The following is a 227,902-nucleotide window of genomic DNA, read 5'->3' as shown; positions in this document are numbered from 1 at the left end:
TATTCCATATTATCCAAAGCACCCTTCTGTATATTATATAATTTGATATTCCACTTCCATGCAAGGAGTAGATTAGTAGTATTCACACATGTACTCACTTGGTAGACAAATTCTTGGGCTGAGGGTGGAGGAATCTGCCTTACACCCAGAATCAGAAAGTGTGTACTGAAGATTTTATGACTTACCTGGAATAAATGTTTACTTCTAAGTGAACATGTGTCAGAGTGCCTTTATATAATGCAGCTTAATGTGACAAGCCTCTTTTTCCAGAGAACAGGGAACTTATTTTATGTGCCTGGAACTTAAACTTTTAAAATGTGACAACAGATTTGCACATTTGGAAATCTATGTGAATCTCTGCAGAGAAGATTGCAAATATGTATCCTTGGCATTCCCTGGGCACACATTTGGCCGCACTACTTCAGACTAAAGCAAGGGCCCATCCTGAGGGAAAGGGAGGATGCAGTAGGGCCAGGGGCAAGGAAGCATTGCACCTCCTCCACGGACAACTCCCAGGAGTCAATTGGTCTTTTCCAATCTATACCACATGGAACAGTATACTTATATGTGCTAGTTTACAAGGCACTGAACTCCCCTTGTCATATCTAGGCAAGTTGAAAAGATCAGAATTTTAGCCCGTGATACGTCTTGTTATCTACGTTTCTATATCTTCTACTGTAAAGGAAGATAATAAGGTTTAAAAGCACCTTTTAAATTACAAAGTATTATATGAAAATTAATGTATTGTCATAACAGACAGTGCATTTGTACCTGAAATAAAGGAACTGCAATTATCTTCTAGGGGTAATAGACATTGAATCCCTGGCCAAATTCTGCCCCAACAATTCTGATCATATTCACTTAAAGAAAGAAGAACCTAGTATTTCTATTTTGAGTTTACACTTTTCTTTCATGGCTTCAGGGGATTCAAACAAGGAATTTCTACCATGGTCTGTCTCTTAGACTCTATGAAGATGGAAGTATATGCAGCCTCAGGCAGATTATCTTCTTGTTTGGAAAGAAGCTAAGAAAAATGAGTGGGGTGGTTATGCACAAAGGGCTGGAAAGTTTCTGACAGTATATTGTTGCCGAGCTGCTGGCCAACCCATTAATCGTGAGCCCTTTGAACCAGAGTGACCAATGAACACAAAAGCCCTAAGAAAAATCCCATAAAATCAGTTTCCCCACTGGCTGAAAATTGAGTCCATCATCTGTGTTTTTTTTCTTCAGGAGCAGAAACTCACTATCATTTAGGTCTGATTTTTCTATTTGTGGGTTGCAAGTCATACTCTAGGGAATAGATGGAGCAGAAACGGGCCGGCTCTATGCAGAGGTGGAAAAATTTATTTCCCTTCTCACTTATCCCTTAGGCTCTGAAAAGGGAAGAGTATTGGTAGCTTCCGCAGGCAACCAATAGTTGCCTTTTTCAGATCCCAAGGGATATGTGGGAAAGGAAGTAAATGAGATGACTGCTTTTCAGCTCATGTACTTCCCAACAAGGAGAACGCTAGCAACACTCTGAAGGAGTAGCCTTTTTCCTCCGCTGCACTGCTCTTCTGTCTTGACATAGGCCTTCCCAGCAGAGCTTTGCTAGATGGGGTTAATAATCAAGCACTTGGGCATTGCTCCTTACCTCCCACTGATTTCCCCTGGCTCCTCTAATATGGACAGAATTAGTCAGAATGATTTATCTAATACTCAGGAAGGTATTTCACCCTCCTGTACAGATAATTACGGGGAAGCCAAACATGAATTCAACATTTATAACCTTTTTTAAGCAGCTACAACATTCTAAGTAAATGTAAAAAGGACATGTTCTGCTTGGTTATGTTTTTTCCAGTTATGTTTTGAATCTCTAGCATTTAACATGACACTTGATATTCATTTGTTGAATACATTTTAATTAAAATCTTAATATGGGCCAGAACTGGAGAGTGATGAATAGTGTAGCCATGGTCACTAATTGCACAGAGCTTATTGTCTAGTTCGTAGTCTGACATATAGTAATTGCTCAATGAATATTTGTTTGGTGAATGCACACAGGAGCCTGAAAGCACTACTTCATAAAAGAAAATTCAAAAAATCCTGAATCACGCATGCTGCAGAAAACACTGAAGGAGAATCAATGGGCTCTATAGCACAAGCCTATTTGGAGGTTTACTAAAGGCGTGGGAAAGCACCCTGTGGAAGTTAGGTTCCCTTGTCCTCCCGTCTGGGATGTGTCTGCATGCCTCTGAGCTCTAGTCACCTTGATGGTACCCAATACTCTGGTTCCAGGATTTCCAGGGTATGAGAGGAGACCAGAAATTCATCCATAAATCATTTATCTCTAAGAATCTTCTCTACAATCACAAGTAGACTTAAAATGACTCCTAGGGACAACCTAGAGCCATCAGGACTAGCACTTGGTAGTTCAGAACCCATTTGGGATGGTAACAAAATGTTGAATAATTTAAAATCAGTTGCTCAAGTTAGTGGTCAGATCACAAATAGACATGTGCCTCTGCCTGTATGTACAACTAGTTTGACCAAAACATTCAGTCAAACAGATATTAGACTGTTTTTTTTATTTTATTAAATCAAAAGGTCAGTTCAGTCAAAGTGGTTGAATCCGTTTTGTGTGCAGCTATGCCCAGTGTCTATTTCTAATCCAAATAATTTAGGTTAAAAAGTCAAATTCAAGAATAAAAAAACAAATTCCCTGAGTAGGAGATGTAATACGAAATGTGTCAAAATATAAAGCATCTCCCCTACCCTATTACATGCACAACACACTTCTGAAATCTCCTCAGGCTATAATATCCTATAAAAGTCAAATTTAATTGGTAGTTATTTTCTTGCAGAGAGAATCAGCATCATTCTCTTGTGGCCATGGCAGAATAAGGACATATAAGAAAATCTGTAGTCACTTCTAAGCACTGGTCCTCAGAATGGAAAACATGCTCTCTTCCTCAATGCCTAGGTACAATAGTTTATTTATTCACTCGTGTATTCTTTGATTTGTTCATTCATTCATTTATCAACTCTTGCAATGAATTCATGAGCATCCAGACACGGGCTATAATGTCTCTGTTCTCGTGAGGTTTTCAGGTTAGTTTAGGAGAAAGAGATAAATCATAAGTCATCACACTTAGAAATGTAAAATTACAAACTGCATTAAATGCCATGAAGGAAGAGAACAACGTTTCCATTAGCTCATGTATGCTGGATAAACCTAGAAAAGCAGATAAGAACCAGTCCATGCAGGACTGTGGAAGCCATGTTAAAGATTTTGGTTTTTATCCAAAGAGAAATGGGAATCCATTAATGGGTTTTATGCAAAAGAGTGACATGCTCATATTTGCATGTTGGTAAGATCACTCTGGCTGCTACATGAAGAATGAGTTGGAGAGGGGCAGAGTGGATGCTGGAAGATCTATTAGAAGATTTTGCTGTGTTCAAGTGAGACATGATTGGAGCTTGGAAAAAGATGGTGGTGATTAGAGATAGAGAAAAAAATTGAGCGATACAGGAGAGAAAATTGATGTGACTGGAGGAATAGAATTTGAGAGGTAAGAAAAGAGAGAAATAGTGTAATTCCTAGATCTCTGTCTTGAAAAATTGGGTGAGTGGTAGTGCCTTTCCTAGAGAAGGAACACACCACGAAGCTAAATTGTAAGGTGTACAGAGATTAATCTTGGACGTGTTACGTTTGAGGTGCTTCTGAGACTTCCAAGACAAGATGTCAAGTAAGTAGACAGAATATATATACTGGGGGTGCCAAAAAATTTGTACACAAGTGGACATTTTGGTCAATGTTGCTCAAGCAGTAGTTTGCCGTAATCAGAAGTGTCTGGACGCTGATGGTGACCACTCTGAGCATCTCTTGTAATTGCAGAAGTCAAATATGACTTGTATTCGTCTTTTGTTATCAGTATATATTGAGTATTATGATTTTAATACAGTTTTCCTTTCTTAAAATGTGTATACATTTTTTGGCACTATATATATCACTAAATATATATTTATATATGTATATAAAATCTGTCTATAGCTCAGAAAAGTCTGTATTAGTGATATGAGACATCAGGATATCGATGGTAACTGAAACTCTGAAAAGGTTAGAATGACCTAGGGGGAAAGGCTATAGCTAGAAAGAGAACACTGGAAAGGGAATAATAGATATTTCACCTTTGAGAAGAGGGTATTTTGATTTAATTATTTGATTTAATTTGATTTAATTATTTGAGAATTATGATTTTTGTTTGTCAAAATAAGATCTTGTAAAATAAATTGGAATGTTAAAATGAATTCAGTAACATAAAATATAGACAGTAAATCAAAAATATTTTTTCCAAAGCATCAGTAAAGGAAACTTTAAAGAGAAAATAAAATCTGGACTTCTGGGGAGCTGGGGCTTTGCATATTATCAATAAATTTGGACTTTATATTCATTTTGGACCTGACTAGTAAAGGATTATGAGTGTACAAGAGATATTTTTTTAAATATAGGACTTTCTTCTAACCCATAATGGGAAACTCCAAATTAGAAAAAATAGGTAGCAAAAGTTCTTTTTCCTCATTTACCTTGAAATTTATGATCCAGTCCACTCTTAGTGGAATCATAATCATCAATCAGTCTTCGATTCTTGGTTGAATCAACATCTTCCACATTCAATTTATTATCATATGGGGAGCTTCTTATGGATTGCCTTTCTTTCTCAATTTTTTCCTTCTCTGTTATTGCCTTTAGCAGTTTCAAGTTATCAACAAAGGAATGATTGCTTTTACCTGGCTTGTTTTCTGGAAGAAAGGCCCCCAAACCCCACAACATCTATTTTAGTTAAGATTCTCATAACGCACATTATTTAAATTAACATCAGTATAGTTTCTTTTTACCTGGAGGATATGGTTTTTTAATCCTGTCTGCTTCTGCTTCAGCAATCTGTGAAACAAATAGGAAATATATCTGGTTTTAAATAGTTGCTCCACCACTTACCAAATATGACAGCTAAATGATTTAATCTCCATGGGATTTAGTTTTCTTGCTTGTAAAATGTAGATAATAATTTCTATCTCAAAGCATGTCATAAGGATTAAATGAGATAAAATAAAGGGCAGATGATCTGTAAATATTAATTCCTGTCTCCTGTCATATTGATGAAAGGTAAATCTCTGATAAATTAAGTAATCTTCAAATAGAATGGATGTAATGTGGAGCTTACTGGGTTATTATGCAGTCAGCTCTATGTATTATACAGAACTTTCTATATAACTGTCAAGACATAGATATTACCAAAATCATATTTCCCATTCTAATTTCTGTCAATTTATTATTAATCTCCTAAAGTTTGTGAATTCAAAATGGCTAAAATGTCATAGCATAATTATATTAAGTTATAATAACTAAAATAAAATAGCATTTATAGTTTTATTTTTGACCCACCTGTTCATTCAGAGGTCTTTCTGCACTTAATTCTCTATTATGTAGGGGTTTGTCTAGAATAAAAACACATGTATAAATTTAATTGTACATTGGAAAGACACAATATATCTCTTATTAAATAAAATCTTCATAAAAGAAAAACAATTATTAGGAGAAATATTGTTGGATGAGTGTGAAACAAATACATATATGTGTATATATATATATATATATATATATATATATATATATATACACACACACACAAAGAGTATACATAATAATGATTATAATCTTGGCTTGCTTATTATCTTGCTGTATTTCCTGAGTTAATAGAATTACACTTTTTTTTTCCTGACTACAAATCTAATACATAGCTCTAACACTTGGTCTATCAGCTGTTTTCACCTAGACAGAGTATAATTTGGATTAGTATTAGCACATTAAAAACTCTTTTGTCACATACTGCACATTTTATGAATAGAGTATTTTAGAAAGATTTTAAGACAACAAGAAAAAACAAACCACACAGCCAAACCTCTTTATTAGGCGGAAAAGCCACCCCCTCCTAATTTCAAAATAAGATCTTTCAAAACAACCTAGGTTATCGCTCTATCATGTTACAAGTCAGGGGGGCGGGAATCTGTCTCTAAATTCGAACTGATTTCTCTGTTCGAGAATGGACATGGATATGATCTGATTAGAAAATCAGGCAAGGTGATTTACAGCTCATGGATTATGCCAAGCTTTACCTTTTTGCGGCGAAATAAAAGGAGGGCTGGAAGGAAAGTGTCCACGTACCTTGGCTGCCTCCCGGTTTGGGGAAAGCTTGAATTGAACTGCTGTGAAGCACCAACACTAGAATCCAAGTGCCGGTCCAAAGGAACCCCATTCTTCCACTCTTGGCTTCAGAAACAGGCTGGCTCTGGCTCCGGGAGCTGTGGCTTTTGTTATGAATGAAAGAGAGGAGCAAAAACAGGAAGAGCTGGAGAGTGGGTGCGGGGACCCAGCTGCCGGTGGAGCTAGGCGCGGCTCTAGAGTAATGGGATTAGAAAGGCTCAAGGCTCTCGGGAGGCAGGTCTTCAGGTGGAGGAGAGCGCTGTCCGCCCCGTGGGTGCTGAAGTTCCTGGGACGCGGAGCCGGCCGCGGGGAGGCTAGGGCGTAGCCTTACTCACGCTCCCTCCTTAAGAGGAAATGAGGAAGGAAGCGCATGCTCCCTGCGAACCAGAGGCGGGAAGGGATGGCGTCAGTGACTCCAACTCCACTCCAATCCCCCGGGAATGGAAGGAGGAGGGGCAACATATCGGCTAGCGTATTTTCTGTGCCGCAGTCCTAGGCTGCTTCTGTGCTCAGGGTCACCTGGATTCCTGTAAGCTTGGACATCATTGTCCTAATTTCCCAAGTAAACGTTATGTCAAGGACCAAATGCCTTCTCTGCCCGTGTACCTGTAAAGGGAAGCTCGGTAACCTGTGTGAAGTGTTCTACTTTGGGATTATTCTGGGATATCTGTTCCAGAATCCCTTCTTTCCATCCCACCCTCTGTACCTAAAAGGTGAACGTAATCCCGTAATCCGTAGCAAAGCCCTGCCTTTTGCGTTGACATAGCAAGCGTCCTTTGGTGCTCCTATTTGTGTTTCATTGAGCTCTATGGAGTCTTTTGAATTGGGAAATTCAAGGAACATTCTTTCAAATAGATTACTGCAACACACTCTCACTCTCATAGATACTGAAACAGAACTAAAATATACATTGTCTGTTCTCCTAAGAGTGAAAGTTCTCATCAGTCCTGGGTGGGTCAACCGCAAGGGCCAGTTTCATTCTAAAATTTCGCCTTTCCCACCAAGGGTAAAGCTCTCCCTTCACCACCACCACCACCAAAAAGGAAAACAAAACAACAACAACAAAAAGACCAGTTGCACTTCTGTAAAATTCTTCCCCAGGATTCAGTTATGTCTAAAGACCTGACTGTTCCAGCAGATCTTGAAGAGAGGGTATAGTAATGAAAAGCATTTTTCATCATAATTAGGTCAAGGAAGTGCTTGAGAATATTCTGAGAATATTCCCAGAAGCCTAAGATTATTGCATAAAAGGAGATATCAAATGACTTTTAAATGATGAAAGTAAGCAATACTAAAGTGAGCAGAGTGCTGAGCAAGCTCTTTGGTCTCTGATTGTTAAACAGAGCTTGGACCCTTTCCTTCTGACTGCGGCATACTGGGAACCAGTCTGAATAATGACCAAAGGGAAGGATTCAGCACAATCAGTCCTTTGATTTCTGCACCCCTGCTTTTCAAGGAGCAAGTTGGTCATTCAAGTACCTTGAAACAAACAAACAAACAAACAAGCCGACAAACAAATCTTCCTTGTTCTGGAGGTTTTTGAGTTTGGAAGTCACTCAAATATTTACTTTAAGAATCTAAAGAATACTTTTCATAGAACAGCTACTTCAAAACAAATAGTTATTTCTTGGCAAAGATAACATAGTATCATTATCCTAGTATACTAAATTTAAAAATTCAATCAAAATTTAAAATCCCAGCTGAATGAAGGGTAAATTTCTTAGATTCCTCTTCTTTAAAACAGAGATGGCAGGATCTGTTTACCTCACAATGTTATTGTGGAGACCGAATGGGTATATGTTTAGATCAAATAATTTTGATGCCAGGAATTTTTTAACACAGCCTAAAAAATAAGTCATGAAATGTTTTCAGCTTTTAAGAAACATTGCTGAATATTATGTGAACAAGCCATTCACCAATTCTAAGACTCACTCTATCGCTGACCCTCAGCTTTGCTCCATTCTTTGTCCTCTTCCTGACTCTCTTCTCCCCTCAATATGTTTGGGAAAGGCTCGGGATGGAACAAAGGTAAAGGATGGTTATTGAGCACATTGCATTGCTTGCCCAAAATAAAAAAGATATTTGACCTTTTCCTTCCATTTGTACTCAAAGTGACTATGTTAAATGAATACTAAATCTAGGAACATGTTGTTTCTTATCAAATGAGCAGTGGAGCATTGAGTAACTGTAAGGCATGAATTAGTTTAGATTCCTCATTCTTATGGATGTTTTTGCTGAACAAAAACATGGGTCTATGAATGGAGTAATGTTGAGTTTTATTTATTCACTCATTCATGTAACACATGTTTATTGAGCACTTGAAATGTACCACGTATTGAGATAATTTTTCGGTGTACAAAGACAAGTAAATATAATCACTACTGGTCTTATAACCTCCTAGAGAGAAAGGACTGTGATTACAACAATTAGAACAACAACCACAGCTGTTTACTGAATAAGTTTCATGTGCTATACATTGATCTCATTTAAATATAAGTGAACGAATAAGCACAAGAGTGTGTTATGGGTCCCCTGTTGTTTGTAAGGAGTTCAATGGGGTGCAAATAATGAAAGAAATGATCGTGAAAGGTTTCAAAGAGAAGATGTCTCTTTTCTTAATAATAAAAAGATTAAAATATCTGATTACTGTGTGTAGCCACACTATAAATTTTGAATAATATAAAAAGTGTATGCTGCAATTGTAAGGCAAGTGTCATTGAAACAGACCAGATGATCATGAAATCGCCAACATACAATGCCCAGTGAGTTGAATGCTGTTTGTGTGTGCATCAGCGTGCACGTGCTTGATTGCCATGTGCTCATTCACTGGTGGAGAAGATGTCTTTTGAGCTGAGACTTGAAGATACGTTTGAAGGATGTTTTTATTTATTATAGAAGATACTGTTTTATTAATTGTTACTGCAACTTTATTATAGAAAATTTCAAACAACACAAAAGTAGAAAAAATATTGAAATGTACTCCCATGAGTTCATTACCCAACTTCAACAATCATTCATTCATGCCCATTCTTTTTATATTATAGTCCCACCACTTTGCACGCCCAATGGATTATTTACCCATAGAAGTACCAGACTTCATATCATTTCAACCATATGTATGTCAGTATGTTTACCTAAAAGATAAGGATTCTTTTTTCCCAATATTACTGTAGTACCTTTGTCATGACTCAAAATAATAATACTACCTTAGGATCAAATAACCAGTCAGAGTTCAAATTTCCTCACTTGCCTTATAAATATTTTTATAGTTGCTTTGCTTGGATCAGGATCCAAACAAGGCCATGCATTGCATTTGGTTGGTGTGTGAGAGACAAGTTGCCAGGGTTTCTTTGACTTTCCCAGAGAAGTTAGTTACTTCCTCAGAATACTGTGCATACTTCCAATATAGCATGTATTCCATTGTGCAGCTTTTTGTGCATACTTCTTTTCTTCTCATTTCAAAAATAATAAATATACATTGAAGGAAAATTTCTGAAAATACAGATAAGCAAAAAAGGAAAAATCATCTTATAAAGATAACCACTACTAAGTTTTAGTATATGTCCTTTTGGTGCATGTTTTCGCTAAGAAAATGTTTTACACATAAAATTGTATCTCTCACTAATTATCTGCTTACATATCTAGCTATCTATCCCACTAAACTGTGAACTCTTCCAGGGAAAGTCTCTTGTCTTACTCATCTTTCATTTCTCAGCCCTTCTTACAGCATCTGGAAATCTATTATATTTGCTTAAATCAATAAAGTGTCAGAGGGTTGCCTGTTTACCTTTGGTCCTCAAATGCTGAGACTATTATGGCTGTCCCACATGGGAAGTTCATGACAGTCTTGCAGTGCCAGGAGCTACAAGGTCCATAAACAGCTCTTAGTCACTGTCAGTGTGTCTCCACTGGAAAGCCTTATTCTCAGAGCTCAGTCCTTTACATACATATCTCTACTAAGAAGTCATGTTCTTAGGGAGACAGGCCTACTGTCTCAGGCTGGGTTCCCTGCGAAGCAGACCCTGAAATGGCGGAAGTTTATGCTCTTGAACCAACAACTATGGAAGGGAAAGAATGGGAAAGATGCAGGATTTGGCAGAGAGGGAAGTTGAGCTGCAACATAATTTCAATGGAAGTTTTAGCCAAACCTACAAGGAATTCTAAAGATGAGATGACCCTTCAGAATTGTCCTGAGTTGGGGCGAGAGGTATAGGCATTTTTACTCCTGCACAGACTAGTCACTGGATGTAGGCTTTTCCAGGAAGAAATCATAACTGTGGATGAGGGGGTTCTTTTCAGCAGCTGGGGAAATAAGTCTTCAGTCATGAAGTGAAATCTGAGCAGTATATTCTGACGTTCATCACATGTACCCTGACCCCCTTATTTAAAGTTGTAACCTCTGCTCCAGCACTCTCCCTCCCCTCGCGGCCTTCTATTTCTCCGTTGCACTTATCACCTATCATACCATACAATTCACTTATTGATTTTATTTTTATCTCTCTCCCCTAACTAGACTGAGATTTTTGTGGACAAGGATTTTTGTCTATATACTTTCTTCATTGCTGTATTTCAAGCATTTAGAACAGTGTCTAGTAAGTGCTCAACACATATTGATGCCTGAAATATACTGTAACCCCAGAAGAAATATATATAGTTAAGGTAAATAGAAAAAATAAGACTGGCTATTAATTGACAATTATTAAATCTGGGTATTAATATACTATCCTCTCAAGTTTTGCATATGCTTGAAATGTTTCATAATAAAAAGCCTTATGAAAAGATTTAGTATTTTAAATTCACTGCTCACAAATGGAGAGAGTAATAAGAGAGACTGTTTTTCTTTCCTCTTTTTTCTTCCAAAGGTATTCTGAAAATACAATTCAACATCTTTCTCAGTGGAACAGAAAATCAATAACTTTGCTCTGGGGCTCCAATGCCTGTCCTCCAGCAATCCCTGTAGGCATGCTGCTGCCATGGGGACCCCAAATAACTTAGCTGGCCATGTCCCTGCACCGTTAGTGGTGCAATTTCAGTTTTCTTCTCTTAGGATGCCAACATTTTACAGAAATTGGAGAATTAGGCCAGCATTTCTTGCTAGACGCTGCACAGATACAATTAGATAGAACCAAGGCATTCTGAGAAACGAAGAATAATTTCTGAATTTTCCTTTTCATCAGACATAACAGTGGATAGAAGGAAGTTGTGCGAGCGTGCTTACTTCTCCCCAAAATGGAGGGTGAGTTGACCCATGGGATTGGGGAGAGAGGTGGAGTCAGCAGTTCCCTCTTTGCTGACTCTTCCCCCAAAAAAGCCCCACATGATGTAGCTTCTGTGGCCGCTCTGACCTCATATCCTCTCACGAGCCCTGCCAGGAAGCTCTAGCTACACTGGCCTCTGCTGCTCCTGACAAGGCCAGGCATGCCCTTGTGTTGGCACCATTACAGTGACCTCCTCCTCTGCCTGTAATAGTCTCCACGTGGCTCATTCGTTCACATTCTCCAAGCCTTAGCTCAAATGTCACCTTCTCAGTGATGAATTATTCAAACTTGCACCCACGTCTACCACCCCATACTTCCAGCCCTATTACTGTGCTCTACTTTTTCATTATTCCTTGCCCCTTATCTCTTCCAAATACATACATATACATATATATGTGTGTGTGTATATATACATACATATACATATATATGTGTGTGTGTATATATACATACATATACATATATACACACATATACATATATACACACATATACATATATACATATACACATATGTATATATATACATATGTGTGTATATATATATCATATATACAGATAGATATGTTTATCTATCTCTCCCTATAATAGTGCCCGACACATAAAATTTCAGTGGGAAAAAGATAATTAATCCACAAATGATGTTGAGATGATTGTCTAGAAATTTTTTAAAGTGATGAATATATTTCTAACACTTTCATTAAAATAAGCTGTAGATGGATCAAAGATTTAAATATAAAAACATGAAAAATTGTGAGTACTTTTGTAATCTTGAGAAGAGAAATGTTATTCTAAACATTATAGATAAAAATACATAAAAGTAAAGAATGGTACATTAGCTACCTAAAATTTATATTTTGCAAAATGGCAAAGTATTAACAGAAAAACTGGAGAAAACACTTGTAAAATTAATTTCCATAATACTCATATAAAAAGCTCTTACAAATCAATAACAAAATAAAACAGTCTAAAAAAAATGGGCAAAGGTCACAAACAGAAATTCAAAAATAGGAAGAAAATCCAATAAATATATGGAAAAAATGTTTAAAACAACTAATAATCAAGGATGCAAGTAAAGTGACCATAAAATATCATTTTGATCTTTCAAATTAGTAAAAATTAAAAGACTGACAACACTGAATGTTGTACAGTGTATTAGTTTCTTATTGCTACCGTAATAAATTTACTACAAACTTAGTGGCTTAAAATGTCACAAATTAATTATTTTATAGTTCTGTAGGTCAGTGGGCTAAAATCAAGATGTTGACAGGGTTGCATTCCTTTCGGAGGCTCTAGGGAAGAATCCATTGCCCTAGATGATGGAATAACGTGGGGACAATCAAAGGTGCTGCAGAAAATAATCTGAAGAGTATGCAAATGGACTAAATTCTTTAATCAAAAGACAAAGATGATCAGACTGGGTGAAAATAAACAACCCAACAACATGCTGCTCACAAGATATGTGCTTTAAATATAAAGACATAGAAAGGTTAAAAGTAAAAGGAACCATATGGAGCCTGAGCATGTACGTGGAAAATCCTTATCATCAGCAGTGTAAAATTGTAAATGGAAGATTCAGTTCTCCACACCTGGTCAAAAGGGAAACTCTCTCTCTTTTTAGGAATATACTTGATAATGCTGCATAAACAGTTTTTTTTTTTATTATTGGGGAAGAGGTACAGGACTTTATTGGGGAATAGTGTGTACTTCCAGGCCTTTTTTCCAAGTCAAGTTGTTGTCCTTTCAATCTTAGTTGTGGAGGGTGCCATTCAGCTTCAAGTTGATGTCCTTTCAGTCTTAGTTGTGGAGGGCGCAGCTCAGCTCCAGGTCCAGTTGCCATTTCTAGTTGCAGGGGGCGCAGCCCACCATCCCTTGTGGGAGTTGAACAGGCAACCTTGTGGTTGAGAGGATGCGCTCCAACCAACTGAGCCATCCAGGAGCTCGGCAGCAGCTCAGCTCAAGGTGCCGTGTTCAATTTTAGTTGCAGGGGGCAGAGCCCACCATCCCTTGCAGGACTCAAGGAGTTGAACGGGCAACTTTGTGGTTGAGAGCCCACTGGCCCATGTGGGAATCGAACCGGCAGCCTTCGGAGTTAGGAGCACGGAGCTCTAACCACCTGAGCCACTGGGCTGACCCAACAGTTTTAAATATATATCTTTTCTTCTTTGTTATAAGAATCTTACACAATAGATTTTATCAGAATTCCTGTGTTTATGGGGCATAATTCTATAGCAGTACTACTGTGTGTGTGTGTGTGTGTGTGAAATTGGATGCTTTAACTATCCCAGCAATCAAAACAAAAGTTTTAATTATCATGCTATAGGACAGATTGACTTTTTCTTCTATTCTCTCTATAGAATATGGTAAGTGTAAAATCAATGTCATGTGAAATATTTGTAGCCCAAAAATATGGAGAAGAAACATAGTATACAGATAAGTCAGGAAGTTAATGAAAATATTATTTTTTAAAAATTTGTAATGTTTTTGTTATTTGTCAGCTTTTCAAATCTGTAATTTGTTGATTTCTTTTTTTTCATCCAAATAAATATTCATCTTTTGGGTATGTAACAATACCACAATTTGGTACTGTTATTCCTTTTTTTACGAGGGTCTCAAAACTTTTATAAGCTTCAGGTACCCCTCCTCTCCCAGTTGCTTCCTTCCATGCCCATATGCCTATGAATTAACCATAAATAACAAATGAAACAAGTCATGCCATTTATTTTATTTGAAACATAAATGAACAGCTTTCACAGTTGAATAGGACACATCTTCTGAGCACTGAGCTCAACACAGTTCGTTTAAGATGCTGAGTCTCTGGTCCATCCCCTCTGAGAAATATTCACTCTTTCATGTAGACTTGTAAATAGGAAATTCTTTTTACTAATTGTTGAAGTCATGATCAGAGCCTCTTCCTAGAATTCTTATTATTAATATATTGTATTCAACAAATTGATGAGGGCAAACAGTGTATAGTAACAATGGTGGAGCAAGTTTCTTCCTCTGTTTTCATACTCAGAATGCCTACAGAAGTGACTAAGTTCATGTTACCTCTCTCTCTTGCCCAAAGTTGGTTTCATATTTTCACATTAAAAAAAAGTGTCACACTCTTGGAAACCCATTTTTAGAACACAGAACTTCTTCCTTTTTAAAATGAAACAGAGTCTCTATTGGGGAGCATTAGAAGATCAGTCTGTAGGGTGGAAGTGGGGGATCTGAGTGGACTTGCCTGGCCTAACTTTGTCCTTTGCATTTCAGATTTCTCTTGGGATCTCTCATTTTTAGAGTCCCTGCTTCTTTCTGAAAGCTCTAAGTGTGAACAGGAACCCCTGTGTGTTCTGGTAAAGAGTTAGGATCATGAGCACTGGAGCGAGAAAATGTGGAGGCCCAGCTCCACCCCTCACTATCTGGGAACCCATTGACAAATACCTCAAACTCTCTGTGCCTCCATTCATTCAATAGTCTAACGAAGAGTTGTTTATATTTGTGTTTATATATCAATGAATAAATACTGGAAATACACTAAATAAGACACACAAGGCTTCTGCCTGCATGACGTTTCCACTTTAGGGTGACACAAACAATAACTCAGTAAATGTAGAGGAGACTGCTCTTTCCAGATGACCCCCACTTCACTGGGAACGGCCTTGCCCAGGTTTACGTCCCTTCTCCGTGGTGGCTTACGGCCAATGACTAGCTCATGTGGACATACAAAGGCCTAACCCGCTTACCTCAATTTCAGACAACTCTTAAGAGCCATCCCAGCTCCAGAGCTCTGAAAGGCCCGGCTGAGGCCTCCTTAGTAGCAGCTACATTAGAGCCAGCTTCTCCCTCGGCCCACTGCTGCCTTCTCTTCTTTTTCTTCTCTCTTTATAGCCCCCAATAAACCTTCCACACATAACTACACTATAGCCTGTTTTAGAGAATTCGAGCTAGCACAATAAAATATAATATATAAGCTAGACATCTATGGATTGTGATATGTGAAGGAACTCATTTAAGTGTGTATGTACATCTGGGGAAAATTTGGGGGCTTGGGTTGAACCAGGAGGGTTAAACTCAGACAGTTGTTTATGTGTACGTGAGCCAAGTTCGAGGAAAGTTGAAATCCTAGACGAAATAGGGTGATGTGATAGAGAATAAGGAAAAATGACTTTAACAACCTGGGATAATTACCTCTAACCACTTCTCCTAAAAATAAGTATTCGTAATATTTTAATATATTTTATTTCAATATATTAATTTTTCAATGTGATTATTTCTAGGAGGAAAGTAGAAGTCGAGTTTTTTAAAACAATTTTTTTGTTTTTCAATTACAATTGACACACAATATTATATTAATTTCAGGTGTACAACATAGTTATTAGACATTTATGTAATTTACAAAGTGATTGCCCTGATAAATCTAGTACCCATCTAACACCATACATGTTATTAGAGTATTATTGACTATATTCCCTATACTTTATATCCCCATGATTATTTTGTAACTACCAATTTGTACTTCTTAATCCCTTCACTCATCCCCCAAACAGGCAACCATGAAAATGTTCTCTGTATTTATGAGTTTGTTTCTGTTTTGTTTGTTCATTCATTTTGTTTTTTAGATTCCGCATAAGGGAAATCATATGGTACTTGTCTTTCTCTGTCTGACTTATTTCACTCAACATAATACCCTCCCTCTAGGTCCATCTATGTTGCTGTAGATGGCAAGATTTCATCTTTTTATAGCTGAAGTGTTCCATTGTATATATGTATCACATCTGCTTTATTTATTCATCTATTTATGGACACTTAGGTTGAGTCCATATCTTGGCTATAGAAACAATGTTTCAATGAATATGTGATGCATATGTCTTTTTGAATTAGTGTTTGGGTTTTTACAGATAAATACCCAGAAGTGGAATTACTGGGTCCTTCTTTGTCTCTTGTTATAGCCTTTGTTTTAAAGTCTGTTTTTTCTGGTATAGAAGTCAATTTTATGTACAGTTTAATTATAACTATAAAAATATGCTTAAAGAAAAATGGATGAAAAAGGAATATAATGATATGTTAACAGGTTATGTTAGTAAAAATATATGTGTTTTTTTCTCTATTCCAAAAATTTCTGTAATCTGATATTTTTAATGAGAAAAATTAACATTATAAGCTTTTAAACATTAACATTATAAGCTATGTATTGAAGTAACTCACAAAGAAGTCTTCTAAAATAACCATATAACTGTACTGATCTAGTAAGTATGTGCCTGAACAATCCTACCTCTTTTCATTCATGTGACATTGGATATCACTTTATGGTTTTGGGTTTACATGGAAAGTACTCTTGAAATAACAGAAACTACTTATTTCCTCCCAGATATTCTACCCAACATTTAGGAAATACTGCCACCGAGTGGATAGTAGAATTTAGCTTTGGTTCCTGTTGCTTTAATTCCATGTAGAAAGAATCGAATGGAGACCAACAGTGTGTGTGTGTATACATCTGGGGAAACTCCTGGGACTTGGGTTGAACCAGGAGGGTTCAATTCAGAGTTGCTCATGTATATAAGAGCCAAGGAAGAAAGATGAAATCTCAACTAGGAGGGAAGCTGAAATGGAAATCTTCAAGAGACTGAATTGTGTATCTTGTATACTGAGTTATACACCCTGATTCCAATTTTAGATCTATCCTAAGGAAATAATCACGGATGTGCTAAGATTTAATGCTGCTGTTTATTATGTTTTTTTCATAAGAAGAAAAACAAGAATGTAAATGTCCAATGATTAAGGATTAATTGAATAAACAATGATACATCTCTACAATTAACTGCTCTTTGACCATTAAAGTGATATTAAAAATGCGTAGTGACAAGGAATGATGTTCATGATATAGTTGACCCTTGAACAACATGCGTATTAGGGGTGCCAATCCCATGAAGTTGAAAATCTGAATGTAATTTTTGATTCCCCCAAAACTTAACTACAGTTGTCCCTTGATATCCGCAGTAGATTGGTTACAGACCCTCTGTAGATATCAAGATCCGCTCATGCTCAAGTCTCATATAAAATGGCACAGAACAATGCAGACAGTCCACCCTCCACATCCAAGGATTCCCAACAGTGGATTGAAAATATTGTTTTGATCTGTGGATGATTGAATCCTCAGATGAGAAAACCAGAAATACGGCAGGCCAACTGTATATTTATTGAAAAAAATCCTCATATAAGTTGACCTGCATACTTCAAACCCATCTTATTCAAGGATCCAATGTATTTTTTAGTGAAAACAAAATGCAGATCACAAAGTAGCATATGTCACACACAGCTAAAACACCACAAGGACATACATCAAAATGTTAATAATAGCAATAATAATTTACATATATTTAGTGCTTATTATGTGCCAGGCAGATTAAAATAGCTATCTTGAACCCATCTAGGCCTCTCTTCGCTAATTAAGTTCTTCTAATGCTTCCCTCTGCTTCCATTCCTAGCCTTTCTTGGGCCCTGGACCTCTTTAGCAGACTGGTCAAGCATACAGAATCCAGAAGGATGTTTTTAAATACATAAAATAAAATACATTGCATTAAACAAAAACAATTACATTGACATACAGTTAACACTAAAATATCTAAATAAATTTGTGATATAGTAATATGTATGTATTGTATGGATATGTATAATATAGATATGTAATATAGTAATATATATCCATATACTTTATTAATGCATTAAATAAGATACAGCAGAAGCTGTAATAACAATTACTAAGTAGAGATATTAATAAATACTATTTCAAGATAATTGCAGCAACTGTGATATATGAAAATATTTGTGGTTTCTGTTGATAACAAAATTACTGTGTTTTGTTGGCTATATTCATAATTGAAGTAAATGTTAAATTGCAGCCGAAACTTAGTGACAATAAAGATTTTTTTTTCCCTATTCATAATATATAAGAAACACTGCCCTTCAGTCTATTATACGGCTAGCTGTCAGCTCATGTCATTCCATTTCCAAACTTCTTAAATGGCTTCCCATCTCACTTAAAATCCTGACCCCAAGACGATCTGGCCCATAATTTCCTTTTTGATCTCGCTTCATACCATTTTCTACTACCCTCCGTCTTGCTCACTGCCCTACAACCCCACTGTCTTCTGTCCAGTTCTTTGAACACAAGCCAACAACATTCCTGGCCTTTGTTCCTTCCATTGTCTTTGCCGGAACATTCTTCCCTTAGATATTGGCAAGGCTTGCTGCCTTCCATCAGGGGTTGATGTTTTCCATAAAAGGAGAGATAGTGAATATTTTAGGCTTTGCAGGGCATATAATCTTTGCGGCAACTAATCAATTGTATTGTGATAATGCCGAAGAAACCATAGACAATATATGAATGAATGAGTGTGGATGTGTACCAATAATCTTTATTTTTGGACACTGAAATTTGAATTGCATATAACTTTCACATGTCATGAAATCTGTCTTTTTTTTTTTTGCATTTTGATTACGTTAGCTCCCTCTATCCTAGTCATCTACAAATTTGACAACTTTTATAATGTCTTTTTCCAAACCTTTCAGAGTAAGGCAGAGAGGGGGACTGATACCACATAACTCCTCCAGATGCAGGGCAGGACCATTAACCCACCCTTGTGGGATAAATCTTGTAGGCGATCCTTTAGGTCAGGGTATCAGGGAAGTCCTTCACACAAGAACTGGGAATGGAAGGAAGGGTGGGGGGACTTTAGATAATTCAACTAAATACCAGCAACTGAGATAGTGAAAGCATATTCTTTTTTTTTTTTTTTTAGCATATTCTTAAAGAAGGGAAATGCCTAAAATTACTATTAATATGTATGGAGGATGTGTCAATCATAAGGGTCTAGAATCAGCTGTTGAGAAACAGAGGAGAATCCCTGAGGCAAATATTAGCTTTACTCACCCAGCCTTATGTCAAACTTCCTGATAGAATATTTCTGTTGCGAGTTGGCTGTTTGAATCATCTAACAAACTCCCTTTGTTCTGATTCCAGACTGATATAGACACATTCTGAAGATTCAGCTTCCCATGGAATGAATTCACAGGGAGAGAATAGGCTGGTCAGTTTGACTCCAATGTCTGGGCCACGAGCCTGTCACATTTCTCACTGAAAATTAATAAAATGGTGTCTGTTCCAACAAAGTATGTGTTCATCAACAAAACATGTAAATTACTGTATTCATACATTGGAGTACTGCTTAGCAGTAAAAATATGACAGATAAACAAAATCACTTATAATATCACAATTGACAAGGACAAAGGAATTGAGGGTTGTTTACCCAACCATGGCAAACTAGAATAAAGGGGTACTCCTTGATGGTTGGGAGGTACATTTAGGAGAAACACTTCAAGATAAAATAAAAATAAAACAGCATAGAAGTTAGCAAAAACAAAACAATCCCCATCCAAAGCTGAAAACAAAATCCCTGCCCTCCAGCAGCACGGATCCAGTAGTGGGGACTGACCCTCATAAAAAGACTGAAATTAAGCATTTCAATCACATGCTTTAGTAAGTGAAGTTCTATCATTATAAAAGATACACAGTGTTTGCCTGAGAGGGAGCAGTGATATGGACACATTTTCTGCTGATGTAATGAGGGACAGGAAACAGATTTTAGTTTTATTATAAATTTCCATTGAGTTCTCCAAACATATGAGGCAAAAAGGAGATGTCACTTTTTAAGCACTGGGTTCATAGTAAATGTTCAATAAATGGTCATTTGATTACTTTCACTAATACTCTCACTAGATTTTATAGTGTCTCCTTAGTGATATGGATGTATTTGTTAGGTGAAATTTAATAATTATTATTTTTGTTATTATTATTAAATTTGACCTGAAACATTTATATAACGCTTATTCTGCTCTAGGTAACGTCTTAGGTGTTTCATATGTACTAACTTATTTAATTGTCACAACAACCCCTGAGATAGGTGCTGCTGTCACCCCCATTTTACAGACGAGAAAACTATGGTGTGGTATGGTGGATGTGCCCAGGACCACCAAATTAGCAAATGGTAATTCTAGGATTTGAACCTAGCATGTTGCACTAGTCTTTGTGCTATATTGCCTCCTACTTGGGATTTAGTTCATTAGAAACACCAGGGAAACCCTACATCAGCCTATTCAATCAGAATCTCTAGGAATGTGATGCATGATCTTATAGTTTAACAGGCTTTCCAGGTGATGCTTCTCCAGTTAGCCCAGTACTAGTCAATGGACTGACATGAACCAACCAAAGCCCCAGGTTCCTCTTGCTTCCTATTGCCACTGTTGCTCAGGTAACCATCATGCCATAGTTGTTGTTGCCTATGTATGTGAATCAATTCTTTAGAATGGGTGTCAGAGCTTGGACAAAATCCCAGACATAATAATGAAACATTATTGTAGAAATTCTGCAACACTAGTGCTTTTGATGGTGCAGAGAATGATATGGTGTGGAAAACCCCAACATTGACAATTCTGAGTTGAAGAGTGATTCAGTAGAGTTGAAGTCTGTGTAAGAGGAAGTTTTAGGAAATTTCACTGATGGATTTTGCTTATATTTTCTTTTTCTTTTCTTTCTTTCTTTCTTTTTTTTTCTTTTTGATATATGACCAAGAAAGCTAAATTTGATAAAAATCAAGAGATTTTTCAATAAATTTAAATTTTCCTAGTAGTAAGAAAGCAATGTGTCATAGTTTAATTGGCAGTTTTTGTTCTTTCTTTGTGGTCTATAAAATAACGGTAGTCTTAGAGTCAGTGGTATCTTAGATAAGATGCAATACAAAGGAGTTTCTCTAATCTTTTAGAATTACCCTTTGGTTCCTGATAAATGAATGAGGTATTTAAATTCCTTCTCAGTAGACTTGGATTCTCACTTGGAAAGAAACCAAAACAGTTATTATGAAGTGAAGAGAAATTTGATCCCAGAGGACTAGATAGTACAGCCTTCGTCCCCTTTCTTTCAGATAACTTCAAATAGGTTGAGATGTTTGTGATGGGGCTGAGATGGGGGGAGTTGAAGGTAGAAATAACACAGGCATATCTTGGGGACGTTGTGGATTTGTTTCCAGACCACTGCAATAAAGTGAGTTGTAATGTTTTTGCAGGTGGAGGGTCTTGCCTTCAATTTGTAAAAAATGCAATATCTGTGAAGCACAATAAAACAAAGTACCATAAAAAGAAATATGCCTGGTACTGGTCCTTCACCTATCATGTTTCAGCTGAGGGTCCCTGTATCCCAATTTCACATTCCCAGCTCAGAGAAGAATCTGATTGGTTCAGCCAGGCTATATGTTGGTTCTCAATTGAATAGGAGCATAGCCCTGATCCAACCAGGTGCTGCAAGTCTTAGCGGGGGTCAGATGGGACAAACATGGTCAGTTAGTTTCCCCCTTTCAGCAGAAAAGGTAGATGGAGGCAATTTCAAAGGAGGGGGCATGATTTGAATTGGCAACCCAAAACATGTCTATTATAGTTGTCATATTAATTTTTTTTTGTTTTTTTCATAATTAATTATTAATCTGTAGTTCTTAGCACCATTATCACTGTGTATGTGACTGTGTGGTTTTGGATTTTTCCTACTTCATTAGACTCTCAGCTTCTAAAGGGCAAGATTTAGGGCCAGGCTGGTGGCTCAGGCGGTTAGAGCTCCGTGCTCCTAACTCCAAAGGCTGCCGGTTCGATTCCCACATGGGCCAGTGAGTTCTCAACCACAAGGTTTCTGGTTCAATTCCTTGAGTCCCACAAGGGATGGTGGGCTGTGCCCCCTGCAACTAGAAAACGGCAACTGGACCTGGAGTTGAGCTGCGCCCTCCACAACTAAGACTGAATGGACAACAACTTGAAGCTGAATGGCACTCTCCACAACTAGGATTGAAAGGACAACAAATTGACTTGGAAAAAAGGCCTGGAAGTATACACTGTTCCTCAATGAAGCCCTGTTCCCCTTCCCCAATAAAATCTTTAAAAAAAAAAGGGGGGGCAAGATTTAGCATTGTATGACCTCAGTATGCTTGTTTCCTCTTCTACGGAAAGTGGTTCATAAAAAATCTAGGTCATTAGGTGATTGCAAGCATTGAAGATAATGTGCTCAGTAAATATTACCTATCAATATTATTATCTCATCTTCTTTGTAGTTTCTTCAGTCTTCTTGTTCCCCACATACAAATAGTGAATGGTTCTCAAAAAGTTTTCTGTGTATGTGGTTGAATTGAATTCTCAATGGGTGAGCGATGAATGAGTTTTGCCTTAGGGATTTATGGAATCACTTCTCTTAAGAATAATTCTAATTGTGCCTGCTCTCTCTCAATTCTCTCTCTTCCATTTGTGGATGTTACAGATTAATCTTTTTAAGTCACAGCTCTTGTATATGTGTATTGTATATAAATTGTTTGTTTATATACCTTTAATATGTACTAAATAGGTCTCTGAAGTCAAAGAAGACATTTTTCAGCCTTTGTATCATGTGTGTATCCCTATAGTCTTGCTTGGCACCCAGCATGAAGGAGCTCAGTATTGAACTAGTAGCTGAAGATCTAGTTTTGAGCTCATATTCTAGCAAGACTGTAGACAGATATCCAAGCTATAAAGTGTCAAAAAACACTGTCCAAAACTCGGAAAAGGGCAAAATAAATTATTGAATATCCTTTTAGCAGAGTGTTGGCCATTGGCTAGGGAAAATTTATGACTATTTTAAAACCCTGTGAAAATAGAAGTTAAATTTTAGAAAACTGATAGGAATACAAATAATTCGTGTTTATGACAATGCAAATAAACTTTGTCAGGTAGAGAATATAAATTTCTATACGTCAAATTCTCATCTGAGCTAGTTTTAACATCTTACTGGTTTCCTCATTAATGAGTGAGTTAAATAAAATTTGTAGCAAAATTTCGTTTTATATTTGCATGGGAGTAGCACTTTTAACTCTTTGAAAAAGTATATGTTAATAGAAATAATGTGATAAATCTTGTAATGGAGGCACAAAGATTTGTGGGAACACAAGGTGGGATTAATTTATTTGATGTCATGGGAGGGAAAATTTCACTTAGGAGGTGATTTTTTAACCTGGGGTTTGAAAAAGGAGTTGAATTGAGGTATAGCTGTGGTTGGGGAAGACGAGAAAGAGAAAAAAATAACTACAGGCAAAAGATACTGGAGAAGTGGTGGGTCTGTCTTTTTGTCCCCTTTCTGCTTAAGAGGTGTACGTCTTAGAACTAGCACTTTTAGGCGTGGTGAGATCTCAGACTTAGGTTGCCTGACACTGTTGAAGGAAGGACTGCGAAGGCATCATCAGCTCTAAGATCAAAGACCCAACAGGGACTCTGATCCCTTTAAGTATCCCAACACATACTCTGTGTAGGTTTATTCAGCATGTAGAATGTGGGGACAGAGTCCCAGAGAGCAGTTTTCAGTCTCTTGGCCTCACATGGCAAGGTCCTGGCTCAGGTAGTAGATGACCATCAGCTGTAACTGGCTGGCCATCAGCTGTTACTGGTTAGCCACTAGCCACTGATATAACTGACGTGGCTAAGTTTGCACGGTGGATTGCAGTTAGCAAGTGAGGTTGGTTGGCACAGAAGCAGACGGCAGGTTGCGGATCTGATTGTGTGGCTCCTGCTTCCTGTGTCCCCAGCCCAGGGGGAGTCATACCTAGAATACAGTGGTATGACTCCCCTATCTATGGCTCCGTGGCTTTCTTTTTGGCCTCACCGTATCCTGCATTCTAATGAGGGGAGTGGGACTAGAGACCCCGCATGGCACCATGCATGACATAGAACCCACTGAAATGCTTATTTTTAAAACAAATTTAGACAGGGTATTTGCATTCACATTTGAAATTTTGTATACCAATATGTGAAAATTATTGTATTTTAAAAATAGTGACATACAGAGGGTGCCAAAAAAGTGTATACACATTTTAAGAAAGGAAAAAACTGTATTAAAATTGTAATACTCAATATATATCAATAACAAAAGATGAATACAAGCCACGTTTGACTTCTGCGACTACAAGAGGTGCTCTAAGTGGTTACCATCAGTGTGATTTTAATACAGTTTTTTCCTTTCTTAAAATGTGTATACATTTTTTTGGCACCCTCTGTATATTCCATAAGCCCCTTATATTCGTACTTAAAATTTAATTCTGCCACAGGAAAACTGAAATAAATTACATGAACATGGTTTCCTAGTTTTATTATTAAACCTCTTCATACACGTAAAAGTCACTCTTTGTTTAAAAATTTTAAATCATGTTTTCATAATATAAAAGCAATATATATATATAGTCATTGCAGAAAAATTGGAAACTGCAAAATGATAAAATTAAACTTGTTCATAATTCTATCCACTAGACATAATAATTGTTATATACCTTCCAGATCTTTTTCTTTGTACATACACACACACACACACACACACACAGTTTGATTTTTTAATTAACAAAAAATATTTCTTTATTTTATTAAGGTGAAATTCACATCACATAAAATTAGTCATTTTAAAGTAAAAAATTCAAGGACATCTAGCTCCAAAACATTATCATCACCACAGAAGGAGACCCAGTATCCATTAAAGACTCACTCCCCATTTCCTCCTCCCCCCAGCCCGTGGCAACCACCAATCGTTTTTCTGCCTCTAGGGATTTACCTATTCTGGATATTTTGTATAAATGGAATCATACAATATGCAACTTTTTATGTCTAGTTTCTTTCACTTACCATACTTTTTTGGAGGTTTATTCATGTTATACCATATATCAGTACTTTATTCTTCATTCTGGCTGAATAATATTCTATTGTGTGTATGTATTTTATGTATAGGTAAAGAGCATAATTTAACTGAGTAAATTTCAAGATCTTATTGGCTTTATTAAGTGATTCATGAATCAAGCATTGTCTCATGTAGCAACTAATAGGGTGATATGATGAGTTGTACAAAACGTAAGATTTTATAGGCAGAAAGAGGGTAGGACTGAGAAATTAAAAGGTTAGATTATTTCAGGCAAGGACACCTTCCCTTAGGGGAAAGCAGGCGTTTTATCAGGCAAATTACTTCACTACTGTTGATCAGGAAATTCTAGACTAATTGGTTTAAAATTCCACTCCTCAAAGAAAGTGAAACTGCAATTAAATTAGTTTATTAAGTTTTGGTTTGGTGAAATCACTTAGCAAGTGACTCTTTTTTGGATAGTTGTTTCTCTCTCTCTCTCTCTCTCTCTCTCTCTCTCTCTCTCTCTTTCTTTCAACAGTGTATACCACAATCTATTTATCCATTAATCTATTGGCTGATAATTATTTCTTTTTACAATCTATTCTTTTTAAAAACACAATTACTTTATTTTTATTGCAGAATATTGGGGAATAGTGTGTTTCTCCAGGGCCCATCAGCTCCAAGTCATTGTCCTTCAATCTAGTTGTGGAGGGCGCAGCTCAGCTCCAGGTCCAGTTGCCGTTTCGTATCTTTAGTTGCAGGAGGCGCAGCCCACCATCCCATGCGGGAATTGAACCGGCAACCTTGTTGTTGAGAGCTTGTGCTCTAACCAGCTGAGCCATCCGGCCGCCCCTATTCTTTAAAAAAACCCAATAAAATCTTAATATATCCTTAACATTTGTCCATGAACAGTTTTTATAATCTTGCTTCATACGTGGTCACAGGAATATTCCTATACAAATGTGCTTGCAACATTTAGAACACAATTAAAATGAAAGGCAAATAAGAACTTCAGTTTTTTTGTTAATACCTAATTCATGTTGGCCCCCCCCCCCCCCGCCCCACACCACAGGCAACTGCGTACTGTCACTACCATCACCACTGGAGCCAGACCCTCCTGAACTTTCTTGTTTCTGACCCCAGATATGAATTCTTTTATACAGGAGGGAACACAAAGATGAACTGCTGATTCCTGTGCCCTCTTACTTCTTTTTAGGGGTGTGGGGTTAGGGGTTCCTGTCCTCTGTCCATCTTAGCCCATCCCTAAGAGTACTTGGTTATCTCAATAACATAGCACCTGGTTATTAGTACAATTTATTTTTCTCTCAGCAGCTACAAGAACACCGAGTTAAAAAATAAAATTCAGCTGAGTAAATTTGGAGACCTAATTGGCTTTCTTTAGTGATTTATGAACTGGGTAGTGTACCATCTAGCAACTCCAAGGAGTTGTACAAAACGGAAGATTTTTATAGAAAGAAGCGTGGGGCAAGGGAGCTATTAACAAAAGAAAAGAAAGGGTTATTTTGGGTCCTGGACATCAGGAAGAGTTTTGTTGTTGTTGTTGTTGTTGTTGTTGCTGCTGCTGTTTTATCATGCGGATTGCCTCTTTCTTCTATAGGTGGGGGAGGGAGAGAAAGAGAGGACCCATGTAACAAATTACCTTACCTGGTGCTTGACTAGAAAATTCCAGACTGGTTGACTAAGATTATGTTTCTGAGAGAGGCTGAAACTGCAATTAGATGAGGTATTACATCTAGGCTTGGTATCATGGGATTTTAGTGCCAGTGACGCCATTTTAGGCTTGTGGTTTTTCTCTTTAACAATTCATTATGTTCTCTAAGTCTAGAACCAGATTAACTTATTACTCCCTATTTAAAATTTTATTTTTGTCATGCACCATGCTATCAAAACTAATTTATTTCTCTAGAGGCATAGAATGGTCTGTTTATTACTTAGCAGGCCATACCTAACTTTGGTAACTGTTAAAGAGAAAACCACAGGGCTCAAGTGACCTACACTAAAGTTCAATGATTATAGAAAACTGCCTGTTCTTTCTGCTTCCTGATAAAAATTCACCTTAAGGAGTTTCAAAGCAGTACAATTGTTTCCAGACCCTATTCCCAGACTCCCTGAGTGGGCACAATGACCCAACCTTATCTTTCCTATACATTCCTTCCACATGATGTAGAACTGTTAATCATTGAAATGTATGTACCCTAATTGAAACTTCTGATGCATCACATGTATTTTTCTTTGCTTACTCCTCTGCCTGTTACTTGTTCAAAGTTCTGTGTGCCCGATGCTTCAAAAGGCCAACACTCAAACCATCAGAGTTTGGAGATTAAGGAAACGTTGATCGATCGAGAAGGTACTAGCTGAGAAGATGGGAACCCTAATCCTCAAATTCATTTTAAGAAAGTAGAGTTCAGGCTTCTTTTATGTCAAGGGAAGGGAAAAATATGACAGGCTATTTTTGTAAAAATTCAAGCCCCAAGCACAAATCTTTTAATGACATCTAAAGCAGGAGTAATTAATCTTCTGAAGGCCATGGGAACAACACAGGTCCAAACGAGATGGAGTCAGAGACTGAGCATTTCACTCTGTTATAAGTGTATATAAGTGTTACTCACTTTTCTAAAGTTGAACCACTGTTTCAAGGCTTCTTGAAGCTCTGTTCTTGGCTGATAGTCCTCAGAAAAGCCCAAATAAAATTATTTCTTAAATGTTCAGAGATTCAGGTTTTTTTTCATTGATAGCATAAAGGGTACCATAGCTACATATTAAGGAAAATTTCCAGGAACTACTGTATATCTCATCTTCAGCTAACATCTCATTTGTCAGAACTTAGTCAATGACCAAATAGCAACATGGTAGGTTGGGAAATGTAGTCTTTATTCTAGGCATTTATCTGCCAGTTAAAAACTACAGATTCTAAAGAGGCGAAAACAGATAATGGAGAAGACAATCAGCAATTACCAGCAAGACCCAGTCCTGGCTTTCTAAACAGAAGAGGGACAGGAATAACCTGTAGGAGGGCATAACAAAGGGATCTAATTCAGAGCTGGGCAAAACTCTCCAGAAATGGGGGCTTCTGAACTGAGTTTGTAAGAAAGAGTAGAAATTATTCAGGTAACGATGTCGTGGTGGTATGATGGTGGTGAGGGAGTTTCTAGGGAAGGGAAGTAGTGAGTTTCCAAAGGCTTGAAAGATCAAAGAAATTACTAGCACTTCAGTGTGGTTGCAATATATATTTAGAGGTCAGGAATATCAAAAGATGAAGTTGGAAGGATAAGCAAGGGTCATTTCGTGTTATGTCTGGTCTACGCTATGTAATAATTATTTAAATAATAATTGCTCCCCCTTTAAGCTCTCACTTAAATGGATTTATGAAACTACTAAACATTGATATTTAAGGAAATCAGTTATATTTGTAGAGCATCTTACTTTTCACAGCACAATCATCAATAGTGTCTGCAAAAATATGAACCATTTGCTACAATTCCTCTAAGGTGATCAGTCTTCTCAGATTCCAGCAACAAAAGAATCTGACTAGATCAAAACTTACCTTATTCACCTGCTTATAAGATTCATAAAGATTCATCCTTGCCCCCTCCCAAAGCATTTAAAAATTACCCTGTGTTCAATAATTCCAAATTAGAGACAAAAAGCCAAATGTTTAAAGGGTGAATTGAACAGCTAAGATTCTGAGGTGTAGTCACCAAGAAGACGGTAATTTGATATTGCCTCTAGAGGAGAAAGATATCATAGAAAATATACAAACTTTTCATCCTATAACTAGTACTCTTAATTAAAACAAAGCAAAAATAATAAATCAGAGGCAATAGAAATGATCAGAGGTAGCATTTGGATCTGTGATAAAGACTACTTGCAAAGATGGCTATAATAATTCTCTTATATGTCCTTGCAATGTGACTTTTCTGTTCCTCCCATCAAAAGATGGAATTTATTTCCCTAGGCTCTGAATCTTTTCTGATCCTGTGACTTGTTTTGACCAAGTCATGTGGTAGAAGTGACCCTGTGTGTAACCTTCAAGACTGGGTCTAATACTGCTATAAAAGTCAGTCTAGGCTATGGAGAATAAGGGGCCACGTGGCAGGAAACTAAAGCCACTCCAGCTAGCATCAACTGCCAGCCATGAGGCCATCTTGGACCTTCTACCCCAGCTGACCCCTCTACATGAATGCAGCTGCATGAGTGAGCCCAAGTGAAACCAACAGCGAAACTTCCTACCCAATCCACAGAACATTGTTATTTTAAGCCACTAAATTTCAGAATGGTTTGTTACATAGCAATAGGTAAATGAAATAGGGTCATTTTCTTGATATTTTAGATTAAAATACGTTACCACTATAGCTTACGACTCAAAAGCAATGAAGGCATTGCTATTACATCAATTTCAGGCTTAGTGTAATAGACTTTGCAAAATGAACTGGTAAAAGGGAATCAGGGCTTTCATTGCTATCAACTGAAGAAAATAGCAGCTTAAATTGTTAGCCATCCATAAGAAAACTGTAAGGTCTCCACAACTAGAGGAAATATTTAAAAACATGGGTATTAGACCTCTCAAACAAAGAAATGGATTCACTTGGGAAATTCAATATTTAGAACATTTAGATAGTTTACCAATAAAGAACTGATAACAACAGATATATAAAAGACTAGCAATATGGTACTCTGGACTTATGAAAAGAAATTCCAATTACTTCTATAGGTAAGAATAAGAGTGACCCAAATGGTGCCCCTTCACACTTGAAGATAAAATCCTTGAGTTCTCTGGTGTGCTAGTCAGCCTCCATGATGGTCCCCAGTGATTTTCATTTCCTGGTATTCACTCTCTTGGGAAATATTCTCCCACACTAGATCATGGCTCGTCTGTGTATCCAATAAAATATGGTGGAAGTGATGGTTTGTGACATCTGAGGCTGGATTATAAAAGGCATTGCGGTTTTCTCCTTGGTCTCTCTCTGGGAGCACTTGCTCTCGGGGAAGCTAGCTGTTATGTCTTGAGGATACTCATGCAGCACTATGGAAAGGACCACATAGGAGGAATTGATGCCTCCATCCAACCATCAGGACTAACTTACCAGCCATGAGAGTGTGCCATCTTGGAAGCAGGTCTTTTAGTCTCAGTCAAGCCTTAAGATGACTGTAATCCTGGCTGACACTTCTTTTTTAGATAGCTTTATTGAGGTTTTAGTTTACTTAAAATTCACTAAGTACAATTCAATGTTTCTAGTAAATTTACAGAGTTGCACAGCTGTGACCACAATCTAATTTTAGAATATCTCCATTTTGTCCAAAGAAACCCATGCCCATTAGCAATTACTTCCCATTCCACCACCAACCCCAAGCAACCACTAATCTATTTTCTATGTCTAAAGATTTGCCTTTTCAGAAACCTTATTCTAAATTGAATCACACAATATGTGGTCTTTTGTTTCTTTTATTTAGTATCTAGATGACATTTAAAAATGTATACATATTTTTTCATTTACAGTTAACATTCAATATATTTTATATTAGGTTGGTTTTGTACCAACCTAATATTAGTTTCAGGTGTACAGTGTAGTGTACATTTATATAGTTTATGAAGTGAGCCCCTGATAAGTCTAGCACCCACCTGGCACTATAAAAAGTTATTATGGTATTATTAACTATATTCCTTGTGTTGTACCTTATATCCTTGTGACTATTTTGTAACTACCAATTTATACTTAATCCCTTCACATTTTTCACCCAGTCCTCCAAACCCCTCCCATATGGTGACCATCAGTTTGTTCTCTGTATCTATGAAACTGTTCCTGTTTTTTTTTTGTATGGTTCCTTAGATTCCACATATAAGTGAGATCGTATGGTATTTGTCTCTGTCTGACTTATTTCACAGCATAATACCCTCTAGTTCCACCCATGTTGTTGCAAATGGTAAGATTTTATTTATTTTTTTATGGCTGAGTAATATCCCATTGTATATATGTATCACATTTTCTTTATCCAATCATCTATTGAAGGGCATTCAGGTTGCTTCCATATCTTGGCTATTATAAATAACACTGCACTGAACATAAGGGTGCACGCATCATTTCAAATTAGTGTTTTAGATTTTTTTGAATAAATACCCAGAAGTGGAATTGCTGGGTCATAGGTAGTCCTATTTTTAATTTTTTGAGGAATCTCCAAACTGTTTTCTATAGTGACTGCACCAATTTGCAGTGCCACCAATAGTGCACAAGGGTTCCCTTTTTCTCCACATCCTTACTAATACTTGTTTTTTTCATTTATTGATGATAGCCATTCTGACAGGTGTGAGTTGGTACCTCATTGTGATTTTAATTTGCATTTCTCTGATGATTAGTGATGTTGACCATCTTTTCATATGTCTATTGGTCATCTGTATGTCCTCTTTGGAGAAATGTCTATTCAGGTCCTCTGCCCATTTTTTAATTTGATTGTTTGTTTTCTTGGTGTTGAGTTCTTTATGAATTTTGGACATTAAGCCCTTATTAGATATATCATTAGCGAATATCTTCTCCCATTCTGTAGGATGTCTTTTCATTTTGTTAATAGTTTGCTGTGCAAAACTTTCTAGCTTGATATATTCCCATTTGTTTATTTATTTATTTTTGTTTCCTTTGCACAAGAAATGTCAGAAAAAATATTACTAAGGGCAATGTTATAGAGTTTACTGCCTATGTTTTCTTCTAGAACTTTTGTGATCTCAGATCTTACATTTAGGTCTTTAATCCATTTTAAGTTTATTCTTATATATGGAGTAAGAAGGTGGTCCAGTTTCATTTTTTTGCATGAATCTGTCCAGTTTTTCCAGCACCATTTATTGTGTAGATTTGTATAATATTCTTGCCTCCTTTGTCATAGATTAAATGATCACTTAGGTGTGGCCTTATTTCCGGGCTCTCTATTTTGTTTCATTGATTTATGTGTCTGTTTTTATGCCAATATTATGCTGTTTTTATTACTATGGCCTTGTAGTGTAGTTTGATATCAGGTAGTGTGATACCTCCAACTTTGTTCTTTCTGAAGATTGCCATGGCTATTCAGAGTCTTTTATGGTTCCACATAAAGTTTAGGATTATTTGTTCTAGTTCTGTGAAAAATGCCATTGTATTTTGATAGGGATTGCATTGAATATATAGATTGCTTTGGGTAGTATGGACATTTTAACTATGTTAATTCTTTCTATCACGAGCATGGTATGTGCTTTCATTTATTTGTATCTTTTTCAATGACTTACAATTTTCTGAGTACAGGTCTTTTACCTCCTTGGTTAAATTTATTCCTAGGTATCTTATTTTTTTAATGTAATTATAAATGGGATTGTTTTCTTAATTTCTCTTTTTGATAGTTCATTATTGGTGTATAAAAATGCAACCGATTTTTGAATATTAATTTTGTATTCTGCTACTTTACTGAATTTATTTATCAGCTCTAAAAGCTTTTTTGGTGGAATCATTGGGGTTCTCTCTACATAGTATCATGTTATCTGTAAATAATGACAGTTTTAATTCCTCCTTTCCAACTTAGATGCCTTTTATTTCTTTTTTTGTCTGATTTCTAGCTGGCATTTTGACTGCAACCTCAAGACAGACTCTGAACTAGAACCTCACAGCTAAGCTACTACTGTATTCTTGATGCAAAAAAATGTGAGTTAATATATATTTATTGTTGATTTTAGCCACTAAGGTTTGAGATAATTTGTTAACCAATAATATAATAGATAACTAGTACACATGGGTATGTGATTACTGCTGGGAAACTAAGTCCCTGTTCCATTAAACACAACCCCAAAGGTACAATATGTGTTACTATTAAAACTTCTGGACATGAGAAATTATATGCTACAGTTGTATTGGCATGCTTTGCTAATGACACAAAACTGATGCTATTTCGAATTAAAAATAAAGATACTATTTCCAGATTAGAAGAATCTTCACTTTATTTTTAGGTCCATGCAAAAGGCTAGATGAACAAGGAAGAAATTAAATTGTGGGCAGTTAAAGTGTGGTCCGGCTGTCCTAGTTTGGTGGACTACTAAGGAAACTTGCCATACCAATCTGGAATGAGTTTTGGTTGATCTGATTAGACAACAAAAAGCCGACCTATAATTCCAGAAGACTGAACTAGCCAGTTGCAGTCTTAAGACTTTGTTATCAACAAGTCATTTAAAGGATTCATAAAGGATGAGAAGAACAGGTGTATACAGGCTTCAGATTTTTTGAGTTGATACCAAAAGAAGGAAGAGGCTTACAATTTCATAACTGTGTGAATGGGTCAAAACTTTATGGAATGCTGTAAAACAAGAGCCAATTGTGCAATGGTTTAAGTAATGTGGAATTAATGTTCTTGACAATCTGAGTACAATTTTTTGTTTGATGATGGTTTTAACTGAGTTTTTAATGCAGTGAACGTTGAAGATTAAGAAATTCCTCTAGAATCCAGTAGTAGCCATAGTTTTCAGGTTTTGAAAATATTTCTTTAAGCTTTGAGGGTGAAGATAAAAATCTTTATGACACAGTAACAGTGTTCGTTTCTTGTTATGCAGCTACTATCCACTAAAATACTAGCTTTTATCACACATATTCAATTTTTCCTGTTATTCAATGTGTATTAATACTTAGTAAAATATTTGCCTTTATTCTAAGTATGAGCATGATGTTGGAATTTCTTCAAATTTATTATTTTGCTGTATATTTTGTTTCCGTTTTTACTGAAATGTTTGTCTACATGTGTTAAACCATCTTGTAAAGGAATTTATTTAAATTTATTGCTTGCTTTATACCATTTTTAACTGATATGTTCTCTCTCTCTCTCTCTCTCTCTCTCTCTCTCTATATATATATATATATATATATATATATATATATATATGTATGTATGAATTCTTTTAAATTTATTTCATACTGTGGCTTGCTTTTTAGTTGCTAGTACCAAGATGCTAGTACCAGTATTTGTCTTCATGGTACTTAATGCATAGAATGGGGTTTCATTTACTCATTTGTGTGTGTGTTTTGTTGTCTGTTGTATTTTCACTATATATTAATATTTCTTTTAGCTATGTGGCTTCGTACTTTGATTCATGGTTAGCAGTATATACTTAATTACAGTATATAATTAAATACATAGAACCTGTGATTTCCTTGAACTCAATGTATTGTGCATACTATATTAACATGAGCATATAATACTTCCCTCCACAAAACCACTGTAAAATCATTTAAATACGCTCACAAACACAAATAAATACATGTATAATGAAATTACTTTTTACCCCATAAATTCTTGCAAAATTGAGTGCTCTTATTCACATTCAAATCCTGCATTTCAGCAAATAAAGTACTATGATTTAGGGTGTAGGGGAACAGGAACATAAAATACTGATCCTGGTTTGAAATATCTAAAACCCTAGAAGAAACAGACCAACAAACTAATACTTACACTGCTATGTGATATGTGTGTTTCAAGAGGAGGAAGCCTCAAGGTGTTTGGGGGTAGACAAGGAAGGATTTACTGAATAGGTGACTTTTAAACTAACTTGTGGTTTGTCAGGTCAAGAAGGGGAGGAAGGGCATTCCAGACAGAACAAAGTGCGTGAACTAAAACAAGGAAGCATAAAATAACACAGCACACTCTGGAAACAGCAAATAGCTCAGTGGGGCTGGAGCATAGTAGTTGTGAGGGAAGATCAGGCAGAAACCGGAATGAACAGGTTTGTGGGCAAAGCTAAGGAGTTTAGACTTTAACCTGTTGGGAGTGGAGATTTAAGCAGAGAAATTTTTCCTTTATAAGGTTTGTCTGGCTGCAGTGTAGTGGATGGACTGGAGAGCAGAGATGGAAGGCAGTCAAACTAGTTAGGAGGCTACAGTATTGTGATAATTAAATGAGAAACAATGAAGTCTGAAATGAAGGTAAATGGCAGTGGGGATGATGAGGAACATAAATTAGGGACTTCAAAAAGAAACCTTTAGATGTGGGCCAGAAAGAGAAAAAGGAGCCAAAAGTGGCTCTGTGGTTTCTAGTCTGATTGACTGGGGGAACAGTTATGCCACTAAATAAAAAGGAAAATGCCTTAGGTTATTGGGATTATCTTTGACTCCTTCTCCTTTCTACTGAAAGATTATCAATTTCAGCCAGGCCTTTGCCATCTTCCCCACCATTCTAAATTATCCTTCACAAAGTCATCTTCCTAAAGCAGTTTTGACTGTATAAACATTTGATGGACCCCCACATCCCACCCCACCACACCATGCAGAACGAAATCTAAGCTTTTAGTGGAGTATTTAACACTCTCCACCTTCAGACAGGCCACGAGCTACCTCTTGGATACATTTTTTCTCTTTAACTACGTTATCATTTCCTTTCCCCACCCTATATATCTACCTCAAACATCAATCTAATCTTTGTTCCTCTAACACATCCTCTAATCCTTAGCACAAGCTAGTTTCTCTATTTGAATGCAGCGTTTATTGTCCATCTCAGCCTGCCAAAATTCACGGATTGTTTATGTCAGCATCTCCATAACACTTTATCCCATCCCCTTAGTCAAAAGTATTCTTCCTTTTCTGTGGTGCATAGACTGTCGTGTCTTAATCATTAACACTTGGCGTCTGCCTGGTTTTGTAGATAGTTGTGCCTTGGTATCCGTTCTATTTCCTTGCCCCAGTGACTCATACACAGTATAGACTCAAAATTTGTGATGAATTGACCTGGAGCAGGGTTCTGATCCCTGTATCAACCACTCAAAGTTTAGCAGACAGTCTGGAAAAATTAGGCGATTCAGCGAATCCAAAACATTACGCAAGAAGAAAAAAATGTATAGAGGAGATACCCGTCTGTAGGGGGCCCTTTCGCTGTCTAGAACGACTGTGACAAAAGATGGGAGCAAAATAATTTGCTGTCAGGAGAGTGCGTCTTCAGATATCAAAACGCCTTTATTGTTTATGTAAAACAAAATATCTTATGTACCGTACTTTAAAAGAAGCCCTAAGGGATTTCAGATTTCCCTAGGTGGAATTTCCCGATGATGTTCTTTAGAGCTCAAATGCACTGACTATTATGCAGTGAATTTGGGAGTGGATTAAACAGCAAAAGCAGACTCGCGGTGTTTCCCCAGAATTGGACAGCTGAGTGGCTTGGAGCCACGCCCTTGCCCCGCCCACGCTCCCGCCCCCAGCGGCAGCGGCCCCGGAGGCTCCGAGGGAACTCCCGCACGTCTGCGCGCGCAGTCCCGGCCAAGGGTCCGAACGCTGCGCGCAATTGCCCTGGAAACCACTGCGCGCGCACGCGCAAACGTGGGGCGGGGAGAAGGACTGAGCTAAGAGCTTTGCGGCTGGAGGAGGGTTTTACCCTCCCACTCGACCATCACGCCCCGCCGGGTGGGCGTGCGCGCCGCCCATCTCCCTCGGTCGGAGCGTCCCTTCTAGCACGCGCCCGCCTTGCGCGTTCGCCCCAGCGCTCCCCCGCCTCACACGCACCCTTTGCCCTCCTCCCGCATTTGTGCGCCGGTGCAGCAGGCGGTGGGAGCATCCGGGCATTTCCGCCGCCGAGCGGCGATCTGGGCGGCGGCGGTTGAGGATCTCCCATGGCTGGGAAGAGGCGGGTGGAAGGCAAAAGAGGGGCCAGGCGATAAGCCAGAGGCGCCGCGCGGTGGGTCCTGAGGGAGGCGGAGAGGGGAGTGCTCTTGCGGCCGGAGGAGGGCCGGGCGCGAGGCTCCTGGAGCCTCTCTTGCATTCTTCTGGCCAGTCTGGGCTTCGGACATGCATCTGCATCAGGTCCTCACTGGTGCTGTCAACCCTGGAGACAACTGCTACTCCGTGGGCAGCGTCGGGGATGTCCCCTTCACGGTGAGCGGCGTCCGCGACCCCGAGGGGGAAGGGTCCGGGGTCCGGACGCGGGGGCCGAGACCCGTCGTCCTGTGCCCACGCCTCCCCCGGGGCTGCGAGGTATTGGTGGGCCCCACACGCCCTCCCTCTGCAGCCCAGTTGAGGGCGGAGGGGGCGTGCGACTGCGAGTCCGAGTCCTGCGGCTGGTAGAGGAAATTACCCGTCAGGGGAAAGGATTAGAAATTCACCGCACTGTCCGCCCTCGGCAAACGGGCTCCCAGGGTGCTAGACTAGAAGGTTCCTCTTCTAGGGCGGCCCCTGGTCTGCCGTGGAGGAAGATGGTTGCAACCTTTGAAATCCCAGAGTGTCCGTTTCGCACCTGCCATTGGCGTGGAGGCAAAGAGACTGGGTCGTGACTCGGAGCATGGAGGCGATACCGATGCGCGGGGCTCCCCCTGCTTACAGTGTATAGGGCAGCGAGGAGACGCCGGAGCCTGCGGCTTTAAACCCGACCCAGCCCTCTACCTCCTGATAAGCAGAATTTTAATTCCCACCAGAAAGTAGAAAAATTCGTTCTCTGACCCTGAAAAATTTAGAATGGAAGGGTTCGCGTGACAGTGGTCCGGAGAGCTCTTAATTTATCACGAGATCACTGTATGGTAACCTTCGGTGATATTTTAATATATTTGCAAGGTAGGCTGGGTTTTTAAAGCTAAGGCAATGTGAAAATTTTATGCCTTTTTCTTGTTTGTGCGAGTAAAGTATGTAAACAATAACATGTTAGACCTCCTTAAAATCTAGATGAAATAGACATGTTTCTCAACGAGCGTGGATGGATCAGTCCTTTTTGAGAATGGGATGTTAGTATAAGCTAATTCAAACCGAGCCCTGGAGCTTCTTTTACCCATAGATACACTCCCATGGATTAACACGAGTTCCTTTTTTTTGGTATTAAATTTATACATGGTCCTCATTAGAAGGAACTGTAGGCAATGAGACCTCAATTAACTACACATTGTATTGATAACCATTTTGCCTGATAAAATTGGAAATAGCATAATGGTGTGCTTTTTAGATAGGGAAACACTGATCTGATGTCTGCTGTCCAACAACATGTTTTTAAAGCAGCAGAAATATCCAGCAAAACTGCAGAATCATGAAGCACAATGCATTCTGGAACAGAATTTGCCAGTGTGATACATTAAAAATAATTCTGTAAGATTGCTTTTTGGCCATTTTAGTTTTTAAATGTAATTAGTTTGGCTTTGTTCCAGGTTAGAATGAACCCTTTAAAAATGTAATTTGCCTGACTTGTATTGTTACATCTTTTTCTATCAATATAGTGTTATCTGTGTTTTGTGTACATGTGACCTAAAAAATCTATATAGTATTGAGCTTGGACTTCAAGTGTGTAGAGGATATTTGGGGCACAGAGAGAAGAAATTTCTCTCTCTGCTAATTGTGTAGGTGGGGAAGAAGTTCCTCAGTGTTAGAAGAACAGGCTTCCTCCATGAAGAAACAAATCTGGAACTTTGGGTTATGGGGTATTTCCACACTATTGTGGTGGTAATTTTCTATTTTCATCTAAACTGGAACTGTTTTCATCTAAAGTCTCACTGCAGGGCTGATATATAGCACTAAACAGATTTAGATGCAGTCTGGAAAAGCAAGTGTGAGAATTGTGAGTGCTGCGCAGGTGTGGTTATGCTATAGGCCACTCTTGACAGGTCCTTGGAATCATTTTCATATCTTTTTCCACCTCCCCAATTCAACCTGTCACCAAGTCTAGCTGACTCTCTGCAGTGTCTATCAGATTTATCCCTTTTCATGTCCTCACTTACTACCTTATACAGCCTTATTTGTATTTAATATGACAGCTTCCAAACTGGTTTTACTGACACTGATCTGATCACTTCAGCTCATCCTTCACACAGCTGCTGGGATCATTTTCTTCCAATACCGTTTCACCAAATTCTGGACTCAATAATATGTAGTTGTTCCTAATAGCTATGTTAGGAAATTTAAACTTGTCAGATATTCTTCTGCCATCTTTGACTTCATATTTGATTATATTTACTTCTGCTGTAGACATAACTAATCTTACTCTAGCCTACATTTTTATGTTGCAACAAGGGAATCCTTTTCAGTTTCCCAAATAGCACTCAGAATTTACCTGGTTTAGGCTGCTTACCTATGACACTGATTACTTGTAATGCCTTTGGCATTACAAACCCATGCTGCACACTGTCTCATTTTAATATTTAATTTTGAATACACTGATCCCGTTATAATTTTGCCTTGAACTAGAAATGACCTTTTGGACTCTATGAAGAACAGATTTGCTTTAAAAGAAATGATGAAATGATGACAAGTTGTTTTTAAGTACTCTAGAATTAACTAACAATTATTTAAATGCCTATATTAGTATAGTAAAATAAAAAATTTTAAAAAGTGTAGCTCTTTTACAGAGAACATGTTATTTAGTTTGTATAGCAGTCAGATGAAAAAACTTGAGTTCTGGGTCAGATGACTAAAAAAGGGGACCAGCCAGGACTGGAATGGAGGTCTTGTGACTTCTCACCGGTGAGTTTTTTCTGTAGTGTTTCTTTCCTATCAGAGTTCTTGCTCTGAAGGGTGTGTATGTTTGTGGAAGGCCTAGACATGGCCAGTGTACAAGGAAAGACTGTCTTGCAGCTAGCTAGTGGTTCTTAGCCAATAATAACCTGAGGACCTTTGCAAAATAGGGTAGATCATTTATTTAGGATTCTATAAACAAAGTTTTTGAAAAGGAATTGTTCCAAAAGGATTTTGAAATGTTCATGACATTGCAGTTGAAAAATAGCGTGTTATATATATAGTGCTGTGCCTGGTGGGTGGTGTGATTTGCTGGACTGTGAATGACTGCTAGGTTATGTCAATATGGTCCAATCTGTGCTATGTTGACATGGTGGTGCAGTTTGTAATGGATTGTCTTAGTGATGTGTGTCCTTCTAGTGCTACGTTTTCACTAGTTGATGGTTTTCACTTGTGTTTTGGCAATTAGCAGTTTTTAAAAAACAATTGTGATTTTATAAATATAGTTGTATGTATCACCTTTTGAAACATTCTTTTCTTTTCATTGTAATATCTAAGTTCTGGAAATACTGTTATCCTGCAAAAGTCAGGTCCCAGATAGTCCAAGGAGATGATCTTCTACCATGTAATTGCTTTCTTGTGTTTTATTTGCCATTGAGACATTTCCAACTACATTCTTATAGATAGGTGGATGTTTGAAGGCTTAATGCAACAGATAGTGTAAATTTTTCCTTACTGATATTGTTTATTGCTTTCCTGAAAAATAGTCTTTAGTTATTTTTTCTTTTTTTGTAAGCATTAAAATGTTAATTAAAATGATGGTACATGATGATTATTAATATAATTCAAAAATTTTCACCATTTGGCATAAGGGATACAAACTGTATTTTCAGGCAGATAGGAGCAGTTGATGTCATTCCAGTCTGATGTGAATTCAATACATTGATCAAAGTTTACAAAAATTAGTGAGTCATTTTCACTCTCAGGGAGCTTATAATATACTGGCAAAGATTAAAAAGGATGTACATAATTATAATGTAACACAAATAAAAGAGATCACATGTAGTTGGGAAGATAAAAGATTTCACAGATTGACATTTGAAAAGACAGAGTGGTATTAGACCTTTCTGGATGGCAAGAACAACAAAAGCCAAGGAATGGTGTGATATAAAGGATAAATTATTGGGTATAATGGGTTAATGGTGTGATATAAAAGATAAATCCCTTCACAAAAATGGTTTTTTAAAAACACAGGATTTCCTTATTAAATAGCAAACACCCTTAGAGTGTTGAAAAATATAATTTGCAAACAATACCCATAGCTTTTTAGGAAAACGTAGCTGTATTCTGACATTTCTTGACTTTTGTTGTTGTTGTTTTTTTTTAAGTCACCAGGTTAGTAAAGAATGAAAAACATTAATTTAAAAGTTAGAAGATAATGCTTATATGACCACTTTTTCTGGCATTTAGATATATTTTAATTCAACTGTAGTATAACATTCTAGTCCTATAGAGTGGCAACACCAAACGTTGAAAATGATCAGCCTGTTTATACATTTAGCAAGTGTTGTTTTGAACACAGGTGTGCGAGACTCCATGGAGATTAAAACAAAAAAACATAGTTCTGATTTCAGGGACTTTATTAAAAATTTGTAGTAACCTTAATCTAATAGTAGAGTTAAGATCTGTACTTAACCACAGCTGGCCAGCTGTGTGGTATTTTTAGGCACTTAAATTCTGATGAGAATTCAAAAGGAATAATAGATCACCTCTGGCCAGGGGAACTGGGGAGTTGGACAGAAAAATGCTTCTTTACAGGCTGGTTATCTATAAGAGGTGTGATGAAACAATATGGTGAATATTTCAATAAAAAATTTCTTACAGTAAAAGACACATTGCCATTAATCACCCTCAAAATACTCCCCCTCGCTTCAAACACACCTATCCCATCATTCTTGTCACTTTCTGAAGCAGTTCTGGAAGTTCGTGAGTGTCTTTAGTTGTGCTGTCGTGGCTGCCTCGATGTCCTGAATCATTTTGATTTTGGGGGAAGAGCCAGAAGTTGCATGGTGCCAGATCTAGTGGATGAGGACACACCATAATGTTTTCATTTGACAGGAATTGCCATATACCAGAAGCAATGTGTAGCGTGGAGCGTTGTCATGATGGAAGATGATTTATGACACACTTTAAAACACACCTTCTCTCAAATGTAGCTCACACCCGACCGACAACACCGAACAAGTTGAAACTTGTCAGACATTGTTACTAAGGTTCCACATGCTGCCTCCCATATAGAAGATCCTTGCCTTTCCGTTGCATGGCACTTGACAGCAGCATTCACTGTATTTTGTGATCACAAAGGAAAGGCTCCATGTCACACGTTGCTTCTGGTACAGCAATTTCTGTCAAAAACATTATGGTGTGTCCTCATCCACCTTATTCACTGGATCTGGCACCATGTGACTTCTGGCTCTTCCCCAAAGTCAAAATGACCGTGAAAGGTAAATGTTTTGAATTGATTCAGGACATCAAGGCAGCCACTACAGTGCAACTAAAGATACTCACGAAAGAGGACTTCCAGAACTGCTTCAGAAAGTGGCAAGAATGATGGGATAAGTGTTGGGATAAGTGTGTTTGAAGCGAGGGAGGGGGGTGTTTCGAGAGGGATTAATGACAGTGTGTCTTTTACTGTAATAAATTTTTAAAAAATTTAAACATTCACCATTTTTGATCACACTGTGTAGTCATAACAACTCTCACCTATTAACAGCATTTGTTGAGAGTAAAGGGGAAGACAGAAGTTAGAATTTAGAATGGATTTGTTTTCCAAGCAAATTGGCCTGTTCTTGGAGAGTGGCTTCTTGTTTATTTAAATTGATATCTTTCAGTTTGTGGGGTTGTGTTTGGTGTCAGCCTGTAGGTGTATATGAGGTTATAGAAGTTTTTTCTTATGTCCTCGAATAGATTGTTAATTAGCCATTCTACCTATAGTGAGAAGACTCCCAGCAGCTACTCAGAAACTCAGGTATAGTCTTGAATGATGCCTTTTCAGAAATGGGAGGTCAGAGACCAATGACTTACATGACCTTGGCTAAATCAATTAAACTCGTTTAGGTTTTTCATCTATAAAATGAGGTCCTTAAATTAGGTACTAAGTGTTCAGACCTCAAATGAGCACTATATCAGCTTCTTTAGAGATTTCCAAGGGATAAATGAGAAAATGGCCCAGAAACATAAAGTGCTTTTGGTGAAGTTATAGGTTTGGAGTCTGTTGTACAATTCCCCTCCACTTGTACGAGGTAGGACAATTAAGTTCTTGAACTCATACTAGAAAAAGTGCTACATACTTCATTGCTGAATATCACTATGGTCACTTTGAACTACTCCCTTTGGGAAGCTATGCACTGATGCCAGCACCTAGTCCACCCTTCAAAGCAATTTTGGAACTCTTTTCCTTGAATGGCCATCAGAGTTTGTCATTGTATCACTCTTGATGTCCTGAATGTAATCCAAATGTCTTGCTTTCAATATTTCCTTTATCTTCAATATTTTCTTTATCTTCAGGTAAAGAAAGAAGTCATTGGGGGCCAGATCAGGTGAGTAGGGAGGGTGTTCCAACACAATTATTTGTTTCCTGCCTAAAAACTCCCTCACAGACAGTGCCCTGTGAGCTGGTGCATTGTCCTGATGCAGGAGCCATGAATTGTTTGCGAAAAGTTCAGGTCATCTAACTTTTTCACGTGGCCTTTTTAGCACTTCCAAATAGTAAACTTGGTTAACTATTTGTCCAGTTGATACAAATTCATAATGAATAAGCCCTCTGTTATCAAAAAAGGTTAGAAACATCGTTGCAACAAGTTTGCAAACTTAATTTTCAGACCTGTTGTTCAGACTTTATGGTCAGGGAGCCTGACCTCCTCCTTTCTGGCTCAGGGTATAAGTCACACAGAGAGTTTATGTGTGGTTCTCTGGACTCACAGTCGAGAAGGAGGCTCTTGTTAATGATTGTCTCCTCAGCTTTGGTTGCTGGTAGTTGCCTATAACAGTCACATGCAGTGTACGAGTAGAGTGGGCGATGGGCTAGTGTATGGTGTTTGGGTTCTCCACCCTCTAAATACATTTACTCCTTTACTTTCCGTTCTTATGATTTTGGGTATTTGAAAGATGACTTTACAAATTATAATCAGTATCTTACCTTGGATCGTGGGAAATTTTTAGAGCAAATCAGAATCTCAGTTTCTAATCATCAAAAAGAACACAGCATGTTGGGTTACAACCACAGTGGTACAGTGGAAAAAAAGCATGCCTGACCAATTTAATTTCCTTCTGTGATAGAAAAAAGCAGTATTTAAAAAGGGATAATAGAGAATATCTGTAATTTAGATTTAGTAAGGCTCTTCTAGCTTGTGGGTTATTTTTTAAATAAGTTCGGAAGCCAAATATTTTAATAGAAGTTTTAGGATTTTCAGTCTTTTTAAGTTTGTAGAATTCTTTGCATTAGATTTTTTCTCCGGAACCCTCACTTATGATGTAACAGGATTGACCTACAATTGATGAAACAGGTGCAACTTACACAGGTGGTATGACTGTACTTTCCTAGAGATAAGTTCATGTAACCCTGCGATTTGATGCTTATGCGTAAAACCAATTGCCTGCACTTGTTATTCTCAAACCTTCTCATTTCATGATTGCTGAGGGCTAAGGGCTCCTTTAATGCACTCCCCCCGACATAAATACCTAAAAAATATGATGGTTATCTTATATCCCTCTGATAGAGAAGTCAGTAGGTTTAAAGGGGTCAATGAGTAGAGCAAGACTCCTTTAAACATTTTACTGTATGATAATTTGGTGGGATGATTTGAAAGCCATAAATAATATCCTTCTATGTTGTTACTGAAGATTTTTTCCTTTTAGGCCACTTCCTTTAAAAATTGAACCCTCTCAGGAAGAATCACATTTACTTTAATTCATAATAAATCATGATATTTTCATCCTGTGATTTTAGGAGAAACTCAGGAAACCTGAGACTATATGGGCATTATGCAAAAGGGCATAGATGAACCCCCAAAAACACATGAAAGTTTTGGCTTAGACTCAGTTCAAAGATATAATTAGCTTATACGGTAAAATGCCAACATTTTCCTAGGAGTGAGGGCTGGTTTTGTGATGTGTTGTCTGGCCATGACTATATCTGTACTTAGGAAGATCTAACAGAAGGAGACAATTCAAATTATCGTGTATTCTACCAATAGTATCTTCCATCATTCCTTTTATGTAGGTGAATTATGTTTCCGGCAAAGGCCTGTTCCTCCATTTATACCAGTGGTTTTAAACTGGGAGCGATTTTACCCCCTCGGGGACATTTGGCAATGTGTGGAGACATTTTTGATTGTGACCCGGTTGGCAGGGAGTACTCGCATTTAGTGGGGAGAGGCCAGAAATCCTGATAAATGTCCTGCAATGCACAGGACAGACCTCCACAATGAAGAATTATTCGCCCCAAATGTAAATACTGTCGAAGTTGTGAGAAACCCTAGTTCTCATGCCCTCTTATCTACTCAAGGGCATTGCTCTAGCAGTTTCTCTTTTGCTGTAAAATTGTTTTTTCTTCTTTGTTGAAATACTTTCTTCATGTAGCTCTCCTGTTTTTTCTCCATCTTTCTTCACTGCTCCTTCTCAGCCTGGTTCCAGATTTCTATAGCCAGCTATTTCTTTGACATCTATCCTCTTGAATAACAGCTACTTCTGATCCCCATCCTCAGAACATTCTCCTCCTGCCTTTCCTAAATCAGTAAATGGCTACTTTGTTGTTTTTTTTTTCAGTTCCCTTGGACTCTTTTACTCTTTTTATTTACTCCCCATAGCTAATATTGGCAAATTCTGTTGGCTGTACCTTCAAAATGCAGTCAGAATCTGACCATTTCTCATCCTTTGTACTGCTACCACCCTGGTCCAAAACACCATCATCTCTTTCCAGGATTATGGCAGTAGGCTCTTAACAGATGTCCTTGCCTTGTCTGCCTTTAGTTTTATCCTCCTTCAGTTTATTCTCAACATAGTAGCCAGAATGATCCTGTTAAAATACAGTCAGATGCTACTTAATGATGGACACATTCTGAGGAATGTGGTGTCATTTTTGTGATTTTTGTCATTGCGTGAACATCGAGTGCACTTACAGAAACCTAGATGGTACAGCCTACTACACACCTAGGTTATATGGTATAGCCTGTTGTTCCTAGGCTACAAACCTGTACAGTATGTTACTCTAACAACAGGAGATTAAATCAAGCCCAAGAGAAAATGATTCAGTCAAGAGATGAGAGTAAACACAAGATGTATGAAGCTGCTGCCCGTGTAATATGGCATACTGTTTTACAGAAAAAAAAAATTTCATAAGTAGAAAGAATACACGCTAAAATAATGATAAAAGTATAGTAAGTATATAAACCAATAGCATAGTTGTTTATCATAATCAGTTATTATACTGTATATAATTGTGCTATACTTTTAATATGACTGGCAGTGCATTAGATTTGTTTACAATAGCATCACCACAAACATATGAGTAATGTGTTGAGCTGTGGCATTAAGAGCATGGTTACATCATTACTAGGCGATAGGAATTTTTCAGCTCCATTATAATGTTATAGGATCACTGTCATATATTAGGTCTGTTGTTTACTGAAATGTTATGTGGCACATGACTGTAAATCAAATTTTGTTAGTCCCTTGTTCAAAACTTTCAAGTGATTTCTTTCTTTTCACTTGGAGTGAAGACCCATGTGCCTTCAATGCCCTTTATTGCTGTTTCTTTAGCACCCAGAACAAAAATTTCTTGGGTACAAAAAGGTACCCAATAAGTTAATAAATATAAAGGGCACTTAGTATAATACACAACATTCTATGGTAAACATAGTGACCACTTTTATAAGACTAGTTTTTATACTATCTCTTCATATAGGTCAGTGGCATTAGTCTATGTTTAGGTAAATGGGTTTTATAAGATGAGGACAGAGAGAGCTTATATAATACAATCCAGGTATAAAGTTTTGCTGGTCTGGTTTAATTCAAGGATGGAGTATATTAATGTATTGAGAAGAATTGACAGACTGTGCCCATCAAGTTCTCAAATTTTATGATTTTGAAACACTTTAATACATAAAAAATTGAAAATTAACTTAATACCGGAGTGTAGTGATTCTGTATTTTAAGAGTTACATGTTTTACAATCAGCTGTTCTGGGCCTGGAATTGAAAATTGATGAGCTTGACAAAGACATGATTTAGTACTAGCTGCCACATTTGGTAAACTGAACTCAGCCAAAGGAGTATTCTTTAACAGAAGCAAGATTCTCCTGAAAAAGTAATTTTAAGAATGTGCCAATACGTAGACAAATGGAGCATTCAAACATGACTATCATAATTTTATGCTGGAAAAATTTTATACAGATATAATCAAACATTCAATTTTGTCATTAAAAACAAAAAGAAGAAAACCCTCAAGAAATCAAATATTTTGTTTAAAAAATTATTGATGTAATATCTGCATTATAAAAAACTCATAATTCAAACAATGTTGAAATATGGAAAGTGAAAAGGAAAATTTCCATTCCCCAGTAGAATTTTGATTAACATAACTTCCTGGTTAGCCTTCATTAAAAAAATATTTGAATGCCCAGCATTACGTATACGCATAAGGTAAACCAGCTATTAAACGTGCCCTGTTGTACAGGAGGACATGCTGTATGTTGTAATAAGCTATAAACTAGTTAAATTGGGGGTCACCTACCAAAGTGATGACTTTGGTAATAGGGTAATTGAACTTTAGCCCTTCTTTCTAGCAGTGTTTAATAGGGCCAGTTGTATATGCTAAGTATATAGAAATGACAATATTTTTTGAAGTGGTAGGATTAATATTGCTCTTTATGTTAAATTGGTACATGAAATTAAATGTTGTACAACTTAGATCTAGTAAAGGAATTTTATATCTAGGAATTAAACGATTTAATCAAAGTCACACAGCTAGACCTACGGCAGAACGAAGACTGGAACCCAAGGTTCCCAGTCCTTCCCCTCTTAAAATTTAAAAAGTAATTTGTAGATAATTTGAAAAATGTAGAAGAAAGATAAAATTATCTTTTATGTACAATCGAGAGATTACCCCTGTTAACATTTTGGTAAATTGGACCAAGGCCTCATGGAGGAGGCTTATATTATTGATTTAAGAATGTTATCTGTATCTTTTTCCTTACTGAGTTTTGGGTTGTTATTTTTCTAAGAACTTATTCTTTTGCACAGATTTTCAGAGTTATTAGTTTAAAATTGTTCACAGCAAGGTCTTATTATCTTTAAGGTCTGTAGCGTTTCTTGGGCTTCTTCTTTCCTCACTACTGCCATTGATTATTTGTGCCATCTCATTTTCTTCAGTAGAACTTTATCAACTTTATTAATCTTTTAAAATAACTTACTTTTAACTTTATGAGTTCTCTATGTTATCTATTTTCTATTGCATTAACTTTTTTTTATTGGCTTCAGGTGTATAAAAACAACATAATGATTAGTCATTTACACCCCTCACAGAGTGATAACCCCGCCGCAAGTCTAGTACCCCTCTGACATTGGACACAGCTATTATAATACCATTGACTATATTCCCTATGCTGTGCTTTATATGCCGACACACACACACACACACACACACACACGCACACGCACACACATGCATGAGGTCTGACAATTAAGTTCACAAACTCATCCTGTACAAAGTGCTACATCCCTCATTGCTGAATATCACTACGGTCAACTTCTAAGTACTCCCCTTGGGAAGCTATGCACTGATGCCAGCGCCTAGTCTACCCTTCAAAGCAATTATGGAACTTTTTTCTAGAATGGCCATCAGAGCTGTCATCATGTTACGCTTAATGTCCTGGATATCATCAAAATGTCTTCCTTTCAATCTTTCCTTTATCTTCAGGTAAAGAAAGAAGTCATTGGGGGCCAGATCAGGTGAGTAGGGAGGGAGTTCCAATACAGTTATTTGTTCACTGGCTAAAAACTGCCTCACAGACAGTGCCGTGTGAGCTGGAGCATTGTCGTGAGGCAAGAGCCATGAATTGTTGGTGAAAACTGCAGGTCGTCTAAGTTTTTCACACAGCCTTTTCAGCACTTCCAAATAGTATACTTGGTTAAGTGTCCAGTTGGTACAAATTCATGAATAATCCCTCTGATACCAAAAAAGGTTAGCAACATTGTTGCAACAAGTTCTCGAACTTAATTGGCAGACCTCCTGTGTGTGTGTGTGTGTGTGTGTGTGTGTGTAAAATTATAGTTGACATTCAGTATTATATTAATTTCAGGTGTACAGTTCAGTGGATAGGCATTTATATGATCTACGAAGTGATCCTCCAAATAAGTCCAGTACCCATCTGACACCCTATATAATCTTTACAACATTATTGATTATATTCCCTATATTGCAAGGCATATCCCCAGGACTCTTTGTGACTACCAGTTTGTACTTTGTAATCCCCTCACCTTCTTTACCATTCCCTGACTTCCCTTCCATCTAGCAGCCATCAGTTTTTTCTCTGTATCTGTGAGTCTATTTCTGTTTTGTTTTCTCGTTTATTCTGTTCTTTAGAGACCGCATATAAATGAGATCATATGGTATTTGTCTTTCTCAGTCTGACTTGTTTAATTTAGCATAATATCCTCTAGGTCCATCCATATTGTCTCAAATGGTAAGATTTCATTTTTCTTTATGCCAGAGTAACACTCCATTGTATAAATGTACCACAATTTCTTTTTCCAGTTGTCTATTATGGGCATTTCAGTTTCCCTATCTTGGTTATTGTGAATACCACTGCAGTAAACATAGGGATGCATATATTTTTTTCGAATTAGTGTTTTGGGTTTCTTTGGATAAATACCCAGGAGTGGAATTGCTGGGTCAGAAGGCGGTTCTGTTTTTAATTTTTTGAGGAACCTCCATACTGTTTTCCATAGTGGCTGCACCAATTTGCAATCCCACCAACAGTGCATGAGGGTTCCCTTTTCTCCACATCCTCACCAGCACTTGTTCTTTGTTGATTTATTGATGATAGCCATTCTGACAGGAGTGAGGTGGTATCTCATTGTGTTTTTTATTTGCATTTCTCTGATGATTAGAATGAAGTTGAGCATCTTTTCGTATGTCTATTGGCCATCTGTTCTCTTTGGAGAAATGTCTGTTTGTTCTCAGTCCATTTTTTAACTGGATTGTTTGTCTTCTTGGTGTTGAGTTGTATGAGTTTTTTTTACATAAATTTTGGATATTAACCCCTTATCAGATGTATCATTGGCAAATATTTTCTCCCATTCAGTAGGATATCTTTTTGTTTTCTTGATGGTTTCCTTTGCTGTGCAAAAACTTTTTAGTTTGATGTAGTCCCATTTGTTTATTTTTTCTTTTGTTTCCTTTGCCTGAGGGGATATATCATTAAAAATATTACTAAGGGTAACATCTGAGAGTTTACTTCCTATATTTTCTTCTAGGAGTTTTATGGTTTCAGGTCTTACGTTGAAGTCTTTAATCCATTTTTAGTTTATTCCTGTATATGGCGTAAGAAGGTGGTCCAGTTTAATTTTTTTCCATGTTTTCCCAGCACCATTTATTAAATAGAGTGTAGCTACCCCAGTGTTAATTCTTGCTTCCTTTGTCATAGATTAAAAGACCATCTAGGCATGGATTTATTTCTGGGCTCTCTATTCTGTTCCATTGATCTATGTGTCTTATTTAATTAACACCTATTCTTAATTTATTATTGTTTCTATATTTTTTGGATTAACTTTGCTGCTTCCCCCATAACTTGAGATACATGCTTAGCTCATTCCAGTTTTTCTTTCTATATATGCATTTATGAATGTAAGTTTTAAATTCTTAGGACCTGCTACTGTATCTGCATACCACAAAGCTATTTTTTAATCATTCTCATAAATAATTTAGAAGTGTGTTTTTAAATTTCCAAATATATGGGACTTTTCTGGTTATAATTCTGCTTATGAATTTCTAGCATAGCTATGTTGTGTCCAAACAACATACAACATATACTTCCAATCTTTTTAAGTTTGTTGAAATTTCAGTTGTCAATTTTTATAAATATTCCATGTGTGCCTAAAAAAAGTGTGTGCTCCGCAATTATTCGGTAGAGTGTTTTACATATGTCCATTAGGGGTTAAGTTTGTTTATCATGTTTAAATCTTCTAAAACTTTAGTGCTTTTCTGTCTGCTTACTTATTCTTTTACTGAGACGTGTTAAAATACTACGAGTATGATTTTACCCTTCTTCTTGTAGATTTGTTAATTTTTGCTTTAATTAGGTGTGCTTAACAAATTTAAAATAATTATATCCTCCTGTTGAATTGACCTGTTTATTATTGTGAAGTAATTATTTTTTAAAAAAATCTCTAGTAATGCTTTCTGTAGTCTACCTTACCTGATATTAATGCAGCTATCCCAAGCTTCTTTTTGGTTAGTATTTTCAAAGTTTATCTTTTTCCATCCTTTTTACTTTCAACTTCTCTGATGTTGCAATAAACAGTTTAGTACTAGTTGTAATATCTGTTTGCATATCTGAATGTTTTCTTAGGATAGAAATAGACTTAATGAATCAAACTTAAATCTCTTTATAGTCTCTTAATTCATACTACCAAATTGTAGTATAGAAAAGCCATATGGTTTTATATTCAATAGCATATGAGAGTGACAGGTGCACCATACTTTTCTTGCTTATTGCTTTTTACTATTTCTTATTTAAGGCTGAAAACAGTACATTTGACTATCTGGTCTGGCTTCAAAGTCTTACTCTCTGGTAGGCATTATGGGTCCCAAGGGATCACAGATGACTGACTGCTTTAGTAACTGCAGCTATTATACATTCTGTTTTGCTAGCTTTCCATCCTAGCATCCTCATTTCATGCCCTACTCTAATATCATGGACAATTCTGCATTTCCTTTGAAGCTCTGCTGTGAATATCCTCAACCTTTGTACCAGCTTTGGTTTGAGTCAGGGCAAGGGACAGATGAACTGAAGTTAAAACCAAGGTTTATTTCAGGGTACACAATGAACCATCAACGGAAGACAATTGGGCTATAGAGTGATTGAAACTAAAAAGCTGGTAGAATCAAGACTGCCTTCTCTTAAGGATTTTATATACTTGTTTTCTCATGGGATTGTTCTTGTTTTTGGATATTTGATCCATTTGCTTCTCAGAGTGGTGGTTTCAGTTTCATATTGTACATGGCTCTTAAATGGCTGCCTTATTCCTGAGTATGTATGACTTTTCAGCTAAATTGTTTCCTGCTAACTCTGGTTCTTTTAGTTTAAATTCCCCATAGTGGACTTTGATTGGTGCAGCTCATCTTTTTCAGCTGCCTATTAGCCAGTTGCTCGTTATTCTGGACCATCCTCACCTCTTGTCAGCTGTGAGCATGGGAAAGAGTCACAAAACAAAAAAAAAACACTTAGCTGGGCTCCATCTGAAATACTAAATTATTGAGTTATTTTTTACCAGGACTATTTGAAACAAATTTGTGCACATTTAATAGAATTACAGCTTAAAAGTTGAAAGGCATCTCAGAAGTGATCTAATCACAATCTTTCATTTGACTGATGAAGGAAACATCTATGGAGAGATTATGATTTGCTCGTTGTCATGGCCAGTATTGGTGCCACTAGATTCTTAGGAATGTACCTGTTTCATCAGTGAAGGTATTGGGAGTTTAATTGCAATTTAATAGTTTAGTTTATTATTTGAGAAATACTTTTTTAAACACTATCAGGACCATCTCCCTCAACATATCAACATTTAGGATAAGTGATTTTCTGGAAATATCCAGTAGTTACAAAATAGTTGGAAGTTGTCATAAACATTGCATATTAATAGTGCCACATAATACATAATATACTATCAACTTAAAAATTTTTTTCAAATGTAAAATTGTGGGACAAAGCCCCAAAAAGCAGTTTCCAGGCTCTCGGCCTCACATAGAAATGTGCTGGCTCGGGTAGTAAATGGCCATCAACTGTGATCAGATGGCCAGCAGCCGTGGCTAGTTGGCCGTCAGCTGTAACCCGTAGGCCATTGGCCACTAATATAACTGCTGTGGCTACACTAGCAGAAAAGATGGGGGCTAGCAAGAGCAGATTGCAGAGAGGCGGATGCCGCCGGTGAGAATATAGTGATATGACTCCCCTACTTATGGCTCCATGGGTGTCCCTTTTTGGCCTCACCATGTCCTGCATTCTTATGTGGGGAGCGGGAGAAGAGACCCCACCTTACACACCTCTGGACGCCCCGCACGACAATGATGCAGCGAGCAGGGTCCCCTGTGTGACACATGGCGTAGTCGGCAGGATACGGTGCCGGCCAAAGCTCTCCGAAGGGCTACTTAATTTTCCTATTTTTAAAAATTTTCATACGCAGTTTGTGCGTATGAAAGCTCAGTCTGAGGAAGACCAGGAGGAGCAGCTGCCTGAGAGCTGGATCCCCGTGGAGGGGTGGGAAGACGTGGACGGTTCCCCAACCAGTAGCCATGTGGCCTGGCTGCGAAGTGGCCACGTGGGCTGCGAAGTGCTTGCTGACACAGCCTGGATGCGGGACTTGTCCCGGGAGGAAACATTTGCTGAGTCCTCCTTGGGAGAGGAGAGTGAGGTCAAGGTCGTCCCTCACCCCCAGGACAGCCCTGGCGAATGACTATGGACTATGGGAAATTGCCTTCCATCCCTAATTTAATGGACTACTTGACTGTTTCGGAACATACCACCATGTAGTGGAACTGGCGGATGTTTGCTTTTGTGTCTTGACTGGCCGCCATTTATAATATGTAAGTACCTTGACTGTGAGCCGCTGTTGTTCCAGCACAGTACCCCGAGAGGCCCAGAGAGAGAGTGGCAGTGCCCTGAGAGCCCTGGCTGTGCCCAGATAGAGTGGCAGTGCCCTGAGAGCCCTGGCTGTGCCCAGAGAGAGTGGCAGTGCCCTGAGAGGCCCTGGCTGTGTCCAGGAAGTCTGGCTGTGTCCAGAGAGAGTGGCCGTGCCCTGAGAGGCCCTGGCTGTGTCCAGGAAGCCTGGCTGTGTCCAGAGAGAGTGGCCGTGCCCTGAGAGGCCCTGGCTGTGTCCAGGAAGTCTGGCTGTGCCCAGAGAGAGTGGCAGTGCCCTGAGGGCCCTGGCTGAGTCCAGGAAGTCTGGCTGTGTCCAGAGAGAGTGGCAGTGCCCTGAGAGCCCTGGCTGAGTCCAGGAAGTCTGGCTGTGTCCAGAGAGAGTGGCAGTGCCCTGAGAGGCCCTGGCTGTGCCCGGAGAGATTGGTGGTACCCTAAGAAGCCCAGGAAGTCTGGCTGTGCCCAGAAGTACTGGGGTGGTGCCCTGAGAAACCCTGGCTGTGCCCGGAGAGATTGGTGGTACCCTAAGAAGCCCAGGAAGTCTGGCTGTGCCCAGAAGTACTGGTGGTGCCCTGAGAAACCCTGTCTGTGCCCAGAGGTGCACATAATCAGAGGTGTCTGGATGCTAATGGTAACCACTTTGAGCACCTCTTGTAATTGCAGAAGTCAAAGGCGACTTGTATTCATCTTTTGTTATCGGTATATATCATTACAATTTTAATACAGTTTTCCTTTCTTAAAATGGGTATACATTTTTTGGCACCCTCTGTGTACACTAAACATTTCAGGAAGGGTTTATAGATAATTATTACGTGACTGCTTTTTGGGAATGAGGAGATATGGTCAAGACTAAGAAGGTTACTTAATTTTCCTATTTTTAAAAATTTAGCGCATGTGTTATTTTCGCTATAAAAAGAAAATCTTGTTACTGAAAACATTAAAAATTAAACATTCAAAATGGTTTATTTAGCTTATAGATAGCTTTAATGGATAATTATTATATATAAAAAAAAGCTTAATAAGGGACTTACTCAATAGGGAAACCTGTTTGTCCATTCTAGAAGTTAATTTTTAATTCTGAGAACATCATAAACAGTTAGAATTTTAATTACGTGACTAAAATGAAGAGAGGGAAAGGATGTTTTCTGGGGAAATTTGTGTTAATCTGTGCTTTGTTTTCATGGTTGTAAGATTTTTCATAGGCCAACATTGGCCAACTAAAAGTATATTCTGAACATAACTTGGTACAACCAAGGAACCAAAAGCCCTGTTAACTGTGTCTTCTCTTTAGCTTTTTGTTTGTTTATAAAGCAAAAGATCACAATAGAAATGAAGAATTTAAATGCATTTGTGCAATATACCCATAAGAACAAAAATTTGAGCAGTAGAAAACGAAACGATAGAAAATGGTTATTACTTAAGTGGATAAAAAAATGTAGAGATCTGAATTTGCATCCCAGCATGTATTTACCTTGTGGGTTAGGACTTTGATTAAATCATACAAAGTTCCATTTCCTTATATTAAAGTGGGACTAATAACCAACTTATATAAGATTGTTGCAGTCTTGAAAGAAGACTAGGAATGTAGAATGCATAGTACAATACCTGTTACCCACTAGGCTTTCAGTAAATACCTCTTTTTAGTAATTATTTTTCTACCTCTTAATAACACGTGTCCTCATTTGTAGGAGAGTGAACATACTTAGAGGAATCAAAACTCACTCTCAGGGAGAGGTGGGAGTTCCACTCACTACCTCAGGGAGAGGTAGCAGTAACACTATTGATAAAATATTCTTGATAAGACTACAACACCTTGTTAAAGTAGACAAACTCTCAGCATACTCAATGCCTCTTGATTCATCAGTGCTTTCTTTTTCTTTTAAATTTTGATACATCTGTTAGCAGTTGTTAATGGTCTCAAACTTTGACCCTGCAACTACTCTTTAAAGCATCCAACTACTCTTTAGAAAATGCCAATATAATTTTTGTTTGTACTCGTTATTCTCACAGAAAAGGTCGTGTTTCTGTAAGATTAAAAAAATATTTCTTTTCTTTATATTTTAATTTAAGACTTAAAGGAAATATGATAAATTAGAATAGTACTTGTGGGATGAGTATTGTTTGCTTTTCTGAAAGTAATATAGTCAAAGCCATTATGTATAAAAATGAAATTAGAGAAGACAGTGAGTGTCTTATGCCTGTTTGAATTACTTAATCATTGTTCACAATAACATTAAACTCTACAGAAGACAACAATATCTTTATTATAATAATGATGGTATGCTAATTCAGAGTACTTTATGACTTTAGAGGATATTTTATTTTTTCATCAAGTGTAACATTTTAATAAGATAAAAGAAGAAGGTAACTTTGTTTTTCAGCCTCAACTAATTGACAAGGTTCTTCTAATGAAGTTTTGGGTATCTCAACTAAAAACATAGAAAATAATCTTGGTAATAAATACTCAAGTTTTTAGCACCTATATCATTATTATGGGATAATATGACAAGTTTAGTCTAAGAAAGAGATTCTTTTAGACAAACTTGAGATCTGTGGATCCAGGGAAAACAAGGACATTCACGTGACTTTAAATATAATTTCTATGAGTTCAGAGACCTCCTGAGACCATCTGTGCATTACAGTCCACATTGAAAACTCTTAGTTTCAATGCTCAAAGCAGAGAGAAAACTTGTCTCTTTCCTAATAGTATGGATTTGGTCTCCAAAAATAAGGCTAAAACAAGTGAGGATTAATACTTTTAAAGCATGTCTTTGACTTTAGGATTTGTACTACAGAGTTATCTCTTGGTCATGAGTTCTTACTTTCGGCTACTTATTAATTCTTTTTCATCATAAGGACAGTTCAGTCCTTCCATAAAATAAATCTTCCCACATGAATGGAAGGAAAGGGTGTTTTTCTGACTTTTTCTCTTTTCTTGGGCCTTGCCTATGGGTTTGGGCCTGACCATATCCTTAACTTAGAGATAAATGTTTTATAGATCAGTACTGTTACAAGTGCAGGACCCTGGTAGATAGTGCTATGGCAGAGGGACAGTTCTACCGTGAACCCAAGGGATGAAGAACCTGGTTAAGGGATTCCATTTGCTTCAGAAAAGTCTTGATGTCCTTTTTCTGCTTCCCTGAATTGACCCTGTGGCCTGTCTCCCGTTTGTGGAGTAGTTAATACTCAGCTAAGTCAGAGATATTTTATTTATCTAGTACAAGGGAGACCACATCCCATACTCTGGGGTCATTTTCGTATTTGCTTGCAGCCTCAGTGAGCACTCTCTTCCTCTTGCACTATAAATTCTTCTTTGGTAAAACTGAATTCTGAGAAAGAAGAATGGAACAAAATTGCTGTTGACCTAAAATTGAGACAATAGTAATCTCGAGTAATTATAGATCTTGTATAAACCTTCTCATCTATTGGCCTTCACTGAGTCTTTCCTCTGGGCCAGATGCTATGGTAAGTTACTTGGGATTGCAAAGATGAACATGGACTTTCTGGCACTAATAAGACAGCTTAATGGAGTAGAAGTGGGTGATACACTAGAAAGAGCAGGGGCTTTATTATGAAGCAAATGGATCCTCACTCTTACAAACTTGGACAAATTATTTATCCTTTCTGGGCCTCAGTTTCTCCATGTTTAAAAGGGGGCCTATCAAGATACAATGTTCATAACGACCATAGTTGACTGACTGTCTGATCATAATAGATATTCAGTAAATGATAAATTATTAAGGAAGACTTTGGTAGATTCCTTTCAGATAGGTCTTCTAAATCCATGATACTGTTAAACTGGAAAATCAGCAAAATCTCCCTCTCTTTCCTTGTATAGCTATTGTCTTAGACTTGGCCAAATTATTAGGTTATGTCAGCTATCTGAACTCGATGTTGTTCCACCAAGTTTCCTGTTACTTAGGCTTCTGGAGCCAGATATTAGGAAGATTTTGAATCATTCATTTGTTATACAGATATTTATTGAGGACTGCTATGTGCTGGCTGCTGGGATTACAATAGCAAACAATGATGACATGGTCCTTGATCTGATGGACCATTCAGTGTAGTGGGATCCAGACACATTTAAACACATGTTTATATAAATCATTAAAATATTGTGAGCCTTCAGTTATACAATGCATGTGATTTAGTACTGATAGATTATGAGTCCTCTCTTCCATACGTGGGTTATTTGTGCCTTACACTCTTTAGAGAAAGGTAAAGAATAATACTTTCTCTCGGTGTTTTGCAAGCTTTTAGTGTGCAGTCGTTTAGGAGGTTCCCTTCTAGGTGTGACCATGGATATTATATAAAATGGCAGGCATTGCCTAGGGTGTGGTTCCATAGGAAACCAGTACCAGTCATAATTGTTCCATTATGATGATAATTACTAGTTTGATAAGGGATTTGAAACCATTTTAGAGCACTAGTCTAAATGTTTAGTAGCTGCATAGTATTCCAGTGTATAGATATTTAGTTATTTATTTAACCACACAATTATTTTCAGTTTTTGCTGCTATAAATAATGAGGCAGGGAATATCTTTCTATAATATATATATATTTTGGCAAACTTTCGTACATATGCCTATAGAGTAAAATAGGAGCTTATTTGATCAAAGAGTACATTGTATTTACATTTTGATAGATATTTGCCAACATCTTTTATCCATGAATATTCTGATTTAATAACTTTGGAGTGGGACCAAGCAATCAGTATATTTAACCAGTTCATTCAGTGATTTTGATGCAGCCAGGTTTGAGAACTATTGCTGGATCAGAAAAATAGCAAGATTCCCTGCAGGTAAGGAGTATGGTGCATCTTTTCTGGAAACAATCGAGCAATTATGAATATCTAGGGAAAAGTAAACATCCTTTTTAATGAGCAGTAAGAGCCTGTCTGTTTATAGTAGCAGTTGCCGGGAATGGCTCATCTTTAGAGAAGCAAGTGTACTAAATACTTATCTGGAATATTTTGTGTCTTTTGATATGTAATGTTGGGGGAAGGAGCATAAGAATTGTAAGAATCTGAGTTTCAGCATCTTCCACTTACTAACTGGGCAAATTAATGAACTTTCTTTATACGGTGATAATGATTGTATCTTCCTTCAGGTTTGTTGCAAAGATTAAAGGGGGAGTAATGTAACATTTATTGAGTACCTTCTGTTTTCTTCTAGTAGTTTTTGGGTATATCTGTCATGGCAGTTTGTTATTTGTGATTGGTGATTCACTTTGTCATTTCCCCATTAGACTCACTGTAACCACATCTTGTGATCCTGTATTCCCAATCCTTAACCCAGGCTTGGGATATTGGGCACTGTTTTTTATCTTAAATGAACTATGTGTGCTAGGCATTATGCAAATAGATTTTCTATTTTAATTTTCAAAATTATCCTAAGAGATAGGTATTATTCCTTTCATTTTATCACAGAAATGCTCAGAGAGCTTAAATAATTTGCTTAAGATCACACAGTATGACAGAACCACAATTGAAAGCCCAGTATGTGTAATTCCAAACTAGATAATGTCTGTGCTCTTTCTGTCAATCCACCTTGCTGAGATAATTCTATAAAGCACTTTGGAAATTGTGAAATGTTATTTAGGGGTAAGGTTATTTTAATAATATAATTTGACAGATTAGCATGGAGATACAAACATTTCTTCTGCCTATACTCAATATTCCCTTTCAGTTCAGCTTTCTTGAATACATGGTATAGCAAATCTACCTTGTGTATAAGAATATAAGTGGTTATTTCCTCCTGTGAATGATTCCCCCACTCCCGTATTTCCTTTGCTTGACATTCTTTGTTTTTCTTTTGGTGAACTTTTTGGTGTTTGTAAATTTATGGGTAGAAATGGTTTATAGTGGTTATAGCAGGATTTTGGCAACATTGGAAGTTTTAGTAACCTGTAGAAGTAGTGTTTGTCTTCCTATCTCGTCTTTATCTTCATTTCCCTCTTTTTGTTAGCAGCCACACATGGACCTCTTCAGGACAGAGGTCACTAAATTAGGTGTCCTCACATGTCAGCCCTGGCTATTGGGTATCTATATTTTGTAGGACATGACCATACTGCTTAAAGGTGTAGAAATACTGAGAAAAATACAACCTCATAAATTTTATATTTATGTTGCTTTTAATGGGGCTTTTTCATTTGAGAATTAGATTGTGCAGTTATTTGGAATATTTAATCATTGGGTGATTTTGGAAGCAAAAAAACATGTCCCCACTCTCTGCCCCTTATGTCATCATAAAATTCACAAAGTTGCAAAACAGGAATGGCGTACACCAAGAAGTGTGGCAATAGGAGGAAACGTGGTTTTGCACATTATAGTTACATTGAACAAGAGGATTTTCCAGGAACTTAATTTTGTGTTATATTTTATTTTTTGAATGTATAGTTATGTTTGCCAATATTTTATATAAATCAGTTTAGTTTTTATTTCATTTAACCTTTTTTGTGAAACCACTTTGGGTTGTTTTCCTCACTCCCCCAAGGTTGAGGGAAAGGGGAAGGCAGGCTGCCTCATGGATTCACTTAGGCAGTTGAGTTTTAAGTTTAGTCCTTGCCTTAGTGCATGTAATTCTGTCTCCGAGGTTCATGTCTATTTAACTAGCTCTTTAAGCCATGTGGAATTGTGTTGGAAAATGCATCTGGTTTCTATCGTGATCTTTCTCAAGCCTCGTTTGAAACCTGGGAATGCAATTGTAGCTTTCAGTGCCTTATTACTCTCAGATGGAGGTTTTATTCTTTAGAGTTTACTGAGATGAGCTTTGGAGAGAAACTCTAAGCAGTGTGATTTCTGACCTGCAGGACAGAGCCCATAGTGTTTAAGAACTGAAAGGACCCTTTTCCTGATAGTAGCAGTTTTGAATGATAATGCGTAGGGTGTCATCATCCCATTTTTTGATGTGACTTAATGTTCTTATTTGGAAATTGGTATTCTTAATATTCTTACATTAACTATTTCTGTAAAATGTGTTAATGTACACAATTACAATGGCAATTAAATCTAAGATAAACTGTCATCATAATTCAAAAGTTACGTATCTTATGTATTATAAAACTTTTCTTTTCAGGCATATGGATCAGGCTGTGATATTGTTATTTTGGCAAGTGACTTTGAATGTGTGCAGATCATACCTGGTGCTAAGCATGGAAACATCCAAGTCAGCTGTGTGGAGTGTTCTAACCAACATGGAAGAGTAAGTAAGGGATTTAATTACTTTATTATATGTCATCCTTTAATATATTTAACATTCCTAGAGTATTCTTATCTTTTTATACAAGGCTTGCCTACAGTTTCTTATTAATATACCTTGCTTAGGTGCCTATCGATAGGAGTGGGTGAAGTGAGAGTTGTATACAAATTGTAAAGAGCCATGAAGCTGACAATGTGATAATTAATTGTTCTACAGGTGTATAGTCTTAAAAGATCTGTAGACCTCACAATCCTCTGGGTACTGATATTCTGCCAGTTAATAATTCTAGCAACTATTAAATCAATAGTAGGGAAGTAAACTTTTATCTTCTCTATCTAGCATCCCTTGTCTCTCCCCAAAATTATAATAACACCAAATTTTTATCAAGAACTTTGGCAAGTTTTTAATGTCTAAAATAATATTTGTCATATAACAGGTGCTTTGTAAAGTTTCTGTTAATTTAATGAAAGTTTTATTTGTTGAGTGAAGAATCTTAATGTTTATTCCCTTCAGACTTTAAAACAGGGTTTATTTTGATATAGTTCAAATTTCATCATATGTACCCCTCCCCCAAATTTCAAGCCTAATGTACATAACATTATGGTTTATTTAATGTAAAGTAAATATATCATATTTGCTGTATACTCTAGCAATGCAGCAAGAGCAATACTATGTAGCAGAGTTGAATGGCTCTACAAGAATATGAAAATGAGATTTTTCCTGTCATAATTGTCATAATTTAAACAGTCTTAATGGTCTCGAATTTTTCTTTACTGAGTAATAACATTTTTTTCCAAGGATATGTTAAATCAAGGATATGCTATAATATTCACGGTAATAAATAGTAACCATGCAAATTTATGCCAAAAAATACATTATTATTTCTGTCTCACCCCGCTTCTTGTATCAAGCTTTAATATTTGTGCAAATATAGCATAATATGGCAATCCAGTGATATAATTGACCTAGTAATGAAATACTGAGTTTCCTGGTGTTTTCTGATACTTGTTTCTTGCTTTTCTGATTTTTCCCAATTTTTTTTTTCTTAAGCATAGCTTGCTTTTTAGAGAACACTGAGAGTGTCAGATTTCTGTCATTCATTTTTCATTGCTGATCTCCGTAGGCCAATTAAGGTAGCTTTAAACCTGCCTAGTGATGTACAATAGTTGTCAGAGATGAATTTTAATACATTATTTATGTGCTGGTAATAATCACAATAAAATTCTATGGAAGCAAAGTTGTTGTTTTTTTTTTAAATATATAAGGCCTTGGTGTTCATATCTATGTTTTTACTTTTCTATACCTGTAAGATAAATAAGGTATAATTATGACATCTTTGATATATTGTCTTTTATTTCCTTTGTCCACAGTCATTGTGGTGATAACTTTCACATTTATGACTGTGTTAGCCAGTTATAATCATTCATTCATTGACTGACATGTTCAACGTGATCATTCATAACATGTTTTGCCTAAGTATTACCTCAGCCAGGCATTTTAAGTAGCTTCTCCCGTACCATTGTGGATTAAAAGCTTTTTTTTTTTTTTTTTTTGTAGAAAGAATGTTAGATATTAAGTAACAAGTTAAAATCACTGTTTGGCATGAGTGTACCCTGAAATCAGAGTAGACCTTTTTGGCTGGACTTAAAAAGAATACATACCTAATTTAAGTTATTAGGTTAACTGTTAGGTCTAGAGGTATCAGAAGGGATGGTTAATGGTCTGTTCCCTGTTGTTGATTCCCTCTTGCCAGGAGGAAGATGAACTGGAAATGGCTTTTAAGGAATTATTGAAAAGCAGGCTCTGGTAGTTTCTAGGGAGAGAGGGATTTATGTCCCTTATCAAGTATGTGACCTGGAACAGTGTCCACCAGGAGATGTCTGCATCAGCTCTTTCTCCTCCAGATGCAGTTGGTGTCTCTCTGATTTCTCCTTAGTCCATTTTCTCTATACCTTCTAGATGGTTTTCCCAGTTGGCATTCTTTGTTTGATGCTGCAATTAATGTCATTTTATTTGATATATATTTAATACCTGTTACTCTTTGATATCTTTCTGTACTTCTCATGGTTTTTATAGTCACTGGATTATAAAGTTTCTGACAGATGTACCATTGAAATGTGTCTTTGTTAATAAAGTTATTTCTATATTAAAAATGAAAAACCTCCTACAGAAAACGATGATTTCTTTAATAGGTCAACCTTATATTTGCTGTAGATCAGCCTTGTATTTGATACATAAAATAAAGCCTGCTGAATTTTTGATAATAGGGAAGAGATTCTTAAGTCCAATACTTTTCCAGTTAATGTTTACGGAAGGGAATAAATCATGAATATTGTGTTGGGATTGTTATTATATGTAATTAGTTCATACATTATTGTGAAAAGGTGGTTGTCTTTATTTTTTCTTTTCCTAAATATTAATGCTTTGTTCATTCTTTTTTAGATTGCAGCTTCGTATGGTAATGCTGTTTGTATTTTTGAGCCCTTGGGCATAAATTCTCATAAGAGAAATTGTGTAAGTACTAAATGATAGTAGAAAACTTTTAGAATTAAATTTAGAATCCAGTTGATAGCAATAAAGAGCTCCTCAGGAGCCAGTGTTATAAGGTGGCCTGGTGCTTTATGGTAGATCTTTTACATTCACTAGGAACATATCCCCAGGCCTTTTAGAAACTCAATTTTCTAGAATATTGCTAATTGAGATTTACCTTGTTAATTGGGATTGACCCTAGTTGAACTATTGTTTCTTGTTTAGATTACCAGACTATTCTTTGTCTGATAGCTGTTTCTATCCCCCCTTTCTCCTCTTTTCTCAGCAGACCGGATCATGACATTCTCTGCTTAAAAGTGTGATGGCTCCATATTTCCCTCAGATTCTAATCCAAAAATCCTTAGAGTACACTACAACCTTTCTTTGCCCCACCATCCACTTATTACTTCTCAGAGCTCATCTCCTCTCATGTTATTCCAGCCACACTGGCATTTTTACTATTCTTAGAACAGTTACCCTCCCCTCTAGGGCCTTTGCATTGGTTGTTCTCTTCTCTGGAATGTTATTCTTTCTCTAGATAGCTCCACAGCCAGCTCCTGCAGATCCTTTAAGGTTTTGCTTGATAATAACCTCCTCAATGGGGTTTACCTTCATCACTCTTTTAAAAATTGTCACTTGCTTCTACCACCTTTATTTTAACCTCCTTATCCTTCTATTTTAAAATTTTTTCCATAGCACTATCTTGTTTGTTTATTGTTTACTATTTAGAATGTAAGCTTCATGAGAGTAGGGAGCTTTGTTTCTTTTGTTCACCGATGCATCCCAAGTACTTAGAATATATTAATATCTGGGACATAATAGTCTCCTAAATATTTGTTGAATGAAGGAGTTAGGAGCTTAGGTAAATTCACTTACCAGCTAAGTGGTCTAGCATAACACATTGAGAACCATTCAGATTCATTCTGGGTGCTGTATTTTATTTTATCTTACTGAATATTCTGAAAATCCCATATGTTTAGAATTATTAACCCCTTTAAAAGTTACTGCATGCATAGGAACTCCATCATCACTCACAAATAGTGAAAAATGCCAATGTGAAATCTGAATGCCAAGAGTACATATTTACCAGTAATTTTTTTTTAAAAAGTATACTCTTAAATACATTAAAACAAGTGATTTTGATATTTCATTAAATATATATATTGGAATTTCTTTTTACATTAAAAAAACCCACGAATTAGAATATTAGTCTTTTCCCTATGATAGTATTATAAAATGGATATCAAATTTTAGAGTGCTTAAGACTCACCTGAAGTTCCTATTAAAAATTCAGACTCCAGGCCTCACTCAAAATTTCTGCTATGTTGTTGGTTCAGCAATTACACTCTGAGAAATACTAAAGGAAAGAATATTAGCAATATCTTTAGTTGTAGGAATGATTTAATTATTACTCTGAAATAGATCTGTTGAACAGTATTTAAAATACTATTGTGACAGTTGTTTGTTCAGCAGTGATGGGAAATTAACTTTTACCCTAATTAAAAATATAAAATTATTGTTAGATAATGAAATTCAGGTTTGTAGTTATATTTAAAAATTCTGCCTCTAGACAGTTATGAAATCTTGAATAAATTATTAGCTATTATAAAAATATTGTAAAGAAAGAGGCAATTGACATTTATTAAATTATTAGTACATGCCAAGTGATTAATGTATAACTTGCTTCAGGCCTCACAGCTGTATGTTGCAATACAATTTACCATGAGGCCATTTTATGTTTGTGTACTACAAAGAAATACCTAAACGTCTTTTTACTTAGATATTGTATTTGATGACAGAGACCTTTGACTTTTAAACTTTAAATTTTCTTTTTACCTTTTAGAATGAAAATAGTAAGAAAAATAATGGAAATTATTCAAATAAATATAATATAGGTCAGGTTTGTAGATTTTATGTATTATATAATTCAAGTTTGTTGACTTTTTGGGAGGCATATCTAGTTTTATTTTAGACATTGAGTCCATAGATTTGTGATAATTTGCACTTTTTCCTAAGGTGTATTTTGTTTTCATAAATATTTATTGAGCATCTGTTTACTAGCCATTACAACACTGAAGACATAATTCCTGCCCTTGAAGAGCTGTAATTTAATGGGAGAGTCAGACATATGAACAACTATTCAGTGTGACTAGTGTTATAATGGTAGAATGTAAAAAGTGAGATGAGTGCTACGACAATGTCAGAAAAAGATTCACAGCAAAGGTGATGATATAGCTAGATCTTGATGTAAGCCTAAGAGTTTGCAGGTGGAGAAGAGAGGAAAGGATATCTTAAGTATAAGAATATGTTTATAGATGTGGAAATAAGCCTGAGATAACATGCTTTGTTTGGGCATGGCAAGCAGCTTGATATGGTAGAATAAATAGTAAGTGGAACTATTGGAAGGTTTTTTAAAAAATGGTATTTTGGAAATAATAGTGAAATATTTAAATCTTTGTTTTCGATCATAAGGTCTTAAGTTGATGAAAATGATGAAATGGTAGTGTTTGTGGATATTATTTTTAAAATCTGACCGTTTTCTGTGTTTCAGCAACTCAAGTGTCAATGGCTTAAAACTGGGCAGTTTTTTTTGAGTTCCGTGACATACAATTTAGCATGGGATCCTCAAGGTATTTAGTAATTATATTAGACATTATGAAAAGTAAATATTTGTTTTAAATGTATGATTATGATGTGATATATAATCTCCCATAATGAAATGATCAATAGTATATTTTCTTTTTGCTAGTGAATGAATGTACTTTTTTCTTCTTGGTATACACTGCTTTATACAATGTTGAATTTACTATTAGTTCTGTGCTTTTTTCGCCCTGTCTTTTAATATTTTAAGAACGGTGATTTGTTTCTTTACTGAACATGTGCTGCATTTTATCCTTAATTGTATTTATTAACAAAGAAATAAGAAATAAAACATGACCAAAGAAACCTATCTCATTTTGTTATTTGTATTTCAGGAGATTATTGTCTTTAATTTTGAAAGATTAGAAACCTCTAATAATAATGGCTTTTATCCTTTTTACATTCACAATTAATGAGGATAATTTTTATATTCCAAGTAGAAAAGCAGATTTCATTAATTTTGCCTTATATTTCATTAGTTATATCTTATATCCTGAGAACATTCTATGTGGTATTTTTTGGTTTTTTTTATTGTATTTTTTCAGTTATTTTTAGAAAAGATTTATCTGATAAATAATAGCTCTTTGCCAGTAAGCTTTTCTTTTTTGTTCTCAAGTTTCCTGCAAGAACTACTCTTTTTTGCCTAGTGGGTTTTTAGAATTTTTTTCATAGACAATATTGCTTATTTTTCACAGTACAGTTTTTAGACCTATGTAGCAGCTGACGTGTGTTTCTTTTTCTAGATAACCCCTGTTTATTCAGTAGAACATTCTTTAATTTTCAGATAACAGATTGTTGACAGCAACTGATTCTCTTCAGCTGTGGGCTCCTCCAGAAGGTGACATTCTGGAAGAAGAGGAAGAAATTGATAATAAAATTCCTCCCGTTTTAAATGATTGGAAGTGCATCTGGCAGTGCAAGTTAGTGTCTAATTCTGTTGTTGTGTTCATTCATTAAAAAAAAAAGCCTCCTAAAATATGTTTCACAATCATCTTTATTTTTTGATGGTACCATTGCATTTAGAAGCCTAGAAAGTAGACTTTTTCTAACCAAAACTCATCATAATGCATATCTTACTTCAATCTGTGCTACAGTTGATTGTTTTTAAAAAGGGCAAAATATTTTCATAGTATTAACCTCAGTACTTGGGTTGACAGGGTTGACACATAGGGATTACACATTAATGGAAGAGGTGTGGATGGTGATGGGGAGGGAGAAGGTGTGATGAATGTTGCCAGTCACTCTTTCAAGTGGAAGGATGGCTGAACTATTAACAGTATGGATTATGTGATGGGGACCAATTAGCCAGGGAAGATGGTGAGCTTAATTTTTAACATGTTATATTTAGGATGTTGGTCGGGCTTGTAAAATTGGAGATATCATTTATACATGCTAATTGCATTCTTTGGATCCCCAAAAAGAACTTTGGATTAATTTTAATTAATTCATATTTTTAGGGAGGTGAAATATTTTATTTTTAGAGAGTTCAAAACACTCTTGTTATAATGATGTTAAAAATCATCTATACAGTGTTCCAGATTTTAAAAATGGTAACTGTTTGACTTTGTTTTTTTTAGAACCTCAGTATCTGTACATTTGATGGAGTGGTCCCCTGATGGTGAATATTTTGCTACTGCTGGAAAGGTAAAGGACCAAACAAAACATTAACAAAAGAAACAAAACAATTAAAAAATGTTCCTGTTTGTTCTCATTTTTAGTTTTCTCATATGTAAAATTGGGATAATCTTACTCTGCAATTCTAGCCTGAGGAATAGTGATAGATTTCTGAAGATCAGGTATATTTCCCTTATGTAGTAGGGACTTGGGAAATAATGGCTATTATTATTCTTATTTGACCTTTTTAAAAAAATCTGTTTTTTAAAATTAATTTTTATGTTTAAAAAATAGCATATGTCCATAACTTAAAAAGGAAAACAGTACCACTAGAGTCACAATGAAAAGAAACACTCCATTCTTCCTGCTCTTAAGTCCTTTGTCCTGGAGGCAGTTATTTGTCATATTGCATATATTGGTACTTCCTCCCATGTTCCTAAATAACTTGCTTTCATTTCTTGATTTATTTTCCCCTTTCATTTTTATGTATCATTCTTGCTTTCGTACTGTGGAAGCTGAAACTTCTGTTCTCTAGCTGATGTGCCCAACCCTCTCTCTACTTCTAGCACATACGCAAATTACTTCCCTTCCTCCTTTCTTCCTTATGTAGATTATTTTGTAATATTTGAGTAAGTCAGTATTTATTTTTCACATTATTGATTGTGCAAAATATTCTTCACAGAATAATTACTTTGGAGTTAATAATTACTCAGTTTTACTAATTGCTTAGTTTTCTATATACCTAATCCATTCCCTAAACCTCTGACAGTTGTTGCATCTTCTCTCCTCACAATCCCACATAGGCGGTATCTTGGAGATGTGTATTCTCTTTGCTCCAATCTGGCTTAGTTGCTCTCCAACTGTAAACTAGAGCTCTCATTTTGGGATTTTCTTTTAGCAATCTCAGGAGATTCTCTTTGCTTATCTTTATTAAATTCCGTTTCTTAGCATCATTTATCTTCTTTCCTTATTTTGATGGTGATATCCTCTAGTAGGTTCCTTAGAAAAGATGAGTGGGGAAAAAAACACTTTGAGGCCTTGCAAATCTGAACAAGTATTTCTTCTGCTTTTATGCTTGATTTGGCCAGACGCAGAATTGGATTGAAAATAATTTTCCCTCAGAATTTTTAAAGTAGTGGTTCTGTTGCTTTCTAGCTTCCAATGTTGCCATTTGAGAAATACAGTGCCGTATTGACCGTACTCGCCCCATCTCCAGCTTATAGAAGGTTTAGGAATCTTCTCCTTTTTCCTGCTGTTCTGAAATTTCATTATGATGTCATGGTATGGGGCAGTCATCTATAAATATTTCAGTATGTATCTCTAAGGGATAAAGACTTATGCAGGTAATTTGGTGGGCCTATTCAATCTGGAAACTCATGTCCTTCAGTTTAGGGAAATAGTTTTATATTATTTGTTTTGTGTTATTTCCTTTCTTTCATGTTGTGTTTTCTCTCTCTCTGAATCTCCCCTTATTTAGAAGTAGATTCTTCTATACTGATCCTCTAATTTACTTTTTTTCCCCTCTCTCCATTGTCCATCTCTTCATCTTTTTAATTTTTTAATTTAAAAACATTTTTTCATCTCTATGGTTTTGTTTAATTTCTGGAGGATTTTTCAGCTTAAACTCTGGGATAATTATTTCCTGCTATCACATTTTTAATTTTCAAGAGTTTTTTTTCCTTCTTTTTCTTTTATTTATTTATTTATTTATTTATTTATTTATTTATTTATTTATTTATTTATTTAATTTATTGGGGTGACAATTGTTAATGAAATTACACAATTTCAGGTGTACAATTCTGTATTACATCATCTATAAATCCCATTGTGTGTTCACCACACAGAGTCAGTTCTCCTTCCATCACCATATATTTGATCCCCCTTACCCTCATCTCCCTCCCCCCATCCCCTTACCCTCTGGTAACCACTAAGCTATTGTCTGTGTCTATGAGTTTTTGTTTCTCATTTGTTTGTCTTGTTCTTTTGTTGTTTTTGGTTTATATACCACATATCAGTAAAATCATAGGGTTCTCTGCTTTTTCTGTCTGACTTATTTCGTTTAGCATTATACTCTCAAGATCCATCCATGTTGTCACAAATGTTCCTATATCATCTTTCCTTAACGCCGAATAGTATTCCATTGTGTATATATACCATAACTTCTTTTTTTTTTTTTATTAATTTTATTGGGGTGACAATTGTTAGTAAACTTACATAGATTTCAGGTGTACAATTCTGTATTATATCGTCTATAAATCCCATTGTGTGTTCACCACCCAGAGTCAGTTCTCCTTCCATCACCTATACCATAACTTCTTTATCCATTCATCTACCGAAGTTCATTTTGGTTGTTTCCATGTCTTGGCCACCGTAAACAAAGCTGCAGTGAACATTGGAGCACATGTGTCTTTATGTATAAATGATTTCAAATTCTTTGGGTAGATACCCAGGAGAGGGATTGCTGGGTCATATGGTAATTCTATTTGTAACTTTTTGAGGAACCTCCACACTGCCTTCCATAGCAGCTGCACCAGTCTGCATTCCCACCAACAGTGTATGAGGGTTCCTTTTTCTCCACAGCCTCTCCAACACTTGTTACTATTTGTCTTGTTGATGATAGCCATTCTGACTGGGGTGAGGTGATATCTCATTGTGGTTTTTATTTGCATTTCTCTGATGATTAGTGATGTTGAGCATTTTTTCATATGTCTATTTGCCATTTGTAAGTCCTCTTTGGAGAAATGTCTCTTCAGGTCCTCTGCCCATTTTTCAATTGGGTTGTTTGTTTTTTTGAAGAGTTTTTTCTTATGCTATGAATGTTCCTTTTTAAATTATAAATATTTCATAAATATAAAAGACTGCATATAAAACATATATAAGTATAATAATTAAACAAATACACATGGACCTATTACTCAATTTGAGACAAAGAACATAAAACTAATGGGTTTCTTATAGTCCTGCTTGCATCTCCTCCTTCCCCTTCCACCCCGGCAACCAGAATTTTGAATTTTATGTTTTATTTCATTGTCTTTTTTTTTATAGTATCACATGTATGAATTCTCAAATAATATAATGTTTAGTTTTCCATAGTTTTGAACTTACCATACAGTTATAAAAATACAGCTTCAAGATATTAAAAAATAAATTTGTAGGCCGGCCCGGTAGCTCAGGCAGTTGAAGCTCCGTGCTCCTAACTCCGAAGGCTGCCAGTTCGATTCCCACGTGGGCCAGTGGGCTCTCAACCAAAAGGTTGCCGGTTGAACTCCTCGAGTCCCGCAAGGGATGGTGGGCTCTGCCCCCTGCAACTAAGCTTGAACACGGCACCTTGAGCTGAGCTGCTGCTGAGCTCCCGGATGGCTCAGTTGGTTGGAGCGCGTCCTCTCAACCACAAGGTTGCTGGTTCAACTCCAGTAAGGTATGGTGGGCTGCGCCCCCTGCAACTAGTAATGGCAACTGGACCAGGAGCTGAGCTATGCCCTCCACAACTAAGACTGAAAGGACAACAACTTGAAGCTGAACAGCACCCTCCACAACTAAGATTGAAAGGACAACAACTTGACTTGGAAAAAGAAAGTCCTGGAAGTGCACACTGTCCCCCAATTAAGTCCTGTTCCCTTCCCCAATAAAATAAATAAATAAATAGATAGATAGATAGATAAATAAATAAATTTGTGATAATAGCCATAATGTACTTTTAAATTAATACATTCAGTAACAAAAATTACATTTAAAAATCACAAGTTAAAGTTTAACTGTATTGTTGTATATGGAATTAAAGCTTCCACATTACACTTTACAAGGCAAGGATAGGGTTTCCAAGAACACCAGAATTCACCCAAGGCTTTTGAGTTTATCTCTAGTTGTAGAACACTCAACTGTTTTGTGGCTGAGTAATTACTTGTCACAGAGATGGTTGCTCAACAGTTGACATTACAGAGAGGAGGACTATACAACATTATAGAAGAAAGACTGCAATCGTGTGTAGTTTTGTAGTAAATTATATGAAAACTCACAATTTCTAAGTAGTGAGCAGTATATATACTATTATTTTGAGATATCTGCAGAACTAATGTAATTAATAAAAAATTGTAATTAATAAAAAATTACTCTCTCTCTCTCTTTCTTTTTGATTTATCTCACTAAGGGTTTATCAATTTTATGTTTTCAAAGAACTAACTTTTGGTTTTGTAGACCTATGTATTTCATGTTTGTTTTCTGTTTTATTTCTGTCGGATTGTTCTACTGTTCTTTTTTCAAACTCTTTTAGATGAATGTCAGCCTTTTTTGTTTGTAACGTATACATTTAACCCTGTAGATTTTCCTCTAAGCTTAGCTTATCCCACAAGTATTTTTAATACCATAAGTTTTTATATGTGTTATTTGTATTATTCTAAACACAAATTTTACTTTTTTAAATTGTGATTTAGTCTTTGATGCATGTATTGTCCATGGGTTAGAATCAGGTTCAGTTATTTTGGGGGTAAGGGTAGATGGTGCAAGAGTATTTTATTGGTGGTGACAACTTTTATTTGCATTATTAAGTAAAACTTAGAAGTAATTTGTAATTAGAATAATAACCACTAGTACTGTCATGACAGCAACTACTAGTTATTGAGAGTTATGTATCAGAAATTGTGCCTTCAAAAAGCTTATGGGGCAGGCAGTATTCTCTCTGTTTTATAGAAAAGGAAACTGCAGCTTGAGAACTTCCAGAGAATGCAGAGCTAGTCAAAAGGTAGAGCTGGGAGTTTAATGCAGGTGTATTGGATATCAAAGCACCATATCAGCTACCTTTGTATTTCACTCAGAAAGTGCTTATTGCAAGTGCATGTGTGGGGATTCTTTGAGGCGTGGGTTGAATGTGCATTCTTCAGAAAAGGTTTATGTAGCTTCTGTCAGACCCTTGGGGGCACACCCAATTCAAATTAAATTCTCAGCTTGGAAGTTGTTGTGCCATACAGATAGTGTGTGTTTGGGTCTCACGAGATCTTCCAGCCTTCCGAACTGTGAGAAAATAAATTTCTTTGATTAAGTCAGCCAGTCTTTGACATTTTGGTATGGCAGCCTGAGTTGACTAATACAGCATAGCATACCGAACGTGCTATAATCTTACCCCTTCTGAAACAACAACGAACACTTCCTGACCTTCTCTCTCAGCTTCTGGCACATTTCCGTGTCCTCTAGCACCTTGAAAGGGTTACTTATAGTTGCTGTCTCCATGACTTTTCTCCTTATTTTTTGTTGTGAAACTCCTCTGAAACTCATCCGTGAGTTCCTGTTACTGCACCCTGCGCTTGGTGCCTAACCTTTCAGCATGATGTAACACAGTCGTTTACTTCCTCCACCTTGAGCACTTTCTTCACTTTACTTCTAGGACACAGCACGTTTTCTCGGTTTTCTTATAACTCTCTGGCCACCCCTCCTTAGTTTGCTGGTATCACCTTATCTGCCCTACTTTTAAATGTTGGCGTACCCAGGGCTGATTTCTTGGCCCTCTCACCTGACCATACGCGTCCCTCTTATAATCTCATTGTACCTCATGGCTTCACATGCATTCATGTTTGTCTCTTTTGCCTGTGCCATTCCCCTCTTCAGATATGTGTGTGTGTGTGTGTGTGTGTGTGTATGTATGTAAAATTCATGCACATCTTCAAGTAAATGTGTCTAAAATGGAACCTGTTCTCTACTCTCTGCCCCCAATCCACTCCCCTATGTCTCTACCTTCAGAATATATCCACAACCTGCTCATTTCTTACCACTATATTGTTATAATCTGGTTGAAGCCTCCATCATTTATCACTTGTATTATTGTATTAAATTTTTAATTGGCCTCCCTCCTTTTGCTATGTTCCTGTACAATGTATTTTCACACAATGAGCTGGAGCGGTGTTTTTTAAAACATAAGTCAGTTCATGTTATTCCTTTGTTCTAAACTGTTACAAGGTTTCCCATTTCATTCAGTAAAAGCCCAAGTCTTTATGATGGCTTACCAGACCCCATACTTACTAGATCCCCCATCACTTCTTTGACCTTATCTCCTATTACATTCCTCCTTACAAACTTGACTCCTGCCATACACTCGTTATTGTTTTTCCTGAACAGAGCTTTTGCAGTTGTTCCTCCTATCTGGAAAACTCCTTTTTCCAGAAACCTACATAGTTTTTCCCCTTAATTTTAAATATCACCATCTCAGTGAGGCTCTTCCTAAGTACCCCTTTTAAAATTGCATCCTACCTCCGACTATAATTTCTATTCCCTTTGCATGCCGTAATTTTGCTCATAATACTTAAGCAATCAGTAGGAGTCTGTATTCGTTTTTTCTTATGGAGTAACAAATTACCACAAACTTTAGCAGCTCAAAACCACACTTATTTTCTGAGCTTTTGTGGGTTAGGTGTCTGGGCATGGCTTAGCTGGGTGTTGTGATCTAAAGGTTTCCATCAAGGTGTCTGCTGGGCTGAATTCTTACCTTGAGCTTGATTAGGGCAGAATCCTCTTCCACGCTCATTCAGGTTGTTGGTAGAATTTATTTCTTGGTATGACTGAGCGCTTGACTTTTGTCTGGCTGTTGGCTGGAGGCCTCCTTCAGGCCTGAGGTGCTGCCTGCAGTTCTTTGCCATATGGACTTCCTCTCCCTCTCCCTTTTCTTCTCTTTTCTTCCCCTTTCTCTCTGTTTTCCTTTCTCCTCCTCCTCCCTCTCACAAATAATAGAGCTACCTAAACAATTTGTCAGGGCAGAAAGTAAGGAGCCAAAGGAAAACAGGAGAAAATAATACAGATAAAACAAATAAATTAGAAGGAAGAAAATTAAACTAGATTTTAAAAACAAAACCCTGAACATTTTGATAAGCCAGTTCAGTGGCCTACAAATAAAAAAGAAAAAAAAAACTGGATAAAATGTAGAGATGCTTGAAGAGTTTCCCATCATGTCTGAAAAGCAAGGTTAATAAAGGAAAAACTGTTACCAGAATCACAGGAAAAAAATTAGGCAGTCACCTTTAAAGCTCTGATCTTCAAAAACTAGCATTCTGTTACTCCTAAAACTTGGCCATGAAAAAACCTGCCTACCCACAGGTTTGTTCTTTTTGCTACTCATATTTCTTAGGGTTACCTTAGGGTTACCTACATATAGTCATGCATGATTAGTAAAGTTAGTTCTTTGATGTAATGAGTCCGTAATTTAAGTCCATAAATTAAGAAGTAAAGCCATAGTAATTTGATATAGGACCAATCAGTGTGATCAGAAAACTACTCTAGATTCATGTTGGAATGCAGCTTTATAATATTCCCAGACAGTCATTGCTGACATCAGCTTAAATATTGCTGTGCAAACTGTGCGTCATCTGAAGCATGTTTTCCTACTACCATCTTCTAGATAATGGCACTATGATTATGGGCAGGTATTGTATGCACTTAAGTTTTTCTTAACACATACACTTTTACATTGTATGTGTGTGTGTGTGTTTACATATATACATATAGTCTTGATACACTTTTTGTCATAGAACTGGTCAAAGAAAATACATTTCAAATTCTGGCAATCTATATTTGTAAGGCATACAAGAATCTCATAGTTGGATTCTCATCATGATAGACTCTCTAATATATATAATATATACTATACAATATTTTTTTACATATGTGTCTCTATAGTTGCCAGTGCATTTTATGGGGAAAACTATTAGGTTGGTGCAAAAGTAATGGAGGTTTTGCAATTTTTAACCTTTTGAACCAAAGTTACTTTTGCACCAACCTAATAATTAGGAATTTTACCTGAAATTAACCTGCACGAGTTTGGCAAACTGTTTTTTGAAGACCACAGTATGTCCTGAACTGTTCTATGTGCTGGCAGTCTCGTGCTGAAGAGGACAGACAAGGTTGCTGTCCTCACGGAACTTAACCTCTAGTGAGGAAAGACGGAAAGAGCGTTGTGTGTTAATAAGTGCTACCCAGAAAATTCATACAGAATGATTCACACAGTGGGTTGGTGTCTGTTAGAGTGGGTGATCTTTAGAGAGGTTTTCCTGGGGAAATCACTTTAACCTGAGAACTGATTAATAGGAGGAGACAACTGTGTGAAGTTTATACGAAAGTATTTTTGGCCAAGGGAACACCAAGTGCAAATGCTCTGATAGGAATTACCAGGGGTTGTTAAAGAACAGCCGAACGCTGTTAGTATAGTGGCTGGATCAAAGTGAGATGTTTCCAGGTCAGATAGGATAAGGTCGTCAGTCAGTAGTTTCCTGGAGAGGTCAGAGTTGGAGATACAGAATTTGAATTTATTAGCCCAAAAAATGATGTTTAAAGTTATGAGGCTGCGTGCAATTAGGGAGAAAATGTATGGTGGAGAAGAGAATGGGGCTCAGGATGAAGTCCCAGAATCCTTAAAAATTAAGAAGTAGGAAAAAGAACAAAAACAAACGGGGAGTATACAAAGGATGCTGAAGGATGACCACTGAGATAGAACGAGAACCAGGAGAATGACGTTAGAGAAAACAAAATTCAAGAAGGAGGGAATAGTTATAATTATTTCAAACGATCTAGAAAACAACAGGAGAACAGTTTGAACTAGTGTAGAAAGGCTAGGCCTACCTGTTTGTGCATAAATTCAAATATAAACTACATGCTTTTAGAATCATAGGAGTCTAATGATCTTAGAGATCATAGAAAGAAGCTAAGTTCTTTAGGGGTAAAGTCCGCTTCTCTGCCTCTCCACTGCTTCTACCCAAGTTAGCATTTTCTTGTTTCTGGACCCTTTGCAGTTATCTCTTAACTGGATGCCTTGCAACCATCCTTGAATCCAGTCTTCAAACAGTGGCTAGGGACACCTGAATATACCACACTGTCCTATGCACCATCCTTTCATGACTACTGTTGCTTATAAGATAAACACTACAATCCTTACCGTGGTCTGTGAGGCTCTGCTGTATGGTGTGGCCCTTATGTACCTCTCCAGCTCCTTCCCACCTAAGGCTGACTGATGGTCTTTCAGAGCCTTGAATATGCCAAGCTTTTTACTGCTTTCAGGCCTTTGTACATGGTATTCTCTCTGTAGGGAATGCTCATCCTTCCCTATTCTTGCCTGGCCATCTTCTGTTTCAATACCACTTTTCTAAGGAAACCTCTGACCTCCCAGACAAGGTCAAGTCTCTCAATTAAATATTCTCATAGTAAACTTCTCATGTCTAGCACTTAACCATAATTATAATGAAAATAATAATTTGTGTCCTTATTTACTGTTGTCTTCCCTTCTAGAGTATAAGCCCTGTGTAATTTGGCAATATATTTTATTGTCTGTCTCTTCCCTTGTCCCACCTATATCCCCAGCAGTTCACACAGTGGCTGCATTCAATAAATATTTGTTGTTTGAATGAATCATGTGACCATTCCATCGTGTGCGGCAGTTAATAGCACATCATTATCCATTTTTATGCTACAGACTGATTTTTTAAGTCTGAAATGAATCTGAAAGCCATTGACTTTGCTCAGAGTAAGATTTGGGTCTTTAATAAATCTGTATCTGGACCATGATCAAATGTAATATAATTGGTTCTTATGAAATATATTGAAGTACATGTAAATGGATTGAATTAAGAATAGTATATTGATATGGATTACAGAATGCCTATTCCTCCCTAAATGAGACAAACGAACTATTAAAATACTTAGAAAAAGTACTGTTTATTTTCTAGATTCTTCTCTTTCTGTAGTTGATTTTCCTCATATATTTTTAATGTTTCTGGTGATCTCCCTTGGCTTACCCTCGTGTGATGTTTGCCTCAGCGGTGTGTCCCAACTGGCTGAACTTTGAGACTATTTCAGTATATATAGTCTTTTGACAGGGTCACTTAGTACTTTAAAACTATTAATTACCCAGTGAGATGATCAGTATTCATTGTCTGATCATCTTATGCATATTTGAACTTTCATCCTTAATGAATCTGAAAGATGCCTTTGTGTTTCAAAGAAAATAAGTAATGAGACACATTCTCTTACATGGGGCAACTAGTTTTTAAGCACCTCATAGGCAGTCTGCTTGTATACTCCATAATGCCTAATATCTTCTTTCTTTGAGTTTTCTTTCCACTCAACTGTAGCAATTGATTATTGAGTATTGTTTCATTCATAGTAATGTTTACCGAAGTTTCTTATGTTTGATTCTAAGAGCTAAGCGTTTCATAATTCTTACGGAATAATAAGAATGCCTTACGGGTAAAGGTCCTTTGGGGGTTAATAAGATGTGTCCTGGATTTAAAAAGCTTATTATTTCCTCATGTTTTTGATGCAATATCACATGTAATTAAGATCCTCTTGATAAAAAGAACAGAAACTAACTTTGTAATGTTGGCATTTCCCCCCCAACAATCTGTTCTGCTTCTGTTAATAAAGTTAAGTTTTTCTGACTTGATGAAACAGATGGTAACTGTGTGATCTACCACTAGAAGGCCTTTTCCACCGCCTCTGCTACACATGACAGGATTTCAGTTTAGGTGTTGTGGGACTCAAATCCAATTACCTTCAGGATTTTTAATACTATAGTTCATTGAGCACTTTTGGTGGTAAATCTGTTTTTTTAAGTGTGGTAAATTAAATTTTTCTTGGGCTTTAATAAGAGTATTTTAACTTTTTATCTAAGCTTGAAGTCTTACCTAGTGAAGAACTTTTTATTCCTGCAAGATATATCTGATTAAATCTTCAGGTCAAGAATTATTCTTTGGGATTTGCTTGCTAGGTGTTTATTTAAATTCTGTTTATGTTCATGAAGGTTATATCTGAACACTTTCTGTAACAATTGGTTATTTCATAAAATTTGAAAGTGATTTAAAACATTGTTTACTCCAAAAACATTTTTCACCCCTTTGAGTGAAAAACTGGTCTTTCTAAGGGCTAGGATGAGAAGAATTTTTGAAGGATTTTGGCAGGATTTTGGTGATTTTGGCAGGAAGGCTGTAGAATGTTCCCCGAAGCTTTTCCTTCTCTTGAGGATGCATCTCTGTTCTTTGATTCAGTGTTTTGGTTATTTAAGGATTGTCTTATCACCCCGCCTTAAATGGAATTATGTTCACTTTTTTTTTTAACATAATACGTGTTCATTACAAAAAACATGCAAAGAAATGAAAATCCTCTGCCAAATAGCCCTACCCCCAAGGCCATTGTTTTCTATTTAATATATATTCTTTCAGACTTTTTGGTGCTTATGTGCATGTACACATATACTCCAGTGAGATCATATTCTTTAAGCTGATTTCTTCACTTAATATATCATGGATAGTTTGTAGTTTCAGTATACATATATCTGTATTCTTTTTAAAGGTGAATGAATGTACCATAATTTAACTTAACCAAACAACTATTAATTAAACATTAATGTTCTAATTTTTTTCTATTGCCATTAAAAATGAAATCCCGTACATAAATATTGTCCTATTTCCTTTTTATAATTAACTTTATTGAGGTATAATTAATGTAAAATAAAATGTATATTTTAAGTGTACAGTTCATTGAGTTTTAACAAATTTATAAATTCACATAATCACCACCACCGAGTTATATGACATTTCCATTACTCAGAAAGTTTTCTTTTACCTTTTCCAATTAATCCTCACTCCTATCCCTAATGCCAGATAATAAATAGCTGCTCTGCTTTCTTCTCTAGTTTCATATAAATGAAATTCTGTAGTCTGTACTCTTGTGTCTGACTTCTTGCACTTACTGTAATGTTTTTGAGATTCTTCCATGTTATGTGCATCAGTAGTTTTTATTGCTTTGTATATCACACAAATTGCTATATCACAATTTGTTTATCCATTTATCTGTTGATAGACATTTGGGTTGTTTGAAGTTTTGGGTTAAAATGAATAAAACTCCTGTCACCATTTATTTGCAAATCTTTGTATTTTTATTTCTCATGGGTAAAAAATACCTAGGAGTGGAATTGGTGGTCATATGGTACTTTACAAAAAACTGCCAAACCCTTTTTTTAAAAAAGTTTTTCCAAGTTTATTTACTTTTTAAAATTTTGGAGGTTTTTTGATATATGTAAGTTTGTTTTTTTTAACATTTTTTTTATTAGTTTCAGGTGCACAAAACAATGTGATAGTTAGACATTTATCATTTATATCCCTCACACAGTGATAACCTCCCTCCCCCGTCTACTACCCCTCTGACATTGTACACAGCCATTACATTTCCACTGTCTCTATTCCTAATACTATATTCCACTTCTTGTAACCATATATATATATATATATATATGTGTGTGTGTGTGTGTGTATATATATATGTATATAATTTTATATATATAAAATTGTAGTTGGCATTCATTATTGTTCAGCTTCAGCTTCAGGTGTACAGTGCAGTGATCAGGCATCTACATCATCCCTGAGGTGGTCTCCCTAATAAGACAAGTGTCCATCGGATACCCTACAAAATCTTTACAACATTATTGATTACATTCCCCAAATTGACTTTCGTAATCCCGTGACAATCTTGTGGTTACCGACTGTGCTTTCTAATCTCCTCACCTTCCTCCTTATTCCCACCCCACCCCATCTAGCAACCCTCAGTTTTTCCTCTATGTCTCTGAGACTGTTTCTGGTTAGTTCATTCATTTATTTTTTTCTTTAGATTTCACATATAAGTGAGAGCATACGGTATTTGTCTTTCTCTGTCTGACTTATTTCACTTAACATAATGTTCTCTAGGTCCATCCATATTGTTGCAAATGGTAAGATTTCATGCTTGTTTATGGCTGCCTAATACTCCATTGTATAAATGCATCACAGCCAAACCCTTTCTAAAGTTATACAATTTGCATGCTCACCAGCAATTGAATAATTTCAAATGCTCCACTTTCTTGCCAACATTTGGTACCATTAGCCTTTTAAATATTACCCATTGTAATAGTTGTGTAGCGGTGTCTTATTTTGGTTTTCATATGCATTTACTTCTGATAATGTTAAGCATGCTTTTAGGCTATTTGTATAATTTCTTTTGTAAAGTATTTGTTCATCCTTTGACCATTTTAAAAAATTGGGTTGGTTTTCTCATTTATTATTGCGTTGTAAGAGTTTTTTATATATTCTTGCATAATTGAAAGATCAATACATTGCAGATGTTTACTTCCAATCTCTGACTTGCCTTTTTATTTTTTGAACAGTATTTTTTTGACATGTAGAAGTTTTTAATTTTGAAGAGCTCCAGCTTATTAATTTTTTGTGCTGGTTTGTGCCTTTTGTGTCCTAGATCTAAGAAATATCTGTTTACCTCAAAGTCACAAAGATATTATATCATCTTTTCTTTTACAAGTTTTATAGTTTTGACTTACATTTTGAGGTAGTTTTTTGTATTTGGTTTGAAGTTAATTTTTTTCCAAACGGATATCAAGATATTACAGTGGCAATTTTTTGAAAAGGTAATTCTCCATTGAATTACCTTCTTCACCTTTGTTGGAAATCAATTTTTCATACATATGTGAATCTGTTCCTGGCTTCTCTGTTTTGTTCAGTTGGTGTATATGTCTATCCTTATGCTAATAATATGCTCTCTTGATTATTGTACCTTTATAGTAAGTTTTGAAGTTGGGTAGTATAGTTCTCTAACTTTGTTCTTTTTTTAAAATATATTTTTGGTAGTATCCGTCCTTTGATTTACATTCAAATTTCAGAATAAGCTTGTCAGTTTATACAAGAAAACCTGATGTGATTGTTTATTGTGTTTACATTGAATCTTTGTAGATCAGTTTGGGAAGAATTGACATCAGTTACATTCAGTCTTCGAATCCATGAACGGGGTATATTTAGGTCATCTTTTTCTTAGCAAAGTTTTGTAGTTTTGAGTGTATGTCTTGTACATAAAATTTGTTAAGTTTGTCTTAATGTAAAATATATTTAAACAAATTACATTTCCAGTTATTGCACAGAGAAGTAGAATTGCTACTTGAATTTTGATCTTTAGTTTTATGACCTTGCTTATCAGTTCTAGCTTTTTTTGTAGATTCCTTAGGATTTTATGAATAAAGACAATTTTATTTCTTCCTTTCTAATATATATATATATATATATATATATATAACTTTTATTTTTCTCCGCACCCAATCTTTGCAAGTTCTAGGACTTCTGGTACAATGTTGAATAGAATATATGGGAGCAGACATACTTGTATTGCCTCCAATATTATGGGAAAAGCATTCAGTGTTTCACAATTATATGTAAATTGTAGGTTTATTGTAGATGTACTTGAATAAGTTGAGGATGTTCCCTTCTATTCATAGCTTGCTGAGAGCTCTGCCTCCCCTATGAATTAACGTTTACTATTGTCAAATGCTTTTTCTACATATACAGTTGACTCTTGAACAACTTGGGTTTGAAATGCATGGGTCCACTTATATGAGGATTTTTTTCAATAAATACGCAGTTGGCCTTCTAAATCCTTGGGTTTTGCACCCATGGATTCAAACAACTACAGATTGAAAATAGTATATTTTCAATCTGCAGTTGGGAATCTGTGGATGGGGAGGGCCGACTGTATGCGTTGATCTACACCATTTTATATGAGGAACTTGAGCATCCATGGATTTTGGTATCTTTGTGGGGGTGGGGGACCTGGAACCAATTCTCCATGGATAGTAAGGAACGACTGAAGTTTTGGGGGAGTCAAAGTAACATACAGATTTTTGAGTAGCGGTAGTAAGTGTTTGGCACCCCTAACTCCCATGTTGTTTATGGGGCAACTGTATTGAGATAATTATATGTGTTTTATTTTTCATTCTGTTAATATGGTGAATTACAGTAATTTATTTTACAAATGTTAAACCCACTTTGCTTTGCTGGAATAAATTCCACTTGGTCATGATTTTTTTTTAAAACATATTACTGGATTAGATCTGCTAATAATTTATTAAAGATGTTTGACTCTATGTTCATAAAAGATATTCGTTTACAGTTTTCTTATGTCTTATACAATTTCCTCAATTTTCTGAAAAAATTTGTGTAAAATTGGTGCTATTTCTTCTGTAAATGTTTAGTAAAATTCATCAATGAAACTATCTAGGCCTAGTGTTTTAGGATTTTTTTGATGAAAAGATCTCAAATTGGAATTTCAACACCTTTAATAGATGTGAAGTTGTTCAGGTTTTCTATCTCTTCCTTTGTCATTTTTAGAAATTGTCCTTCAGGGAATGTGTCCATTTATATTGTTGAATTCATTGGGATAAAATTTTTCATAATATTCCTTCATTACTCATTTAATGTCTGTAGGATCTGTAGTCATGTCTTGATAATTTGTGTTTTCTCTCTAAATATTTTTGATCACTCTAGAAAGATGATCAATTTTAGTGATTTTTCAAAAAATTACTTTTGAATTCACTGATATCTCTATATTTTTTATATTTTATTTCATTGATTTCCATTCTTCCTTACATCTACTTACATTCCTTACTGTGGGTTCACTGCTCCTTTTTTACTTGCTGCTTCAGGTAGAAGCTTAGACTTGATTTAAAACCGTTCTTTTTTGATAGAGCACTTAAAGCTATATATTTTCTTGTAAGCCATAATGTAGCTACATCCCCCAAATTTTGATGTTATGCTTTAAATTTCATTAAGTTCAACATACTTGAATATTTCCCTTGTAATTGAAAGTTGTTTTGTTTAGTTTCCAGATATTTGGGAATTTTCTAGCTATCTTTCTATTAATGATTTCTGATTTACTTCGGTGTGGTTTTAGAGTTTTAGGTAGTAACAGATGAAAGTGGGACTTATTCATTTGACGATGAGGCTGGTGGGAATGGGAGAAGGGGCTAGAATGCCACCTGCTTGTGAAGGGTCTCTGCGTGTCCTTTATGACTTTTGAGGGGCTCTGAGGTACGTCTAAGATTTTTATGGTACATAGCCTGAAACCACTGCCACAGATTGTGCAGTAAATTTGGTTAGGTGAAAATGAAGCTAAGGTGAAGAAGGTACTTGGAGGAAAGCAGTTAGTATATTCATTGTTAAGTTGTTATATCAGAGCAAGCTCTTAAAGAGATTCACTGTATAATTCAAGTATCCAAATAAGTGAAACATTATTGGCAACATACATTATGCAGTATAAATTGAGAATGAGTACCAAGAAGGAAAAAAAATAGAATATTTTGTTTAGTCTAAATAAAAATATTTGGACCTATACATACTTTTCAAGAATGCATAATTTCATTGTTTCTTACGGATTGAAGTTTTTACGTAAATGTAACATTTTATTATTTCCCTTAATGCAGTTTTCACCATTGAGGATAGAATACAATAAAGTACATAGTTTCTATTAAATAAGATGCAATTATATAGACCTCTAACAAAATTGTTAGAACTAAGTAAAATGATAAAGTCAGTGCTTCTTGTTATACCTGTAAATATCTTAAATGGGCACAGAGGTGATTCCTGACAACGACCTAAATACCTTCTCATCATTCAGAGTAGGGGTCTGAAAACTGTGGCCCTGAGCTAAGAATGGTTTTTACATTTTAAAAGGGTTGTAGGACAAAATCAAAAGTCTGTGTCACAGGGTGTTTGGTTCACAAGGCTTACCATTACAGGAAAGGTTTGCTGATTCCTGACTTAGAATAATAAACAATTTGTATTTAAAAAGGGGTCGTTTTACCCTTGCAGATCCCTTCAAAAAGGAAAGGATGATACCTGTGACTGATAACATGGAATCTTTCTTATCTTTATCTTATCCAAGGAGCTAGCTTTTGGTTTCAGAATCTTTTCTTTGCAGTTACCCATGTATATTTCAATGGCGGAATTTGGCATCAGCCTACATTTGAAAACCACCATTATGCAGAGAAGATTTATAATACATGGTCCATGTATTTTTCAAGAAAGTATTCTTTAGAGTAATAAATATAATTTTAGGTTTGGTTTTGTACTATATATAGGTCACACATTAGTTTTTTATATATAGCTTAATTTTTAAAGCTTCTTCAAACCACTTAAATATTGCCTGTGTAAAAATTAATTTTATATTCACCTATGCATTTCTGTAGGATGACTGTCTTTTGAAAGTATGGTATCCTATGACTGGATGGAAGTCTTCAATTATACCTCAGGATCATCATGAAGTGAAAAGCAGACAGGCATCTACCCAGTTTTCCTTTGTTTACTTGGCCCATCCTCGAACTGTGACAGGTTTCTCATGGCGTAAAACTAGCAAGTATATGCCCAGGTTAGAGAAATGTTTCATGTAATTTCAGCTTGTGTACTTAAATGTTTATAAAAATAGTGAAAAAAGGTCCTTTTACTGCATTGACTGGTGGTAGTTAAGAGCGTAGACTCTGGTGACAGCTGCCTGAAGGCAGATCCTGCTGTTGGTACTAGCTTCATGAGCTCGTCACTAAATTTCTTAAGCTTTCTATGCCTCCGTTTTTCTCTCTGTAAAATGAAGGTAGTAATACTACCTACCTTAGGGAGCCGTGAGGCTCAAACGTGTTAGTACACATGAATGCTTAGTACAGGCCTTTGCACATAGTATGTGCAGTCGTAGCAGCAGTAGTAGAAGATTCTAGGAAAGAAATGTTTGCAAGTAATAGGAAAGCATACATTGATGGGAGATAAAACAGTAATAAACTGTCAGTTATACACATGGTGGGAAAGCATGTCATATACAGTGAATGAAGTGGCCAGATTTTTCTTAAGGCTGTCAACAGAATCTTCTCAAAGGATTTATTATTGTAAAATTTTCCTTATTGTTACAGCGTCTTTTGAAAGTATTTAGAAGATTAGGTCAATGACAAAACAGCTCATACAAATGATTCCTGTGTTACATATTCAATTCTAAAAGAGCTTGCTTAGAAATCTGTATTCATTCTTGAGGGAGGTTTTTTTTAATATCTGCTGAATATATTTGAGAGCTGTTTACAATGATGGGAAATGCAGCACCCATTATAGAGGTGCTCAGTAAATGATAACATGGGGAATTTATACATTTTTGGAATCTAAATAAAAGGTTTATTCTTAAGTTATTGGCATCTGTTGAAAAATTTGCAAAGCACTTTACCTTTGACTCAGATTCTATGTAAGCATTTTTTAAAAGGGAGAATGATTTTTTTGGTTTTTCAAAATGAGCAGTTAGTTCCGCTGCTTGATGCAGTGACAGTTTTGCTTATTTTAACTTAATAGAAATTGACTTATAGTTTGAAATTATTCTTATAGTTTTATTATGAAGATGTTCATTTGTTTACCTACTTGTAACCATTTAGGTTACAAGCGGGATAATGCAAAATGATACAACTTACTGCCACAAGTTATATATTAATAGTTTAATTACTTTTAATCATCTTTTATTATGGTCATTCTATAATTTGCAATGATTAGGTTTTCTTTTGCTGTTCAGTTTGTTTTGTTTAGGTGATAACAAGTATTCCTCCAGAGCCTAGTTTTCAAGCAGTATGGGTGTAATCGGGCATTAATTTCTGTTTCCTTTTTCAAGATCACATCTTAATTTTTATGATGTCACAGCAATACTGTGTGTGATTTCAAGCTCTTTGTTTGACCACTCTTTTTCCATACAATGTTATTTCTAAAGCAATTGGAAGCACACTATACTGCCATTTAGCTTAGCTGTCCAAGGCATGATTTAATGAGTTAAAGTGCGTGTCAGGGTCAGTTAGGTTGCTCCTATTTTCTAGTCACCGACTGCAGCCCTATATCCAAACTCCCACCTTGCAAATATGAGCAGGTAAGAAATGGGGTTTGATGGGAGTATGAAATAGTCAGTGGGAATCCATTACCATTATTGGAAAAATAAGTACACATAGATCATATTGGTAGTTTTGCACTAATGTCATCTTTATATGTGAAGATCTAGATACTAATAGCCTTTAATTGATGGTGTTGATATTCATAGTAACTTGATTTCTCTTTGTCATTAGAGGTTCTGTGTGTAATGTGTTATTAACTTCATGCCACGACGGTGTCTGCCGGCTCTGGGCAGAAACCTTATTACCAGAAGACTGTCTTTTGGGTGAGCAGATTTGTGAGACGACCACTTCCAGCATTGCCAGCAACCTTACTTACGCTGGAAGACACAAAGACAGAATACAACATGCTTTGGAGGTACTGTATTGTTAAAGATGGTAATTGAATTTTGAAGATGTATGTGTCTTGTAGGAATTCATAAATAGATACAGAGAGTGTACATGTTACATGTAATGATAACATTAATAGCAAAAAAGTCTGACTTATTTTATGCTTGTTAGATGACTCATTTTATGTCACTTAGAAGCCAAATATGGGTAGTAATAATCTCAGTCAAGTAGTCTAGGTAAATGAGATACTTTTAATTCTTTCATTTTTGTGTGTCAAATGTGAAAATCTATAGGAGTAAGCAGTTTTGATTAGTAAAACATGTAAAGGTTGTTTTACATTTCCTTGAAATTAGTTGTAATTAAAAACATTTTGCTTTTATTTCATGAGGATTAAAATTTACTTTTGGTCAAATTAAAAATGACTATTTTGATCCTTAAGAATAAAGCTGTTAAGCTACTAGATGCAAGTGAACTTAATTGCTTTACAATTTCCATCGTTTAATATTTTGAAAGTGAAATAATTTTCCAGTTTCTAAGTGCAATACATATGAAATAAAAGTGTTTCTAAGAAATTAGATTATTTATAATATACTATAATCTATTGTATCCATTATGATTAGGGACTAAAATGAGATAAACACATTATAAAAGTTTATTCTAGTACACCTAAATTACTAATTTTCTTAAATTTTTATGTGACTGTTTTTATTACACAAAGAATATATGCATATTGTATTTACAAGATTGAGGTTATATTTTAATGTTTTATAACTTGCTTTTTATACTTAATGTTTAGAAATATCTTGTACATGTATTTACAAGGTAAATACTTTTACCTTGTATGTGTACATTAATAGTTTAATGGTTGCATAGACAAAATGGCTTTGCTCTTTCAGCAAGCAAAAACATTTTTGGATTTGGCTAAGGATGTGGTCCTTAAAAGTTTTATATAAAGTAGGTCTGCTCTGAAACTAGCTGTGATTGGGCACTGTTTATAAATTTTTTTCCCCTCAACATTTAAAGCATTAATGAAATTAAAAGCAGAAGTCAAAACAGTTAATGTTTTACTTTGTTTGATACTGATTGAAATTTTGTGGGACAACACTTAATTTAGTACATAGTTAAAATCATTTATATATACTTACGTAACATATGTGGTGTGATCAAAATATACAGTGAATGTTTAAATAAAAAAATTTATTACAGTAAAAGACACATTGCCATTAATCCCCCTCAAAATACTCCCACTCACTCCAAACACACTTATCTATCGTTCTTGCCACTTTCTGAAGCAGTTCTGGAAGTCCTCTTTTGTGAGTGTCTTTATTTCATCCTCCCTCATGGCAATGCTCCGGTTACACACCGCTTCTGGTATGGCAACTTCTGTCAAATAAAAATATTACGGTGTGCCTCATCCACCTTATTTACGGGATCTGGCACCATGTGACTTCTGGCTTTTCCCCAAAGTCAAAATGAAAGGAAAATGTTTTGAATTGATTCAGGACATTGAGGCAGCCACAACAGCGCAACTGAAGACACGAAAGAGGACTTTCAGAACTGCTTCAGAAAGTGGCAAGAATGATGGGATAAGTGTGTTGGAATAGAGGGGGTTTATTTTGAGGGGGATTAATGGCAATGTGTCTTTTATTGTAATAATTTTTTTAAAAGTTAAGCATTCACCGTATTTTGTGATCACACTTCATATTTTATCTTTAAATTACATAGAACTTTTGGGAAATAAGGCCTTTTATATGTCATTGTATCTTCTGTGGTACCTAATATATTGCTTTCAAGTGTTTGTTAAATTGAATTACTAACTGCTATATAAAATAAAAGCAAAAATATAAGTAAGCATATATAACCAGTGATTTAAGAAATTTTTGCTATACTTTAATGTTAATTAGTAATGTTAAAATTGTTTCTAATAAAAAAAGTCTAATGGTCTGACTTATGAGCTATTTTGCTTTCTGATATCCTTTCCTATGAAACTCCTACTTGCAATACCTATATAATTCTACATATGCTTAAATTATACATTTTGTTCCTAGGAGAAAATAGTCAGTATTATATTAGCCAGTCTAATTAAAACTTACGATAAATGTCAAAGATTGTGTGAAAATAATTTGATAAGCAGTTTGGAATGGGAGGTCTTTAACACCCATCTTAACACTATTATCAAAGAAACAAGCATCTATAGCAGGGAGACCAGAGATAGTGGACATAACGTAGAACTGATCGTTTTCCTTATGAAAAAGGATAAAGGGTTGTGGAAATTAAAAGGAAGGACCAGATATGTTACTTTAATGGAGGAAGAATTGAGAGGATTCTTGAGAGGATCATTTTTATTTGATTGGAGGTGAGGAACAAAGGAAAAGAATGTGAAGTTATTATAAAGCATGGTGTTAGGGGGTAAGTTAAGTGACAGAACAAAGGAGTAGTATGAGGCAGGGTTATGGTGTGGAGAAAAAAATCATGCTGAGTGATAGGGCCCTGTGTCAGAATAGTTCAGGTGATCTAGTGTGCTAGTAGAGAATTTTTATCATATAGACTTATCTCAATTTAAACAAATCCCATTGGCCAATACTTTTATGAGGTCTTTCCTGGCCACTCTTATCTAAGTAGATTCCCCTTGTTATTCTGTATGTTTGTACCCTCTTTTCTTCTTTATAATAGAGATCATATATTTGAATATTTGGTTGACTATTTAGTTTCAAGTGAGAATTTTGGAGAGAAATATTCTTCCTGATAGGAAAATTCTGGAATTTTTTTTCTTCTGTTACGACTAGTTAGTTTCATCTCAGTACTGGGATATTCTGAAAGAACTAGACTTTGAACTCCTTAATAGGGGTTTCTGTAGATAATATGAACAAGTATTTTTGAGCAACTACTCCGCCTTAAAGTATAAAATATTCAAGAGCGATGGAGGATATATTCAGAATTCTTCTAGTGTAGTTAAGAGACTTTTATTTAAAATGATCAGGTTTTGCAGAGAGAAGAATCATAAAATCCTTAAAGTCAAAAGTACTTCGATTGAGACCTGTTAGACTTTCAAGAGTTGGATTTAGCAATTACTTTTTTTATTTTAGACAATACACCATTTGAAAAATTTAAGAAAAGGACAAAGGAGGTCTTCTGTTCTTGTAACTCACACCGAATTAATGCCTGACCAGATGGCAACACATGAAGTTCAAAGACACATTTCCCACCATGCAAATGCACTGTGCCATTTTCACATTGCAGCAAGCATCAATCCTGCCACAGGTAAAGGATAGTAAATTTTTCTCTCTATGAATACACTGAAATAAAGTAAATAAATAGAAAAGTGGGACTACTTTTATAACCTATTCTTTATTTTATGTTAATGTTCCATGTTTTCTTTTAAAATACTTCTTGATTGGAGTAGGAATATAAGGTACTTTTTCTTAAATATAGACTCATATATATATATAGACTAATAAGTCTTCCAAATCAGGGTTCAATAAAAGTTCATACATTTGGTGTAGTTGGTTTTTAAATTAATAATTTAATTCCATATAAGTCTGCACCATTAGTTCTTAATATTTACATTTATCATTAAATTCAATTAAAGTTTTTACAAATCCTGCTAGAGTTACTTTGACTTGTTGTTTGCACTTTTTCTGTGTAAGTACAGAACTGGTTTTTATAAGCATTTGTAATATTTTTAAAGGAATTAAAAAATTTGTCTTGAAATCTTATCTTTTTTGTTTTCACAGATATTCCAAATGTCTTGGTTGGCACTGTATTTAACATTGATGATGGAAATGGGGGCTTTGTAGTTCACTGGTTAAACAACAAGGAATTTCATTTTACATCATCTACTGAAATATTTATGCAGCAATTACGAAAACTATCTGAAAAGCAGGTAGATCATGAAATCGACGATGCAGGTGGAGAAGATGAGGAGCACTCACAGGAGGAAAAGGAGAGGGGTTTACATATGAAACTAGACCATGGTTGGTATCCTGTGTTCAGATTTTTGTTTTTCAAGGACACAAGTTTTTGTGGTGTTACTTTTAGTTTGTAATCCTTCTTGCTCTCTTTCCTTTGAACTTTTCCATTCATTCTGCAAATACTGACTATTTACTATGAACCATCGATCATTTAACTCTGTATGCTTTGCTATAACATATTGGTTTGAGTACTGCATTACTTTGGAAGCCATATACGTTAGGGGAAAACAGGCTTTGCTTATGGTAATAATAATGATAGAGTGAATGAAATTTTGATTTTATCTAAAAGTAACAAATTAGAATTCAGACCAGAAAAGTTTCCTTCTTTTGTTTCTTTTTTACCTGACCATAAATTGTAAAAGGGATGTATAGTTTATAAAGATGGTATGCTATTTATTTACAGTCTAGTATGTCAGTGAATTTTTATAGTATTATTAGTATGTATTGATAAATTTATTTTCTGATTCAGAATTATCCCTGGACAGAGAATCTGAGGCAGGTACAGGATCATCAGAACATGAAGATGGAGAACGAGAGGGAAGTCCTAGAACCTATTCACGACCTAGTATATCAATGCCACTGCCTACCATCCTGCTTGATCGGAAGATTGAAATGCTGCTAACTGAATGGAATAAGAATCCTGACATGCTTTTTACTATACACCCTGTAGATGGTACCTTTCTAGTGTGGCACATAAAGTATTTGGATGAATATAATCCTGGAATATTTAGACAAGTCCAGGTATATTATATTGATAAAGCAATTATTACATCATATATTACATATATGTATACACATACACACATATATAAAAGGAAACATGCTATGCAGGTTTAGCAGGTTTTCAGAATTACTCAAAGATTTTGATAAGCAACTGATAAAATATTTATTCTTGCTACCAAAGGGGATCAGTAACCACAAATTTTACAAACCTGGTTAATTTATAGTAAAATGAATTTGGCTTTGAAATGTGATACTAAATATTTGAATAGGTGTGTTGGTTTTTTTTGCAATATTTTGAATAAAGCTAAAAAGCTTACCGCACGATGTGATTTAGAATGAGCTCCCCCATCCCCCGCCCCAGTTTATTAACTAAATCTAGCTACCTTTATCTGTTATCTTTTTGAACTTTAGATTTGTGGTTGTGGTCACTTATATGTACAGGCAAGACACTTCAGACTTTTTTTTTTCAGTCTTCTCTTAGGCTATGAATAGTGATGTGATGTTACATAAATACAAGAAAAGGATTAGACCATAAAAGGTTGAAAATGATACTTTTTGCTAGGAAGCTGAGATTTGGCATTTTGAAAATAGAAGTATTTTTGGAAGACTTTGAGAGGAGGCAGACTACTTATACTGAATCATACAATTGTGTTTTTCAGGTTTCTTTTTCTTCTCGGATTCCTGTTGCATTTCCTTCTGGTGACGCAAGCTCTCTTAGTAAAAACATCATGATGTATGCCTGCATAAATGCTACGAAAGATTCTTACCCCACTTCCTTACACCAAGAGATGATGGCTGCAGGCAGTCCTCACAGGTCACAGCCACACTATAGATCACACAGTACAAATATGAACATTCTATCTCCCACAGTAATGATGGTCTCTAAACACATAGATGGTTCTTTAAATCAGTGGGCAGTCACTTTTGCAGATAAGTCTGCCTTTACTACTGTTCTAACCGTATCTCACAAATTTAGATATTGTGGTCATCGATTTCACCTCAATGACCTGGCATGTCATTCAGTTTTACCACTGTTACTGACATCATCTCATCATAATGCTTTGTTGACTCCTGAATCAGATTGTCAGTGGGACTCAGACAATAAATTAAATAGATTAATGGATCCTGTAAAACATACAAAAGTTTCCTTGAAACAACCTCTTAGAAATGCTGCCACGCGTACATTTCATGACCCAAATGCAATCTACAGTGAACTTATTCTGTGGCGTGTAGACCCAATAGGACCTTTGTCATACACTGGAGGAGTATCAGAATTGGCTCGAATTAACTCTTTACATACTTCTGCCTTCTCTAATGTAGCTTGGCTTCCAACTCTCATTCCCAGCTATTGTCTTGGTAAGTGTTCATTTTAATTGTGAACTTAGTAAAAGCTTTAAACTATTATTTTTTTGTCCACAAAATAGTTTATGTTTGTCATTATTAGGAGGATTTTACATAAGTGCTCAGAATGTAGGCACCAGACTTATGTTTAGAATTTTTAGAAGTTTGTTTTTATCTTTTCCCTCTCCTATTTTCTCTTAAATTTTTGCTAATAATTTTGTGTCCAGTTATGTCTGTTTAATTTTGATTCTTGACCATGGTTATACCTAAAAAGAAAAGTGAATATTTGTTTCTCATAATTCAGCCAATAATAAAAATAAACTACATTTTAATGCCAGGTGTTTACTTTCTCAGGCACATACTGCAATTCTGCAAGTGCTTGCTTTGTTGCTTCTGATGGCAAAAATCTGAGACTCTATCAAGCTGTGGTAGATGCAAGGAAATTATTGGATGAATTGTCAGATCCAGAATCTTCGGTAAGTATTCATAATCTTTATTAATATAGTTAAGATGATAAAGAATTCTCTTTTATTTGTCTAGGATCTTTGTTAGTTGGTGTTTAGGGAGTGAACGTATGTTCTGGGCTGTATATGACAAATTTGTTTTTTTTAATTTGTGTGGAGGTTCATGAATCAAAATTACAGTCTACACATCTCACACACATATAATATATTTGACATTTAAACAAATTTTTCTTTCTATAAAATATCATTTCTTTTTTTTTTTGGATTAAAGTTTATTGGGGTGACAATTATTAGCGAAGTTACATAGTACAATTCTGGAATACATCAGTTTTTTGTTTATTTTTTTTCCAAAAACGGTTTTAAGGCAGCTTTACCAAAGTCTGTTTATGTTAGAAAATTTGAACTTTTCTGAACTGAATTCACTACTTAAAAAAAATGTTATATTTAGAATACGTTGTCAGTGGATGGCAGTATATCATTCTGGTTCTATATCTGAACTAGAAGTCATGTATATTAGTTAATATCCAGACTTGAATTGTGATTTTTCTATTTACCTCTAAAAACATGCCTCTTTATAAAACAACTGTTCTAATAAAAATATTTCCAATTTTGAAAACCAAAGACTATTGATGAATGCCTATTTTGTGCCCTTTAAGGAGCTTTTAATTTAGTTGAGGAGAGAAATTATTAATAAAAAGTTAAATAACAGTTTAAGACAGAAGAAGAGGTATCTGAGGGTGGTATGTAATTAATTGTCAAACAGATGGCACTAAAAGCATTTCATAATTCAGTGAAGAGAAATACCAGTTTAGGGTAGGCATAGAAGTCTCTATTAAGGACAGTATTTGGGTTTGTTTGTAATGAATGGATAAGATTTAGAAAGACAGATCTTTTGCCTTTGTCTGAGTGAGAGAGTGGCCTGAAAATAAGTATGGATATAGGTAAATACATTTATAAATAAGACTTGTTCCAGAAACAGTGAGAAAACCAGTAGAGTTGGAAGATACTTAAAGGTCACCTAGTCTAACCAGCCATCTGATGCTTTATTCCCCTTTACCACATTCCTACCAATTTGTCATCTGGCATCCAAGGAGAGAAAGTCAACTCTAAAGGCAGCTTATTCTGTCTTTGAGTTACCCTCACTATTTTATCGAAATTAAATTTGTATTCCTTAAATTTTATTTGTTAGTCTTAGTTCCATTTAGAATAAGTCTAGGACTCCTTGCATATGACAGCACCTCGGATATTTGAAAATAACTATCTTGTAACCCTTGAACCTTTTTTCTTCAGGCCAGACCTGCTGCCCCCCTGTTCATAAATTTCTCTGTTTTACATTTGACCCTGATTACTCTTCTTAGCAGGTTTCAGTTTGTCTGTACCCCTCTGGGCATTGTAAGATCACTAGAATACAGAAAGAAGTATTACGGTCGCTCTCATTAGTTATTACTATGTTTTGGCAGTTACACCACAGTCTTTGTATGTAATTGATTCATTCTGAGCTGACTTTCATTAAATATTGCAAAGTTAATTTTGTTTTTTTTCTGCCAGTAAGCCATTCTGTATTTGAGTTTGGGGCCCGAATGTAAGCCAATTTTCCCTCTTACATTTCATCTTGCTAAGCTCAACTTAACAGTACAACTTTTTAGTATTGTTTTGAATCCAGATTCTGTTGTTATTGTTTTATAACATATAGGACCAGCATATTTGATGAATATTGTATCTACATCTTCATCTAAATCAATTATGAAAATATTAAACAGGACAGAAGTGAAGAAAAAGCCTAGTAGTACACATTTAAAATCTTTCTCCATTTTTATTGTCTGGTATATTTCTCCAGCTTGTGTTAAGGATTTCTGTGAGACAGCTTGTTATGTACTTTGCCAAATCTTCTGTCTGCCAAATCTTCTGCAGTCAAAAAAAGGAAGTCAAATATGTATGCTATGAGTAATATATAGTAGGTTGAATGTATGTACCCTGATGTCTCCTGATGACTAAAACGTTGTGCTAAATAGACATCAAGCTCTTCTTGTTTTCTTTTTTGAAAATTGGAACATTTGCCTGTTTTTAGTCTTTTGGCTATGGCATTCCCCAGGATTTCTCAGAAAATATCCTCTGTAGTACATTGATCTCATTTGCAAAATTTCCCTAACCTGGGCATTATTTTTCCAGAAAATATAAATTCATTTACAGCAGTCAGACATATTCTTGGAATTTATTTGTCCTGGGGTTCTACTTCCTCCTTAGCAATGTACTTTTTTCTTAAACTTTCCATTTTTTTTAAAGTGAAAAGGTAACACTGTAGAAAATTTTTGGTTCTTTCTACTTTTGCAAGCTAAATTCTTGCAATGGGAGATGAGAGAAAAAGTAGAAATTGAGTTTTTATTCTTTGGACTTTATTAACATTAAATCATCAACTTCTGTTAATGATCTTATCTTTTCCTTTACCTCTGTACTCTGAAAACAAAAATTTATTCAATGCCTAAGTTAATTTTTAAATAAACTTTTAATTTTAGAATAGTTTTAGATTTACAGAAAAGTTCCAAAGAAATTGGGTTCCCAGAATACCTCACAGCCAGTTTCCCCTGTTCTTAGCATCTTACATTACCAGAATATATTTGTCACATCTGAGACACCATCATTGGTATGATATGATTAATTAAATTCCAGACTTTATTAAGACTTAACTGATTTTTCCACTCAGACTGGTCTTTTTTGTGTTCTAGGATTTCATCCAGAAAACATTATGTTTAGTCATCATGTCTCCATAGTCTTCTCTGATCTGTGAAATTTTCTTAGTTTTTATCAGTTTTCTTTTTCATGACTTTGACAGTTTTAAGTATTATTGGTCAGTATTTAACAGAATTTTCTTTCGATTTGGGTTTGTCTGCTATTTTTTTTTCATGGTGAGCCTGGATTAATGAGTTTGGGGGAAGAATAACACAGATGTGAAGTATCCTTCTCATCACATTATATGTTGATTACATGCTATCAGCATGACTTATTACTGGTGATGTTAACCTTGATCATTGGTCCAAAGTAGTGTTTGCCAAGTTTCTCCGCTATAAAGTTACCTTCCTTTTTCCTACCCTGTCATGATCTGTTCTTTGGAAAGAAGTCATCATAATCCACTATGCAGAGTCCCCAGTCAAGAGAGAGGGGGAATTAGGCTCCACCTGGGGTGGGAAGCATTGACTTTTAATGTCATTATCACTGTAATTGTGTTTAAGGCTACCATCTGGCTATTTTTTCCCTATTTGTCCCACCTGTTCTTTTTTCCACTTTCCCTCTTTTTTGCTCTCCTTTTTGATTCAGGTTTTTCTCACACTTCTATTTTAGCTACTCCCTTTTTTTTTTGTTTTTAGTGGTTCATCTAGGGTTTATAATATACATCTTTAACCTAATACAATTGATTTTCAAATAATAGTAATTACTTCAAATGTAATGTAAACACCTAATAATACTACCCTTTCATTTAACCCCCTCTCCTTCTTATGTAGTTTTTAGCATACAAATCCTGTACATGTTTTATTAGTTTCAGACCTAAAATTTTTTTTTAGCAATTTAAGATGGTAATATATTTTAATTCCACTGTGCATGTGTTCATTGCTAGAATTTAGAAATATAATTTATTTTTGTATGTTTATTTTGTATTCTGCAGCCTTGCTGAACTCACATGCTGTAGTTTTTTCTTGTGGATTTCTTGGGATTTTCTATGTAGACAAACGTGTAAATAGGAATAGTTTTATCTCTTCTTTTACAATACTTACGCCTTTTATCTTTATTCCTTATCTTATTGCACTGACTAGAACTTTCAGCACTATGTTGAATAAGAGTGGTGAGATTGGACGTCTTTGCCTTTTTCCTAATTTTAAAGGGAAAGCATTCAGTTTTTCACTGTGAAGTAGAATGTTAGCCATAGGGTTTTTGTAGAGGCTTTTTATCATGTTGAGGCAGTTCAACTCTGTTTCTATTTTTTTTCACAGTTTTTAAAGTTAGGTATTGAATTTTGTCAAGTGCTTTTTCTGTATCAATTGATATAATATGTAATTTTTTTCTTTAGTTTTGGTTCACATAGTGAATTACATTGATCCTAGACTTGAAGCTGTAACACTCTAGTCTCTGCTTCTGTCTTCACATAGCCATCTTCTTAGGACACCCGTCATTGGATTTGGCATCCACCCCAATCCCATATGACCTTATCTTAAAACTGATTAATCTGCAAACACCCTATTTCTAAACAAGGTTACATTCTGAGAGTCTTGGTGGACATGAACTTTGAGGTGACATTGTTTAACCCACTATACTAACCAACATTTTATCCTCATCATTTATATTAGCAGTTGCATAGTCAGGAAACTCCAAAGTCTCTTGAGCCTCCAGACTCCCTTGAGTCATTTTAACTTTCAGAGCCTCATGCTATAAGGAATTCCGAGATTTTTGTCTTTCTAAAATGTAGCCTTGCCCTTATTGTTGATCTTAAATTTTTAAGAGAACGCAGTTGCTTTCTGTCAAGTTCCATTTTCTCTGCTTATCTTTTTTGTTTTCTTGTAAGTCAGAGGAGCAGTTCTCCCAGTTACTTCCTATACTGATTGTGATTTGAAATGTAGCAAGAAGTTGTCACATGCTGTCCTCTTCCTCAAATGAGATTCTTAGTAGATGCTGAAAGAAGCTAACTTTTAAAAAATTCCATGAGAAACAGCTGAAAAGATTTGAATTTTCTGTGGATCAAGAGGTGGATTGAGGGGCACTGAAAATTTTGGGGCTGGGCAATAAAGTGGCTAATTTTTAGGATGCATTGAAGTTGGTAGTTGCAGGGAACAGCCAGGAATCTATTGACTTAGTTGCTGTGTCAGTCAGGACCTAGGTGGGAAACAGATCACACCCATAAAGGTTTACCTGAGGAGACTTTTGTGAAACTTACAGAGGTGAGCACATGGTTAACCCACAAGGAATAATAGTAAAGCTCTCAGAGTCCAGCAACAGGATGAAGCCATTATCACCCTGGTAGGCAGAATAATGTTCCTCTCCTCCCCCGAGATGTCTGTGCTTATCCCCAGAACCTGTGAATAATTGACCTCACATGGCAAAAGAGACTTTGCAGATGTGAGTGAATTAAGGACTTTGAAATGTGGAGATTATCTTGGATTATTTAGGTGGACTCACTCTAATCACAAATCCTTGAAGCAGAGAGCCTTTTCCAGCTATGGTCTGAGAGAGATGTGACAAAAGAAGAATGATCAGAGAAATGATGTTGCTGCCTTTGAAGATAAAGAACGGGCCATGAGCCAAGGAATATGGATAGCCTGTGGACGCTGGAAAGGAAAAGGAAAGACTCCTCCTAGAGCCTCTAGAATGGAAGGCAGCTCTACTGACACCTCAATTTTGGTCAAGTGAGACCCATGTCAGACTTCTGAGCTACAGAGCTATAAGATAATATATTTGTGTTTGTTTATTTATTATTTGTTTTTATTAGTTTCTGGTGTACAAAACAATGTAATAGTTAGACATTTATCATTTATACCCCTCACAAAGTGATAACCCCGCTCCCCCCATGTACTACCCCTCTGACATCGCACACAGCCATTACATTTCCACTGTCTCTATTCCTAATGCTGTACTCCACTTCTTGTGAATATATATACATACATACATACATACATACATATATACGTATATATTACATATATATATATGTATATATGTATATATGTAATATATAGTAAATTGTAGTTGGCATTCATTATCGTTCCGCTTCAGCTTCAGGTGTACAGTGCAGTGGTCAGGCATCTACATCATCCCTGAGGTGGTCTCCCTAATAAGACAAGTGTCCATCAGATACCCTACAAAATCTTTACAACATTATTGATTACATTCCCCAAATTGACTTTCATATCCCCGTGGCAATCTTGTGGTTACCGATTGCACTTTCTTATCCCCTCACCTTCCCCCTTATCCCCACCCCACCTCCCATCTAGCAACACTCAGTTTTTCCTCTATGTCTCTGAGACTGTTTCTGATTAGAGGAACCTCCAAAGTCTCTTGAGCCTCCAGCCTCCCTTGAGCCATTTTGGCTTGCAGAACCTCATGTTACAAGGAATTCCGAGATTTCCTCTGGCCACTGCTCCCAGTGACTGAATTCATCCTGAAACTGGAGAGGGCGTAGAAGCTAGGTGATACAGTCCAGGAGTCAGCCTCTTGGGGACACAGAACAAGGCAGATGAGGGTGGAGAATGGATCAAGGGTTAGATGCAAATAAAGAATAACCAAAAAAGTCCACTCTTTTTGCCCTTTAGCATCTGTTCCTGTTCTTTAGATGAAGAAACTTTGATCTCCAATACAGGGGAAACAGATTCCCATTTGGTATTGTATCATTGTGCAATGGTGCCAATTCAGTCATAATCCCACTTGGAACCTAAATTGTAGTTACTGTACCATTAGTGCAACAAAGAAAGTGCAGCAAGGAAATCAGGAAAAAAAGAAACAATTAACATAAAGGAGAGCTGTCCTAGCCCCTGTGTCCATAGGTAGTCACAAAGCTAACATCCAATCATCATAGCCTTGGCCTCCTTTCGTCACCAAGTTCCACATTCCCTTACACTTTTACCAGTACCTTGGGTGTCTTTTTTCTTTCTTTTCTTTTTCTTTTTAAACACAGTGGAGTGGCCCAAACTTTCCCATATGATCCAGGTCCTGTCTTTTTTGAGTTGCTGCTGTTTCCCATCAGCTTTTTTTTTCTTTCTTTTTAAATAGATTATGACAGTACCAAGAATTTCTTGGGTTTCAGGCACAGTCTTTCTTGTCCTCATTTTGTAGTAACCAGATCAGTTATACTGACCGGTCACTCTTCTGTGCATGTTGGTTAAAGAGCATGAGTTCAGAATAGTTAAGGGCCAGTCTTAGCTTCCAATATAATGGAACTATATTTTCCCAGACAAAAGTATTTGTTTTTTGAGTACTAGTACTCTCTAGACACATCACGCCCAAGACTGTGGGGACAGGAATAAAAAATTCTATAGGTGGGTTATTAGGTGAAATAGAGAGAGGGGTTACTCCTACCTGTACCCTTCGATTCGCAGACCTAGCTGTGGAGGAAATGGCATCTTACCACTAGTTTAAGGTATATACTGCAGCTTGGAGGACAGCACTCCACAATTTAGGGCATTGTCGCCCAGCTGGTGCTGTAATTCCAGTAGGCATTCTACTGTTGTGTTAAGCCAACTGCTTCCAGGTGAAGAGCCACATGGTTAAGGCCAAGCCAGTTTTGTGAGATTAGACCTAGTGACATATTTCTTCCAGATGGACTGGAATTAGGGTGAGTGAGGCACTCACAGCTGATAAAAAACCAAAGGAAGTGTCAAACAACAGTAATTAAGATAAATACCATTTTAATGCAATATTTTAAACAATCAAAATTAATGCAAAAATTCCATGGTGAACAAAATGCCAACATTTCAGATAGACAGGATCCAACAGTGCCGTGATGAACCATATGGGAACTCGAGGTAAAAGGAGAAAGTCTGCCCTATAATCATAGCTTTCTGTATGTTTTTAATGGTTAATTCCCCCCCACAACATTAAAGTAATTGAAAAGTATTGCAAATTGAAAGTAAATATATTAAAACTGACATTATTTTAAGTTTAAATATTTCATTTATACTAAAAACAGAATTCATTATAATTATATTTTTCTGGCATTAATGAAAGCAAACTGTTCAATAATATTATCAAAATGTCTGTCTGGAGCTTTAAGGTTGCAAAATGAAGACATGTTAAAAGAACTAGATGCCTGGAAGTTATATACTATTTATGAAGACACTATAGATTTTTCTAAATGCTTAGTTAATTTTAAAAATGAGAATAAGAATGAATACAAAAGTTGGAATGTTTCTTTGACTATTTTGTCATTTTCAATCAGTGAATTTGAAGGGGACTTTAATGTCCGAGACGCTGTGTCGTCTTGGCAGTAGATTCATAAATTGTTAATCATCAACATTATGTGTTTTTTGTTTCCAGAAACTTATTGGAGAAGTATTTAACATTGTGAGCCAACAGTCTACTGCTCGACCTGGCTGCATTATTGAACTGGATGCAATAACCAACCAAGTAAAAACATGCTTTTGAATTGGTGATATTAATATACTTTATCCTAGAGTACTTTATATGCATATGATATATTTCATTCTCAAATAATTCTCTTGTTTGATACTAAATACAGTCAGCTCTTCTTGATTCTTGTAGTGAAAATCTAATGATTTAGGAATTATTCTTTTCCAGTTGAATTGTATCATTCGCCATATTTTCTTGTTTAAAGATTATTTGACTCAGGGAAGTCATAAGGAAAATATAGTACAGCTGCATAGATGCTTTGTTTGAGGTTTCCCTTTTTATATCATGACTCACTTCATCTCAGTAGAGAGTGACTTTAGAGTGTTTGCTTTGTTTGGCTAAATAGTAAATATTTCTATGAGGTCCATTAAAATGCAAGATGAAAATGGATCAAAGTATACGTTTACTTTCTAATCACAGGTCTGTTGTGTAGCCATTGTTCTTTCCCAGCTACTGCTTAGGAAATCCATTCTAGCTCTCAGGATATTTGTTTCTTCAGGATCATGTTTATGGACTAAAGAGATAGAACTAATATATTCATTCCAAATATAGAAAAAGATTAGTGAGGAAGTTAACAACATTTTCAAACAAGGAAATGAAGAAAGAGCCAGTCATATTTAGAAACAAATATAGAGTTATGTCATTATTTTTCCATGGTGCCTTGCACATTCTTTTGGGGAAAATGTAATAATTTCCCCCGATGTAGAGAAATTACCATATCTGTTCTTGGCAACAGAACTGTGGCTGCCGGACTCAAATTACTAATGCTTTAAGTTTTCTATCCTAAGTGCCATGCCTTGTTTTCAAATTCAACCTGAAATTTCCTTTTTCTACTCCATAGGGACATGGAAGAAGAGTAGATTGGCTTCATTTCTATAGATATCTTAATTTCTAATGGACTGGGGGTGTTAAATTCATCCCCCACTAGCCCCTTCTTTACTCTTTATCATAGGCTATTAATATAGTAAATATTAAATTAAATATTGTGAATTGGTGATATTCATTAGCATTCTGCTTTTCACTGTCACTACATGCTCATGATTTTTTCCCTCCTTGTAGTGGCTATCTTTAACACAAGGGCTGGTAAACTGCAAGCACTGATAAATGACTTAGGCTTTTAATAAATGATAAAATTTAAAACTCATTCTAGTTTTTTTTTTTATTAATTTTATTGGGGTGACAATTGTTAGTAAATTTACATAGATTTCAGGTGTACAATTCTGTATTACATCATCTATAGATCCCATTGTGTGTTCACCACCCAGAGTCAGTTCTCCTTCCATCACCATATATTTGATCCCCCTTACCCTCATCACCCACCCCCACCCCCTTACCCTCTGGTAACCACTAAACTATTGTCTGTGTCTATGAGTTTTTGTTTCTCATTTGTTTGTCTTGTTCTTTTGTTGTTTTTGGTTTATATACCACATATCAGTGAAATCATAGGGTTCTCTGCTTTTTCTGTCTGACTTATTTCACTTAGCATTATACTCATTCTAGTTTTGTACCCAGTGTGCTGTATGATTTCTGTGTCCATGAAGACAGCACCCTTCCCTTTTATTCTTTTTCCCATGGCGAGGTGATCTTTTATACTATGAATGTGAAAAGATGTTTTTCATATATCTACCTTGAAATCTGTCGCACAGCCATCTCCATCTAATTGTCCTGACACACTTCCATAATAAGCTTTTGTTTGGATCTAGCCTTTCCTTGAATTTCTGTTCACTTTTGTGATTCTAAGTTGCTGTTTTTGCCATAATGGTCTTTACTCTTCTCTGGTCTAAAAACATGGTCATGTAGCATAGCAACTGACAGTGATGTTTCATCCATCTTTCTCGAAATCCTAGTTACGTATAAGTACATTTCTTCAGAGATGTGTCATCCCCATTGGTTGTTATAGGATCCCTCTTCATTCCCACCAGACAGATTTATTGGGAATACTTTGAGGCCCTTTCTAGTTTGTTTTTTTTTTTTTTTGAAGTGGAATTAGGAAAACTAAAGGAGTCCTGTACTAATGTGACTTACATAGCCTTCTCCAGCCAGGCATGAGACCTGATACTTTTGAGCTCAGAGTGGTGCAGGTTAATTATGTTTTGTTTTTTGGGTTTTTTTTTTTTTTTTTTTTTTTTTAAGAAGCATACCTGTTGATTTGTTTTTGTTAGAGCTCCTCAGTTTTGCTATTGGCTGTAGCATCTTTGAAAGTATTTTTCTCTGCCCAGGTAGTTGTAATGATTTTTTTTTTCTGTGCTTTTTCCTTTCCAATGAGTCAGTAAATAAAGAATAGAAATTGTTAGAGTGATTTATTTCTTCTACATTAGTATTATTGGGGCGGTGGTGTGTGAGAGATGGAATTTCCAAAATAAAGAACTCTTTATTTTTTTCATATTTGTAGTGTGGCTCAAATACACAATTGCTTCATGTGTTTCAAGAAGACTTCATTATAGGATATAAACCACATAAGGAAGATCTGGAGAAAAAGGAAACAGAAGTATTTTTTCAGCCATCACAAGGTAATTTTAAAAAATAGTCTTGAGTTTGCTTACCTTCATCTTAAAAAAAAGGCCTCCTAAATTTTTTCAGAGTATAGATCTTTATATCAAGAGTCATCACTGTCATAATTTTTAGTAAATATACCAGTTCTGTCAAAATTGCTTGTTTGTAGATTTAGAAGGCATGTGGCTGAAATTACATTTTGAAAGAGTTTCATTGGCAACATAGACTTTTGTCAAGAAATGTTATTTATGAAACCTAGTTTAATTGTTTCAAAAATTAATTTTAATTGTTTCAAAAATTAATTTTAATTGTTTAACTTTACAATTGTTCTGAATGGTAGTAAGTTCCCTGTGGTATCTTAAACAAGCTAATTAATTTTAGAGTAAGTTCAAAAAATAATAATAAATTGGTACATACTGTTGTTGAATATAGAGTGTAAGATATGTTGTATGGTCTCTTAGAAACTTCAGGTATGCTGTGAATTTAAGGTACCATCTTAAAGTTTTCTCCTCTGCAGTGTAGTATTTTTTTTCTTTTAGTGAAGGAAAGTAAGTAGTTCTCCATTAGACTGTTCAAGAACAAACCATATGATGTTTAAACTTTAGTATTTAGCTTAAAATGATCCCTTTAGGAGGTATAAATTTGTAATTATAGAGTTGCCATGTTCTATTTGACCATAGAACATGTTGAATAGAATACTTTCTATTTGAAAGTAGGAAGGACACATTGTATTTTAATAATTCATTCTCTATGATGAACACTTTTTAGTTTAAAAGGGTTTCCAGATACTTTATCTCATTTGGTTATAGATTGCAAGTATCTAGATGGACATATTTGATTTTCTTAGTATAGCTTTTATCACAGAATTATGTATAGTCATTTAAGGAAAGTATTTTTAATTAATTTGTATAGATAATTTTCTTTTCTTTAGTGGCAAATGAGAATGAGCTCCTGTCTTCTATGAGGCTTAGCTCAGACATCTTTTCACCCCTCAGACTAGTACATTTTTTTCCCCTTTATGGATCTTTCTTCATATATCAGAACTTTTCTTTTTTATAAGTTAATCAGTTGTCATGTTCAGTTTTATTTCACTATTATAACAATACTACTTTATAGACTTAAAATTTGTTTTTCCTTAGTATTTCACCTTTGTCTGGGTTAACCTTTTTTATATGCTTTCCGACAAAGTTAGCTATCATTTATCATGCTATTTGTAACAGTAAATACATGCCAACCTACTAGAAAACAATGCCTATATAAAGTTGGTATGTTTATTTATAATATTTTTAATGGAAAGACTTGCATTTAAAAATATTTTTTTATTTCCGTCTTTTGATATTTCTTTATGTCACTGCAAAATCAGGCCAAAAGATTTTTCCAATGCCTTTCTTGATTTTCCTTTAGTTTTTCACATTTTTTCCTGATATTCTAATTTTATAGCTATTTTTTTAAAGGACTTGATATGTATAAAATAATCTATAAATATGTATGAAATTAATTACTCTTAATTTTTAAAAATGCCACTTATAAAGTAGAATACATAGTTACATTAACCCTTTTACACCTATAACTTAGATTGAGATTTTAAGATTTTTGTCTCATTTACTTTACTCTATTTTCTTTTTCTTTTTTCCTGAATATTTTAAAGAAAATCTAGCCGTCATGTTCTTTCACTCCTGCATATTTCCATATACGTTTCTAAAAATGGCTTTCTTGCATGTATGCTATTATAATATTAATAAAACAACAAAATTCCTCAGAATTGTGTAATAACTAGTCCATATTGATTTTATTCAATTGTTTAAAAAATGTTGGGGCTTTATGACAGCATAAAGCGGGATCACTTTAGATTCAAAGACTCTTAATAAATAATGAAACACAATATGTGCACTTTAAATATGGATCCAAACAAATTAAAGTAGATTTCCAAACATCTTGTAGATTTCCTTTGCAAGAATGGAGTCATCCCACCAAACTCTTCCTTTTGATGGGGAATGGGATTTAGAGACCACAGTTTGAGCCCTAGCACTGCTCATTGCCAATGAGTGGTCATTATGAATTTTCATTTTTAAGGAAAATTTTTGTTGTCCTGTGTAGATCTCATTTTCATATACGAAGAGTACAATTTATATATATGAAGAACATGGAAAGTTATGTCCCCAAATCACGTCTTTTCATAAAAAATGCATAAAATTTCTAAAATGTATCTTCTGCACCACTACCAGTGCCCCTCCCCCCATGACTTTAAATGCTGTTTTTATATAGGAAAAGCAGGATAAATTTTTTTAAAAAATTTTTTCCTTTTAATTGCCTATTTTTCAAATAAGGAGTTAGTGCTCCGGTTACTTTGAGGGGCAACCATTGAGTTTGGCTTGGCTTATGTACTCTCCCTCCCTCTCTTGCTCTCTGTCTCTTCCCTGTCTTTCTCTTCTCCTTCCATTTCGTCTTGTGCCTCCTTTCCTTCTTTTCTTATATGCCCTCTCTCTTTTCTTATTTTTATGAACTCGTGTTTTTTTATATAGTTAGTGTGTTTTAATAAATTGTATTCATTTTTATCCTCTGATGCTCAAATTGTCCCATCTTTGACCAATTGATGTCCCTTCATGTTGGCTTTTGTGTACTTTTGACGTGGCCTCATTAGTTTTTGATAGCTACCTAACTTTTGGCACAAAAATTATATAAAACTACTAAATGTCTATTTTGCCTTGTCCCTCCCAACTTCTATGCATATCAAGAGATGTTTTTTAAAAGTGTCTTTTCTTTTAACTCTATAGAAACATGTTAACTTAAATATCCTTTTCCTTTGAGCAATAGGATATCGCCCACCACCATTTTCAGAAAAGTTCTTTCTAGTAGTAATTGAAAAGGACAGCAATAATTACTCTATTCTCCATATGTGGCACCTTCATCTTAAATCTGTACAGCCATGTTTAGGTAAGTAATTGTAATTTTTATGTAGATATAATGTGAAATAAATTCATTTTATGGAATATGCTTTAAGTTGCTTAGCTTTTTAAAATGAAGATCTAGTGAACTATAAATTGAATTGGTGAATCGAAGTATGTATATGCCATATTTTTAATAGCAAGGTCATAAATCATTAATAAAACATCTAAAAACACATGAGCACATTAGACATATTAAAAAAAGCTTGATTGATTTATTTTTTCATTAATACTTATTAAAATGTTTTTATGACTATTCTAGGTAATATGTCTCTATAAATTAGTTTTGCTATAGAATTAATATTGTACTTTCCTGTTGATTAATACATAACGCCTTCTGATACAGTACAGTGTACGTTAGCTTTAGTATTATCACTAAGAGAAGCAGATTTGCTGTCTAGAAAATGTGATTGAGCACGTGAGGCTCATAAGCAGAACTGTTTTGGTGGCATATTAGGAAATGCAACATTGATTAAAAAAATCATTTCAGCCATGCTTTCGCTATACACATTCATATTAATTTCTTAACGAAGTAGAAAATCTACAGTATGAAGCAAAGAAATTCATCATGGATCTTTCTATTTATTTATTTATAAAAATATTTTATTGGGGAATGGGAACAGGACTTTATTGGGGAACAGTGTGTACTTCCAGGACTTTTTTTCCAAGTCAAGTTGTTGTCCTTTCAGTCTTAGTTGTGGAGGGCGCAACTCAGCTCCAGGTCCAGTTGCCGTTTATAGTTGCAGGGGGCACTGTCCACCATCCCTTGCGGGACTCGAGGAATTAAACTGGCAGCCTTGTGGTTGAGAGCCCACTGGCCCATGTGGGAATCAAACCGGCAGCCTTCAGAGTTAGGAGCATGGAGCTCTAACCGCCTGAGCCACTGGGCCGGCCCCATGGATCTTTCTTTTTAAAACAAACTTATTTTCTAAGATATAATTCTTAAAATGAAGAACTGCACAGATAGCCATACCAAACCAAACCCCCTTTAAATTACTTAACTCAAAATATTTGAGTTACTAAAAGATTTTATTCTTTCTCATAATTATATAATTTAACTGATTTTTTAATATATATTCAAAATTTTAATACAGTGAACTAATATGTATATATTTTTTCTCTTTCTAATTCAAATTGTTAGATAACTGTGTAAATAGCAGTTTTAACTGAGTCATGAACTGGCATTAGAAAAGCCAAATGATTTGATAGAACCCTTTTACCTGTGTTTAGCTGAACCTGATCTTCTTGAGGCAGAAGGAATCCAAAAATTCTTTCAAAACCTTTGTGATTAATTCTTGGCATTACATGTTGTTTCACAGAATAAGAGTAGAGGGTTCTAAAACCAGCTCATCAAAAAGAGAATTCTTAACCCACCAGAGAATATAGTATTCTCTAGAGTTGAGCTCAGAGCCAGCAATGGTTTCAAAGAATAATAGAGATAGTAACAGATCCTTGTGGTAGGAAAGGATGTGATACCTTCTGACCCCACTACCTATGAGGGACGTGTCCCACTGCTGTTCTCCTAAAGCCAGAGATAGTATAGAGCTGCTTGCTTGCCATTTTGTGACAGCACTATATGATCACAAACAGTAAGAGTACAGTAGAGTCAAACAAATAATATGCTCTCTTTAACTGTGAAAGAAAGCACTTATCTTTTGTTTCTAACATTCCTAGCAAGTTTATCATAGTGGATGTATATTGCCGTTTATAGCTAATTACTTGAGTTTATCAGTGTGTTGAAAATCCTGGCTGAGGATGAAACGAGAGGCTTAAATTTAGATGGGGATAGAGCATGTTGAGTAACTACTAGGTAGGTTCCAGGCACTGAGATAGGTGCTTTATATATGTGAGATAGATGTTATCCTCACTTACTAGTGGAATATTAAGTAACTTGACCAAATGCCACATCTAGCTTGTCACAGAACCAAGTTTCAAAATCAGGTCTCTGGCTCTAAAGGCTTTGCTATTTTTTTCCTGCTCTTATTTTCTTTCTTAGCATGAGATATAAGAAAATTACCTACTTTACAGGAAGAGAAATGATATAGTTCATCCTTATTTTCAGATGAGAAAATAGCCAGAGATAGTGAGGTGCCTTGTTAAGGAAATGTATGTAGTTAATGATAGATCCAGGAGTAGTACTTATCTCTTTTCACTACTGTCTCAAGTTTGTAATCATAAAATGAAAATGTTTTTATATTTCTTATTGAGTGGTTGGCCATTAGATTGACATGTTTAATATCCACCAGAAGCAAAAGGGGGTTGATTATTATCTATTGGTATTCTGGTGCTTCTTGAGATGTACAAAGTGATAAGACGTCATCCTTGCCCTTGATGAATTCATAATCTAATGGGGGAAGACAGACACACAAATAAATAAATGTAATACAAAGTAGCCCTCAGGTGTAGCAGAAGCACAGGTAACTGAATCTGCTTAGAGAGTTACACTCCATTCTAGTATGAAAGCTGGAAACTCTTTGGAGGAAGATTAAGACCAATACAAAGCCAGTCAACTAATGTTATCTTAAATTTGTTTGGAACTTTTATTTTTTGTATTTTTGAAATCGTTATCTTGTTTCAATACTTAATTGTTAAGAGGCTGTTATTTTAGTGTCTTCTTTGCCACAACTAATTATATGACCTTAGGAAAATCATTAAGTTTTCCAAGTTTAAATTTTTTCATCTATTAAGTGAGGCAGAACCTTGTTATTTCTCAGTTTGATTCATGACTCATCTATTTCAGCAACACCTAAGGTGCTTATTAATGCGGATTTCTGGAATAGACCCCAAAACAACTGAATCAGTGTCTCTCTGGTTAGGCCCCGAGATCTTTATCTTAACAAGGTCCTTAAGCTTTTGATGTATTTGAAAGGTTGAGAATATTGGACTAGATAACTTAAGGGTTTTTTTCTAGCTCTTACATGTTCTGAGTTTCCCTGACAGGGTCTCTGTACTGGAGATGGCTAAGAAAGAATAAGAGTAAAAAGTAAAATAAAAAAAAATTAACAAGGTAACTAAGCAAAGTCTGAAAAGTAACCTTGTTTCTAAAGCACATTTAAGAAATTATGTTTTTAAATGATAAAGTTTATTTTACTTCATGTATATAGTGATGATAGTAATGTATTTCATAATTTTGTAATTTATTTCCAAAGCTAAAGCTTCAGAAGGTATTTCATCAGAGAGTCTACTTTCAGTCCCCGGACAGAAGAATGTAGACTCTTCTCCAGAAACCTCTCCCAGTGTGAGCCCTATGCCACATTCTGCATCAATTGCCAATCTTCAGACTGCTAGTAAACTTATTCTGAGTTCTAGACTGGTATATAGCCAACCTCTTGATCTTCCAGAAGGAGTTGAAGTAATAAGAGCAACACCTTCAGCAGGTAGGTAACTATAAGACCAGGCAGTTTTATGTAGCTCAGAACAATCTTCAGTGGATAAAATGGATGAACTCTTCTGAAATATGTAGTATGTTGACATTGAAATAAAGATTTATTTTCTAGTAATGATACATCTGTTTAGAAATATGTCTTTATAAGAAACAATTTCCTGTGATAAATGTAATCAGCTTGACAGAAAACAGTGTAAATATTTTAATGTGAGGTTTCTTATAAATAGGAATGCTATGATAGTAAAATTGCAAAGAACAAATATGTTCATTTTCAAATCAGTGAAGCTTATTTTTTAAGGCATTTCATCCATGTTATGGTAATCGTATCTCTTATTAAGTATGTTTGAACAAGAGTTGGCAGATACTTTGGTGAAAAAAATGTAGGCTGCGAGACTCTGATTTGGCTGCCATGAAATGACGCTGACTAACAAGGTGGATAAGACAGTGTGGAGGGCAGGACTGGAAGCCAGTGTAAAATGGTCTGTCACTTGTGGAATTGGAATTGAGGAGTTCCTAGACTAGTGTTTTGGGGGAACCAAAATTGGCGGTTTAAGATTATTCCAATTCCTGGTGAATGGTTTTGAGTAGGAGGATTCTCTTATTCATCCCTAAGACAGGACGGAATTCAGAGTTGGAAAGATCACATTAAGAGTTTACTTTGGGCTTTAGTGGCAGATGCAGATCTAGGCTGGTTTTTCAGTCTTTCAAAATATTTGGTAATTTTGGGATATACTCAAATTGGCATTGATAATAATAAATGATATTTTTCGGCAGCTTTATAAAATACTTTCAGATGTGCTATTTGACACTACCACTCCAAGAGAACTAGTAACACAATCCCTATTTAGATGGAAGAACAGGCTCAGATGTGTAAGTGGCTTTCCCACTGTTATGAAGGTATCAGTGGACTGGAACTTGAATCCAGGTCTTCTGACTCCAATCTTAATCGCTATTACCCCTCATCTTATAGTCGATGGTAGACGGGCAGTGTTAGTTTTTGGCAGCCAGGAATAAGTAGTGAGGGTTTTGGTTCAATGTCATAAGAAAGCATGAGTTAAACTTGGTAAAAATGGTGAGATCTAATGGTCTATTTAGCTGTCTGAAAACATTTTGATGATAGGGGCAAGTCTAGGGTCTGTATTATTGAGGGCAGGTTAGGGACATTTGAAGGGAAAATTATAAAAATTGCTTTGGCATCAATGGTGAAAGTGATAAAAGATATAGGATGAAAGTCCAGTGAGACATGTTGTGGTGAAAGCATATAAAAATTACAGGTTTATTGATTAAGGATTGCCTTGAATTTTATTTTAATGAAATATTTGCCTCATTTAAACTTAATTACCTAAAAACAAGTTAAATGATTATTATTGCATAGTTTGATTTCACCAGTGGACTGTTCAAGACTTCTATAGATACCTTGGTCACTGGGCATTAGTTAAGGGGGATCTGCAGTTATTCTGAAGCTCAGAGTTGCTTTGGATTGATCACATTCTAGAATTTGATTATTAGCATTTTATTTTGTGGTTCTATTATTATGACTCTCTGTTTTCTCTTTTTTAAGGCCATCTGAGTTCCTCTTCAATTTATCCAGTGTGCCTTGCACCTTATTTAGTGGTTACAACTTGTTCTGACAATAAAGTACGCTTCTGGAAATGTAGTATGGAAACCAACCTACAATGTAAGAGTAATGAGAAGGAAACCTATCACTGGAGGAGATGGCCCTTGATGAATGATGAAGGAGAAGATAATAGCAGTACAGTGAGCATTGTGGGAAGACCAGTTGCTGTTAGCTGTTCATACACAGGTCGCCTTGCAGTGGCTTACAAACAACCTGTCCAACACAATGGTTTTGTTTCCAAAGAATTCTCCATGCATGTTTGCATATTTGAATGTGAATCTACGGGAGGGTCAGAATGGGTTTTAGAACAAACAATTCATCTTGATGACTTGGTCAAGGTTGGGAGTGTACTTGATTCAAGAGTCAGTGTTGACAGTAATCTGTTTGTGTATAGCAAATCAGATGCCCTTTTGAGCAAGGATAGATACCTTATTCCTAATATCAAGCATTTAGTACATTTGGACTGGGTATCAAAAGAAGATGGCTCCCACATTCTCACAGTGGGGGTTGGTGCTAATATCTTCATGTATGGGCGTCTTTCAGGAATTATGACTGAACAAACCAATAGTAAGGATGGAGTAGCTGTCATCACTTTACCATTAGGTGGTAGTATCAAACAAGGAGTGAGGTCGAGATGGGTTCTTCTTAGATCTATAGACTTAGTGTCTTCTGTTGATGGTACACCTTCACTACCTGTTTCTCTCTCGTGGGTGAGAGATGGGATATTGGTGGTAGGAATGGATTGTGAAATGCATGTATACGCACAGTGGAAGCATGGTGTCAAATTTGGAGACACTGAAGCTGATAGTCCTGATGCAGAAGAGACTGCAGCACAAGATCATTCTGCCTTTAAATCTAATATGTTGTCAAGAAAAAGTATTGTTGAAGGAACAGCTGTTGCTGATGATGTTTTTTGTTCACCAACTGTAGTTCAAGATGGTGGCTTATTTGAGGCTGCACATGTACTTTCCCCTACTCTGCCACAGTATCATCCAACTCAGCTGTTAGAATTGATGGATTTAGGGAAAGTTCGCAGGGCTAAAGCTATTCTCTCTCATTTAGTAAAATGTATTGCAGGTGAAGTTGCAATAGTTAGAGATGCTGATGCTGGAGAAGGAACTAAGCGACATCTTTCTCGAACCATTAGTGTAAGTGGCAGTACAGCAAAAGATACAGTCACCATAGGAAAAGATGGTACTCGAGATTATACTGAGATAGATTCTATTCCTCCACTCCCATTGTATGCATTGCTTGCTGCAGATCAAGATACAACCTACAAAATTTCAGAAGAAAGTACTAAAATACCACAGAGCTATGAAGATCGTACCAGAAGTCATCCAGAGGATCAGTATTCAGAGCTGTTCCAAGTACAGGATATAACAACAGATGATATCAATTTAGAGCCAGAAAAGAGAGAAAACAAATCAAGAGTAATAAATTTTTCCCAGTATGGACCAGCCTACTTTGGCCAAGAACATGCTAGGGTGCTTTCCAGTCATCTTATGCACTCAAGCCTGCCAGGCCTTACCCGTCTGGAGCAGATGTTCCTTGTAGCTTTGGCTGATACAGTGGCTACCACCAGTACTGAACTGGACGAAAATAGAGATAAGAGTTACTCAGGTAAATATCCTCACTAAAAGTTTATAACGTTATCATTAATAGAATTGTTTGTTTATCTAAGTAATGACTCATATTAAATTGCAGTCTTTCTTTGAACCTTGCAGGGAAAAGACCTGTCTAATAGACAATTATTATTACGCAGTATGATTAGTTGTGAACAAAAGACAATTGGCATAGGCTGTGATTTATGCACAAAACTTCATGGATTTGTGGTGTCTGCGCATTGCTACATAAGATTTTACACTGATACTTTGGTATGGTTTCGGGTATATAGTCTTTCATTTTTTCCAAACAGATTGATTTCTTTGTTTTATTTGTTTATTTACTTTTAGTGATACTAATGGCCCATTTGTTAATTTTACTTCTGAGCCACGAGGCTTGTAGGCACCTCATGGGTTCAGCTTGTTCATCTTACCATTTCTAGGTATAAAAAATTTTTATAATTACCCTATTTTTTCCATAAAGTCTCGTGATAAGGTTTTCACATATTTTAATATAATGTGTGTCTTGCTTAATTCATTCTGTAACCAGAAAATGTTTAGCTGCCTATTAAAACTAGATTCCATTTTCTTTTATGCAGATAGTTGAAGGTAATGGTGCTGATTTTAAATGACGTCTTTAGCAAAGGAAACTGAAAATGATTGATCATTCATTCAATAAATATTGTGGAGGAGTGAACGATTGTTATGTGCCAGGCACTTCGTGTAACTTTATCATATTTAATAATCACAGCAATCTTCTAGTGGGTAGCTATCATTGTATTTAATTTTATAGATGAAGATGCTGATCTTTAGGGAGATTAAGTGACTTAATAAGATCAACACAGGTAGTAAGTGCCAGAATTGGAGTTCGTATGTGGATAAATCATTGCCTTCAAGCCTGTATTCTTAACTATGTCACAGGATTTCCAAATTCGAGGAAAAAAGACTTCCTCAAAGCCACCTAGAATATATCTCTTCATAGAGGTTTATACCCTTATAATATGTCCCCAAAGTTTTACTCTGTAGATTAAAATAACTAGAGATAGTAGAGGGTTTCGTCTGTGACCTATTTTCTAACTATGCTAATTTAAAAAATCCTAATCATTCTGAGTTTGTGTGCAGTAGAGCAAGATTCTCCCCAGAATAGCCTTAAACCTTTGGAGCAAACATAATATATATTAGAGTTTTTACTCTGGGACATTAAGAAAGTAGGCATGCCACAATCCATGAAAAATTGTTTGAACTTTCTGATATAAAGCTATGTCATTAGCTAGGCACTATAAAAATGGCTCATCCGGTAATGATGGACTTTCATGAGGTAGATAAGGCAGGAATGAATGTCTCTGTTTCACAGGTGGGAATCTGAAGTTCAGAGATTAAATAAATTATACATCTCAGTACATGGATTCTAAGTAAATGAATTTTTCCATTTGTTCAGGTGAGATAACTTAGAGGCTTTCTTGACTCTGCTTTCTCTTACACTATATCCACTCCACTGGCAAATGCTCTCAGTTCTACTATATCTAGAATCCAGTCATTTCTCATCACCTCTCCTGTTACCACTCTGGTCCAAGTCACTGTCACCTTCTGACTAATTTTTGATGAAGTCTCCTAAATTGCTTCATTCTTGTTACCTCAGTGTGTTCTTCACGTAGGAACCAGTGACTATTTTACAACAAAATCGCATTAAATCTCTCCTCTGCTCATCTTCTGGTGAGTGGATGCCTACCTCACTTGAGAATAAAAGCCAAATTCTTACAGTGGTCTACATGTAAGGCCCTCTGTGATTTGTGCTCATTTCCTCTCTATTCTATGGGCCGCCATGCTGTCTTAAGCCACTGAGCACATCCCTGTTTCAAGGTCTTTGCACATATTTCCTCTGCATAGAATGCTCTTCTTCCAGATTTATGCATGTTTCATTCTCTTACCTCTTCAGATTTCTGCAGAAATGTCATCTTATTGGAAAGTTCTTCCCTGCCACACTATATAAAATAGAACCCTCTAACTCCAGCATTCCCTTTTTCTCAATCCTGCTTTATTTCTCTCGATAGCATTAATTTCTACTAGACACATTGTTTGTTTATTGTTTGTCTGTCTCCTGAAATGTAAGCCTCATGAAAGTCGACACTGCCTTATTCACTGCCAAACCCCAGTACCTAAATGGTGTTTTGCATGTAGTAGATACTTAGTTTGTTGAATAAATAAATGGATGGATGAATGAATATAGCTAATGGAAGAAGAGCTGGAACTTGAACTTTGACAATTTAGAACATTTTATTTTCTTCTAAAAACTGTTATTCAGCATTCTCTGAGTACATCCTAAATGGCAGTCACTGGAATGGTTACTATTAATACATTTGGATTGCTTTTATCCAGTAGCTGCTGTTGTCTTGATTAAATTTACCACACTTTCATACCTTTGTTCAACTTTTGACTAAAAGTAAATTTGTGGAATCATTATGGTTCAACCTTAACTTCTGTAGCACTGGCCTGGGGAATCAAATTTCAAATCTCTGATAGTACTATGTTTCACTTGAGCTAACCAGCCTACAGAATATTAGCTATTTAATTATGTAATAAATGATTTCACTTTAGTTATATAATTCTTGTCCTTAAATCTCATCTGAATTCACATAGGGAATATTTTTAAAAATTGGGTCTAACTTACTATAGTTAACATATTTTTATTGGCCTTTAAGATCTCTTTCCTTCTCATTTATCATGAGTAGCTATAAACACTATTGTTACCTGTATCAATAGATAATTATATTTCTCCGATTGTTTTTTATTTGAATTTTAGTATTTATGTTTTTTGTAAAGGTATTTTTAGTAAAGATATTAAAGCGTACACGAAGCAATACACTAAAATAAATCTCATATATTTGTGTAAATTATCATTACTAAATTTATTATTTTCTAACTTTTGATCTGTATGTGATCTGTTGCATTCCTTTTTCCTTAAACGTATTTTCTATTTACATTACAGGAAGAGACACGTTAGACGAGTGTGGTTTGAGATACTTGTTAGCTATGCGCTTGCACACATGCCTTTTGACATCACTACCTCCTTTATACCGAGCACAGCTACTTCATCAAGGTATTTAACTCCTTGTCTGTACAACTTTTATTCAGAATAGAAGTGGTTGGGGTATTCATACTTGTGTATTAGGTAAATCGTAGCATACCTATCACTAGATTTAAGATCTTCCTATCACGTAGTACCCACTTATCATTTTCCTGTGTATCTTTTAGCTCTATTCATTGACTTTTGCCCATATACCTCAGTTTCTCAGACTTTACTCCATAAAGTTGTAGTAGCTTAGCAGTAAACCTGATTTGCCTGATGTTGTAATCCAATGTGGCCCTGAATTTCTTTAGTGTCTAATGTCTTTTCTTTAAAAATTATATAAATTTTGCCCTACATGTTATAATTTGTTTATTTTAATGTAAACATTATGTTCTAAGTCATTTACTCACAAGTAAAGCTGATGTTTCAGGAATGTCTGCCATACAGTAATCCAGTGGATCTGCATACTTGCAGCATACTGCCACACACACTGCTTTGAGACAAGGATTTATTACCATCCTCTTGTTTATAGATTGCAAAATTGAAAAGTAGAGTTTAAGGTGACTTGCCTAAGACATAGGGCTATGTATTAATGGAGTTGGAAGTAGAATCCCAATCCAGTGCAGTTTTCATTAGACTATGTTCCTTTTGATACCAGCATCCTGGACAGCCCTATTCAAATATGTGTTAGTATTGTGGGGCTTATAATAGAATAGCAGACTTTATGGTTTATTATTCTTACCCATAGCACTCTTTACTCTCAATAAATGTTCTTGGAAAATATGATTTTCTGTAATCTAATACTCTGTCATGTGTCTAAACTGTATTTCATCTATCCAATTTATTTTTGAAACAAATTTTGCTGGGTATTTTTCTATTTGAATGATCACTGTAGTGAATGTCCTTATAACATAGCATGTAAATATGTATCTATCTGATTATGTCCTCATGTTTTCTAGTGGTACAATTAGTGGTGGAATTACTGAGTCAAAGGGCTTGACAATTCTTAACTCTTGATAAGTCTTGCCACAGTTTGAAAGACTGTGCTAATTTACATTTCCAGAAGCAATGTTTGCTGATGCCAACACTCAACCCATTGCCAACACTTGGCATTATTTTAAACAATCTATGCCATTTGGGTAGGTTTAAAAAAATGGTGTCTTAATGTTTTTGTACATTTTAGTTTTAAATTTATTTATTTATTTATTTTTAGTTCTAGGAACTTTTTTGTATATTCTTTTGGATTTTTTTTGGGGGGTGGTGAAGGGGAACAGGACTTTATTGGGGAACAGTGTGTACTTCCAGGACTTTTTTCCAAGTCAAGTTGTTGTCATTTCAGTCTTAGTTGTGGAGGCCACTTGCCCTTGCTAGTTGTAGGGGGCACTGCCCACCATCCCTTGCGGGAGTCGAGAAATCGAACAGGCAACCTTGTGGTTGAGAGGATGCGCTCCAACCAACTGAGCCATCCGGGAGCTCAGCGGCAGCTCAGCTCAAAGTGCCGTGCTCAATCCCAGCTGCAGGGGGCAGAGCCCACCATCCCCCACGGGTGTCGAGCAGCCCAACCGGCAACTCCGTGGTTGAGAGCCCACTGGCCCATGTGGGAATTGAACCAGCAGCCTTCGGAGTTGGGAGCACGGAGCTCCAACCGCACAGGCCCCTAAATTTTAGTTTTAAATGGTAGTCAAATGGCACTGAATGACAATTGTGTACCTTGCCTAGGGGGATTTAAAACAGCTTAAATTTCTAAAGCTTGGTCAAATTCCATTCTCTCTTTAATACACTTAAAACGTTGGAGATGAGAAGTGACTGTTTTTCTGGGATGGTCCTGTGAACAGTTTTCAGAGAAAAAGTTAAGTGGCCAGTGTACAGATAGAAAAGCTAAGAACAGATAAACTGCAAAGGATAGTCTGCTGTTGGTATGCAAATAAAAATAAGAGCCTGTTCTTTTTCTTTCTTATTAGTTTCAGGTGTACAAAACAACATAATGATTAGACATTCACACCTCTCACAAAGTGATAACACATCCCCAAGTCTACCACCCCGCTGACATTGTACACAGTTATTACGATACCATTGACTATATTCCCTATGCTGTACTTGATCTTTTTCTTTCCGATACCTTTTTTCACCAAGTACGTTCACTGCTCTTAATCTTGTTTTCTGAGCTTAATTCTCTTGACATGCCTGTGTATATTTTTGTTTCCTTTTAATCATACCAAAAATTTAATTATTTTATTTAAGGGTATAGAATGTAATATATTGCATATTATTCTTTTATATTATAAATTTTATATCATCTAAAGTATTCATTTTGCATTGCTGTATAATAGCAATTTCTAAAGCAAAGTGTCAGTTATTTCATGTAGTATTGCTTAAATCAGACAAAGATTTAAATAGTGAGAAAATCTGCCTTGTTGGTTCTGAAAAACTACAAATTGACGTTAGTAAGTTTTGTCCATTTTACCCCTAAATTTATAGGGGCAGTAAAGACTTACTGCATTGATTTTTGTGATATGATTTCAAATATGATTGTATATAAATGGTAGCAATTACTCTGCTATAAGAAAAGATGATATAGTGCCATTTGTGACAACATAGATGGATCTTGAGATTATGATATGCTAAGCGAAATAAGTCAGACAGAAAAAGTTGAGAATCATATGATTTCACTGATATGTGGGATATAAAACTGAAAGCAACAAAGGGACAAGACAAACAAATAAAGAAACAAAAACTCATAGATACAGGCAATAGTTTAGTCGTTACCAGATGGTAAGGGGGAAGGGGTATGGTAAGATGAGGGTAAATGGGGTCAAATACATGGTGATAGAAGGAGAATTGATTACGGGTGGTGAATACAGTGTGATATATAAATGATCTATTACAGAATTGTACATTTGAAACCTATGTAATTTTACTAACCGTTGTCCCCCCGATAAATTTTAATTTAAAAAAAGTTAGTAATGGGAAATTTAAATTAAGATTACTATTTAAAATGATCATAACAGTTTTTTCTTTTATAGAGTCTAAGGGAATTATTTTAAAGCAGTAATTGTTAGAAAAGCTTTGAACTACATGTAAAATTTGTATAGTAGTTGTTAATGAAAAACATTATATGTAGTAATATTGATGGCCTTATAGCACTGAGAGGCCTGTATTGTAATGTGACTATCATTGACCTCAGACACTTCTTTACAAAATAGGTTTGCAGAAATGGCTGCTTTGACTAATTTGGCTTCTTTCCTAAGCTTCTCAGGGTTCTTCCCATCATTCTCACTATCGGTCACCAGTCAGTGTGGTCTACTCCCCTCATGTTTCTTCATCTGCTCTTAGTGAAGTGTTATCAGTAGTTAAACTATTGATAAATTCATTTGTACTTCCAAGTCTGATGTTGTCACTAAATCCATTTTGCTGCATCTAAATACAGCCTAGGTCCCTGTCAGTCTTCTACCAGCGCAAAAGGAGTTTGCTTTATCTCATCAATATTAGGCAGTGCCTTATCTCATCAATATTAGGTAGCTTTAAACTACTTTCAATCAAGGCACTAAAGGCGGAGGAATGTGCCTCCTGTCTGTTATTCCCTGGAACTCTGATGAAATTTAGAGCTTGCTTTGAAGTGATACCTAGCTCCTTGACCAGAGCGATGAATGGGGCAGTTTGCATTATTCAGTACTAAAGGATATGGTCCCCAAGCAAGTGGAACTGTGAAAGGACACTCAGGCACATGGGGCAAGATACTTTGACTTGACCAAAGCTTTCGCTGTTGATAAGTTTGGTGTGTGTACCTATGAATGGCTCCATATTCAAATACCTTTCTTTCCAATGAGTAAGTTTTAGTGTCTTTTTTGCAGTGGGGGAAAAAGCAAATATGTTTGGGAAAAGGAGATTTTGGTTTTGTATATCCTGTCACTAATCTTGTATTTAGAAGCTTTATAGTATAAAATCCTGAATGATGAAAGACTTCCTTTTTTCTGCTTGAAAATTCTTTCCAGAATGATTGAATACATGAGTATGTGAAAAATTGTTTTTGTTCTTTTTTGATGTAGTTCTAAAGGTTATTATTTGTATTTCTGATTTAGGTGTGTCTACTTGCCATTTTGCCTGGGCTTTTCATTCTGAGGCTGAGGAAGAACTAATTAATATGATTCCTGCAATTCAGAGAGGAGACCCTCAATGGTCTGAGTTAAGAGCTATGGGAATAGGTTGGTGGGTCAGGAATATTAACACTCTTCGAAGATGCATTGAAAAGGTAACTTTACTTCATTGGATTTTGAAGTTAAGAAAAAGGTTTTTTTAAAGGATAAAATTATTATTTTCCAGAGAAACTGTAGTGGGGAATTAGTTTGTATATCTTGAGATTCTGAGTATTTCTTAAATAAAATTTTTTGTAGATTCCAAAACTTGACCTTTGTAAAACATCTATGCAGTATATCATTTGTCTTTTGCCATATACACTGAGTTTATAATTTTTATGAAATAGCAATATTTTCTGCTCTCAGTTGAGGTGTGTTCTAGTTTAAAAAAATGAAAAAATGTGAATTTAGAAAGTAAACTTAAGTTATTATTAGTTATATACATTACATAGAAAAATCATTCTTTTTAAATAAAGTATTGTCTAAGTTAATAAACAGCAAACTTCCTGTGCACACTTAAAATACCATTTCATAAAAAGTTTTGATTTGTGTATACTTGAAGGACATCTTTGGCAGCAAATGAATCATGCAATAAATTTTTTTAAGACAGGTTTTCTGAATCAGTTTTCTGATAGATTCCCTTTAGAAAAAAAAATTGTTAGTGGAAACTGAAAGTTTTTTCAGTGTTGCAGAAACTAACTGTTGTTGAGTATCTATTTTGTGCCAGGTTTGGTGCTACTTGCTTTTGATAAATTATTTCATCTTCTCATCGGCTACATCTCTGTTTTCTCCCTGATGGAACTAAGACTCAGAGAAGCTAGTTAACCAGCCCAAACTCCTATCACTTATAAATGTTAGACTTAGTCTGTGCCTTTTCTACTCTGTCAGGGTTAGGAAAGCAGAATTCTCATTCACTCTTTACTTTTAGGAGTCCATTAAAATTCCTGAAGTTCAATTAATGATACTACATTTGTGAAGTACAAATCTATTTCTCCCAGAGGAATTTATTCCTCTACAATAGTAGTTCTCAAATTTTAGTGTCAGGAGAATCACCTGGCAAACTTATTTAAAATGCATATCCCTCAGTCCTGCTCCCAGATATTTTCATTTGGTAGGTTGGGGGTGGCAGGGCTGTGGCATCTTAGCTTAGTGTCCTGTGATTCTGCTGTGCATGGTTCTCAGATCATAATTTGAAGTATGAAGATAAAAGTGTGATTTTCCTGCTCCATGTAAGGCAGCTAATAAGATATCAGCGTTGCTCTTTTCAAAGTAAGCACAAATGTCAGAAGGAATTACTCTCACACCAAATAAGAAATCTAGTTTTTGGTGTATAGCAGTGGAAAAAAGGGCGTATTTTGCCTGAAATGTTTCAGATGTTACCTACAAAGATCTCTTTAATTTCTTGTCAACAGTGGGTTGTGTCATTATAATTGAATATTGCTGGTATATACATAACGATTTATTTCCTCAACTAATTTCTCTTAAAATTAAAAGGTAAATTTTTTGCCTTTATATACCGGGGGTGCCAAAAAAAGGTATACACATGACTTGTATTCATCTTTTGTTATCAGTATATATTATTACAATTTTAATACAGTTTTTCCTTTCTTAAAATGTATATACATTTTTTGGCACTCTCTGTATTATAAATCCATAGTTGAGAATGTATAAAAATTCCTCTAAAATTATTAAACATTGGAATACTAAGTTATGTGATTGAAGGCAGAGAAAAATACTAAGAAATGGGAAGAGAAATAAAAGTATTGAAGGTAAAGTATTTTGTGATACAGTTTTAGGTATCTTTCCCCTCTCTCCCATGCCTTGGTAGCTTCTTGCTTCACCATCAGTCAATGTGAACTAATAAAACATCCATGTTTTGCAGAGATTATCTCAGTATCTTTGAGAAATAAGATATGATCTATTTGGTATTGTGTTCAAAACAATATAATTATATGCATTGTTACTGGCTTAATAATTTTGAAAGTTACTCTGAGTTGATTGTATAAATTCAGCAACTTTGGTTTTATGGCTCAAAGGAGGTTATCATTATAATACAAGGAGAATTATGTGCTCATTAAGACTTTTTCTCGGAGTGGCCGGTTAGCTCAGTTGGTTAGAGCATGGTGCTAATAACACAGAGATTGCTGGTTTGATCACCACATGGGCCACCGTGAGCAGCGCCCTCCTTAACAACAACAAAAAAAGAAGATCTTTTCTCATTAAATTTCTAAGAACTGAAATTTGTAAGGTCTTCAAAATAATGGAGCTTCAAACTTCTGTATTTTAATTACACGCCAGAAAGAATGCGTCAATCCTTCAGAATTGTCAAAATTTGAAAAATATCAGAACAGTATGGTTTTTAAAAAAATACATTTTTTAAAAAAACCTGGAGCATTTATTTTTGTCTGTAACTTTATAAATGTGTGGATGTTTGCATGTATGTAATTGATATGTATTCACAGATGTCTGTATCAGTATTAATTAGTTGAGAGCTTTCAATTGTGACATCACATATATCGTGGAAGTTAGTATTCTAACTTTTATAAAATATTAAGAAATGTATTTAATTTTCAAGAAAAAGATCACATCTATTAAATAGTCTGCCTTCTTTATTGTTTCCTATGTTAGACAGTTTTAGTACTACAACGGTTCTACTTCCTTTTCTACCTGTTACTGTGTGACTGTTGGCATTTACTTAACCTCTCTGTGCCTCAGTCATCTCATAAAATGAGGATAATAGTACCTCATGGATTGTGGTGATTCAATAAAATAAGTGAAAGGTACTTATTTTTATTATCGCTGGCATGCAAATGGTGATCTTTAAGATCATGTATCATAAGATACTGGAGATTGTGGAATAGAGCCACCTTTTCCCATCTCCATAGTTTCTATCAGCGATGGAGGTAGCAGAAAGAAGCATTAATTGCTATAATGTTTTTATCAGATGGTTGTAATTTTTTATCAAATGGTTGTTAATATAATATTTTATTTACCAATTAGGTTGCCAAAGCTTCTTTTCAAAGGAACAATGATGCCTTGGATGCTGCATTATTCTACCTTTCAATGAAGAAGAAAGCAGTAGTGTGGGGTCTGTTTAGGTAAGTTGCCTTAATACTCAACGTGATTTAATTCAATGAAGGTTGTGCTGTGAATAGAAGCCTAATACTTTTGAAAGTATTTAGATATATGAGCTTGATCAAATCAGCTTAGTTCTTTGTGCCTTGATTCATTTATCTGGAAAAACGAGCATAATATTGTTTCAATTTACCTAAAAAGTGGGATGTTGTTTAAAAAAAAAAAGTTGATAAAAGCACTTTGGAAAGTGAAAAATGCTCTTGCTTCATATTCATGTTTACATAGGGTCTTTTGAGCTTTCTTTATTAGAAGAAGTAAAGAGAAGCTTGATAATAAACACCTATTATGGGTTATTGTTTTTTAGATGGATATTTAAGGTTTTTATTTTTCATTTTTACATACTCTATACAGGATTCAAAATACTTGAAATTTGGTTTAACCACTGATGTTTGTACTCTGGTTCCCAGGTCACAGCATGATGAAAAAATGACAACATTTTTCAGCCACAACTTTAATGAAGATAGGTGGCGTAAAGCTGCTTTGAAAAATGCTTTCTCTTTACTTGGAAAACAACGCTTTGAACAATCTGCTGCTTTTTTCTTGTTAGCTGGTTCATTGAAAGATGCCATAGAGGTATAAATAAAAAAATATACTATGCAATACTTGTAAGAGATTGAAAACCTGAAAAGATTGTGGAGGAGATTGTAATTTTTTGTCATATGTTTGAAAGGAAGGAGAATAACTACAGAAGTTACTGAACTTAAATAGTGGTACTGTGATAAATGAAATTATAAATAAATTTAAGTGAGAAACATAGATGAAACATTTTATGTACGAATATTTCATTTCAAGATAAGTATATTCATTTCAAGTATAAATGTATGAAAAATGGCAAAAGTGGTTTATGAATATCTTCTTACTGGCCATCTTGTGATTCTGAACTATTTAAAGTATATGTAGATCACAACCTCCTTATTTAGTGTAGAAAGGCAGATACTTGAAGTTATTTTTCTTCTAAATGTAATTTATAAATATAGAACTAAAATTGCATTTTGTACTGTTTTGTAATGTAGTTGTCCTAGATATTGGCAAATGAATGTGAAGAGATAAAACTTTGCATTTTTTGAAATGATAATCCTCGCAGCTGGTTAAGAGAGTAATTATAAATGTTTATTTATGATATCTTCCTCGTAGGGTACTATCATTGTGAGCAATCCAAATGAGTGAAGGAAAAATAGCAATGGAAATAATACACGATAGAAAAAATAGGAAATATCCAACAAAATGAAAGTACTTTACGTTCGAATTAGTCATATTTTCAAAATTATCTCAGGTGTATAATTTTTTTAAACTAACAATGTTTATAATTTTGAAATAGGAAGTGTAGCCTAGAAGATACTCAGGCAAAGAAAAGACATGTTATGTTTATTGACCGAAAAGTGCTCATGTGGCCTGAATGATCTCAAATTCTCAAGATGCGTAGTTATATTAGAATATAAATTCACAGAGAGTAATAATTAGACTATGTGGTTTTACCTCGTGTGTTATTTGTTATATAAATAGAAAGTCCTTTAAAACAGTAATAATTATGTTTATATGAAATACATTTGGAAATGAAGAGAAACTGATGTATCTAAATTCAAATGTCATAAGTGGCATTTAATTTAAAAATAAATGTTACTAATTTAAATTGAACTGTGTCTGAGATGATGTTGATATACTTTTATTCTTATTTTATAAATAATTTTCCTAGGTTGGAAAGCTACTAAGTTCTGGTTTCTTGCTTTTCTTGTTATTCCTTAATCTCCTATCAGGCAATCATTTACACTTCAGCCTCTGGACCCTCCCTCTCCTTCCCCAGTGAGAATATAAATGGTAGATAATTTCGGGATATTGGTGGGATATTTTATATCTCTAAATAATTATTATTATTTCTTAATATTAAACTTTACAGGTATGTCTTGAAAAAATGGAAGATATTCAGCTAGCCATGGTTATTGCCCGTTTATATGAATCTGAATTTGAGACTTCATCCACTTATATATCCATCCTAAATCAGAAGATTTTGGGTTATCAGCAGGATAACTCAGGATTTGATTGCAAAAAGTTACACCCTGATCCTTTTCTGCGTAGTCTTGCCTATTGGGTAATGAAAGATTACATCCAAGCCTTGGACACGCTATTAGAACAAACACCAAAGGAGGATGATGATCAAGGTAGGACATTTTGTAAGTTTCTCTTTTTCTTTTATAAAAGAAGACAGTTTCTGAGCTAATATTCATGTAGATGAAAAACAGAAACAAAAAAACAATCATTACCAGATTTACTTTTCACCTTTGAGAAATTATTATCAAAATTTCTGGTGTGGCTAAAAGATCAGTCACTTACTATTTGTAATTGAATCTAACATTTTGTTATCAGTTTGAGTAGTGTAAGATTTCACACATTTTTACTCCTACAGATATATTGAGATACTGTATTTTGCCATGTATAGTGTGCACTTTTTTCCCCACATTTGTAAGGGAAAAATAATGCACATTATATATGGGTAGTACTAATTCGGTATCTATATAAATGTTTGTAATTCTTTTACTTATGCTTATGAGTTGAAAGTGTAATAATAAATAAATGCTAAAATTCCTTTATAATACAAAAAACAAGTACCTAAATATAAACAAATAAAAATTTGAATTAAAAAATTAAAACTAAAGATTTTCCCCCCTGAATGTTTGGGCCGAAAATGTGGGTGTGCATTTTACACAGGAACGCATTATACATTGCAAAATACGGTATATAGTAAGATAGGATTTCCTACCATGCTATTCTAATTTCATATCTATTAAACTGAAGCATACAGAATGTTTGCCACATAATACAGCTCTTTCTTTTTAATTATATAGCCTTTTTTTTTTCTTAATTGGAGAATATTGGGGAACAGTGTTTTTTTTCAAGATGTCAAGTTGTTTTTCATTCTAGTTGTGGAGGGCGCAGCTCAGCTCTGTCAAGTTGTTTTCAATCTAGTTGTGGAGGACACAGCTCACTGGTCCACGTGAGACTTGAACCGGCGACATGGTGTTATGAGCACCTCGCTCTAACCACGGAGCAAACTCGCTGCCCCCAGTTTTTTTTTTTTTTTTTTTTTTTTTTTTTTTAAGAATAAATTTTGGCTGTTTCACATATTGGCTTAGTGCATGGGCCTAGGAAAACTTTATTCTTATGTGCTAAACTTCCTTTACTCTTAGTTATCCCAAATAATTTAGATTTTTTTAGTATCTAGAGGGTATTTATCAGCAATGTTGGCAATAATTTAAAAAATATTCTAAGCATTCTAAGCATTCTAAGTAAATAGAATAAATTATACCCGTAATATACAAACAGTGTCATTAAAAATGAGGTAATAAATTGATGTGTTAATATGTGCTATATTATTAAATGAAAACAGATGCAGAACAGTTTGATTCTTGTTGCACTTTACATATATACAGAGGGCGCCCAAAAAATGTATACATGTTTTAAGGAAGGTAAAAACTATCAAAATTGTAATACTCTATGTACCCATAACAAAAGATGAACACAAGTTACGTTTGACTTCTGCACTTACAACAGGTGCTCAAAGTGGTTACCATCAGCGTAACTTTAATACAGTTTTTTCCTTTCATAAAATGTGTATACATTTTTTGGACACCCTCTGTGTCATGCATACACACATGAATGTGCGCTAACACAGTATTTGGTTTCCCTCTCCCTATATTGTTTCCTGGAACAAATCACAAGAAACTAAATACTGGTCACTGATTACCTTTTGGGAATACGAGTTGAGAGATTTAAGCTTTTACTTTTCATCTTGTACTTTGTATAGTTATAGTTTTCTAGCTTTATAGTTTTATTACTTACTATTTTTAAATTCTGAAAGAGCTTATGAGATAAAGAGATGAGGGCCCTATTTTTACTTTCTTTTTTACAGATGATAAATATAATATTTTAATAATATTTAAAAGAAAGGAAATAAAAAGAAAACCTTTAGGAAAAATATTAGGTTAGTGCAAAAGTAATTGCGGTTTTTGCAATTATTTTTAACCTTTTATACTGCAATTACTTTTGCATCAACCTAATAAATATCTGAATTACCCAGGTAATTTTTATAGAAGGAAGGTTTAACTTTTTTCTTACTGTTTTCCAGGTTAATTTTTTAAAGCTTATTGTGGTAAATTTCAAATACATATAAAAGAGTAAATAATATAATGAAAGTTTGTGAATCCATCACTCAGCTTCAATAGTTATCAACTCATTGTGTCGTACAGACTCTATACTTTCCATTCCTTCCCATTCTCAACATAGATTTTTTTAAAGTGGATTTCACCATATCATTTCATTTGTAAATATTTCAACATGCGTTTCTAAAAAATAAGGACTCTTAAAAAAACATAACACATACCATTTTAATGAAATTCTATTAGTAATCAGCAAATACACAGTGTTCAAATTTCCCTGGTTATTTCATAAAATCTTATACAATTGATTTGTTTGAATTAAGGTCCAAATGAGGCCTATATATTGTGAATGGTTATGTCTACTTTAATCCATAGTTTTTCCTTCTTCTTTTTTTCCCCCTTGCAATTTATTTAGGAAGTTAGATTATTAATCCTGTAGTTTTTTGTCTTTTGCTGATTGTGTACCTGTTGTGTAATTTAACATGTTTCTTTTCCTGTGTTCTATTTTCTGTAAATTAGTATTTAAGATTCTAGAGGCTTTTGTCAGATTTTTGGGCAGGAATATTTCATATGTAGTATTCATCAGGGGTCTCATAATGCCGACTTGTTTTGCATTTTTGTAGTATTAACAGCCATCAGTGATTCTTTATTTCGTTAGTGGTTGTAAAATGGTGATGTTCTAATTATATCATTTTACCCTTTTATGAGCTGGAATACTTCTCTTGAGTAGTATTCCTTAGCAATTGTTTGATTACACTGAAGTCCAGTAGTATGTACAGGAAAGGGAAAATACATGTTTGATTCTTTTATTAATCAGTTTTCAAAATAATAACTTGATTCCTTAGCTTCCTACAAAGCTGACTAATTAGATTTTAGTTTTTTAAAGGTTATCTTGAACTCACGGATTTAGATAGATTTGTGTTTTAATCCATTGCAGTTTGTTATTATGGATGCTTAGATTAACCCATCTTTTTTTTTTTTAAATCAAAGTTTATTGGGGTGACAATGGTAAAGTTACATAGGTTTCAAATGTACAATTCTGTAATACATCATCTGTATATCACATTATGTGTTCACCACCCAGAGTCAATTCTTTAATCACCATATATTTGACCCTGTTTATCCTCATCTACCCACCCTCCCCTTTACCCCCTGGTAGCCACTAAACTATTGTCTGTGTCTATGAGTTTTTGTTTCTTTATTTGTTTGTCTTGTTCCTTTGTTCCTTTCAATTTTATAGCCCATGTATCAGTGAAATCAAATAGTTCTTGAGTTTTTCTGACCTTTTCGCTTAGCATATAATAATCTCAAGATTCATTTATGTTGTCACAAATGACACTATTTCATCTTTTCTTATAGCAGAATAGTATTTCATTGTGTACACGTATACATACCACATCTTCTTTATCCAGTCGTCTATCTAAGGACACTTTGGTTGTTTCCATGTCTTGGCCATCAACAAAATAAAGAGGCAACCAACTGAATGGGCAAAGATATTTGTATACAACGCCTCCGATAAGGGGCTAATATCCAAATTATATAAGGAACTCATACAACTCAACAACAAAAAACAAACAATCCAGTTGAAAAATGGGCAGAGGACCTGAAGAGACATTTCTCCAAGGAGAACATATAGATGGCCAATAGACATGAAAAGATGCTCAACTTCACTAATCATCAGAGAAATGCAAATAAAAACCACAATGAAATATCACCTCACACCAGTTAGAATGGCTATCGTCAACAAGACAAATAAGTGTTGAAGAGACTGTGGAGAAAAAGGAACCCTCATACACTGTTGGTAGGAATACAGACTGGTGCAGCTACTATGGAAGGCAGTGTGGAGGTTCCTCAAAAAATTAAGAATAGAATTCCCATAGATTATCCCATCTTTAACCAAAGGGAGCTTCTTCAAGTTCTTGAATCCTTTTGACATTACTCCTTGATAGTTTCTTTGCTTTCTGGTTTGGCAAAGTGTTTCAGGCTCATCTTGTACATTTCCTGCCTTAGACCTGGAAATGGCCATTCCTTCAAAGAATCCTGGATCCTTCACTGTGGGTTAATATTTAAAGACCACAGAATGCACACTGGGATTCTCATTGCTGTTGGTTGTCATTTCTAGGCTGTTTCAATGAATGTAGCTAGGGAATTTTTTTTCTGAGAATTCATGAGTTCACACTGAAATTTCAAATTGAAATACATATTGTAGGGTTCTTCTTAGATTTAAAATTTGTGTCTTATAATGAAAAGCTTGGATTCTCATGCCATTAGCATAATTATTTGCTACATATTATATGCATACAATAGTTTCAGAATAATGCAATTATTTTTCATAACATTGTTACTGAGAATAAAGGTTTTTTTTTGTAGGTATTTTTGCTATTATGATATATCCCACTAAGGAGGTACAGTTAAATTACTGGTTTTAAAGTCACCTTATAGTTCTTCTCTGTGTGGTTAATGCTACCAATTTGATACACAGAATCATTTCTTTAATTTTGCATTTGTGTGAATTTTTAAAAAAATAATTTGAAAAGTCATAAAATATTGACATGGTTTTGAAATGAAATATATATATATATATATGAAATATATATATTTCATGGTTTTGAAATGAAATATATATATATATATATATATTTCAGATGTTTTCAGAGAAAAATCAAGCCTTTTCCCTGATCTCTCTCTCTTATTTCCTCCTTTTTTAGGGAATCAGTTAAAAAATGTTTTGCATGTTTTTTCCCTCCATTAAAAAATAGAAGCGTGTGTGCATGTATCTCCTCTCCACTTTCTCAGATAAAACGTAGTTGATGATACACTGTTTTTTGCACCGTCTTTTACTTAACATATTCTGTATACATTTCGTAGCAGCACAGAGGGAAATTCTTTTTATTTCAGCTGTGTTGTATTACTGATTACATGGAGGTACCATATAGTTTAACTTATCCTAGGTTAATATTTAAGTATCCTTTATGTTGAGGAAATGCTGACATACTTTATTCATTTTGTAATATAAATGCAAATTAACATAGTACCTTGTAATTGTATCTATTTGATTTCTATAGTTATCATCAAGTCTTGTAATCCAGTGGTATTTAGTTTCTACAACTACCTTCGAACTCATCCTTTGCTTATTCGAAGAAACCTTGCCTCCCCTGAAGGAACTTTGGCAACCGTAGGTCTCAAAACTGAGAAAAACTTTGTTGATAAAATTAACCTCATAGAAAGAAAATTGTTTTTTACCACTGCAAATGCTCATTTTAAAGTTGGATGCCCTGTTTTAGCCTTGGAGGTACTCTCCAAAATTCCAAAAGTTACCAAACTATCTGCCTTACCTGCAAAAAAAGCCCAGCCTGACTTCATTTCTAAAAAGATGGGTGATATACCTTCAGAATCAAAAACTCTGAGTGATAGCAATAGAAGTTCTGGCATTGATTGGTCGAATGTAACTTCATCACAGTTTGATTGGAGTCAGCCAGTAGTAAAAGTGAATGAGGAACCTCTTGATCTTGATTGGGGTGAAGACCGTGACAGTGCCTTAGAAGAAGAGGAAGAAGATACATTTGGCTTAGTAATGAAAAGTACAGATGTCAGGGGCAAAGATAGACAAGAAGATCAAAAAGCCTCAGACCCTAATATGTTATTAACTCCTCAGGAAGAGGATTGTCTTGAAGGTGATACTGAAGTTGATGTGATTGCTGAACAACTAAAATTCAGAGCTTGTTTAAAGATCCTTATGACTGAACTAAGAACATTGGCTACCGGTTATGAAGTGGATGGAGGAAAACTCAGATTTCAACTCTATAACTGGCTTGAGAAAGAAATTGCTGCCTTGCATGAGATATGTAATCATGAAACAGTTCTTAAAGAATATGCCAGTAGGACATACTCTAAAGCAGAAAGTGATCTTCTGAATCAGGAAGAAATGGTGGACAGACCAGATATTGATACCTATGAGCGCCACCAAATAGAAAGACGAAGATTACAGGCTAAACGAGAGCATGCAGAAAGACGAAAGTTGTGGTTGCAGAAAAACCAAGATCTCCTAAGAGTTTTTCTTAGTTACTGTAGCCTTCATGGGGCCCAGGGTGGTGGTCTGGCCTCAGTAAGGATGGAACTCAAATTTTTACTTCAAGAATCACAGCAGGTATGAGCTTCACTTTTCAATCTCGGTTATTTTTAATAATTTCAGTAGCTCTTCCAGTTACAGCTATAAAGCTCCTTTTACTAGTTAATCTAAATTGTTTAGCTCCTCAATTTATAGGAGGTAGATATTTATAATCAACATGAGTGCTTTTAGACTGAAGTTTTCGGGGTTAGGAGTAGGCTTTTAAAAGCCTGAGAGCACAGCTGTGTCATACTCATCTTTACCTTCTGCATCTAGTGTAGCACCTGAAACATATTGGGAGCTCAATAATTTTTTGTAGACTGGAGAAATAAGTACATGAATATACTGCTTATATTTAAATATTCATCAGTATTTTTATCAAATAACTATTAATTGTTTTTCCTCCTTCATTTTAACTACTTTGCAAAAAATAATCTATCGCCCACAGGAAACTACAGTGAAGCAGCTCCAGTCTCCACTACCATTACCTACCACCCTACCTCTGCTTTCAGCAAGTATTGCATCAACAAAAACAGTCATAGCTAATCCTGTATTATACTTAAATAATCACATCCATGATATACTTTATACTATTGCTCAGATGAAAACACCACCTCATCCCAGTATTGGAGATGTGAAGGTAATGTAAAATTTATGATCATTTGATATTGCACACACTGAAAAGGTAAATATACTTGTCTTCCAATATGAACTTAGAGGAGATATTTTAAAGTGCTCTCATATGCTACCTACTCCTAATCAGTTCAAGACTATTTGTCCAATGAACGTAATTTAAAAGTAAGTTTTCTTCTTATTTCTGGAAAAGTTATTGTCTTCCTTTAAGACAGGCTAACACTCTTTTGGTAATAAAACTAATTTCCTAGACAGTATTCTTGCCACTTAATATTTCTTTAGATCCTCATTCCCCTTAAGTAAACCATTAAGTTAGGCGTATTTTTATGACTGTTTGCTTATACTCCAAGATATTGTGAAAATACAGGTTCTAGGGATATCTGAGAGTACCATGATTGATCAGAAATACTCTTAAAGAAAGTATCCTTGTAACTGTTTCCCTGATGATTGTATTTGTTGGAGGCTGTACAGTAGTTAGGGACAATCAGAGTTTGGGCAGAGTTATTATCCAAAATTAAACCTATACTCTGTTTGAAAAACTGAAAAATGAATAGATTCCAAGAAACCCTAGGGAGCTTGACAGGATCTGGAGAGTTGACCAGACTCCCACTATGCTCCCATATGTGTATTTGTATTGTGCCTTTTCCAGTGCCAGTGGTTGATGTCATTTCAGGTTCCAAACATTTTTATTTTTTCTTTCATTTGAAAGGCCTGTTTGGTCTCTGGTAGTACATTCTTCTGAAGGACCCAAGATTTACTGGTCACATCAACCTATTACATACTTCTAATCCATAGTATAAATAAATCTATATTAGTATTTTAGCAGAGATTACTTAAATTTTTTGTTAGGTGAATATGGATACCCAGAAAAGGCATTAAATGCATATAAATTCTAAGTAAACATTTCCAACTCCTAGAAATTTAGGTAAGGCTTTCAAAGAGTATGAACCTTTCTAAGGTCCTTTCAAATTTTAAGATTTTATGAGTCAGAAGATGTTGATTCACTATGGTACTTTAAAATGTGGTTTTTCATATTTTGATAATTTTTAAACTTTCTAAATTAAAAATTTTAATTTTAGTACTAAGTAAATTATTTGCTTTCTGGAAAATCAGCCATTTCACACAGTGATTGTTTTCTAAACATTTAATTTATTCTTACTGGTAAAAATCAGGTTTTTATTTTGATCAAGAAAATGTCATAATGCAAGTTTAAATAAAAACTCTGAAAAGTCTATACTTACTTTGGTTCTGCTTTTTAAAATATTACTATTTAAGCTAATTATTAGCAGGCGATGACAGTCCCAATAATATGGATATTGACACTTTGCCAGGGCCTGGTAAATGGCAGGCTCACAGTAGGTAAATATTTGATAAAGAAGTATCAGTTAGCTTTGTTGTGGGCATGCATATAAAGTTAGGTAGGTGTTATTTTAGAAGTTTTAAAGTAGAGTTAGTTGTCTCGTATGGGATCTAGTCTTATGATATTGCTAGTTTCCTGAGTATTTTCTAATTGTTAACATATTACTGTCGTGTAGAAATGTTAGTATAAAATGTAACTGTGGCTGTTTTGGTTTTAGGTGCACACACTGCATTCACTAGCAGCATCACTTTCCGCATCAATTTACCAAGCATTATGTGACAGTCATAGCTACAGGTAACAAAACAAAAAAGTCACCCCCGAATAATATTAATACAGCAAAAATATTAAACTGTTCCAGAATTATATTAAAGTTCTATTTCCTAGGGACTGAAAAATACTCAAATATGACTGCCATATTTACTTTAATAGATGAGAGAGAATGAAAAAACAAATAATTATTTGTTTAGTTTAGCTGTCAACTTGGTAACAACAGGGACATATACAAAATGACAACTAGTAAATGGAAATTACCATCATCACCGTCTTTTTTGTTTTCAAGAAGAGAAGTGTTGTTTACTATCCAAAATAATTTATAAAATGAAATTAAAATTTGTGTTTTCCTTAGGAACTATTTCTTTTAGCATTGGATTAACTTCTATTTGTTTAACTGGTTTTCAGTTGAAAGAGGAAATACTTTTGAAAGAAGTACATTCCTAATACTGAGTTATTAAAATAAATTTTACTTATGCATTAATGTATAATATAAAAGTCTTTGGATGACATATCAATTAGAAGTAATAATTTGAATTTTTTTTAAACGTGCAATTGCCTCCTTCAATGTATACTTTGCATTTTAATGGCTAGGACAATGAATGTAAGTAGTAAGAAATTGAATCACCTGGAAAGATGACCCAGAATTAAATGAATTATATTAATAAGTGAAAAGTTTGTAATATACATAAAATCACATTAAGTTTATATTAAACATATGTCTAGGGGTTTTTTTTCTTGTAAATTCAGCAGTCTTCTGTGGGAAGATTTGATATTGTATAAGGAATTACTCTCTCAATATGGCCTATACTCTGATTTTAGCCTAATAAGGCCATGTCTAAGTATTCCAAAGACTTGGAAATGTAAATAAAGAAAAAGAATTTATTTAATTGATTGTGGTCATCTTAATGCTCAAAGACAACTTGCTTGTTATCAGTCCCTTGTTAAAATGGTGCCAAATGAGAATTCAAATAAAATTTTTTAGATGTGTTTTTTTCAGTCCTTGAGCTAGAAACCCTCAAGGATGTCACCTTTACTTTGGCTTCTGTATTCTCCTCAATTCCACAAAGATAAGGGAAGTAATATTTAGGCACAGTTTGGTTTTAGGATTGGGTATTTCCAAAATATGATTCTCCAGATTTAATTCAGGGTTAAGCTTGTACAACTTTGCAGAGCTAAGAAATGCAACAAAATAGTACCCTGAAACTTTCTAATATATCCTAGTACCAACAGTAGTCTCCTTACCTCAGACTTTAAAAAAAAAAAAAAAAATGGGTGAATATAGAAGATTTCAAAGTATCAGTGACATCTGGAAAAGATTTTAAAAGACTAAGTAAGAGTCATCTGCCCAACATAGTAAAATTGGTCTTTTGTTTTAAAAAATTATCAATGAACATTTGTAACTAATTTCAAGAACTTACTAAAATAAATTCTTATTAGAACAGTGAATTGAGTTTTAAGAATTTTGTTTTTATTATAATCTTCTAAAATAAATATGTATAAAGTACAATTTCTTATTACCTCTGTGAAGATGATAAAGAACTGAACCTTATGTTTGCTTTAGCAGTCAAACAGAAGGAAACCAGCTTACTGGAATGGCGTACCAAGGACTTCTTTTAAGTGACCGTCGGAGACTAAGGACAGAAAGCATAGAAGAACATGCAGCACCAAATTCTCCTCCTGCTCAATGGCCTGGTGACAACCTGTTCTGTCGTTGTTTTGTTTTGTTTTTTAATCTTCTATTTGGCGATTCCTTTTTTAAAAACTACCAACTGGTTTCCTGATCTTCTTTCTGGATTTGGTGAATGCTTTTTTGTTTGTTTTTGATGATGTTTTCTGCAATGGATTCGGAATTCTTAAATACTGGAATGTTGTCTGAAGACTCTGGAAGTTAAGGCTTCAAAAGCAGCTGTGTTGACCGGCATAAAAAAGCAAGGTTTAACATCCTTCATAAGGGTGAGCACATCATTTCCTTATCCTTAGAAATTCTGATGTGCTCACCCTTATGAAGGATGTTAAATCTTGCTTTTTTATGCTGGTCAACACAGCTGCTTTTGAAGCCTTAACTTTCAGAGCAATATCAGACATATGCTTAAGATATAGCAGGGAGAATACAATTATTTTTGAGTGTAAATTTATATATTAGCATAGGGGTGAGCATTCTGTGCCACATATGTCATGCTCTCTGCCAATCTTTGTTTTTCTCTGGTTACCTCTCTTTCTCATTCTCCACATTTCAAACCTTCTTTACTCTCTTAATAACCTTCTTTACTCTCCTAATAGCCTTTTCTGGTCTGCCAAGTTATTTAATTTTTATTCTACTTGCTTTATAACTCTGAGTTTACATGTTAGTGATCATTGTGAAGAGTGGCAATAGAAAGAAATGTGACAAACTCAAAGTGCGTATTTAAAATTCATTTATACATATGTTCATAGAAAATTTCATTTTAACTTTTTATTGAAATAATTTCAGACATTATAAAAAGTTGCAAAAATAGTACAATTTCTCCATAACCTTCATTCAGAAACCCCAAATGTTAATATTGTACCATACTGCTTATCATCATTCATTCCTTTTTTCTGACTCACTTACTTTGTGTATGTATATCTGTGTATTATTTTCTGAAATATTTGAAAGTTGCAGACAAGTTGCCCTTTTAAATCTAAATGTATCAATGTGTCTTTCCTAAAAACAGACATTCTCTTGTATATAACCATAGCACAGTTATCAAATTCAGCATCTTAATATTGATATAATACTGTTCTCTAATCCATAGATCTTTTTCAAATTTCACCAATTTTACCACTTACATCTTTTTTTCTGGTCTGTGTAACATTTAGTTGTAATTACGCATGAGTCTCCTCTTATATGGAGTAGTTCTTCATTCTTTGTCTATCATGACTTTGACACTTTTGAAGAGTACTAGCTAATTACCTTTTAGAATGTCCCTCAATTTGGGTTTTTCTGATATTTTCTTAATTTTAGATTCAGGTTATGTATTTTTGGCAGGGATACCACAAAAGAGATATTGTGCTCAGTGCAAAATATCAAGGGGCATATGGTGTCTTTTGGTCCCATTACTGATGCTATTCACTTTGATCACTTGGTAAAGTGCTTTCTGCCAGATTTCTCCTTTGTAAAGTTACTTTTTTCTTTGCAATTAATGAATATGTTTTGAAGAGACAGTTTGAGAGTGCGTAAAATACAGTTTTACCCACTAATTCTAGCATCCAGTGATGATTGTTGCCTGAATCAGATATTAATGTGGGGATTACTGTTCTGTCATTCCTTCTATTGTATTAGTTGAAATTGTAGTGACATTGATTGTAAGGAAGAGCTTTCTTTTCTCCCCTTTAAATTATTTCTTCTTTCTTTTCTTATATCGCTGTATAGACTAATGGATTCTTGTTTTGTAGACTATAAGCCGTTTTCCTATCATTTATTTTATTGCTCAAATTATGGAAATAATGTTTTTCGTATAATATAGATAAATAATTTGGTTAAATTGAGAATTTGGATTTTTTTTTCTTTCTGGAGCTTTATGCTGATATAGTTCTTATGATATTATATACCCTTACAGGTGTGAGCTCACTTATTAATCTCTTGAGTTCAGCCCAAGATGAAGACCAGCCAAAATTGAACATTTTGTTGTGTGAAGCTATTGTTGCTGTTTACTTAAGTTTATTGATCCATGCTCTTGCCACAAATTCCTCCAATGAATTGTTTAGACTTGCAGCCCACCCATTAAATAATCGAATGTGGGCTGCTGTTTTTGGAGGGGGTGTGAAACTTGTTGTGAAACCTCAAAGACAATCAGAAAGCATTTCAGGTAAGATTAATGTATGTAAATGTAAATGATTTCCGATGTTTAAGTAAAAGACTTTTTAATGTTTTAAGAATTTTTATTTTGAAAATCAGTGATGTTTAAAGTATAATCACTCTTGTTAGGATAGTATATAATTAGACTCATGTTAGAATAAGGAATGTACAGTAATTTCAATTTAACATTTTTAAATACCAGGACAAATTTAAGGAGGATAAAAAAGAAATAGGAGAAAGGTAAAGGTAAGTGAGGAGACAATGTTAAGGAATGAGGTCATGGAAAAAGGATAGTTTTTAATCAGATAAGATTAAAATAAATCCTCATAATCTTTACAGAGCATACCAGCAGTTGGCTTCAGATTAAGTTTATGGTCATGTACAAGATAGCTATTCCACTCATGCACCTGTTTTGTTTATTCCATTTTCTGCATTTTTTTTACTTCCTTTCTGGACTAGAGTATATTTTTCATGCCACTTTTTAAGATGGTAGGATATGGTGAGATATCGACTAATGACATAGGAAAGGTTTCCATCTTTGTGCTGACATATAGAAATCATCTTAATTCATCCTTGGAAATGGTCATATTAAAGATGAGCAATCAGTGGCACAGTTTAAATGACACAAGTTCTAATCTGTGTCCTTACTGCCAAAGGTTGAATTAAATGAGTAAGGGAGGACATCTCACCAGCTCTCCTTATATGTGGATGACTCGTACTTAATCTTTATCCTCCTAAGTAGTAATAGTCTACTTTACACTTAAGAATTTTCTCTCCAAATCACTTCTTCTCTTCCTGAATTTTCTATTATTTTTTTCATGGTAATTCATTCAATCCAGTCATCCATGCTTAACAATCTCTGAGTACACATTTGTGTTTGCATTCACTTAACACCTACTGTCTGCCAGGCAGTGTTCTAGACTTTGGAGATGTGGAGTTAACAAAACAGACAAATCCCTTACCTTCATAAAGCTTATTACGTCCAGTGGAGGTAAAATAAACAAGTAAAACTATTTCAGGTATGATAAGAACTTTGATAAAAATAAAGCAGAGTACCGTATTTTCTCATGTGTCATGTGCTGCTGTGTATAATAATCACCCACGTTTTTGGCCCAAACTCTCAGGGAAAAAAATCTTTTATTTTAATTTTCCAAGGGATTTTCCAATAATTTTTGTAAAACTATCAGCTCGCTTGCTAGTTCCCACCTAAAGTGTTTGAAGAGAAATGTCATGCTGTTCACCCTGTGATAATAAAGTCAGCATCACCGCTTTTATAAGTCAGAGTCACTTACTCTGTGGACAACAGTACATGACTCTTCGTTTCATTTCACTGACTCTTTGGCTGAAATTACTTTCATTGCAAGTTTGTCCTAAGTTCAACAAAACTGAGGATCATATTCCAGGGTATTATTTTACATAGGGATATCGTTATTAATTTCTAGAGTTACACTTTTAACTCATAAGCATAAATAAAAGAACTAGAAACATTTATATAGATACGGAATTAGTACTACCCATGTATAGTGCACATCCTTATTTTTCCCTCACGAATTTGGGCAAAATGTGCATTATACATGGCAAAATACAGTAAGTGGAGAGTGATGAGGCAAAGGGGATGGGGACAGTTTAGTTAGGGTGGTCAGAAGACACATTTCTGATTAGATAGCAGTCAAACAGAGTCAGGGAAGTTAGGGATCACAGCGTGCAGAGCATTTCAGGAACATGGAGCAATGAGGGCAAATGTCATGAGGTAGGACTGAACTTGGCCTTTTCCAGGAACTGCAGAGAAGGTCAGAATGGCCAGCATGAGCCACGGAGTGTGGTCAGATAAGTAAGCTAAATTGCTGGGGGCAAGTTCACTTAGTTTGATGGGTTATGGTAAAGACTTTAGTTGTTGTTCTAAAGAAAGACAGGAAACTACAGGAGGGTTTTAAGCGGAGGAATGACATAATCTGATTTAAGTTTTCAAAAGACCCACTCTAGCTGCTGTGTGGAGAGTAGACTGCAACAAGAATAAAGGTAAGGAGCCTAGGTGGGAGGCTGTAATAGTCTACTCAAAAGATAATCGTGGGTTACCATCAAGAATGAGTGGATTTAATTATTTCATATTATGTGTACATCAGACCATTATGCTGTACACCTTAAACTTATACAGTGATGTATGACAATTATTTCTCAATAATACTGGGAAAAAAAGAGTGGCAATACAAGTGTTGGCAATGGAACTCCCACGTGTGGAAATGTATAACCATTTTGGAAAACAATTTGACAGTTTCTTATAAATTTACCATGTGACCCACTTACCTGGTGTCTCAACAAATCCACTTTTAATTAATTAATAGAAGAAATGAAACAGATTCACACAGAGACTTGTAAATAAATTTGTACACAGCTTTATTCATAATAGCTCCAAACTGGAATTAACCCGAATGTCAATCATCAAGTGAATGGGTTAAATAGAAAAAAGAATGGGTAAACAAAATGTGGTATACATACGTAAATGAGTGTTAGCCATAAAAAGGAATGAATACATGCTACCAGCATGAACCAGCATGAACCTCAAAAATATGCTAAGTGAAAGAAGCCAGACACAGAAGTCACATATTGTATGATTCTGTTTATTTGAAATACCAGAATAGATAATCCATAGAGACAGAAAGCAGATTGTTGGTTGTCATGGGCTAGAGGGAGGGAGGAATGGGGAGTGACTGCTTAATGGATATGGGGTTTTGCTCCGGTGATGAGCACGCTTTGGAACTAGATAGAGATGGTGGTTGCACAACAGTGTGAATGTACTAACTGCCACTGATTGTATATTTTAAAATGATTAATTTAATGTACAGTTCACCTCAATTAGAAAAAAAATTAAAGGTGATTTAGTGTACTGTGGTAGTCATGGGCAGAATGAAAAGTGGTCATATTCTGGATATAATTTGAGGTTATTGCTGATAGATTGTGAATTGTGTGGGGTATGGGAGAAAGGAGTTGGGATAGAGTTGTCATTTTCTGTGATTATCTTGGGACTTGAGGAGCGGTTGACCTCTACTTTCTGGCCATCCCATATCCAATGAGTTCCTGAATCCTTTTGATATTTCTTTTATGTATTCCTTGTATCTAACCCTCCTCTCAGACTTCACCACCCACCATATTAGTTCAGGCCCTTATGTCATCTTCGTCCATCTTCCTCTGTAATTGATCAAGCACATCATGCCTCATCATGTGACTAGATCAAGATGCTTTCATGAGAATACCCATAGGATAAGCTCCAGCCTCATATTCACAAACTATTCCTGGCCTAACTCTAGATTATTGTCAGTATTGCCCTCCCTGCTGCCTGTCTGCCTCATTAACCTAAATCTGTGATCATTTGTGTCCGTTGTCCCTTTCTCTTTTCACACTGAGCTTCTGCCCTTCTTTTAAGGCATGTTTTATATTCTGCTATTCAGTGAATCTTTCTTGAACAACATAAATAATCAGTCAGCACTCTCCTTACGACTTATTGAATATACCATTTATTTAGTGCATTGTACCTAGAATTACTTTCATCCTTTTCTGTATAGCACAAAGACTGCTTCATGGCCACATATCCTTTTATGCTCTGCCCTCACCTGCATCTTTGCCATGATGGCTGGAAAACTGATGCAGTAACTAGAAGTGTTTAGAAGCACAGATGTAAGTAATTTGGTATGGACTAAACCATGGCAAGAATAGGATGAAAAGAAAGTTTAACTCTTTGAGTTAGTAATGGAAAATAAATGCTAATTTTTTTCTTCTATCTATTTAGCACCTCTTGTTCCTTCTGAAGACATAGATAAACACCGCAGGAGATTTAACATGCGAATGCTGGTCCCTGGAAGGCCTGTAAAAGATGCTACCCCCCCACCAGTGCCGACAGAAAGACCATCTTACAAAGAAAAATTTATTCCTCCTGAACTTAGTATGTGGGATTATTTTGTTGCAAAGGTAAGGGGTGTGAGGAATGCAAGTTTTAAGTGTGTCTGTTTTATTAACTCTTGTACATACATCACAGAGGAATGATGGGGCAGCTTCTGGATTGATTAACCGTAGCTTAGACATTCGTTCTCTCAAGTCTAGAAACTGAATAGTCATTCAGCGATGATCAAGTACTTGATATGGATGACACAAATTAAAATCATGTGGGATTTAGGTATAAATTAGAAGTCAGTTTATTAACATGTAATCAGCGTGATCCTTCTCTGGTGACTGGAATACTTGTATGGACCTTCTAAATTCCCTTCATCTGCTTATCAGTAGTTCCTTTGGTCAGCATGGAATTAGGGCAGAAGTAGAAGGATAGATATTTGGGGGATTTATCAGGCCATGGTGAGACCTTATGACACATTCTATTTTCGGGATCAGAATACCCATGGTAACTAGATCCATTATAGTGTCAGTTCTGACCACGTGGGCCACATCACTTGCTTTTCAGCACTTTGTTTTTTTGAGCTTATCGCCTTCCTTCTATTAACGTGTTTGCCTCTTTACATGTGTTACCACTGTTGTCACCTTGCTGGGAGTGCACATGAGGGAGTACATCTCCCATAATGCCTCCTCCCAATGTTAAGTTAGGACAAAAAGAACCCAATTATACATTTAAAAAATAACTTTCCTTTTTATTGCAGCCATTTCTTCCTTTGTCTGACAGTGGTGTTATATATGATTCTGACGAGAGCATTCATAGTGACGAAGAAGAAGATGATGCTTTTTTTTCAGACACGCAAATACAAGAGCACCAAGATCCAGACTCCTACAGGTAAATAGGGATGTTCTTCTTCTTCTTCTTTTTTTGCAATTTCTTTTGTAGAAAATCCTTATATTACTAATTTTAAGTACATCATCACAAATTTACGTAAGAACTGACTTATGTTTTCAGATTAGGAATTCTGTACCTTTGAGGTAAATTTCCAGACAGAATATTTCACATCTGGTTTTCAAGAATAATTTACATACAGAGTGCAAACACAAACATTTGTAGTGAGGAAAAATATGTAATTTATTACACTGTTAGAACTTACATTCATTTACTGATGTGTTTTTAGATTCCCTGTGACTGTGTAGTAAATCTTTTTTCATCAGGTAATTTCCAGATATTGTAAGTGTAATATATTGTTGTATATCTTTTATTTTCAAAGACTACAGAGGTACCTTTTTAAAAAATATTAAGCTGTTAGAAAAAAACAGCTTTTTTTTCTGGGTAGGAGATTGGGCTAAACAACTGGTAGGGATCATTACTGTGTCTCTCTCATTATTTCATTTTTTTATTAAGGAGAATTTTTTTTTTTTGTCCCCCTTTGAACAGCTGGTCTCTTCTGCATTTAGCAATGGTTAAGCTAGTACTTCACAATGTCAAGAATTTCTTTCCCATTGCTGGAGTAGAATTCTCTGGTAAGTTTGGAATTTGAAAAATTAATGTTAATAAATATAATAAATTACCATCAAGTTTTTCTTTACAAAATCCATGTGAAAGGGCATTTGGTACTAAAAAAAACATACTGCATTGGAAATTTAAGAGGCCTTGTTTATTTTAGGCTTCAGTCTATGGTTTTAATGCATAGCAAAAATCACTATCTACTTAGAAAGTTGAAAGAAAAAACAAAAACCCAGACTGGAGAAACTAGACATTTTTTCAGCTCATTTTAGAGAGCTGGCCTTCTGCTTTGTTGAAAGTATTAAGAATCCAAATGATACTAGATTAACATTTTCAGAAGTTATGGCTATAAAACTAGATTTTATCAATATGTGAATGATCTACATTTTTTATCAAAATAAAATAACATATTCTACCACTTTTTAGAGTTGCCTGTAACATCACCATTAGGTATTGCTGTGATTAAAAACTTGGAGAATTGGGAACACATCTTGCAAGAGAAAATGGATCAGTTTGAAGGTCCACCCCCTAACTATATCAACACATATCCAACTGACCTTTCAGTAGGAGCTGGACCAGCTATTCTTCGAAATAAAGCAATGCTAGAACCTGAAAATACTCCGTTCAAGTAAGACTGCTTTTATAATGCTTGGTTTAACCTTTCTGGAAGACATTTTGTCAAAACATGCCAATAGTCTTCAAAATATTCATAACTTTGAACTGCAATCCTACTTCTAGCTGTATGTGCTAAGGAAAACATCAGAAATTTGCTTAGAAAATTATTTTTCTCAGCATTACCTATACAATTCAATAGACATTACTTTTATAATCAGGGAAAAAACCTTTATTGTGTTTTTTTTGTTATTTAAAGAACTCTTAGAGAAATTTTTTGAGATAATCTACATATGCAAACAGGTGTTACTGACCTGACCTTTTTTATTTACATATGCAAACAGTAATTTAATAGTAAATACATTGTTTTCCATTGATGGTTTGATCTTCTACCTGTTCATCTGGGCCCCCCTTTTTTCTTTTTGAGGCAGCGGGCCATGATTGCTCCTAAGCTTGAAAGAGCAGGGCATTTGAGGTTGTTAGGATGTTCAAAATAAAATCTATGACTTTACCTTCATTGGTGATAGTAGGCTTTAACCAACAAGACCAACCTAAAGTATAATTTAAAAATAATAAGAGATTCATTTGACTCTCAGCTCAATCTGTTCATTCAGAGAACCTGTAATTAGAGAATTAACTGCTAGGTGAAGGGATGATTTTTTTTTTAGAAAACTAAAAATTAAAAGTGAAATAAAGTGTAAAATTTTGTTGAGCCTAATGTATCTTCTTTGCAGTAGGTAATTGGAGGTTTTTAACAAAGGCATCTGCAAATATTAAACACATTTTCTACAGACTAAAAGAGTGTGATGTGTTGATTGTTTTAATAGATCCAGGGATTCCTCTGCACTTCCGGTCAAACGACTTTGGCATTTCCTTGTTAAACAAGAAGTTCTTCAAGAGACATTTATTAGATATATTTTCACGAAGAAAAGAAAGCAGAGTGAGGTATTTTGAAAAAAAAAAATTCTGTTGTAATTTTTGTTTAGTTTTCTTTAGTATTTTTAATGAAGTCTGTGCTTAATTTATTTTGAAATTTACTTTTTGTTAGAACTTAGTATCTTTCATATATCATAGGTAATAGTTTACCAAACTACAGTAAATTTCTTTTAAGATAAAAACTTATAATTTTTATTTCGTAACAATGAAATGACATAGGTCCCTTGATAAATCATATATACTTAAGTGAGTATATACTTCCTTTATAATATTTCCCTTTGGGCTTTTACATGTCATAAACATTGTGACAGATGGTGTGGGGAATGTAATATGTAAATGAGTACACTCTATATTAGGATCTCTGTATATCATTTAATTGAAAATACAGTGTAGCCCTTTAAAAGCATTTTATTTATTTAGGATTTAGAAATGAACAGGATAAACTTTAGTAGCAGCAAATTCAGGATAATTTTGTGAGATAATAGACTACAGAAATACTAAATACATGATGAAGTAAGATCAGAGTGAGGCACAGGTTCTACATTGCACGGTGATTTTTAACCTAACTATAAAGTAGTAATGTAATACCGTTCAGGATTTAACAAGAATCAGGAATTTAAGAGACTGCAGTGTAGAATTTAAATTCTATATTTTATAAGGATTTCTTCCTTATAAAATGAGGGGTATATAGATGTTTTATAAGAGAATTTTAGTTCATTTGGCCATTTAATGAGGTAATGGACAGTTTGGAGAGTGTACTCAGTACAGTGTCAGATATGGTTCAAGATTTGGCAAACAAAATTTATGAGAAAAGAAAAATGAATTATATTTCACCTAGGTAAGTGAAAACCAAGAGGGACAGTCTACATGATTCAGTTTTTGTAAGGTAAAATATAGAACTGCTTCTCAGTTTTCTCCCATACCTAGGGCAGCAGAACCTACTGAATTCATTCCTTTCACTAGTCATCCACTTACCTCTATGGTAATTGTGTCAGCCCTGTGAACAGTCATTTATTGTCTGTATGGATTTAAAAATTATGTACTTAAATGAGGAATTAGGGGATTGAATTATAGAGATTCTTTTGAATCATACAAGCTTTTTTGATAACATACAAAAGACCCTGATGGTATTGAAGTTATTGATGTGGGATTTGTTAGAGGACTCATAGAGCCAAATTAATTTCCTTTTTCACTTAACCCACTGTTTACAGCATTTCCTGTAGTGCTGCTGAATCCATATGCCATAAAATAAGATACAGAAATCTAAAAAATAGATTTAAAATAAAAGATACTTATTCAATTAAGTCTCTGTTATCTACAGAAAGCCAGTTCATTAAAGAATCAATTACCTGAGTGTTCTTTAAATTATTAAACATAATGATTTATTGAAAATATGCTTTAACTATTCATAAGGTTTGTGGCAGTTGGATTGTATAGGATTGTCAGAGCCTCAGCCTGCTGTGGGGAGCCAGGTGTCTAGATTGCTTGGACTCTCAGACCCTTGTCTTGCCCTTCAGGTTCTGTTCTCTCCTCTTGGGTTTCCTTCTTCCTTAACTAAGCCTATGCCTCATTCCGCCCCTCTCTCTCTTCTTTATACCCCTCAGTCTCTGTGCTCTTGGCATCAGCAGCCAAGCTATGTGTTCTCTGATATTTTTCTACCAGCAGAGGGTCTCCATGAACAGAGATGTGGGATAGAGATAAATAGAACATTTCTTAAAATGCTCTGTAAGCATTGGTTGGCTTCAGGGAAGGGAAATACATGCCTGGGAGTTGGGACAGGAGGAAGAATTTTTATCATGTACCCCTTTGTACCTTTTGAATTTTAAATTGTTGAATGAAATGATTATCTTGTCCAGTGCTGTGAAATAGAACTTTCTGTGATAATGGAAATTTTATCCGTTCTGTACAATACAGTATTTACCAGACACGTGATTATCGAGCAATTGAAATGTGGCTAGTGTGACTGAGGGACTGAATTTTTAATTTTGTTTAAATAGCCACATATGCTTAGTGGCTACTGTATTGAATAGCATAGATGTGCTGAAAAATTGTTTTCATTAAGGAAAATAATGTTAAAGCTGTTAAGACAAAAACTGGTCACTAAGTTCAGAAATGTGCAACATTATTAAAATGACTCATACAGGAAGAGTTTTATCTTTTTAAATTATTAAATAGGATTTTAATGATCAAAAAATTTAGCAAATTCAGTGAATTAATTAGTAAAACTGGCAAACTAATCCTAAAAGTGCTAAAATGTTAGCTAATTAAAAAAATGACGTAATAAAAATTCTCCTGAGAAATGCTGAAATTTTAGATGTATTCATAAGAAATTTTTATTCATCGAATATATTAAACAAGAATATTCCACAAAACAAGTTTTTGTGAACTTGATAAATGTGGCAAACTCAGCTACTTGATTAAAAGCAAGTAAGTTTGTTAGCACTTGGGCTTTTGCTGAACTGGCCCCTGCACACATTTACCATTCCTTCACTGTCAGCTGTAGCAGCCCTGGGGCGGTAGCTGGAGGCCTGGTCAGAGAGTTTGGCCCTTTTGGCTTTAAATGAAGCAGCCACTTCAAGAGGAATGGATTGCTCTGATCCAACTTTTAGAGGTTTCCACAGCAGAGCAGAAATATTACTTCTGATTGTAACCATCCCTAATGACCCTTCATCAACCAGAAGCAAGTTATTTGTGTTATATTTCCCCCATGCCTCATTTTGTTAAATATTTGTTTATTTATAAGGAGAAAAATCATATGATTGTAGTAAATGGTTGTTGTGAATTTTAATCCCTGACTCTCTCTTCATGGATATATTTCTTATGAATAAGAGTGAAATAATTATCAGTACTTTCAATCTGGGTTTAGAAATAAGTAGTTTCAATTTGTATTTGAACTAAACCCCTATAAGATAGGAATCTGTAGTATAGAATGCCTCTGCGTATGCATGTAGGTTTTATTTTTATGTAACGGATATACAAATATCTAATTTTTATTTTGAAATAGGTTTTGTATAATAGTCACATTAACTTTAATTTTGCCTGGTTTGCTTTGTGTTGTGTTTATCTGATTACATCATGTTTTACTCAGTTTAATTTCTGTCTTGATTTTGTGTTTTTAAAAGGAAGCCTTGCAAATTCATTTTTACTATCTTCACCATTTCAGTTTGAAATTTTTCGTTCTCTTTATAATTTTGTTTCATGCATGTGTTTTGTGTTTGTGATGGTGTGGTGTATTTAGTCTGTAGAAGAACATGTGGAACAGGTCAAACAAAACTACGTAGCAGAAGATTACCACATCAAGGTAGTATTCCAAGTTCTTGTATTTAGCTCATTCTTTAAAGTTCAGGGAGCTAACCCCTTATCTCTAATACTAACCATGACTTCCCCAGCTGGCTAACTAGTAAGAGTACTCATCTCTCCCATACGCCTCAGTGACATACAGTAGGGGACGCTGGGTATGACTGGCTTCCTCTTCCTGCCACTGGTTCTTCTTTTTCTTGTCCATCTCCGCTTCCATCACTTTTTTCAATTTGTTCTTAAACATAATTTTTTTTTATCTTTCTTCCTTCTTCATTCTGCCTCTTCTTTCCTTCCCATCATCTTTGACTCTAAGCCACTATACCTTCCTCTCATCAATCTCCTTCATTCTTTTCTAACTATTCTTCTTTCCAACTTCTCCTTATTCCTATCTCACCACCCTTATTTAAAAATGTTTCATTTCTTATGTGACTCCTTTGTCTATGTCTTTTTCTTCCACTCTGTGCCTCTTATGTATACACATTCCTACTGCAATACCTTTATACACTTTTGGAAGAGATAAGACACATTACTGTCATAAATACTAATGAAAACTTGTTAGCTATCTTTTATGCCAGTTAATCAGTGTCCTATAATCACAATGGAATATTTATAATTGTGGTGATTACAGGGCATCAGAGAATTTAAGATAATTCCAAAGCTAATTTTCAACACACTGAAAATTACCTTTTTGCTTGCTGCTGCTACATTTTCTTCTAATCCTTCCTTAATTTTGTGGAGTGTACAGATTTCTGCATGGAGCTATGCTGCAACAACTAAAGCTGCTGACAAATGTTTTGTAGGTTGAAGCTGATCTGGGCTATCCAGGTGGAAAGGCAAAAATCATTCATAAGGAATCAGATATGATCATGGCATTTTCCATTAATAAGGTAAAAGCTTTAGTCATTATAATTTCACTTTTTTAGTGAAATTGCTTAAATTATTGATTCCGCCTTTGCTTTACAGGCAAACTGTAATGAAATTGTTTTGGCTTCAACACATGATGTACAAGAACTCGATGTTACTTCTCTGCTGGCCTGTCAATCATATATGTGGATTGGAGAAGAATATGACAGAGAATCCAAAAGGTTAATATCTTATGCAGATAATTTTAAATGTAGTTTTCCTCAAAAGGAACCCTTTTGGTTAGGCACATGATTTTGAATTATCTTGAAAAGTATATTTGTATCTCTCTCCCTTCATTTGGATAGGAGACAAATATAATTGGCTTAGCTGCCAATAAAAGGCTCTGTTTTCACCATGAACAAACTACTCATTCTTCATTAGACCTTGAACTAGTGTTTGAGTCAGCATAATCCTCGACGCCAAAGTCTAATGCTGACAACTGCCATTTTGACATTTAACTCCAAAGAAATGTCAGGAATTACACAATATTAAGTAAATTCATCTGATCTGGATAATTAAAGCAAAAAGCGGTATACACAAATGTATTAATTAGACTGATGATGAGTCACATTTACTGAGTAATTTCCAGTATTTCTTCTTATCTCCTTATAAGCATAGCTTTTTTACAGATAAAAATATAGACAACTTTGCTTTTCAGTAAAGCTATAGACACTGTACCAAGAGTGTTTTTGCAACACTTCCCTTTATTGGGGTTTCTCCTCCACATTTATCCTCCCTCTTGCTTTTTTCCAGACTTAAAAATTTGATATGCTTGGGAATGGTGCCTTGATAACATCTGTCTTTGTTCTGTTGAATTTTCTATTTTGTCAGTTTATAACTAGATATCAGTATTACACTTCAGAGTAGATATAACCATGTAATATATGATATGATGTAGTCCATCATAAAAATTACTTCAACATTTTTATGTGATAATTAGTACCTTTAAAAAATCTCTAAACTCAAATTTCTTTAAAAATGTATGAATTTGATACATGGGATAGCTATACTTGAATAGAATACATAGCCTTTTTCTATACATGATGAAAAGAAAAGCTCTGTTAAATACTTCAAAATAAACATTTGTTCCAAGTTGTGCAGCAATAAAATTACCCTGAACAACATTCAACTAAATTTATGTTTTGCTTAAAGGGAAAAAGTTAAACGGTACTAAAGTTGGCTATGATTAGGACATGTAGCAGTTTTTCTCATGGATATTTACTCATTTTTTAAAAAATAAAGGTGCTCCTGTGTGTGTTCATAAGAAGCTCTGTAATTGGAGTTTGTGTTGAGAAAATGCAGTTTTCACAGTAACACGCGAATACTTTTCACAGTTCAGATGATATTGACTACCGTGGCTCCACTACAACCCTTTATCAACCCAGTGCTCCGTCCTCCTCAGCAAGTCAGGTGCCTCCTCCTTCCTCTCTGCCATGGCTGGGCAGTGGACAGACTAGCACCGGAGCTAGTGTGGTATGTTATTTACTTTTAGGTATGGTTTCTGGATATGGACTCCCTTAAAAACAAGTTGATGTCACTTTGACAAACAATGATCCTAATGGTCAGTGGCAGTGACCAGTTATAATAATAGCTAACATATTATGAGTTTCTTTCTGTCAGGTGCATTCTTTTTCTCACAACAACCTGAGGTGGTAGGTGCCATTATTATCCCTCATTATCATCTTACAGATGAGCAAACCATGAGGCACAAAGTGGTAAAGCAAAGTCCAAGAGGAATTCATGTCTATGGTAACATTGTTGTTACATAGTCACTGGAGTTGAAGGGGTCCCATTCTCATGTTCTACTCTGAAAACTGGAGATTCTCCTGCGTGTCCTCAGGAGGGGCGCTTATCATTAGGTGAAGCTGCTTGGAATCCTCACAGGTCACACAGGCGAGGGCTACACCAGTAAGGGACTTCCACAACCTGTTCAGACAAGTGTTGTATGTGCAGTGGTTCAGAAAATCCACTACAGTTTATTTCAGTAATAAGCCAGTTGTAAAATAAATATTATCAGAATTAGAGTTGGCCTGAATCATATCCTTCCTCATCCCTTCTGTTATGTACAAAATACATTTTTTATTATCTTCTTTTAAAGCTTATGAAAAGGAATCTACATAATGTTAAGAGAATGACCTCGCACCCGGTCCATCAATACTGTAAGTATTTTATATATGATCCAAGGATTGCAAATGGCCTCCATCATTTTGAAGTTGATTTATAGAATGGAAAATATCGGAATTCTTTCTTTAGCTTTTTCTGTTCTTATTTTCTGCTTTTCCTTTTGTGTTTCAGATCTTACAGGTGCTCAGGATGGCAGTGTACGAATGTTTGAATGGACACGACCTCAGCAACTTGTCTGTTTCCGCCAAGCCGGCAATGCAAGAGTTACCAGATTATATTTTAATTCTCAAGGCAACAAGGTTAGTTCTTGGGGGTTACTACTAAATTCATGTGAAAATAAGTGTGGATATTTATGAGTAAATGGTTAGTAAAACTATGTCAAAATGCGAATTCAATGACCCTGGATTTGAGCTGAACAGGTAGTTTGTATCTGTTTATATATCACCTCGTCTCCCAATAAAAACATAAATCCACACAATTTTGTATGGATTAATTATCCGCTTAAAGATACTAAATACTCTCTGAGGGTAAAGAGCTCTGTCGAGTGTGTTGGTGGAGCCTGTAATTGCAGTCAAGCACCTGAGAGGACCTTCCAGGTTCTTACTAAATTCTTGTACAGAAGATGGGGAGAAACTGGGAAAGCATTTAAAAGGGGCAGGATGTTGATAGTACTTGGACTTTCTTGGGAACTGTAGCAACAGAAACAGAGGTATAGGCAGAATGTTCAGTGGGGACTAAGTGACTGCTTTCCGTAAATGTTTTCACCTTTGATATGGACACTAAGAAGTTCTGTTCAATGTCTCTGCCTTTCTAACAGTGTGGTGTTGCCGATGGAGAAGGTTTTCTGAGTATCTGGCAAGTAAATCAAACTGCAGCAAATCCTAAACCTTACATGGTAAGTATCACTTAGCATTCCCAGAGTGTGTAGAGGCCACTTGTTTATGAAATGTCTGTTTCAGACAGTGAATCTCATTGGTGGATCTGGTGGGAAAGGCACTTCCATCCAGCAACCATACCATAGCTCAGAACCCATCATTGTCCTAGTTTTAGACTGAAATGACCTAAAACAGCTTGATGAGTAGTCATTAAATTTGAAATATTTCAGGGGCTTTCCCTGTATGTGGTTCTCCATAGAATACATTTTTTTATACTTTTATCCATTTTGAAAATTAACTCTCTTTAATGATAGCATTTTGTAGTAATTGATTTTAGACACCTATATTAAGAATCAATACAGGTTCCATGTACAGTTGTCCCTTGGTATCCATGGGGGATTGGTTCCAGGACTTCCATGGATACCAAAATCTGCACATGCTCAAACCCCTTATGTAAAATGGAGTACTGTTTTTTCCTGAAAATAAGACCTAGCCGGACCATCAGCTCTAATGCGTCTTTTAGAGCAAAAGTTAATATAAGACTGAGTATTGTATTATATTATACCGGGTCTTTTATTAATTTTTGCTCCAAAAGACGCATTAGAGCTGATGGTTCAGCTAGATCTTATTTTTGGGGAAACATGGTAGTATTTGCATATAACCAATGTATGTCCTTCAGTATACTTTAAATCATCCCTGGATTACTTATAATACCTAATACAATGTAAATGCTATGTAAATAGTTGTTATACTGTATTGTTAGGGAATAATGACAAGAAAAATCTGTACTTGTTCCATACAGATGCAGTCATCTGGGGCCTAACTACATAATAATACACATCAGCAACAATGTAACATTTAAAACATTTTTAATCTGTAGATGTGGAGGGCCAACTGAATTCCAGTTTGCTCCAGAATTTTGTTTACTAGGTTATAAAATAACCAATCCCAATAGGCCACCCATTCATTAATCCAAATCATATTAAAACATTTGGTAATGCAGGCAAGCATATCTTCACTTGGTAGGGGAGAGGTGGAAGATGATGTTATCCTATAAGGAACTTCTGGCTTCATATATTTTGATTCTATAGAAAGTCCTGAACCTCCAGGGTTTAGGTAGATTCCCAGATACTTTTAAATTTTCTTTTCTAGTCTATGGACATGTTCTTATGTATGTGGGACAAGCTATTTCTCTTAAATTAGTACACTACAGACTGTATCATCAAGTCTTTACAGAAATGGAAGTGATATTGAATCTATCCTTTACCTTCAGTCAAATCTATACCATGATAATTTCAAACAGAAAAATATCTGTTTTATTTTAAAATACCCTGACATCTTCCTTCTTGGTCCTCACCTTCTACTCATCCAGCGGATCCAACAAGAAAAATCATCCCTGGCTCAGTGAATGGTTTCCCACGGTACTGGAATACCCTTAGGAGCTGTTTGGGACAGTCTTAAACCTCTGGATTATTTGCAGGACCACTTTTGATCTTGTTTTTGTAATTGCTAAAGGTCTTCACCAGGGGGTGAGGGCAGGGAGCACAGTTGTGGTAAGGAAGGTAGATGATAAGCAAGTTAATTTGACTTAAGTTCTTCACACTATAGTCCAAGACTAGATGGGTATGCAAGAGTTTTCCTCCTTGGGTTGTTGTTTATTATGATTTATATTATTATTTAAAGTTTATTAAATATATTTGAGGTCATTAGCACTAAAGTTGCTTGCTTGAGCCCTTAACCAAGCCATTTAACTATATGAAGTTCATGTACTTGTTATCTTATTTTTTTGTTATGTATCCTAAAAAAACAAACAAAAACAACAAAAGAAAACACGTTGAATTCCATGTTTTTACCATCCCTTACAGGTTTTAAAAAATTATTTTATTTTGGCCAAATAATATGCAAATGACAGCTAATTCTCACACTATCACTTACTGTTCTAGACTGTTTTACAAAACTGTACTTAGCTCATGCATATATATATATTAGCAGAATTATGTGTGTGCACTGTACCAAATTTTACTGGATTTTTAAATAACATCAATTGTATTTTGTTTTCCATAGAGTTGGCAGTGCCACAGTAAAGCCACAAGTGACTTTGCATTTATTACCTCTTCAAGTCTAGTTGCCACATCTGGACAGTCCAATGACAATAGGTAGGTTGACAGAGAAACAAAATGAGAAATAAGCAAATTTAGAACAAACAAATCAGAAATAGACTTACAGACACAGAGAACAAATTGATGGTTGCTCGATGGGAGGGGGTGGTAGATGGGAGGAGTGTTGAGGAGATGGGTGAGAATGGCGAAGGGATTAAGAAGCACACATTGGTAGTTACAAAATAGTCCGGGGCTATGAAGTGCAGTATAGGGAACATAGCCAAAAATGTTTAAAACTGTGTATATGGTGTCAAATGGGTGCTGGACTTGACAGGAGATCACTTCGTAAGTTGTATGGATGCCTGGCCACTGTGCTGTACATAAATGTGAGTGAACAAAAAAGACAACAAGATTCAATAAGATATTTGACTTGACAGTTTGCTCCTAGTGATGACTTAGAGCAATTGTTGATGATGTATTTTTCTTATTGTTTCTTTATAAGAAATGTATGCCTCTGGGACACTTTGATATCACCTGGAAACAGCCTCATTCATGGTAAGTTAAGGTCTGTGATTTTTAATACACTATGAAGGAATGCTTTCCTGGTTTTTAACCAGTGAATCTAGTCAGTATTTATTCATGGGTTGACAATAGAGAAATATTTGGAATGTACAAAATTCTGAAAGTTAACTAGAATATCTGGCTACCTTGCTGAGGTAAGTATGTACATGTATGATCATAGAAATCCAGCTAGCCTAGAGCAGTCTTTAGTTGTATTCTATTCAGAAAATATGGTATGGAGTATGGTGTTAATAACAAGGCTGTTTAAGGAATTAGTTCTAAAGTATTCATTGAACTTAATAGACATGAGATTATATTTTAAAGAATTAAACCAAACTATAAAAGTTAACCTTACAGTTAAAGCTAGAAATATGAACAATGCCATTTAAGTAGTATTCATTTTGTTTAAGATAGTATTAGGTTAGTGCAAAAGTGATTGTGGTTTAAAAGGTTAAGTATTAGGTTAGTGCAAAAGTGATTGTGGTTTAAAAGGTTAAAAATTGCAAAAACCGCATCTGCTTTTGTATCAACCTAATATTTCCCAAATTGGTGTCCTAAGGATCTCTCTTCCACATAGTGGTACTGAAAGAGTGCTTCGTCCAATAAGTTTGGGTTAAATAAAGCTGGGTGGGTTAAATAAAGCTGGGTGGATTTTTTTACAGGAAGATTTGAGTGTTTTACTATGATGATGTGCATTTTGAAAGCTGTAGTTATTTCCCAATTTTATTTGATTGCACAATTCTTTTTTCTGTGAATAACTTAACATCTTTTAAATATTTGCCACATAGTAGTTTATGAAATAATCATATTAAAATGCAGAGAATCCTTGGAAGGATAACTCCTTAAATTGTAGCTGGTCATTTGCACACTGATGTACTTGAGTTTCAGTTCCTTACCTGTGAAGTTTTGATGAGGCTGTATATGTGGGCAAGAACTAGGTGAGGGTAAGTACTTGTCATTGGAAGCTGAGTGTGTCATTGAGAAGCTTGGTCACCTCTACATTTTTACTTCTGCATACTACTTACACAGTAGCATAACTTAGTTTGGGCTTAAGGTTTAAACTTCCTGCGTGTGTTTTTATATTGAGATTGTGGGTAAGAATATGTTTTTCTGTCATTGGCTTGGATCTTCTTTAATACTTTGATCATATGATTACAGAAATTAGAATGAAAAAATGTATCAGTAATTTCTATATTATTTAAATGTGCATTTAAATATGATCAGAATTGCCAAGATAGAAATTTTGGGAGAAATGACTTGTTTTCCTTCTTCAGGTTTCACATGCCATGATCATGGTGCCACGGTACTCCAGTATGCACCAAAACATCAACTCCTCATATCTGGAGGTAGGAAAGGCTATGTCTGCATTTTAGACATCAGGCAGAGGCAGCTGATCCACACGTTCCAGGCACACGACTCAGCCATTAAGGCACTGTCTCTGGATCCCTGTGAAGAATTTTTTACTACAGGGTCAGCCGAAGGTAACATAAAGGTAAGTTAGTACAAGAGGTGGGAATGTGCTGCTGTGTGTTGTCTTTACCTGTTGTCAAGACTGGTTGGGAAGAAAAACCCATAAAACCCCACTGTGCTCTTTGAAATGGGGCATAAAGTGACGCTTTGTGGAGCTGTTGAATATTTCTTCCTTCCATGTGGTTCTTTCTAAATTGTTATGGTCCAGAAAACCAGATAATCAACCTCATTAGATGCTCAGGTTGTGAAAAAGCCTTAAAGGACTGTTTTGAGTAAAGTGTATGAATTTAACTAATGCATGGATGTTTTGGTGACATTAGTTTGGCTTCTCAGCACTTCCTCCCCTATCCTCACCTGTGCTCCCAGTACCTAATTCTGTTTTGTATAGTTGAGGTTTCCCGATAAGTGAGATGTTGCTGTTCTTTTATATTGCCCAGGGTCTAGCTTAGCATTAGGAACATTATTTGAATTAACTTAAATAGTTAATTGAATTACAAATGGGGTTTTTGTGGTTAATATGAAATTACAAGAGGACAGGAAGAGAGAAATTTGAAAGAAGGGACAGTGAAGTATTAGTAAATTAATCATCTGAATAATATTATTTCCAATCAGATAAGCTGTTAGGAAAGAGTCAGTGGTTGGGAAAGTTGGGCTGTAATGAGATCATTTGGGCCAAGGGAATAAAAGTGAAGGTCATGTTTTTGCTTTTGGTCTCTTTCTTTTTAAAATGACTTACCCTTTTTGTTTTCACTCTGTTTTTCTTTTAAATTAGGTTTGGAGATTGACAGGCCATGGTCTAATTCATTCATTTAAAAATGAACATGCTAAACAGTCCATATTCAGAAACCTTGGGGCTGGAGTCATGCAGATTGACATCACCCAGGGCAATCGGATCTTCTCCTGTGGGGCAGACGGCACGCTGAAAACAAGGGTTTTGCCCAGTGCTTTTAACATCCCTACTCAAATTCTTGACATTCTATAGACTTAAAAGATTTGGGCTTTATTTTTATAAACATTTCAATTAAAAAAACACACTGCAAAGGTTACTAGGCATTTCTGCTTTCCAAGCAGTTAACACATTGAAAACACTACAGAGAATCTCTGTAGAATTTGAATCTGATTCAAGCTGAGTGTTATGCTGAGTATTGCCCATACAGGTTGGTAGAATGATTGTGCATGTACCTTTTATCATGCTGACATACTTAAAAAAAATCATACCTAATATTGTATGAAGGATAGCTATTCTTTATAGCGTTTATCAAATCTGATTCAGGAAACATTATTAGTCAGTTATAATAATGAGAAGGACCTTTATACCAAATTAAGGAAGAAAATGATAGCTATGCTTTATAGCGTTTATCAAATCTGATTCAGGAAACATTATTAGTCAGTTATAATAATGAGAAGGACCTTTATACCAAATTAAGGAAGAAAATGTTGCTGATTCAGGTTTTTCTTCCTATTCTTACCACCGATTGAAGCATGCCTGCACTCTCCTTTGTTGAGCGAAGGATAGTCATAAGGTGTTAGAAGCTCTAGATTACCAGAAACACTTTCTAAACAGTGGAGCAGTGTGCAGTGACTACTAGTACTCTGCCGAGAAAGGTCATTGCCGAGAGAGGTCATTTCCATTCTTTCCTGCTGAATATTTTTCCTGTTAGTGTTTAAACTGAGCTAGTACTGTAACTTGCAAATGAGTACAAATTTAAATGCAGTGTTTTCCTCACATCTTGCACATTCACATTTTTTGGACTGCTAGTTTTTCTATTTAAACATTTGCCTTCATGTTAGGAATATAATACGTGAACATGGCATATTTGTAGTTAACCAAAACATTCCAGTTTAGTATTTTTTCTTTTCTTAGTCCAGTGTAGTACTTTTTCTTTCATGTATTTAAGGTTAAACACCCACAACATCTTAAGGCTATGTTGTAACTACACCGATAGAACATTTCATATCACAATTAAAATGAATGTTAGGCTTTTTGTGGCCAGTTAATAGTTGATGAGATTGGTGATACTATTTATTACCACAGCCTATTGTATAAACAGTACAGAGCTAAATATTATTTGCTTATAAAATATTAGCCATTGTTGTTATATTTTGATGTACCTCCTTGGTTATGACCAAAAATATGTTGAGATATTGAAATCAGTGTCTGTGTGTTTAAATGTTTACCAGCAAATTGTCTCATCATGTTCATGAGAATGCTTAATGCCTGTGCAGTAAATAGTAAAATATAATGGCATAAAAGCACCTTTCTTGGAAGGCAATGTGATGTTCAGGCTGTGAAATATATATGTAAAGGAAAAATAAATGTTATTTGTTAGAGTTTTACCTTAGTTTGGTCTGGTATTCTTTGGTCTGGTATTCTTTGATAATATTTTAATCAGTTGAGATGATTTTAAATTTGATAAAATGTGTAACTTAAAGAATTTTTAAGCTATTAGGCAGTTCATTCATTCATAAATATTTACTGAGTACCTTATATATCAGTAGCCATTTTAGGAAATGGAATAAAGTGGTGACTCAGGGATGGCATTCATTGTTGGGATTTAGTTGGGTGACAGCTAACCTCACTGTGCCTTTTTGTTCATAGAATCTCTGATTTTGGTGCTGACACTAGTGAAGAAGCTGAGCTGGGAATAGTATTTATGTGGAGTGATGAGGGAAAGAGGAGAGTGGATGCTGAATACATGGGAACACAAATTTGACAAAAATTGCAAACATACATACACTTACCACAGTTTAGTATACCATAAACTGTATATGTTACATCACGCCATCATTGTATATATTACACTAAAATAGTACCAGCTGATTCAGTTGGAATCTGTAAAATATAATTTTGAAACTGAAATTAAAAGACTATGGTGGCTGCTATCTTCTTTCTTTAAGGTATTACTTTATAGTAATCTGCCATGTCACACTAATTTGTGTTATTTCTTTAAGAATTAAAAAATTTAGAACAGTTTTAGGTTTACTAAAAGCCTTAGCCAATACCACAGAGTGTTTTCACTTATTCCCTTTACCACAGTTTCCCATATTAACATTTTGCATTAGTGTGATGTATTCGTTACAACTAATGAGCCAGTATTGATGCATTATTAACTAAAATCCATGGCTTATATTAAGCTTCACGCTTTATGTTGTACAGTTCTGTTGGGTTTTGACAAATGCATATCATGTATCCATTACTACAGAATCATACAGAATAGTGTCATTGCCCTAAAATTCCCGAGTTCACCCATTCATTCTTTTCCCTTTGCCTCCAACCTCAAGCAACCACTGATCTTTTTACTGTCTCCATAGTTTGCCTTTACCGGAATGTCATATAGTTGGAATCATAAACTATGCAGCCATTCCAGATTGACTTCTTTCATTTAGCAATAAGCATTAAAGTTTCTTCATATCTTTCCTTGGCTTGCTAATTCATTTTTTTTGTTATTGATAATAATATTCTACTAATAATAATATTCCACATATGAGTATACCACATTTTGTCCATTTACCTTTTGGAGGACATCTTGGTTGCTTCCAGTTTTTCACAATTATGAATAAAGCTGCCATAAACATGTGTGCAAGGTTTTGTGTGGGCATAAGATTTCAGCTCAATTGGGGAAGTACCTAAGAAGAGATTGCTGGATTGTATGGTAAGATTGTTTAGTTTTGTGAAAAACAGCAAAACTCTTCCAAAGTGCCTGTACCATTTTGTATTTCTACCAGCAATGAATGAGTTCTGTTGAGAATTCCTGAGTTCTTAGACATCCCTTTGTTCCACATCCTCATCAGCATTTGTCGTTATCAGTTGTTTTGGATTTCAGTTGTTATAAAAGATGTGTAGTGGTATTTCATTGCTCTTAATTTGCAATTCCTTAATGACGTATGGTGTTAATAACCATCTTTTCATCTGCTTACTCGCCATCTGTATATCTTCTTTGGTGAGGAGGGCTCTTTTGCCCATTTTAAAAATTGGGTTGTTTTCTTACTCTTCATTAATAGTGTCTTTTGCAAAGCATAAGTTTTTTAATTTTAATAAATTCCAACTTAAAATTGGAGTGACAATTTCCCTTGTGCTTTCAGTTCTCTGATGATCTATGAAAAGCTGTTGATTTTCATTTTGTTCTGTTTTTTTTTTTGCTTATGATAAGGACAGTGTTCCAAGCTCTTTACACGTTGGAGCTGAAACCTGAAGTTCTACTTTGTGTTTGTATAAGCATTATAAACTATTTCTTTTTTAAATTAAATTTATTGGGGTGACATTTGTTAGTAAAATTATATAGATTTCAAGTGTACATTTCTATAATACATCATCTATATATTGCATTGTGTGTTCATCACCCAGAGTCAGTTCTCCTTTTATCTCTATATATTTGACCCCGTTCCCCTCTTCTACCACCCCTCTCCCCCCTTATCCTCTGGTAACCACTAAACTTCTGTCTGTTTCTATGAGTTTTTCTTTGTCTTGTTAGTTTGTTGCTTTGTTTTATATCCACATATGAATGAAGTTATATTGTTCTAACTTTTTCTGTCTAACTTATTATGCTTAGCATGATAATCTCAAGGTCTATCCATATTGACACAAATGGCAGTATTTCATCTTTTCTTATGGCCAAGTAGTTATTCCATTGTGTATATGTACTGCATCTTCTTTATCAAATTATCCATTGAAGGGCACTTTGGTTGTTTCCATGTCTTGGCCACTGAATAATGCTGCAATGAACATAGGGGTACATACATCTTTACAAATAAATGTTTCAGATTTTTTGGGTAGATACATATGAGACAGATTGCTGTCATATGGTAATTCTGTTCTTAATTTTTTGAGGAACCTCTGTACTGTTGTCCATAGTGGCTGTACCAATTTACATTCCCACCTGCAGTATGTGAGGGTTCCTTTTTCTCCACAGCCTCTGCAACACTCGTTATTACTTGTCTTGTATATCTGTTGGCTGTTTGTATTCTTCTTGGAAAAGTGTCTGTTCAGGTCCTCTGCCCATTATTTAAATTGGATTATTTGGATTTTTTTGTTGAGTTGTATGAATTCTCTATATATTTTAGATATTAGCTCCTTATCCCAGGTGTTGTTTACAAATATCTTGTCCCATTCGGTTGTTTGCCTCTTTGTTTTGTTGATGGTCCCTTTTGCTGTGCAGAAGCTTTTTAGTTTGATACAATCCCATTAATTTATTTTAGCTTTTACTCTGCTTGCCTTTGAGGTCAAAGTCATAAAATCTCTGAACCTAAGTCCATAACTTTAGTACCTAAGTCCATAACTTTAGTACCTATCCTTTCATCTATGCAATTTATTGTTTCAGGTCTTATGTTTAGGTCTTTGATTCATTTTGAGTTAATTTTGGTATATGGCGACAGAAAGCAGTAGAGTTCCATTCTTTTGCACGTTTCCCAATTTTGCTGGCACTGTTTATTGAAGAGGCTTTCTTTTCTCCACTGTATATGTTGGCTCCTTTGACAAAAATTTTCTGCCCATATTTATGAGGGTTTATTTCTGAGTTCTCAATTCTATTCCCTTGGTCTGTGTGTGTGTTTTTCTGCAAATACCTGGCTGTTTTGATTACTGTTAGTCAAAGAAGATTAAGAAGAGCAATCAAAAGATACATAGAAAGAATTACGAATGAAAATACATCCTACCAAAATTTTTGGAATGCAGAGAAAGCAGTTTTAAGAGGGAAATTTACATCATTACAGGCCTATCTCAAGAAACAAGAAAAATCCCAAATAAATAACCTCATGTTACACCTTAAACAACTAGAAAAAGAATAACAAATGGAACCCAAGGTTAGCAGAATAAAGGAAATAATAAAAATCAGAGTAGACTAAATGAAATAGAGAACAAAAAGACAATAGAAAAAATGTGACAAAGAGCTGGTTCTTTGAAAAGATTAACAAAATTGACAAACCCTTGGCTAGACTCACTAAGATAAAAAGAGAAAAGACAATAATAAACAAAATCAGAAATGAAAAAGAGCAAGTTATCACAGATGCCACAGAAATACAAAGGATCATACAAGAATACTCAGAAGGACTGTATACGACCAAATTCAATAACCTAGAAGAAATGGACAACTTCTTAGAAACATATAGTCTTCCTAGGCTGAACCATGAAGAGTTGGAAAATCTAAATAGACCAATCACCACTAAGGAAATTGAATCAGTCATCCAAAACCTTCCAAAAAGCAAAAGTCCTGGACCAGATGGCTTCACTAGTGAATTCTACCAAACCTTCAAAGAGGATATAATACCTGTCCTCCTCAAACTCTTCCAAAAATTGAAGAGACAGTACTCCCGAACTCATTTTATGAGGCCAACATTACCCTGATACCAAAACCTGATAAGGATAACACACACACAAAAACAACTACACACCAATATCTCTGATGAATACAGATGCAAAAAAAATCCTAAACAAAATTCTAGCAAATCAACTGCAGCAATACATTAAAAAGATTATTCATCATGACCAACTTGGGTTTATCCCAGAAGCACAAGGATGGTTTCAACATTCGCAAATCCATCAATGTGATACATCACATAAACAAAATAAAGGACAAAAATCATATGATTCTATCCATTGATGCAGAAAAAGCATTCGATAAGATACAACATCCATTTATGATGAAAACACTTAATAAAATTGGTATAGAAGGAAAATACCTCAACATAATAAAGGCCATATACGACAAGCCCTCAGCTAATCTCATAATTAATGGTGAAAAGCTGAAGCCCTTTGCTCTACGTTCAGGAACACGACAAGGTTGTCCCCTATCACCTCTGCTTTTCAACATAGTGTTGGAAGTCCTTGCCAGAGCAATCAGGCAAGAGAAAGAAATAAAAGGCATCCAAATTGGGAATGAAGAAGTTAAATTGTCACTCTTTGCAGATGACATGATGCTACATATAGAAAACCCTAAAGACTCCACCAAAAAGCTATTAGAAACAATCAATGAATACAGTAAAGTTGCTGGCTACAAAATCAACGTACAAAAGTCCATTGCTTTCCTATATACCAACAATGAAATCTCAGAAAAAGAGATAGAAAAAACAATTCCTTTTGCAATTGCATCAAAAAGAATGAAATACCTAGGAATAAACTTAACCCAGGATGTGAAGGATTCATACGCTGAAAACTATAAGACATTTTTCAAAGAAATTGAAGAAGACACCAAGAAATGGAAAGACATTCCGTGCTCATGGATTGGAAGAATCAACATAGTTAAAATGGCCATATTACCCAAAGCCATATACAGATTTAATGCAATCCCCATCAAAATCCAAATGGCATTTTCTAAAGAAATAGAACAAAAAAATCATCAGATTTGTTTGGAACCACAAAAGGCCCCGAATAGCCAAAACAATATTAAAAAAAAAGAACAATACTGGAGGTATCACACTCCCTGATTTTTGCTTGTACTACAGGCCTACAATCATCAAAACAGCTTGGTATTGGCGGAAAAACAGACACATAGACCAATGGAATAGAATTGAGAACACAGAAATAAAACCACATAAATATGGACAGATAATTTTTGACAAAGAAGCAAAAACATACAATGGAGGAAAGACAGCCTCTTCAATAAATGTGCTGGCAGAATTGGAAAGCCACGTGCAAAAGAATGAAACTGGGCTTGTATCTGTCACCATGTACCAAAATTAATTCAAAATGGATCAAAGACTTAAGCATAAGACCCGAAACAAGAAACTGCATAAAAGAAAACATAAGTACTAAACTAATGGACCTTGGGTTCAAAGAGCATTTTATGAATTTGACTGTAAAGGCAAGGGAAATAAAAGCTAAATTAAATGAATGGGACGATATCAAACTTAAAAGCTTCTGCACAGCAAAAAAAAAAAAAACATCGACAAAATGAAGGGCAACCAACAGAATGGGAAAAGATTTTTGTAAACAGTGCCTCTGATAAGGGGCTAACATCCAAAATGTACAAGGAACTCATATAACTCAACAACAAAAAAACAAACAAACCAATTGAAAAATGGGCAGAGGACCTGAAGAAACATTGCTCCAAAGAGGACATACAAATGGCAAATAGACATATGAAAAAATGCTCAACATCACTAATCATCACAGAAATGCAAATAAAAACCACAATGAGATACCACCTCATCCGGTTAGAATGGCCACCATCAACAAGACAAATAGTAACAAGTGTTGGAGAGGCTGTGGAGAAAAAGGAACCCTCATGCACTGTTGGTGGGAAGGCAGATTGGTGCAGCCGCTATGGAAGGTAGCATGGAGGTTCCTCAAAAAATTATTAATAGAATTACCATATGACCCTGCAATCCCTCTCCTGGGTATCTACCCAAAAAATCTGAAAACATTTATCCATAAAGACAAGTGTGCTCCAATGTTCATTGCAGCTTTATTTACGGTGGCCAGAAAATGGAAACAACCAAAATGTCCTTCAATAGATGAAAAGAAGTTGTGGTATATATACACAATGGAATATTATTGGGCGTTAAGCAAAGATGAAATAGGACCTTTTGTGACAGCATGGATAGATCTTGAGATGATAATGCTAAGTGAAATAAATCAGACAGAAAAAGCAGAGAACCATGTAACTTCACTGACATGTGGTATATGAACTAAAAACAACAAAAGAACAGGACAAGCAAATGAGAAACAAAAACTCAGACACAGACAATAGTTTAGTGGTTACCAGTGGGTACGGGGGTACGGAATGGTAGATGAGGGTAAAGGGGATCAAATATATGGTGATGGAAGGAGAACTGACTCTGGGTGGTGAACATACAATGTGATTTATAGATGATATAATACAGAATTGTATACCTGAAATTTATGTAACTTTACTAATAATTGTCACACCAATAAACTTTAATTAAAAAGAATAATAATCCCATTTAAAAAATGAGCAGAAAATCTGAATCTTCTTTTGTAAAGAAGACAAACATATAGCCTGCAGGTACACAAAAAGATGCTCTACATCATTAATGTAGAGAAATGTCAATCAAAACCACAATGAGATATCACCTCATATCTGTTAGAATGGCTATTATCAAAAAGACAGAAATAAGTGTTGGTGAGGATATGGAGAAAAGGTAACGTCTGTGCTCTGTTGGTGTGAATATAAATTGATGCAGCTGCTATTGAAAACAGTATGGAGGTTTCTCAAACAATTAAGAATAGAACTACCACATGATCCAGCAATTCTACTTCTGAGTATTTGAAGAAAACAAAAACACTAACGCAAAAAGATTCATGCACCCGTATGTTCTTTGCATCATTATTTACAATAGTCAAGATATGGAAACAACCTAAGTGTTCATTGATTGATGAATGAATAATGAAATCGTGGTATAGATATACAATGGAATGGAATTTCGACTCAGCCATAGAAAAGAATGAAACCCTGCCATTTGCAACAACATGGATGGACCATGAGGGCATTATGCCAAGTGAGATAAGTCAGACAGAAGAAGACAAATATTGTATGATCTTATATTAGGAATTGAAAAAAACAAAAACCAAGCTTATGTATACAGAGAACAGATTTGTGGTTGCCAGAGGTGGGTTTGGGGTGTGGGGGTGGGAATGGGTGAATGGAGTCAAAGGTAAAAACTTCCAATTATATAAATAAGTTTTGGCGACATAATGTATAGCATGATGACTATAGTTAACCATAGTGTACTGCATATTTGAAAGTTTCTAAGAGACTAGATTTTAAAAGTTCTCTTCACAAGAAAACTATTATGAGGTGATGGATGTTAACTAAACACAGAGAATCACTTCACAATCTATACATACAGCATATCATTATTTTGTACACTTAAAGCTAATTCAATGTTATGTCAATTATATTGCAATAAAACTGGGGGGGGCGACAAACAACTGATTGCCTTGCCTAAAAAAAGTGAAATAAAGACTTGCAAAAGGTGAAAATCCATCACAAACCTATCTGCACTATAGGAAATGTGAAAGGAATATAAAAGAAGCCAGTCCTTCAAGCCAAAGGAAAATGATGCCAGGTGTAAGTCTGGATCTACATAAAGGAATAAAGAGCACCAGTAGGGGCAACTACATAGGTAAATTTATAATAAAGACTTTTCCCTCATTATTGAAACCTTTTTAAAGGACAATTGACTTCCTGAATTAAAAAATAATAAAAATGTATTGCTGGGTATATAACACATGTACAGGTAAATGTATGGCAACAGTAGCACAAAGGCCAGGAGAGGAGAATGGAAGTGTATTGTAAAGTTTTTATATGAGTGAAGTGCTGTATCCCTTGAAGGTAGACTGTGATAAAGATATATACCTTAAACTTTAAAGTAAAATAATACAATAATAAGTTACAACTTATAAGCCAAGAAAGGAAATAAGGTGAAATTATAAAAAATGTTCAGTCCAAAAGACAACAGAGAAAGATATAAAAGGGAACAAAAAATAAATGAGAATAGCAAGATTGCAGATGTAAACCAACCATGTCAATAATTAGATTCAATGTAAATGGTCTAAATCAAGGTCAACCAACCTTATTATTAAAGGGCTAGATAGTAAATATTTTAATTTTGCAGGCCACAAAGTCTCTTTGGCAGCTACATAAGCCTGGTGTTGTGTAGCACAAAAGCATCCACTGACAATATGTAAATGAATGGATGTGGCTGCATTCTACTAAAACACTATCTAAAAAACCCAGCAGCCCACCAGGCCATAGTTTACTAGTTCCTTGTTTAAATACCTCAAAAGGCAGAAAAAATTGGACTGGGGAAAAAAGCAAGACCCAAATATATGCTGCGTACAAAAACACTTAAATATGACACCAATAGATTCAAAGTAAAAGAATGAAAAAAAGAAGTTTCACACTTGAGTTAAAACTTGCTCATATTACTAAATTAAATCAAGATATGGTGGGGGGAAAAAGAATGGAAAAAGATACACCATGCTCATAGGAACCAAAAGAAAGCTGGAGTAATTATGTTAATATTAGCCAAAATATATTCTACAGCAGACAGAGAGGTGGTTTGGGGAGGAGGAGGGAAGAAAGAAGGGGGGAGAGGGAGAGGGAGAAGGAAGGAGGCAGAGAGAGACCCCCATCCTCTAAGAGTGCTTCTTACCAACCTACTATAGATCAGAGGTTCCCACAACCTCCTCCTCAGATTGAATTAATTTGTTAGAGTGGCTCCCAGTGCTCAGAGAAACATGTTACTTATTAGATCATTGGCTAATTATAAAAGGATATAACTCAGGAACAGCCAGATGGAAGAGATGCATAGGGCAGGGTATAGGGAAATGGAACCAAGCTTCCATGCCCTCTCAAGCTCGCCCCTCTCCTTGCCCCTCCATGCCTTCACCAACCCGGAAGCTCACCGAACGCTGTTTTTTTAAATTATTATGGAGGCGATTGGGGGGAAAAAATGGCGGCGTGAGGTGAGCCTCTGTAGAGCTCCCCTGGAATTTACAACGAATCGGACAACAATAACTCCACAAAGGACTCTCTGCACAGCAGACAGGCAAGTCGAAGGGGTCCACTACTGAATTCACCTCCAGGTGGGTGAATCGCCCAAGCGGGGGTGGGAGGGAACGTGGGGTGGGGGGGAGGAGGCAGAGGAGAAGTGAGGAGACGGAGCTGCGCGGGCGCAGAACGCAGACCTAGCTCAGTGTTCCGAACTCGCTGCTCCCGGAGCTACCACAGCTGCGGGAGAGGGAAGGACTCGGACTGTTAGGGCTCTGCTTACGGCCCAGACGGCTGAGGGGGGCAGCATATAACACGGCTGAACCCAACGCTCACGGCAGACCTCGGAGCAAAGACTGAGGAAAGAGGGCTGAAATCGGTGGTTTAAGCCCTCACTGCCCAGTGAGGAGAATGGAAGCCTTAGGCACAGGAGACTAGCCGCCTCCTCCCTACCCTGCCAGAGCTTGCCCTGCCCCCACCTGCACAGTGCTAGAAGCCATAAAGTAGCACTGTCAGATCAAAGGACAGAATATTTGCTGCTCTGAGAACTGTGGACTGCAGACACAGATTCACAGCTCAACTAGTTCCGTCAAAGGGGAGGGAGCTGTGGAAGCAGGACTGGCTGTGGTGGTGGTCGCCACCACTGCTCTGTGCCACCTCTCACCCCGCCCCTGGCCCCACCTATCTGTGTGGATCCCTGCAGGAGTAAACAGAACTGCTGAAACATAGGGGCTCTGAATCTGGTGCAGAAAGAGCTTTGGAACTTCAAAAGCTCTTCGCATACCTATCAACCTGTTGCAGAAGCCACTCCTGTAGATGTCTAGGAAGAGAAATAGTAAATCAGTGATTGCCATGAATAACCAAGGCAACAAGATAGCTCAGAAAGAAAGTGAAAAGTCTCCAAAAAAGGAACTGAGAGATATGGAAATATGTCATTTAAATGACAGAGAATTCAAGATTGCAATTCTGAAAAAACTGAACGAGATGCAAGAAAACACAGAAAGGCAGTTTAATGAACTCAGAAACACAATCAAAGAACACCATGAGCATTTTACAAAAGAGATTGAAATTTTGAAAAAGAACCAAATAGAATTCCTGGAGATAAAGAACTCAATAGAAGAAATTAACAATAAAATGTCCAACTTACGTAGTAGAGTTGACCAGATGGAGGAAAGAATCAGTGACATTGAAGATAGGAACCTGGAATTTACACAGATGGAAGAAGAAAGAGACTTGAGACTTAAAAGAAATGAAAGAACTCTACAAACTTTCTGACTCCATCAGAAAGAGCAATATAAGAATAATGGGCATACCAGAAGAAGAACAAAGAGAGAAGTGAACAGAATATATTCAAACAAATCGTCGATGAGAACTTCCCAAACTTGTGGAAAGAACTGGATCCTCGAATCCAAGAAGCAAATAGAACACCTAATTACCTCAATCCCAACAGCTTTCACCAAGGCACATTGTATTGAAGCTGTCTAAAATCAATGACAAAGAAAGAAGCCTCAAGGCAGCGAGGGAAAAGAAGACGGGTAACTTACAAAGGAAAGCCCATTAGATCATCATCAGATTTTTCAGCAGAAACTCTACAAGCTAGGAGGGAATGGAACCAAACATTCAAACTATTGAAAGAGAGAAATTATGAGCCAAGAATAATATATCCAGCAAAGATCTCCTTTAGATATGAAGGAGGAATAAAGACCTTTCCAGACATCCAGAAGCTGAGGGAATTTTCTAATACACAACCTGCACTACAAGAAATACTAAAGGAGGCTATTCGACCACCATCAACAGGGACAATTTGTGGCAACATAAAAAGGGGGAGAGTAAAGGCCTGAACCGGAATAAGGGAATAGAGAAAGTAAGCGTGCTGAAGAAACTGGAATACTCTAAATATCAAACTTTCTTTTACATAAACTTAAGGGTAACCACTCAAAAAACATCCAGAACTGAAATATATACTGTAATAAAAGAAGAAACAGAGGGAAACATCATAGAATACCACCACACAGAAATAAGAGACAACAACAAAAAGGCAAAGAAACAATGGAGACACAGCCTTACCAGAAAACTAAAGATAGAATGACAGGAAATCCTCACATATCAATAATCACCCTAAATGTAAATGGACTGAGCTCACCAATAAAGAGACACAGAGTAGCAGAGTGGATCAAAAAACTAAACCCAACCATATGCTGTCTACAAGAGACACATCTCAGCTACAAGGACAAGCATAGACTCAAAGTGGAAGGGTGGAAATTGACACTCCAAGCAAATGGTACCCGGAGAAAATCAGGTGTAGCCATAATGATTTCCGATGAAACAGACTTCAGGGTGAAAAAGATAACACGAGACCAAGATGGACATTTCATGATGGTAAAGGGGACTATACAACAAGAAGACATAACAGTCATCAATGTTTATGCCCCCAATCAGGGAGCACCGAAATATACCAAGCAACTACTAACAGAACTAAAGGGAGAAATTGACCAAAACACAATTATACTAGTGGACTTAAATACATCATTGACAGCTATGGATAGATCATCCAAACAGAAGATAAATAACGAAATAGCAGCCCTAAATGACACATTAGATGAAATGGACATAATTGACATATATAGAGCACTTCATCCTAAAACATCAGACTATACATTCTTTTCTAGTGTACATGGAACATTCTCAAGGATAGACCATATATTGGGACATAAAACCAGCCTCAGCAAATCTAAGAAGATTGAAATCATACCAAGCATATTCTCTGATCACAAGGCTTTGAAATTGGATATCAACTGCAAAAAGAAAGCAGGAAAAAACACAAATACATGGAGATTAAACAACATACTTTTAAAGAACGACTGGGTCAAAGAAGAAATTAGAGGAGAGATCAAAAGATACATGGAAACTAATGGCAATGAAAATACATCCTACCAAAATTTTTGGGATGCCGCGAAAGCAGTTTTAAGACGGAAATTTATATCATTACAGGCCTATCTCAAGAAACAATAAAAAATCCCAAATAAATAACCTCGTGTTACACCTTAAAGAACTAGAAAAAGAAGAACAAGAGAAACCCAAGGTCAGCAGAAGAAAGGAGATAACAAAAATCAGAGCAGAACTAAATGAAATAGAGAACAAAAAGACAATAGAAAATAAATTAATGTGACAAAGAGCTGGTTCTTTGAAAAGATTAACAAAATTGACAAACCCTTGGCTAGACTCACTCAGATAAAAAGAGAGAAGACACTAATTAACAAAATCAGAAATGAAAAAGGGGAAGTTATCACGGACACCACAGAAATACAGAGGATTACCCAAGAATACTATGAAAGACTATCTGCCACCAAATTCAATAACTTAGAAGAAATGGACAAGTTCTTAGAAACATATAGCCTTCCAAGGCTGAATCATGAAGAACGGGAAAATCTAAACAGGCCGATCACCAGTAACGAAATTGAATCAGTCATCAAAAACCTTCCCAAAATCAAAAGTCCTGGACCAGATGGCTTCACTAGTGAATTCTACCAAACCTTCAAAGAGGATCTAATACCAATCCTGCTCAAACTCTTCCAAAAAATTGAAGAAGAGTCAGTACTCGCTAACTCATTTTATGAGGCCAACATTACCCCGATACCAAAACCTGGTAAGGACAACATAAAAAAGAAAAAAAGAAAAAGAAAACTACAGACCAATATCTCTGATGAATACAGATGCTAAAATCCTAAACAAAATTCTAGCAAATCGAATACAACAAAGCATTAAAAAGATTATTCATCACGACCAAGTGGGGTTCATCCCCGGGACACAAGGATGGTTCAACATTCGCAAATCCATCAATGTGATACATCACATAAACAAAATAAAGGACAAAAATCATATGATTCTATCCATTGATGCAGAAAAAGCATTCGATAAGATACAACATCCATTTATGATGAAAACACTTAATAAAATTGGTATAGAAGGAAAATACCTCAACATAATAAAGGCCATATACGACAAGCCCTCAGCTAATCTCATAATTAATGGTGAAAAGCTGAAGCCCTTTGCTCTACGTTCAGGAACACGACAAGGTTGTCCCCTATCACCTCTGCTTTTCAACATAGTGTTGGAAGTCCTTGCCAGAGCAATCAGGCAAGAGAAAGAAATAAAAGGCATCCAAATTGGGAATGAAGAAGTTAAATTGTCACTCTTTGCAGATGACATGATGCTACATATAGAAAACCCTAAAGACTCCACCAAAAAGCTATTAGAAACAATCAATGAATACAGTAAAGTTGCTGGCTACAAAATCAACGTACAAAAGTCCATTGCTTTCCTATATACCAACAATGAAATCTCAGAAAAAGAGATAGAAAAAACAATTCCTTTTGCAATTGCAGCAAAAAGAATAAAATACCTAGGAATAAACTTAACCCAGGATGTGAAGGATTCATACGCTGAAAACTATAAGACATTTTTCAAAGAAATTGAAGAAGACACAAAGAAATGGAAAGACATTCCGTGCTCATGGATTGGAAGAATCAACATAGTTAAAATGGCCATATTACCCAAAGCCATATACAGATTTAATGCAATCCCCATCAAAATCCCAATGGCATTTTCTAAAGAAATAGAACAAAAAAATCATCAGATTTGTTTGGAACCACAAAAGACCCCGAATAGCCAAAGCAATATTTAAAAAAAAAGAACAATACTGGAGGTATCACACTCCCTGATTTTTGCTTGTACTACAGGCCTACAATCATCAAAACAGCTTGGTACTGGCGGAAAAACAGACACATAGACCAATGGAATAGAATTGAGAACACAGAAATTAAACCACATAAATATGGACAGAATTTTTGACAAAGAAGCAAAAACATACAATGGAGGAAAGACAGCCTCTTCAATAAATGTGCTGGCAGAATTGGAAAGCCACGTGCAAATGAATGAAACTGGACTTGTATCTGTCACCGTGTACCAACATTAATTCAAAATGGATCAAAGACTTAAGCATAAGACCCGAAACAAGAAACTGCATAAAAGAAAACATAGGTACTAAACTAATGGACCTTGGGTTCAAAGAGCATTTTATGAATTTGACTGTAAAGGCAAGGGAAGTAAAAGCTAAAATAAATGAATGGGACGATATCAAACTTAAAAGCTTCTGCACAGCAAAAGAAACCATTGACAAAATAAAGGGCAACCAACGGAATGGGAAAAGATTTTTGCAAACAGTGCCTCTGATAAGGGAGGGGCTAACATCCAAAATGTACAAGGAACTCATATAACTCAACAACAAAAAAACCCAACAAAGAACCCAAATGAAAAATGGGCAGAGGACCTGAAGAAACATTTCTCCAAAGAGGACATACAAATGGCATATAGACATGTGAAAAAATGCTCAACATCGCTAATCATCAGAGAAATGCAAATGAAAACCACAATGAGATACCACCTCACCCCAGTCAGAATGGCTTTCATCAACAAGACAAATAGTAACAAGTGTTGGAGAGGCTGTGGAGAAAAAGGAACTCTCATACACTGTTGGTGGGAATGCAGACTGGTGCAGCCGCTATGGAAGGCAGTGTGGAGGTTCCTCAAGAAATTAGGAATAGAATTACCGTACGACCCAGCAATCGCTCTCCTGGGTATCTACCCAAAAAATCTGAAAGCATTTCTCTATAGAGACACGTGTACTCCAATGTTCATTGCAGCTTTGTTTACGGTGGCCAAGACATGGAAACAACCAAAAAGTCCTTCTATAGATGAATGGATAAAGAAGTTGTGGGACATATACACAATGGAATACTATTCGGCGTTAAGGAAAGATGATATAGGAGCATTTGTGGCAACATGGATGGATCTTGAGAGTATAATGCTAAGTGAAATAAGTCAGACAGAAAAAGCAGAGAACCCTATGATTTCACTGATATGTGGTATATAAACCAAAAACAACAAAAGAACGAGACGAACAAATGAGAAACAAAAACTCATAGACACAGACAGTAATTTAGTGGTTACCAGAGGGTAAGGGGGTGGGGGGTGGCTGATGAGGGTAAGGGGGATCAAATATATGGTGATGGAAGGAGAACTGACTCTGGGTGGTGAACACACAATGGGATTTATAGATGATATAATACAGAATTGTACACCTGAAATCTATGTAAATTTACTAACAATTGTCACCCAATAAATTTAATTAATTTAAAAAAAAAGAGAGAATATATTCAAACAATCGTCGATGAGAACTTCCCAAACTTGTGGAAAGAACTGGATCCTCGAATCCAAGAAGCAAATAGAACACCTAATTACCTCAATCCCAACAGGCCTTCACCAAGGCACATTGTATTGAAGCTGTCTAAAATCAATGACAAAGAAAGAAGCCTCAAGGCAGCGAGGGAAAAGAAGACGGGTAACTTACAAAGGAAAGCCCATTAGATCATCATCAGATTTTTCAGCAGAAACTCTACAAGCTAGGAGGGAATGGAACCAAACATTCAAACTATTGAAAGAGAGAAATTATGAGCCAAGAATAATATATCCAGCAAAGATCTCCTTTAGATATGAAGGAGGAATAAAGACCTTTCCAGACATCCAGAAGCTGAGGGAATTTTCTAATACACAACCTGCACTACAAGAAATACTAAAGGAGGCTATTCGACCACCATCAACAGGGACAATTTGTGGCAACATAAAAAGGGGGAGAGTAAAGGCCTGAACCGGAATAAGGGAATAGAGAAAGTAAGCGTGCTGAAGAAACTGGAATACTCTAAATATCAAACTTTCTTTTACATAAACTTAAGGGTAACCACTCAAAAAACATCCAGAACTGAAATATATACTGTAATAAAAGAAGAAACAGAGGGAAACATCATAGAATACCACCACACAGAAATAAGAGACAACAACAAAAAGGCAAAGAAACAATGGAGACACAGCCTTACCAGAAAACTAAAGATAGAATGACAGGAAATCCTCACATATCAATAATCACCCTAAATGTAAATGGACTGAGCTCACCAATAAAGAGACACAGAGTAGCAGAGTGGATCAAAAAACTAAACCCAACCATATGCTGTCTACAAGAGACACATCTCAGCTACAAGGACAAGCATAGACTCAAAGTGGAAGGGTGGAAATTGACACTCCAAGCAAATGGTACCCGGAGAAAATCAGGTGTAGCCATAATGATTTCCGATGAAACAGACTTCAGGGTGAAAAAGATAACACGAGACCAAGATGGACATTTCATGATGGTAAAGGGGACTATACAACAAGAAGACATAACAGTCATCAATGTTTATGCCCCCAATCAGGGAGCACCGAAATATACCAAGCAACTACTAACAGAACTAAAGGGAGAAATTGACCAAAACACAATTATACTAGTGGACTTAAATACATCATTGACAGCTATGGATAGATCATCCAAACAGAAGATAAATAACGAAATAGCAGCCCTAAATGACACATTAGATGAAATGGACATAATTGACATATATAGAGCACTTCATCCTAAAACATCAGACTATACATTCTTTTCTAGTGTACATGGAACATTCTCAAGGATAGACCATATATTGGGACATAAAACCAGCCTCAGCAAATCTAAGAAGATTGAAATCATACCAAGCATATTCTCTGATCACAAGGCTTTGAAATTGGATATCAACTGCAAAAAGAAAGCAGGAAAAAACACAAATACATGGAGATTAAACAACATACTTTTAAAGAACGACTGGGTCAAAGAAGAAATTAGAGGAGAGATCAAAAGATACATGGAAACTAATGGCAATGAAAATACATCCTACCAAAATTTTTGGGATGCCGCGAAAGCAGTTTTAAGACGGAAATTTATATCATTACAGGCCTATCTCAAGAAACAATAAAAAATCCCAAATAAATAACCTCGTGTTACACCTTAAAGAACTAGAAAAAGAAGAACAAGAGAAACCCAAGGTCAGCAGAAGAAAGGAGATAACAAAAATCAGAGCAGAACTAAATGAAATAGAGAACAAAAAGACAATAGAAAATAAATTAATGTGACAAAGAGCTGGTTCTTTGAAAAGATTAACAAAATTGACAAACCCTTGGCTAGACTCACTCAGATAAAAAGAGAGAAGACACTAATTAACAAAATCAGAAATGAAAAAGGGGAAGTTATCACGGACACCACAGAAATACAGAGGATTACCCAAGAATACTATGAAAGACTATCTGCCACCAAATTCAATAACTTAGAAGAAATGGACAAGTTCTTAGAAACATATAGCCTTCCAAGGCTGAATCATGAAGAACGGGAAAATCTAAACAGGCCGATCACCAGTAACGAAATTGAATCAGTCATCAAAAACCTTCCCAAAATCAAAAGTCCTGGACCAGATGGCTTCACTAGTGAATTCTACCAAACCTTCAAAGAGGATCTAATACCAATCCTGCTCAAACTCTTCCAAAAAATTGAAGAAGAGTCAGTACTCGCTAACTCATTTTATGAGGCCAACATTACCCCGATACCAAAACCTGGTAAGGACAACATAAAAAAGAAAAAAAGAAAAAGAAAACTACAGACCAATATCTCTGATGAATACAGATGCTAAAATCCTAAACAAAATTCTAGCAAATCGAATACAACAAAGCATTAAAAAGATTATTCATCACGACCAAGTGGGGTTCATCCCCGGGACACAAGGATGGTTCAACATTCGCAAATCCATCAATGTGATACATCACATAAACAAAATAAAGGACAAAAATCATATGATTCTATCCATTGATGCAGAAAAAGCATTCGATAAGATACAACATCCATTTATGATGAAAACACTTAATAAAATTGGTATAGAAGGAAAATACCTCAACATAATAAAGGCCATATACGACAAGCCCTCAGCTAATCTCATAATTAATGGTGAAAAGCTGAAGCCCTTTGCTCTACGTTCAGGAACACGACAAGGTTGTCCCCTATCACCTCTGCTTTTCAACATAGTGTTGGAAGTCCTTGCCAGAGCAATCAGGCAAGAGAAAGAAATAAAAGGCATCCAAATTGGGAATGAAGAAGTTAAATTGTCACTCTTTGCAGATGACATGATGCTACATATAGAAAACCCTAAAGACTCCACCAAAAAGCTATTAGAAACAATCAATGAATACAGTAAAGTTGCTGGCTACAAAATCAACGTACAAAAGTCCATTGCTTTCCTATATACCAACAATGAAATCTCAGAAAAAGAGATAGAAAAAACAATTCCTTTTGCAATTGCAGCAAAAAGAATAAAATACCTAGGAATAAACTTAACCCAGGATGTGAAGGATTCATACGCTGAAAACTATAAGACATTTTTCAAAGAAATTGAAGAAGACACAAAGAAATGGAAAGACATTCCGTGCTCATGGATTGGAAGAATCAACATAGTTAAAATGGCCATATTACCCAAAGCCATATACAGATTTAATGCAATCCCCATCAAAATCCCAATGGCATTTTCTAAAGAAATAGAACAAAAAAATCATCAGATTTGTTTGGAACCACAAAAGACCCCGAATAGCCAAAGCAATATTTAAAAAAAAAGAACAATACTGGAGGTATCACACTCCCTGATTTTTGCTTGTACTACAGGCCTACAATCATCAAAACAGCTTGGTACTGGCGGAAAAACAGACACATAGACCAATGGAATAGAATTGAGAACACAGAAATTAAACCACATAAATATGGACAGAATTTTTGACAAAGAAGCAAAAACATACAATGGAGGAAAGACAGCCTCTTCAATAAATGTGCTGGCAGAATTGGAAAGCCACGTGCAAATGAATGAAACTGGACTTGTATCTGTCACCGTGTACCAACATTAATTCAAAATGGATCAAAGACTTAAGCATAAGACCCGAAACAAGAAACTGCATAAAAGAAAACATAGGTACTAAACTAATGGACCTTGGGTTCAAAGAGCATTTTATGAATTTGACTGTAAAGGCAAGGGAAGTAAAAGCTAAAATAAATGAATGGGACGATATCAAACTTAAAAGCTTCTGCACAGCAAAAGAAACCATTGACAAAATAAAGGGCAACCAACGGAATGGGAAAAGATTTTTGCAAACAGTGCCTCTGATAAGGGAGGGGCTAACATCCAAAATGTACAAGGAACTCATATAACTCAACAACAAAAAAACCCAACAAAGAACCCAAATGAAAAATGGGCAGAGGACCTGAAGAAACATTTCTCCAAAGAGGACATACAAATGGCATATAGACATGTGAAAAAATGCTCAACATCGCTAATCATCAGAGAAATGCAAATGAAAACCACAATGAGATACCACCTCACCCCAGTCAGAATGGCTTTCATCAACAAGACAAATAGTAACAAGTGTTGGAGAGGCTGTGGAGAAAAAGGAACTCTCATACACTGTTGGTGGGAATGCAGACTGGTGCAGCCGCTATGGAAGGCAGTGTGGAGGTTCCTCAAGAAATTAGGAATAGAATTACCGTACGACCCAGCAATCGCTCTCCTGGGTATCTACCCAAAAAATCTGAAAGCATTTCTCTATAGAGACACGTGTACTCCAATGTTCATTGCAGCTTTGTTTACGGTGGCCAAGACATGGAAACAACCAAAAAGTCCTTCTATAGATGAATGGATAAAGAAGTTGTGGGACATATACACAATGGAATACTATTCGGCGTTAAGGAAAGATGATATAGGAGCATTTGTGGCAACATGGATGGATCTTGAGAGTATAATGCTAAGTGAAATAAGTCAGACAGAAAAAGCAGAGAACCCTATGATTTCACTGATATGTGGTATATAAACCAAAAACAACAAAAGAACGAGACGAACAAATGAGAAACAAAAACTCAGACACAGACAGTAATTTAGTGGTTACCAGAGGGTAAGGGGGTGGGGGGTGGCTGATGAGGGTAAGGGGGATCAAATATATGGTGATGGAAGGAGAACTGACTCTGGGTGGTGAACACACAATGGGATTTATAGATGATATAATACAGAATTGTACACCTGAAATCTATGTAAATTTACTAACAATTGTCACCCAATAAATTTAATTAATTTAAAAAAAAAGAGAGAATATATTCAAACAATCGTCGATGAGAACTTCCCAAACTTGTGGAAAGAACTGGATCCTCGAATCCAAGAAGCAAATAGAACACCTAATTACCTCAATCCCAACAGGCCTTCACCAAGGCACATTGTATTGAAGCTGTCTAAAATCAATGACAAAGAAAGAAGCCTCAAGGCAGCGAGGGAAAAGAAGACGGGTAACTTACAAAGGAAAGCCCATTAGATCATCATCAGATTTTTCAGCAGAAACTCTACAAGCTAGGAGGGAATGGAACCAAACATTCAAACTATTGAAAGAGAGAAATTATGAGCCAAGAATAATATATCCAGCAAAGATCTCCTTTAGATATGAAGGAGGAATAAAGACCTTTCCAGACATCCAGAAGCTGAGGGAATTTTCTAATACACAACCTGCACTACAAGAAATACTAAAGGAGGCTATTCGACCACCATCAACAGGGACAATTTGTGGCAACATAAAAAGGGGGAGAGTAAAGGCCTGAACCGGAATAAGGGAATAGAGAAAGTAAGCGTGCTGAAGAAACTGGAATACTCTAAATATCAAACTTTCTTTTACATAAACTTAAGGGTAACCACTCAAAAAACATCCAGAACTGAAATATATACTGTAATAAAAGAAGAAACAGAGGGAAACATCATAGAATACCACCACACAGAAATAAGAGACAACAACAAAAAGGCAAAGAAACAATGGAGACACAGCCTTACCAGAAAACTAAAGATAGAATGACAGGAAATCCTCACATATCAATAATCACCCTAAATGTAAATGGACTGAGCTCACCAATAAAGAGACACAGAGTAGCAGAGTGGATCAAAAAACTAAACCCAACCATATGCTGTCTACAAGAGACACATCTCAGCTACAAGGACAAGCATAGACTCAAAGTGGAAGGGTGGAAATTGACACTCCAAGCAAATGGTACCCGGAGAAAATCAGGTGTAGCCATAATGATTTCCGATGAAACAGACTTCAGGGTGAAAAAGATAACACGAGACCAAGATGGACATTTCATGATGGTAAAGGGGACTATACAACAAGAAGACATAACAGTCATCAATGTTTATGCCCCCAATCAGGGAGCACCGAAATATACCAAGCAACTACTAACAGAACTAAAGGGAGAAATTGACCAAAACACAATTATACTAGTGGACTTAAATACATCATTGACAGCTATGGATAGATCATCCAAACAGAAGATAAATAACGAAATAGCAGCCCTAAATGACACATTAGATGAAATGGACATAATTGACATATATAGAGCACTTCATCCTAAAACATCAGACTATACATTCTTTTCTAGTGTACATGGAACATTCTCAAGGATAGACCATATATTGGGACATAAAACCAGCCTCAGCAAATCTAAGAAGATTGAAATCATACCAAGCATATTCTCTGATCACAAGGCTTTGAAATTGGATATCAACTGCAAAAAGAAAGCAGGAAAAAACACAAATACATGGAGATTAAACAACATACTTTTAAAGAACGACTGGGTCAAAGAAGAAATTAGAGGAGAGATCAAAAGATACATGGAAACTAATGGCAATGAAAATACATCCTACCAAAATTTTTGGGATGCCGCGAAAGCAGTTTTAAGACGGAAATTTATATCATTACAGGCCTATCTCAAGAAACAATAAAAAATCCCAAATAAATAACCTCGTGTTACACCTTAAAGAACTAGAAAAAGAAGAACAAGAGAAACCCAAGGTCAGCAGAAGAAAGGAGATAACAAAAATCAGAGCAGAACTAAATGAAATAGAGAACAAAAAGACAATAGAAAATAAATTAATGTGACAAAGAGCTGGTTCTTTGAAAAGATTAACAAATTGACAAACCCTTGGCTAGACTCACTCAGATAAAAAGAGAGAAGACACTAATTAACAAAATCAGAAATGAAAAAGGGGAAGTTATCACGGACACCACAGAAATACAGAGGATTACCCAAGAATACTATGAAAGACTATCTGCCACCAAATTCAATAACTTAGAAGAAATGGACAAGTTCTTAGAAACATATAGCCTTCCAAGGCTGAATCATGAAGAACGGGAAAATCTAAACAGGCCGATCACCAGTAACGAAATTGAATCAGTCATCAAAAACCTTCCCAAAATCAAAAGTCCTGGACCAGATGGCTTCACTAGTGAATTCTACCAAACCTTCAAAGAGGATCTAATACCAATCCTGCTCAAACTCTTCCAAAAAATTGAAGAAGAGTCAGTACTCGCTAACTCATTTTATGAGGCCAACATTACCCCGATACCAAAACCTGGTAAGGACAACATAGAAAAAAAAAAAAGAAAAAGAAAACTACAGACCAATATCTCTGATGAATACAGATGCTAAAATCCTAAACAAAATTCTAGCAAATCGAATACAACAAAGCATTAAAAAGATTATTCATCACGACCAAGTGGGGTTCATCCCCGGGACACAAGGATGGTTCAACATTCGCAAATCCATCAATGTGATACATCACATAAACAAAATAAAGGACAAAAATCATATGATTCTATCCATTGATGCAGAAAAAGCATTCGATAAGATACAACATCCATTTATGATGAAAACACTTAATAAAATTGGTATAGAAGGAAAATACCTCAACATAATAAAGGCCATATACGACAAGCCCTCAGCTAATCTCATAATTAATGGTGAAAAGCTGAAGCCCTTTGCTCTACGTTCAGGAACACGACAAGGTTGTCCCCTATCACCTCTGCTTTTCAACATAGTGTTGGAAGTCCTTGCCAGAGCAATCAGGCAAGAGAAAGAAATAAAAGGCATCCAAATTGGGAATGAAGAAGTTAAATTGTCACTCTTTGCAGATGACATGATGCTACATATAGAAAACCCTAAAGACTCCACCAAAAAGCTATTAGAAACAATCAATGAATACAGTAAAGTTGCTGGCTACAAAATCAACGTACAAAAGTCCATTGCTTTCCTATATACCAACAATGAAATCTCAGAAAAAGAGATAGAAAAAACAATTCCTTTTGCAATTGCAGCAAAAAGAATAAAATACCTAGGAATAAACTTAACCCAGGATGTGAAGGATTCATACGCTGAAAACTATAAGACATTTTTCAAAGAAATTGAAGAAGACACAAAGAAATGGAAAGACATTCCGTGCTCATGGATTGGAAGAATCAACATAGTTAAAATGGCCATATTACCCAAAGCCATATACAGATTTAATGCAATCCCCATCAAAATCCCAATGGCATTTTCTAAAGAAATAGAACAAAAAAATCATCAGATTTGTTTGGAACCACAAAAGACCCCGAATAGCCAAAGCAATATTTAAAAAAAAAGAACAATACTGGAGGTATCACACTCCCTGATTTTTGCTTGTACTACAGGCCTACAATCATCAAAACAGCTTGGTACTGGCGGAAAAACAGACACATAGACCAATGGAATAGAATTGAGAACACAGAAATTAAACCACATAAATATGGACAGAATTTTTGACAAAGAAGCAAAAACATACAATGGAGGAAAGACAGCCTCTTCAATAAATGTGCTGGCAGAATTGGAAAGCCACGTGCAAATGAATGAAACTGGACTTGTATCTGTCACCGTGTACCAACATTAATTCAAAATGGATCAAAGACTTAAGCATAAGACCCGAAACAAGAAACTGCATAAAAGAAAACATAGGTACTAAACTAATGGACCTTGGGTTCAAAGAGCATTTTATGAATTTGACTGTAAAGGCAAGGGAAGTAAAAGCTAAAATAAATGAATGGGACGATATCAAACTTAAAAGCTTCTGCACAGCAAAAGAAACCATTGACAAAATAAAGGGCAACCAACGGAATGGGAAAAGATTTTTGCAAACAGTGCCTCTGATAAGGGAGGGGCTAACATCCAAAATGTACAAGGAACTCATATAACTCAACAACAAAAAAACCCAACAAAGAACCCAAATGAAAAATGGGCAGAGGACCTGAAGAAACATTTCTCCAAAGAGGACATACAAATGGCATATAGACATGTGAAAAAATGCTCAACATCGCTAATCATCAGAGAAATGCAAATGAAAACCACAATGAGATACCACCTCACCCCAGTCAGAATGGCTTTCATCAACAAGACAAATAGTAACAAGTGTTGGAGAGGCTGTGGAGAAAAAGGAACTCTCATACACTGTTGGTGGGAATGCAGACTGGTGCAGCCGCTATGGAAGGCAGTGTGGAGGTTCCTCAAGAAATTAGGAATAGAATTACCGTACGACCCAGCAATCGCTCTCCTGGGTATCTACCCAAAAAATCTGAAAGCATTTCTCTATAGAGACACGTGTACTCCAATGTTCATTGCAGCTTTGTTTACGGTGGCCAAGACATGGAAACAACCAAAAAGTCCTTCTATAGATGAATGGATAAAGAAGTTGTGGGACATATACACAATGGAATACTATTCGGCGTTAAGGAAAGATGATATAGGAGCATTTGTGGCAACATGGATGGATCTTGAGAGTATAATGCTAAGTGAAATAAGTCAGACAGAAAAAGCAGAGAACCCTATGATTTCACTGATATGTGGTATATAAACCAAAAACAACAAAAGAACGAGACGAACAAATGAGAAACAAAAACTCATAGACACAGACAGTGATTTAGTGGTTACCAGAGGGTAAGGGGGTGGGGGGTGGCTGATGAGGGTAAGGGGGATCAAATATATGGTGATGGAAGGAGAACTGACTCTGGGTGGTGAACACACAATGGGATTTATAGATGATATAATACAGAATTGTACACCTGAAATCTATGTAAATTTACTAACAATTGTCACCCAATAAATTTAATTAATTTAAAAAAAAAAAGAGAATATATTCAAACAATCGTCGATGAGAACTTCCCAAACTTGTGGAAAGAACTGGATCCTCGAATCCAAGAAGCAAATAGAACACCTAATTACCTCAATCCCAACAGGCCTTCACCAAGGCACATTGTATTGAAGCTGTCTAAAATCAATGACAAAGAAAGAAGCCTCAAGGCAGCGAGGGAAAAGAAGACGGGTAACTTACAAAGGAAAGCCCATTAGATCATCATCAGATTTTTCAGCAGAAACTCTACAAGCTAGGAGGGAATGGAACCAAACATTCAAACTATTGAAAGAGAGAAATTATGAGCCAAGAATAATATATCCAGCAAAGATCTCCTTTAGATATGAAGGAGGAATAAAGACCTTTCCAGACATCCAGAAGCTGAGGGAATTTTCTAATACACAACCTGCACTACAAGAAATACTAAAGGAGGCTATTCGACCACCATCAACAGGGACAATTTGTGGCAACATAAAAAGGGGGAGAGTAAAGGCCTGAACCGGAATAAGGGAATAGAGAAAGTAAGCGTGCTGAAGAAACTGGAATACTCTAAATATCAAACTTTCTTTTACATAAACTTAAGGGTAACCACTCAAAAAACATCCAGAACTGAAATATATACTGTAATAAAAGAAGAAACAGAGGGAAACATCATAGAATACCACCACACAGAAATAAGAGACAACAACAAAAAGGCAAAGAAACAATGGAGACACAGCCTTACCAGAAAACTAAAGATAGAATGACAGGAAATCCTCACATATCAATAATCACCCTAAATGTAAATGGACTGAGCTCACCAATAAAGAGACACAGAGTAGCAGAGTGGATCAAAAAACTAAACCCAACCATATGCTGTCTACAAGAGACACATCTCAGCTACAAGGACAAGCATAGACTCAAAGTGGAAGGGTGGAAATTGACACTCCAAGCAAATGGTACCCGGAGAAAATCAGGTGTAGCCATAATGATTTCCGATGAAACAGACTTCAGGGTGAAAAAGATAACACGAGACCAAGATGGACATTTCATGATGGTAAAGGGGACTATACAACAAGAAGACATAACAGTCATCAATGTTTATGCCCCCAATCAGGGAGCACCGAAATATACCAAGCAACTACTAACAGAACTAAAGGGAGAAATTGACCAAAACACAATTATACTAGTGGACTTAAATACATCATTGACAGCTATGGATAGATCATCCAAACAGAAGATAAATAACGAAATAGCAGCCCTAAATGACACATTAGATGAAATGGACATAATTGACATATATAGAGCACTTCATCCTAAAACATCAGACTATACATTCTTTTCTAGTGTACATGGAACATTCTCAAGGATAGACCATATATTGGGACATAAAACCAGCCTCAGCAAATCTAAGAAGATTGAAATCATACCAAGCATATTCTCTGATCACAAGGCTTTGAAATTGGATATCAACTGCAAAAAGAAAGCAGGAAAAAACACAAATACATGGAGATTAAACAACATACTTTTAAAGAACGACTGGGTCAAAGAAGAAATTAGAGGAGAGATCAAAAGATACATGGAAACTAATGGCAATGAAAATACATCCTACCAAAATTTTTGGGATGCCGCGAAAGCAGTTTTAAGACGGAAATTTATATCATTACAGGCCTATCTCAAGAAACAATAAAAAATCCCAAATAAATAACCTCGTGTTACACCTTAAGGAACTAGAAAAAGAAGAACAAGAGAAACCCAAGGTCAGCAGAAGAAAGGAGATAACAAAAATCAGAGCAGAACTAAATGAAATAGAGAACAAAAAGACAATAGAAAATAAATTAATGTGACAAAGAGCTGGTTCTTTGAAAAGATTAACAAAATTGACAAACCCTTGGCTAGACTCACTCAGATAAAAAGAGAGAAGACACTAATTAACAAAATCAGAAATGAAAAAGGGGAAGTTATCACGGACACCACAGAAATACAGAGGATTACCCAAGAATACTATGAAAGACTATCTGCCACCAAATTCAATAACTTAGAAGAAATGGACAAGTTCTTAGAAACATATAGCCTTCCAAGGCTGAATCATGAAGAACGGGAAAATCTAAACAGGCCGATCACCAGTAACGAAATTGAATCAGTCATCAAAAACCTTCCCAAAATCAAAAGTCCTGGACCAGATGGCTTCACTAGTGAATTCTACCAAACCTTCAAAGAGGATCTAATACCAATCCTGCTCAAACTCTTCCAAAAAATTGAAGAAGAGTCAGTACTCGCTAACTCATTTTATGAGGCCAACATTACCCCGATACCAAAACCTGGTAAGGACAACATAAAAAAAAAAAAAAAGAAAAAGAAAACTACAGACCAATATCTCTGATGAATACAGATGCTAAAATCCTAAACAAAATTCTAGCAAATCGAATACAACAAAGCATTAAAAAGATTATTCATCACGACCAAGTGGGGTTCATCCCCGGGACACAAGGATGGTTCAACATTCGCAAATCCATCAATGTGATACATCACATAAACAAAATAAAGGACAAAAATCATATGATTCTATCCATTGATGCAGAAAAAGCATTCGATAAGATACAACATCCATTTATGATGAAAACACTTAATAAAATTGGTATAGAAGGAAAATACCTCAACATAATAAAGGCCATATACGACAAGCCCTCAGCTAATCTCATAATTAATGGTGAAAAGCTGAAGCCCTTTGCTCTACGTTCAGGAACACGACAAGGTTGTCCCCTATCACCTCTGCTTTTCAACATAGTGTTGGAAGTCCTTGCCAGAGCAATCAGGCAAGAGAAAGAAATAAAAGGCATCCAAATTGGGAATGAAGAAGTTAAATTGTCACTCTTTGCAGATGACATGATGCTACATATAGAAAACCCTAAAGACTCCACCAAAAAGCTATTAGAAACAATCAATGAATACAGTAAAGTTGCTGGCTACAAAATCAACGTACAAAAGTCCATTGCTTTCCTATATACCAACAATGAAATCTCAGAAAAAGAGATAGAAAAAACAATTCCTTTTGCAATTGCAGCAAAAAGAATAAAATACCTAGGAATAAACTTAACCCAGGATGTGAAGGATTCATACGCTGAAAACTATAAGACATTTTTCAAAGAAATTGAAGAAGACACAAAGAAATGGAAAGACATTCCGTGCTCATGGATTGGAAGAATCAACATAGTTAAAATGGCCATATTACCCAAAGCCATATACAGATTTAATGCAATCCCCATCAAAATCCCAATGGCATTTTCTAAAGAAATAGAACAAAAAAATCATCAGATTTGTTTGGAACCACAAAAGACCCCGAATAGCCAAAGCAATATTTAAAAAAAAAGAACAATACTGGAGGTATCACACTCCCTGATTTTTGCTTGTACTACAGGCCTACAATCATCAAAACAGCTTGGTACTGGCGGAAAAACAGACACATAGACCAATGGAATAGAATTGAGAACACAGAAATTAAACCACATAAATATGGACAGAATTTTTGACAAAGAAGCAAAAACATACAATGGAGGAAAGACAGCCTCTTCAATAAATGTGCTGGCAGAATTGGAAAGCCACGTGCAAATGAATGAAACTGGACTTGTATCTGTCACCGTGTACCAACATTAATTCAAAATGGATCAAAGACTTAAGCATAAGACCCGAAACAAGAAACTGCATAAAAGAAAACATAGGTACTAAACTAATGGACCTTGGGTTCAAAGAGCATTTTATGAATTTGACTGTAAAGGCAAGGGAAGTAAAAGCTAAAATAAATGAATGGGACGATATCAAACTTAAAAGCTTCTGCACAGCAAAAGAAACCATTGACAAAATAAAGGGCAACCAACGGAATGGGAAAAGATTTTTGCAAACAGTGCCTCTGATAAGGGAGGGGCTAACATCCAAAATGTACAAGGAACTCATATAACTCAACAACAAAAAAACCCAACAAAGAACCCAAATGAAAAATGGGCAGAGGACCTGAAGAAACATTTCTCCAAAGAGGACATACAAATGGCATATAGACATGTGAAAAAATGCTCAACATCGCTAATCATCAGAGAAATGCAAATGAAAACCACAATGAGATACCACCTCACCCCAGTCAGAATGGCTTTCATCAACAAGACAAATAGTAACAAGTGTTGGAGAGGCTGTGGAGAAAAAGGAACTCTCATACACTGTTGGTGGGAATGCAGACTGGTGCAGCCGCTATGGAAGGCAGTGTGGAGGTTCCTCAAGAAATTAGGAATAGAATTACCGTACGACCCAGCAATCGCTCTCCTGGGTATCTACCCAAAAAATCTGAAAGCATTTCTCTATAGAGACACGTGTACTCCAATGTTCATTGCAGCTTTGTTTACGGTGGCCAAGACATGGAAACAACCAAAAAGTCCTTCTATAGATGAATGGATAAAGAAGTTGTGGGACATATACACAATGGAATACTATTCGGCGTTAAGGAAAGATGATATAGGAGCATTTGTGGCAACATGGATGGATCTTGAGAGTATAATGCTAAGTGAAATAAGTCAGACAGAAAAAGCAGAGAACCCTATGATTTCACTGATATGTGGTATATAAACCAAAAACAACAAAAGAACGAGACGAACAAATGAGAAACAAAAACTCATAGACACAGACAGTAATTTAGTGGTTACCAGAGGGTAAGGGGGTGGGGGGTGGCTGATGAGGGTAAGGGGGATCAAATATATGGTGATGGAAGGAGAACTGACTCTGGGTGGTGAACACACAATGGGATTTATAGATGATATAATACAGAATTGTACACCTGAAATCTATGTAAATTTACTAACAATTGTCACCCAATAAATTTAATTAATTTAAAAAAAAAAAGAGAATATATTCAAACAATCGTCGATGAGAACTTCCCAAACTTGTGGAAAGAACTGGATCCTCGAATCCAAGAAGCAAATAGAACACCTAATTACCTCAATCCCAACAGGCCTTCACCAAGGCACATTGTATTGAAGCTGTCTAAAATCAATGACAAAGAAAGAAGCCTCAAGGCAGCGAGGGAAAAGAAGACGGGTAACTTACAAAGGAAAGCCCATTAGATCATCATCAGATTTTTCAGCAGAAACTCTACAAGCTAGGAGGGAATGGAACCAAACATTCAAACTATTGAAAGAGAGAAATTATGAGCCAAGAATAATATATCCAGCAAAGATCTCCTTTAGATATGAAGGAGGAATAAAGACCTTTCCAGACATCCAGAAGCTGAGGGAATTTTCTAATACACAACCTGCACTACAAGAAATACTAAAGGAGGCTATTCGACCACCATCAACAGGGACAATTTGTGGCAACATAAAAAGGGGGAGAGTAAAGGCCTGAACCGGAATAAGGGAATAGAGAAAGTAAGCGTGCTGAAGAAACTGGAATACTCTAAATATCAAACTTTCTTTTACATAAACTTAAGGGTAACCACTCAAAAAACATCCAGAACTGAAATATATACTGTAATAAAAGAAGAAACAGAGGGAAACATCATAGAATACCACCACACAGAAATAAGAGACAACAACAAAAAGGCAAAGAAACAATGGAGACACGGCCTTACCAGAAAACTAAAGATAGAATGACAGGAAATCCTCACATATCAATAATCACCCTAAATGTAAATGGACTGAGCTCACCAATAAAGAGACACAGAGTATCAGAGTGGATCAAAAAACTAAACCCAACCATATGCTGTCTACAAGAGACACATCTCAGCTACAAGGACAAGCATAGACTCAAAGTGGAAGGGTGGAAATTGACACTCCAAGCAAATGGTACCCGGAGAAAATCAGGTGTAGCCATAATGATTTCCGATGAAACAGACTTCAGGGTGAAAAAGATAACACGAGACCAAGATGGACATTTCATGATGGTAAAGGGGACTATACAACAAGAAGACATAACAGTCATCAATGTTTATGCCCCCAATCAGGGAGCACCGAAATATACCAAGCAACTACTAACAGAACTAAAGGGAGAAATTGACCAAAACACAATTATACTAGTGGACTTAAATACATCATTGACAGCTATGGATAGATCATCCAAACAGAAGATAAATAACGAAATAGCAGCCCTAAATGACACATTAGATGAAATGGACATAATTGACATATATAGAGCACTTCATCCTAAAACATCAGACTATACATTCTTTTCTAGTGTACATGGAACATTCTCAAGGATAGACCATATATTGGGACATAAAACCAGCCTCAGCAAATCTAAGAAGATTGAAATCATACCAAGCATATTCTCTGATCACAAGGCTTTGAAATTGGATATCAACTGCAAAAAGAAAGCAGGAAAAAACACAAATACATGGAGATTAAACAACATACTTTTAAAGAACGACTGGGTCAAAGAAGAAATTAGAGGAGAGATCAAAAGATACATGGAAACTAATGGCAATGAAAATACATCCTACCAAAATTTTTGGGATGCCGCGAAAGCAGTTTTAAGACGGAAATTTATATCATTACAGGCCTATCTCAAGAAACAATAAAAAATCCCAAATAAATAACCTCGTGTTACACCTTAAGGAACTAGAAAAAGAAGAACAAGAGAAACCCAAGGTCAGCAGAAGAAAGGAGATAACAAAAATCAGAGCAGAACTAAATGAAATAGAGAACAAAAAGACAATAGAAAATAAATTAATGTGACAAAGAGCTGGTTCTTTGAAAAGATTAACAAAATTGACAAACCCTTGGCTAGACTCACTCAGATAAAAAGAGAGAAGACACTAATTAACAAAATCAGAAATGAAAAAGGGGAAGTTATCACGGACACCACAGAAATACAGAGGATTACCCAAGAATACTATGAAAGACTATCTGCCACCAAATTCAATAACTTAGAAGAAATGGACAAGTTCTTAGAAACATATAGCCTTCCAAGGCTGAATCATGAAGAACGGGAAAATCTAAACAGGCCGATCACCAGTAACGAAATTGAATCAGTCATCAAAAACCTTCCCAAAATCAAAAGTCCTGGACCAGATGGCTTCACTAGTGAATTCTACCAAACCTTCAAAGAGGATCTAATACCAATCCTGCTCAAACTCTTCCAAAAAATTGAAGAAGAGTCAGTACTCGCTAACTCATTTTATGAGGCCAACATTACCCCGATACCAAAACCTGGTAAGGACAACATAGAAAAAAAAAAAAGAAAAAGAAAACTACAGACCAATATCTCTGATGAATACAGATGCTAAAATCCTAAACAAAATTCTAGCAAATCGAATACAACAAAGCATTAAAAAGATTATTCATCACGACCAAGTGGGGTTCATCCCCGGGACACAAGGATGGTTCAACATTCGCAAATCCATCAATGTGATACATCACATAAACAAAATAAAGGACAAAAATCATATGATTCTATCCATTGATGCAGAAAAAGCATTCGATAAGATACAACATCCATTTATGATGAAAACACTTAATAAAATTGGTATAGAAGGAAAATACCTCAACATAATAAAGGCCATATACGACAAGCCCTCAGCTAATCTCATAATTAATGGTGAAAAGCTGAAGCCCTTTGCTCTACGTTCAGGAACACGACAAGGTTGTCCCCTATCACCTCTGCTTTTCAACATAGTGTTGGAAGTCCTTGCCAGAGCAATCAGGCAAGAGAAAGAAATAAAAGGCATCCAAATTGGGAATGAAGAAGTTAAATTGTCACTCTTTGCAGATGACATGATGCTACATATAGAAAACCCTAAAGACTCCACCAAAAAGCTATTAGAAACAATCAATGAATACAGTAAAGTTGCTGGCTACAAAATCAACGTACAAAAGTCCATTGCTTTCCTATATACCAACAATGAAATCTCAGAAAAAGAGATAGAAAAAACAATTCCTTTTGCAATTGCAGCAAAAAGAATAAAATACCTAGGAATAAACTTAACCCAGGATGTGAAGGATTCATACGCTGAAAACTATAAGACATTTTTCAAAGAAATTGAAGAAGACACAAAGAAATGGAAAGACATTCCGTGCTCATGGATTGGAAGAATCAACATAGTTAAAATGGCCATATTACCCAAAGCCATATACAGATTTAATGCAATCCCCATCAAAATCCCAATGGCATTTTCTAAAGAAATAGAACAAAAAAATCATCAGATTTGTTTGGAACCACAAAAGACCCCGAATAGCCAAAGCAATATTTAAAAAAAAAGAACAATACTGGAGGTATCACACTCCCTGATTTTTGCTTGTACTACAGGCCTACAATCATCAAAACAGCTTGGTACTGGCGGAAAAACAGACACATAGACCAATGGAATAGAATTGAGAACACAGAAATTAAACCACATAAATATGGACAGAATTTTTGACAAAGAAGCAAAAACATACAATGGAGGAAAGACAGCCTCTTCAATAAATGTGCTGGCAGAATTGGAAAGCCACGTGCAAATGAATGAAACTGGACTTGTATCTGTCACCGTGTACCAACATTAATTCAAAATGGATCAAAGACTTAAGCATAAGACCCGAAACAAGAAACTGCATAAAAGAAAACATAGGTACTAAACTAATGGACCTTGGGTTCAAAGAGCATTTTATGAATTTGACTGTAAAGGCAAGGGAAGTAAAAGCTAAAATAAATGAATGGGACGATATCAAACTTAAAAGCTTCTGCACAGCAAAAGAAACCATTGACAAAATAAAGGGCAACCAACGGAATGGGAAAAGATTTTTGCAAACAGTGCCTCTGATAAGGGAGGGGCTAACATCCAAAATGTACAAGGAACTCATATAACTCAACAACAAAAAAACCCAACAAAGAACCCAAATGAAAAATGGGCAGAGGACCTGAAGAAACATTTCTCCAAAGAGGACATACAAATGGCATATAGACATGTGAAAAAATGCTCAACATCGCTAATCATCAGAGAAATGCAAATGAAAACCACAATGAGATACCACCTCACCCCAGTCAGAATGGCTTTCATCAACAAGACAAATAGTAACAAGTGTTGGAGAGGCTGTGGAGAAAAAGGAACTCTCATACACTGTTGGTGGGAATGCAGACTGGTGCAGCCGCTATGGAAGGCAGTGTGGAGGTTCCTCAAGAAATTAGGAATAGAATTACCGTACGACCCAGCAATCGCTCTCCTGGGTATCTACCCAAAAAATCTGAAAGCATTTCTCTATAGAGACACGTGTACTCCAATGTTCATTGCAGCTTTGTTTACGGTGGCCAAGACATGGAAACAACCAAAAAGTCCTTCTATAGATGAATGGATAAAGAAGTTGTGGGACATATACACAATGGAATACTATTCGGCGTTAAGGAAAGATGATATAGGAGCATTTGTGGCAACATGGATGGATCTTGAGAGTATAATGCTAAGTGAAATAAGTCAGACAGAAAAAGCAGAGAACCCTATGATTTCACTGATATGTGGTATATAAACCAAAAACAACAAAAGAACGAGACGAACAAATGAGAAACAAAAACTCATAGACACAGACAGTAATTTAGTGGTTACCAGAGGGTAAGGGGGTGGGGGGTGGCTGATGAGGGTAAGGGGGATCAAATATATGGTGATGGAAGGAGAACTGACTCTGGGTGGTGAACACACAATGGGATTTATAGATGATATAATACAGAATTGTACACCTGAAATCTATGTAAATTTACTAACAATTGTCACCCAATAAATTTAATTAATTTAAAAAAAAAAGAGAATATATTCAAACAATCGTCGATGAGAACTTCCCAAACTTGTGGAAAGAACTGGATCCTCGAATCCAAGAAGCAAATAGAACACCTAATTACCTCAATCCCAACAGGCCTTCACCAAGGCACATTGTATTGAAGCTGTCTAAAATCAATGACAAAGAAAGAAGCCTCAAGGCAGCGAGGGAAAAGAAGACGGGTAACTTACAAAGGAAAGCCCATTAGATCATCATCAGATTTTTCAGCAGAAACTCTACAAGCTAGGAGGGAATGGAACCAAACATTCAAACTATTGAAAGAGAGAAATTATGAGCCAAGAATAATATATCCAGCAAAGACCTCCTTTAGATATGAAGGAGGAATAAAGACCTTTCCAGACATCCAGAAGCTGAGGGAATTTTCTAATACACAACCTGCACTACAAGAAATACTAAAGGAGGCTATTCGACCACCATCAACAGGGACAATTTGTGGCAACATAAAAAGGGGGAGAGTAAAGGCCTGAACCGGAATAAGGGAATAGAGAAAGTAAGCGTGCTGAAGAAACTGGAATACTCTAAATATCAAACTTTCTTTTACATAAACTTAAGGGTAACCACTCAAAAAACATCCAGAACTGAAATATATACTGTAATAAAAGAAGAAACAGAGGGAAACATCATAGAATACCACCACACAGAAATAAGAGACAACAACAAAAAGGCAAAGAAACAATGGAGACACAGCCTTACCAGAAAACTAAAGATAGAATGACAGGAAATCCTCACATATCAATAATCACCCTAAATGTAAATGGACTGAGCTCACCAATAAAGAGACACAGAGTAGCAGAGTGGATCAAAAAACTAAACCCAACCATATGCTGTCTACAAGAGACACATCTCAGCTACAAGGACAAGCATAGACTCAAAGTGGAAGGGTGGAAATTGACACTCCAAGCAAATGGTACCCGGAGAAAATCAGGTGTAGCCATAATGATTTCCGATGAAACAGACTTCAGGGTGAAAAAGATAACACGAGACCAAGATGGACATTTCATGATGGTAAAGGGGACTATACAACAAGAAGACATAACAGTCATCAATGTTTATGCCCCCAATCAGGGAGCACCGAAATATACCAAGCAACTACTAACAGAACTAAAGGGAGAAATTGACCAAAACACAATTATACTAGTGGACTTAAATACATCATTGACAGCTATGGATAGATCATCCAAACAGAAGATAAATAACGAAATAGCAGCCCTAAATGACACATTAGATGAAATGGACATAATTGACATATATAGAGCACTTCATCCTAAAACATCAGACTATACATTCTTTTCTAGTGTACATGGAACATTCTCAAGGATAGACCATATATTGGGACATAAAACCAGCCTCAGCAAATCTAAGAAGATTGAAATCATACCAAGCATATTCTCTGATCACAAGGCTTTGAAATTGGATATCAACTGCAAAAAGAAAGCAGGAAAAAACACAAATACATGGAGATTAAACAACATACTTTTAAAGAACGACTGGGTCAAAGAAGAAATTAGAGGAGAGATCAAAAGATACATGGAAACTAATGGCAATGAAAATACATCCTACCAAAATTTTTGGGATGCCGCGAAAGCAGTTTTAAGACGGAAATTTATATCATTACAGGCCTATCTCAAGAAACAATAAAAAATCCCAAATAAATAACCTCGTGTTACACCTTAAGGAACTAGAAAAAGAAGAACAAGAGAAACCCAAGGTCAGCAGAAGAAAGGAGATAACAAAAATCAGAGCAGAACTAAATGAAATAGAGAACAAAAAGACAATAGAAAATAAATTAATGTGACAAAGAGCTGGTTCTTTGAAAAGATTAACAAAATTGACAAACCCTTGGCTAGACTCACTCAGATAAAAAGAGAGAAGACACTAATTAACAAAATCAGAAATGAAAAAGGGGAAGTTATCACGGACACCACAGAAATACAGAGGATTACCCAAGAATACTATGAAAGACTATCTGCCACCAAATTCAATAACTTAGAAGAAATGGACAAGTTCTTAGAAACATATAGCCTTCCAAGGCTGAATCATGAAGAACGGGAAAATCTAAACAGGCCGATCACCAGTAACGAAATTGAATCAGTCATCAAAAACCTTCCCAAAATCAAAAGTCCTGGACCAGATGGCTTCACTAGTGAATTCTACCAAACCTTCAAAGAGGATCTAATACCAATCCTGCTCAAACTCTTCCAAAAAATTGAAGAAGAGTCAGTACTCGCTAACTCATTTTATGAGGCCAACATTACCCCGATACCAAAACCTGGTAAGGACAACATAGAAAAAAAAAAAAGAAAAAGAAAACTACAGACCAATATCTCTGATGAATACAGATGCTAAAATCCTAAACAAAATTCTAGCAAATCGAATACAACAAAGCATTAAAAAGATTATTCATCACGACCAAGTGGGGTTCATCCCCGGGACACAAGGATGGTTCAACATTCGCAAATCCATCAATGTGATACATCACATAAACAAAATAAAGGACAAAAATCATATGATTCTATCCATTGATGCAGAAAAAGCATTCGATAAGATACAACATCCATTTATGATGAAAACACTTAATAAAATTGGTATAGAAGGAAAATACCTCAACATAATAAAGGCCATATACGACAAGCCCTCAGCTAATCTCATAATTAATGGTGAAAAGCTGAAGCCCTTTGCTCTACGTTCAGGAACACGACAAGGTTGTCCCCTATCACCTCTGCTTTTCAACATAGTGTTGGAAGTCCTTGCCAGAGCAATCAGGCAAGAGAAAGAAATAAAAGGCATCCAAATTGGGAATGAAGAAGTTAAATTGTCACTCTTTGCAGATGACATGATGCTACATATAGAAAACCCTAAAGACTCCACCAAAAAGCTATTAGAAACAATCAATGAATACAGTAAAGTTGCTGGCTACAAAATCAACGTACAAAAGTCCATTGCTTTCCTATATACCAACAATGAAATCTCAGAAAAAGAGATAGAAAAAACAATTCCTTTTGCAATTGCAGCAAAAAGAATAAAATACCTAGGAATAAACTTAACCCAGGATGTGAAGGATTCATACGCTGAAAACTATAAGACATTTTTCAAAGAAATTGAAGAAGACACAAAGAAATGGAAAGACATTCCGTGCTCATGGATTGGAAGAATCAACATAGTTAAAATGGCCATATTACCCAAAGCCATATACAGATTTAATGCAATCCCCATCAAAATCCCAATGGCATTTTCTAAAGAAATAGAACAAAAAAATCATCAGATTTGTTTGGAACCACAAAAGACCCCGAATAGCCAAAGCAATATTTAAAAAAAAAGAACAATACTGGAGGTATCACACTCCCTGATTTTTGCTTGTACTACAGGCCTACAATCATCAAAACAGCTTGGTACTGGCGGAAAAACAGACACATAGACCAATGGAATAGAATTGAGAACACAGAAATTAAACCACATAAATATGGACAGAATTTTTGACAAAGAAGCAAAAACATACAATGGAGGAAAGACAGCCTCTTCAATAAATGTGCTGGCAGAATTGGAAAGCCACGTGCAAATGAATGAAACTGGACTTGTATCTGTCACCGTGTACCAACATTAATTCAAAATGGATCAAAGACTTAAGCATAAGACCCGAAACAAGAAACTGCATAAAAGAAAACATAGGTACTAAACTAATGGACCTTGGGTTCAAAGAGCATTTTATGAATTTGACTGTAAAGGCAAGGGAAGTAAAAGCTAAAATAAATGAATGGGACGATATCAAACTTAAAAGCTTCTGCACAGCAAAAGAAACCATTGACAAAATAAAGGGCAACCAACGGAATGGGAAAAGATTTTTGCAAACAGTGCCTCTGATAAGGGAGGGGCTAACATCCAAAATGTACAAGGAACTCATATAACTCAACAACAAAAAAACCCAACAAAGAACCCAAATGAAAAATGGGCAGAGGACCTGAAGAAACATTTCTCCAAAGAGGACATACAAATGGCATATAGACATGTGAAAAAATGCTCAACATCGCTAATCATCAGAGAAATGCAAATGAAAACCACAATGAGATACCACCTCACCCCAGTCAGAATGGCTTTCATCAACAAGACAAATAGTAACAAGTGTTGGAGAGGCTGTGGAGAAAAAGGAACTCTCATACACTGTTGGTGGGAATGCAGACTGGTGCAGCCGCTATGGAAGGCAGTGTGGAGGTTCCTCAAGAAATTAGGAATAGAATTACCGTACGACCCAGCAATCGCTCTCCTGGGTATCTACCCAAAAAATCTGAAAGCATTTCTCTATAGAGACACGTGTACTCCAATGTTCATTGCAGCTTTGTTTACGGTGGCCAAGACATGGAAACAACCAAAAAGTCCTTCTATAGATGAATGGATAAAGAAGTTGTGGGACATATACACAATGGAATACTATTCGGCGTTAAGGAAAGATGATATAGGAGCATTTGTGGCAACATGGATGGATCTTGAGAGTATAATGCTAAGTGAAATAAGTCAGACAGAAAAAGCAGAGAACCCTATGATTTCACTGATATGTGGTATATAAACCAAAAACAACAAAAGAACGAGACGAACAAATGAGAAACAAAAACTCATAGACACAGACAGTAATTTAGTGGTTACCAGAGGGTAAGGGGGTGGGGGGTGGCTGATGAGGGTAAGGGGGATCAAATATATGGTGATGGAAGGAGAACTGACTCTGGGTGGTGAACACACAATGGGATTTATAGATGATATAATACAGAATTGTACACCTGAAATCTATGTAAATTTACTAACAATTGTCACCCAATAAATTTAATTAATTTAAAAAAAAAGAGAGAATATATTCAAACAATCGTCGATGAGAACTTCCCAAACTTGTGGAAAGAACTGGATCCTCGAATCCAAGAAGCAAATAGAACACCTAATTACCTCAATCCCAACAGGCCTTCACCAAGGCACATTGTATTGAAGCTGTCTAAAATCAATGACAAAGAAAGAAGCCTCAAGGCAGCGAGGGAAAAGAAGACGGGTAACTTACAAAGGAAAGCCCATTAGATCATCATCAGATTTTTCAGCAGAAACTCTACAAGCTAGGAGGGAATGGAACCAAACATTCAAACTATTGAAAGAGAGAAATTATGAGCCAAGAATAATATATCCAGCAAAGATCTCCTTTAGATATGAAGGAGGAATAAAGACCTTTCCAGACATCCAGAAGCTGAGGGAATTTTCTAATACACAACCTGCACTACAAGAAATACTAAAGGAGGCTATTCGACCACCATCAACAGGGACAATTTGTGGCAACATAAAAAGGGGGAGAGTAAAGGCCTGAACCGGAATAAGGGAATAGAGAAAGTAAGCGTGCTGAAGAAACTGGAATACTCTAAATATCAAACTTTCTTTTACATAAACTTAAGGGTAACCACTCAAAAAACATCCAGAACTGAAATATATACTGTAATAAAAGAAGAAACAGAGGGAAACATCATAGAATACCACCACACAGAAATAAGAGACAACAACAAAAAGGCAAAGAAACAATGGAGACACAGCCTTACCAGAAAACTAAAGATAGAATGACAGGAAATCCTCACATATCAATAATCACCCTAAATGTAAATGGACTGAGCTCACCAATAAAGAGACACAGAGTATCAGAGTGGATCAAAAAACTAAACCCAACCATATGCTGTCTACAAGAGACACATCTCAGCTACAAGGACAAGCATAGACTCAAAGTGGAAGGGTGGAAATTGACACTCCAAGCAAATGGTACCCGGAGAAAATCAGGTGTAGCCATAATGATTTCCGATGAAACAGACTTCAGGGTGAAAAAGATAACACGAGACCAAGATGGACATTTCATGATGGTAAAGGGGACTATACAACAAGAAGACATAACAGTCATCAATGTTTATGCCCCCAATCAGGGAGCACCGAAATATACCAAGCAACTACTAACAGAACTAAAGGGAGAAATTGACCAAAACACAATTATACTAGTGGACTTAAATACATCATTGACAGCTATGGATAGATCATCCAAACAGAAGATAAATAACGAAATAGCAGCCCTAAATGACACATTAGATGAAATGGACATAATTGACATATATAGAGCACTTCATCCTAAAACATCAGACTATACATTCTTTTCTAGTGTACATGGAACATTCTCAAGGATAGACCATATATTGGGACATAAAACCAGCCTCAGCAAATCTAAGAAGATTGAAATCATACCAAGCATATTCTCTGATCACAAGGCTTTGAAATTGGATATCAACTGCAAAAAGAAAGCAGGAAAAAACACAAATACATGGAGATTAAACAACATACTTTTAAAGAACGACTGGGTCAAAGAAGAAATTAGAGGAGAGATCAAAAGATACATGGAAACTAATGGCAATGAAAATACATCCTACCAAAATTTTTGGGATGCCGCGAAAGCAGTTTTAAGACGGAAATTTATATCATTACAGGCCTATCTCAAGAAACAATAAAAAATCCCAAATAAATAACCTCGTGTTACACCTTAAAGAACTAGAAAAAGAAGAACAAGAGAAACCCAAGGTCAGCAGAAGAAAGGAGATAACAAAAATCAGAGCAGAACTAAATGAAATAGAGAACAAAAAGACAATAGAAAATAAATTAATGTGACAAAGAGCTGGTTCTTTGAAAAGATTAACAAAATTGACAAACCCTTGGCTAGACTCACTCAGATAAAAAGAGAGAAGACACTAATTAACAAAATCAGAAATGAAAAAGGGGAAGTTATCACGGACACCACAGAAATACAGAGGATTACCCAAGAATACTATGAAAGACTATCTGCCACCAAATTCAATAACTTAGAAGAAATGGACAAGTTCTTAGAAACATATAGCCTTCCAAGGCTGAATCATGAAGAACGGGAAAATCTAAACAGGCCGATCACCAGTAACGAAATTGAATCAGTCATCAAAAACCTTCCCAAAATCAAAAGTCCTGGACCAGATGGCTTCACTAGTGAATTCTACCAAACCTTCAAAGAGGATCTAATACCAATCCTGCTCAAACTCTTCCAAAAAATTGAAGAAGAGTCAGTACTCGCTAACTCATTTTATGAGGCCAACATTACCCCGATACCAAAACCTGGTAAGGACAACATAGAAAAAAAAAAAAGAAAAAGAAAACTACAGACCAATATCTCTGATGAATACAGATGCTAAAATCCTAAACAAAATTCTAGCAAATCGAATACAACAAAGCATTAAAAAGATTATTCATCACGACCAAGTGGGGTTCATCCCCGGGACACAAGGATGGTTCAACATTCGCAAATCCATCAATGTGATACATCACATAAACAAAATAAAGGACAAAAATCATATGATTCTATCCATTGATGCAGAAAAAGCATTCGATAAGATACAACATCCATTTATGATGAAAACACTTAATAAAATTGGTATAGAAGGAAAATACCTCAACATAATAAAGGCCATATACGACAAGCCCTCAGCTAATCTCATAATTAATGGTGAAAAGCTGAAGCCCTTTGCTCTACGTTCAGGAACACGACAAGGTTGTCCCCTATCACCTCTGCTTTTCAACATAGTGTTGGAAGTCCTTGCCAGAGCAATCAGGCAAGAGAAAGAAATAAAAGGCATCCAAATTGGGAATGAAGAAGTTAAATTGTCACTCTTTGCAGATGACATGATGCTACATATAGAAAACCCTAAAGACTCCACCAAAAAGCTATTAGAAACAATCAATGAATACAGTAAAGTTGCTGGCTACAAAATCAACGTACAAAAGTCCATTGCTTTCCTATATACCAACAATGAAATCTCAGAAAAAGAGATAGAAAAAACAATTCCTTTTGCAATTGCAGCAAAAAGAATAAAATACCTAGGAATAAACTTAACCCAGGATGTGAAGGATTCATACGCTGAAAACTATAAGACATTTTTCAAAGAAATTGAAGAAGACACAAAGAAATGGAAAGACATTCCGTGCTCATGGATTGGAAGAATCAACATAGTTAAAATGGCCATATTACCCAAAGCCATATACAGATTTAATGCAATCCCCATCAAAATCCCAATGGCATTTTCTAAAGAAATAGAACAAAAAAATCATCAGATTTGTTTGGAACCACAAAAGACCCCGAATAGCCAAAGCAATATTTAAAAAAAAAGAACAATACTGGAGGTATCACACTCCCTGATTTTTGCTTGTACTACAGGCCTACAATCATCAAAACAGCTTGGTACTGGCGGAAAAACAGACACATAGACCAATGGAATAGAATTGAGAACACAGAAATTAAACCACATAAATATGGACAGAATTTTTGACAAAGAAGCAAAAACATACAATGGAGGAAAGACAGCCTCTTCAATAAATGTGCTGGCAGAATTGGAAAGCCACGTGCAAATGAATGAAACTGGACTTGTATCTGTCACCGTGTACCAACATTAATTCAAAATGGATCAAAGACTTAAGCATAAGACCCGAAACAAGAAACTGCATAAAAGAAAACATAGGTACTAAACTAATGGACCTTGGGTTCAAAGAGCATTTTATGAATTTGACTGTAAAGGCAAGGGAAGTAAAAGCTAAAATAAATGAATGGGACGATATCAAACTTAAAAGCTTCTGCACAGCAAAAGAAACCATTGACAAAATAAAGGGCAACCAACGGAATGGGAAAAGATTTTTGCAAACAGTGCCTCTGATAAGGGAGGGGCTAACATCCAAAATGTACAAGGAACTCATATAACTCAACAACAAAAAAACCCAACAAAGAACCCAAATGAAAAATGGGCAGAGGACCTGAAGAAACATTTCTCCAAAGAGGACATACAAATGGCATATAGACATGTGAAAAAATGCTCAACATCGCTAATCATCAGAGAAATGCAAATGAAAACCACAATGAGATACCACCTCACCCCAGTCAGAATGGCTTTCATCAACAAGACAAATAGTAACAAGTGTTGGAGAGGCTGTGGAGAAAAAGGAACTCTCATACACTGTTGGTGGGAATGCAGACTGGTGCAGCCGCTATGGAAGGCAGTGTGGAGGTTCCTCAAGAAATTAGGAATAGAATTACCGTACGACCCAGCAATCGCTCTCCTGGGTATCTACCCAAAAAATCTGAAAGCATTTCTCTATAGAGACACGTGTACTCCAATGTTCATTGCAGCTTTGTTTACGGTGGCCAAGACATGGAAACAACCAAAAAGTCCTTCTATAGATGAATGGATAAAGAAGTTGTGGGACATATACACAATGGAATACTATTCGGCGTTAAGGAAAGATGATATAGGAGCATTTGTGGCAACATGGATGGATCTTGAGAGTATAATGCTAAGTGAAATAAGTCAGACAGAAAAAGCAGAGAACCCTATGATTTCACTGATATGTGGTATATAAACCAAAAACAACAAAAGAACGAGACGAACAAATGAGAAACAAAAACTCATAGACACAGACAGTAATTTAGTGGTTACCAGAGGGTAAGGGGGTGGGGGGTGGCTGATGAGGGTAAGGGGGATCAAATATATGGTGATGGAAGGAGAACTGACTCTGGGTGGTGAACACACAATGGGATTTATAGATGATATAATACAGAATTGTACACCTGAAATCTATGTAAATTTACTAACAATTGTCACCCAATAAATTTAATTAATTTAAAAAAAAAAAGAGAATATATTCAAACAATCGTCGATGAGAACTTCCCAAACTTGTGGAAAGAACTGGATCCTCGAATCCAAGAAGCAAATAGAACACCTAATTACCTCAATCCCAACAGGCCTTCACCAAGGCACATTGTATTGAAGCTGTCTAAAATCAATGACAAAGAAAGAAGCCTCAAGGCAGCGAGGGAAAAGAAGACGGGTAACTTACAAAGGAAAGCCCATTAGATCATCATCAGATTTTTCAGCAGAAACTCTACAAGCTAGGAGGGAATGGAACCAAACATTCAAACTATTGAAAGAGAGAAATTATGAGCCAAGAATAATATATCCAGCAAAGATCTCCTTTAGATATGAAGGAGGAATAAAGACCTTTCCAGACATCCAGAAGCTGAGGGAATTTTCTAATACACAACCTGCACTACAAGAAATACTAAAGGAGGCTATTCGACCACCATCAACAGGGACAATTTGTGGCAACATAAAAAGGGGGAGAGTAAAGGCCTGAACCGGAATAAGGGAATAGAGAAAGTAAGCGTGCTGAAGAAACTGGAATACTCTAAATATCAAACTTTCTTTTACATAAACTTAAGGGTAACCACTCAAAAAACATCCAGAACTGAAATATATACTGTAATAAAAGAAGAAACAGAGGGAAACATCATAGAATACCACCACACAGAAATAAGAGACAACAACAAAAAGGCAAAGAAACAATGGAGACACGGCCTTACCAGAAAACTAAAGATAGAATGACAGGAAATCCTCACATATCAATAATCACCCTAAATGTAAATGGACTGAGCTCACCAATAAAGAGACACAGAGTAGCAGAGTGGATCAAAAAACTAAACCCAACCATATGCTGTCTACAAGAGACACATCTCAGCTACAAGGACAAGCATAGACTCAAAGTGGAAGGGTGGAAATTGACACTCCAAGCAAATGGTACCCGGAGAAAATCAGGTGTAGCCATAATGATTTCCGATGAAACAGACTTCAGGGTGAAAAAGATAACACGAGACCAAGATGGACATTTCATGATGGTAAAGGGGACTATACAACAAGAAGACATAACAGTCATCAATGTTTATGCCCCCAATCAGGGAGCACCGAAATATACCAAGCAACTACTAACAGAACTAAAGGGAGAAATTGACCAAAACACAATTATACTAGTGGACTTAAATACATCATTGACAGCTATGGATAGATCATCCAAACAGAAGATAAATAACGAAATAGCAGCCCTAAATGACACATTAGATGAAATGGACATAATTGACATATATAGAGCACTTCATCCTAAAACATCAGACTATACATTCTTTTCTAGTGTACATGGAACATTCTCAAGGATAGACCATATATTGGGACATAAAACCAGCCTCAGCAAATCTAAGAAGATTGAAATCATACCAAGCATATTCTCTGATCACAAGGCTTTGAAATTGGATATCAACTGCAAAAAGAAAGCAGGAAAAAACACAAATACATGGAGATTAAACAACATACTTTTAAAGAACGACTGGGTCAAAGAAGAAATTAGAGGAGAGATCAAAAGATACATGGAAACTAATGGCAATGAAAATACATCCTACCAAAATTTTTGGGATGCCGCGAAAGCAGTTTTAAGACGGAAATTTATATCATTACAGGCCTATCTCAAGAAACAATAAAAAATCCCAAATAAATAACCTCGTGTTACACCTTAAGGAACTAGAAAAAGAAGAACAAGAGAAACCCAAGGTCAGCAGAAGAAAGGAGATAACAAAAATCAGAGCAGAACTAAATGAAATAGAGAACAAAAAGACAATAGAAAATAAATTAATGTGACAAAGAGCTGGTTCTTTGAAAAGATTAACAAAATTGACAAACCCTTGGCTAGACTCACTCAGATAAAAAGAGAGAAGACACTAATTAACAAAATCAGAAATGAAAAAGGGGAAGTTATCACGGACACCACAGAAATACAGAGGATTACCCAAGAATACTATGAAAGACTATCTGCCACCAAATTCAATAACTTAGAAGAAATGGACAAGTTCTTAGAAACATATAGCCTTCCAAGGCTGAATCATGAAGAACGGGAAAATCTAAACAGGCCGATCACCAGTAACGAAATTGAATCAGTCATCAAAAACCTTCCCAAAATCAAAAGTCCTGGACCAGATGGCTTCACTAGTGAATTCTACCAAACCTTCAAAGAGGATCTAATACCAATCCTGCTCAAACTCTTCCAAAAAATTGAAGAAGAGTCAGTACTCGCTAACTCATTTTATGAGGCCAACATTACCCCGATACCAAAACCTGGTAAGGACAACATAAAAAAAAAAAAAAAGAAAAAGAAAACTACAGACCAATATCTCTGATGAATACAGATGCTAAAATCCTAAACAAAATTCTAGCAAATCGAATACAACAAAGCATTAAAAAGATTATTCATCACGACCAAGTGGGGTTCATCCCCGGGACACAAGGATGGTTCAACATTCGCAAATCCATCAATGTGATACATCACATAAACAAAATAAAGGACAAAAATCATATGATTCTATCCATTGATGCAGAAAAAGCATTCGATAAGATACAACATCCATTTATGATGAAAACACTTAATAAAATTGGTATAGAAGGAAAATACCTCAACATAATAAAGGCCATATACGACAAGCCCTCAGCTAATCTCATAATTAATGGTGAAAAGCTGAAGCCCTTTGCTCTACGTTCAGGAACACGACAAGGTTGTCCCCTATCACCTCTGCTTTTCAACATAGTGTTGGAAGTCCTTGCCAGAGCAATCAGGCAAGAGAAAGAAATAAAAGGCATCCAAATTGGGAATGAAGAAGTTAAATTGTCACTCTTTGCAGATGACATGATGCTACATATAGAAAACCCTAAAGACTCCACCAAAAAGCTATTAGAAACAATCAATGAATACAGTAAAGTTGCTGGCTACAAAATCAACGTACAAAAGTCCATTGCTTTCCTATATACCAACAATGAAATCTCAGAAAAAGAGATAGAAAAAACAATTCCTTTTGCAATTGCAGCAAAAAGAATAAAATACCTAGGAATAAACTTAACCCAGGATGTGAAGGATTCATACGCTGAAAACTATAAGACATTTTTCAAAGAAATTGAAGAAGACACAAAGAAATGGAAAGACATTCCGTGCTCATGGATTGGAAGAATCAACATAGTTAAAATGGCCATATTACCCAAAGCCATATACAGATTTAATGCAATCCCCATCAAAATCCCAATGGCATTTTCTAAAGAAATAGAACAAAAAAATCATCAGATTTGTTTGGAACCACAAAAGACCCCGAATAGCCAAAGCAATATTTAAAAAAAAAGAACAATACTGGAGGTATCACACTCCCTGATTTTTGCTTGTACTACAGGCCTACAATCATCAAAACAGCTTGGTACTGGCGGAAAAACAGACACATAGACCAATGGAATAGAATTGAGAACACAGAAATTAAACCACATAAATATGGACAGAATTTTTGACAAAGAAGCAAAAACATACAATGGAGGAAAGACAGCCTCTTCAATAAATGTGCTGGCAGAATTGGAAAGCCACGTGCAAATGAATGAAACTGGACTTGTATCTGTCACCGTGTACCAACATTAATTCAAAATGGATCAAAGACTTAAGCATAAGACCCGAAACAAGAAACTGCATAAAAGAAAACATAGGTACTAAACTAATGGACCTTGGGTTCAAAGAGCATTTTATGAATTTGACTGTAAAGGCAAGGGAAGTAAAAGCTAAAATAAATGAATGGGACGATATCAAACTTAAAAGCTTCTGCACAGCAAAAGAAACCATTGACAAAATAAAGGGCAACCAACGGAATGGGAAAAGATTTTTGCAAACAGTGCCTCTGATAAGGGAGGGGCTAACATCCAAAATGTACAAGGAACTCATATAACTCAACAACAAAAAAACCCAACAAAGAACCCAAATGAAAAATGGGCAGAGGACCTGAAGAAACATTTCTCCAAAGAGGACATACAAATGGCATATAGACATGTGAAAAAATGCTCAACATCGCTAATCATCAGAGAAATGCAAATGAAAACCACAATGAGATACCACCTCACCCCAGTCAGAATGGCTTTCATCAACAAGACAAATAGTAACAAGTGTTGGAGAGGCTGTGGAGAAAAAGGAACTCTCATACACTGTTGGTGGGAATGCAGACTGGTGCAGCCGCTATGGAAGGCAGTGTGGAGGTTCCTCAAGAAATTAGGAATAGAATTACCGTACGACCCAGCAATCGCTCTCCTGGGTATCTACCCAAAAAATCTGAAAGCATTTCTCTATAGAGACACGTGTACTCCAATGTTCATTGCAGCTTTGTTTACGGTGGCCAAGACATGGAAACAACCAAAAAGTCCTTCTATAGATGAATGGATAAAGAAGTTGTGGGACATATACACAATGGAATACTATTCGGCGTTAAGGAAAGATGATATAGGAGCATTTGTGGCAACATGGATGGATCTTGAGAGTATAATGCTAAGTGAAATAAGTCAGACAGAAAAAGCAGAGAACCCTATGATTTCACTGATATGTGGTATATAAACCAAAAACAACAAAAGAACGAGACGAACAAATGAGAAACAAAAACTCATAGACACAGACAGTAATTTAGTGGTTACCAGAGGGTAAGGGGGTGGGGGGTGGCTGATGAGGGTAAGGGGGATCAAATATATGGTGATGGAAGGAGAACTGACTCTGGGTGGTGAACACACAATGGGATTTATAGATGATATAATACAGAATTGTACACCTGAAATCTATGTAAATTTACTAACAATTGTCACCCAATAAATTTAATTAATTTAAAAAAAAAGAGAGAATATATTCAAACAATCGTCGATGAGAACTTCCCAAACTTGTGGAAAGAACTGGATCCTCGAATCCAAGAAGCAAATAGAACACCTAATTACCTCAATCCCAACAGGCCTTCACCAAGGCACATTGTATTGAAGCTGTCTAAAATCAATGACAAAGAAAGAAGCCTCAAGGCAGCGAGGGAAAAGAAGACGGGTAACTTACAAAGGAAAGCCCATTAGATCATCATCAGATTTTTCAGCAGAAACTCTACAAGCTAGGAGGGAATGGAACCAAACATTCAAACTATTGAAAGAGAGAAATTATGAGCCAAGAATAATATATCCAGCAAAGATCTCCTTTAGATATGAAGGAGGAATAAAGACCTTTCCAGACATCCAGAAGCTGAGGGAATTTTCTAATACACAACCTGCACTACAAGAAATACTAAAGGAGGCTATTCGACCACCATCAACAGGGACAATTTGTGGCAACATAAAAAGGGGGAGAGTAAAGGCCTGAACCGGAATAAGGGAATAGAGAAAGTAAGCGTGCTGAAGAAACTGGAATACTCTAAATATCAAACTTTCTTTTACATAAACTTAAGGGTAACCACTCAAAAAACATCCAGAACTGAAATATATACTGTAATAAAAGAAGAAACAGAGGGAAACATCATAGAATACCACCACACAGAAATAAGAGACAACAACAAAAAGGCAAAGAAACAATGGAGACACGGCCTTACCAGAAAACTAAAGATAGAATGACAGGAAATCCTCACATATCAATAATCACCCTAAATGTAAATGGACTGAGCTCACCAATAAAGAGACACAGAGTAGCAGAGTGGATCAAAAAACTAAACCCAACCATATGCTGTCTACAAGAGACACATCTCAGCTACAAGGACAAGCATAGACTCAAAGTGGAAGGGTGGAAATTGACACTCCAAGCAAATGGTACCCGGAGAAAATCAGGTGTAGCCATAATGATTTCCGATGAAACAGACTTCAGGGTGAAAAAGATAACACGAGACCAAGATGGACATTTCATGATGGTAAAGGGGACTATACAACAAGAAGACATAACAGTCATCAATGTTTATGCCCCCAATCAGGGAGCACCGAAATATACCAAGCAACTACTAACAGAACTAAAGGGAGAAATTGACCAAAACACAATTATACTAGTGGACTTAAATACATCATTGACAGCTATGGATAGATCATCCAAACAGAAGATAAATAACGAAATAGCAGCCCTAAATGACACATTAGATGAAATGGACATAATTGACATATATAGAGCACTTCATCCTAAAACATCAGACTATACATTCTTTTCTAGTGTACATGGAACATTCTCAAGGATAGACCATATATTGGGACATAAAACCAGCCTCAGCAAATCTAAGAAGATTGAAATCATACCAAGCATATTCTCTGATCACAAGGCTTTGAAATTGGATATCAACTGCAAAAAGAAAGCAGGAAAAAACACAAATACATGGAGATTAAACAACATACTTTTAAAGAACGACTGGGTCAAAGAAGAAATTAGAGGAGAGATCAAAAGATACATGGAAACTAATGGCAATGAAAATACATCCTACCAAAATTTTTGGGATGCCGCGAAAGCAGTTTTAAGACGGAAATTTATATCATTACAGGCCTATCTCAAGAAACAATAAAAAATCCCAAATAAATAACCTCGTGTTACACCTTAAGGAACTAGAAAAAGAAGAACAAGAGAAACCCAAGGTCAGCAGAAGAAAGGAGATAACAAAAATCAGAGCAGAACTAAATGAAATAGAGAACAAAAAGACAATAGAAAATAAATTAATGTGACAAAGAGCTGGTTCTTTGAAAAGATTAACAAAATTGACAAACCCTTGGCTAGACTCACTCAGATAAAAAGAGAGAAGACACTAATTAACAAAATCAGAAATGAAAAAGGGGAAGTTATCACGGACACCACAGAAATACAGAGGATTACCCAAGAATACTATGAAAGACTATCTGCCACCAAATTCAATAACTTAGAAGAAATGGACAAGTTCTTAGAAACATATAGCCTTCCAAGGCTGAATCATGAAGAACGGGAAAATCTAAACAGGCCGATCACCAGTAACGAAATTGAATCAGTCATCAAAAACCTTCCCAAAATCAAAAGTCCTGGACCAGATGGCTTCACTAGTGAATTCTACCAAACCTTCAAAGAGGATCTAATACCAATCCTGCTCAAACTCTTCCAAAAAATTGAAGAAGAGTCAGTACTCGCTAACTCATTTTATGAGGCCAACATTACCCCGATACCAAAACCTGGTAAGGACAACATAAAAAAAAAAAAAAAGAAAAAGAAAACTACAGACCAATATCTCTGATGAATACAGATGCTAAAATCCTAAACAAAATTCTAGCAAATCGAATACAACAAAGCATTAAAAAGATTATTCATCACGACCAAGTGGGGTTCATCCCCGGGACACAAGGATGGTTCAACATTCGCAAATCCATCAATGTGATACATCACATAAACAAAATAAAGGACAAAAATCATATGATTCTATCCATTGATGCAGAAAAAGCATTCGATAAGATACAACATCCATTTATGATGAAAACACTTAATAAAATTGGTATAGAAGGAAAATACCTCAACATAATAAAGGCCATATACGACAAGCCCTCAGCTAATCTCATAATTAATGGTGAAAAGCTGAAGCCCTTTGCTCTACGTTCAGGAACACGACAAGGTTGTCCCCTATCACCTCTGCTTTTCAACATAGTGTTGGAAGTCCTTGCCAGAGCAATCAGGCAAGAGAAAGAAATAAAAGGCATCCAAATTGGGAATGAAGAAGTTAAATTGTCACTCTTTGCAGATGACATGATGCTACATATAGAAAACCCTAAAGACTCCACCAAAAAGCTATTAGAAACAATCAATGAATACAGTAAAGTTGCTGGCTACAAAATCAACGTACAAAAGTCCATTGCTTTCCTATATACCAACAATGAAATCTCAGAAAAAGAGATAGAAAAAACAATTCCTTTTGCAATTGCAGCAAAAAGAATAAAATACCTAGGAATAAACTTAACCCAGGATGTGAAGGATTCATACGCTGAAAACTATAAGACATTTTTCAAAGAAATTGAAGAAGACACAAAGAAATGGAAAGACATTCCGTGCTCATGGATTGGAAGAATCAACATAGTTAAAATGGCCATATTACCCAAAGCCATATACAGATTTAATGCAATCCCCATCAAAATCCCAATGGCATTTTCTAAAGAAATAGAACAAAAAAATCATCAGATTTGTTTGGAACCACAAAAGACCCCGAATAGCCAAAGCAATATTTAAAAAAAAAGAACAATACTGGAGGTATCACACTCCCTGATTTTTGCTTGTACTACAGGCCTACAATCATCAAAACAGCTTGGTACTGGCGGAAAAACAGACACATAGACCAATGGAATAGAATTGAGAACACAGAAATTAAACCACATAAATATGGACAGAATTTTTGACAAAGAAGCAAAAACATACAATGGAGGAAAGACAGCCTCTTCAATAAATGTGCTGGCAGAATTGGAAAGCCACGTGCAAATGAATGAAACTGGACTTGTATCTGTCACCGTGTACCAACATTAATTCAAAATGGATCAAAGACTTAAGCATAAGACCCGAAACAAGAAACTGCATAAAAGAAAACATAGGTACTAAACTAATGGACCTTGCGTTCAAAGAGCATTTTATGAATTTGACTGTAAAGGCAAGGGAAGTAAAAGCTAAAATAAATGAATGGGACGATATCAAACTTAAAAGCTTCTGCACAGCAAAAGAAACCATTGACAAAATAAAGGGCAACCAACGGAATGGGAAAAGATTTTTGCAAACAGTGCCTCTGATAAGGGAGGGGCTAACATCCAAAATGTACAAGGAACTCATATAACTCAACAACAAAAAAACCCAACAAAGAACCCAAATGAAAAATGGGCAGAGGACCTGAAGAAACATTTCTCCAAAGAGGACATACAAATGGCATATAGACATGTGAAAAAATGCTCAACATCGCTAATCATCAGAGAAATGCAAATGAAAACCACAATGAGATACCACCTCACCCCAGTCAGAATGGCTTTCATCAACAAGACAAATAGTAACAAGTGTTGGAGAGGCTGTGGAGAAAAAGGAACTCTCATACACTGTTGGTGGGAATGCAGACTGGTGCAGCCGCTATGGAAGGCAGTGTGGAGGTTCCTCAAGAAATTAGGAATAGAATTACCGTACGACCCAGCAATCGCTCTCCTGGGTATCTACCCAAAAAATCTGAAAGCATTTCTCTATAGAGACACGTGTACTCCAATGTTCATTGCAGCTTTGTTTACGGTGGCCAAGACATGGAAACAACCAAAAAGTCCTTCTATAGATGAATGGATAAAGAAGTTGTGGGACATATACACAATGGAATACTATTCGGCGTTAAGGAAAGATGATATAGGAGCATTTGTGGCAACATGGATGGATCTTGAGAGTATAATGCTAAGTGAAATAAGTCAGACAGAAAAAGCAGAGAACCCTATGATTTCACTGATATGTGGTATATAAACCAAAAACAACAAAAGAACGAGACGAACAAATGAGAAACAAAAACTCATAGACACAGACAGTAATTTAGTGGTTACCAGAGGGTAAGGGGGTGGGGGGTGGCTGATGAGGGTAAGGGGGATCAAATATATGGTGATGGAAGGAGAACTGACTCTGGGTGGTGAACACACAATGGGATTTATAGATGATATAATACAGAATTGTACACCTGAAATCTATGTAAATTTACTAACAATTGTCACCCAATAAATTTAATTAATTTAAAAAAAAAGAGAGAATATATTCAAACAATCGTCGATGAGAACTTCCCAAACTTGTGGAAAGAACTGGATCCTCGAATCCAAGAAGCAAATAGAACACCTAATTACCTCAATCCCAACAGGCCTTCACCAAGGCACATTGTATTGAAGCTGTCTAAAATCAATGACAAAGAAAGAAGCCTCAAGGCAGCGAGGGAAAAGAAGACGGGTAACTTACAAAGGAAAGCCCATTAGATCATCATCAGATTTTTCAGCAGAAACTCTACAAGCTAGGAGGGAATGGAACCAAACATTCAAACTATTGAAAGAGAGAAATTATGAGCCAAGAATAATATATCCAGCAAAGATCTCCTTTAGATATGAAGGAGGAATAAAGACCTTTCCAGACATCCAGAAGCTGAGGGAATTTTCTAATACACAACCTGCACTACAAGAAATACTAAAGGAGGCTATTCGACCACCATCAACAGGGACAATTTGTGGCAACATAAAAAGGGGGAGAGTAAAGGCCTGAACCGGAATAAGGGAATAGAGAAAGTAAGCGTGCTGAAGAAACTGGAATACTCTAAATATCAAACTTTCTTTTACATAAACTTAAGGGTAACCACTCAAAAAACATCCAGAACTGAAATATATACTGTAATAAAAGAAGAAACAGAGGGAAACATCATAGAATACCACCACACAGAAATAAGAGACAACAACAAAAAGGCAAAGAAACAATGGAGACACGGCCTTACCAGAAAACTAAAGATAGAATGACAGGAAATCCTCACATATCAATAATCACCCTAAATGTAAATGGACTGAGCTCACCAATAAAGAGACACAGAGTAGCAGAGTGGATCAAAAAACTAAACCCAACCATATGCTGTCTACAAGAGACACATCTCAGCTACAAGGACAAGCATAGACTCAAAGTGGAAGGGTGGAAATTGACACTCCAAGCAAATGGTACCCGGAGAAAATCAGGTGTAGCCATAATGATTTCCGATGAAACAGACTTCAGGGTGAAAAAGATAACACGAGACCAAGATGGACATTTCATGATGGTAAAGGGGACTATACAACAAGAAGACATAACAGTCATCAATGTTTATGCCCCCAATCAGGGAGCACCGAAATATACCAAGCAACTACTAACAGAACTAAAGGGAGAAATTGACCAAAACACAATTATACTAGTGGACTTAAATACATCATTGACAGCTATGGATAGATCATCCAAACAGAAGATAAATAACGAAATAGCAGCCCTAAATGACACATTAGATGAAATGGACATAATTGACATATATAGAGCACTTCATCCTAAAACATCAGACTATACATTCTTTTCTAGTGTACATGGAACATTCTCAAGGATAGACCATATATTGGGACATAAAACCAGCCTCAGCAAATCTAAGAAGATTGAAATCATACCAAGCATATTCTCTGATCACAAGGCTTTGAAATTGGATATCAACTGCAAAAAGAAAGCAGGAAAAAACACAAATACATGGAGATTAAACAACATACTTTTAAAGAACGACTGGGTCAAAGAAGAAATTAGAGGAGAGATCAAAAGATACATGGAAACTAATGGCAATGAAAATACATCCTACCAAAATTTTTGGGATGCCGCGAAAGCAGTTTTAAGACGGAAATTTATATCATTACAGGCCTATCTCAAGAAACAATAAAAAATCCCAAATAAATAACCTCGTGTTACACCTTAAAGAACTAGAAAAAGAAGAACAAGAGAAACCCAAGGTCAGCAGAAGAAAGGAGATAACAAAAATCAGAGCAGAACTAAATGAAATAGAGAACAAAAAGACAATAGAAAATAAATTAATGTGACAAAGAGCTGGTTCTTTGAAAAGATTAACAAAATTGACAAACCCTTGGCTAGACTCACTCAGATAAAAAGAGAGAAGACACTAATTAACAAAATCAGAAATGAAAAAGGGGAAGTTATCACGGACACCACAGAAATACAGAGGATTACCCAAGAATACTATGAAAGACTATCTGCCACCAAATTCAATAACTTAGAAGAAATGGACAAGTTCTTAGAAACATATAGCCTTCCAAGGCTGAATCATGAAGAACGGGAAAATCTAAACAGGCCGATCACCAGTAACGAAATTGAATCAGTCATCAAAAACCTTCCCAAAATCAAAAGTCCTGGACCAGATGGCTTCACTAGTGAATTCTACCAAACCTTCAAAGAGGATCTAATACCAATCCTGCTCAAACTCTTCCAAAAAATTGAAGAAGAGTCAGTACTCGCTAACTCATTTTATGAGGCCAACATTACCCCGATACCAAAACCTGGTAAGGACAACATAAAAAAAAAAAAAAAGAAAAAGAAAACTACAGACCAATATCTCTGATGAATACAGATGCTAAAATCCTAAACAAAATTCTAGCAAATCGAATACAACAAAGCATTAAAAAGATTATTCATCACGACCAAGTGGGGTTCATCCCCGGGACACAAGGATGGTTCAACATTCGCAAATCCATCAATGTGATACATCACATAAACAAAATAAAGGACAAAAATCATATGATTCTATCCATTGATGCAGAAAAAGCATTCGATAAGATACAACATCCATTTATGATGAAAACACTTAATAAAATTGGTATAGAAGGAAAATACCTCAACATAATAAAGGCCATATACGACAAGCCCTCAGCTAATCTCATAATTAATGGTGAAAAGCTGAAGCCCTTTGCTCTACGTTCAGGAACACGACAAGGTTGTCCCCTATCACCTCTGCTTTTCAACATAGTGTTGGAAGTCCTTGCCAGAGCAATCAGGCAAGAGAAAGAAATAAAAGGCATCCAAATTGGGAATGAAGAAGTTAAATTGTCACTCTTTGCAGATGACATGATGCTACATATAGAAAACCCTAAAGACTCCACCAAAAAGCTATTAGAAACAATCAATGAATACAGTAAAGTTGCTGGCTACAAAATCAACGTACAAAAGTCCATTGCTTTCCTATATACCAACAATGAAATCTCAGAAAAAGAGATAGAAAAAACAATTCCTTTTGCAATTGCAGCAAAAAGAATAAAATACCTAGGAATAAACTTAACCCAGGATGTGAAGGATTCATACGCTGAAAACTATAAGACATTTTTCAAAGAAATTGAAGAAGACACAAAGAAATGGAAAGACATTCCGTGCTCATGGATTGGAAGAATCAACATAGTTAAAATGGCCATATTACCCAAAGCCATATACAGATTTAATGCAATCCCCATCAAAATCCCAATGGCATTTTCTAAAGAAATAGAACAAAAAAATCATCAGATTTGTTTGGAACCACAAAAGACCCCGAATAGCCAAAGCAATATTTAAAAAAAAAGAACAATACTGGAGGTATCACACTCCCTGATTTTTGCTTGTACTACAGGCCTACAATCATCAAAACAGCTTGGTACTGGCGGAAAAACAGACACATAGACCAATGGAATAGAATTGAGAACACAGAAATTAAACCACATAAATATGGACAGAATTTTTGACAAAGAAGCAAAAACATACAATGGAGGAAAGACAGCCTCTTCAATAAATGTGCTGGCAGAATTGGAAAGCCACGTGCAAATGAATGAAACTGGACTTGTATCTGTCACCGTGTACCAACATTAATTCAAAATGGATCAAAGACTTAAGCATAAGACCCGAAACAAGAAACTGCATAAAAGAAAACATAGGTACTAAACTAATGGACCTTGGGTTCAAAGAGCATTTTATGAATTTGACTGTAAAGGCAAGGGAAGTAAAAGCTAAAATAAATGAATGGGACGATATCAAACTTAAAAGCTTCTGCACAGCAAAAGAAACCATTGACAAAATAAAGGGCAACCAACGGAATGGGAAAAGATTTTTGCAAACAGTGCCTCTGATAAGGGAGGGGCTAACATCCAAAATGTACAAGGAACTCATATAACTCAACAACAAAAAAACCCAACAAAGAACCCAAATGAAAAATGGGCAGAGGACCTGAAGAAACATTTCTCCAAAGAGGACATACAAATGGCATATAGACATGTGAAAAAATGCTCAACATCGCTAATCATCAGAGAAATGCAAATGAAAACCACAATGAGATACCACCTCACCCCAGTCAGAATGGCTTTCATCAACAAGACAAATAGTAACAAGTGTTGGAGAGGCTGTGGAGAAAAAGGAACTCTCATACACTGTTGGTGGGAATGCAGACTGGTGCAGCCGCTATGGAAGGCAGTGTGGAGGTTCCTCAAGAAATTAGGAATAGAATTACCGTACGACCCAGCAATCGCTCTCCTGGGTATCTACCCAAAAAATCTGAAAGCATTTCTCTATAGAGACACGTGTACTCCAATGTTCATTGCAGCTTTGTTTACGGTGGCCAAGACATGGAAACAACCAAAAAGTCCTTCTATAGATGAATGGATAAAGAAGTTGTGGGACATATACACAATGGAATACTATTCGGCGTTAAGGAAAGATGATATAGGAGCATTTGTGGCAACATGGATGGATCTTGAGAGTATAATGCTAAGTGAAATAAGTCAGACAGAAAAAGCAGAGAACCCTATGATTTCACTGATATGTGGTATATAAACCAAAAACAACAAAAGAACGAGACGAACAAATGAGAAACAAAAACTCATAGACACAGACAGTAATTTAGTGGTTACCAGAGGGTAAGGGGGTGGGGGGTGGCTGATGAGGGTAAGGGGGATCAAATATATGGTGATGGAAGGAGAACTGACTCTGGGTGGTGAACACACAATGGGATTTATAGATGATATAATACAGAATTGTACACCTGAAATCTATGTAAATTTACTAACAATTGTCACCCAATAAATTTAATTAATTTAAAAAAAAAGAGAGAATATATTCAAACAATCGTCGATGAGAACTTCCCAAACTTGTGGAAAGAACTGGATCCTCGAATCCAAGAAGCAAATAGAACACCTAATTACCTCAATCCCAACAGGCCTTCACCAAGGCACATTGTATTGAAGCTGTCTAAAATCAATGACAAAGAAAGAAGCCTCAAGGCAGCGAGGGAAAAGAAGACGGGTAACTTACAAAGGAAAGCCCATTAGATCATCATCAGATTTTTCAGCAGAAACTCTACAAGCTAGGAGGGAATGGAACCAAACATTCAAACTATTGAAAGAGAGAAATTATGAGCCAAGAATAATATATCCAGCAAAGATCTCCTTTAGATATGAAGGAGGAATAAAGACCTTTCCAGACATCCAGAAGCTGAGGGAATTTTCTAATACACAACCTGCACTACAAGAAATACTAAAGGAGGCTATTCGACCACCATCAACAGGGACAATTTGTGGCAACATAAAAAGGGGGAGAGTAAAGGCCTGAACCGGAATAAGGGAATAGAGAAAGTAAGCGTGCTGAAGAAACTGGAATACTCTAAATATCAAACTTTCTTTTACATAAACTTAAGGGTAACCACTCAAAAAACATCCAGAACTGAAATATATACTGTAATAAAAGAAGAAACAGAGGGAAACATCATAGAATACCACCACACAGAAATAAGAGACAACAACAAAAAGGCAAAGAAACAATGGAGACACGGCCTTACCAGAAAACTAAAGATAGAATGACAGGAAATCCTCACATATCAATAATCACCCTAAATGTAAATGGACTGAGCTCACCAATAAAGAGACACAGAGTAGCAGAGTGGATCAAAAAACTAAACCCAACCATATGCTGTCTACAAGAGACACATCTCAGCTACAAGGACAAGCATAGACTCAAAGTGGAAGGGTGGAAATTGACACTCCAAGCAAATGGTACCCGGAGAAAATCAGGTGTAGCCATAATGATTTCCGATGAAACAGACTTCAGGGTGAAAAAGATAACACGAGACCAAGATGGACATTTCATGATGGTAAAGGGGACTATACAACAAGAAGACATAACAGTCATCAATGTTTATGCCCCCAATCAGGGAGCACCGAAATATACCAAGCAACTACTAACAGAACTAAAGGGAGAAATTGACCAAAACACAATTATACTAGTGGACTTAAATACATCATTGACAGCTATGGATAGATCATCCAAACAGAAGATAAATAACGAAATAGCAGCCCTAAATGACACATTAGATGAAATGGACATAATTGACATATATAGAGCACTTCATCCTAAAACATCAGACTATACATTCTTTTCTAGTGTACATGGAACATTCTCAAGGATAGACCATATATTGGGACATAAAACCAGCCTCAGCAAATCTAAGAAGATTGAAATCATACCAAGCATATTCTCTGATCACAAGGCTTTGAAATTGGATATCAACTGCAAAAAGAAAGCAGGAAAAAACACAAATACATGGAGATTAAACAACATACTTTTAAAGAACGACTGGGTCAAAGAAGAAATTAGAGGAGAGATCAAAAGATACATGGAAACTAATGGCAATGAAAATACATCCTACCAAAATTTTTGGGATGCCGCGAAAGCAGTTTTAAGACGGAAATTTATATCATTACAGGCCTATCTCAAGAAACAATAAAAAATCCCAAATAAATAACCTCGTGTTACACCTTAAAGAACTAGAAAAAGAAGAACAAGAGAAACCCAAGGTCAGCAGAAGAAAGGAGATAACAAAAATCAGAGCAGAACTAAATGAAATAGAGAACAAAAAGACAATAGAAAATAAATTAATGTGACAAAGAGCTGGTTCTTTGAAAAGATTAACAAAATTGACAAACCCTTGGCTAGACTCACTCAGATAAAAAGAGAGAAGACACTAATTAACAAAATCAGAAATGAAAAAGGGGAAGTTATCACGGACACCACAGAAATACAGAGGATTACCCAAGAATACTATGAAAGACTATCTGCCACCAAATTCAATAACTTAGAAGAAATGGACAAGTTCTTAGAAACATATAGCCTTCCAAGGCTGAATCATGAAGAACGGGAAAATCTAAACAGGCCGATCACCAGTAACGAAATTGAATCAGTCATCAAAAACCTTCCCAAAATCAAAAGTCCTGGACCAGATGGCTTCACTAGTGAATTCTACCAAACCTTCAAAGAGGATCTAATACCAATCCTGCTCAAACTCTTCCAAAAAATTGAAGAAGAGTCAGTACTCGCTAACTCATTTTATGAGGCCAACATTACCCCGATACCAAAACCTGGTAAGGACAACATAAAAAAAAAAAAAAAGAAAAAGAAAACTACAGACCAATATCTCTGATGAATACAGATGCTAAAATCCTAAACAAAATTCTAGCAAATCGAATACAACAAAGCATTAAAAAGATTATTCATCACGACCAAGTGGGGTTCATCCCCGGGACACAAGGATGGTTCAACATTCGCAAATCCATCAATGTGATACATCACATAAACAAAATAAAGGACAAAAATCATATGATTCTATCCATTGATGCAGAAAAAGCATTCGATAAGATACAACATCCATTTATGATGAAAACACTTAATAAAATTGGTATAGAAGGAAAATACCTCAACATAATAAAGGCCATATACGACAAGCCCTCAGCTAATCTCATAATTAATGGTGAAAAGCTGAAGCCCTTTGCTCTACGTTCAGGAACACGACAAGGTTGTCCCCTATCACCTCTGCTTTTCAACATAGTGTTGGAAGTCCTTGCCAGAGCAATCAGGCAAGAGAAAGAAATAAAAGGCATCCAAATTGGGAATGAAGAAGTTAAATTGTCACTCTTTGCAGATGACATGATGCTACATATAGAAAACCCTAAAGACTCCACCAAAAAGCTATTAGAAACAATCAATGAATACAGTAAAGTTGCTGGCTACAAAATCAACGTACAAAAGTCCATTGCTTTCCTATATACCAACAATGAAATCTCAGAAAAAGAGATAGAAAAAACAATTCCTTTTGCAATTGCAGCAAAAAGAATAAAATACCTAGGAATAAACTTAACCCAGGATGTGAAGGATTCATACGCTGAAAACTATAAGACATTTTTCAAAGAAATTGAAGAAGACACAAAGAAATGGAAAGACATTCCGTGCTCATGGATTGGAAGAATCAACATAGTTAAAATGGCCATATTACCCAAAGCCATATACAGATTTAATGCAATCCCCATCAAAATCCCAATGGCATTTTCTAAAGAAATAGAACAAAAAAATCATCAGATTTGTTTGGAACCACAAAAGACCCCGAATAGCCAAAGCAATATTTAAAAAAAAAGAACAATACTGGAGGTATCACACTCCCTGATTTTTGCTTGTACTACAGGCCTACAATCATCAAAACAGCTTGGTACTGGCGGAAAAACAGACACATAGACCAATGGAATAGAATTGAGAACACAGAAATTAAACCACATAAATATGGACAGAATTTTTGACAAAGAAGCAAAAACATACAATGGAGGAAAGACAGCCTCTTCAATAAATGTGCTGGCAGAATTGGAAAGCCACGTGCAAATGAATGAAACTGGACTTGTATCTGTCACCGTGTACCAACATTAATTCAAAATGGATCAAAGACTTAAGCATAAGACCCGAAACAAGAAACTGCATAAAAGAAAACATAGGTACTAAACTAATGGACCTTGGGTTCAAAGAGCATTTTATGAATTTGACTGTAAAGGCAAGGGAAGTAAAAGCTAAAATAAATGAATGGGACGATATCAAACTTAAAAGCTTCTGCACAGCAAAAGAAACCATTGACAAAATAAAGGGCAACCAACGGAATGGGAAAAGATTTTTGCAAACAGTGCCTCTGATAAGGGAGGGGCTAACATCCAAAATGTACAAGGAACTCATATAACTCAACAACAAAAAAACCCAACAAAGAACCCAAATGAAAAATGGGCAGAGGACCTGAAGAAACATTTCTCCAAAGAGGACATACAAATGGCATATAGACATGTGAAAAAATGCTCAACATCGCTAATCATCAGAGAAATGCAAATGAAAACCACAATGAGATACCACCTCATCCCGGTTAGAATGGCTTTCATCAACAAGACAAATAGTAACAAGTGTTGGAGAGGCTGTGGAGAAAAAGGAACTCTCATACACTGTTGGTGGGAATGCAGACTGGTGCAGCCGTTATGGAAGGCAGTGTGGAGGTTCCTCAAGAAATTAGGAATAGAATTACCATATGACCCAGCAATCCCTCTCCTGTGTATCTACCCAAAAAATCTGAAAACATTTATCCATAAAGACAAGTGTGCTCCAATGTTCATTGCAGCTTTATTTACGGTGGCCAGAAAATGGAAACAACCAAAATGTCCTTCAATAGATGAAAAGAAGTTGTGGTATATATACACAATGGAATATTATTGGGCGTTAAGCAAAGATGAAATAGGACCTTTTGTGACAGCATGGATAGATCTTGAGATGATAATGCTAAGTGAAATAAATCAGACAGAAAAAGCAGAGAACCATGTAACTTCACTGACATGTGGTATATGAACTAAAAACAACAAAAGAACAGGACAAGCAAATGAGAAACAAAAACTCAGACACAGACAATAGTTTAGTGGTTACCAGTGGGTACGGGGGTACGGAATGGTAGATGAGGGTAAAGGGGATCAAATATATGGTGATGGAAGGAGAACTGACTCTGGGTGGTGAACATACAATGTGATTTATAGATGATATAATACAGAATTGTATACCTGAAATTTATGTAACTTTACTAATAATTGTCACACCAATAAACTTTAATTAAAAAGAATAATAATCCCATTTAAAAAATGAGCAGAAAATCTGAATCTTCTTTTGTAAAGAAGACAAACATATAGCCTGCAGGTACACAAAAAGATGCTCTACATCATTAATGTAGAGAAATGTCAATCAAAACCACAATGAGATATCACCTCATATCTGTTAGAATGGCTATTATCAAAAAGACAGAAATAAGTGTTGGTGAGGATATGGAGAAAAGGTAACGTCTGTGCTCTGTTGGTGTGAATATAAATTGATGCAGCTGCTATTGAAAACAGTATGGAGGTTTCTCAAACAATTAAGAATAGAACTACCACATGATCCAGCAATTCTACTTCTGAGTATTTGAAGAAAACAAAAACACTAACGCAAAAAGATTCATGCACCCGTATGTTCTTTGCATCATTATTTACAATAGTCAAGATATGGAAACAACCTAAGTGTTCATTGATTGATGAATGAATAATGAAATCGTGGTATAGATATACAATGGAATGGAATTTCGACTCAGCCACAGAAAAGAATGAAACCCTGCCATTTGCAACAACATGGATGGACCTTGAGGGCATTATGCCAAGTGAGATAAGTCAGACAGAAGAAGACAAATATTGTATGATCTTATATTAGGAATTGAAAAAAACAAAAACCAAGCTTATGTATACAGAGAACAGATTTGTGGTTGCCAGAGGTGGGTTTGGGGTGTGGGGGTGGGAATGGGTGAATGGAGTCAAAGGTAAAAACTTCCAATTATATAAATAAGTTTTGGCGACATAATGTATAGCATGATGACTATAGTTAACCATAGTGTACTGCATATTTGAAAGTTTCTAAGAGACTAGATTTTAAAAGTTCTCTTCACAAGAAAACTATTATGAGGTGATGGATGTTAACTAAACACAGAGAATCACTTCACAATCTATACATACAGCATATCATTATTTTGTACACTTAAAGCTAATTCAATGTTATGTCAATTATATTGCAATAAAACTGGGGGGGGGGACAAACAACTGATTGCCTTGCCGAAAAAAAGTGAAATAAAGACTTGCAAAAGGTGAAAATCCATCACCAACCTATCTGCACTATAGGAAATGTGAAAGGAATATAAAAGAAGCCAGTCCTTCAAGCCAAAGGAAAATGATGCCAGGTGTAAGTCTGGATCTACATAAAGGAATAAAGAGCACCAGTAGGGGTAACTACATAGGTAAATTTATAATAAAGACTTTTCCCTCATTATTGAAACCTTTTTAAAGGACAATTGACTTCCTGAATCAAAAAATAATAAAAATGTATTGCTGGGTATATAACACATGTACAGGTAAATGTATGGCAACAGTAGCACAAAGGCCAGGAGAGGAGAATGGAAGTGTATTATTGTAAAGTTTTTATATGAGTGAAGTGGTGTATCCCTTGAAGGTAGACTGTGATAAAGATATATACCTTAAACTTTAAAGTAAAATAATACAATAATAAGTTACAACTGATAAGCCAAGAAAGGAAATAAGGTGAAATTATAAAAAATGTTCAGTCCAAAAGACAACAGAGAAAGATATAAAAGGGAACAAAAAATAAATGAGAATAGCAAGATTGCCGATGTAAACCAACCATGTCAATAATTAGATTCAATGTAAATGGTCTAAATCAAGGTCAACAAACCTTATTATTAAAGGGCTAGATAGTAAATATTTTAATTTTGCAGGCCACAAAGTCTCTTTGGCAGCTACATAACCGTGGTGTTGTGTAGCACAAAAGCATCCACAGACAATATGTAAATGAATGGATGTGGCTGCATTCTACTAAAACACTATCTAAAAAACCCAGCAGCCCACCAGGTCATAGCTTACTAGTTCCTTGTTTAAATACCTCAAAAGGCAGAAAAAATTGGACTGGGGAAAAAAGCAAGACCCAAATATATGCTGCGTACAAAAACACTTAAATATGACACTGATAGATTCATAGTAAAAGAATGAAAAAAGAAGTTTCACACTTGAGTTAAAACTTGCTCAATGTTACTAAATAAAATCAAGATATGGTGGGGGGGGGGAAGAATGGAAAAAGATACACCATGCTCATAGGAACCAAAAGAAAGCTGGAATAATTATGTTAATATTAGCCAAAATATATTCTACAGCAGACAGAGAGGTGGTTTGGGGAGGAGGAGGGAAGAAGAGAGGGAGAGGGAAGGAGGCAGAGAGAGACCCCCATCCTCTAAGAGTGCTTCTTACCAACCTACTATAGATCGGAGGTTCCCACAACCTCCTCCTCAGATTGAATTAATTTGTTAGAGTGGCTCCCAGTGCTCAGAGAAACATGTTACTTACTAGATCATTGGCTAATTATAAAAGGATATAACTCAGGAACAGCCAGATGGAAGAGATGCATAGGGCAGGGTATGGGGAAATGGAACCAAGCTTCCATGCCCTCTCAAGCTCGCCCCTCTCCTTGCCCCTCCATGCCATCACCAACCGGGAAGCTCTCCGAAAGCTGTCCTTTTAAATTATTATGGAGGCTTAATTACATAGGCATGATTGTTTAAATCGTTGGCAATTAGCAATCAAGTCAACCTTCAGCCCCTTTTCCTTCCTGGAGGTCAAGGGGTGGGACTGAAAGTTCCAGCCCTCCAATCACTCAGTTGGTTCCCCTGGCAACACACCCTCATTAGGTTACCCACTCATTAACATAAGAAAAGACTCCTTTATGGCTCTCATCACATTAACTTCTAAGGGTTTTAGGAGTTCTGTACCAGAAATGGACAATAAGACCAAACATACTTATTATAAATCACAGTATCATACCAGGGCTTGGCAAACAGGCCTGTAAGTCAAACTGGGCCCACCACCTGTTTTTCTACATTCTGCTAAAAAAGTAGTCTGCAAACTAAAAATGGTTTTACATTTTTGGATAATTTTAAAAATCAGAAAAACATTTTGCGACTCATGGAAATTATAAAATTTAAATCAATGTCTATAAATAAAGTTTTATTGGAATGCAGCCATGCTCCCTCATTTAAGTGTTGTCTGTGATTATTTTCAGTTACAACAGCAGAGTTCAGTAGTAGAAACAGACATAGTGGCCCACAAAGCCTAAAATATTTATTATCAGGCCTTTTAGAGAAAAAAATTTGCCAACAAGCTTGATTTAATGCTTTCTTAAATTTCCCCTTGATTTCCGAATGACCACAAACACTACATATACTGCATCTTAGGAGTGGAACACCCAGATAGCCCTCCTCCACATGGCTGCGTCCCAATCTCCTTTCCCAGGTCCTTACCTTGGTAAAGCGACTTTACTGTGAGCTCGTCCACTTTCATCTTCAAGTCCCGCTCTGGTCCTCAGCTTTCTCTGGCCTTCTACTACTGGAGATGAGAGCCTCTTATATGCTATTAAAGAGGTCCTGGGCTTTGCCACGTAGTTTTCAGTTAACAATTCATTGCTCTCAGGTTTTTTCTATCTTTTTCCAGATGGTCAATCAAGTTTAGCAATAACCATCTCATCTCATTACGCTTTTAGTCCCTCTTCCTCCGTAGTTTTCAAACATCTCCGTAATTCACAAAGATAACATTCAGCTGTTTGTGGTCAATCTGGTACCAGCAATGGGATCCTCATTACAAACAGGGCGGTGAATGATCCAGCTCCCAAACTAATTCTCAGTGGCTTCTTTCTGGGATTGCATCTGGTTAGGGTTGCCAAATTTAACAAATATAAATATAGGACTCGCAGTTAAAACTGAATTTCAAATAAATAATTTTTAGTATAAATATATGTCATAGATGGGATGTAGTTATGTTAAAAAAAAATGTTGTTCTTTATCTGACATTAAAATTTAGCTGGCTATCCTGTGTTTTATCTGGCAATCCTACAACAGGTTGGGTTCCCCAGGAAGCAAACTCTGAGATGGAGTGTAGCCAGAAAGATGTCAATAAAGAGTGCTCTTAGTTCAATGCCTGTGGAAGGGAGGAGAAAGAAGCAGGAAAGGCAGAGGGAAAGTCAGCTGCAGTGTAGGCCCAGTGACACACTTGGTTGAACCATGGAGTGTGCTGACACTAGAATGGCCCTTTAGAGTAGTTACAAGTTGGGCTGAGCTGTCCAAGCCCTTATACTCACGCATAGAGCCGTCATTGGATGAGGGGGCATGTCCTGGGTCTAGTAGGTCTCTGCAGCCAAGGCAGTTCCTGGAGGGCAGACAGCTGAAGGCTGTGTGCTGACAGCACTCCCAGCACCAGGGGCAAAATGTCTTTCCTGATGTGGAATCCAAGTAGTAGTGAGTGTCCACTACATTTGTAGAGAGCATTAAAACATTGAGGAGTACAGGTGATATTTAAGGACATTTCCATTTGAACTTCTAGGATTAAGTGAAATCGTGTACAAATTGAAATTGCCCAGAAGAGACATGGCATATAGATGGTAAGCACCAAGCACTAGCTGCTTTGATGCCTCTAGAACTTTGAGCCTCGAAGGGTCGTCCACTGGCAGTGGTAGTTTTCAGAATAACAACTGGTACTGGACTTCCGCACGTGTGTCTACTTCCCAGCACATAATCATTGGTATGCCTGTGTTGACAACTTCTTTGCTGGGGCGTGTTCTCTGCCTGACTAGGCTGGGTTTATTCCTCTAGATCCAGCTTTTTAAAAAGGAATGCCTTTAAATATATATATGCAAAGTTAATTATTATCACTTCCCAATTACAAATACTAGCTCCTTCCTTTGGAAGTGGCAGAGGGAGGCGGAAAACATGATCATAAAGTCAGGAAACAGTGTCTCCTCTTGATGCTCGTTCTTAAGTTGTGATGTTGGGTGAATTACTCATCTTCTCTGACCTCTTTCCTAGACTTTAAAATGAGAGGGTTGGATTGGGTAGTCTATAAAGGGCCCATCTTGTGTTGATCTTTTGTAATCTTGTGGCGATGAGTGTGGCCTCTTGGCAAATGAATTTGGGACACCGACAATGCCAGATTGCTAGACACAGAACCCAGCAATTTTATAATTTGTTTTGTTTTGTTTTGTTTTAGATTTTAGAAGTAGTTTAACCACCACTTCTTAAGGTTTTGAGGCTGATCATAGCACATTGCTTGGAGGGAAAAGCAGTGTGACAAATTCATCTCATTCTTGTTTTAAATCTTACAGTGAATGACTATAAGATTGGATATCTTAGCATCACATGCACAGTCTGGTACAAGTAAAGGGGCAAGACTACTATTTTATCTGTGGACTTTTTTCTCTTTTTGCTTTGTATTTGAATGACAAAAGTCATCATCAGTGCATGCCTGGACCACCCACTAGAGACTTTTAGTTAAGGTTATAAAGAAGCTCTATAGGTTAGGGCAGCAGGTTCTTGAACTGTTTTTTATTTATTTTTTCCTTCATTATTTGGGGGCAATTTTATTTAAATTTGTTGTATAACTAAGGGACCATCTTTTTTTGTGGTG

General features: G+C 35.8%; 2 protein-coding genes across 10 annotated transcripts in view; one reads left to right on the top strand and one right to left on the bottom strand.

Annotated features, from left to right (window-relative positions):
• Nucleotides 1-6,598, bottom strand: part of SCG3 (secretogranin III) — a 34,255-nt gene extending 27,657 nt beyond the window's left edge. Inside the window, exons 1-4 of one of the 3 annotated variants that reach the window (XM_081048471.1) lie at nucleotides 6,206-6,598; nucleotides 5,426-5,478; nucleotides 4,879-4,924; nucleotides 4,567-4,782 (exon numbers count right to left, since the gene is read on the bottom strand). In XM_081048471.1, the coding sequence (XP_080904597.1) occupies nucleotides 4,567-4,782; nucleotides 4,879-4,924; nucleotides 5,426-5,478; nucleotides 6,206-6,296 (406 nt within the window). In that variant the 5' untranslated portion in view covers nucleotides 6,297-6,598. The remainder of the gene's footprint in view (nucleotides 1-4,566; nucleotides 4,783-4,878; nucleotides 4,925-5,425; nucleotides 5,479-6,205) is intronic. The other 2 variants (XM_081048472.1, XM_081048473.1) reach the window with 2 other exon arrangements.
• A 29,946-nt stretch (nucleotides 6,599-36,544) lies between these two features.
• Nucleotides 36,545-158,529, top strand: DMXL2 (Dmx like 2). 7 transcript variants are annotated; one of them, XM_081049100.1, is made up of 44 exons: nucleotides 36,545-37,087; nucleotides 60,636-60,761; nucleotides 63,201-63,272; nucleotides 65,839-65,917; nucleotides 66,712-66,847; nucleotides 67,505-67,571; nucleotides 84,562-84,740; nucleotides 86,446-86,629; nucleotides 89,688-89,862; nucleotides 90,336-90,575; nucleotides 91,042-91,313; nucleotides 91,955-92,651; nucleotides 92,991-93,112; nucleotides 101,114-101,203; nucleotides 103,599-103,716; nucleotides 106,514-106,633; nucleotides 109,794-110,021; nucleotides 111,591-113,267; nucleotides 116,235-116,345; nucleotides 120,395-120,564; nucleotides 123,449-123,546; nucleotides 123,991-124,156; nucleotides 125,478-125,739; nucleotides 130,800-131,881; nucleotides 132,291-132,482; nucleotides 134,053-134,129; nucleotides 135,673-135,800; nucleotides 137,687-137,935; nucleotides 141,710-141,888; nucleotides 142,569-142,699; nucleotides 143,246-143,331; nucleotides 143,741-143,942; nucleotides 144,754-144,871; nucleotides 148,101-148,163; nucleotides 148,963-149,049; nucleotides 149,126-149,247; nucleotides 150,400-150,538; nucleotides 151,164-151,224; nucleotides 151,361-151,488; nucleotides 152,007-152,084; nucleotides 154,129-154,220; nucleotides 154,666-154,718; nucleotides 155,999-156,216; nucleotides 156,967-158,529. In XM_081049100.1, exons 1-44 carry the CDS (start codon nucleotides 37,001-37,003, stop codon nucleotides 157,174-157,176), a joined length of 9,171 nt encoding a protein of 3,056 aa, XP_080905226.1. In that variant the 5' UTR covers nucleotides 36,545-37,000; the 3' UTR covers nucleotides 157,177-158,529. The 7 variants fall into 7 exon arrangements, with proteins under 7 accessions (XP_080905226.1, XP_080905225.1, XP_080905224.1 ...); XM_081049099.1 differs by having other exon boundaries at nucleotides 135,670-135,800; XM_081049098.1 differs by having other exon boundaries at nucleotides 106,508-106,633; nucleotides 135,670-135,800.
• Nucleotides 158,530-227,902: the final 69,373 nt, after the last annotated feature.

Source organism: Rhinolophus hipposideros (genome assembly GCF_964194185.1).
Source record: "Rhinolophus hipposideros genome assembly, chromosome: 5".
Classification (NCBI taxonomy): domain Eukaryota; kingdom Metazoa; phylum Chordata; class Mammalia; order Chiroptera; family Rhinolophidae; genus Rhinolophus; species Rhinolophus hipposideros.
The sequence above is the reverse complement of the archived record's forward strand: the minus strand, read 5'-3'. Positions and strand labels throughout refer to the sequence as shown.

What these genes read in the sequence shown, in the direction of transcription:
- DMXL2 (XM_081049098.1), top strand. Translation starts at nt 37,001, where the DNA reads ATGCATCTGCATCAGGTCCTCACTGGTGCTGTCAACCCTGGAGACAAC. An exon ending in ATTCTCATAAGAGAAATTGT is followed by an intron (nt 63,273 to 65,838) that starts GTAAGTACTAAA and finishes TCTGTGTTTCAG; the next exon opens with CAACTCAAGTGTCAATGGCT. An exon ending in ATTTTGCTACTGCTGGAAAG is followed by an intron (nt 67,572 to 84,561) that starts GTAAAGGACCAA and finishes GCATTTCTGTAG; the next exon opens with GATGACTGTCTTTTGAAAGT.